Raw genomic sequence first — 288,358 nt, forward strand, 5'->3', positions numbered from 1 at the left:
GATACAGCTTTCTTGACCAGCAAGGCACGCCCCTTAGAAGAAGCTGGGCAAGGGATGGGGGCCCAGGGAGGCTGGGGCAGGAGGCCAGAGGCCCCTATTTTCAGGTCCTCCAGGCCTGCGCCGAATGTCAGCAGCTACAAAATACGTTATTTATAAAGCGCCTTTGCAGAGACAGCACCAAGGTGAGGAAGCAGCCTGGCATCCCACTGCCCGAGCCCTTGCCAAGGTCACCTCTGTCTCTCACCTGCTTCCCTTCCACCCCTCGGGCTCCTCCAGCAGCCCCTTCACTGTCAAGTCACCCTCTGCTCAGTGCCCTCCAATAACCCCTCACCTTGGCCTCCGAGGCCTGTGTGGTCCAGCCCTTGTTGATCTGCCTGGCTGCATCTCCCTCAATTCTTCTTTTTCACATGCCCCTGCTCCCCTAACCACAGGGCCTTTGCACCTGCTGTTGCCACTGCTGACGCTCCCTGCCCTGTTGACTTAGTTACCTCCTTCTCACCCATCAGGGTGCAGGCCCTAGCTTCGTTTCTCCCCTCTTCTCTCTCTCCCTCTCTCTCTCTCTCTCCCTCTCTCTCTCTCTCTCTCTCTCTCTCTCTCTCTCTCTCTCTCTCTCTCTATATATATATATATATATATATATATATATATATATATAGAGAGAGAGAGAGAGAGAGAGAGAGAGAGAGAGAGGGAGAGAGAGATTGATTCCCTGGAAACAATATGTCTCCCATGGATATAGTTATGTAAAGCACTTGGCACATAGGAGGTGTTCAGTGAACGGCTACTGTATTTTTTCTATTGGCTCAGTCACTATTCATCAGGACCCTAACACATAACAGGTACCAGGCTAAGTGTTGGGGAAGAGGGAGGTTTGGGGTTGAAAGGCCTGTCCTCTGGTTCTCACAGTCAAGTGTCATTATCATCTTCCTTTTACAATGAGGACAATGAGACTCTGAAAACTTAAGTGACAACTGCCCAGAGGCAGGACAAAACCCGACCTGAAGTCCATGCTCATGACCTCGATGCCACACTTTTGTACAGGCCTTTTCATCTTTCCAGGACACCATTCTCTTTCATCTTTGCCTCGTGGGTAAGCAGAGTTACTATGCCACGTTATGGATGGGAAAGCTGGGATTCAGGGAAGTCCTGAGGGTGACACCGGGTCTGGGCCAGGACTCGCCTACCCACATTCTCCCCAGCCGCCGTTTGCTTAGCAGAGCCCCAATTCCCAGTGGCCAGGCAGACTGGGAAAAGCATTCACACCCATCCCCTTGAGCCGCGCCTTCCAGAACTGTGTGGTCCTCCCAGCCGAGGGTTCCACCAAATGAGTTTTGCTGTTACTTCAGTTAGCGCTGCTTTTGGAATCATTGTCTCTGTTGTGTTTCTCTCGCCTCAGTGCAGCCCAATATGTTCATTTCCATGAGCCAGGAGCCCCCACGAGGTGCTAAGAAACAGAGTCTGAGCTACAAACACATCTGATGTTCTCTCGCTGCTCAGCCTGGGAGCTGAGGGCCACTGCAGAGACTCCGGGCCACATGCAGTAAAGACATGAGGCTCCTTCTTTCTCTGGGAAGTTTTTTTGGTTATGGAAACAAACCTCTTATTGACTCTGGTTCTGTTATTATGGGGACTGGCTCCATTGGAGTCAGGGTCTACCCTCTGGTCCTAACACCCACTAGTCATGTGACTTTGGCCAAATCAATCTTCTCCCTGAGCCTTGGTCTATTTACTGTACATGAGTCAGCACCTGCTGCATAACAAACAAGTCCCAGACTAAAAGGCTTGAAACAATAAACCTTTACTATTGTTCATGGGTCTGTGGATCAGCCAGTGGTTCTTCTGGGCTCAGCTGAACTCACTCATTGTTCCGTGGTCCTCTGCAGTTTAGGTGGGCAGCTCTGCTGGTCTTGGCTGGGCTCTCTCATGTGTTTGGGGGCTGGCTGGTTGTTGGCTGGTCTAGGATGGCCTTGGCTGGGACAACTGGGCTCTCCTGCTTGTGGCTTCTCATCCCCCACAGACTTATTCTCATGGCAGCTGGGCAGGGTCCCTAGAGAGCAGAATCACTGAAGACCTCCTGTTGCCTGGGGCTCTGGGCTGGCACACTGGCCGTTCTGACTCATTAAGGTGAACAAAGCCAGCCACAGCCCAGCCCAAATTCAAAGGATGGGGAAACCGACATCTTTTGGGGAGAAGACAGGGAGTCACATCACGAATCCTGTGGACACAGAGAGGGTTAGGAAGCGCAGTCGTTTCTGCCATGTCTGTCACCATCTGTAGGGAGTCACATCACTAATCCCGTGGACACAGAGAGGGTTAGGAACCGCAGTCGTTTCTGCAGTGTCTGTCACCATCTGTGTAGCGGCCACTGGTTTATCTTCTCTGGACTTTTGACTTCCAGCATCCACTTCTTCTTTCTTACGTTATCCTTTTGGGGAACTTCCCCGCCCTTGAATGTCATCAGGCAAGACTGTTAATAATGAGTGCCGCTGTCCCCAAGTCGAGAAGCAGGCCCACCAGCACGCTGGCCCATCAGACCCTCCCTCCAGGAACAGTGATGATCCAGCAGAGGGTAACCGAGCCTGGAAACGGCTGCATTCGCTCATTCCAGGAGTGATTCTGATCAGACCTTTCCTGCAGCCCCTCCGTCCTGGGCCTCGAGAGCGTCTTTGGTTCCAGCCCAGCCCCAGGCCTGGTTCTCCTGCCTCATCGATTCTGTGAGCCCCCAATATCCTTCACTGACCTCCTTGCCCTCCCCCATCTCCAAGCCCATCTCCCCCCCGGCCCTCCTAAAGCATAAATCCCAAGACGTCGCTCTCCTGTTCCCAGCCCTGCAGGGGCCCCTCAGCTCAGAGTCCAGACTGCTTCCCTGTGCCCTCCAGGCCCCCAAGTGCGGCCGGCCATCGGTGACCCCGGCTCAGAGCCGCATGGCTTCAGTGTCTGCTTCCATCTCCACGTGGCCTCTCCCCTGTGTGTCTGCATCCTCTCCGCTTCTTCAAGGAGCACCATGTCCCTAAATATTAATGTGCATCTTGCATCTAAAGGTGCCCAGTGCCAAGCAGTCTTGGGGTTCGCCTTTGCCCAATCTGCTGTCAGCGGGCATTGAGTTGCTCTCAACTTCTCACTATTCACGGCGCCTGGGATGAACAGCCTTCCGCAGACACACCTGCTGCACTCCTGTGGGATTCTTTCCAGAGGTGACCCACTGGAGCCAGGAACACGTGAACTTCACCTCTTGGCCTCAGCCTCCCATGACCCTCCAGAAAGGAGGCCACCACTCTGGCCTCTGCCGGCGGAGTATCAGGGTGCCCACCTCCTCACACAGTTGCCTACAACATGCAGATGGCTTTCAAGACCATTGGGAGTTTGCCCCATGCTGGACACCGCAGACAGTTTAACCTGAATGTGACCAGTGCCTTGATAAAGTGGCACAGAAAGTGGCTGAAGCCTTGTGTAAATGTCCCAAGGCTAACACAGGCTCTGAGGCATCGCCAGTGAAGTAAAAAACAGATGAGAAAGGTACGTGGAAGTTTCAATCTCTGGGAGACCTTTGCCTGCAGCCTGACCAAGGCACATCATAGCCCAGCAGGCAACAAGGTCTGAGCTCATTTTCAGCAGGTCAGCCCAACAGGCAGCGTTGATGCTGGGGATGGGTTGGAGGAAAGGGGGCAGCTGGAGATATTTTGAGGTCATCTTAGCCTCTCCCTAAAACATGAGTTCTAAGCCGGGACCGATTCCTCAGGGCACATCTGGCAGGTCTGGAAACATTCTGGTTGTCACAAGTGGAGGGGGGCGGGTCTACTGGCATCTCGTGGGTAGAGGCCAGGGATGTCGCTAAACACCCTACGATGATGCACAAGGACAGCCCCCGCGATGGAGAAGGATCCAGCACAAACGATCAGCGGCACCGGAGCTGAGAACCCTTCTGCAGAACTGGCGAGAGGTTCGGATTGTGGCTCAAGGTCAGCCTCTACCCGGAATCCTTCTCCTTCCCTAGTTTCCTCATCTATGGGATGTATATCAAAATGGTCCCCACACAGTGTTACGAGAATCGGGTGAGACAGAGCAGGTGACGAGACCTCCATCCCCAAGAGCGTGTCTCCGAGCAGACGCCCAAGTGGCTTTTCCAGACGAACGTGGGCTCCTGCAGCAAAGTGAAGACCAGGCAGGTGCAAAGCAGAGGCTGCCGCCCTGTGACATCTCCAGAGCGTCGTCTTCATCTCGTTTCTCCAGTGCATCCATCTGCCGGGTGTGACCAGCCCAGATGAGAGGGCACCAGCCAGCAGGGCAGCAGGCCATCTGCACGGACGCCCAGACACCTCCCTAAATCACAATTGCCCCTGTCGACAGACGGCGGCCACTGTCACCACGCTGCCCGGTGGCACTCTCTTTGACAAAGGAACTCGGGGCTCTGGAGTTTTCTGGGAAAGAATGTGTGTTCCACGTGCACCCAAGTTCAGCAGCAGTCAAGCTCCCCCAACGAGGGATGAGCGGGGAGGGAGACACGTCACATCTTGGCCATAAATCTCTCTTGAGCAGACTTTTCCTGAGAGCGGGTCAGCAGCCCCTCCGGCCTCTGTCACCTCGTGCCTGGCTGGGCTGTTGTTCCAGTGCCCCAGGGTCTCTGGGGCCCTGTCTGACCCCTAACCCTGTGGGGAGCCCAAGCGCCCCTTCTAATGTGAACCTAAATGCCCCCCCCCACTCCATGGCTCCTCAAGGAGCCTCAGTCTTTGATGCCTTACCAAAGGCTGCCTTCTCCAGGAAGCCCTCCTGATGCCTTCCCAGAATCCCAGGGCAGAACAATAACAGGGAGCTTGTGCCAGTTTTCCAAACACTTAGATGTATTACCCCATTTAACCCTCACAAAAACCACAGATGAGGGCACCAGCACAGAGAGGTTGAGCAATTTGCCCTAAGTCACAGAGCCAGTAAGTGGGGAGCCAGGATTGGCACCGTGGCCGTCGGGCGGTCTCCAGAACACTTAGTGCCCTGGGATCCCCCAGTATGTCTCTTGGACCTTTGATCGCCCTCCAGATGGCTGCCTGGATGGCTCTACCCAGAGGACCAGATTCCAGGAGGCAAGGACCAGCCTCAGAGCCCCAGGGCTGAGCCCAGAGCCTGGCGCCGGGTCAGTTCTGAATTGTTTCCACCAGGCCCTTTGGCTCATGTGTGATTCCAAGCTGTCTGAAGGACGGGCTGAAAGACTTTCTTTTCATCACCATCCATCTCCCCAGCTGCTCCCTGGCAGGCACCCCCAGCCTCACCATGCTGGGCGCAGATGTCGTCTGGCTGGAGCAGAGCAGCGCCCCTTATGGATGAACCCCTGCACCCTGAGACTTAGCGCCCCGTCTCCTTGCTGTTCTTTCAACACGTGCTTCTTTGCAAAGACGACCAGTCGGGGAGTCCTAGTCTGACAGGGTGCACGTTCCAATAACCCGGATCATGTCCTGGCCGAGGCTTAGAGCGGCCCGAGGGGGCTCCTCGTGTCACACGCGGGGGGCCGCTGGACGGTGAAGGGTTTCATGGCAGATACATGGAGGGACTGCAGACACAGGTCCCTCCTCTCGGCCCCTCTTCCTCATGATTTTCATTGATGACACATGCCCCGTGCATACCCTGCTAAGTGTTTATGAGCACCAGCTCCTGTAGCCGTCACGACCACCCCGTGAGAAAGCGTCCTCACTATCCCACTTTACAGATGGGGAAATCAAGGCGGAGGGAGGTCAAAGAGCTTGCCACAGACGGCCCGAGGTATGGGGTCAGGCTTCCGGCCCCGAGCACTCAGGCCTCCCCGGATGCTGCTGATAAAGGGCTGCACCCCAGACCCCCGCTTTTGAGCGCAGTGCATCACCGCTGCCTCTCTGCTTTCACCCTCACCTGCGCGGGTAGAATTTCTCGGAGTCCCCGGCGGCCTCTCAACTTGTGCAGATACAGGGCCACGTACGTCCTCCAGCAGGACACCGGCCCTCCTTTTCTCCCAACTTCCAGGAGAAAACCCATCTTCGGAGGAAGACCTCACTGATGAGGTGCTGCCACCCAGAGCCATATCGTGGCTCTCACTGGTCCCAGGCACTTTCGCCTTCCTGGTCCCCTTCCTCCCTAAAAAGTACTGAAAAGCATATTTTACAATTACATCGGTACGAGGATGAATGTAATCCAGGCTGAATCTGTTATTAGATATTCATTGTAACGATGTGCATTTTTCTTCCGACTTTAAAAGAAATGTCAACATTGTCAAAGCGCCCTGGAAGTCTTGTGGGCCGTAGCACTGTGTTTACTGAGTCTAATGGGGAAGGTGGCTCTGAACTGTTGGGCTTGCGGCAGAAGGGGGGCGGGTCCCGATCTCTGCGCCCCTGGTCTGGGGGCCCACAGCTGCGTTGACTCCACCTTCTCATGAGACAGCGGCTCAAGTCCACATGGCAACGGGAAGGTAGGCAAGGGGGATGCCACGGAACCGCCCCTCGTTTCTTGTCTCTGTCCTTTAGGAAACCACCTTGCCCCAAACTCTTTCATGCACGTCAACATTGCGGGTAACCCACAACCCATCAGTTCCCCAGACATCAGGCTATGGATTCCAGCCTCGGCTTGGCCAGGCCACCGTTCACCGCCCTTCCGCCCACCAACATCCCAGGATCCAGCAAACACATGCGTCTGCCTTTGTAACAGGGGGCCCCGCCGCGTGTTGGAATTGGAACCACACCAGCATCCTCCCAGCGCACGGCTGCCAGCCTGACCCTAAGCCTGCCTGGAGCCCTTACACCACCCCAGACGCTGTCAGGAGCGCCTCAGTTTAGGCAAAGCTGGTGTTCCTGACGGGTTATGTGTGAAAGGAATTTTGCAAGCATTTTGTATGTTTCCTAAGACACCGATCCAACCCTCTGACTTCAAGTTTCTCTGAACCTCGGGCCCTGGGTCAAGGAATCAGAGTTGATGGTCTGTGCGTGAGCCCTGATGAATGGTTGAGGGGCCAGCGCATCTGCAGAAGGAACCCCTCTGCACGTGGACAGTCACCTCCAAATGTCCGTTCCCGGGCCAATGACAGCCCAGCCAGAAGACTATGTTTTGGTGTTTATTTTTTCTCACTCCACCGAAAACTTCTTTGACAGCCGTCATTGGATTTCTCGCTTCTTGCTAAAAAACTTAGGGGAAGGTTTCAGAATATTATTTAAGCAACAGGTTTTTGTTGTTTTTTTCTCCAGGTATTTTGCTATTTTAAGTAACATTGTGATGAATACCTTTGTGATCAAAGTTCAAGGTATGAACATTTGCAAGTTCTTCCATCATTTTGACAGACTGTTTACAGATGGACCATTGCAGCTTGCACTTCTGCCAGGAGGCGATGAGAATGGTACCTCCTCTGTACTGTTGTCAGGTTGGGTCATTGCCGAAGTCAGTTCTACGCTCAGAAACTGCTGTCTTGTTTTGTTTTCCAATTAGGGAATAAAGGGCTGAACCGCGCCAGACACAGACATCTGTTGGAATGTGCAGAACGAAATCTCCTCCATCTCAGATTACCAGATGAAATATAGGACACGCAGTGCAATTTGAATTTCAGATAAACAACCAGTAATTTCTCAGCACAGTATGTCCCAACGATTGTATGGGATATACTTCTACTAAAAATTTATTGCTTATCTGAAATTGAAATTGAACTGCGTTTCCCACATCTTAGTTTGCTAAATCTGGCAACCCTACCCCAATCCCCCTTTGTAAGCCTGTGTGTTTTATCTGCTCTTTTCCGTCACACATCAGGGCAAAGCTTGTTACCTCTATCATTTATGAGCTCTTACGCTATGCTAAGATGGTCCTAAAGCACTTTCTCTGCATTGACTCATTTCATCTTCACAATGACCCTACAGGTCAGTACTATTGTAGTACTATTGTAGTAGTATTGTTTCGCTTACAGCAATTAAGCAATTTATTATCTTAAAAGTTTCTGTGAGTCAGGAATGCAGGAAGGGCTTGCGGGGTTGTTCCCGCTTGGGGCCTTTCCTGAGGCTGCAGTCAAGATGTCGACCCAGGATGCAGACTTCTGAGGGGTGGCAGTGGGCAGGACGATCCACCCCCAAGGTGGTTTCTCTTGCCAACCGGGAACGTTGCTGCTGACTGTTGGCAGGAGGCCTTATCATCCCCCATTTTTACAGGTGGAAAAATTGAGGCTCAGAGAGATTAAGGAACCAACCAGGGCAGCAAGTGGCAGCACTGAGGCTGGGGCCCAGGCCTCCTGACTCCAGAACTGAGCCCTGCATTTCTTCTCCGTTTCATCGTGGGTGAAGTATTCTAAGTGCATCAGAAAGGAAACTGTTGTTATGAGCTACCTTCAGTGCTACTGTGTGCGACTCTGAGCACAGCCAAAACCAAGAGAAGGTCGCCCACCAGAATTCTGATAGACCTGGAAAAGACTCATCGGTAATTACCCTATGAATTTATGACACAGTAACAGGTGTGCTGAAAGGGCATGGAGTTTGTTCCTATAGGCATGTCCCATGCCAACAGGATTATGCTCTTAATTTGCTATTTCATAGATAATTTGAAGATCCAATCCGTTCCCTGTCAGAACAATTATAAACTCGAAATTTATGGAGCCCACATTACCGAGCGTGGACCACGCAATTCTGCAGGTGCAGAAAATACGACATCAGAGGATGATTTCATTGAGGCCTGAGTGCAAAACAGTGCAAATTCTGCTGTTCCGGGCCTTTTTGCTAATTAACCCTGAGCCTCTCAGAGGCTTCCAGGCTGAATGCCCATCTCCCTAATCCTTTCACAACAGTCTCTTCCCAGCTTCCTCTGTATTCCCTGCAACTCTCAAGTGAGAGACGGCTGGGCCCCCGTGACGAGGTTGGGAGAAATGTGGTAACCAGAGCAGGTGGGTACCACTTGTGGTTGGCTCCAATTCCAGGCCCACAGCGGCTGCCCAGCTGCAGGGACCCAAATCCAAACATTTTCTGAGGATTTTCCCACCATCTGGGCTCAGACACTCCCATGCCCAGAAGCTTCCTTGTGAGCCAAAGGGGCCCAAGTGTTCCATTTCAAATGTTACCAGTGCCATTTCCAGCCTGTTCCTGTCCCTGAGAACATTTGAATCCCCTCCCACCGATGCCCCCCACCTCCTGCAGCAATGAGGCCCCATCTGTCTTCCAGCAAGGACTGTCCATCAGAAGACGGGCTTCTGCCCAGGCCCTCATCCACGCCTGGTTCAGAAAGAGCTTGGAACCTCTCCAATAACATTATGTTACCCTTTGCTGTCCTCTTGGTGTTACTATCCTAACAGAGAAAAGAAGCAACTCAAAGTTCCGAGAAAAAGCCCTCTTCCCATGCTTCAAAAGTCTCAGGATGTTCTCCCATTAGCTACGTAACAGCCCAGACATCTGACACACGACAGGGGACCGGGGGTCCATATTGTTCCTCACAAGACCCCAAGAGCCTGGGCAAACCTCCTTGCCTTCTTTTCCTCGCATATGTTCTATTGCTCTGCTCTTGAAAAGCGGGTCTCGGGCTTCCCTGGTGGCGCAGTGGTTGAGAATCTGCCTGCTAATGCAGGGGACACGGGTTCGAGCCCTGGTCTGGGAGGATCCCACATGCCGCGGAGCAACTAGGCCCGTGAGCCACAACTACTGAGCTTGCGCGTCTGGAGCCTGTGCTCCGCAACAAGAGAGGCCGCGACAGTGAGAGGCCCGCGCACCGCGATGAAGAGTGGCCCCCGCTCGCCGCAACTAGAGAAAGCCCTCGCACAGAAACGAAGACGCAACACAGCAAAAATAAATACATTACTTAATAAACTCCTACCCCCAACATCTTAAAAACAAACAAAAAAAGCGGGTCTCACATCATGAATTCATTCATTCAACAGACTTCCCTGGGCTCTAGACAGCCAGCAAGAACAGCAGGAACGGTCACGTTTATCGAAAACATTCAAGGTGTCCAGGAGCTCGTCAAGCCCCTGGCAGATATTAACAAAGTCCACACGGCAGCCCTGTGAGGAAGCTGACATTGCCACCCCAGTCTTGAAAGCAACCGGGGCTCAGAAGATTAATTCACTGCTTCGAAGGCAGACAACTAGTTAACAGCAGAGTTACAAACCCCAGAGCCCAAGGGAGGGAGGCCTCTGATGAGACATTGGGACCAACACATACACTTGGACACCACACAGCTTGACGCTGGGAAAGACCATCACAGCGAATGTGCGTTTCGCGTCTCTGTCACTGGACTTAACATCAGGAAACACAGATTGCACTGTATAGGACAGACAGAATTCGGGTACAAGGAGGTTCTATTTCTTGCTAGGGCTAAACATCTCCTTGAACTATAAAACACAAGTGAGAGATTTGCTGTCTATCTGTGATAAATACACCACTGTAACTCCAATTTTCCACCTCTCTCATATATCCACGCCCTTGGCAATATGATTTTGTGATCCCTGCTATTGAGAAACGGAGTTCATTTCTGTGCCGCTCGAATCTGGGCTGCCTTGTGCCTTGCTTTCAGTAGCAAGATGTGGAGGAACTGAGGCCCCAGGGACCCTGCATCCTTTGCTCCCTCACATTCCTGCCTCCAGCAGGGAGACCGGCCTGTGGGAAGAAAGGGACCACACGGAGTAGAGCCAGGTCAGCCCAGCCAGTCCCGAGCCAAGCCACCAGCTGACGGTACATTATAGACCAACCTGCAGACAGCAGCCAAGCCTGCTCAGTAGATACGCTCAGACGACCCACAGACCCACGGGCAAAATAACAAATGGTTATCTTTTCAAAGTCACTAAATTTTGAGATGATCTGCTACCAAGCAATGGCTAACTGAACTGTTGACAGAAGCTAGCCAAACGTCAAGCATTTTGCTTCATTTCTCAAGACTGATCATTTGAATCTAAGCAGTACTTGGACCCATGATAATCTAGAACCCTACCGGCAAAAAAAGAAAAAGAAAAAAAGAACCCTAATGGCAGCCCGGAGCCATTTTATCCCGAGGCACATCCTTGTAGGAACAAGGCTTTGGCTGAGAAAGCGCTCAAGGACCCGCATTTGAGGGCTGAAAAAATATGAAATCTATTGGCTCCGAAATACAAACAAACCTTGCAAAATAAAATTGATAAATGCTTCACTAAAGGCCTTCAAAACATTAGCATTTCGTCAACTAGTCAACTGCAACTCTGCTGTATCCACATGTAGCTGTCTAAGTCCAAGTTAACACACCCAAGCCAAAGGAATCATTTCTTCTGAGTAAAATTAAAAAATGTTGAAAATCATAAGTTCGTATAGTTGTATCTTTTCCACTCTAACTGACCCTAATTCCACGTGTCCAAAGAAAAATAATAAACCTTTCAGAGAATTTTACAGTCCCCGCAAAACTGTCTAGCATGGATGTGCGCGTACTTTCATGTAGTCAACGTATTGTGGCCCGAGACCGCTGACAATGATGGCGACCATGGCCTGCAAAAGTCTGCAAACAGCTCTGGGAAAGCATCCTCATTTTTCAGATGGAAAAAGTGAGATCTTGAGAGCCTAACTGCTAAGGAGACATTAGCACTGATCTAAAGCCAGAAACACACCATAGGCAGACGAATGTGGTGACTCTTGGTGAGACAGCGGAAGAGCCCCATGGCTGGCAGGTACCTGTTAGGTGTCCTGGAGAGGAGGCCTGCTTGGTCCTTGCTCCTGTATCAGTCACAGAATCCCAGGCTGATCACGCTCTGTCTGTTGGCTTGCTTTTCCACTGGACGGTGGGCCCTCCAGGCAGGAACTGGGCAGTACTCCCTGTGAGTGCTGCGGTCACGCAGAAAACACGATGGATGTCCTAGCATGGGAGACTAATGGGGGGGACGAGAAATAAACAAAATGACAAAATAAGTATGCGCAGGACGAATTACATGTGAATTAACAAGGAGGTCTGCAGCCTTGACCTTCACCTCCCCCTCTGGCTCCTCCACCTACCCTGTCTGAAGGGGAACCCCCTCTGTGAGATGGAACTGGGGAGAAGGGCTGAGGACGGGAGGCTCTTGCCTCGTGGGAGATGTGGAGAAAGTGTGAGCGGGTGCGCGTGTGCGGGAAGATGCTGACACGTGTTGCCGATCTGTAGGGTCTCCCTTCAACACCTCTGGGAAATTCAAGTAAAGGACTCGGGTCTTTTCCATCACTGAACTGTGCCTCTTAGCGGCTCTCTCCCAAGACAGGACCATGTGGATGAAGGCTTGGTGTGCACGGTGAAGGTCACCAGGAGGACAGGAATTCAGGAAGCTGCAAGGAGTCTTGTGTGGTGGGAGCATCAGTAGTAACTGGGCAAGATGAGGTTGTAATAGATAAACAACAAGAACCTACAGTAGAGCTCAGGGACCTCTAGTCAGTATCTTGTAATAACCTATAACGGAAAAGAATCTGAAGCCGTGTACCTGAAACTAACACAATATTGTCAATCAACTAGCATTAAATTTAAAAAATAATTTAAAAGATGAGATTGTAGATGGGGAAGGACCAAATCAAATATGGCCTCACAGTCACATGAGGGATTTACGCTCACTTTATCTTAAGAGTAACTGGTAAATAGTACGTTCTTAGGAACTGGCCTTCCCCCTGCCCCGCACCCCATGCCAATACTGACTTCCAGTTTACATAAACCAAGAGAAAAAGCAAAACCTTCAGAACTCATCTCACCCCAGATCTAAGCTAGGGCCATATTTAAAGTCCCTGCACCAGTTGGAAGTCCCTCTGTTGTCAAATAACTTTGAAGAAGATTCAATAGCAATTCTGATTCATACTGATGTTTTCTTATCTCTAACTTATACCTGTAATTAGGACTCCTAGATCCCAAGTAAATCAATTAGTCACTAGGAAAACGTTTCCCCTGGTCTTTGATCCAAGCAACTAAGTGCATGAGTACTTAAAATATAAAAGATTTGACTTTTGAAACTCCAGACACTCTGACCCTGGGTAAGACTGGAGTATGGTTGTGGGTGATGGTTTCCTGGGCATCCCCGTAATGCTACACACACACACACACACACACACACACACACTCGTTGGCCTCAGACTTATAGTTACATTGCAATTTGTGAGACAGTCTCCTCTAACACTTTTCTTAAAAAGAAGGCATATTTCCCCTTTGAATTTTCTCTTTCCCCCAATTAAAACCCTAGGCTCTTTCTTGGGTCACAGGGCATGGAGAGAAATAAAGATGGTACCGGGTCTTCTCTGGTGAGAAATGCTAGAAAGATGTGCCTGGACAGAAGTCCCTGAATACTCCTGTCAAGATGCATTTCACGTTGGCAGGCTGCAAACTGAGGAAAACCACGGTTTCTCTTGGAAGCACTTAGTTCACTTAATTCAAGGCAGACATGATACCTTAACCAACGTCCTTGGGTTACAGGCACGTGCAATAGGGCCCCATGGGTTTAGCTGCCCATCTCCCATTTCCCCCATCTTCTGAGAAGAGCATCGAAGCTTCCTTCAGTCCAAGAGCTGAGTGAGCATCGGAGCCCAGGCCAATCCTCTGGCCCAGTGACCAGTTCAGGGATGGACAGATGACCCAGGTTGGCCCAATTGCAATGGATGCAGGACTTTACAGGAGCAACGGAGTCAAAGCTCTCTCTTTTCCCTTGGACTTGGGACCACAAGAGCTGGTAATTACTGGGTTCTGTCTGGTAGGTTAGAGGAGAGTGCCCACATTAGAATTTTTATCCCATTACATGAGCTTCAGGAACCGGAGGGATTTTGCTGAGAGGAGAATGTGTAATTGCATAAAATCCAAGTGTAAAGTACACCCAGTGCTTATAAGAAGTTGGGCCAGAGACAAAGCATCACCAAGAACCAGGCTTCATGCTGTCTTGTCTCTCTGCTCGGACTGTAGGTTCCTTGTTCCTCTCTCCATCTCTGAAGACAGGCTTTCTTCAATGCTCTGTCTAAGGCAGTACACACACACACACACACACACACACACACACACACACACACAATGGAATATTACTCAGCCATAACAAAGAATGAAATAATGCCATTTGCAGCAACATGGATGAACCTAGAGATTATTATACTAAGTGAAGTAAGACAGCGAAAGACAAATGCCATATGATATCACTTATATGTGGAATCTAAAGGAAAGATACAAATGAATTTATATACAAAACAGAAATAGACACACAGACATAGAAAACAAACTTATCGTTACCAAAGGGGAAAGGTGGGGGGAGGGATAAATAGAAGTTTGGAATTAACATACACACACTATATATATAATTTTTTTTTTTTGTGGTACGCGGGCCTCTCACTGTTGTGGCCTCTCCCGTTGCGGAGCACAGGCCCCGGACGCGCAGCCTCAGCGGCCATGACTCATGGGCCCAGCCACTCCGCGGCATGTGGGATCTTCCCGGACCAGGGCACAAACCCGTGTCCCCTGCATCAGCAGGCGGACTCTCAACCACTGCACCACCAGGGAAGCCCTACACTCAATATTTTGTAATCGCCTATAAGGGAAAAGAATCTGAAAAAGAATAGATATATATGTATGTAAAACTGAATCACTTTGCTGAGCACCTTCAGCTAACACAACACAACACTGTAAATCAATATACTTCAATAAAAAATTAAATTAAGAAACTTTTTAAAAAGAAAAGGGAGCTCCTTCCTGAGCTGTGACACCTCCAATTGCAGCGCCCTCACCCCCAGTATCTATCCAGCTGTCAGACCATCCCACTTCTAAACTCCTAATGGACAGTTTGTTCAGGTGGCCAACCCTGGTCCAATCAGATATGGCCAGAGTGGCGGGGTCATGTGGTATAAACTCTGCCACAGAGATCTACCCTGTGGGTGGGCGGTTAAGTTTTTAAAGAATGGGCTTTATAGACACCCCCAGAATGTCTGGCATACACGGATATGGACCTTGTCTTTTGCATTCTCCATGAGGAAAATATGCTCGTGTTGGTGAAAAGATGCAAAAGCTATCATAATGGGATGGAGGCCTAGTGTTTCTGAAAATGGCAACCAAACGAAGGAGTCCAGTCTGAAAGAACTGCCTATGAGGGGGTTCACTCAACAGTAAGGAAGAAACAAATCTATCCTGTTTTTAATGGCTCCCACTGCCCTTCCTGATGTTATCAAAATTCCAGAAAGAATCAGTCACCCCCAGGATCACTATGGGACAGGAGAGGTTCTCAACAACCTTCAGTGGCTCCCACTTCCTTGTGTACCAGTCCTCACTCCACTCACTGTTTTCCCTAATGTTTCACGAGTATCACTCGTGAAACGTATCTCCCTTTACCTAGACAGTACTTTCCATCCCAGCCCATCAGCCCTCCCTAATTCTTAAATAAGTTGGTCCTTCTTACCTCCTTATTAGCCGTGGCACTCTGGGGACATTACTTCACCTTGTTAAGCCTCAGATAGATTACTTCTCTAGAGGTGGGGATAATAACAATACATTCCTCAACTATGACAGTATCTACCCAAAATACGGACATCTTTCCGCTTTAACACGCCGATCTCACTTCTAGAAATGATGTGCACGTATATGAAATGACCACTGTGGGGTTATTCATCATAGTATTATTTGTCATATAATAAAAATATTGAAAGTGACCCAGTTGCCTATCAATAGGTATCAGTTGAAGAAACCATGGTAAATTCATCTCCTAGACATAAGAAGCAAAAAAAGCGAGGTACAAAAGAAGTGTGGGTTCATGGTATAATAGAAAATAAATATTTGGTCTCTGTGCCCAGTTTCTGTCACCAAGCTTCTAAAACCTCTGGAATTTCCTATCTTTTCTGTACTAATGAGGTGACTCATGGCGGGGGGGCAGGGGCCTAGGTATCTTCAGGATGGGGGCTGATGCCAGAAGGACGAAGCCATGATTAAAGGGTTGGAACTTTCAGCCCCATCTCATGACCCCCAGGGAAGGGAGAGGGGCTAGAGTTTGAATTCAACCACCAGTGGCCAGAGATTTAATCAGTTATGTCTCGATGAAAACCCCTACTGGGGTTTGGGAGCTTCTGGATTGGCGAATACATTGATGTGCTGGGGAGGGGGTGGGCTTAGAGAAGGCATGGAAGCTCTGTGCCAGCCTGACACCCCCTCCCCCAACAACCTGTTCTACGCCCCTCTTCCAGCTGGCTGTTCTTGAGTTACATTCTTTGTCAAAACAAAACAAAACAAAACAAAACACCTGTAGTTGCAAACAGAGTGCTTTCCTGAGTTCTGCAAATCATTCTAGTGAGTCATCAGACCTGATGGGGGAGGCAAGGTTGTGAGAACAGGCAAATTGTAGTCAGCTGGGCAGAAGTGGGGATCACCTGGGGACCCCTCTTGTGCTGGTATCTGAAATGGGCTCGGTCTCATGGGAACGAGCCCTTGATTTGTGGGATCCGATGCTACCTCCAGGTACCTTGAAATTGAATTGACACCCAGCTGGTGTCACAGAATTGGAGTATTGGTGCGGGAAAATGACACATATTTGGTATCAGAAGAAAACCACACATTTGGACTAAGAAGTGGTGTCCGGAAAGAAAAATCACAGTGTCGTATGCTTTCACATAAGAAAGGAGAGAGCAGCAAGTCTATGTGTTTGGATTTGCCCATATTCTCACAATGGAACAGCAGAAGGGTAGACTAGAAAGTAACAAAAATGACCACCTAGAACAGGGTAGCCAGGTCAGAGATGGGGATAAGACTTCCCTATATGTAATTTTTTCATAGTTTTAATTTCTCAATCACGTAAGAGTATCACTTGTTAAATGCTTTAATTTACAAAATCTTCATAAAATTATCACGAGCCTTAATTCCTCACTGTCTTGCCATTAACTAAGTGAGCGCTATGCAGATAGGTGAGGACCAAGTACGAGCCACGTGACTGTGGGCTAATACCTCTCTGGGTCTCTGTTTTCTTGAGAATCTGAGATGAGGACAATGAAAGCACCTATATCATAGAATTAAATATACCGAAGATTTGAAAAGGTGGCACATACTTTGAATAAATGGGAGAAATTAATGTGTGTTTTGGACTCCTCATAGTATCTTGCACAGGGAGAACCCCTACAAACATCTGTGGATTGACTGACTGGAATAAAGCTTTACGGGAAAACTTGCTCCCTGGAAAACCTAAAAGAGTCTTCTAATGATAGGCCTGGATTTTCAATACTAAACTCAGACTCAACGAAAGAAAGAAAAAGAACATAAAATATGCAGGCAAGGGAACATGAAGAAAATAGGTACTTGAAATTCTAAAGAAGATGTGATACACACACACACACAATGGAATATTACTCAGCCGTGAAAAAGAATGAAATAATGCCATTTGCAGCAACATGGACAGATCTAGAGATTATCACACTAAGTGAAGTAAGCCAGACAAAGAGAAATATCATATGATATCACTTATATGTGGAACCTAAAAAGAAAATGATACGAAGGAACTAATATACAAAACAGAAACAGACTCACAGACATAGGAAAAAGATGTAAGGTTACCAAAAGGGGAAGAGGAGGGAGGGATAAATTAGGAGCTTGGGATTAACATATGCACACTACTATATATAAAATAGATAACCAACAAGGACCTACTGTATAGCACAGGGAACTATACTCAATATTTTATAATAACTTCTAAGGGAAAAAATCTGAAAAAGAATATATATATATATTATATATATATAATGTATAACTGAATCACTGTGCTATACACCTAAAACTAACACAAAGTTATAAATCAACTATGCTTCAATAAAAAATAGATTTTTTAAAAAGAAATTCTATTAATAGACACTCCAGAGAGACAGACCAGCAGAGCAGCAGTACTGGGGACAGAGCATAACGTCTTCCAGAAACTTTTAAAATAGGAGCTGGGGGTAGAGATCCTCAGACTGAAAAGTTATACCAAGTACTAATTGGTATACACTGGAGGAAAAAAAAAAAAATCCCCACTTAGACACTGGCTACTGAAACTTCAGACCATCAGCGATAAGGAGAAAATTCCTAAAGTACCAGAGAGAAAAGACAAATTACCAAGGCAGGAAGGGCAGTCGGTCTTAGACAAGATTTTCCCCAGCAGTAACCGACATCAGGAGAGAATGACATAACATCTTTAAGCAACTGCGGGAATACAGCTGTCAACCTAAATTCTATCCCCAGCCAAACTGTTATCTATAAATTCCAACATACAGACATTTCAGACGGACAAGGACACAGAAAATTCACTACTCACAGAGTTCTCTGTAGCAGGGATTGGCAAGTGGTAGCCCACTGGCCCACTGACTGTTTTGGCAAACAAAGTTTTATTGGAACACAGCCAAGCCAGTTCATATATTCATATACACATTATCTAGGGTTGCTTTCCAATTACAACAGCGGAGTAGCTGCCACAGACACTGTAGAGTCCAGACAGCCAAGGATATTTACGCTCTGGTTCTTTACAGGAACATTTTGCTGATCCCTGCTCCACAGGACTCAGTATTTACACGTGTGTCTATTCAGCCAACATACACTTGCTTAGCCTCCGCCGTGTGTGCCAGACCTAAACACGGTGAGATGAAGGATGGCAGGTCCTGGTCCAGGCAGACGGAAGCTTAGCAAGGGCAGTGCTGGATAGCCACCCCTCTTTTCTGGGAGGTGGAGCCCACAGGTGTGTCTGAAAACAGCAAAACAGAAATCTGTCTCGACAGAGACAACTCAGCCCCCTTTGAATCTCATGTTTCAGACAGGGAGCTGGTACCCTGAGATAGTTCAAGGGTCACAGAGTTGGCTTTGGTTCCTTGTGTCACGGACCTGGTCATGAATTTCTCATCCCTCTCACTTGCCATCTGTCCACATCTGCTCTCTCTGACTGTGCCCTGATGCACAGCTGATGCTGCAACACCCGGCATCCCACCCCCGCAGGTGGTGCTGTGCGGGGAGCCGATACTGGCCAGACTTGACCTTGGTGGTTATTGCCAATAGTGTAGATAAATAGGAATTGATGTAGAGCAGCTCCATGATGGAGGTCTGTTCAAACAAAGACGGGAGAGGAGAAGGGAGGAAGGAAGCAGGGGAGGCAACAAGCTCGTGTTCAACAGACGAACCCCTCCTCCCCGCCCCGGTCCCATGGGATTCTTTCCCTCTGTCACGAATTCTTGATCCCTCTGCCTCTTCCGCTTCTCGCCCACCTCTTGTCATTTACTCAGCGCCTCATTCCGGAAAGCTGGAAGGATTAATGTGACACGCGTGGCAGAAGGGTGCTCATGTTTATTCACTCCGGCCCCCCACTGTTATAATTCTTACAATTTCCCTGCACTAAATACCACTCAGATCTCAACAGTTCTGAGCTTTCCTGCCAGCTAAGAGACAAGAAATCACATATTCAGGTGACGGAAGGACCCAAGTGGATTTATAATGGTGTGAATAGCAGGTAGCTTGATTTACCAAAGCTTCGAGATACTTAAGAATTCATATAAAAGGATTTGGGGATTTTGAGAATACATGTCTTCCAGGGGTGGGGATGGGGGTAATTGACTATCCTGACAATTTCTCTAAGTCAAATTCTATTACTCTGAGGAACATTCACAGATGTGCTTCCGTGAGAAACTTCTGAGTAAAAATAGGAACTCGGGACTAGTTCAGGGCAAACTTTGAAGCCTGTATCTTTGCCTTGTGTGAGTTTAGGATTCAAAAAGTTGTCTATATACTTGTTTCTTTCCACTTGGCCTCCCAATAAGGCTGTGCGGTAGGCAGGGGCCAGTGGTCACATCCATTTATAAACGAGGAAAGTGAGGCTCCGTTTAAGGTTGGTTCCCCTCGGGGATTTGGTGGCAAAGCCAGGTCTCCAGACCGAACAGCCCCTTCCACTGGGCTTCCCCGGCCTGCAAACTGGGCAGGTGATAGACCCCGCGCCTGGAAAGGCCCCCAGCTCGGTTCTACTGTTGCCGTCTTGAAATTCTCAATAATTTTGATCCAGCGTTACCGAACCAGGTTCATTTTGCCCAACGCACAAGCGAAAATGCTAAGACTCCAAGGTTTGCAGCAAAGAAAGGGTTTACTCACGTGGCAGCCAAGCGAGGAGATGGGACACCAAGTCCCGGACGCCCCTTCTTGAAAGCAAGGGGCTTGGGGTATTTGGGGATGAAGAAGCAGGGTGGTCTGAGGCGTGGGGGCCGTGAGCAGCGTGGAGAAGGTGGTTGGAAAAAGGTGCAGTAATCGTCATTCTGCACAGATGTAACCAAGCTCCAGGCCTCTGCACGTTAAAACATGGAGGTGCTTAGCACAATCGGAGGGTGGAGACTTGAGCCCTCTGACGTCAAAGGTCACCGAGCAGACGCTCACACATGCCCAGTTGGAGGGTTGGTGGTCTTATCCAGTCTTAACTGGCTCCGCTTGAACTAGACACAGCTGACTGCAAGTTCTTGGAAAACAACTTGGACAAATATCTTATTCTTTAGGCTACGTGCTCCTTGGAAGACAAGCACGTTTTTTGTAGCAACAATTAAAACGACCTTGGTGGTGAAAGCAGGGTACAGGTGTAATGGATTCAGTTAATGATTACCCGCGCTCTCACCAGGAGTCCTGCATTTGCATTTTGCATGGGGCCCTGTAACTCCTGTAGCCCATCCTACCCACAGTTCCACGGGCTCCCCTTCTATTCCTCCACCCGGATGCCAGAAACGCCCGCCACGCTGGGGCTTGCTCTCCCAGCTCCCGGGACTCCTCGGCCCTCCTCCTTCTCCCTGGATCTGCAGCAGCTAAAAGGGCTGAGAGTCCAGGAGGAGTACCCTCCGTGCACACTGGCAGCTCCTCCTGAGCGGCTTCACATCCTACAGGATAAATCAGTACCCAACTCTATCAGTTCATCAAAGTCAAAATTCTCTAAAATGTGTTTAATTAAAACAAGAGTCTCTTGGGCTTTCTCAGATTAGACGTGATCAAACCCACCCAGAATACTGGATTTCTCTTGGCGTTTAGGCTGGGTCTCTGTCCAATTCCCTGCCTCTGATGGTCTCCAATTCTTGACTCAAAAGGGAGAGAGGGAGGGAGAGAGAGAGGGAGGGAGAGAGAGAGGGAGGGAGAGAGAGAGGGAGGGAGAGAGAGAGGGAGGGAGAGAGAGAGGGAGGGGGAGAGAGAGGGAGAGAGAGAGGGAGGGAGAGAGAGAGGGAGGGAGAGAGAGAGGGAGGGAGAGAGAGAGGGAGGGAGAGAGAGAGGGAGGGGGAGAGAGAGGGAGCCCATCGGAAAGGCTGCAAAGGTCCACTGTTGGCTGTTGGCTATGACCGTCCTCTCCCTGGAATCCTGCCCAGCACGTGTCCGTGCCTCTGGGGACAGAAGACAAAGCTATGCCTCGCTACGAAGGTGACCAGGATGGTGCCCGGGGAAGGAGCCAACGCTCTCCCCAGATTTATCTCTTTCCAACCACCCCGAATGTTCTTTCTTCCTTGGATGGTCTCCAGATCCCGCTCCTTCCTTAAAATTCAAGCAGCCCCCCTCACCCATCTTGCTCCATAATTGACTTTAGATGAATCTACTTCCCGAACGGTAACTCTTTTCTGTCCTCTCCAGAGGTCCATGGAAAACTGACATGTAACCATGCATATCACACCAGCGAGAAAAACCCACATCAGAGCAAACTTTGAGATTTTTTTTATTATGCATTTGACAGTATTTTCTGTGTTAGCACAATGAATGAATTTCTCTCTGAGATATCATCTTGCCACAGAGACAAACAGTGCACAGGTGTTTAAAAAAATGTGATTCAAGCCCTAGGGACTATGAGTGGGACTCAGAACACAAGTGAACATCTCTCTATGTACAGAGGCTTTGCGTTGAACACATCCGCCACAAGGAGTTGACACAGAGAACAGTTTCACAATAAATAATTGCTTCTCTAAACTGCACCCCATCCTGCTGGCAAATCAGTCCCTTCCATTTCCTTGTGACACTCACTTTTATACCTGTAACGCTTAGGATATACTCATCGAAAATTTAGCATTTGGTCAAGGCTAGCACCGCGGCATCCACCATCACATCAGGACCTCGACAGGCACTCAAAATGCCGGCTCTTATCTCTCTGCCGTCGGGGGAGGGGGCGGCCTCTCCCCATCCCCGTGGATGACTAAACACTGCATCAGCTTCAGAAGCTCAGCAATCTCAGCGTGGCCTCTAGAGCACAGCTGAAAGAGATTGCGAACCGTCAGGTGTTACGATTCCCAGTTGTTGCCAATTACATAGATAAATAGAGATTTACGTAACTTACAAAGCCTTTGTGTCTGCAGCTTACTTTCAAGCCATTCCCCCAAAGATCCACATTTCTTCCGGAAAACAAATATCACCTTAATAGCCTTGAGCTGGGGGTGCTTTACAGTGGCTTCCAGGCAACTGGGTCTACTGCTCATCATCTGCCTGTGAAGGGCACAGAGGTCTCTGCTGCACGCCAGGGGGTTCAAAACACAGGTGTTAATTTCCTCCTTCTCTTATCACAAACATTAAGGTTTCTTCTTTCTTTTCTTTCTTTTATTTATTTTTTTGGAGATACATTCTTTTAGTGGCACCAAGCACAGCTGAAAATGCCTGTCTAAATCCTCTAAGCCTGAAACTCATCAAACCTGTACAGCTGTGATCCGCGTCTCAAGCTGACGCCCGGCGGCCTCAGCGGCTCACACCCCATGCCTGCCCCATGTGAGGGCTCAGACGTCGGCATGCTCCTGCCAGGGCCTGCATCTGTTCCAACATGGACAAGGGTTTACATTTGCAAAGAGTTAGCTTGAAGTCCACTTATTCTCCAAGAGAAGTGGCTTTGCAACGTGCCATACCTCTCCGCAAACAATTTCCTGCATGAAACCGGAGCCCTGGGCGTCGGGCCCCAGGGCACAGCTGGGATCGTTTTACCCATTAGGGAACTGGGGTCTTTGGATGGGGCATTCTTGGGGAAGGGCTGTATTGTTAAGTGAGGACCCTTTGAGTGGGTTTTCTCCCCCAGGCAAAACTCATTTCTTGTCCTCAAAGAGGTGGAAATGTGAACCCAGCAGAAGCCATAACTGAGGCCTTCCTGCTGCAGGACCCTCCCCCAGGGGGCTCCTGAAAGGGCAGGCAGAGCCCGGGAGGCGGGGAGGTCCACTCCCCGCGCAAGCATTTGATGGTGGAGGTCTAAAGCCTACTCGCTTTGTCCGGCCTTAACTTTAACCTATCTCGGAAAAGGGAGGCAAAAGAAAAAAAAAAAAAAAAAGAGGCCTGTTACAAAAGAAGAGCTCTCTGCTGGCTGAAAGAGGAGACGTCTCCCCAGCCTATCTCTAGCCCGTTCCCTGTTTTGAACGGAACCTCCTCGCCAGGGCTTCTAGGCAATTTCAGAGCCTGCCATCCACCTGGGAAGGTGTGAATACAATCATCGCTGCTGACGCGGCCACGGCGAGTTCTCTCTCCCACGGTCTGCTCCCATCTTTGATGATCACGTGCTCGGGATGGCAGCAGCTTCCACTCTGAGAATGTCAATCTGGAGATTACTAACTTGAGTCTTGCAAGAAAGTAGGGACCGGGCTTATAAGGTAAGACTTTTTCTTCCCAAGTAAAGCGTCTTACAGGAGCTTGACATGCATCGTAAAGACCTAGAAGAAGCACCTTTCCAGGCCCCAGTGGGACATCTGTGCCACCGTTCTCATCTCCTGAACATCCAACAGAATGATAACACCAACAGCAAAAGCAACCAGTGCTTTTTCTGTGCTGGCCTCTGCTGCCTTCCTAGAACACACCCAGCACAGCACATTCCTACCACAGGGCCTTTGCACTTACCCTTCCGCTGCCTGACATCCCCTTCCGTCTCTCATCCCTCTGGCTCACCCCTCCCCACTTCCTCCAGTTCTTTATGCCAATGTCACCTGGCCAGTGAGACCACCCCTGTCCACCCACGCTGCAACCACCCCCAACACTTCCTGCCCCCAGCCTGCTTCCTGCTCTCCTTCATATGCCCCACTCTGTGTTCAATGTATTGGTTTGTTATCTTTTTCCCCCACTATTTAAGTGCCGGGAAGGCTGACCTTCTGCCTTATTCCCTGTGGTGTCCCCAGCATCTAGGACGGTGCCCTGCACATCACAGGTGCTCAACAAATCTTTGCTGAATTGAATAAATGCCACGATGGATGGTGGTTTTAATCACGTCCCTCCCTTGCTGAGAAGGGTTTGGTTTTGGGGTGAGGAAGAGGAGAAAAAGGAAGAAGAGGCAAAGTGGGGACCATCTGGGGCCTAATTCATGCTCTCCTGGGGTCTGTCTCTGCCTCTCCTCTGCATTTTCATTGTGGATGCTGACAGAACCCTGTCCAGACGACTCAAAGCAATCTGCCACCAATTTGGAAAGCCTCCTGGATACTAAGCAGGGTTTAATCCTCCCTTGATCAGACCCTGTAGGACCCCAAGCCGCCCCCCCAGGCCATTACTATGAACATCAATTACCATCCCGTTGCAGATGTGTAGGCAACTCAGTAATAACGATTTCTGATCGACTGAATGACAGATAAACCCAGTTGCGCTGCAGGAAACCCTCAGGATCACACAAAAAGACAAGTGGGTTTAAAAAAAAAAAAAATTCCTAAAATGAACCGGAGGATTCGGAGGGCCTGGTGCCCAGCTGCTATAATTCACCTCTGTCCAGAATCAGCTGCTGAAAAGAAGAAATGATTCTTTTTGTAGAGACCACCAGTTGTTACGGGAGCAGAGGGGCAACATGGGCACCGATAGATAAGCCTGCAGGGGCTCTGGGAAGCAGCGATCGGTGAGATTTGTCCAGACCTGGTGAAATCCAGGGCTGGACGTCACTGCTCAAAAGCTACAGGAGCTCAGGACTCAGCTCCTAAGACGCAGGGCAGGCTGTCCACAGCTTTAGGCTGTTCTGTCCCCGGGGTAATCTACCAAAAGCACCATTGCCCGTGGATGCCCACCACACGCGGTGTCCCGCTGTCGGCCCGCACAGACCAGATGCGCCCCACACGTCCTCTGTGCCCCCCATATGGCAGCGGCTCAGAAAGCAGCTTCACCTCCTCGGACACACGCCCCCGGCAGCACCGCCAGCCTGCTTTCCTGCTTCTTTGTCAGGTGTTTGTGCCGTCCTTGAATTCCTGTGGGGAGAGAGCTGGTTTGAATGAATCAACCCACATTTCCACACGGCTGGTTCTTCAGCACCCAGTTAGGAATGACTTCCTCTTCCCACGAACACGAGCGCGGTCCCCCAGGTCCGCATCTCAGGCACAATTTCTGAAGGCTGAGCACACGGTGGGTGGGTTCCTACCAGAGTCCAGCCTCCACCCACACTACTCAGTTATTCATCAGATGTTAAGGAGCCAGGAAGGAAAATGTGGTTGGCGCTTCTGGACAGCAGATCCCTGGCCCCTGGCTACCACAGCACCTGCTGCATAGGAAGCCCCCCTGCTTGTGCGTTTCACTTGCTCAGGAAGCACCTGGAGGTCCCATCCCACCAGCGATGGCTCTTGGAAGAGGCAGCTCTGCCTGGCGGGGTTGATGCGTCTTGGCCCAAAGTAAAGAAAAGGAGGAGCAAGGGGCATGAGTAGTAAAACCCAGCTTAAGTGGCTACACGGGTCGCACCTAGGGTCTGCTTGTTTATTCAAGTCCACACTGACTCACAAGCTTCTCTCCAGCAGTTAGAGCAGACTACAGGGTCTCAAACTCAGGGGCCTGGGGGGCCACCAAGTAAGATGATGAGTGACACAGGTGAATGACCATTGCATGTCCCACTCGAACCTGAGTGGTCCTTATTTGGTTCCAGCCTATCCGGCCAAGAGGGGATGTGGGCTGGTGAGACCAGATGGTCCCATTTGCTACTTTTGGAGAAGCTTAAAATATGCATTTGTTGAGGAGGGGGGTGATTCTGCAATTTTAAAGTGTTGGCAACTTATTCAAATTTTGGCAAATTTATGTGCGATCCAGAAGAAATACGTCTGGAGGCCAGACATGGCCGTGGTGCGTTAAAGGCCTTGTTTTGAAAGGCATTGAAGGCACGGGGTTGCTGCACCCTCTGCGCGCAGCCCGCGCCCCCCCCCCCGCACCGCCCCCACACTCACCCACCCCCGCCTGCAGGACCGCATCGGGTGGAACAGGCAGAGCCCTGCTGCACCCACGTGGCCCAGGGCAACCGATCTCTGGAAATGCAGAAAGCCAGGGAGGGGGCTCATACCCGCGGGCAGCCAGGGTCCGGGGAGGGGGTCGTACCTGTGGGCAGCCGGGGTCCAGGTGCAGAAATGCACGCAGGCGACGTCCTCGCTCTCCGCACAGGCGCAGCGCGGCGTCCCCTTCGACGGCTGTAAGCTCCGCGGAAAGGTCCCGGCCGACCTCCTGCCCCGGAAGCTGCCTCTGTAGTTGGACAGCCCATAGGGCACAGTCCGTCTGCAAAGGACAGAGAAAGGTCAGGGCCACGTCTGGACGAACCGCCCCAGCCTCTGTGCTCATGGAGCTGGTGAGGGTGTCCGAGATGGTGGGCCTGGGTATGAATGAGGCAGGTGGTGCAGTCCTGTCCCAGGAACTGGTGTCCACACCCTCCCCTGCACCTTGGGGCTTGGGAAACCTCTGGAGTGAATCCGTCATCCCCGCTACCCCGTACTCCCCAGGCAGTGGGCTGGGGCAGCCAGGATGGAAAGATGGGGAGGCCCTGGGGGAGATGGATGATGGCCTCTCTACATCCTCCCAGCAGCCAGCCCTCTTGCGGAGGGAGCAAGCAGACGCCGGGTGGTTGCGTTTTTAGTCTTTTCAAGACCCAACTGTGGCCAGCACGCCTCCCAGCCCGGGTCCTTCCAGGGCAGTTCTGGTTTTCCTTCCAGCACTCAAACCCCTGACATTGACATTCCCGCTGCCCTGAACACTGGTCCCAGCTTTCATCCTTGAGCCAGTGGCACCTGAGCCTGGCCATCCAGACCAGTAAGACACCTTCCAGACCCGCAGCCCAAGGCCGGCCCTGGCTCCCGCCCTGCTGGCCACCGAATTTCTTCTGTGCGCACATCATGTTTACAGTCTGTACTAACTGGAATAGGACAAATCCAATTACGGCCATTAGAGACACATGCTGGCCCCCGAACACGGCTTCCTCAAAGCCACAAACGTCAGGGGAACCCTCTGTGCCCTGTGAGATTCAGGCGAGGACAGAACTGACCTTGGGAAAAGTCTTCTTATGAAACTGTTTACCCATCTCATTTACGGTTGGAGCTGGGATGAGGGTGATGGTGTCATTTGAAACAATAAATGTTTACATCTGTTTCTGATGCTCGTGTCCATCCAAACCATTGCTCTCCAGGGACGGGAGGCCACTGCCAGGCAATTCAGTGGGAAAAAGTTAAAAGCATATGCTTAATTCATTAGCACTACTGAACAGGGTTTGGGGGACAGATCACTAATAACTAGAGGAAACACATGTGGCCAAAAGTTACTTTTCCAATAAGTCTTGGTTTTCCTGCTAGTTCCCAGGATCCACCACCTTGGCTTCCGTGAGCCCCATGGAGTCTCACCAATCATCCACCTCAAAGGGGGCTCTGACATTCTCTGTGCGTTTTCAAAATAGCATCAAATTGAATTTCCTTTAATTTGAAACACATGCCATGGAGCCTTTCTGGGGTGGTGAGGGCAAAGTGGGGGGGGGGGTGCCCCATCGTGACCTAATGCTTGGAACGGACCTGCTCCCTGCTGGGCAGGACACTGGAGCTAAGAACATAACCCCATAACCCCACCCTCTTTCTCTTTTCCCCTCTCCCCACTCCCTCCCACCCAAGTGAGTTGAGAAATGGCCTTGTACGGCTTCCCTGGATCCAAGCAGGCCCAGTACTGAGCAGTCTGTGCTCACAGGATGGAGAAAGCAAGCGGGGGCCAGTCCCCTTCTGAGCTGAATCTTGGCTAAAACCCCATCTTTTCTCAGGAATGGGAAATAGGGGTGGGGGTGAGGTTGCAAAACAATACAGACATTGTGGTGAGACAGGATTTGGCTAAAGGTATAGATTTCCAGTAACAGGGCCACATTAAATCTCTAGGTGTTGACATTGAACCCACACCCCCATTTCTTGGTGAAAATTACACACAAGGAATAACAACCACGGCTCCCATTTTTCCATCAACAGCAAGACCTGCAATTTTGAAATTGCTGTCAGTGGATCAGGCAACTGTGTGCGCAGAGCCACTCAACTTTGCAAACGCACGAAGTGTTTTTAGTGAGGAAACAAGGCGACATGGTATTTGGTAATAGAGAACCGCTAAGCGCTTTCCCAGCAGCCTCGTGGGAGGAGCTAGTATGCAAATGAGCCCTTGTAACTTTCCAAGAACGCTTATGGAGGCACGAACCCCCTGCTCCAAGCCCCAGGTGCTCAAGGTGTGCACTCCGCTGGCTGACCTGGAAGCCGGTGGGGGATGACAAAATCTATGAACCAGAGGACTTAACAGATGGTCCAGACCACAGATGGCCCCCCCCCATCAAGAGTTCCAGGTCCAGTGAAGGCCCACCTCCCATAGGTCAAAAATTTAAAGGTTTTTAAATCAATCTGATAAGTGCTTAAATAAGAGAGTTCAGCTTCAAAACACCTTGGAAGTTGGAGCTTGATTTTAGGATTCTGGGGCTCCTTGGAGTTCCATGTCGGAACCTGGCAGCACAAGGTACATTACCTTCCATCCTGCTCCATCCCACATGCAGCCCGAGCTCCATCTAGCCCCCCATCCCACAAGCAGCTGTCCCTTGACCACCCTGTAGGCCTTGGGAGATGTGCTGGAGCCCTGTTCTGTCCGTGGGTATCAGACCCTGGAAGTGGGCTCAGGGACATCTGAGTAGAGGGATTCCAGGATGGTGACTACCTGGAACATGGTCTAGAAGAAGGGGTATATGGCTTTCAGTCTCATAGACTCCTTGCAATGGGGTGGGAGATATGGCCAGAGGAGGGTCAGAGGCACCCTCTACGCCACAGGACCAGGGCAGGTGTCTTTCTTTTTTCTCTATATATGTATTTTTTAAATTAATTATTTATTTATTTTTGGCCACGTTGGGTCTTCATTGCTGCGTGCAGACTTTCTCTAGGTGTGGCGAGCAGGGGGGCTACTCTTCGTTGAGATGTGCGGGCTTCTCGTTGTGTTGGCTTCTCTTATTGCGGGGCACGGGCTCTAGGCGCGCGGGCTTCAGTAGTTGTGGCTCGCGAGCTCTAGAGCGCAGGCTCGGTAGTTGTGGCGCAACGGGCTTAGTTGCTCCGTGGCATGTGGGGTCTTCCCGGACCAGGGCTTGAACCCATGTCCCCTGCATTGGCAGGCAGATTCTTAACCACTGCGTGCCACCAGGGAAGCCCCTAGGTGTCTTTAGGTCTAAGAGTGGATACCAGCTCCTCAAGAGAACGAGAAAGGGCGACTTCTTTTGCACCTGCTGTGGACCCAGCACAAGGCTGAGCAAATGAAGACTATTAATTAAGCAACTGGTTGTTGATTGTGAGATAAACTAGTCCAATAAGACTGGATTCTCTCCAACCTAAAACATTCAACAACCACAAAATTCATTACAAAGAATTTCCAACACCTGCCAAGCATCCACTATATCTGGGCATACCTCATTTTATTGCGCTTCACAGATATTACGGATTTTACGAATTGAAGCTTTGTGGCAACCCTGCATTGTCAGATGATGATTGGCATTTTTTAGCAATAAAGTATTTTTTAAGGGATATACATTTTTTTAGACATAATGCTATTGCATACCTAACAGACTGCAGTATAGCGTAAATGTAACTTTAATATGCATTAGAAACCAAAAAATTCGTGTGACTTGCTTTTTTGCTTTGTTGAGGCTGTCTGGAACCAAATCCACAGTATTTTCAAGGTCTGCCTGTATCTCCCTGGTATTAGTCTAACTGTGACGAGGATGCAGAAAGGCCTTAAGGAGTTCACATGCTACTGGTGTATGAAAACAGTACAGGTAAAGGAAACCTGACAAGCCAATACGCCCAGGTATGTGCAAGGTACACAGAGCACAGAGAAAGGTTACCTGGTGATCCCATTATTATGTTGTAAAGCACTTACATGATGAGCACTCCACCCGCTCCACAGTTTCCTGCGAAATTCCCCTGGGGAATTATCCCTCCCTCCCTGTGTGAGGTCCTATGAAAGGGCTGTCAGACAGACTGAATGATACACTGCACTGCATGAAAAATGCTTAGCAAAGAGCTCCTAGTGGTGAATTAACGTGGCTGCTGTTGTTGCTTTTTTGGTCTGGGAATTCAAGTGAGTTGTACCAGGCAGAAAAACCCCATCTACCAGGACTGCGTTTGAGATGTGTGCCTAAGTAATAAAGACAGGTAAGAAGGACCCAGAGTGTCGCAGGGCACAGCAATGCCATTCTTTGCCAGGCTTCCTTTTGGCTGGTCTATCATTCTACACTGTCTACCCAATAAGCACTCGTGTTTTAGTTGGTTTGGTACCTTCATCATTTCTTGAATGTTTCTTGAACGGTGAATTGGAAGCACTAATGATGGAACCAGGAAAATGAAGTTAAATCGGCTGAGAACTTTGACCAGCACACCATCTGACCTGTGGTTTAGCCTGCGTTTTACAGTGGAGCTTAGAGAACACAATTCTTTGTAAAAGTAGTCAGCTCTCCCACCTGTTAATGTTCCAGTTATAACACAGAGCTCCAAACAAAAGAGAAGCAGATGAGAAGGTGAGTCCAAGTGCTCTTAGACAAAACACCCCAAAACATTCACATAGGCAACGTCTAGCATTGTGTGTATTTGTATAATAAATTGTCCTCAGCGTATGTGGTCAGAACATGCATTAGTTGATCAGTGATGGTGGTACCAGAGTCATATTTACCATTTAACATTTTCTCCCACGTGTCATACATAAATGTTAAATACTAAACTTCCAAATCTCCTGTATTCATGGTTCATCTGCATCGTCACACTGGAAGAACTTTCTTTCTTTCTACAAGAAGTTTTTAAATAAGGAAAGTTGAATGTTTCTTTTAAGAATCTGTTTTTAAGTTCAGTGTTGCCTTTTCCTACATGAACCAACCATCTCCATCCCTCTGATCGGAAAATTGGCTTCAGTCCCTGAAGTGAAAGGAGGGAAACAGATATTCACAAGGGTCAGCTAGAAGCAGCAAAAGGAGCTTCACTGGCCAAATTCTAAATTCTCAGGAAAGTTTATCGAATTGTCCTTGAAAACCCAGTTTTCATATCCTCCCCCCAACGCTGAATAGCACTCAACAAATACCTGTGGAGTGGTTTTCAATGTACGGGCCCTGGACTAGACTCCGGGTGAACATCCGTGAACGAGACAGACCAGCGGCCCTGTACACACACAGTTTTAATCTAGTACAGGGGTTAGCAAACTGGCATTTTTGTGGGCTTCATCCAATCAAAAGAGGGTGGTTTTTCTTTAATCTGAAAATTTCATATAAACATCACAACTTCCAGCTTCTCTTGTATAACTGGAAGTTATACTCGCTCCAACCCCACACTCTAACATGGCAGCAGGTGTCTGGAGCTGAGTGATACTGCCAGAGGCTGGCTCAAGCTCTCTGGCCCCAGTCCCTGTATCTGTCCTTCTTTGCTTGCTTCTCTCACCTGTCTAGCCCTCAGGGGCATGTCAGTTTACAAGCCCTGCTCTAGCGGCTTGTCCCATAAAGCAAAGCCAGACAGGTCACGTGCCACGGTGACAAAATTAGCACCTGCTACTCTTTTTACAAATAAAGGTGCTGTCATTCTCAATTCAAAAAGCCCAGGTTCTAGGGAGTGTCTCCCCAACAAACAGAACATTTTCACTTCACGGTCAGAACATGAAGTTGATGCTCTGGTTCACATTTTTCCTGCTGAAAGGGAAAGCAAGGACAGGATCGCCTTTGGGACGCACTGTACAGAAGGCGTGACTCCGATGACCAGTCCTGCAGCCGAGAGGAAGGGGAACAACTGTTTCCCAGGGGGAGGCAGACAGGCAGGGGCAGCAGCCCCAGCTACCAGGCACCAGCAGTCATTAGATACTGCCCCCCCCCCCACTCCCCAGAGAATCAACTTCGAGACTCCAACATGCTTTCTAACTAGGGCTTGATTTCAGATTTTATTAAATTCCTTCCTTAGAAGACACCACTCACTTGTTCTCTCAAGCTTCAAAGTATCTTCTTGGGCAAGGAAGAAAGTGTGGATCGACTTCACTGACTGTCTTTGTAACCCTAGCCAGAAAAAACTGCTAGCTAAGAACTCTGTTTAAGAGTAAGACAGGATGAAGTAACTACAGGAAGCGGCTGAATATTCAAAGTCTATAAAAGCGTCCATTCACTTCAACAAGCATCTAGTGGACCACCCCCCCGCCCACTGCCACTTTGCACAAAGACATAGAGGCAAGAGGGAAACACCAGCTCAGAGACAGGAGCACCCCTCTCGAAGGACTTAAAAGCCCACAATTCTCTAGAGCCTGGGATCAACGCTGGCTGTTTTTGTCTCCTGGAATCCAACCTCTTATCTTTCCCCTGGGGAATTGTCCCTCCCTCCCTGTGTGAGGTCCTGCAGAGACTGTCGACTGACAGTCTCACCTTCCCCTGCCTCAGGACTCAACAGGTGACCCAAGCTGGCCCATCACACCCTCTCCCTCCCAAGACACCTGAGCAAAGCAATTCAAGGTCAGAAAATACTCTGAAGCTGCTACTTGCCGGGTGGCTCCGTCCTGCCTTGTCTGTTCGACTGTGCCCCCACTGGGACCCCCAGTCCCGTCTTGGCACCTCTCCTTTCTAAGCCTGGTACTGCTTCTCCCTCCCTCCCAGTTTGCGGGCCACGCTGTGTCCTCCCAGGAAACTCCTATGCTGTGTTAGCAACACTAGGTTTCTGTTGCTTGCGACCAGCGACCTCTAGCTGACCCCGGAACTCACTTTCTCCGGATGGATGCAACCATGATCTCTTGGGTTTCATAGAAAGACCCGGAGTCTCTGCAGCTGACAAGGACAAGTAGAGATTTTCTTCATGGAAACAAGCACAAAAGAATATGTTCCGCATCAGGACAAAACCCAGCCAACGGAGCTGGCTGGAATCCTTTCTTCCCAGGTATGCCCACTGTGAAATGTTCGGTTTGGATCACACTTTGGGCGGGTGGAAGCAAGCGGATGACCCCATGATGCTCAGGGCCCAGCCCCCAGACACTTGGCTGACCACCTCACAAGGCTCACCCTCCAGTGACTTGATTCCTTGTCCACTCACCAAACGCCTGTGAAAGTCTGCTTGGGACAGGCCTTGTGCCAGACAACCACTGGGTGCCCTTCCGACCTCCGGGAAGGAAAACAGCCAGAACACATCTCCTCGTTGGCCTCGTTATGTGAGCAGAAACACACACACACGCTTTCTGGTTCTAAAGGATACGCCCCAAGCTTCATGCTCACGAACAACATAAAGTGAAGTGACCATTTGTAGCTTCACTTCTGCAGAAAAGCCCCGCATCTCTAACGGGGAGGATCCCAAGGCAGATTGCTCCTCCACCACCCGGCACCGGGGAAGGTCCTCCTGCAGCCTCAGAAATAGCCCATGGCCCCAGAGCATTAGAAACATCAAAAGAGCGAGCAACGTGCTTCGGGCTGGAGATTAATTTTTTTAAAGACATTCCCCCCACCCCACCCCCCCGAAAAACCAACCCACGACTTTCGAATTTATCCAGGACTTGGTTGTTGGGGAATTTTACCAGAATTACATACATTTTCAAAGAGAACATTGACTCTCCATCAATCGGACCCAAGGCGTGGGGGCGTTCCTCACCTGTGCTGCAGGTGTGGCTTCCTTCTTGTCCCCTGGGGTTGGTAACAGCTGGTCTCTGCCTGTTCACCTCGGCACCCAGGGCAGCCCAGGCAGTACCTGGCTCAGAGCGGGTGCCCAATAATACCTCAGCATCTCAGTAACAAAGGTCTGCTACGTGAAGAAAGGAGGGAGGGAAGGAGGTCTCAATTGGCCGTTTCTTCTAGGCCATGCCCAGTCTGCAACTGTACAGAATTCCTGGCTGAGTCACTGGACTTCACTATCGTTGTCCTCAATCGGCCCCTCTTTGCGGTTCTTCTAGAGAGAATATGGTCTCTAGACCACAAGAAATGGAAGAACCATGTCTTGATGGTAACTTCCACAGACACAAGAGGAAGAAACCAGGCTGCCCGGATGCATGAGGCCTCAGAGACAAAACCAGAGGCTGCCCTCGGCAGACAGACCCAGGTTTCTGGCCCAAATTGAAGACTAGCTCCCTGAGAGGCCCTAGGTGACTGGCTTCTCTCTGGGGTTGAGAAACGAAATGACTGGCTCTCCGGAAGGTCCGTCCAGCTCCAAATTCATCGAGAGATTCCCGAATGCCCTCACTGTTACTTGAGCACCTCCGAACAGCACAAACTCTAGAGCAGGGCCCAGCCCTTCTCTCCAGCAATTAAACCACAATGAAATGTGGGGTCTCTACCCCACCCAAGCGGAGAGATTCCCAGGATCTCACCAACTGTATTTAGAAAGCTTTGGCCCAGAGAGTAGGACTCTCCCATGTCCTACCGCCACATAACTGAGCTTAAAAATCACCCCAAAGCCACAGGCTGTCTCATCCCATCAGCTCCCTGGACACGGCATCCTCCTCCCCTAATGCAGACACAGGGGCTCTGAATGAAGGATATTTGACCAGTGGTCAAAGCAAGGGAGAACGGCAGAAAAATCCTTCTGTGTTCGGTGTGTGGGGTGGGATTTCCAAGAATGACAGCTTAAAAAAAAAAAAAAAGTTAGGGCAACAAACGCCTGCAATATTTGGAGAATGAAGCCATCTATGGAATCCAACAGATTAGCTGGTTTCCCCTCCATCTGGTACAACCCAAATGCGTCCATACGAGTTAGGCTAGAGTTTCTCTCCCCAACCCCCAGTGACCCTAACGAATTCCAGGTCGAATGTAGGCATGAGCAATCCACGTCTGTCTGGCATGGCCTCATTATAACTTTATGCAAAGCTGCAGACAGATGTGGCTCAAAATAGTTCCCAGCAGTGGAAACAGAAGGGGTGAAATAAGGAGCAGGTATTTTTTTAAGAATGGGGGGTATCTGTACAGGGATTAAAACAAAATACAGACACCATCACACATCCCTTTAAATAACCCACAGAAAGCAAGAGAAGACACCGTGGCTAATTTTCAGGAGACTTCATCTTACGGATGGAAAAATCCTACTGAAGGAAGACATGCTCGCCATGGCAACAAAAATAAAGATACTCATTTTCTTCCTAATCTAATTGTTTGCATCCTTGTGGCAGCTCTGATCACTTATTGCTGACCTCAAACTAAGAAGACTTGAGTCCCTCTAGAGAGACAGGCTTTATCCCCAAACAAGAACCAAGCACAGGGTCAGATCCTGTCTTTATTAAAAATGTCGATATTTGGTCGATTATGACGAGTGATTTTCGCACTAATGTTGACTTTTTAAAAATATCGCATTGTTTTATTTTACTTTTTGACATCTCCAAGTTTGCACCTGAAAGAGTGGGTCATGAGCCTCCCCTATTCTCCACCCTGCAAGAAACCCACGGAAATCGGATTTAGAAAAACCCAGAAAAGCTACAGACACCTCTGCTCTCTTGCCAACTTGCTTCTGACTTTTGGCAAAGCTGCTGGCCGCTCCCCAAGTTGTGGGCTGTTCGTGCCATCACCGAGCAACAAAGGATCACAACACGTCGGCCACATCAGCCTCCGAGGCTTTCTCATGGATGCGTGAATCTGTTTCTGGTTTTTAAATTACTGGGCCGGGCACAGGGTTCGCTGGCTGCCCTGTTCTAGCGTTACTGTTTATTAAGGCCTCCTGCTAAGTCAGCCCTGAGACGCTATAAAAGAAGAGAAGACCTGTGTCTCCACGGCTCTGAACATTGCCAAGTTCTCCCAAAGCTCTTGGCTCTCCTGAGATTCTGAGCTGGGACACGTGAGAAAGGCCAGGGGATGCCCTAGCCTGCTGTCCATTCCTAGGAGACTTAGCCGGGGAGCAGGGCTTTAGAAACCCCCTGAACTGTGTCTGGACCGGCAGCTCATCTACACTGTGGCCATTGCCCGGATTTATTTTCCTTCCAAATACAATTGGTTCCTATCCCAAATAGGGGGAAAGTGTGTGTGTTTGTGTGTGTGTGTGCGTGCGTGCGCACGCACGCGTGTCCCATTTTAAGGAGGTCTCTGTTTCCACCGAAACATGACTTAGAATGAGATGGGGTCATTTCCTTCTTAAACAGTTGATCTATTTGTTATGTGCTCCAAAGCTGAGCGTCAGTGGCACGGGGTTACCTGGAGCTAGGAAAGGGGCCCCAGGCAGCCCCACTGGATGTGCTGAGATGCTGCCAATCCGGAGCGGGAGGAAGAGCTGGCGCTACAAAGCCCTGTGAGTTCCGACCCAGTCGTGGGACCCCCTTAATGAAAGCAATGTTTGCTCCCCAGCTTCCTTTGTTTTAAATTCTTGCAGGAATATACCGCACCAGAGATGTCAGAGCCTTTCATCTGCCTTCACATTTAAGGCCAAGTTCCTAGCTGCAATGCCCCTTTCATCTAGCAGAAATCTAAATTCTCCCTCCAGGGTCATGCAGGGTCACGACCTCTTCCTACCGAGTTTTCTGGAGGCAAATCAAACTGCCTTCCAGCCTCAAGCTTCTTTCTCATCCAGTCAGGATCAGCTGCATTTCAACGAACCCATTTCTGTCCCTGGATATCTCACCTCCTCACAGCCACTCTGGGGTAGAAAAGGGGACTTTCAGTCCAAGTGAACCCAACCGGAAGGTCACCTTGTGTGAGCCGACCTTGCCAACAAACTCTGAAATTTAGCCCCGAGGCTGTCAAATTTGAAAGACGCATCTTGCCGTGAAATGTTCTGAGCTACGGCTACCCAAACTCAAAATTGGGATGGAAACGTCTACTAGACTTCCAAGGGGGAGATGGTTACACGGGAGGGAAACAACTCAGAGCGTCAAACCACGATCAGTCAGAACCCTGAGTTCAAGATCACTTTTAGTCCGGCTGATACGGTCTTTTCTTATGTGTCCTTATTTATTTACCACTTTTGTAAACAGATTCCGTAGTTATTTCCTGGGATCCCTTCCTAGTGGCGCACACTCAGGTCCCCGGCGGTGCTGGGTGCCTGGGAAACGACTGCAAAGCGTTGTGTCTAGGCTGCTGGACTCACCCTTACTAAGATTTCATCGTTTAACGAAAAAGTTCTAAACAGATCATTCGAATTATCCTGAAATGCCACACCCCCTCCCTCTCCCCTGCTTCAACTGTACCCACCTCCCCATTTAGCAGAGGGAGCCCAGGGCAGTACCTTCCGAGAACACCATGCCCTGTTGCCCCAAATTCTAGTTATTTACCAAGGTAGGTAGGACTCACGCAAGAAAGGAGGGGCAGAAAGGGCAGAAAGAAATCTCATCAAGCCTGTAACAACCTTTGGCCACCAGAGCGCTTATCAAGCCACTTATCAGCAGTCCTCCAAACACACCTTTTCCCAGGGTCTGTAAACCTTATGCAAATCAGATGCTAATAGACCGCGCACCGAGGGCCATAGAGGAGGGAAAAACTGAGGTACCCGGGGGCAGGCTCCTCAGCGTTACAGCAGGAAGCAGCGCGAGACCAGTCAGAGGGTCCAAGGAAGCTGACCTCAGCAGGACTCGAGCTACCTAGTCACCGGCTTCTCCAGTCACAGACTGGGATACGGCAGGTGGGGCGGCAGGACGGGTCAAGCAGCCCCAGGGGCTGTACAGTTATCTGCGTGGTCACGTCTTTGAGGGACTGAGTGTCTGCTAGAGTCCAGACACTGTGTTGAGAATGCCCCTCACGCTTTCTCATGTCATCCTCACACATCTTTACTCAGAAGTCACAGTCAACATCAGTGTGGACCACTGTCACCATCATCACCATCGTCTACATGGTCATGACGTAGCTCAGAAAGACTATCCTTCTGCCTCAAAAGCGGCATCTCCAGCAACGATGCTCCCAGTCCTGACTCACGGGTCACATGACTGTCATTGGGGTCTCTGAAATCACATGGTGGGCGGGCAGCCTGCCCCGCATCAGTGGGAGGCTGCAAACCAGATCCATCCATTCCTCTGGGATGTTCTCAACCTTAAAATGTCCCTTCTGGGGCTTCCCTGGTGGCACAGTGGTTAAGAGTCCGCCTGCCGATGCAGGGGACGCGGGTTCGCGCCCCGGTCCGGGAGGATCCCACGTGCCGCGGAGCGGCTGGGCCCGTGAGCCATGGCCGCTGAGCCTGTGCGTCCGGAGCCTGTGCTCCGCAACGGGAGAGGCCACAGCCATGAGAGGCCCGCATACAGGAAAAAAAAAAAAAAAAAAAGTCCCTTCTTAGAAACGTGCTGGCATATTTCTCTTGAACAACACAGGAGGCAAAGATGAGTCTGTGGAATTGTTGCCTTTTTGTGGTAGAATACATTGAAATACAGTTTAAATGTTTTGCTATTATTATTTTCACTCTGGGGAGACAAATGTCATTCCTGAGTCAGCGTGGCCAGGTTCATCATCTTGTTAGGTCACCATCCTAGAGCCACACTGATGTCTGCAACTTACCCAGGGGCACAGGGAGAGGGTGGTACCACCCCCAGGCCATGCAGCGAGTCACATCCAGGACACAGGGCAGAGCTCCTGGGTCTGGAGTCTTCCCACGAGATTACAGAGCCCAGATTTTCCACCACAGCCATGATTCCAAACATCCCGCACTGCTCTTTCCAGAAATACATTCCTACTTGTCAGCCCATGTGGCTCGGATTTTTGTTTGGAAACATGGTCACTGTCACAGCACCACAATGCCTCCCTCATTATGTCCTTGGAGGGATTTAACAGATGGAAATTTCCCTCAATTCTCAGGAAGAAAGTGGGGAGGAACAGAGCAGGGTTCCTTGCTGGGGGCCCTGCAGCTAACTCCACTGGCCACCTGAGAGTGAGTGGCTTCACTCCACAGCCAGGTGCACAGTGGCAGGTGCAGAGGGACTGCCCTGCTATGTGGTACCATTAGCACCGAGAGCTCTGTGATGGTTCATTTTTTATGTGCCAACTTGGCTGGACCATGGTACCCAGATATGTGACCAAATGCCAGTCTAGATGCTGCTAGAAAGGTATATTTTAGAGGCAATTCACATTTAAATCAGTAGACGGCGAGTAAAGCAGATCACCCTTCATAACGGGGGTGGGCCTCATCCAATCAGGTGAAGGAGAGGGCAGAGAGGAGTGAGGTGCCCTGAGCAGGGAGGGAATTCTGCCTCCAGGATGCCTCAGACTGAAGAGTGCAACATCAGCTCCTGTGTGTGTGTGTGTGTGTGTGTGTGGTGTGTTTATATACACATAGATACCTACACACACACGTCCTATTAGTTCCATCTCTCTGGAGACCCTGACAGACACAATCCCCCACCATGTCACAGGACACTCCTGTTTTTGAAGTATTCTCATGGAAAACAACCCCGAGGGCACAGGGATGTAAGCACATGGGCTACTTGTCCCTACTTCTCTCCTTATTATCTTATTCTGGGCAAATTTTCCATGGCCTTAAGACGGGATGTGTTTTTCTCTGGTGCGGAGTTTTCTTTTTGTTTTTGTTGGCAACAGCGGGGTTGCTGGGGGGAGGGGGGGGCGGGGCTTCCTAACGTGGCCAAGGAGAGCCACGAGCATCCCTTGTCCCGTGGGTGAGCTGCTATCTCCGCCGCCTCCCCAGGGGCGAGAAGGGCAGTGCCCAGGATGCACTTGGTTCATTTCTCTTTGGGGTCCCAGATCTTCTGGAAGAAACAATGGAAGTTATGGGCAACAGCTCTGGGAAAATCCACATTCCCGCACACGTCTATAGGGATGTGAGACCTCTGGCAGCACCCACACACCCTGGGACAGCAATGCCTCATGTGTGGGAGAAAGACCCGCAGACAGAACCTCAGTGACAACAAAGACAAGGGCCTCACAGGAAGTCACCAGCGTTACTGAGACCTACTACGTGCTGGGTGCTATTCGAGCGCAGGTCTGGAAGAACCAAGTGTGCAGAAGGATGTGGGGAAGCCAGAGAACCTGGACCTCACACCCAGAAAACACCTCTGGGAGCAGCTGGTCTCTCGAGCCTTCACTTTCCACGTGAGATACAGTAACTACAGCATCCCTCCTGAAGCTTTTGGGTCCTTAAACGCAGCCAAAACAACCATTCTCCAAGAATGCCGGCAACCTTGCAAGCATCCTTCCGAGATACAGCCGGATTTTTGCCTCTGCCTCCATGTGACCGGAGGGCAGAAGAAGGAAAGACACCAGAAGCTGAAAACCACCCAAAGTTCAAGACTCTCTGTTTAGGCCTGAGGCTCCAGACCCCTGCGGGTTCCCAGCATAGCCAGCGGTGGGGACGGGATGCAACTCACACCCTGGAGAAGTTTTGAGACAGCAAGAGGGTCTGCTAAAGAAGAGGGGGTGACAGCTAAGGGGTGGGGCTGGAAAAGCCCTCGGTGTGCGCTACCCTCGTCCGTTTAGCTCAATCCAGTCATTCTTCAGATGCTTCCATTTCTCCAAAGGTCCACGTTCCCTAAAACCCATTTCCTCACTTCGCGATCTTATCCAACATGTTTTAAAGTTTGCCAGTGGACCTGTCCATATACCAACAGAGAATTTTTGGACGGAAGGGAAGAAAAAGGGAAGGAGGGAGGGAGGAGGAAAAGAAAGGAAGACAGAGAAAGACCATCCAGGAACATCTTCCGTATAAAAGTTATGTCGCTTGTCTGACTTCAAAACGCTCAAGCCTGGCTATTGTCATTTTTTTTTGTTTCCCCGGGTAGCTCACGAAACTCCCAAACACCATATTTAATCCTTTCCCCCTAGTGTTTAAAATGAATCAGGGTCAGGGAAGAGGGGAAGAGGTAAATCAAGCTGTGAGGGGAACGTTAGCAAGTTGGCTAGAAAAAGCCACAGACCCATGGCTTCATCTCGGGCCCTACACCACAGCTCAGAACTGGGAGACAGGATTCGCACCAGGTCGCAGGGCTTTGCGACAATCGCTTCCCGCAGCCAGTGCTCAGGGTTTGGCAACAGGCAGAGAACTAAGGTGGTCTCCAAATGTCCCCTCCTCTCCTCTGCAAAGGCCCCCCTGCCCCAAATTTGCTTAGCCTTCTTCTTTCTCCTTCTTGACCCACAGTCTGGGATTCCTACCAAGGCTGCCCTCAGTCCTGGGTTCCGTGAAGCTAATTTGGTCAGAGGACAATGCCAGGAAGATAAGCATCAGAAATGACAAGTGTCAGGGTGATGGGGACGGTAGGAGAAGGTGACCCTGATCACTGTCTGAGAACAGAAGGCAATCAGTGACAGCCCGTCCAAGGGTCCCTCCCCAGCACACATCACTTTTATGACCTGGCCCCATCCTTCCTACTGTGGGCTGACGGTATGTGCAGGAGCTGATCAGACACAGCCCGGCAGGCAAATTCTGCAATCAGGGTCAGCTTCATTTTGGGGGACCTGGGATAAAATGCAAACGTGGAGCCCTTGCTTCAAAGAGTATTAAGCATTTCCACCGCTGTGCTGCACACCTGAAACTAACACGATATTGTAGGTCAACTATACTTCGATTTTTTTTTTTAAAGTATTAAGCATTTCAAGATGGCAACAATACGCTTTAAACCATGAGGGTCTTTCTGACCTGGAGCCCTGTGCACGTGTCCAGGCTCCCCGCTGGAGCCAGCCCTGCTTGCCATGCTGGACAACAGGGTGACTTTCCAGACCTCTCCCAGATGCACTGAGAGGGTTCACGACCTGGTTTGAAACGCATTCGGCCCCCCAGGTTCACCCTCTTTTGCACTTCATCCTCGAGGTGTCAGTGAAACAAGGTGGGTATGTGAGGCCCATCGAGATATCACCCAGGGTGCTCAGAGGTTAGATGGCTCGGGATGAAGGAACCCCTGAAAGACCCGAATCAAGGGGCTCCAAACACAGTGGCAAAGTTGCCTTTGCGGGCCAAGGGCTCCAGGAAGGCTAAGAACCCCTAGTCAGGTGCAAGCAGGACGCCCAAGAGACCCCAAGAATACCTAGAGACATCTAAAGCCATCTGGTCCAAGTCCCAGACTGTAGAGACCAGGAAGGCAAAGTCCAAAGGCTGGTGACCAGAGCACGGTCAAGCCCTCTTCGCAGTTTGCAGGATGATGTTTCTGCAGAAGGGGTTCCTGAACTGAGTCGCTGCCCACGGCCTCGGGAGAGAGTGAGCTTTACAGCAAGGAGACCCCACAACTAAGTCAGATGTCACTGTCTCGGTCCTGCAGTAAGAGAGTTCTTAGGGACCGGAAGGGCCAAGGGGGAGCTGTCCGGGGCAGGGGGTGACAGTGGGCAGGAGAAGCCAGCCTGGGGAGGACCCGTGGGCCTGAAGCCCATGGAATTTCACCCCGACGGGGCAGGTTCCACGAGGCCCTGCTAAGCCCACCCCTGTGCTCCCTAGAGAGCGGGCTGATTTCAAGGAATTTGAAACTCCTTGGAGGCTGGCAGGGTCAGCAAGGGGGGCCAGGCCCACTTAGCCCCTGGGGCAGGAGATAACTTTCGGGGCTTCTTCCCTCCCAGAGGGACTTCTCAGGTGTCTAATCCCTCTGGCCGGCTCATTTCACTCAGAGGGAGGGCTCGCCCTTCCACCGGATCAGAAACTCTGGGGTTGGGTTTCTCCTGGGCCAGACCCTCAGAGGGGATGGGGGTCACACCCTTGACCTGCAGACCTGACCTGTTGCTGGCAGGAGAGCCTAGCAAGGGCTGAAGGCTGTGCCAGGCGGGCTCTGGGCTGACCAGGCTGGGATGGGACCAGGTCATCCCGGAGTGTGAAGAGAGGGGCCTGGCCCAGGAGCCCCCGCCCCCAGGGCTGACTCACTCAGGAGTGTTGATCCAGATGATGTCCAGGTGGCAATAGTAGACACACTCTTTGTCCTTGTAGGTGAAACATGTACAGCGCCGGGCTCGGTGGTGCACGGGGCCCCCCTTGGCCGCCTGCTCCCCAAACCGACCAGGTCCCTCCTCCTGCCCGGGACTTCTGGGGCTCGGACCGCGCACTGCTGTTGTGGCCACAGTGTCCTCTGCGTCCCCCTCCGATGTGGCGGCAGAGGGGGCCCGGGGCTCGCCGCTCCTGCCAGCGTCCCCAGGCTGGGGGCGAGGCACCAATCCTGCAGAAGGCAGATTGAGGGGCTCCTGAGTTGCCGAGGGTGCAGGCCCCGGACACCCACCATCCCCCAAAACCCAGGGGAGGGGGAGCCAAACCTTCTGCCAAGTTTGCAAGCTAATGGTACTTTCTGTTAAGTCTCCAAGCTACGCCCGAGGTTCGGAAAAGTGTGCAAAGCTAGGCGCGCCGCTTCCGAAAAGTTTGCAAGTTGCGTGCACGCTTGGTGAAAAGCTTGGGAGCTCTTCTCGCCGCGCAGCGCGCGAGCTATCTGTGCCCGCTGAAAACGTGCAAGCATTGTGCAGGCTTTCGGAAAACTGTGCAGTCATTTTGCACAGTTTCGGAATCGTTTGCAAACTTTTGGAAAAGTTCCCGACTTCACGAAATATCGACAAAGTCCGCCCCGGGCCCCGGGTCTCCAGTCTGCGTGTGGGCTGCAACCTCCCGAGCCCCCGGGGGTTCGTGCCCTCAGCTTCTGCCCCCCAGCCCGCCCCCCGAGCGCCTGCAGGGGTGGCGAGCGGGGGCCAGAGGCCTCTGCCAGCAGTGCCCCCTTCCCCGCGCCCCCCGCCCCGCCCGTCCCGGGGTCCTTTTGTGTGCGCTCGCGCCAGGAGCCGCGCGCCGCCCCGCCCGCTTACCTGCGGCAGAGGTCACTGCGAGCCCGAAAAGGAACCACAGCCGCAGCTCCATGAACCCCGATCGGCCGCGGGAGCACCGGGCCGGAGGACGAACGCCTGTGGCCGTGAAAGGGGGCTCGTGCCGGGCACGGCGGGCCTCGCCCTCCGGCTAGGCGGTCTTCGAGGCCGACCACTGGCTGGCTGCGTCCCGGGCTGCGGCCAGGAGTTGGCTGCGACGGTCTCGAACTTCAGAGCGCGCTACCCATCCCGGCGCAGGGCTGGCCGGCTGTGGGCTCCGGCTCTTCTGCTTCCCGCACCACCCCCCTCGCCTCCCCGCCCCCCGGAGGGGCTGGAGCTGCCGCGCAGGGCCTTTGAACCCGGGGCGCACGGGGGTCGCCTCGCAGGCGCGGGGGAGCCGGCCAGGCACAGGGCCGGGTGCGATGGGTGGGGGCCGGGACAGCTGCCGGAAGGCCACGCGCGCACACACTCGCATACACACGCACACGCGCGCACTCACGCTCACGCGCCCACCCCGCCGCGTCGCTGCCCGGACCCTGCAGCTCCCACCGCAGCTCAGTGGGAGAGAGAAAAGGCTGCGCCTGAATCCTATCTTTTATCTCTGGGGCTCTGGAAAGCAGCATTTCTCACCGTTCACCTAATGACACCTTACCCTTGCACAGACCTGCCTGCCAAGGCCCTGGGCGTACTTTACACTCGTGACTCACGGGCACAGGCAGCGTCTGCCCGCCTCTCCCGGGAGCTCAGAGCTCAGAGGGTTTGGGCAGCAATCAGGGACAAAGTCAACCAAGAAGTGGAGCTATTGGTCCTGGGGTGTCCGTGACTTCCGCACAGTCCCCTGCACTGGGGAGGTGGCTTCGGTGAGAAGCAGGTTCCTCTCTCAGTCGTGGTCTTCCCACCCCACGTGTCGGAGGCGCTCCTAGCTCACTTGAGACTGGTCTCCTGCCCTGAGCACCACAGGAGAGAGGGTCGGTTAATTTCCTTGTTAAACACCCCCTTTGCTGAGAACTGTGCCTGGGCACAGGAAGTACTCAAGAAAGATTTGTCGATGAATGAAAGAATGAATGAATAAATGCTTCCCATGGACTCCGCCCTGGACTGCTGACCTCTGAGCACACCAAGAAGCCCTTAGAGCCCCTCCCTGGCCAGAGTTCCCCGACCAGAGGGAAGGATGCAAAGAGAGGCAGTGCTCCAGGTGGCATCGGGCACTTCCCTCTTGGCCACTGCCTACCCCATCAGCTTGGACTGGATTGGAGTTGGCGTTCCCTGAAAACCCCAGGCAGGGCAGGGAGTCACAGGCCACACAGAGGAAGATAAACAGGTCTGAGGCCCTGGAGTCACTCCTCATGTCGCAGGGTACTTGTGGTGACTTGAACATGTCCACCAGTCCTTTGACACTCCTCCCACAAAAGACACAGTCGAGTACCACCCCACTCCCCTTCAGCCTGAATGACCCACTTGGAAAAAATCGAAGGCAGCAGAAGTGACATGAGTGCCTTTGGAGGCAAAGTCATAAAAGGTGGCACAGCACCCACATGGCTCTCTCCCTTGGGATCCTGGTCCTCTGGACACAGCTACCATGCCGGGAGGAAGGCCAAGCAAGCCCACAGAGAGAAACTGAGGCCTCGCAGACAACAGCCCATGCCAACCACTGTGTGAATGAATGAGCCTTGAGGTGACTGGAGCCCCCAGCCTTGAAGACTTCCAACCGAGGACTAGCCATCCCCGCTCTGTGCCCTGTCTGAATTCTGACCCAAGAACCCATGGGCACAAGAAATGGTTGTTCTGCACCCCACTCTGCGTTGGGCAATTTGTTACAGAGCTGTACTAACTAGAAAGGTACCCGAGTCCCCAGAACTGAGCTGAGGCTTAAACTTCTCCATCACTGCCAGCCCCCTTCCATCCTACCCAGTCCCTGAGTCTAAGTCAAGGTGTGGAGAGGGAAAGATCACATCTTTTAAGATCATTTGTCACCAAACAGGACAAATACCCTACAGGGGCCTCTTCCTCATTTTCTGTGTTGCATGTTTTGAAAATTAGAAAAGTCCAAGACTAGAATCACCTTCTGCTCCTGCCGGGCTAGAACCTGGATCGCTTTGTTATCATCCCTCTCCTCGGACTTAAAATACTCATCGCCTACAAAATGAAAAAATCCTGGATTGGGGGATGGCTGGAGAAATAGAAAATACAGTATACTCATCGGCTAAAAAGAGAAAAGGGGCAGAGGGCAGTTTCCTGGTATATTCAGACACAGGAGATGTCAGAGCTCTTGGACCACTTGGTGAGTCTGCTGCCTTCCACAGCTTGGACTAAAACCTGCCCCACCCGGATGAGCCTGCAAGGCACGCGTAGCTACGGAATACCAGCATGGCACCGGCCCGTCCTCAGAGTCTTCTAATCTAGTTGAGAGAAGGAGAGTACGGTCAGCTGGAGAGTCAGAAGAGTGAGAATTTCAGCTGGTCCTTCCAGCAACCTGAGGACCGTGATGGAGGTGTCCCTGCCATGACACTCAACGGCAGCCACGCACAGGTGAGACAGTCTCCCCTTTTCTACTCCTTCAGTCCTTCTGACTGCGCCCAGGAGGCTCCTCAGTTGGGTGTGTCTTTAACGTTCTAACAATCGAACATTTTTGTGCTTAGAGCCGTGAGCAGGCCACGGAATCTAGCTAGGATTTTTTCTCGTTTTTTTGTTGTTGTTGCGCTAACATACGTATCATGTAAAATCTACCATCTTAACCGTTTTTCAGTGTACAGTTCAGTGGCATTAAATCCACTCATAATGTTGGGCAACCATCACTAACACCCATTTCCATAACTCTTTTCATCTTGTTAAAGTGAAGTGCTGTACCCGGTAGACATTAACTCGTCATCCTTCCCTCCCCGGCCCCTGGCCACCACCATTCTACTTCAATCTGTCTCTGATTTTGACTACCCTAAGCACCTCATGTAAGTGGAATCACACGGTGTTTGTCCTTTTGTGACTGGTTTATTTCACGTAATATAATGTCTTCAACATTCATCCATGTGTCAGGATTTCCTTCCCTTTTAAGGCTGAATAATATTCCACCCTATAGATAGACTACATTTTGCTTATCCCTGCATCTGTTAATAGACACTTGGGTTGCTTCCATGTTTTAGCCAACGTGAATAAAGCTTCTTTGAACATGAGTGTACAAATACCTCTTTGAGACTCTGCTTTCAGTTCTTTTGGGTGTATACCCAGAGGTAGAACTGCTGGGTCATTAGGTAATTCCACTTTTAATTTTTTGAGTAACTACCATACCATTTCCCACAGTAGCTATACCATCTTAGATTCCCACTAACAATGCACAGGAGTTCCAATTTTTTCATACTCTCCCCAACATTTGCTATCTTCTGGGTGTTTTTTTTTTTTTATATATAGTAGCCATCCTAATGGGTATCTCATTGTAGTTTTGATTTGCATTTCTCTAATGCTTATTGATGTTCAGCATCTTTTTGTGTGCTTATTGGCTATTTGTATATGTCTTCTTTGGAGAAATGTTTATTCAAGTCCTATGCCCATCTTTTTTTTTTTTTTTTTTTTTGCCACAGCACGTGGCATGCAGGACCTTAGTTCCCCTACCAGGGGTCGAACCTGCGCCCCCTGCAGTGGAAGCGCAGATTCTTAACCACTGGACTTCCAGGGAAGTCCCCTATGCCCTTTTTTTTTTTGTGGTACGCGGGCCTCTCATTGTTGTGGCCTCTCCTGTTGCGGAGCACAGGCTCCGGACACGCAGGCTCAGCGGCCATGGCTCACGGGCCCAGCCGCTCTGCGGCATGTGGGATCTTCCCGGACCGGGGCACGAACCCGTGTCCCCTGCATCGGCGGGTGGACTCTCAACCACTGCGCCACCAGGGAAGCCCTGCCTATGCCCATTTTTTAATTGGATTGTTTGGGGGGTTTTGTTGTTGCTGGTCCACTTAGGACTTTGTAACATCGTTTTCATTGCATTTAAATTTATATTTATCTTTCACTTATGGCATGTGTGGTAGTAATATAAATCCCTTTCTAAATTAATTTAAGTTTTAAAGATGGAGATGAGCTGGAGAAGCTGGGTTGTGTCCTGATTTGAGCCACTGGATCCAACTGGGCCTGAAATCCACACTCTCCCTGTACTCTTCATTTGTAAAAGCTCATAGTTTCTAGTTTTTTAAAGTTGATTCGGGATTCTGTCCCTTTCACCTGAAAAACAATCCTGGCTGCAGCACTACCAGTCTTCCTGGGCTCCAGGCTATGCAGTATGCAAAGGAAACAAACATACAATTCACAAGCCGGTGGTGAGGGTTTTAATCATTGTTCTGACCTAGGAGAGCACAATTTGTACTATCATTATCCTCATTTTACAGATGAAAAAATGAAGGCTCAGAAAGGTTAAGTGAACGTTCTACAATCACACAGCTGTTAGGTGACGAGTCGGTATTCAAATTCAGTTCTATCCAATATCAGGGACACAGTTCCTAACCGTTAGGCAGCGCGGCTTCTAGATCTCATACCCTGTGTTTATAATCACACCCATGTTCCTCCGAGTGTCATCGATGAGTCATGGCTTCTCCATTTGTCTTGTTTCTTTATTCCCATAATCTCTGATGAAAGGTCATGGGAGGGAATGGAGACGGCACGCCTCCCCCGCAGAGGACACTAAGGAAGGGTCCTTCTCCCCCTCTCGAGTCTCCATCCCTCCTTAGTCACCCTTCGCTGTCTCTGCCATCAAATGCCCCCCTAAGAGAAGTGATATATCAGGACACTTCTGCGACTCCGCCAACTGCATGGCTAGGGTCCTTCTGTTTAGTTTTCATTAACATTTTCCAAGCTGGTAGATGTGTGGATGTATCTTTGAGACGGTACCTCTCGCTTAAATTTTGACTAGACATGCAGCTGTTAAGAATATTGTGATTTATCTAGCTAAGCATCCCCTCAGGATGCCTCTTCATGTGCTTTATGACTCTTTTGAAGATTGTTTTCCCTTAAAATGAGGGGATTTAAGTGAGAGTAACATAATACGTTATGTAGTTTTCCACTATCCTGGAGTTTCTTCCTCTCGCCTGGCCTCATCAGTGGAAACCCTGGACTTGCCCAGAAATCAGATAATTAAGTGCTTTTCCACGCTGCCCAAGTCTTAGCTGTGCACCTCCCCATCTTCCTGTGGTCACTGGGATCCACTGGAGGAGGTACCAGGCTCCAAATTCCTTGCTTTAAAAGCGACATAAATTGTTTTTCAAGTTCTCAGTGAAATAAAATTACCACAGTGCGTTCCAAACTTCAGCCCTGTCAATTCCGTGTGCTCAAGGGCTAAAAGAAATTAGTCGATTCCCAAAAGAAATCTGACAGAGAGTCTCAAAAAATTTGTTTAAAAGAGATTTTTCCTGTGTTTTCTGTTACGGATGCTTGCTGTTGCTGCCCCTTGGCCATCCCGTTCCTCCAGCTCTGGTTCGGACTACATCTTCCCCTGGAAAACAGCTTCTCCACACACTATATGGTGTGGGTGGGGCTGCAAGGCCAGGCTTGTGTCTCTGGATTATCCAATCAGAGCATCACAGCATATTTGAGATAGGCAGGCCTCCAGTAAGATACTAAACTTGCTTTGTTTTAAGCCACTATGTTTGTGGTCATTTGTTACAGCAGCAAGAGGAAATGAACACAATCTTGAATACAGTGAATTGAATACAGTGATTGGTTCGGATATAAGCCCGTGAGCTAAGCCCAGCCCTATCAGAGCCAATGGGATTCAGTTCTGGGACTTTGAGTGGGACACTCTTCTCTTTTGCCATGGAGGTGCTGAGAGGACCAGATGGAAGCTTAGAGGTGCTGGCAGCCATCTTGTCACCATGAGGGAAAAAAAGTCTGTCCAAGAATGGAGCCAATATGGAAAGAGCAGAAGTACAAAGTGGAAGTAGGGAGATGAGACTAAGTCTTGAGCCCCGGATCCAACATGGTACACTAGACTTTTCACCTACATCAGCCACTACATTCCCATCTTTGTTTAAGCCAGTTCAAATTAGGTTTCTGCCACTGGCCGTCAAATTCATACTGATATATTTTGTCTCAACTCATTGCGAAATGGGAGTCAGTTGTCAAGACAACTGATGCAGGGGTGAGGCATCATTGGGTAGCAACTGGCAGTAGATGTGGCTACTGGTGGTTGCCTCAAGACAGAGTAGCAAGACGTCATGCTGGTTGACTTGGTTGGCAATGAGAAGGGCTACCAAAATAAATATTTTAAACTATTTAGAATATCTGAGGTTCCATACTTCCAGCAGGCGAAAGACATGAGTGCCTGTTCTAAAACCATTTCTTGTGGTAGCAGGAACTACACAGGAGGGGCTGGGAGAGCTAGCTGAACCGTGAAGCAGCATGTTATACAACCATCAGATGCAGTGCCGGCCCAGAGCCTCGTGGTTGCCTGTCACAAGCATCAAACCATAGAGAGACCGTTGCCTGATGGAAGGGCGCAGAGACTCCACCTTTTCCAGCCTCAGCCCTTGGCAGAAGCAGATTTAGTTTGGGAATCTCTGGTCTACATTTCAGTGTCTGTTTTCCTTCAGCAATGCCTCCAACTCATGCCTTTCCCACCCCCTCCTAAGAGCCTCCACCCAGACCACGGTCTCACATACCCACTCTCAACGTACCTCCGTTGCTTTACCTAAAGGTGGGAATTTCAGGCATCCCAGCAGATTAATGGGCAAGATACTTTTGAACAAGTTAAGTCAACATGCCACAAACACACCTGCCCCTTTTACCTGCCTTGAAGTAGCCTTGACATTTATCAGAGGAATTTCTCACAAACTGTACCCTTCTAAAGCTCACAGAGGGGTAAGTTCCCATGTCCACCAAAGGCAACCAATCACTGCATTTGGGAAGCTTGATTCCAGCAGCTGTCAGACGCCTTGATCTGTGTGCGGAATAAAAATATTCGCAAAACTTTCCTCCATTCCCTTCACCTCACGGCACGAATCCTGCCCAAAGCCGCTTTAAAGCCCAAACGCTGCCCCTTCTAGAAAGTTCTACCTGATTTGCGTGGTTAAAGGGAATACCTTCTGAATCTCTTAGAGCTGCTGAAACATTTAGACTTGCAGTCAAGGCAAATGGTAACACTTGCGGGTCCTGGAACTGAACGGCACCTAACTGAAATCCTGACACCCCCTAACCTTGCCTAGCTGTGTGGCTTTGGCCAGGTCACTCCACCTCTCTGAGTCTCAGCTTCCTCATCTTTGAAATGGGGATAAAAGTAGTAGTCATCTAGTAGGGTTGCTCTATGGATTCAATGAGAGACTATAGGTAAAGCATTGAATATAGGGTCTGGCACAAAATAAATAAGCATTTCACGCATGTTATCCAGCTGTGGTAGTAGTTGGAATAATTACCGTTGTGTGCAGACTTTACCGATCGATTGGAAGTCCTCTGAGGGTGGCGTTTTCATTACCTAGTGACACAATAGTATGTGTAGTAACTGTAACAATGGGTCCACGAAGCACTCATTGGCTAAGCAGCTCTGCAATCGTACTGATCTCACTCATCTATCCAGTGGTCATCTGACTGCTGGGGGGCCAGGTTTACCTTCACTGAGACAACAAAAATGACTCAGCTCTGCTGGCGTGATTCTCACCCTCCAGCAGCCCAGCCCAGCCATGTCCTTCCTATGGCGGTAGGAGGGGCTCCAGAGAGAGAAAACCCGATGCGCTGACCCTTCTCAAGCCTCTGTTGTTGCCACATCTGTGAGCATCTCATTGGCCAAAGCCACTCCCTTGGCAAGCCCAAGACTGGGGAGGACACTACAAGGTTACAGGGTCAAGGGCATGGTAAGGGAGGCATGAAGAATTGGACCCCTTAGCAACCAACCACAGGCAGGAACTTAAATCCTCCAACACGCCTAAAATGGTAGGTAACATTGACCCTGAGAAATCTGCAAAAGTCGGCTGAGTCGGACACGACCTTGGGCTCCAAACCTAAGTTGCCAATGTTGCCAGACATCAGAATTGGCGATTAAAAATAGAGGAATTTACAGCCTACAGGTGATTCACTGTTACTGAATTTTGGGGTTTTTTTTTCCTCCTCCAAACAGCTAGCTTTACTTTCTTAGATGGAAATCTTTAAACTTTTGTTCCCAGGGTCAGAGAAAAAAAAAGATCTATTCCATTTGCCTAAGTTCCCTTGTGTGTCAAGCACTTCTCTCCTCATCGAAGTCTCCTGTACACCTGGGGAACCGTCCAAACTTCCAAGAGAAGTAAGGAAACGAAGGGTGAGAGGGACACGAAAACAAATGGGAGGAAGAGGAAGTTTTCGGGGGGGGGGCGGGCGGGACAGAATCCTAAGGGACTGCCTGATTCTGGAACTTTCCAAAGTTAGAATAAAGAAGGGACTCCACAGAACTCAAGTTATGGCACGGATGCACCTTCTTCTGAAAGAAATTTCACAATCGCGTTTTGAACGAGCTCCACATTTTCTCCTATAAAAACGCTTTCCTTCTAAAAGACAAGAGAAGCCGCCGCAGCTGGACACCAGTTAAACAAAAGAGTAATGAACTGAGTCTGGAAGTCATAACTCAAGTTCAGAAATCCAGAGAGGCCAGGATTTAACCTGATACCTTCTCAGAGATGAAGAGCTCTGAGACGCAGCAAACTCTCCGGCCGGGACGTGGTGATGAATTGGGGGAGAAAATGGAAACAGTTTGCTTTTTTTAACCTTAGGATTAAACTCTTAGTTCCCAGAGATGTCCACGGGTGTCACAGTGAAAGTGAATTTAAAAGGGTCCTAAGTGTGTTCCTTTATTCATTCAACAACCGTTTGTGAAGCAACTGTCGGGAACCAGACACTATTCTAGATACTGACGTTAGGACTTGAATGAGACGGATGCTTCCGTGGTGCCTGCAGGCTATCAGAGAAGGACGATAACCAATGAACATACAAATGATTAATTCACATGGATTTGGGTTGAGATAAGTTCTATGAAGAAAAATGCTTGAGGTGAAGGAGTAGAAGTGACAGAGAGGGTAGGGAGGGGGCCCCCGTTTCTTTTACTATTTTTATTTTTTAAATGTTATTGAAGTATAGTTGATTTACAATGCTGCGTTAATTTCTGCCTTACAGCAAAGTGACGCGGTGATACATATGTATGTGTGTATATATATACATATATTCTTTTTCATATTCTTTTCCATTATGGTTTATCAGAGGGGCCCCGTTTCGAACGGAGTGGAGAGGGAGGTTGCTCTGAGGACGTGCCATTTGAGCAGAGACCCAGAGCTGAAGGAGAAAGCCCCGCCATGCGAAGACACGGGAGAACGTTCCAGACAGAACAGCACGGCGGGAATGAACTTGGCATGTTGCAGGAAGGGCAGCAGGTCCAGACTGTTAGTTACTCTCCACAGTATCATCTGATCTGCCTTCCGAGAGCCCAGATCCAGGGCGGCTCACTCCCCTCCCCGTTTAAGCCGAGCGCGGTCTCCCATTCTTTTTTTTTTTTTTTTTGCGGTACGCGGGCCTCTCACTGTTGTGGCCTCTCCCGTTGCGGAGCACAGGCTCCGGACGCGCAGGCTCAGTGGCCATGGCTCACGGGCCCAGCCGCTCCGCGGCATGTGGGATCTTCCCGGACCGGGGCACGAACCCGTGTCCCCTGCATCGGCAGGCGGACTCTCAACCACTGCGCCACCAGGGAAGCCCGGGTCTCCCGTTCTTGATGCTCCTGGGGAGACTCCCGATTTGTCCCTTATAGTGTTCTTCAGAGTTGTGACCAAATGCCCATTTCTGTGATGAGCTGGTGAGTGTCTGGTGCCCCTGTGGCCTTGCTGGAAGGCATGGACCACGTTTCCCTGTTCATCGCGGGGGCTTCAGTACGTACTCCAGGGCCCGACGCTTAGCAGCATCTCCCCAGATGCACTCGGCACCTTCTGTGCATTCTCTCCTTTAATCCTCGTGACAGCGCTGCCACGTGGGTACCAGCATTTCATCTGTGAATGGTTATATCCTCATTTCACAGGGGAGAAAACTGAGACAGCGTGGGGAAGTGACTTGCCAAAGGTCTCACGGTTGCAGGAGAGAGGGGCGTCGGGATTTAATCCAGGCCTGTTTGCCTTTAAAACCCAACCAAGGCACCCCACCCTCTGGAGAGGCGACGTGTTCAGGGGTGGGCACGTGACCCAAGCAGAGCCAGTGATGAATCAGGCAATACTGCTGGGGCTTCTGGGGAAGAGAAGCCACCTCCATGGAAGATAGGATGGGGCCACTGAGAGAAGCAGGTCCACGGTGACATCATCTGAGGCACTGGGTCAGCCTCACCTGAGTCAGACCTGCACATGGACAGCCAAGACTTCCCGTTCTAGGGTGGTGGGTCTGTGTCTTTGCCTGGAACGTCAATATTTTCTAATTGATGTGGCATTCTGGCAACAGTCATCACCATCCCTACTGGGGTTAGTGTTTTATGGAAGAAACTACGATATAAATATGTACATATTTGACCAGAGCTGGTTACACATTGAGTTTTCTAGAAAGGTTTCATCCCCTCCCATGTTCTCAAATTTCCTACGGTAAACCAGCTGTCCCCATTCCCTGCTGTGGCTACCGTAGCTCCGGAAGGAACGAGATGCCTGGAAAGTCTGGTGGTAAGAAAATTCTGAGCCCTGTCTGCCTTTTCCTCGATACCATGAATAAATGATTAGTTCGTGTCAAATGCTGAATTCAGGTAACAGTCATGTGATCACTGTTAAGCCCAGGAGAGATGAATCCATCAATCACCGGCAACTCAGGAGCGTCGTGCTTGGGGCCCAGGGGCAGGCAGAAGTGTGACACAGTCTTTGCACTTTAAAAGCCTGTGATCTGCCAGGGAGATGAAGGAAAAGACAGGGGATTGTTCGAGCGCAATGCAATCAGGGCTAAGTCGTGTCCCGCGGTCTGTGTGGGTGATGGGCGTTCAGAAGATGCAAGGCTGGTTCTCAGATGTGATCCCTGCAGCAGGGCTGTCACACACACTCCACCACCACGATTCTTGCCCTAGCTGGGGACTCCCCTACCATTAGTCACTCCATCTCTTCCTTTTTCCCTGTAACTTTTTTTCCTCAAACTTTTTGCTTTAGAGAGATGGCATCAGCTACACAGACACCAGTCTCATGGGCCATAAAGAGAAAGGAACGATAAAATGAAACCTAATGAAAGCACAAAACAGCATCATGCAACATCTAACCAGACCTGATCGTGTGCCAAAGGCTCTCAGCTCCTGGCTGGCCCTCTTTCTGCAGAAAAGGGAAGTGAGCAAGTGTTAGGGAGGTGCCCAGGCTACGCTATTGGCAAAGAGATACTGACTGTCTTGGAGGCAATCAGGATTGAAATAGAACTCGGGATTGGCCTTATCAGGAGGTGATGAGTGTCAATGTCATGTTCCCTGCACCGTCTAAGACTCTCTCACTCGCCCCACTTGGGCACACCCGCAGGGTAGCTGTGGGCGAGGGCGTCAGCATCCCAGCACTAGTTCAGATGCCACTCAAAGTGTTGGCTCTGAGCACCAGACCCGTATCGTCCTTGGAGAAACGGAGGCAAGAATGATCCCTGACCGGCTCGCAGCAAGATCGGGAGGATTTTAAGTGAGATGACCCTATGTGCAATGACAACTCATCATAACTCGACAACTCTAAGCTGCTTTATTTTTGCTGCAGTTATGACGGTGACGGTGTTAACAACCAAGACCCACAGCCTGCCTGCTGGGGGGAGTGGCTCCAGGTTTATTTATCTGGCACTCACTATGAATGCTCCCTTGTCTCAGACACGGTCCCGTCCCTCCCGGAGTTTAGACTTCAGTGGGGCAGGAAGTATCATTCCAACAAAAGCAAGGTGACAACTTTGACGACAGCTGCAAGGGATGAGCCCAAGTTGCTAGAACAGGGCAAGCCAGACTGGTCTGAGGAATCAGAGAAGACCTCCTGGGAAAGCGCCCAGTGTTGGTGAGGGGAGAACAGGTGAGAGGGAACATCCCTGCCATGCAAATGAGCAGGTCTGGGCAGCCAATGGGAGAGCAGCTCCAAGCACCTGGCGGAGATAGATGGGCCCTGGGAATTTCCACCCCGTATCCTTCTGGGCAAAGGCCAGGCCGGCCTCACAGGGAGCCGATTGATCCTGGGTGAGGGTGTGGCCAGGGAGGCCCGCGCCGTGTTCATTCCAAAGGGCTGCCTGGGTGTTGCCGGGGTGAAGTGCTGCCACCACCCTCCGTTCCCATCACCCAGGAAGCCTCGCTTTCCCCGTGAAAGCGCCTTGCTGACCACATAGCAGTGGAACCCGAGCCAGGCACGCCCAGACATTGGTGCGAAAGCAACCCTGGAATCACTCCTTTTGCAAAGTGTAGGAATTATTTATAAAGTTGAAAACTTCGATGTATCGTGTCTGTTTCCAGGAGACCTAGGGGCACCACAGGACACAGTCTGGAGACGACTCCAGAAGCTCCGTCTCAAACCCCAAATTCTTCTTTGCTCCCAAAACGCATCTCTGGAGCAGCTTCCCACTGCAGTGATACTGAGTAGGATGCAAGCACAGGAGGGGATCCAGTTTACCCTCTGCACGGCCAGATGTGAAACCCAGGAGGTGGGTTTCTGCCGAGTTGAGTACAAATCATAACTTATTAGTAAGATTAAAAGCTACCATTTACTGATTCTCCGCTATGTACCAGTCACCAGGCTAAGCTCTTCCCTAACCTCATCTCATTTAATCTTCATGTCAGCCATGGGGTAGATAACCATATGATCCCTTTTTTGCTATCTGGGAAACTGAGGCACAGAAAGATCGAGTAACTGGCCTTAGGTCAGAAAGCTGAAAAAAAGAAACCAAAAAACGGAGGCACCGGAGCCAGAATTCAGGTCTGTCTGACACCAAACCCAGGCTTTTCATCAGATTCTCACACTCCCTCCTCTGCAGTAGCGGTCTTGCCCTGGCATGTTCCCGCTAATGGAAGGCGAGCTCCTTGGTGTGAGGACCGTGCCACTGTCACCCATGGCCTCAGCATCACAGAGTACCTGGCAGGTGATAGTGCCCAACGGAAGCTCATCAGGTGAGTTTGCAGAACTGAGCTGACATTGAAAACATGTGAACAAGGAGTGGTTGGTGTCAAGACGTGCTCTGGTATCTGGGGTTTATGTTAAAGATAAGCCAACCCAGCCCCTCCTCTGGAGGAGAAGGCGGGAATCCCCTGGGCTTGGGGACCTGTGTGCCTGTCTCCAGCCAGAACTGACTTGCCAAGGGCACCGTCTTGGGAGCAGAGGCTGGGAACATGCAAGGTGGCATCAATAGGACCTCATGGCAATGCCACCAGACCTTATGAGGGTTGCTCCAGGCACCAGCTGCCCCTCAACTTCCCAGGTCCAGTTGCTCACAAGCAAAGCAGTTGTGAAAGACCAGCAAGGGTGGAATCAAGCCTCTTAAAAGGACACTTGTCATTGGACTCAGGGCCCGCCCTAATCCAGAATGATCTCATCTCTTAATTATATCTGCAAAAACCCTTCTTCCAAATTAGGTCACACTCACAGTTTCCCTGGGGACATGTCTTTTGGGGAGCATTACCAGTCAACCCACTACTGGCCTCTGGCTCCATCTGACGTGCAAAACATATTCACCCCAACCCCAACTCCCCACAAATCTCAACCCATTACAGCATCAACTCTAGTCCCAAATCTCATCTAAATATCAACAACTCAAAAGTCCAGCATCTCATCATCTAAATCAGCATGGATGAGACATTGGTTATGATCTATCCCAGGGTAAAATTATTTTCCACCTGCTTACCTGTGCCCTAGGAAACAAGTTATCTGCTTCCAGAATACAATGGTGGGACAGGTATAGGAACAGACACTGCCATTCCGAAAAGGAGAAACTGTGGGAAATAAAGGGGTCACTGGTCCCAAGCAAGTTAGAAATCCAGCAGGGCAACTTCCATTAGGTTTCCAGGCCTGAGAATAATTCTCTGTGGCTCGTGGCCCTCTAGCAGCAGGTAAGGAATAGATTTTTGATTTCAAGGACTGAAGCGCGGAGCCCAGTTAAGAGGCTTGGACAGACCAAACAGGAGATGATGATGGCTGAATCTGAGATCAGGGTGGTGGCAGTAAAGAATCATGGTCAAATCAGGTTCAGAAAATACTCTGGGGGCAGAGCCAACTGGATTTCGTGATATTGAATTTGGGAAGCAAGAGAACAGTGAGGGAAAGGACTCAAAATGCCCTCGAGGATTTTGGCCTGAAACTTAGGAAGAGGGAGTGGATGCAGACGTGTTTTGGAATGCGTGGAATTCTGAGTGAAGAGAATTTTTCATGCCATTTCAGAAACTGAAACTAAGGGGTGGGCAGCCCCTCTACCCCAAGATTAGAGGGTCACACCCCAAAGTCCTTTCCCTTAGCACTCAACGAGTTTCTTTCTTTTATTCCATCCCTCATCTCTACCTCAAACTCAAAGCACATTTCCTATAGAAAAGCTTTCGTGGGTGAAAAAGAGAAAAGAGTTATCTTGGAGGCCAACTCTGTAAGCCAGAGTCCTGGGAGGGCCTCCCTCCAGCCCTGGGACCTCCTACCCACCCCTCTATCACTTAAGAACAGCCAGGAGATGCTAGGGTCTACAATATTTTAATTCTTGCTTTCATTTTCCCCCCAAGTGTTCCTTATTAGAATTGATCTTGGGGGCTTCCTATAGCTGAAACTTAATAAAGAAACTAAAAATAATGCTTGCCACTTGCTGGGCACCTCCTAGGTGCTGCATATTGACACACAATATGGATAATACACAGCAGCAAGGAAGGTCATTTTATCCCTGTTTTACAGATGGGGAAACTGAGAAGCAGAAAGGCTCAGAGACTCAACTACAGTCTGAAGATTTGGATTTGGGAGTTGTCAGCAGATGGATTGCATGTAACGCTTTCAGGATCGGCTCATCTCGGAAATAAATGTGGACCAAGAAAACATCTGGAGATTGAGACATGGGGAGATCCAAAGTTTAGAGCTGGAAGATCCAGAAAAGAGGACAGAGAAGAGAATCTAGCTGTGATTCAACCCAACTGGGCCACTTCTCCCCACTGATAAGGGCGGGACGGTACAGATCCAGACATCCGTGGTCACTCCCATATTCCCAACACCATTTACCCACCAGCTCATCTGTTCACTCAACAAAACTTCTTGAGACGTGAGCAATGGGCAGGGTATTGCCGAGGTGCTCACTGGCTGGAGGAGAAGGCTTGTGGTACCAAATCATTCGAATTCTGCATGAGTTACCTATGAAATGCCTGCAGGTGGGGGTCAAGTTTCAAGTCGGGATCAATGTACACCCACCCACCAGGTCACTTAGGTCAATATGCGCACCTGACTACATTGATCCGGACAATCTCCCAAATAAAAAAGAAAGCCACCAGGCAACTCAAAGAAACAAAATACTGAGAAAACCTGTTTAACTGTTGTTGAGCATTTTATAATCTAGTGGAACTACTATAGAGGAAACCAGGATCACACAGATGCTGTTAGAACACGGCAAATTCAAATAATGCATAAATACAGTAAAAGTTATGAATGCAAGTGCAGAAGAAAACCCTTGCATATATATGCAAATGATTTTCAACCAGGGTGGCAAGGTCCTTCAATGAGGAAGAGACGGTCTTTTCAACATACGGTACCAGGAAAATTGGAAATCCACATATAAAAAAATCAAGTTGGACCCTTACCTAACACCATATACAAAACTTAACTCAAAACTGTTCAAGGACCTAAGCCTAAGAGCTAAAACTATAAAACGCTTAGGAGAAAGCTAGGGGAAAAATTTCATTACTTGGGATTTCGCAATGATTTCTTGGATATGACGCCAAAGGCACAGGGAACAAAAAGAAGAAACATACTGTTCTCCACAGTGGCTGCACCAATTTTCATTCCCACCAGCAGTGCACCAGGGCTCCCTTTTCTCCACACCCTCACCAACGCTTGTTGTTTCCTGCTGTTTTTGATAATTGTCATTCTGATAGGTGTGAGATGCTTTCTCACTGTGGTTTTGACTTGCATTTCAAAGCCAAAAATTAGAACTACCATATGATCCAACAATTCTACTTCTGGGTATTTATTCAAAGAAAACAAAAACACTAATTTAAAAAGGTACATGCACCCCTGTGTTCATTGCAGCATTATTTACAATAGCCAAGACATGGAAGCAACCTAAGTGTCCATCCACAGATGAATGGATAAAAAGATGTGGTATATATATACACAATGTAATATTATTCAGACATAAAAAATGAAACCTTACCATTGGTGACAACATGGATGGGTCTGGATGGTATTATGCTAAATGGAATAAGTCAGAGAAAAAACAAATACAGTATGATTTCACTTACATGTGAAATCAAAAAAACAAAACAAAGGAACAAACAAAACAAAACAGAAGAAGACTCATAATACAGAGAAAGAACTGGTGGTTGCCAGAGGGGAGGAGGAGGCGGAGGGGGGACTGACAAAAAAGGTGAAGGGGATTAAGAGGTACAAACTCCCAGCGAAAAAATAAATGAGCCATGGGGATGTAATGGACACATAGGGAATATAGTCAATAATATTGTAACAACTTGGTATGGTGATAGATGGTCTCACTGCAGTGACCATTTCATAATGTATAAAAATATCGAATCACTATGTGTGTACCTGAAACTAATATAATATCGTATGTCAACTACAACTCAATAAAAAAACCAAACAAGTTGGATTTCATCAAAATTAAAAACATTCGTGCATCAAAGGACACTATCAACAGAGTAAAAAGGCAACACGCAGGACGAGAGAAAATATTTGCAAAGCACGTATCTGATTAGGAACTAATACTTAAAATATGTAGAGAATACTAAAACTCAACCACAAAGAAACAGATTCAAAAGTGGCAAAGGACTTGAATAGACATTTCTCCAAAGGAAAAAAAAAGTACAAATGATTAATAAGCACATGAAAAGAGGCTTAGCATCACTAACCATTAGAGAAATGCAAATCAGAACCACAATGAGATATCAATTCACACCCAATAAGATGGCTACTGCTGAAAACAGAAACTAAGTATTGAGAACAGGGACACAAACAGATATTTGTACACCCATGTTTACAGCAGTGCTATTCACAGTAGCCAAAAAGTGGAAGCAACCCAAATGCCCACTGATGGTGGAATGGGTACATAAAATGTGGTACATACTGCATACAGAGGCACATTATTCAGCCTGAAAAAGGAGGGAAACTCTGACACATGCTGCAACAGGGATGAACCTTGAAAACATTTTGCTAAGTGAAATAAGCCAGTAACAAAAGGGAAATAGCGCCAGATTCTATGTATAGGAAGAGCTGAGAGGAGTCTAATTCCTAGAGACAGAAGGTAGAGCGGTGGCTGCCTGCGGCTGCGGTGCTCAAACGGGTGGGGAGGAAAGGGGAGTTAGTATTTAATGGGCACAGAGTTTCAGTTTCGCAAGATGAAAAACGTTCCAGTGGGGTACGACCCAGCAATCCCACTCCAGGGCATGTATCCCGAGAAAACTCTAATTTGAAAAGTTACCTGCAACCCTATGTCTGTAGCAGCGCTATTTACAGTAGCCAAGACGCGGAAGTAACCTAAACGTTCATTGACAGAGGAATGGTTAAAGGAGGTGTGGTATAGGCACACAATGCAATATTAGCCATAAAAAAGAATGAAATAATGCCTTTTGCGCAACATGGATTATCACAGAGATGATCATACTAAGTGAAGTAAGTCAGACAAAGATTACATGCTATCACTTATATGTGAAATCTAAAAAATGATACAAATGAACTTATTTACAAAACAGAAACAGACTCACAGACATAGAAAACAAACACGTTTACCGAAGGGGAAAGTCGGGGAGGGATACATTAGGAGCTTGGGATTAACTGATACACACTAGTATATATAAAATAAATAAATAACAAGGGCCTACTGTACAGCACAGGGACCTATCTTCACTATCTTGTAATATAACCTGTAATGGAAAAGAATCTGAAAAAGAATCTGGAAAGAATCTAAAACGGAATCACTTTGCTATACACTAGAAATTAACACAACATTGTAAACCAATTATACTTCGATTAAAAAAAAATGGTCCAGTGGTGGCACTGATGGCTGAACGACAATGGGAATTTTGCTTAATGCCACAGAACTGTAGACTAAAATATAATTAAAATGGTAAATCTTATGTTATCTATACTTTACACCATTAAAAAATAAATTAAAAAGCGGGAGGGGGAATCCTCTCCCCCGGCCCCAAAAGTTACTGATGACAACAGTGGCCAAGTAAGTTTTTTTTTCAGAGCCCTGTAGTCCAAGGGCAGAGGGTGACTCTTTGAAAGAGTAATTAGGGCAAATCATTTCTCTCTCCTCCCAGCTCCTCTGCAAAGCATAACTAGTCTGCAGTGAGCTGCTCTGCATTCTCCACACCGTCTCTTGAAAGGGGAGGTGAAGCCCCCCGGAGAGGGGACCCTGAAATACGATCCTTGTCTTAATGGCCGTTGTAATGCTGCCCTGCGACGCCCAGCACCAGGCGAGGCACTTGGAATGGGGTGGGTCCACACTGCTGGACGGACGTCTGGGCTTCTCTGTAGTTTTCCAAAGGCAGTTTTAGGAAGCGGGGAGGCGGGGGTTTGAAACATAATGCAAGTTTCAAGTGAAAGAGATGTTCCGAATCTCTCATTTTAAACAAGTGCCAGGAGAAAGGTCAGGGAAGAAAGGTTACATGGAAATGAAGGAGGGGGGCGCAAATGCCAGGGGGGCTTTGATTTTTTATTTAAATCCAGTACTAATTGCTAGCTTCTGCTTTCCATGAATGATAAGCAGAGACTGTCCAGATGCGGCTGCGGCCCGGGGCGATCAAACCACACCATGTTGCTATAGAATACGTTTCTCTGGGTGGAGCGTTCCAACAGGTGCTGATTTCCTGGGAGGAACGACCTCTTCACCCCCAGGCAAGGAAATACTCCTCTTGCATACCCTGCCCTTCGAAGCCGGAAAAGCATCTCGGCTAATGTGTGACTGATTCCCTTAGTAGGTGTCACCTCCTTCGCTTTGGGGTCACTTGAATTATAATTTTTGAACTTGCCTGGCCTTTGAACAGACACAAGCTCTCTTTAAGCAGTTTTTCTCTCTGGAGGGGAATTTTAATTTTAAATGCCAATAGCTATACAAATGAAAGCTTCCGTGCCAACTCGGGCTTTGTTCTGAAGAGAAACGTTATTTTATGACATCTTGGAAAATATTTCAAATGAATGGATTCCTTTGATGTTCAGACATATTAAAGACTAAATCACTCCACGAAGTTGCCAGGGACAGGAAACAAGATTACTTCCTATGTGCATGGCTTTTTTGTTTGCCTTAAATACTTATTCTGTATCAGTCCCTTAGATTTCCTTGAAAAGTCAGTTTTTAAATGTACGTTGGCATGGGTTCATCCAGGCAGGACCTCTGGGTCATCCCTCGATTTGATCAAATCCGTGTACAAATCTGACATATGGGTCCATGGGTCTTGCTGGGGTTTTTTGTTTGTTTGTTTTTGTTTTCCTGCATTGGCTACTTAAAGTACTTTAAATTCACCCTTTTCACGTGTCATTGAGGAATATACGATTGTTTCCTTGGATTGCCTGACGTATCCTCTTGAGCGCAGTCCTGCCTCCTTCTGCAAAGTGTGTGTGTTTGGGATGGGAAAGAGGTGCGGAAAGTCTCTGGAAAGTTGTGTCAGGGGATTCAAAAAAAAAAAAAATTCCAGACAAAGCAGGGGTAATGAAATTAAAGGCTGACGTGCAAAAGAGTGCAGTCAGCTCTGAGACTTTCAGATTTCGTTTCTGCCATGGGTGCATTTCCCCAGAGTCAGAAATACCGGTACATTTTCTGGGAAACAGAGAAGCATTGCGGGGAAAGATTGGGCGAGGGGTAGTGATGCGTTTGACTTCTGAGGAGGTTCTGTAGCTGTGGTGCCTTTGTTCTATCTCACAGTAGATTATGAATAAGATTTCATGGTTAGAAGTAGCCTTAGACAGCTGGGGAAGCAAGGCAGGGGCCTCAGGAGAAAATCCTGACATCAACCAAAACGGAGGCCAGATGTTGTCTAAACAAGCTTTGAGAAATAACAATTTGGCAAAAAGCAGAGCCCAATTCTGTGGTGTAATGAATGTTCAAAGCTGTCCAGATTCAACGGAAGAGATGGCTGTGTGCAAAGGGACATCTTCCTGACGTCAAAAGCCAATGAAAAAACTGAGGGCCTGCAGGGCCGGCCTATGAGGTCCCGTCCCCGCAGGCTAAAACGCATGGAAGCTTCACCTGGCAAGGCCGGTTCTGGGACTTTTCACGCCTGCAAACGGAAGCAAAGGGAAGCCTGCATTCTAGCGACGGAACCCAATTAATTACACGATCCGTTCTACACCTTCAGCTGCAGAACTTTGGCAGAAAGCACATTTGTCGTCTCAGGAGGACTTCGCTGTTCTAAATAAATAAGTGCAATTAGGATGATAAGCAAACTTGTGCTTATTTGAAACCCCTTCATCATTAAGAGAGAGAAAGATGGAGACAGGGTGGAAATGTGAGCCGTGCTCGGTAAGACATTAAATGACTCCAACACAGACCAGAAGCTTCTGGAATATAAATGTCTGGGATCAGCATTGGCATCTGAAGACGGCAAACCTCTTCTAAACCAGAAGGAGCACGAGAAATGAGATCTTGACCTTCCTTTCATTTCAATCCACCTTGTCTCATTTTAGTCTAGTTTAGTTCCTGGTGTTCTCATCCAGTCCGTGCGGTACTTTTTATAGAAGATGTCCAATTGCAGGTTTGTTTAAATCAGTGGGTCTCAACTGGGGGTGATACGCCTGCTCCCCAGGGGACACTGGTCAGTGTCTGAAGACAGTTTGATTGTCACTGCTTGGGGGAGCGATGTTGGCTACCGGCATCTAGTGGATGGAGGCCAGGGATGCTGCTACACCTACAGGGCACAGGACAGCCCCTACAAGGAAGCATCTGGCCCCAAGTGTCTATGTGCCAAGGCTGGGAACCCTGGTGCACAGGAGTGTGCATGTTAAAGCCTTCAGTCATTCAGACAGGAATGCTTACTAGGCATCCCTTTGCAGACCGGGCTCTGTGTTTAGAAACGGGGGAGGACTCTTTAGATGACAAAACACAAAACACAACTCAAATCAGCTCCGGCAGAACAGGGAACCCAGTGACTCTAGCAACTAAAATCTACGGCTGGAACATTTGGGTTGAGAATCCCTGGTACCCTCACACCAACTCTGCTCACACGGACTAACATCTGCAAACAAAAATTGGGGTATGAAAAAAAAAATCCAGGTATGCATTCATTTTATGTGCTTTGTCCAACTGAGACCATCTGCTGGAACGGGCAGAACTTCTGTTTCTTGTCAATGGAGGATGGGAGAAAGAAAAAGAAAAAAGGCTGGAGCCCTTTGATTTTCCATTGTCTTCTAACTCTAGGACTGGACGCTATTCCCCTGGGGTTCGAAACTTTCCCTGGAAAATCATGGTGAAAATAAGTGCAGTTCATACACGGCATAAATTTAAAACTCCTAGGGCTCAAGCACGTACATTGTGCAACGTAACTCCACTTGGAAATGTTCCCTGCAGGCTTGCCCATCAGTGCTCTGCTGTAAGGGAATCTGTTGAACTTTGGAGCATTTGTAAGTCCTAGGTCCATTTATAAGTCCATGGTGCTAAGCTAGCATCCTCCCCCTGCCCTCAAAAATAAAAAATAATTAGTTTCCCCTAGTATCCATTTTTCACCCATGATCCTATACGTGCTGTGAGCGCTTCCCTGATGAGGAAAATGTGATTAAAATGTTCCGATAATTGCGAAGAGGAGAAGAACATCCCACACGTACCCATCACTGCTGCTTCTCCAGTCAAAAAAATGAAAGCTCACTTGAGTTCAAGGGGACATTCATTGTGATTAAAGAATGCCCCAAAAGCAGGGCTGGGAACTTCTCACAGGCTCCTGTTAAAACCATAGTTTGCTGAAGTGAAACAAGTTCCCAAACTGTTATCCTCCAAGATTTTCAACTAGAACAAGACAATGGCTTTGCGTGTTAGGGAGTTATACTAACCATGTTGTGCCTTGGTTGAAAACCTGTTATTTAAAAATTGCCTATCTTATAAGAGACGGAGATTTGCCCTCATCCTGGCCACTCAGAGGCAGCAGAACCTCCACAGCAGCCTTTTTTTATATTTGGTGGTGTCACCAGGCTGGTGAGAAAAAGGGATGGAAAGACAGAGGAGACCATCTCACCCAGCCTTTTATTTATTATTTTAATTAACTAATTTTTTTTTTTTAACCACGTCAAACGGCTTGTGGGATCTTAGTTCTCCAACCAGGGGTTACATCTGGGCCCACGGCAGTGAAAGCCCATGTCTTAACCACTGGACCACCAGGGAATTCCCAGGCTTTTATTTAGAAACCTTACATTTGTGTTGCACTTTTTCTTTTCAGGTACTTTTTACATGTTTGGTACCTTTTGAGTCTCATCATATTCTAAAACTGAGCTTTTTGTGAGGACTGGTATTTTTTTTGTCTCTGTATCTACATGTACCCAAAGGCTAATCGACTTAAACTGGAGAAAAACTCCACTCGGCAATGACTGCCCCCATTTTTGCACACGAGGAAATCAACAATGGACATTTTGGAGGGGTGCTTCCAAGGTAGTGTGGGAAGTCAATGCGAGAGACGCTGCAGGTGTTCCACTCGGCCACTGGGTTCCACCGAGAGCTATTTCAAAAGAATCCCCCCCTTTCTAGTGGCTCGCTGTCTCCACTGCAGCATATGCATTGAACAGATGTACTATGGTTTATTGAACTTTTTACTTGTGGGTGGACATTTATGCTGCATTCTCCTAAAAAATGTCTTGGGGCACCTGTCAACGTGTTTTTGTAGGATAAAGGTATAGAAGTAGACATGTTACTTGAAAGTGAAAATGGGCAACGACCACACCATGGATGGACCTCAAGGGCTCCGCCATCTCTCACCTTGACCCTGGCTCTCTGCGGCCACCACTCGATGGTGCCTTGAGGCTTGTTCTGTGAAAACTGAGGAGAGAGCTCATGTTGAGCGAGAACCTTCTGTGTGTGTGTGTCGGGCTCTGAGCATTTAGAACTCTATGTGCTTTTAACCCTGTGAAGCTGGAACAATTACTACCCCCACTTTACAGATGAGAAAACGGAAGCTCATGGAAAGTCAGTAATTTGCCCCAAATCGTAGAACTGATGCATGAACAGAATAGGAATTTAGCTCCAATCTTGCCTGACTCCGGAGGCTGTGCTCGGCACCTCCCCTCCCCCTCCCGGTGGCTGATGGTGGGTGGACAGATGGATGGATGGGTGGGTGATGGATGGATTACTTCCACAGTAATTGATTAGAAATCAGAGCAATTGGTATGGGGTTAGATACGAAGTTCTCTTCATCTGGTTTGAATTATTATGAAATCAAGATTATGTTGCTATTTTTTCAGGCTACATCCTGGAGGACAGTGATATTTATTTTCTTTTTCTATCAGCTTTAGCTGCTAAATCCTCCTCAGTATAACCTTCTGGATCTTCCCAAAATTGCACAGGAAGAGGAGGCTTTGCTGTGTTCTAAGCCTTCGGCTTCATAGGGTAGGTCAGATGGCCTCACGGGCAGACGGGCACTTCCAAGGTCTTTGTCTTTGGGGCTATTCTGTCCACAGACTTCTGGCTTCTCAGGGAAAACACGTTTCTAGATGTGGAGAAAAGGGAAGCTTTGTGCACTGTGGTGGGAATGTAAATTGGTGCAGCCACTATGGAGAACAATATGGAGGTTTCTCAAAAAACTAAAAATAGAGCTACCGTGTGACCCAGCGACCCCACTCCTGGGTAGATATCCGAGAAAAACAAAAACACTAATTCAGAAAGATCCATGCGCCCCAATGTTCATAGCAGCATTATTTATGATTGCCAGGATATAGACGCAACCTGAGTGTCCATCAACATATGAATGGATAAAGGAGATGTGGTGTATACACACACACACACACACACACACAAAATGGAATACTACTCAGGGGATTCCCCACAAAGAGACTGGGTGTTCCCGTGCTGGGCACCCACTGTCCCCTCACTGCTTCGACAGAGCTGGGGAGGGGAGAGAGGAGAGGAACACGTTTCTGAGGCCAGTCTTGCCAGCCAGACGAAAGGCATTTGTGAAACATTAAGCTCCGAGCCAGCAGCAGCCGGAAGTGAAACTGCAGAGGTGAAGGAAAGGACCACAGTGGGCACAGCGTGTGTGATGCTATCAGGGATTTCTCAACCCTGATTGTTGGTAGGGTGACCAACACCCCCGTTTGCCCAAGACTCAGGGGAATCCTGGGATGTTGGGCTTTCAGCCCTAAAACTGGGAAAGTCCCAGGCAAACTGGGACAAGCTGGTCACGGTGGCAAACATCTCTATCCCGTTAGGGATAAAAGAACGGACAGAGCTCATGAAGGCTCAGACTGGACCACTCCCCGAAGCTGGGCCCGTGGCCCTTGATTCTCAAAGGCACATTCTGAAAAAGTTTGATGGAGTTTGGGAATGCAATAAGAAATGCTAAATATTAATGACCTTTCCCCCCAGGCGCTTCTGATTAAATCTGGAGTGTTTATCCCTGATGTGGGCCTTGATGGTGATGAAATCAAATCCCCTTGCTGTCCTGCAGTTCTACCCAGGGCAAAACTCTATTCCACGCAGCTACCAAAGCTAAACCCACAGAGTATATGGCAGGGCCTTGGAAATTGAAAAGCATTATGCAAATGTAAGTAAGATATTATTATCATCCTGGTTTGTGAAGGTCCCTTGTGGTACTGGTGACTTTTTATATGACAAAGATCTATGCTTTTTCTGTGCTGAATTAATAATTCACTTATGCTAATAAAACAAAGAAATCCAGTTGCCAGTGTCTCAAATACAATCTCATTTCCTCCCATGAATTCTAATGTGGCTGGTTTTTTCCTCTTCTTCTTTTCCTTTCAACTGGCAAATGGGAACAGGTGAGTTGCAAAGTCTTGGCATATTTTGAGCCAAAAACGGTCCACGGATTTGTTTTAAGTGTGAGACATATTCCTCTGCTTTTGCTTGGCCTCAGAGGGTACCACCCCCACCCCCACCCCACCCCCGCCCCAAGCTGCAAGTCGTTTGAATCAACTACCCACGTTTTTGGTCAAAGCATGAGAGACCTGTGCTGATGGGACATTTTCACCCCTCTCCCTTAAACGTGTGTGTCTCGTTTGTTCTCCACAAATTTACGTGGTGGGTTGGCCCCATCACAGCATGCTGATGGCCGGGGGATTTCTAAAGCTTTTCGGGTGCTCAGACAGACAGACTCTTCTCTGTGAGTGACCTCTAGTCCCTGGAGATGTTCTAGAATGCGAATTCAGTGATTAAGGAATGTTCAGATTCTTCAGGACTGTTTTCCAAAGCCTTGAATCTTGATTCCAATGGGCTGTCCGTCTCTCCCTCCATCCACTTCTCTGAGCACCAAGATGAACTGGCCCTTGGAGGATGGGATGGGATCGTTTCCATAACAGAAGGATGTCACAGTACTTCCTGGCTGTCCCACCTGCTCTCATTTACCAAGAGCTTCCTGTGTCTGACTCTATTCTGGGTTCTCTGAATGAGAAGGGGTTAGGAGGGGGAGGAACACAGACCCTAGGGGCAGACAGCTGGGTTTAAATGCCAGCTCTGCTGCTATTAACTGTGTGGCCTCAGGCAAGTTTCTTAACCTTTTGGTGCCTCAATTTCCTCATCTGTAAAATGGGAATGAAAATAGTGCTTACCTGGAGGGTTATAGTGAAGATCAAAGGACTTGCCACAGTGGTGCTGTGGTGAGACCTGGGGTCCCTTTCAAGGGGTTTGACACCATTTTCAGAGAAATACTCAGATGTTGTTGGCCTTTTATATTCAGATTCTCTTAGGAGCACATGGTGGAATTTTCCAGAGACCACATGGAGTGTGATACTGCAACAGACATTGAAAGAGATGTGCAAAAATGGCAAACAATGCCCCTCTTTTCACTAAATGCTTGGTTTGGAAAATATTGCTGTTTTCTATATAAAGATATGTCATGGGTTTATTATTACTACTTTAAAATGAATTAATACATAATTTTAAATAGTTTTCATGTTGATTTATAGAATGATAAATATTGATCACCATTTTGTAATAGAGATTTTGTTATCATTTTGTAATCTTTTCAGGTTCCCAGTCATTTTTAGGGTGTCGTCAAGTTCTGAGACCAGAGCTGCTGGCTAAGAGATGAAAGGTCCTCATTTAATGCAAGAAACCCAAGAGCTGGTTCTCACTGTCCCTATTTTATGGAAGGAAAAACTGAGGCACAGAGGAGACTCAAACCAGACAGACTCAGAGCAGAGGCAGACTCAAGCCCAGGTTTGTCTGGGTCCAAAGCGTTGAACACATTCTCCTGTAAGCCTTTGTTTTATCTGGTGACCCGTGGACGCTGACTCTGAAGATTTTAGGCACTCTGGCTTGTGGACGGCTTGTTGAATGAATGGATCACTGAATGAGCATTCCAGCTCACACTACATAATTGAACACATCTTATTCTGAGCCTTCCTGTGAGCAGAAACAGGTCTGTCTTGGTCTCGGAATCTCGGCTATCCAGCACCAGCTGGACCCACAGGGGCTGCTCAAATGCAAATCGGCCACCCCTGGTGATTTTGGGGGGGTCTCTTCTCCATGAAAGCAAAAGACTTTCTTGTTCAAGGAAACCATCCTCCTTTCTTATGATCAACCCTATCACAAACACCTTGTCTTTTGTTTGAATACCGGAGGAAAACTCTGGAAGCTTAACCGAAGAGGATCTTTCAAACTTGGATGGTGAAGAATGCATATTAATTCGGAAAAGCCTTCCCCAGCTGGCCTTCCCCTTATCTCGACATTTAGTGAACCCCTGAAAGATCATTTAAATACAGACACAACCTGCCTTTTGTCTCTCTGACTTTCAGGGTAGAAAGGCTGAATGCACCCAGAGGTAGTTCGTATTCAAGGCAGATCTGAAGTCTATTCAGGCCAGGGCTGTGGCAAAGGGCTTTGTAGGAAGGAAGAGAGCATGTGCTTCAACAGAGAGCTGACCAGGTGGGACCCTTATGGACTGGGGGCTTTTCACCCTCCCCGTGCCCACCCCCAGTGCTCTGTAATTCCACCATTTTATGGGGTGGTGTAGCTCTGCTCAAGTGCGTCCAGAGATGGGTTGCGACTCCCCAGCCACACGAATTCTTCCCTCTGGTACACCAGGTGTCATTTGAAATTCATACATAGGTAACTGGAAGCTACATTTCCTCCCGGTGTGCAGGAGACCACCAAGCAGTGACCACAGGGCTGATTAATAATATAGCTGCTCCTAGGTTTAGGGTAGAAATCAATTAGATTTCCACCTTTAAGTTCCCTGCTGCTCCAAAGCGTATTATTTCATTCAATCTGTCAGTAATTTCCAACAATCTGCTTATAAAATCAAAGTACAATCCTTAGGATTTTTTTCCCTCCATCCCTCCTGCTATAAGCTCTTTCTCCCTCAGATGAAATTGTGATGAAATCTGCATGATGAGGTTCTGATCTCTCGGCGTATGGCGGCGCCCTTGCGCGGTCCCACACCTGCGGGTCTTTCCGGGCAGAGAAGCATTACTTCTCCAGCTCTGTTAATGTTTTGTGGCAAATGCGTCCCCCAGAAGGGGACTGCAGCTTTGCTTCCTTTGCCACTTGTGAAAATTGAGTTCTCGCAGCACGGGGAGTCGATGATCATTTCTAATTCCCCCTTGGTGGGAAGCATTTAGCTTTGGGTCAGTTGCACGGGCCAAGGCAGGTACCAGGACAGCGGGGGCAACAAGCCCATCTTTGTCACCCAGGCGCTTCCTGTAGCTGTGAAGCCACTGGTGGTTTAAAATGTTAAATGTTCTTCCTTCTCAACCGTTTCCTTAATTAAAGACCAATATGCACCTTCTGTTCCCAGGCTCCCAGCCCTGAAGGGTTATCTTCTGACACTTTGAAGACAGCACATTTTGAAGTGCTTTTTCCTGATGCCTTCCTGGTCGGATGTGGACCATTTTTATAAGCATCAAATAAAAGACGACTCATCTACAATGACCCAGGAATTGTTTTTTTAATTGGCTGATCTCTACGGGGTGAGAGCTCAGCTACTGACTGAAAAGGTTAAGTGTTTCAAACTTTAAATCTATGTGAAATAAGAACGGAGGTAGCCGAACAAAATAAAGCAGCCCCGGCGGGTGCGGTGTTCTGAGTGGATCCTGGGTAAGACCGCACATCAGTAGAGTCTGCTCCTCCTTCAGCCAAAAATAGGCTTGTTTTTCAAATGCTTCCCCACCATTCTCTCTCAGTGAAGAGGGAATGAGAGGGAGAGAGAAGAAGGAAGACTCCAAATGCGAGTCTAAGACTCTGGAATTTCATCAGATCCCAATTCATCTCACTTCTGTTCCTCCGTAGTCAGAAGAGAAATGTCTTACTTCATGAGTCTCATAAGACGCAACCCCGGACAGCAGACATTTGGACTCTTCTGGTTGTTACAGTGACTTATTTTCTGTCATCTTTTCATCCAGGTGACTGTAAAAACTGCAAGGCAGGGGCTTCCCTGGTGGCGCAGTGGTTGAGAGTCCGCCTGCCGAGGCAGGGGACACGGGTTTGAGCCCTGGTCTGGGAGGATGCCACATGCCGCGGAGCAACTAGGCCCGTGAGCCACAACTACTGAGCCTGCGCGTCTGGAGCCTGTGCTCCGCAAAAAGAGAGGCCGCAACAGTGAGAGGCCCGCGCACCGCGATGAAGAGTGGCCCCCGCTTGCCACAACTAGAGAAAGCCCTCGCACAGAAATGAAGACCCAACACAGCAAAAATTAATTAATTAATTAACTCCTACCCCCAACTTCTTCTTAAAAAAAAAAAAGAAGAAAAACTGCAAGGCAATTCAAGCCATCTACTTCTTCATTAGAGGGTTTATGGACAGCAGTTCTCAAATCCTGTGGTCAACTGACCCTTTTAAGTATTTCATTTTATAGCTTAGATTATTCCGTTGAGATGAGCTGCTGTGAAAATTACCATGGTCAGGGTGAACCAGATGCTGAGACAAAACTCTAAACGGCTCCATATGTAATTTTGTGCAGCTCCGTGCAGCTCCCTCTTGAGCCCGTTGGAAGATGCTATTTTCATCTTAGGTACCTCCCGTTCGCAGGAACAGTATGAACTTTGCCGACAGCAGTGTGCATTTACACTTTAAGCCAATTTCCAGCTTTCTAGTCCCAGGAGGATCTCCTTCCTAGATCCCTAAGCATGGTGGGGATTTTTTGGTCATAGCCTTTAGGATAAAAGCATACTCCTTAACTCTGCCCATAAATCCCCCAGGTCTGGCCCTTGCCCCCTGCAGTCTCACTGTCTGCTCCCATCCCACATGTCAGGGCCACATCACCATCCTTTCGGTTCCTGCCACTCAAAGCTCCCTCCACCTGAAACGTCAATTTTCCTCTCATCCTAAGTCAGCATTCAGGCTCAAGGTACCCCGATTCTGTCGGTTCCCCCAATTCTTTTCTCTTTTCTCATCTGGTATGGTCCTTTTTTATCATTTGACAAATTTTAAGTAAATAACATGCACTATTTTGTTTAATGACAGCTTCTCTACCAGGCTATACCTGGTAGATGGCAGGTGTTGAATAAATATTTGTTGGCTGCATGGCAGTAAGGAAAGAAGGAAGGGAGGGAGGGAGGATGGATGTGCCCGCAGTGGAGCCTCACCGTAGTGGAGCCTCACCGTAGTGGATACTGTGAACTGCCGCCAGAACCTCTTTAGCGAAGGATTGTTGCCCCAGGCGCCCGAAGTGCTGTCAGCAGGCACTGCTGGTCCCTCTGACGACTGCCTCAGCTGCAGAGATCTGCCTCCCCAAGGCCATACCCCTTCTCCAGAGCATCCCAAGGGTTGGCCAAGGCTGTCATGGTCTGTATTAGAGTTCAGCTTCTCCCTCTGCCCAACCTGCTTCTCTAGTCTCCTTTGCACAGCTGTGGACCTCAAGGGCATCCCCTGATAGACCCCGGCACTGAACACTGTTTCAGAGTCTGCTTCCAGGAAAAGCCAACCTGAGACTCGCAAACCTCTCATTGCAAATGGATGTCCCCTAAGCCTAGTTGGACCAAGCCCTAAAACTCAGGTTCCCATGGGGGGTGAGGGGACAAAGCGAGATTCCCAGCTGCATCTCTGAAGTTGAACCCTAATGGTTTTGGCAAAAACCTTAGAAGAATGGCCTTTCTCGAACTGTTGGAATCCAGCAACGAGGCATCTAGAAGTTCTTGACTGAAAGTAATTTTAAAAGTAGAAAAAGTCACAGAAAGTGTAGCCTGGTGCCTGGCAACATACTAATACCCAATAAATGTTTGTTGAAACAATGAAAGCTTCTTTTCTTTTCTCTCTTGTTCTCTGTTTCTCCCCTAAGAATTTAAAACCAGAAAAAGATAATAAGACTAACACATTCACTCCCATGTAGTTATTTTCTCCAAATCACTTGTTTTTAGCACAAAAGGGATAACTACTTATGATGTATTTTTCCATTACTTTCTTTGTGCAGGAGGTTTTAAAATTAATTTATTCTCTCTCTGCATCACGTTGTCTTATAATTGAAGATGAGAAGTGTTTGTCTTTCAAAGGCTTTTTGGTGATGTCTTTTTTGCTGTTAACACTTCTTTGTCTACGCTTGTGAGCCCTGCCAAATTTATTGTACTCAAGTACATAAATTAGGGGACCACATAGGCACCACTCACATCTATTTGAGTCCAGATGTCTTAGGAGAGAAGTTTTCTTTTTGCAAAACCAACAGAATAACACCTAGATTAACTAGAACATTTGGGGAATGGGTTCGTGTGGATAATTTAATTTTCTGGATGATTTCTAGTTAACCAGAACTCCATTGGTATTTCCCAACCCTGATGCAGAAAACCTTTATGAAATGTATTGTTCTACTTGACCCTCTTAGCAAGGACAGCGGACATAATGGAAGATTTCAGAGGCAGGACCTGGTCATGTCATGGCAAGCATGTTGGACTTGGGGGCTTTGGTATTAGTCACAGCCTTGCCTCTGACTCGAGCCAGGACCAAATCCTCTGGTTCTCAGTTTCCTCTACAAAGAAGAAGGTTCAAAGCAAACTTTCAGATTTCGTGCACCCCAACCAAATCTGAAAACTCCCTGGTTCCCCGCAGCAGTATTCATGTTCTTTCATTCCATTTGGCTGTAGAGGTCAATGGAGTAGTATGGGACTTTGGGTTGCATTTACCCTCACAGTAAAAGCTGGTCTTTTGATCTGTCTTTACTGAATGTCTAGTTGATATTCACACATCTGTTCACATTGACTTAACTTCCCATGTCCTGGTTCTTTCTCCTCAAGGTGGAGTGAAGAGTGGAAAAAAAAAAAAAAAATGAAGTTAATTGCACCATAACCCATAGATGGTCTACTGTGTGTAGACTCAAGACACAAGTCCTCACGCAACTTGGAAAGTTCCAGATGTGAGGCTACGGAAAGCATACCAGACTGGGATACGGAGCCCGGACTCTGCTTCTGGTCCTGCCAAGGCAAGTCTTTCTCCCCGTTCTAATCTCGTCATCAGTTTGAGGACAGGGCTGTTCTAGGGTCTCTAATAGAATGTGACCTTACCTCCTTAGACCAGAGTTCCTAACCGTCAGCACTACTGGCAGTGAGACTGGATACTTCTTGATGGGGGCCATCCTGTGCCTCGTAGGATGCTGAGCAAATCCCTGGCCTCCAGCTCAGATGCCAGTGGCACCCCTCACCCAAGCTGTGAAATCAAAACTTCCTTCGGTCAACACTTCTCCAAAGAAGACATACAGATGGCCAAAAGGCACGTGAAAATATGCTCCACATTGCTAATTATTAGAGAAGTGCAAATCAAAACTACAATGAAGTACCACCTCACACTGGTCAGAATGGCCATCATTCAAAAGTCTACAAATAATGCTGGAGAGGGTGTAGAGACAAGGGAACCCTCCTACACTGCTGGTGGGAATGTATAATAAATTGGTGCAGCCACTGTGGAGAACAGTTTGGAGGTTCCTTAAAAAACTAAAAATAGAGCTACCATATGACCCAGCCATCCCACTCCTAGGCGTACAACTGGACAAATCTACAATTTGAAAAGATACATGCATCCCAATGTTCATAGCAGCACTATTCACAATAGCCAAGACACGGAAAATACCTAAATGTCCATTGACAGATGAATGGATAAAGAAGATGTGGTATATATATACACAATGGAATATTACTCAGCCATAAAAAAGGATGAAACAATGCCATTTGCAGCATTCCTAGAGGAATCCGTTCACGCCTGCATTTACCCAGAAAACAATTCCCCTACTTCTGGGTAGAAATCGCCCGGATGCTCAGTTGTAAAGGGTGTTGAGTTTGCCCCCCGGCAGAAGCTGAGGGAGGCTGAAAGCAGACGTCTGTCGCAGCTGGAGACAAATGTCCTAGATGTCACCAAGCAATTCCTTCTGCGTTTGCAGCCCAGAGATCAACAGGCTGTCCCCAAGCAGGAGACTGGGGAATTAGGGTTAGTACAGCCAAGTTAGTACAGCCCATACAGGCTGTCCCCAAGCAGGAGACTGGAGAATTAGGGTTAGTACAGACAAGTTAGTACAGTTAGTACAGCCAAATGCATTTGCTTCAAGTTCAAGAGTATGGAAGCGGGCGTTTCATCAGAACCGATGGGAGTTACTGGTGGTTCAGCATGAATCCCTAAACACGCTTTCCTGTATATCATTCTGTACTCATTAACCAACCAACCAACCAACCAATAAAATACCAAAAAAGAAAATATATATATTATATGACATTATATGATTGTTCCTTTGAGACTAAAAGAAGTGAGAATCCTTTGACTTGGAATGCTAATTAATCAGCTGTAAAGTTTGACTGAAGACACTTATCTGATAAACCTACAACGCAACTTGCCGTCACCAGTTCTGCTGGACTGGAGAGAGAGCTGAGCTTAACAAAACCCGAAATAACTTGGGCTTCCCTGGTGGCGCACTGGTTGAGAGTCCGCCTGCCGAGGCAGGGGACGTGGGTTCGTGCCCCGGTCCGGGAAGATCCCACATGCCGCGGAGTGGCTGGGCCCGTGAGCCATGGCCGCTGGGCCTGTGCGTCCGGAGCCTGTGCTCCGCAACGGGAGAGGCCACAACAGTGAGAGGTCCACGTACCGCAAAAAAAAAACAACAAAAAACAAAAACAAAAAAACGGAGTAACTCAAGAACTAACAACACATGTACCTTTTAGATTAGCTCCATGCTTCCCCTGAGTGTGGGGTGTGTGCCAGGTAGTACAAAGATGATATTTAACTGGTACATGGATAACCAGTCTTAATACTTTTATTTTAATGCTTATCAGAAGATACACACAACTACCAAATTAAGGTTATTTCACAGATATTATTACTTAGGAAAAGAATAGCTTCTTTAAGACAAAGATGATTTAAATGAAAGTATTAATAATGTACCCACATGTGGACACATATGGCAAAAAGCAGTAAGATGGTTCTCAAATGATGGAAATTTGGAAATAATGGATTAATTTATCACTATTAGAGTTTGATAGGTTAGCAAAAAAGCTATGAAGATCCATCAGTTGGTGTATCTGTTCCTCCCATGTTTCCATTCCCACTTTTTCTCCCAATGCATCGTGTCTTCATTGACTTCACGTGGCTTCAGGAGGTACAGACATAGAAGAATATTGTGTTGGTATGTAAAATAAGTCTACTTGTTCTTGCCAAGAGTACATGATTTATCTTCATAAGGAGGCATTGCTTTGAATTGCAGATTTTTCTTCTGTTAATGAATAATATTAATTATCTAAGCAACATCAATTCTAAGGGGAAAGCTTTGGGATTATTGCACTGTGGATAGTGCCCTCGTGTGGCTTCAAACTTTAGCTACGTTTAGGAATTTAAAAACACATTTCTAAGTTATGAACCATAAAATATGGCAGACAATGACAGAAGAGACACATGGGAAAAGAAAACAGCACGAGAAAATGTGATAATTTGCCATAACCTAATCCTTTCGTTGAGCGGAATGGGATACCAATATGGCGGCCAGGACGCTTGGTCAACTATTTAGGAATAATCAGACATCCAATTTACATAGGATATTTTTTGTGGTAGTTTTGGTTAAAATGTGAACAAATCACACAAGGCATTTTCATTTTCAGTTTTATTTTTATCAAAACAAAATAATTTAGCCATATAAAGAAGGAAATACATTTAAACAAACCACCAAGAAGCCAATAGCTTCTTGGTTGTGAACAATCAATAGAGTAGTAAGTTCTGAAGAGTTGACTGCATATATAAGGTATTGAGCCATCCTCTAGGGCCTCAACTGACTGAGGCTATTTTCCCTGGCTTCTCTTCTTCCAGTGGTGAAGTAATATGCTCAATGTTCTATACTTCAGATTGAATTATATGTATTCCCACATAAGTACAAAGCATGGGTGAAAAGGATTGTACAAGGTACAAATCTGGCACTGGATTTTTTGGGTCCTGACACCTATGTTTAATGAGTATCTGAAAGAGAAGGGCAAAAACTTGTGCTTATATATTGAGAAATGTAGTGTTTCAAAAGCCAAAGAGTTTCCCTCAAGAATTATGGGAATCACAACTGAAGTGAGAAGAAATACACAAGCCCTGTTTGCTGTGGTTGTAGAAATATGGTCACCACAGGGCCAGGCAGACCGTTTTCTCCTCACCATCTTGAATTATGTCTGGGGATCTGAGCAGCGGTACATCCCGATGATGAGTTTCCATGACTATAAAACTCTGCCGCACCAGGCAAATTTTGTGCAAAACACAAATTTCTACGCTGGGGAAGAAATGAATAACGTGGTCATTCTAAATAATGAATGCAAATGCAAGGAAGTACGTTTCGGCGTGAGGCTGCAAGTCGTTCACCTGTCATGCCAAGAACTGTGGCCACGATGCGTTTTTACAAGGCCACTCTTCCCATCTGAGCTTTAGAGGAGGGATTTTAGGAAAGGGAAGTTTAACTTGCCCTCAGGTACCCATCATGCTATTGACAGGGTTTTGATTCGAATCTAGAAGCACCAATCCCCTGTCTTGTTTCATCTCTTGACAAATGAACCATAGGTTCTTCTGGATTGTGAAGTAAAGGATATTAGCTTCGTCCAGAATCTCAAATGCAACAGGAGACATGAGTTGTCTCCATCATGCTTTACAACAAGGAGGATTCAGGTTGTCCATCAAAAAGCACATGACGTTAAGAGCCACTTAACAGTATAGGTTGCCAAGGGGGAACATGAAAGCTCTTTTCTCTATGCATCTTCAACAGGTGAGATCTGGCCAGGTGTAGGTACAGCTGGAGAAAGAAACTTGGCAGTGTCTCGAGCATCATGGTTAGTGGCATTTGTATACCTTGCTCTGAGAGAAAAGGAAAGAATTCAAAGTGCCCTTTATCTTAGTCGGTACCAGCATCCCAGGAGTTATTCTCTGTGGGAGAAGCTGAGACACCATGGGTTAAGGCCTTACCTGAAGGTACAATGAAATTAGCAGTACTGGGGAGAAAGGGGGAATCCCTGATCTTTAAACTCTAGTTTGCCCTGTTCTAAAATAAATTTGTCTTCCCTGAACCATTACACAGCACACACTTGCAGAGTCACTGCAGCAATGATCAATCCATATTACTGAAGTTTTATTTTCAATAACCCAAACCGGGTTCTAGATCACTGATACTATCTTTTAAATGTATCCCTATAGTTGCATTCCACTTTAAGAAAAACCCTAGGAAAGTTAACATTTATAAAATCAGAGATTGTTTGTTGATTTATAAAAGAGTTTTTCATTAAAAAAAATATTCACCTTGGGATGATTTTCAGTAGCCAAGTCCCCTCGGGTCATTCAAAATACATTAAAAAAAATTTTTTTAAACCCACTGAAATATAGCTTTTCACAAATTCATGTTGATATAAAGTAAGGTACACTTGTAAAACATTGCCGCCAACTAGCTAAATGACCAGCTGAGACAGGAAATTTTGGTAACCTGCTCACTCTTGTATGAGAGACACGGGGAGTTGGAGATGGAATCAATGTTCCGCCATGTTTGACGGAGGTTGGGATGTGGCAGCCAGCATCCGTGGCTCGTAGAAGGATCAAGCTTCCGCCTAACCTGACTATCCTGAGGTCGGCGCTACTGGGAGCAGTGACTCACTGACCTCAGTCCAGTGGTCCAGCCAACAGCTCCGCAGCCGTCCAGGAGAGAAGCATCTGGATGACCAGTACCTCCCAACACAAAGTAAACCAATCCAGCCCACAGACATGTTGTCCTCCACTCACACAGCAGTGTTCTGTTTTTGCTTCTGATGTCTGCATTGTGAGCCACCGTTTAGAAATGGGTTGACTGCACCCCCAAATCTAGAGCTCTGGAGGAAAAAACACATTAGAAGGAGCGTCCCAGCTCACATTCTTCAAAAAAATAATTGGCTTTAGTTCCCCACAGCCCCCTCCCAAACTCCTTGAGCGCAGGACCCTTTCCCACGGGGACCACCTCCGAGCCACTCGCACAAGGGTCGGGGCCTGAGGTCACATGCGGCACATCTTGTCTTACTCTCTTCTTCCCAGTCGGAGAAACAGGCGCTGAGAGGGCGTGAGTCTTCACCAAGATGCCCCAGCCAGCTCAGGACAAGGTCCCTTTCTCTCCCTCCAGGATTCAGACCATTTTCCTAGACCTCTCTCTCGTTATAGTGGCACAGACAGTCCAATGGGTAGATAATGACATCACTTTTGTTTGGTTTAGAAAGTCCACGCAGTGAATGCTTAGCATACTTTTACCTCCCTTCTCATGTTTTCCTTGGCTGGGCTCGAAATCACTTGGCTACGTATGAGTGCATCTGAAATGACCACAGACATATGCTAAGTCACCCGGGGCAGCTAGTCCCACCCTGACGTTTCTGGAGTTACCCTAAAATTGGAAAATTCACTTGAAGATACGTGAAGTAGGACTATCCTCCGTCACAGACAAGGACGTATTAAAGCATCTTCGTGCACGTGAGATATTCTGCATTGCTGCCCCGCCTTTGAATTACAAGATGTCACATGAACATCCTTACATCAAAGTGAAGCCAAAAGAGCTCGGCTATAAATTTCAAATTGTACAAAACCATACCAAAAGCAAGTATAAAATTTTATTGGAATGCAGCAGTGTAAATGTCTTGAAGTTTTTCCTCTCCCGTTTAAGGAGGAGGAGAAGAGTGCAGTTAATCGGAGGCTTTGCTCACTGCGTCGTCTGATGCAGATCACCTATCTTCTTCTGCACAGGGGCGCACGGGCTTGGAACACTGGCGAATTTTCTCTGTGCTGTTCTGACTTGCACAATACAGAGGCTGATTTAATTTGACAGCAAAGTAACACCAAGCCCCCAAAATAAAATTACTGAGATGTAAAACAGCGTCAAAACTCCAATTAGTTTTGTATCCTTGAAGCTTCTGGAGGAAATCTAAAAGGCTCCCATCACGATGAGCAGGCATCAATTTAAGCTGCAGAGATTACTAAAATGTAACCCTCTAATTGAAATTGCTCGGAGCACAATATGACAGAAAGAATCAGAGGAAAATAAGTGAATTTTTCCCCCTCAAAAATGACTCATTACAGAGACTGTTCTATTAACTTTTAACACAACGTTCCTTTTGCAAGAACTGGAAAAACCAAGGGTGTCAGAGGTCTCCACAGAAAAGGCACTGGGCACAAGAGCTGTACATGCTTGTGTCACTGAATCATACATAAGCACTGACCATTTGTGCAACACTGAAAGATACTTAGTATTTCACCAGATCATGGGCATTCTGAAGTATATTTACAACTTCCATTAAGGAGGCAAATTATTGGGACCAAACTTCAGTTTCTGAATGAATCTGGATTTTGTCTGCAGAATAAACAGAAGTATCTCGATGCCCAGTTCACACCCCATCTCTTTTGCAAGCTACCCCAGTTTTCCCAAGTATGCTCACTCCCTTTGAAGCCAACCCCCAGCTCACTAACAGAGGAAACCTGTCACCTTGACTCTGGGGGGGTTCACATTTGTTCGGAAACAAGTCGATCGTGGCTCTCTGGGTCAATGCCATTTTCCCAGATGAGGCAGTGAAGGACCAATGCAGTGGATACAGCTGGGAGTCAAGCCACAGTCACTGTGTAGGTCAAGACTTCTTAGACCTTGCTTCACTGCCAGCTTTGCCCAGCCTGGTGCCTTGTGAGCAGGGCCTCTTGGGAAGGGTGAAGCTGCGTTTGGGTTTCAGAGTTGGTTGGGGAGATCTTAGAAAGACCCCCAAATGGCTTTCCTCTCTGTAGGGGCTTCATGAATAGAGTTCACTTCTCCTGCCCGCTTGACGGCATTTACTGTGAAGCATCATCTGTCTTTGACCGTGGACGCATCTTTCTCTGGAAGTTTCAGATCTCTATCACCAACCGATCTTCATCATCGCTGCTGGTGTCGCTGAACTCCACGCGAGTTTGCTTTCTCATTCCTTCCAAACTCCTCTTCCTGAGGGTTTTCGAAGGGGCTGCAGGGATCTCCGTGGGCTGCCCTGGGCTAGACGGAACCACACCATCCTTTAGAGCGATGAATCCAGATCCTTGACATTTCCCACTGTCATTTCCTACAGGAGGGCAGGGGACCCGCACTTCCCCACACCCGTATTTCCCCCCCGAAGGGAAAAATGTCTTGTGTTTCCCTTCCTCTTGGTGTGAACTAGCTGAACCTGGTCCTGAAGCTGGTATTTCAAGATGAGTTTTTCCAGTGGACCCCAGTGGAACTGAACCTGAAAGTCTCTGCCCAGATGAAGGTTTCCCTGGCAAGAGTGATGGGGACACACCCTCTGCTATCGCTTTTCTGTCGGGGGAGCTTTGTGTCAGAGTCACCCTTGCACCCTGGCTGTGGTCTTGTGGTTCCACACTGTGAATTCCCAGGGTTGTGTGATCTGCTCTTTTCCCCAGAGAAGGACAAAAGGCAGCCACAGAGGTAGCAAGGTCATGGCAGAGAGAGGTTCCTTTGGACTCAAAGGAAGAAGGTTCTTGAGCATCTGAGGAAATGCGTGGTGTGGGGTCTGTTGAGACTTGCTCCTGGGGGGGCGGCAGGTGAGTCTCAGGCAATCCCATGTGCAGACCTTTGCCACGGGCTGGAAGTCTGTCATTAGCCACTGCCACCAAGGAGTCGGATGGCAGAGATGATCCTGACCTCACAGCTGTATTCTGAGGACGACGACCCCCATGCTCACCGGCAGATGGAGAAATCTCCTGCAGCAGTGTGCAAAGGAAAATAAATGGAGGGACAAAAGGTTAATTGGTACAAAAAAACTTGTGGTCAGAAACGTGGTCCTCAATGGGAACAAGGTCTGGAGGTCTTAATGATTCTTTACAGAGCCTGAACTTCGATACAGCGTTCTCATCAGTTTTCATTAATAACTAATTGATGCATTAACTCCAGTAAAGTTCCGTGTTGACACACAATAAGCTACTGACACAGCTCTGTATTTGTATCTGGCCTTGTGAAAACCCAGCCACTCAATTATCCAACCGGTTCCGAGCATCCGATTTTAAATCATCGCTGCTCCTGCAGCGGGTGTGCTACTTTATAGTACCATGCATTTGAGTATTTCCAGATTAGTGGTTTTTCAAGGCGCGGTCTGGACTATAGCATTTTCATGTTTCTCAGCCCAAAGCCCCCCAGTCTGCCTGGCATTGATGCCGCATTGCAGTGACCTCCGCAGGGTGACAGGCATCTCTATTCAGGTACGAAATAATAAGGGACTTGGGATTTTTTAATCAACTGTGAGATCATCCCAAGTTCACAGCCCAAGTCGCCGTCTGATTGAGCGCAATGTCTGGAGGCGTCTGTTTGCCTCACGGGGTTTCTGTGCCAGGAAACCTCTAGGTGGCCCAAGCGAGTTTTGCCACACTGGACACTAACAAGAAAAGAGAGGCATAAATCTAGAAAAGAGATAGGCAGAGACCACTCAGAACCACAGTTCCCACCTTCGAGGTTGATCTGTCTGTTTCCCTGACAGCTCTTGAACTTGGGTGAGGACAGGAGCTTCCCGAGCTGTGTCTGTTGCCCTCCTTCCTCTCCTCCTTCTCTCCGTCCCCAACACAAAGAGAGGATTCTGAGGCAGCACAAGGTGGCTCCCCTGACAGATTTAGACCTAAAAAGGGGGGAGGCACATGGATATACACCTGAAGTTATAAAGTCAGCCAACAGTCATTTCCTAGGAGTTGATCTGTGTCTTCACGACCAGCTCTGAACTCATAGCCTCCTCTCACGCGGTGTATCTGGGAAATGGATTTGCCGTGAAACGGTTCACGTGGTCAAGCAAAACGTCTCCACTTCTGATAAGGAAAGAAATGGCAAAACCAATTCCCAAGGCAGAAAACCCCCTTGATTACAGATATTTGAGAAGATATTTCATGTGAATCTTTTTTTCATCAAAGTCATCTTCCTGGCCACATGGGTTAATTTTGGATCGGTCTGAATTCTCTGGCCATTCAACTGAGGGTCGAGAGTAGAAATTTCCCTATCATGTAGGATGCCTTAGTCTCCATGAGGGCGCTGACAGCAGGAGGGAGGTTGGTTTTTGTGTTGCTGTGGTTCTGTGGTGGTGTTTGTGATGTGTGGGGGGAGAGGGGTGACAAAGATATGGCCTTGACAACATCCCCAAAACAGCATCTCCCTTTCAGGGGAAGAGCTGCCCTTCCCTCGTCCTTCATCGGTACTCTCTCCTCCATTTTGTCATATTGGCCTGGGATACAAGTCCGAAGGACCACAGAGTTTCAGCAAGTAGATCCCATCATGAGAGGAGATCAGAAAAACATTCTAGAAGAGCTGTGTCACCAGAGAAAAGCATTCAACCCACTTTTACATCTGCTTTTAGCTTGATTAACGTTACACATGCCCAGAGTTTTTAAAAGTCAAGTGTTTCTGTGTATTAAGAGAAACAGCCACACCTGCCCACCCACTCATCTTTTCCCACTTTGGATTCCTTTTGTATTTATCTCCTTCTCTCCTAAGAACAAGCGCGTAGCACCCCTCCTCGATTCCCCGTTTCCGGTTTGGAGGATAGCCTATGACGTCATGAGGGGAGAGGAGGGTTTAGGACGAGCTCCCCCATCCACAATCCTTATCACCTGCACACCTGGGCACACCCCCTCCCCTCTCTTCTCTCTACAGTCATACGACTATGATGTCATAATTTTGTTTAGGATATCCAGTGTTTACATCGCTATGCTGAGGAACACGCCCTTCACCACCAAGCCAGGTAGCGTGCTGTGATTACATTGCCTTTCTTGCCAGCACTGTTCTCCCTGGAGTTAATCATTATTTTGTCTTTTTCTTTTGCTTACTTTTTTGTATGGACTTATTCCTAAAATCATCCTCCCACCTCCTTCCCTGTGGTCTTTTATTTCATTTATTAGGTTCCATTTCATTTCCTTGGAAATCTGTCTCTCAAAACTTTCTGACCTGCTCCCAGTGGACCACTGCTCCCTTGGCCTGATGGGGGCTGAGCCCGTGCGCCACCCTCATCCTGGCAATTTTCTTCACCTCCTTGGTTCCTGGACACCCACGCTTCTTTTTCCTGGGTTTACTCTGTCTGCATTCTTTCTTAACGCAAAACTTCCAGCAGCTTCATGAGAAAGGGTGAAATAAAATTGTTTAGACTTTAATTGGCTACTTGTCTGGGTATAGCTGTCTGAATTAAAATTCATCTTCCTTCAGTAGAGCTCAGCTCCACTGAGCTCTAGTTGTTGAGAAGTCTGGAGCCAACATGATTCATGGTTCCCGATCCTTTGGAGGAAACCTTCTGGTTTCTCTCTCTCTGGAAACTCCTAAACTCTTTTTATGCCAGTGTTACCGTGGTCCTGGGTCTATTTCCATTCATTGTCAGGACATTCAGTGGGCCCTTTCAACGTGAACCACGTCTTTCCATTTTAGAAAAATATGTTATTTCTTTGATATATTTTTTTCCTTATTTTTTGTCTTTTCTTTTTCTAGAACTGCTCTTCGTAGGTTATTGGACATCTTGATCTAATCCTCTATTTTTCTTATCTTTTCTCTCCTATTTTCTAATTCTTTGTCTTTTTCACTTGGGAGAATTCTTTCAACTTTCTATTTCAACTCAGTGGTGTCCGTGTCTGCTATCATGTTTTTAATTTCATTATTATTATTAATTATTATTATTCCCTCTTTATAGCATCCTGTTACTATTTCATGGCTCCAACATCTTCCCTTCTGTCTCAGGCAAGATTAACAATGATCTGTTGTCACTGTTATTGCTGAAGTTCGCCTCTTCCTATATTGTCTCTCTTTCTTCCAAGTTCCTTTGTTTCTGTATGTTTTTATCTCTCTCTTTCCCACTAAAGGCTTCCCTGAGATACCCAGCAATCTTAACTACCTGCTCATGTTTAGGAAATAGGCACTGAAAAACTGGTTAGAAACACTTTACAAACATAAAATGTCAATCGTGGACCTCCCTGCAGGGTTATCTGGTTGCCCTGTTGATGTGGGGAGACCTGAAGTAATCCCCGTTAGGTCTTCCACACAGGCCGGTCGGCTTCTGCCCAAGGAGTTCTCTGATCTCCTGCCTGGAAAGTGTAAGGCAGGTCCCAGCATCCTGCAGTCGGAATTGGGATTGAGAGCGGGGCCTCGATGTGCAGTGCCAGCCTTTGCTTAAACCCCCTGTTTTCAGTACAGCCCCCTTGCTCCCCAGCATTTTGTAGAGTCTCCAGAGAGTAAGCCCAGAGTCTTATCTGGGGGCGGGGGCGAGAGCGAGAGCGAGGGACGTGACCAGGCTCTGAGAAGCAGGGGCGGGGTGCAGATCTGGGGGGGGTGGTTTGAATGCTGCTGATTCTTTCAACCAACGCTCCTGTTTTCAGCCCCACCTGGTACCATGGATTTCTGAATGTCTAGGGCTTGACCACTGTTAAACAAGGATTAAGTTCACTTGGGTCTGCTAATCAGTGACCACTTAGCCTCTGCATTCCAGCCCCTACAACCATGGCGCCATTTCTTCTCCGGTCATCTTGTCCCCTTGGGCCTGGGCATTCCAAACACATTCCTTCACTAATGTCTGGGAGGGAAGTGTAGGAAGTGTATGTGCTCTGTCCTCCACCTTGATCCCAAAAGAACAGACCTACTTCTTATACCCCCAGGGGTAGGTCACTAAGATGATCGAGCACACTAATCTTGAGCAGATCAACTTTAAAAATCCATCAACGTTGCGACAATTTGGGAAAGGAAGCAATGATTTTTCCTTTAATACAAACAATCTTCACTTGTGCACCACGTTACTGAGATCACCTAAAGATGCAGCACCGGGGTCTTTGGTATTTCATTCATCCGCTCAACAGACATGTCCTGGGCTCCTTCAAGGAACCAGGTACCATGTTCAACCCTGAGGAATTGGAGGACAAGACGAAGGTGCCCTGGCCCTCAGGAGCCTCTGTTCCGACGGGGAAGAGAAACAGAGACAAGTAAGATAATTGAGGTTGTGACGGGGGTCACGAAGGAAATAAACAGGGGGGGACCCCAGAGAGGAACGATACACAGGAGGCTATGACAAAGATGCAATAAACAGGAGAGGGTAGAGTAATAACAAAAGTGATGATAAACAGGGAATATTATAGAGAGTAACAGTCCCTGAAGGGCAGATTACAGAGAGTAACTGGCTTGCCTAGTTGAGGAAGGCATCTCTGAGAAGGTGACACCTGAAATGAGACCTTCAGGATAAGAATAGCCCTCAAAGGCCATTCCAGACAAAGGAGGAACAGAGGCAGGGGCCCTGCGGTGGATGGAGCTGGGAGGATTCAGGAATCAGTGGACGGCGGTGGTGGAAAGACGGTGGTGAGCACGGGGCAGAATGAAGCTGAGGGAGCCACCAAGGGCCCAGATCTTGTTGGGTGCAGGCAGCCCTGGGAGGGGGTTTAGATTTTATTCTTCATTCATTGTGAAGAAACCAGTGTTTCCAGCAAGAGGTCTATACCTTCTAACGAGGCACTTGGCTACTATATGGAGACTGAAGAAGGAGAGAGGGGAATAGGATGGGAAAACCAGTTACAAGGTTCCCAAAGTAGTCTAGGGGGCCAGGTGAGATGACTTGGCTAGGGCAGTGGAAATAGAAATGGAGAAAATGGATGGATCTGCATTCTCACCTATGAAAAATCACCCAAAGGCCACAATGATGAAAAACGTTTCTAGAGCTCCAGAGTTTACCAAGCCCAAGCGCCTCGCTCTAAGTGGATTAAGCTGTGCTCCCACAGTGACAAAACCACCAGGCAATTCATTCAATTCAAAGAAGACGTAAAACCAATTAGTACAGAGAAAATAATCAGATTGGCCAAGCATCTCCTCAGCAGGTCATTTGGGTTTTTAAGCTTAACGAAAAGGTCACGCACGCCTTTGACCAATAACTTCTGACTCATCCGAGGAAGCAAGGGAAGAAAATACATTGATTTAATTTGCCTGTGACCTAACAGTCTACAGAGAAAAGTGCGTTATCTTTAATCATTGTGAAAAATGCCCAAATAATGTCACAGAAGTGTGTTAAGCGAATTGTGACTCTTGAAGAAGGAAAGCATCCTTGCTATTAGATGAATGGCCCTTTTCAAAAGGTCGGTAGGGCTCCACTCAAGGGTTAAAGCACAGAACGGCATCCTCTTTACGTTTCGGCATCACTCTGGGAATCACTCTGTACATCTTCAGAAATTATGGATTCCACCGTCCTATCGCAATCTTTGCGAATTCGACCGCTCTTACGCAATTACCAGAATCTTACTATAGGACCCATCTCTCATCACAGCTCTGTGTGCTGTTCTGCCCCCCCACCCCGATTCAAGGCTGCGTTTTTAATAATTTCCCTCAGAAATCATTGCCAAACCACGTGGAGAGAGGAAGAGACTGCTTCGTATTGTAGCAAATTTAAATTTAGCCATCTTGGAAAGGCGGCAGGAAACTGTAAAATAATTAGAAGGAAAACGGAGTGAAGAAACAACACGATGAAACTTACAGCTTAACTGGTGACATCTTTAATGTCAAGCCTCCTGCAGGCTGTCTCATTGCGAGGCCTTGTTAAAATGCTAACAGACATATTACTCAAATATCATTATCTGAAAATGTAAGTAATCTGATGCCTTTTCATCAGTTGCCCCAATATACCCCAAACCTCCATGAATTTGGAGTCCAAAGACGCTGAATTATAAGGAAGGGGTAAAAATGAGTCTATCACGTTGGCCTCATTAAGTAAGCTATAAGCATCAACACGATCCCAGGGGTAATCTCCCAGACTACTAATTTATCTGAGATGAAATTGTTTACAAGCAACCCTGTCATCGAAGGATGCAAAATGTGCTAGCAATTAAAATGTGCAATTACTTAAGGAAAGCGGGGCAGAACTCTAAGAGGAATCCCTATGTGGGCAGCTATTTGCTCATATTCCAAATACTAGTTGAGCCCCTTTGAGTCCATATTTTTTGAGCCCATTTATGAACCCATATGATGGAGCCTAAATATTTATTGAGCGCTGACCACAGTCAACGCTCTGTGCCAGGAACTGTGCTGAACACAGGCAATGTATTCAGTGACGGAGGCAGATACCCTCATGGAAATGACAGTCTAATGGGGGGAGAAATTCAGTCAGCAAATAATTACACCAAAAAAAAAAAAAAATCACTTACAAATAACAAATAACAAATAACAAATGCTGGAGAGGGTGTGGAGAAAAGGGAACCCTCCTACACTGCCAGTGGAATGTAAATTGGTGCAGCCACTATGGAGAACAATATGGAGGTTCCTCAGAAAACTAAAAATAGAGCTACCACGTGACCCAGCAATCCCACTCCTGGACATATATCCAGACAAAACTCTAATTCAGAAAGATACGTGCACCCCTATGTTCATAGCAGCACTATTCACAATAGCCAAGGCATGGAAACAACCTAAATGTCCATCAACAGACGAATGGATAAAGAAGATGTGGTACACATGCACAACGGAATACTACTCAGCCATAAAAAAGAATGAAATAATGCCTTTTGCAGCAATATGGATGGACCTAGAGACTATCATACTAAGTGAAGTAAGTCAGACAAAGACAAACATCATATATCACTTATATGTGGAATCTAAAATATGACAAATGAACTTGTCTACAAAACAGAAACAGACTCACAGACATAGAGGACAGACTTGTGGTTGCCAAAGGGAAGGGAGGGTTGGAGGAGGGATGGACTGGGAGTTTGGGGTTAGCAGATGCAAACTATTATATATAGGATGGATAAACCACAAGGTCCTACTGTATCACATGGGGAACTATATTCAATATCCTGTAATAAACCATAATGGAAAAGAATATGAAAAAAATAAAAGTCCAATCGGAAAAAAAAATCACCAAGCATATGTAGCGAATGCTAGGAAGGAAAAAGCAGAGGGTGCAATGAGATGGTACAACGGGGCCCTGACCCCACCTGTATCCACGGAAATGAGTAAAACCACGCATACTGTGAAACCGTTCCCACATGCCACCTGTTTGGGGCTGGTTTTCTCTCTACCGAGTCTGAATCATTCATTTGAGTAATTATTCAACCAATATTTTTTAAGGCTCTATGGCACACCAGATATCAGACTAAAATTTTCTGCAAGTAAATTCATTTGTTTCTGCAATCGTATTACAATTTTTGTTTATAAGGCCTCTGAAGAAGAAAAAAATACGGCTGAAAATGATGGAGGGAAGAAGCTTTATTCTTCTCAGGCAGGGGCTGGGGACATTCATTCCAATCAGAAAACAATCAGAAGTGGGTGGACTGTAGGACGTGGGAGCGGCCACCCACTTGAGTCCCACAGGCAGACAGCGACTTGAGAGACAGCCAGGAAAATATATTGATCGAGTACAGCATCGGGTATTTCTGTGCTACCCTAATGCAGTCTTCGGAAGGTTCGCCTCTAAGTAATCACAAATGAATCTTTTATTTCAGAAACCACTTTCCTTTGTGGTTCTCATCTCTTTTCTATTCCCTTGATGAAAGGCAATGAAGACAAGAACTGTCCCCGCACAGAAATTCTTCACCTAATAGACTATGTTTAGTGCAAAGCGGTGTTTTAAATATTGCTTTAAGGGGCTTCCCTGGTGGCGCAGCGGTTGAGAGTCCGCCTGCCGTTGCGGGGCGCACGGGTTCGTGCCCCGGTCCGGGAAGATCCCACATGCCGCGGAGCGGCTGGGCCCGTGAGCCATGGCCGCTGAGCCTGCGCGTCTGGAGCCTGTGCTCCGCAACGGGAGGGGCCACAACAGCGAGAGGCCCGCGTACCGCAAAAAAAAAAAAAATCTTGCTTTAAGTTAAAAGTTGTATCCTGTCCAGACAACAAGAGAGTGACTTTAAAATACAGAGTGAAACTAGGATGATGAAATCACATCAGGAAAAGAGATGATCGAAGAAATGCCATTTGAAAACGTTAAATGCCAAGACAGAACACAGCAGCCCATCTAGTCTATGTATCGTTATTTTAAAAGTTTCCTATGGCTAAATGAAAATTGTCTATGAGGGTCCCTTCCTGGGGACCTAATTGATACACTCACAAAAGCTTCTCATCTTACCTCGAGATTTACACGTTGGAAGGAAGGAGAAATTACCCTGTTTCAGCAATTCCGGAGCTCTGTGACTTAACTAATAGCTTTAGGGAAAGAATTAATACTTCTCTATTAATTCTAATGAGAAAAGATGTAGGAAAGTCATTTGCTCCTGTCAGAGAAGGAGAGAGAAGGCAAAGGGGGAGAAAAGCCCTGGAGAGACCCCCTCCCCAGCCTTGCTGATTCTTCCTGATGCTTGGGAACATTCTGAGGAGAACTCTTGTGAGAACAGAAGGGGAGAAGGGTGCTTGCCCGAGGCCCTAAATCACAAAAAGAAAACCCAAGGGAACAAAGGCAATGTCTCCCTTTCTTCCAGGGACTTATTCAAGCCTCTTCATCGAGTGTTTAGAAATTGTACCTTTTACGTGTGTGTAATTAGGTAAAGCTTTTACTTGAGAAACCACCTGGAATCACGGCCGTGTCTACACTTCTGTTCCGGAGATGAAAGGAAAGTGTTTTGATCACTTTCTCCGCTCAGATATTTTCTCGCAATGCGGCGAATGGGGCTGGTTTGAAATATTTCCGTGACTTTAAAGCTTGGTTGTGTACAGAATTCAACAACATTCCTTCAGAACCCGAGACAGAGGCCTACAGGATAGAGAGAAATAATGAAAGTGGCTCAGGAACACGCTGGGAAAAGTTGATCTCAACATCCACCGAAGAAAATGGGATTTGTGGGTCTGTTTGAGCCAGTGGTTTTCAGCCGGAGGTGATGTCCGGGGACTTTCCTGGACATGCGGTACACAGGATGGACCCATGGCCCACCCTGGATGGACCCAGCTGCGAAGGTCAACAGGGCCACGGCTGGGAAACCCTGGTTGAAACCAGGAATCACAAACTCAAAAGCTACAGGGCCAGGCCAATAACAGAAACAAGGGCTTCTGCCTGGGGTGAGGGCTGTGGATGGAGAGGGAGGACAGGCCCAGCCTCCAAGGGCAAGGCTGCCCCTCAGCTCCCACCCACCAAGACCACCGAGGACCAAGCATCCGGTTTGCCAGAACTATCCATTTTCCAAGAGAAACCGGAAATCTGAGTTCCATGATTCCCTTTAAACACTGATAACGAGTTAATTTTCAAACAACAGCGCCGTGCTAACCAACGTATGCGTGGCCTGAGTGCTGCCAAGAGAGGCCAGTGTGAGACCCTTTGTCCATGAAGAGGTTCAAGGGCGCCCACGATGAAGGGAAGGCTTTAGTCTCCGCGCAGGCTCTGCTCCTTTGCAGAAGCAGAGTTTCTTTTCAAAAATACTGTTAAAAAGGTATTTATGGGAGAGTAACCCTGTTTTGGAAAATTAATTTAGCAGTATCTTATAAAATGAAATTTATAATTATAAAACACGCATTGATCCAGCAGCTGCTCTTTGCAAAATGGAGCAAGAATATTTACTGCAGCAACAGCTGTGGTAGGAAAACCAACAGAACCAACAGGAACATCCATCAGTACAGGAAGAGTTGAATACATAAAGATGGTAGAGCTATACTGTGGGATTTTGTGCCATTATTAAAATGATCTATCGATCTGTAATATATGCCTAGAGTTATATACAAGATATATTAAGAAGAAAAGAGCTGTCGATGACTATGTGTGGTATGATCTGTCTGTGTAAACCACAAAATAAAGTGTCCATCATGGATGTGATGGCCACATCAGCCCAACTCTGGCAACCTCGGGGGGCCACGAGGCTGGGGATTGTCGAGCTTTCCTTGCATATGTCAATGATGCTTTTCTGTTGCAACAAGTATGGGATTGCTTTATTCGTTTGAAAGAAAAATCAGAGGCAAATAATGACACTGGCTCTAAAATTCAGACTGAACGTCATGAAGAAAAGCCCCAGAGTGTACAAGGGAAGTCATTTCAATCAGAACACACATCTGACAGAGGGAGATGGACCCTCACACCCTCATACCAAGAGTTCAGTTTCTCAGGATGAGAAAAGGTTGAGAAGACTCAAAAGGAAAAGAAAAATATATTTTCCCATCTCTAACCAAATCTGAAGTATTTCTGTTCTAGCCTCATTTTTTTGTGTGAAATTCTGCCTCTTCCGAGTAATCATTTTCCAATCTCTTTTTTTCCAGAAACCACTTTTCTCTACGATTTAAATTTCTCTTCTCTTTCTCTGATGAAAGGCAATCAGTTTGAGAACACTTCGCTTACCATTTTCTCTAAAAAAATATATTTAGTGGGAAAGTATGCTTAAAATCTTTCAATAAGTTGAAACTTGAATCATCCTCAGACAATAAGAGAATGCCTTCAAATAAAGAGAGGACAAATTGTGGGGAAGAGAGAAAACGAAATGACGAACAAAGAAAAGAAAGGAAGCAAAAAGAAAAACCCAGCTAATATTATTTGAATTATTTAGTGCCAAAATTGAATCAAGAGAACCTACTTTAAGGGATCATTACTTTCAAACTTTCTTGACTCTAAATGAAAATTGTAGCAGAAAAAAAGTTCAGGCTTTGGAATATAATTGATGTGTTTAGGCAAGCGCCTCATCATTTCTTAAGATTTACACCCTGAGAAGGAGGTGTTACCCCTGTTTCAGCAATTCTGTAAGCAATATTACTTAACTAATGGCTTTAGGAAAAGAATATCTCCCCATTAAATCTGACAGGAAAAATAATGGTACGGAGCCATTAGCTCTAGTCAGAGGCGGAGAGGGAACTGGTGGGTGACGGAACCCTGGAGTTCAGGCTGCCATTTTGTTTCTCTCAGGAAAACGTCTGGAGGCGATGTGTGACAAAGACAGCAGGGCACAAGTGACATGAAGTAAACCTCCCCAGGCCCACCTCTGCCAGTTCACTCAACTAACAAAAGTTGAAAGGGTGAAAAAAAAACAACAACAATTCACAGCTACTTAATTTCAGAGAATTGCATCACCATCCTCCCATAATATTGAACTATTCTACGTTTTCAACAGGATTAGGTAAACCTTTTATCTCAAGAAGTACCTGTCAGAGAAGTTCTCTTTACCTTTCTATTTTTTCAATGAAAGACAGCTGCTTTGATAATGTCTGCCTCAGAGGAATTTTTCCTAAACTATGTTAACAAAAAAAAAATCCAGTTAAAATATTTCAGTCCCTTAAAAGCTTAGGTACGGACAGAAAATTCAAAAGAAGAGATTCCGGTGAGAAAGAAAGTAAATGAGGCCAGGAGAAAGCACAGAAGAGGCTCCTTCACCCTGGAATTAAATATGGGGTTACTGTTAATGATTTAAGAAGCTCAATTCTGCCTCGCTGAGGTGGTACACACGTAGGTGAAGAGAAGAAAATTAGGACATAATTATATAAGGATTTGTATTGTGGTAAATGCCACAAAGGAGATGGGTTATGAGTCATACCACAAGGACACCTAATCTGGCTTGAGAGGAAATGACCAGCCTGAGGAATCATGAAAATGTCACCTCAAAAAACCATCCAAGGATTGGACTGATCTGCAGATTGCCTTGGGTAGTACAGTCATTTTAACAATATTGCTTCTTCCGATCCAAGAACACGGTGTATCTTTCCATCTGTTTGTGTTGTCTTCAATTTCTTTCTTCAGTGTCTTATAGTGTTCGGAGTACAGGTCTTTTTGCTTCCTTAGGTAGGTTTATTCCTAGGTATTGTATTCTTTCTGATGAGATGGTAAATGGGATTGTTACCTTTCTGATCTTCTGTATGGGATTGCTTTATTCGTTTGAAAGAAAAATCAGAGGCAAATAATGACACTGGCTCTAAAATTCAGACTGAACGTCATGAAGAAAAGCCCCAGAGTGTACAAGGGAAGTCATTTCAATCTAGAACGCTAGATTGAATCTAGAACGCTGCTGTATTAGCGTCTAGAAATACAGCAGGTTTCTGTGAATTTCTTTTGTATCCTGCAACTTTACCGAGTCCGCTGATGAGCTCTAGTAGTTTTCTGGTAGCATCTTCAGGATTCTCTATGTATAGTATCATGTCATCTGCAAACAGTGATAGTTTTACTTCTTTTCCAATTTGGATTCCTTTTATTTTTTTCACCTCTGATTGCTGGGGCTAGGACTTCCAAAACTATGTTGAATAAAAGTGGCGAGAATGGACATCCTCATCTTGTTCCTGATCTTAGAGGAAATGCTTTCAGCTTTTCGCCATTGAGTATGATGTTAGCTGTGGGTTTGTCATGGGTGACCTTTACTTTGTTGAGGTGGGTTCCCTCTATGCCCACTTTCTGGAGAAGAATAGTATGAAAACTCAACTGGGTTCTTCAGAGAGAACATAGTTGAAGGACCCACCAGAGGGACAGAAAAACACATTCATCGAAATCTCACTACATGCCAGAGTATTTCTTTCTCCTAATGCAGTTTTCTAAGCAATCATATGTTTTATTTCAGAAACTACTCTCAGTGGTGCTTATTCTCTTCTTTGATGAAAGGCAATCAGTTTAAGATTTCCCTCTCAGAGAATTTTTTTTTTTTCCCCTGAAAGATGTTGAGTGGAAAGCCATGTTTAAAATCAATCCTGAAGTTAAAAGTTTGTTCCCAGACCATAAGCATGTACCTAAAATTTAGAGAGCCACTCTGGGGATGAGGTGAAAGGGAAAACATACAATTACTGAAAATACCATTGGGGATCTATAAGGCCCAGATCGAAATCAAGAGTATCTACCCTTTGAATTATGGTTTTCAATGCTTCTCATTACGAAATGAGTCTGTAAAGATGGTCCATTTCTCGACATATGATTGAGATATTTGAGAGCTCATTTGTCCTCAAGATTTGCATCCTTAAAAAGAAACAACTGATCCATTTCAATGGTAATAGCTGGGAAGAAAGAGCTTCCCTCTTCTCCTTCACTAATCCTGATAAGGGGGGAAAATGGACCAATTTCCAACTAGAAACAAAGACGAGAAAGAAAATATTGGCGTTGGCCTCCTCCATTTTGGTTACCCACTCACCTTAGGAAAGCAAACATTCTAAGTTCAGTCTCTGTGAAAAGATAAATGTTCGGGGAGGATCTAGCTCTTCCCTCAACCCTAAGCTGCAGTAAAACTTAATTAGACAAGAAAACCAGGAAACAGGATGAGAGAACACTTTTCTGGTTTTGTAACGTGTTTAGGTACGCCTCTCACATGGTATTTGGGCATTTCTTTTCTTTCTTCAGCACCTGCCACTCTAGTTCTACCTTTTCTGAGGAAAGGCAAGTGTTTGGAAAGCTGAAAACTTTCTCCCGCTGAGATATTTCTCCTAAACAACATTAGCGAAGGAGTCAGGGTAAAATATTTCAATAATGTGAAATCCTGTGCGCGCACAGAATTCGACAGCATTTCTTAAATACTGTTGAGGAGCAAAGGGGACTGAGAGAAAGGGAAGAGAATAAAGGCAGCTCAAAAGACTCTTTGAAAACTTTTCAGACCAAAATTTACTCAAGAATGTATCCTTTCAGCCTGATTTTCTAAGTGGGGTTTTTCTTAATAATGAAAGAAACTCTACTGGGTGGACTCTGCCCATAACTGAAGGACTTTCAACTCGCCTTCAGCTCTTCTCAAGATTTCCAGCTCAAAAGAAAGAGTACTCCTGCGACTGCAATTCCGTAGCAATGCGACTCAATGAGTGTGTTTTGAGCAAAAGCCTCTATGTGGTTTCTACGGATGCTGGCAGAAAATAAAGGGGGACAGTCATGAGTTCTTTCAGCCGAAGCAGGAAATAAAATACCAAGGGTTGACTCTGCCCTGAGATGAAGAGGCTTGACTCGGAAGTGCACGCAACAAAGGGGAAAAGAGTAATAGCAGGAAGAGATAGACCCAAGTCTTTCAGAATCCTATGAAGTCACTCTTTTGTCCTCCCACCAGCTTTAGAAATTCTACCTTTTATGATGGGAAACTTGAATTCAGGACTTTTTTTTTTTTTTTAACTTCAGAAACTCTCCTAGACTCAGGGTCACACCCTTTATCTCCCCCTACATTTAATCAGTCTGCTTAAAACACACTGGAAATATAAAAGCTCAGTTACACAACCAAAGGCTTTCCTGGAAATACAGGCAGGACTCCCAACGCAACACTAAGGAAAAAGAGAGGCTAAAGAAGAAGGAATACCGCCCCAGAAATAAATGCTAACCCTACCAAACTCATTAAGAAATTTGATTTCTAGATTTTTTTTTTTTTTAAGAACAGCGATCGACATATTAGGACCGTTGAGAAAGTCAACGCTTTGAGGCATTTAAGAAATCTTTACGTCTTTCCTTGAAGATTTCTACTCCATCACCCGTAAAGGGAGTCTGTTTTGCAAGTCAAAACCACTTTAGGAAGGAAGACCCAGATCCTACAGAAAGTGGGAGATGCCCCTTAACCCTTGTCTGGGAAAGAGTCTAAATAATGTCACACATCCAGAAAATTCCACCTGGGGAAGGAGTAGGGAATGGAGTGGAAGATGAGACTTGAGGTAGATATACAATTCTGCATAAATGATATACAGAGGCGAAGGAGGTTGTGGGAACAACAGAATTTAAAATATGCAAATTTTGGGACTTCCCTGGTGGTCCAGTGGTTAAGAATCTGCCTTCCAATGCAAGGGACGCTGGTTCAATCCCTGGTCTGGGAACTAAGATCCCACATGCCGCGCGGGGCCTACTGAGCCCGCATGCCACAACTGGAGAGACCTGCCTGCCACAATTAAGACCCGAAGCAGCCAAAAATAAATAAATACTTTAAAAAAGAAAAAAATTTAAAAAAATAAAATATGCAAATCTTGCTCCAGGGAGAGAAGACAGTCTTACAAACTCCTGCCTTCAAGCAGTTTCTGGAATCCTCTCTGGGGGTGGTCCCGAGCAGGGTCGGGCTGGGGTCACCACTGCACCTGACCACACAGCTGGCCCCTGGTTATTTTCTTGAATCAAAGACAGTTGGTTTGATAAGACGACCCCCCCCCCCACTCCAAAATTTTCTCCTCATATAAGTCCCAGGGTCTGTTTAAAATGCCTGGAGAAAGAAAGGATGACTCAATTACGTATGTAAAACTAAGGTCCAATAAAAGGACGTTAAAGAAGGGGAAAAAAACCCAAAAACCCGGAAACGTCAGCAGTTGTCATGGAAAATTTATTCAGGAAATCTTCTTGACTTCTGTCTTAAAATATGTTATTACTAAATTCAAATCAGAAAAAGAATACACGGCTTAAATTATCATGGAGTAAACTAACATAATGGTTTTGAAATAAAGTAGTTTACACTGTTCCTGTGAAAGCTGAGAGAAAAATAATGAGACAATAGTATGAACATCTATCAAAGAATGAGGGCTAGAAGCACCGAAGAGGGGGTTCTGGTAAGCTTTCTCAGTCAGACCTCTCATGAAAATGTAAAAAGAAGAAAAGTCACTGTGGGGAGAGCATCAGAAAGATGGGAAATGGGCTTGAACCCCAGAGGATGCTGGCACCCAGAGAGACAGGATGACAGCAGCCTGCCAGGGAGGGAAGTCATAAAGATGCTCACAGCAGCTTTCTGCCCCTTCAAGGGGTTTTCAACTTCGCTATGCAAAAGCAACCTTCAGCACTTCCATCTTGAGAAATAATGAGTCTATCTTATCTCAAATATTTCTCTCGGACAGAGGAAAACAAGCCTGCCCATTTCCCTTGTAGAATACCCTCCAATCCTGTATGTTCACCGTGAGCGTCTGCCAAGCATACTTCATTATTATAAAAGTTCTCTCAGGGAAAGAAATCCCTACCGAGCCTCTAATAAATACGAGGGGGGAGGGCAAGAGGAGATGAAATAGCAAGAGGAAGATGATAAAATTTAAAATAGGTTTCAGTGTAGAAATGCACCCTGCCTAGAAGGTCACCCCTGATTACAGCTTCTGAGTGTGTGTTCTGAGCCAGAATGGGGCAGCTTTGATGCTGTCTCCCGCACATATTTCAAAGAGAAGAGAAAATTAACCCCTTTCTTTCCAGGGTTTGGCTTGGCAAAGAAAGAAAGTGAAGGTGACCTTTCATCACTGGTGGAGTGACAGGACTTGGAGGATGCGCGCCTCCCTCACCGACCTGGCTTGGGGTCTGGGTGTCTGGCTGAGCGGCCTCAGGTCACAGAAGGAAATGCCTTATCCAAGGGAAGCAACCCAGAAAGCAAAGACGGGCAGAAGGAGACACAAAGGGAAGTGGGGAGAGAGAGAGAGAGATCAAAAGAGACTGATTACAGGCGAAACTGGGGGGTCCGGGTGCCCAGGTGACCGGACCAGCCTCCCACCCCTCTTAAGAGGCAACCGATTAAGAGCTGGAACAACTGACAGCCCAGGAGTCAACCCAGCTGCAGGAAGAGCCCCACGCCACGCAGACGGGGAAGAGATGACAGAGCACCCCCAGGCTGACCGGAAAATGCAGACGTGAAATCAGACATGAAAGGACATTCAGGTCCATTTTCAAGCACATGGGGTCCCCCCAGGATGGGCTGGGCTGGAAAGGGGGGTCTGAGGGCCTTAGGGAAAGGCGGCCGGATGAAACGTGGGTGCCCAGTTAAATCTGAATGTCAGGTCAACAATGAATGGTTTTTAGCATAATGTGTCTTATTGCTATGTTTGGGGGCATACTGTGCTAACACGTATATGTTATATACACATATATGTACGTGTGTATATACATGTACGTATTTACTGTTCGCGTGAGATTCGGCTTTAACTGGGTGCCTGCATTTGCACCTGCTGACTCTGGCCCCCGGCGTGAGGTGTGGGGAAGGGGAGCTGGCTGGGCTCAGAAGCATCTGCCCGGGCAGCCACCGCCTCCCCGCAGGCTCCAGGCATTGCACGCCGCCGTCAACCCAGGGACAGATTGACTCAGGACGAGCCATTATTATCAATAAAGCCGCCTCTGTGAGGAGGTGCCTCGCAAACGTTTTGAGTGGGGACTTGGTCCCAACAGCCCTTGGTGACGAAATGACTTAGGAGGGTTCCAAAAACCCTGCGGAGACGAGCCCACCAGCAAAAGACAAAAGACAAGCCCACCAGCAAAAGACAAAGAGAGGAGCAGCATTCTGTGGCCCTTCTACTATGGTTAAGAAATGTTTAACACCACCACAAAGCAACAACCTTCAGAAATTACCAGTCTCTACAATCTCAGAGTTGTTTCTCCCATCCCCATGGATCCAAGGACCCCAGGCTATCTATGATCGTCCCCTAACCCAGCCCCACCAGGAGAGGCCACCAAGGAGAGCTCACTGTTACAAAGGGTTTTTCTGGGTGAGAAAGCCGAGCGAGTCTCTAATAAACACAAGAGGGGAAGGACGGGGCGGCAGAAATGGCACAGTGGAGATGATCACGTTCAACAGAGGCGCCACGTGGAAACGCTTTCTGGAGGTCGGAGCCCAACGGCCGCATTCCAGTAACTGCAGGTCTGGACACATTTTCCAGATGAGAGTTTCGTTAGGCTCCTAACTTCTACTGCTACAGTTGTTTCTGTTTTGTTTTGGTTTGGTTTGGGATTGCACCGCACGGCTTGTGGGATCTTATTTCCCCGACCAGGGATCAAACCCGGGCCCCCTGCAGTGGAAACACGGAGTCCTAACTACTGGACCGCCAGGGAAGTCCCCTCCCACTAGAATGTTTAAGCGGGGCCAGGGGAGAGAAAAAGAATAAAACCCCTTTGCTTCCCCATTTAAGCTAGGAGGCGAAAAGAGTGCAGACTTTGGCTTTTATAGTGAAACTTGTCAATGGTGTGTACTTCACAGAAGGGCAAGGGTTGACTTTGCCATTCACCTGAGGGCAAATGGCTCGTAAGAAAATGGTACCCATCCGAAGGAGAGGCCTCAGCCCACAAGACAGGGTTCCCTGAAGGGACAAACCAAGCCACCCAGGAAGACACTGTGTGTTCATCTCCGCCTCTTCACCTGGCAGAGGGGAGAGAAGAAAACAAATGGACGAATGGCAGGTCTGGTCCAAGTGGCCAGTCGGCCAGCACGGCACACACACACACTTCCTTTTGTGTCCGATGGAAGCAGAAAAGGTCCAGGCACGTCATGACAGTACCTTGAGTTTGGAGGGCTCTCAGACAGGCCCAGATGGAGGAATGAATTTAAAACGACTTCAGACAGACCCAGGAGGCCACAACACATAGACAGAAGGGAAAGGACTGATGGACGGTCAAGCTGTGAAAAATCGGAATCCCACATACTTCCTGTCAGTTCAAGACATTTTTAACCTCACTATGCAAAATCAGCCTTCGAAAAGTCTATTTTTAAAAAAATTCCTAGTCTGTTTAGCTCAGAAACATTTCTCCCCCGTAGATGAGGACTCAAGGCGATCCACATTTTCCCCACTGAAATCGCCCTCCCCTGCTGCCTTGCCCTCGCTGGCAGAGAATCGGATGCGTGCTCCATTATCACGAAGGTCCTCCGAGGGGAAGGAGGCTACGCCCACCTGCTCATAAATTCAAGGAGAGGAGATGGGAATCGATGAAAGAGTACAGGGTAAATAATAAAATTCGAAATAGGTTTCAGTGTGGAAATGTACCCGGTGGTTCTTTCTTTTTTTTTAATAGGTAATATCTCTCCTCTGATGACAGGTTCTGGGTCTATTTTCTCAGCGAGAATTCTCATGCACTGCCTATCAAATATTTTCAAGGAAAATAAAAGGAATTTACTTTTCCAATAATGTTTCGGTTCGGGTAGAGACGACGGTGAACTTGATCACCAGTAGCGGCTCTGGGTTCTTTGTTCTAGAAATAATAATTACCTCCTGCATCACAGGAGATGAGACTGGGCGAGTGAGGAGACACTTCAGGGCAGAGTTTGCAACCGAAGGAAGCCAGTGGTAGAACAGGGACGCAGAGGCAGTCCTGGACACTGCCGGTGGAGAGAAGCAGAGTTCCTGTGGGTAAAATGTCTAATGGTGGGAGGAGGTGTGGGATCACTTGACAATGGAGAACCTGAGAGACCTCAGCCAGGTGATCAAGGTCGACAGCGGCAATGATAAGCCATGTTGATGGTTTAGCCTTGATAGGATGTTATGAGAAGGGCACTGCGCCTCTGGGGTCTTGCTCCTCAGACCCATCCCCCTAGTCTAACCTCGAGAAAACCATTAGACAAACCCCAGTGGAGGGACATTCTCCACAACAACTGAGTGGGACTCCTCCCAACCGTTAAGGGCATCAAAAACAAGAAAAGTTGGAGACGCTGTCAGAGACAAGAGGCACCTAAAAACCTCCTGGAAGTCCACACTTTCTCCCTTACTCTTTAGATCTCGGGCACACGATGCAGCTCTTCTTCTGGGATGTATCATGAGCGCATTTTTCTTTCACTGATGGGTATATATATATTTTTCCCAGTTCTCCCATTTCAAACCACGTTCTCTGATGCTACCCAGGGTATTGGGCTGTCAGGACCAACTACCGAATTTGCAGGGCCGAGTGAACGTGAAAATGTGGGGTCTTTATTCAAAATGATTAAGAATTTCGACTCATACAATAACCAAGATATGGAAGCATCAATAGGTGAATGGATAAAGTGGCCATCAATAGACAAAAGGCTAAAGATGTGGTATATACATGCAATGGAATATTACTCAGCCATAAAAAAGAATCAAGTCTTGCCATCTGCAACGACATGGATGGACCTAGAGGGTGTCGTGCTTAGTGAAATAAGCCAGGCAGAGAAAGACAAGTACTGTGTGGTTTACTTATGTGTGGGGTCTAAGAACCAAAACAAACGTAACCACACAGAGTCATAGGTACAGAGAACAGATAGGGGTGAGAGAGGAAGAAACAGGTGAGGGAGATTGAGAGGTTCAAATTTCCAGCTACAAAATAAATGAGTCACTGTATGAAATGTACAGTGTAGAGAATACAGTCAAAAAGTATGTGATACCTTTGTATGGTGACAGATGGTAACTAAACTTATCATGGAGAACATTTTGAAATGTATAGAAATATCGGATCGCTGTGTTGTATAACAGGAACTAACATAGTGTTGTAGGTCAATTATACTTCAAAAATAAACTCATAGAAAAAGAGGTCAGATTTGCAGTTACCAGAGGTGGGGGCAGGGGCGGGGGAATTGGACGAAGGTGGTCAAAAGGTACAGACTTCTAGTTATAAGGTAAAGGAGTGCCAGGGATGTAACATACAACAGGATAAATATTATGAGCACTGCTCTACGTGATATATGGAAGCTGTTAAGAGAGTGAATCCTAAGACCTCCCATCACAAGGAGGAAAAATTTTTTTAATTTCTTAAATTTTGTATGAGAGGGTGGATGTTCGCTAAACTTATCATGATAATCATTTCATGATGTATGTAGGTCAAATCATGATGCTGTATATCTTAAACTGATACAGTGCTGTATGTCAGTTGTATCTCAATACAACTGGAAGGAAAGAAAGAATTTCAAGTCATCCCAGCAGACCAAGCTTGGGGCCTTCTGAGTTTGGCCCTGTGTCCTGCACGGGTCACAGGCACACCAGGATTTCTGTTAGAAGGTGTTTATTTCTTCTGATGAAACCAATCTTAACATCAACCATGACAAGAACCAAGAGAACAATTCTTCAAGGACAGAACGAGCTGAAGAATGGAGCTCTTATGTGGAGCGAGGTGAGGCTGTGTCTGAAGGTGAGGGGCACACCTCTGTGCTCTGTTACTCCCCAAAGGACCCCGAGACCCCCAGACCGCTGGCTGACCTTTCTTCTCGGGGAGGAACCCAAAGCCTATGGTGGCAAAGCTGCTTGCGGCCAGAGGGAGGGAAAGCGGTGAGAATGAGAAGCCCATCTGGGTTGTTTTCTCTTTTATTCTTTTTCAGAGGATGGGGAGAGGTCGCAGATTGTCGGACACAGACACAGACACACGCATTAACACACACACACACACGGATTAACTCATCAACGCTGGGCACATGGTGAAGGCAGTTGTCGGCTTTGATCCTCAGGAAAATTAGAGAAAGGCCTTGAGAGAATCCTTCAAGGTCTCTCCCCAGTTCCTGCCGTGTGTTTGGGATAAAGCAGAGGTGCGCTTTAGGTCTGATAAATAAAACTTTCATCTGACCACAGCCCCCGTGTTTAGAGGAACTCTGCATGGGGAGGAGGCATGGGCACTCTTCTTCCTCTGAAGTTATCGTTTCGAAGCCCTCGGCTTTGGTAGAGTTTAAGCTCTTGGCTATTTCCTGATGAGACTGGGGTCTCCTGTTCGTCTGTTTTGGAGCTCTGTGTTTCGGCCGCCCTACGGTCTAGGGTGGAAACAGACGCAGCTGAGTTTCCCTTGATTCTGGTCAGGCCACCTGTGCCCCTGCTATGCAAGTTTTCCCCCCACCGCGCCCAGAGGGGCTCAAAGGCAGATGTTGGGGGGAGACCATTGGCCAAAACGGCGGCCTTGTGAGGCACAAAGCCAGTCATTTCGGGGCGGGGGTGGGGGGATGGTTACTGAGCCCGCCAGGAGTTGTAAAGAAATGCTCACCTCCATGCACAGATCACTCCCCTCTGTGCCTCCTCATCTGTGTAATGGGAGGAAACTAGCACTTCCTGCCAGGGCGCTTGAAGGAGTTATCTGGGTTCATACCACAAGCACCACTCTCAGGACCTGGGATAAATGCTCCTGGGATAACGGCGGGGCTCTTATTCCTGCTACCATGGCCTGTATCATCACCGCTCGGTGCTTAGTCATTAATTTGTGGTTTGTGGCCCGTCTCCTTCCACCTGGAACGTCAGCCCCATGAGTGAGGGTTCACGGCCTGTCTTTATGGTCTCCGTTCTTCCAGCACCTAAAGGTCTATGAGTGAACAGCACATATTAGGTGCTCGATAAACACCTGTGAAATGAGCTTAGGGAGTGAAACGAAATCGGTCTGACTCCAAAATTTGGGCCAGATGCTGCTTTTCCCCTTGATTTCTCAAATGGCAAATATGACCCCTGAACAGAGATTTTTTTCCCCTTTGATGTGATGGTAGGTGCACAAGCTCCAGGGGAAGTTCGTCAAGGGTTAATAAGTGTCCAGCATCTCAGCAACTCGGGTAGGGGCCCCAGGGCAGAGGTGGACCCCAGGGAGCATTCCCAGTTGGTCAGGCTTTACAGAAAAGCTCCTTTTCTGATGAATTCATGGCAGTTCTTCCTTCCCACCCCCACGAGTGAAATCAATAATGATTTGACTCTGCTCCACTATTCCCACTGATTATAATCATATTTTAAAACCCTGATCATTTTTTTAAACTCCACTTAATGTCAGTTTGCATTCATCAAGGATTTTTTTTTTTCTTTAAAGCGGTAGTTCTCTTCAAAGGCTCAGTTTGAGTTTTGAACGTAACAGGCTCTATGTCTGAAGGGAATCTGAAGAAGATTAAAGGTGACCACAGATTTCAGCCCTGTTTTCCCCATGAAGGGAAGCAGAGCCTCAAAATTTACACGCCAGCTCACGTTTCCAGGCCCCAAACAGCTTCCATCCTCTTCGTTCCACTGAAATTAATTTTCTTTTAGGGGATATACAAGTATAACCACGAGTTCTCCCCAGCTGATCAGTCGGGGGTACTGGGAAGAAACAGTAGCATATGTACGAATAATGGGACACCCTCAAGCAGCTATGACAGTCTCACACCTTGTTCTGTGTAGATACTAGCAAGGTGTTTTTACTACTGTTATGATCATAGCTCACCATATAATTTGAGATTCCTTCAGTGGGCGATGGAGGAAAAGCAGCAAGGACTGCACGGAAGTGACAAGATGAAACCAGCCACCATCAGGTGCAGGACCTGGAATGGTGGGAACAAAGGAGGCTACCTGGTTCCTTGTTTGACAATTGGGGGTGGGGGGGGAGCATGCCAAAGGGGTTAAAAGCAGAAGCACGTGAAAGAACTAAAGGAAGAAATGCACATCCCCGAGCTTGCCGATGTGAACAAGGGTGTTTAGTAACAAGATTCTTGAAGTGGTATCACTTGCTTTCTGCAGATAAACAAACAGAAACATGTTTTTCTCTAACTAGAATTTCAAAGTTCTATCTTTTCTTTAACTTGTGATGGGGAGTAGGGAAAGGAATAAGATGTTACTACTGCCCAGAGAGACTCATGACCAAGGCACAGAGGGGAAATTTTAGCATGTACATAGTATCTGGAAAATGGCATTACTGGCATGAATATTAACTGAATTTAAAGTTTGGACTTTCACCCCGTCTATATCTCTAGCCCTAGTGGCAGAGCACGGGAGTTGCCTCCCTATTCTCTAATCCTTTTTCTTAGTAATGAGAACCCACTTTCTGGATGGGGTGTGTTGCCACTCTGCTAAAAACTACATTTCCCAGTTTTTCTTGCAGCCAAGTATGACCAGGTAACTAGGTTTTGGCCAACGAGATGTGAGAGCATGTGATATACACAGTTTCCAAGGCATGCCCTTAAAGGGAGGGCTGGTCCCCTCTCATTCCTCTTTTCTCCTATTAGATGGAGTGCAGATGTGATGGCAAGAGCTGAAGCAGCCATCCTAGACCACAAAGCAGGAAAGCTATGGTGAAGAGAACAGAGCAACAAGACAGGAGGAAACTGGGTTCCTACCACACCATCGAACCACCATCCTAGATCGTTCTACTTACACCCAATTGTTACTTGTGAGAGAAATAAAATTTTACAATTATCTTTTAAAATTCACTGTTATTTTCATTCTTCACTAGAGAAGCCAAAGCTTTATCATACTAAATACCACAGTGATGAGAAATGTTTTACAGTAAGAGTATAATAAACTTTAGACTATTACCTAAACTTTGCTTATCCCCATACAACCTTGATGAATTTGGCTTGTCTGCTGAAGCCTTCACCATTTTGTCATATCTACAAATTATCTGGAGCAGGGATCAGCAAACTAGAGCCTGAAGACCAAACCTGGCCCTCCACCTATTTTTATAAATAAAGTTTTATTGGAACACAGCCATGCCCATTCAGTTACATATTGTCAGTGGTCGTTTTCTCCCTACAACGTCAGAGTTGAGTCTTCGCAATAGAGACTGTATGGTTGGCAAAGTAAAAAATTTACTATCTGGCCTTTTACAGAGAGAGACTATTAATTACATAAAATTGTTTAACTCCCTTTTTTCACTTAAATAAGATTACTTTTTAAAATTAATTAATTAATTAATTATTAGCTGCATTGGGCCTTCCTTGCTGCATGCGGGCTTTCTCTAGTTTGCGGTGAGCGGGGGCTACTCTTCATTGCAGTGTGCAGACTTCTCATTGCAGTGGCTTCTCTTGTTGTGGAGCACGGGCTCTAGGTGCGCGGGCTTCAGTAGTTGTGGTGCATGGGCTAGGTAGTTGTGGCTCACGGGCTCTAGAGCACAGGTTCAGTAGTTGTGGCACACAGGCTTAGTTGCTCAACAAGATTATTTTTTAAGTAAACTTTCTAAGACTGCTTCAGATGGAAATGCTAGTATCACTTGCTGAGGCTGACACTGGGAGTCACCTACCCCCTATGACTCTCCCCTTCTTTCTCATCAATAGAACCCCAAAGATGTTTAGTGCTCCTCTAGAACACCTTTCCCAGACTCCCTACAGCCAGGCGTGGGCTTGTGACCCAGTGCTAGACAATGAGATGTAAGTAGGGATTGTTGGAAACCCTCCAGACAGCTTTATTATTGTTTTTTTTTTGCATATTCTTCACCCTTAAGTTGTTCCTTCTATATTTACCTGCCTTTAGAGGAATTAAATTATATCATACTATCATGTAGTAGATACAGATGGTATTTAGCAATCTTTTTTTTCAGTTATATGTATGTATATTCTTTTTCAGTTTCTTTTCTGTTATAGGTTATTACAAGATATTGAGTGTACTTCCCTGTGCTATACAGTAGGTCCTTGTTGTTTATCTGTTCTATATATAGTAGTGTGTATCTGTTAATCCTAACCTCCTGATTAATCTCTCCCCCCCACCCACCCCCCACAATCCCCTTTGGTAACCGTTAGTTTATTTTCTATGTCTGTGAATCTGTTTCTGTTTTTTAAATAAGTTCATTTGTATCGTTTTTTAGAGTCCACATATAAGTGATATCATATGATATTTGTCTTTCTCAGTCTGACTTACTTCACTTAATATGATAATCTTTAGGTCCATCCATGTCGCTGCAAATGGCACTATTTTTGTTCTGTTTTATGGCTGAGTAATATTCCATTGTATACATGTACCACATCTTCTCTATCCATTCATCTGCTGATGGACACTTAGGTTGCTTCTATGTCTCGGCTATTGTAAATAGTGCTGCTATGAACACTGAGGTGCAGGTATCTTTTCAAACTAGAGTTTTCTTGGGATATATGCCCAGGAGTGGGATTTCAGGATGACATGGCAACTCCAGACAGCTTTTTAAAGGCACACCCCTTCGGATCTTAGGCCTTTTCCCTGCCTGAAATGCAATCATGACGCCTGGAGGGGCTGCGATGATGATCCTGTGCACAGGATAAAGGCACAGGGTGGGGAGGGCAGGGCAGAAAAGTGGAGGGACCCTTCACTGCTGGGCTCCCTGCCCAGCTGCACTAGCCCAGAGCACGTATCCCTAGCCTACCCATTATGTGAAAAGATGAACCACCTTTTTTTAAGGGCTGGTAAATGTGTTCTAAATTGCAGCCACATGCACTAAATAGAAAGCAGAGTTGACTGATTACAAGAACAAAAAAACAAACAAAAACAGCTTCCATTCTTCACCACTCCCTGTATCCACACCCTTTGCAATGTGATTTTTAAAGTCCCCCATCAGGAGGTGGAGTCAATTCCCCACCCCACCCCCGCCTTGAATCTGGGCTGGTCTATGACTCTCCTTGGCCAGTAGAATGCATCAGGATAATGTCATGCCAATTCCATACCTAGGTCTCTGAGAATCTGCCCTCTCTCTGAAACCCTGGGAGGCTGGAAGACATATGCTTCATGCAACCCCACTCTCCCTGCTGACAGTCAACCAACGTCCAGGATGTGAGTGGAAGACCATCCTAGACCAGCCAGTCTCAGCCGTTTCCCCACTGACTCCACAGATGCGTGACCAAACCCAGCAAGACCGCCAAACCTGAATGCCCTGCTAACCCAAAGACTCACGGGCAAGAATAAAGATTCATGAACCACTGAGTTTGGGGGTGTTTTGTTACATGGCAGTAGCTAACTTATATCACAGGTCAACCTATGTTTGACATAAGTTAGCTACTGCTATACAGTAAATATATGTATCATTACCTTTGATACAAGATATATGTATATATTTATCATGACTAGTATGTATATTTTGGGATGATTAAAATTCTTTCAGAATAGTTGTTTATAAACCATAGACATAAATGTACTTCATTTGGGGCTTCCACTGATAATTAGTGAGATTTGGAATGAGAAGCATAGCATTTCATAACCTGGGTCTGGAGGCAGATTGCCTAGATTTTCAGTGCTTACTTCTCGTGTAACCTCATTTCCTGGCTTTAAAATGAGTATAGGGGAATTCCCTGACGGTCCAGTGGTTAAGACTCCATGCTTCCACTGCAGGGCGGGGGGCATGGGTTTGATCCCTGGCCAGGGAACTAAGATCCTGCATGCCGCACAGCACGGCCAAAAAAAAAGACACGAAAGAGTATAATTTTAGCACTTGTATTTCCATCAAGAAGTTCACAGGGGATGATAAAAGAGCTCAGAAGAGTGACTCGCCCATGGTGTCCACCCCGTCGATATTTGATAAGATTATTCCTCTTGTGAATCTTATTAGATAATATAAGACATTGCAAACAAATTATAATATGGCTGAGCAATGAACAGAACTGAAGTTTGAGAATAAAGATGTTTATAATAAAGGAATTTGAAATGAATGACGTTTTAAAATAATTCATGGGCTTCAAAAACAAACTTACCAAAGGGGAAACGTTGGGTGTGCGGGGGCTAAGTCAGGAGTTTGGGATTAACGTACACACAGTACTGTACGTAAACTAGGTAACCAACAAGGACCTACTGTAGAGCATGGGGAACTCTACTCAGTACTCTGTAATAACTTATATGGAAGAGAATCCAAAAAAGAATGGATATATGTATGCGTATAACTGAATCACTTAGCTGTACACCTGAAACTAACACGACATTGTAAATCAACTATACTCTAATATAAAATACAATTTAAATTAAAAACATAAATGCATAATTCTAAAGCAGAAAACAAAACAATAAAATAATGCATATGGGGAAACATAGCTACTCCCAAATATCCCCATATGATTGGATCATCATTTAGATATTAGGTCTTTTTCTACCTCTGTTTGTACTAAGACAGCAAAGAAAGCATCCCTTCTCCATGTCCTCCCAAATTTCACTTTGCTTTCAAGATGTCACATCTGAGTCAAGCAAGACCAGCTGGTCCCATTTCAGTTCCTTTGATGATCACTCAGAGGATATGATATGCCCAAGTGTAAGAGAGGTTTCCCCCCCCTCAATTTATCCCTCAGAAAAGAAGGAGTTGCTTTATTAATCAAATCCCTACAAAGTCTTCCATTTTCCAGGGAGCTCTCTCCGTGACTTCATTGTAAATGACAAAATACTATTTAGGAAGACACATTAGCCTGAAACAATGCCAGTCAGTGCTGGTTTGGGTCCTACATAGATACCATCTGAAAAAACTGGTTTCAAAAAGTGATGGGAGGGGGGACCCTGAATATACATTTAGTCATTTTTCCTGGGTGCTTGGGACACAATTATAAGCTTTGGGTGTTATCGTAAACAAGTCCCTTGTAGGCTGCTATAAAAAGCGAAACAGGATGTGTTTATTTGGTGAAAATTGGGAACAGGTACCTACCTGAGAAATGAAAGCGGCCGACCTAATATTATGTAAAATGGGTGCTCATGGCCATGGATAAATTTCTAGGATGGCATTGCACTCTGATTCTAAAAGTTCTAAATCTCAAAGAGCTGGGATGAAAGTGAAGATGCTGCGCTCGGAAATCTCTATTAGGTGCCTCAAACCAGGGGCTCTAGCGATGACAAAAGCCACCTCAAAGATGCATGCTACAAGTGCAGCTAGAATGGCTTCTTGAAATGTGAGTAGAAAACACAATGTCGCTCCACCGGTATTTTATGTAATGTGTGATTTAAAGGGCTACGTGCAACCAGCTGAATACGTTACATACGGTAAGCAGAAGTTTGCCTGCTTCATCTCTGTCTTGATGTTGTATTTCAGGTTGGTCCAGAAACTCCTTCAGATCTTTGTGTTGAGAAAATAGGGGACAGCCTTATACCGGGGAGTAAGTGGTGAATAGCTGTGATTCTCGATTCATAAATAACTGGTATCTCGGGCTCTCATGCAACTGACTTTTTGACAGGGCCCACCTGAGAGAAACTTGAGATGAGTGAGAGAAGCCAGACGAAGTTAGATAACAAGGATTTCTGGAGATGCCCACAGGGAGGTCTGGAGTGTGAATTGTATCACAAAACTCATCCCACCCGGAGGCCAAAGGGCTGAGTGGTCCTATCCCTCAATCAATCAGTCAGGGGCTGTGGACCAACCCCAGGGTCTGTGTCTACGTTGGGGGCAAAGTAATTCCCATCAGCCAAGGGCCAATCCTTTGGAGAAGGGTACAGATAAGAGAGGACAGCAGCCAGGACATGGAGGTGGGTGGGCGCCTGGCTTGAAAAGGGATCTGGGCAGGGCACCAGTGGTACTGACTACAACTGTCACGTTGTAGCCCACGGCACGCCGAGCGCAACTGCCCCACTCTTTGTTCTCCTCTACCTAGGATGCAAGAGTGGGTTGTTCTCTGATTTCAGCAGCCTTTCCCCCACCTTCCGGGAACATCTCGTCTCAATATGAGTTGGCTGGTTTATAATCAATCACCGCCCCCTCCCATCTCCAGGAGTGGGCATATTCCACTCATCTGGACAAACAGAAGGTTCAGGGCTAGGCATGCGACCCAAACCTCACTAAGTCAGAGTCAATGCTGGACTTCAATTAGAACACTCCCTACCGCAATTGCTAAGTGGGTAGGATGTACGCTGGGGCCTCTGGGGACCACCACGTGCCTGGGAATGAAAGCAACCCAGAAGAAGGCTAACTCAGGAAGAGGGATAAACCTCTAACCCTAAGTCTGGTGATACTGTTTGAGTCCCTGGGCTTTTTGTTTCATGAGGAATCGTGTGCTTAAATCTTTCTGAGTTGGATTTCGGTCCCATGCTGCCAAGAATTAGAACCCATGGCAAACTGTTCTCCTGACTCTTACAGACATTGCTTACTTTCCTTCTGTCCCAGAGAAGGAGGTGGGTGTGTGCCAGGGACACCCAGGATCCCCAGCCCCTTCCTAACCACGTTGAACGTGGGATTAAGGATTTATCTAACGTCACCTAGTGACAGACTTAAAATTTGCGCCCTGATTGTCTGCTCCCAACCCCTGGAAAACCATCCAGTGTGGGCACACACCATGAGCCCAGTGAAAGGAGCCAGTCTCTTCTATTAAGAGTCCCTTCCAAAGGACAGTGATTAATCTAGTTTCCCATTCTTCTAAGCAAAATAATAGAGAAATCATCTTCTCCCTTATCTAACTACACAGATGACGGCATCGTGACTCCTCAAATTTATTGAGTGGCAAAACTGGAAGCAAAGAAATACGTCCTCTGTCCTCAGAAGCACTGAAAGCTTCAAGCTGTCAGAACCAACGCAGGTCTTACTAAACGAGCTGCAGATAATCCAAGGAGAGATGGGGGAAGGTAAACAAAAGCAAACACAACCAAAAAGCACCTCTTCCTCTTCAAGGAAACTTCCAGACTAAACCAGGCTAAGTGGATTTTCTTAGCTTTGATGCAGCATGACTTAAAAGTCACTAAAAATGTCCCCCATTTCTTAATTTAAAAAACAATATGTATGCATTGAATCTATAATGAAATGTTACTTAAATTAATCCAAATTCATTGGAATTGAACACAATAGAACATAGAATTTAAAAGATAAAGCAGATAGAGATTAACAAGTGAAAAATGAAGAGCCTTTCCCCCTCCACTTAGCAACATGCAATATTTTGCTCTGCAGAACGAAAAGGGAAAGAAGAAAAAAAAAACGAAACCAAAAAAAACCCGTACAGACCCAGGAAGCAGTTTTAAAAGGAAAATAATTGCTTTCATACTAAAACATACAAAACCAATTTCTTTTGAAACACTAATGCGTGGTTTTAAAAATCAATAACATATTCTGTTTACTCCATCTGAACCAAGATAGATGGGAATTCGTGCCTCTGGCTCTCGGTTCTCTCTAATGCTTTTTGGAATCACTGTGCCATGTAATTTCTGTTGTTGTTTTCTCTGTGACACTTGGAGAAGCTTTAAACTCTCAACATTTTTGGAGACAATGGGAGCTCAGTGAAATGGGCTTGATGTGTCCTTCAAGGAACAATGTCACAGCACAACAGATGTTCAGTAAGTGGCCTGTGAGTGCATGGAGGGCCGAGTGAAGGAAGCACCTCGCCCAGGGCTGGGCCATGTGCAAAGAGCAGCCGGAGAGATCAAAGCAGTAAGAGTAGATGGGCAGTGAGGCACGTGCTCAGGCATCAGGGCAGAAGGACGTGCCAATCAGGAGGGGACACAGGAAACCCAGGAGGGGACTAAGCAGAGGCGAGCCCCCCCCCATGCTCTCCTCTCCTGGTGCAGGAACTTATGAGAAGCCAGCCTGGCAGAGACCAAACCGAAGACAGAAGCCAAGATGTGCCTTGAAACACCAAGGTTGAAAGGCACCTGGGCTGGTGAAAAGCACACAGTTGCCAGGAGGGGCAAGCGGGGTCTCCAGGGACAAGGAGGGGAAGTCCCCCCTCCCCACTCCTCCGTGGCTGCCCACATGCCAACACATTTCCATCATGGCTTCCTGGGGGGCATGGACTCAAAGTGGGTCCCTTCCCACGTTCTTGGGGGGAGGGGTGGGGGGAGAGGAAAAGGGGTCATTTCCCCAAAATCCATTCACCCCGAAAGAACTGTGACGCCACTGGCTTCAGCATTTGGCTCAAGTGTCCCGGATGTGCGGGTAGTAGGTGACAGGGAGGGGTGGCAGCGAGCCCCCTCCTCTATCCTCCCTCCCCTCCCATGCCTCCCGGCAGCCTGCCAAGTAAAAGTCTCAAAGTACCTGACTCTACTGGGGCTCAGACCACTGTGTATGTATGTGTTTGTTTTTTAATGTGAATTCATTCCCATCAAGTACAAATTGGGAGATTGAACTTAATGGAAAAGTCTGGGTCTCTGGCTCCTCTCTAGAGATAGATTAATAAACAGGGGCTGGCATGCTCACCGTAAAGTATGATGCTAAGCCCTATTTTAAATGATAGACATAAGTGATATGTCAACAGCCCAACAAAAGGGACACTGTTATTTATCGTCTCCACGGCACAGATGGGGAAACTGAGGTGTCGGGCAGCTGAGGCGCCTCGGGAGGACGCAGGACCGCAGCTGCTCTCCGAGCCCGCCCTCTTGATGCTGCCCCACTGGTGCCCCCGCTAAGTAGGCTACCGCACGCGCTCTCCTCTCCCGCATCCCTAGTTCAGAATATTTGCTTTTTAATACTTTTAACGTGTGCATCTTAAAAACACGGCCAGTTCTGAAGGAGAACCGGTGTTTCCAAGTTGGGGAGGATAGAAATCTCTCACATACTTGGTACGGAAAGATCGAAAAGTCCTGTTCGGTGTGCAAAGAGCCGGGCGCCTGCGTTTGCAGCAGAATCCTGGATCCTGCATCACGTACCTTGGAACAGGGAGCCCTGAAAAGGTCCGGCAGCCCGCCCTCCCGCCCCGTTGAGTCCTTTATTTTACCCCCATCTTATCACCCTTCTCTTTTCTTCCTCTCTCCCTCCCTCCTTCCTCGGCTAGGGCTTCTGCCCCTTCTCTTAGTACCGGTTTTTTTCTTGCACATCTGGGTGGCATTTACATGAGAGCAATGAAACGACCGAAAACAAGCCAGGGTCGCCTGTGTGCTGAGACCGTGGCAAGAGTCACTTCTTCAGCGGGGGTCCAACCTCTTTCAAACAGCACTTGGGCTCTTGGATCAAAACTGTCCTTTCCCATCCTAGGGCTGTAGTCACCTGAATTCCAAACAACAGAAAATAAATTCGTGCCAAGGGGTCGCCTGGTATTCAGAGCAGGTCTCCCCGACAGCACAGCTTCCCCCGCGCTTGAATCGAGGTCCGGTCCAGGCCGGACGCACAATTGGGCGAGATCAGGGCCCGCCCCCCCCACCACCAGAAAGGGACCGCAGAGCTGGGGTTTCAGCCGGGCTCGCGGGCGAGAGGGAGCCGCGCTGCCTGCTCCTCGCAGGCTGGCGCTAGGGGGCGCCCTTGAAGCTTGGAAGACGATTTCCCATCAAATAAAAAGTCGTGCTGCCTTTTTTTTTTTTTTTTTTACTGGGTAATAAATTCCCAGGGCTTCTTTTTTAACCCCCACCAGAGGTTAGAATAGTTTCATTAAAAAAGTTTTGGTAAATTCATGGGCAACTTTTGAGGTTATGTGAGGTTGTCAAAAAAAAAAAAAAGAGAGAGAAAGAGAAAAACAGCCTTTCTCTCTGCTCATGCAAGACTCAGCATCACGGGGTGTGAGGGCGCACAGGAGGGGGGTCTTCGGGCTTCTGTGTTTTTCCAGAAGGGTCCACTCAGAGATTGGGGTTCTCGAGGGTCCTTGATGCCAATCAGTGGGGGGCAGGGCCCCCCGGGAGCTGAGCCCGAGCTCATCCTGCACCGGCTCCGATGCCGCAGAGCTGCCCGCGGCCCCGCTGCCCATCAAAGGCTGCCTTTGCCGCCTTCTCGATTTTTCCATCGCTCCGCTCCCACCCGCAGTCCCGGGCGAGTGCTGGTCACGGCTTTTGCACTCATTTCTTCCTGGCAGGTAGTCAGGAACAAACAAAAAGTTCCAGCCCCTGAGTAGGGGTTAAAAAGAATTAGAACTTTATCGGATTGATAAGAAAAGAGACAAGAGGGGGCAGAAGAGAAACAGCGCGGTTAAGGGAGGGGGCGTTGCACATTAACTATGATTCAGAGACTCAAATGCACTGAGTTCATTTTTCAATCTGCCTTTAGCGAAGGGGAAAAAATCAGGAAATTATAGAAAATTGAGAAACAAACATCTCCGGGAGTGCTTTGCACCCGGGGGTGCTTAATGAACACTTAATAATTTCAAACGCGAGTACTTAGAAAAATGGCTTTGGTCCATTCCCGGAATGCCAGGTGCCTCGTGGCAAAAAGGGAGAGCTGAAAATGACTGAAAATGATCACTAATGTCTGTGTGGAGGGGGGCACGAAAATTACTTTTTCGTGTCTCTGGAAGTCAGAGAAGTAAACAAGCCAAAATTTAAAGAGTTTTAGCAAAGGAAAAACCTTGGAATGGAACTTTCATTCTTTTCCTTCATGTCTGAACTTGGGCAAGACTTCTAATTAGGATGGAGAATGGCCACGACATCCCCCTCCTGACCCCATGGGGCCACATTGAAAAGTGGATGAAGAAAAACATTTGGAGGAAACTCCAAATGCTCAAGCAGGAAGCAATCCTTGTTGGACCAGATTCCCCACTGCTCCCTGCCAGCATCCAACGGTGGGGTGAAGGCCGCCGTGAATGCATTTATTTAGAGGAAGACAGCGTCCCTAAGAAGAGCTCATCGTTGCTAGGGAGGTGTGAGATGGGATGGGGCAGGAGCAGAGGATTATTCAAATCCCTTTGCCTCCTCTACCTCTAGGGCCAGTCTCACCCCGGCAGGGAGAGCACCATCTGTATCCAAGTGCATAAATTCATGTGCCCCCAAGCATCGGCTCAATACCGCGTAGCTCCCTAGCTGAAATGCACTGTTCCTTGATTCATCGCTTTGACTTGCAGATATCTCTCCCAGACCTGGGTGGAAATATAGCCCATGGTCCCCCACTGTCAGCCAGGATAACCAGCACACCTACAAAGTCCTTTATAGGTGACACAGCATCTTTCCAACTCACCATCTCATGTAGCTTGAGTGTCTCAACAGTCCTCTGGAGAGATGAGTGGGATATTTCTAGACTGCCCCTCATAGGCTTTTCAAGGGCTAGGTTAGTGAGTCAGCATAGGTGAATGTCTCTGACACCTGCGGACTCAGAAATGGCCCCATTTTACAGATGAGGATCTGAGGGAAAGAGAAGGGATGACCTTGGCCAAGGAAGTGGTAAGAGGAGAAGTCAGGACTCAAATGAATTCTTCTGACTCCAAAAACAAAGTTTCTTCCCCTGCACTACTCTTGACCTAAGGGAGGCTGTGAGAGAGGGAGAGGGAAGAAGTATTTGGCTTTTCAAGGCCTATTGTAGGAGGAAGCTGGGTGAGATGAAGTATCTGGCCTGAGAAGGTCCCTGTCAAAATACAAACAATAAAAACAGAACTGTGTTCTCAAATTCTAGCTAGAGGGTGAAACCCAACCTTTGTCTGTTCAAAGGGAGATTAGTAAAGACTTTTAGTTAGGCAGGTGTTAAAGACATATTAGCATCAAAACAAGACTTCCTTTGTGATGTAAGCAAGAGGCTTAACAGGGAATTGAGAACGACCTTCTCATTATGACTCCATGTAGTTGGTCTATATAACAGTATTTCCCCTCTAGGCTCCCTATTGGTGACACCATTCTGCCTCCCCTTGCCACTAATCTCTTAGTTAGAATTAACCCTAAAGGCCACCTGTCTCCAAAACCAAAGCAGCCTTGCCCCTCCTAAAGACCAGCTCGCAAGTGGAGGTGAAAGGTCCAACAAGGTGAGCCCGGAACCCTTCATGATTTTGTCCCCCATCTGTAGGTCTGTTGAAATCATCACTTCCCTCTGATTCCATCTGTCTACCAGCCTTCGACATAGAAAATTCTAGAGCAAGACTCCTTTTGTGGGTTCTGCTGAGAAGGGGCTCTCCCAACTCGAAGGTGAGGACAGTTTCCAGAGAGTCCTTCCAAAGCAGAGCCATCTCCACTTCAGGTTTGGGATTGAAGGCATGTGACTCTATGGCCCTGGCCTCCCACCTCCCCAGTGGAACCGGCCATGAGCGCACTGGCCACTTTGGCCCTCCCACCTTCGGTTGGCGCAGAAATCAGAATTCAGATCACGTCGCCCCGTTTCTTTAGGAATCTGTTAGCGATTGCCGAGGGAAACACTTAGCGTTTTAGGTAAATAAGTAAATAGTAGTTAAGTGCTGTGCACCTCCATTTCCGGCAGTTTAGTGTGGATGGCAAAAACCCTTTATTATCCAAGGAGGAGAAGAGGAATGATGAAAAGTGACAGGCTGTGGGTCTCCGTAGGGGGCCGCGCTCCTCCTGCAGCGGGTGCCCCGATGCGGGGGCCTTGGGATGGGCGTCGGAAGCACGGCCCCCTCCTGTTTTGTTCCTGTTTATGCTAGCCCACTCTCCCTTCCACGCTCCAGCCGGTCTTGTCAGGATCGCTCATTTGGAAGCTTAATCATATCAGCCAGCTTACCGCATTGCATGTGTAATGACTTGTTTACCAGTCTGTGCCGGCTCCCTCTGCCAGACTGGGCTCTCCCTAAGGACAGCGCCGTGTTGTGTTCTTGTCTGCCTCTCGTTCTGCTCCCACACACTGCCTGGCACAGAGCGGGCCCCGCTAATTGCACAGGAACTCTCATCTATTTCACAAAGGTGTCTCGGTCCACCAACTGGTCCCCAAGCTCCTTGAGGAGAGGACTCATGGCATCTTGTGCTTCTCCCCCTCTCAGGGGGCATGACTGCTCATACACAGATGCTGAATTCCATTAAACCATGAGTAAGAGGCGGTTTGGACATCTGGGCCCCGACTCTTTTGGGAAACTGTCTCTCCTCTACTCTTAAAGGCTGTAGCGGAGGTGGGCCCCAACCCGTCCCTCCATACAAGGACAGGGGCCGCTCAAATCCCCAGTGACTGGTTCAGGAGAGACGCCTACCCCCAACCAGGCCACCTGGCTTCAGTCTGGGGACTTGGGTTACGGAAAGGAGTCAAGCATGTTTGGCAGGGCAGGTACTAGAGGAGCCGGTGATGCTGACCCAGAAGAGCAGCCAAGAGATGGAGAGAAACTGAGTCCGAGTGACATCGCTGGTACCTCTGGATCCAGCCATGCCTGAAGCCCCCTTCTCTGTTCCATGAGATGATGAATGTTTCTGTCTAGGTCAATTTACATTGAGTCTCTTTTCCCGACACCCCAAAGAGTCCTTTCTGATACAGGCAGGCAGAGTTGAAATTTCCACCTCTGGTAGAGCAACTTTTCAGAGCAAGATAAGCAAGGTGTCTGTCTGGGGATAATCACAGCTTGCGAAGAGAACATTGCTATCATATGGGCAGCTGCGGCTCCACGAGGCTTCTCATTTTATTCCGGGAGCCTGGACTATGGCCCCAAATCCCACACTAAACCAGAAGGGGCTGAGAAATTCATCACTCTGGCTTCTGTTTATAATGAGGAATGAAGACAACGCTCGGCCTTTGACTAAAGTCTCGCATATTATTGTTTGCTCTGTCGAGCTGCCGGGCGGCCTGAGCTTTCTGGGAGGTAGCTGAATAACACTCAGTGCTGGGCAGCCTGCAAATCAATTAATCTCTGCTGCAAATTGCTCACCGGGTCTAATGAATTGGCTCGGCACAGAGGAAGTCCTGTGTGGCCTTGTGTCCTCTGCAGTGACGGACCTCTCTCGGAGCAGACTAAGACTTCGTGCCTCGGCCGAGGAACAAATCTATTAATATTTGGAGAGAACATCAGATTGTACCCAGTGGACTTAAAGTTTGGTCAAGAGAAACTCACTTCTCTGTGATTTAAAAGCAAAACAGTCTCCTCAGCCCTCCATGTTTTTTTCCACTGGATAATTAATGCCAGGCTTCCTCATGGTCTGTCTGGGGAATGGACCCCCCAGTGGGATGCAAGGCACGGGTGGAAAGGCCCTCCTGGCCATGGGCATTCGAGATAGCATCTTTTACCCATCTTGCAGATTTTTTTTAAGTTTGGTAAGATCCATGAAAGAAGTACATGCTATTTATGGGAATGTGAAACAGAAAGCAACTTGGAAATATCTAATAAAAATGTGCGATGTAACAAAACTACAATGTGGTATCACCTCACACCGGTCAGAATGGCCATCATCAGAAAGTCTACAAATAATAAGTGCTGGAGAGGGCGTGGAGAAAAGGGAGCCCTCCTGCACTGCTGGTGGGAACGTAAATTGGTGTAGTCACTATGGAAAACACTACGTAGGTTCCTCATAAAACTAAAAATAGAGAGCTACCATATGATCCTGCAATCCCACTCCTGGGCACATATCTGGAGAAAACTCTAATTTGAAGAGATACATGCACCCCAACGTTCACTGCAGCATTATTTACGATAGCCAAGACATGGAAGCAACCTAAATGTCCACTGACAGATGAATGGATAAAGAAGATGGGGTGTACATATACAATGGGATATCACTCAGCCCTAAAAAAGAATGAAATAATGCCATTGGCAGCAACATGGATGGACCTAGAGATTACCATATTAAGTGAAGTAAGATAAAGACAAATATCATATGACATCATTTATATGTGGAATCTAAAAAAAAATGATACAGATGAACTTATTTACAAAACAGAAACAGACTCACAGACATAGAAACAAACTTATGGTTACCAGAGGGATAAATCAGGAGTTTGGGATTAACATATACCCACTACCATATATAAACTAGATCCATCAACAAGGACCTACTGTATAGCACAGGGAACTCTACTCGATACTCTGTAATAACCTATATGGGAAAAGAATCTGAAAAAGAATAGATGTATGTACACGTATAACTGAATCACTTTGCTGTACACCAGAAACTAACACAACACTGTAAATCAACTATACTCCAATATAACATAACATTTTTTTAAATGTGCAACATAAGAAAGACCCAGTGATTCTTCCTCTTGGGTCTTCCCTAGAGAAGCCCCTGCTTGGGTCAGGGAGTCATGGACAGTGGGTCCAAAGAGCACGATGCCATAGTGAAGCACTGGCAATGATAAACTGTCCATTATTGGGAGAATGACTACCTAAAATTACAGTAGCCCCACGCCGAGAGACTCTGTCCCTACCTACACTGTTGAGATAGGTCTGTATGTACTAGCGGTGTGGGAAGACCACAAAATGCTGTTGAGTTAACCAAAAGCAAGTTGCACGATGAGATGGGCAGTGTGGTACCACTCACGTTAAACACAGACATACACACACACGCGCACACGTGCACAGAAATAACGATCTGGCGGATGCCCTCCTAATTCCAAACTGTAGTTTTATCTGAGAGGGCCGTTGGGAATGGGGGTGGTGGTCAAAGTGAACATGAGCCTTATTACCATATTTTAAGGTGTTAAAAGAAGCATGGTTCGTGATTAGACGCATAACTAAAAACTAATAGTTAACGTTTCTCTTCCTCTAGGTGGAGCATCCCTTTTTTCCAAGTTCTTTTTCAATGCAAACCTGCCCAACCTGTTTCAGGAACTTTCTCATCAGTCTCCTAGGTATCCACTCTACCTACCCCGAGCCTCTCTCCCCCCTGCACCTACGTTGGTCTTCCCTCTGCCCTCCTCTCCTGCACCCACATCCACCAATGGCTCCCCACTCTCCTCAGGAGAAGGATGAGCCCACACCAAGGTCTCAGATGTGCCTGGTCCCTCCCGCCTCCTCTCTCTGCATCCTGGGCATTTCCCACCATCCCTCCTTCAGCCACGGAAGCCTCTGGGTCAGCATCTCAGACTCTTTTTTTTTTTTTTTGCGGTATGCGGGCCTCTCACTGTTGTGGCCTCTCCCGTTGCGGAGCACAGGCTCCGGACGCGCAGGCTCAGTGGCCATGGCTCACGGGCCCAGCCGCTCTGCGGCATGTGGGATCTTCCCGGACCGGGGCACAAACCCCTGTCCCCTGCATCGGCAGGTGGACTCTCAACTACTGCGCCACCAGGGAAGCCCCATCTCAGAGTCTTACAAATGCAGAGTTTGAACCTGCCTAGGAGACCTCTGACACCCCCAAGCTCCCACCCCCATGAGGCAGAAGAGGTTCAGTCTGCAAGCAGGGTCTTTGCAGAATGTTGGTCCATGGCCTCTACAGCCAACTCTGTTGAATGTAGAGTTTAAGTTGATACAGGTAAAGGCCTTACAAGAGTTGAGGAAATCCCAGATAAGACCGTAGAAGCCGGGGGGATCTTACTGACAGAGAAAAGCGGATATGACAGCACAAGAAAGTCCCAGGGAGGGGCTCAGACCCCCAGTGGGCGGTGAGTCACAAGCTTAGTGTTAAATAAAATGGAATCACCCAGTGAGAAAGCTATTCTCCCTACACCCTCTGATTAGGGAAAGAAGAACGTCTCAGCTGCATGCTAATATATCTCTAACACCTCCCTAACGCTTCCAAATCTCTTTTTAAGCAAAGGGAGTGTACCTAGCGCTCTTGGTCTTCTGCCCACAACAGTCTAGCTAGAATTTATTTACCAAGAAAATATTGCTCATAGCATTTTCTTTCTGTAACGTTCTCTTAATGGCATGTGATATTGGCTTTCCATTTTTGGTGTCAATAAACAGTTTTTTTTTTTTTAATAAATGTATTTATGGTTTTTGTCAGTGAGCTTAAATGGATCACATAAGCAACTAATTGCACAGGTGACATGCAGATGTGACATTTCTGACTGTAGGAAACACCATGGACCCCCAGATTCATCATCTGGGTGGCCCTGGGCAAGTCACTGGATGCCTCTCTGAGTCTCAGTTTCTCCCTCTGCAAAATGAGAATGAGTCACTCATCACAAGTCTGTTGGGGGGATTAGATGTGGGTGCAGCTCCTAAAATGAAAGCGCCCTCTGAGTTTAGTTATTGGGAGATTTTTTCTAAAATCTCACTTTTAAATGTAGCCCCGAATCACACAGTGTTTACTGCCAGAAGCCACGCCAGCTGCAGGAAATTGCAAACCCAGAAACTCGGTGGAGTTCGTATCGTTCAATAAAGCATCTCCCTCAATCAATATGACTTCAGATGTGTCATCCGGGCACAGGGCCACGCTGGGCTCCTCTTCAGTGTTCCAATTTTAGTCCGTGTACCGGCAGAAGCAGCACGGCTTCCAATGTGCCCGGCAAAAGCCCGAATAATTAACCTCGACCACATCAGTGTTCTCCATTCAGTTCCACAAAATGCGTTTCTAAGGAAATATTTAAGAGTGCTCTTTATACCACGGAATGTTTTAATGTATCCCAGCACTGGAGGCAATAGAACAGGTCTCAGTTAATGGAGCAGGTCCTTTTAACACAAAGGATTTCAATAATAAAATAAATAACAGTTGATATGTCATCGGCTAGAGAGAAAGAAATGTGCACAGAAACACAGAAGCAGGGCAAACCTAATTATGAGATTCTTCTCTTGCAGCCCAGGGTCAATAACTGTGATATTAGGAAAAGGGTAATAGGGCTGTGCCTGCTGATGGGTTTTAAGCTCCCAGAGACTAGAATGTCCCACTCGAAATGCAAACAGCTGAATGACGCACTCATCCCCACCGTGCCCCACGTTCTGGAAAGAAAAGTATTCATTTCAGAGCGGCGACCTCATCAGGAGAGATGCATCAGGAATTGTATAACCACAACAAAAGAGGATCAGTAGTGGCTTTTGCTCAGGTGGTGTCACCCACTTTGTATGGACGTGTGGGTTTTTCAATTGCTTTTCCTAATGGAAAAATAACACTCAAACGCGAGAACACAAATGCGCACGCACGCACAGCACGCACTTGCAAAACTGCCCTTCCTGAGTCCCTAAGACCCTAACTTGGTGAGTAAACAGCGGAGAGATCGCTTTCATAACAAGCTTAGTGGTGAACTTCCCCTTAAGCTACAAAAGATGGTCTTTCTCTGACCGTTAATTACACAGGCATAATTGCCAAGTGGAGAACGGCCCCCCAATTCTTAAACTGGCACCAGGAAGACAGGTGCTCAGGTAAGATGAGAAACCGCCCCAGCAGGGTCCCATCACACATTTAACTTAAACCCTGACTTCTGAAACTCACTACCTCCTACACAGATCCAACATCTCAGTTAATCCCCCGGCAACAAGCCAGTCCAGTAAGACGTCATCACAGTTTCAGACACTTCATGCTGAAACCAAATCGCATACACCACGCGGCCAAGCGGGGACCTTTGAGAATTCCTCACCAGAAATTGCTGTTTGTTGTCAAAGCAGCCCGGATGGACGGACTGCCTTTTTTCTTTCCTTCCTTTCCCTCAATGGTCCTCAAACATGTTATGCCTGAGAATTTCTGCTCAGAGTTGTAGACACCGTTCATACTCTTATGATGGATTTGTAGAATTTTCAAAGATAATTTTGACTACTGCTGGTTTTGGAAACACATCCCCCACTCAAGATTTGGTCCCGCTGTGGTGTAAGAGAGGACTCCAGGTTAAAAGACATCAGAGTGAACACCTGCCGGCTCAAAGCCCCCATCTTTGTCTCGCCAGAGCTCTCACCTGTAAAGCGGAGGTGGCGTTAGATGATCCTTAAGGGTGAAGATGGCGATTCCACAAATTTGAATCTAGCAAGGGGGCAGGGGGAGCTGGAACTATTTTTAGATAAGGAAGTTTCTTTTATGAGGAAAAGAACGATGAAGTTTGCTTTTATGCTGCTTAGTCCACCGCCATCCAAACTCGATACGCACTGGATTCTTCCATTGCTGACACATCCCCAAAACACCATCAGGAACGAAACCTCCAGATTGCATGTCCCTTCCTTCATTCTTAAAGATTTGGGGGCTGGTTTTGAATGTCCTTTCAACTGAAGGCGAGCTTAAAGGAAGCTTAAAATAAGGAGACTCACTTCTGCTGTTCAGCTCAGCTGGTCACTCAACAAACACTACGGATCTGCTAGGCACCTTGTGCAAAGGAGAAGATGACTTATCAGCTGGGCAAACAGGGTCCTTATTAGCTGAGATCATCGCCATGGACGAAAGACCACGAAAAATGAATTCATTCACAATGGGGACCAAAATTTCACAGTAAACAGTGGAAAATTAAGGACTTGGAGAATTTCTCTTGAAAAACCATGAAACCTAATGTTGTGAAAATAAGCAGATGAACCTACAAAAATGAAAGTAAAACAAACTTCCAGTTTGTGGGTTATAATGACAAGCTATGAGCTAATTGTTAACATCAACAAAGGTTAATCGAACGTTGATGGGGGCAGAGTACATCTTTACACCAAACTATAGGGTAGAACAATGGGCTGTTCTTCACTTTCACATTTACTTTCAGAGCAAGATTATCGAGAGACACTTTTTCCCATCCCAAAAATATTCTAGACTTTCCTCAATTTTTCTAAGGGCTTCTCTTAAGCCTTTGATGTTCCCGTCACTCTCTGGAATGAGCCTCACCAGTTTTCTCTTATTCGTTACCTGATTCTGCCAATGGGAATGAATCAACCCAATGGTCACTCCCATCAATCTCATTAAATTCGATGTCCTGAGCATGATTTGCGGTTTCACTTGGCAATCGGTTTACATGACATTGTGAAAGTCAATCTGAAGGGCAGGGATGGAAAGTAATGGTAAGGAGAGATGGAGAGAGACAAAGAGAAGTGTTTGAAAGGGGTCTAAATGTATCAGCAGTCAGTTTAGTAGGGACTGTTCTCATTCTGTGACAGTCACTGCCTCCCCAGCCGACCTCCGACTGGGAGGTGAATCCCGTGAAGAACGTCTGGATTACGAGGACTGTCCTCAAGGGGAGGCTTGCTCTCCTGGGGACATTCAACCACTTGATATCTAAGAACCATTTTTTACCAGTCCCTTCAGTGAAGCAGCTCAAATGTCTGAGATTAAATCCACCTAACTCCACACCTCAGCCCTGATCTGGAAGGGACCCTGGGTGAGGAAGGACTTTCTTTGAAATAGGAACAACCCTGCAGTTCTCAGTCACATTCAGCCTGGGGCGTCTGGTAAGTCAACGATACTTGATGTCTCCAAAGAAACTTCCAGCTCCCTCCACACCTTTGCTGGGAACTTGGATGGGATGGACCACTGAATTTAGGTTTTAAAAAAGTTCACTCAACATCACTAATCATTAGAGAAACACAGATCAAAACTACAATGAGATATCACCTCACACCAGTCAGAATGGCCATCAGCAAAAAGTCTACAATTAATAAATGCTGGAAAGGGTGTGGAGAAAAGGGAACCCTCCTACACTGTTGGTGGGAATGTAAACTGGTGCAGCCACTACAGAGAACAGTATGGAGGTTCCTTAAAAAGCTAAAAATAGAGCTACCATTTGATCCTGCAATCTCACTCCTGGGCATACATCCGGAGAAAACCATGGTTCGAAAGGATACATACACCCCAGTGTTCATCGCTGCACTATTTACAATAGGCAAGACATGGAAGCAACCTAAATGTCCATTGACAGATGGATGGATAAAGAAGATGTGGTGTATATATACAATGGAATACTATTTTTTTACTCAGCCATAAAAAAATAATGAAATAATGTCATTTGCAGTAACATGAGACCTAGACATTACCATACTAAGTGAAGTAAGTCAAAAAGAGAAAGACAAATACCATATGATATCACTTATATGTGGAATATAAAGTATGACACAAATGAACTTATCCACGAAACAGAAACAGACTCACAGACATAGAGAACAGACTTGTGGGTGCCAAGGGGGAGAGTGGGTGGAGGAGGGATGGATTAAGAGTTTGGGATTAGCAGACACAAACTATTATATATAGGATGGATAAACAACAAGGTCCTACTGTATAGCACAGGGAACTATATTCAATATCCTGGGATAAACCATAATGGAAAAGAATATGAAAAAGAATATATATATGTATATATATAAAAAATATATAAATGTATATATACAAAGAATATATATATGTATAACTGAGTCACTTTGCTGGACAGCAGTAATTAACACAACATTGTAATTCAATTATACTTCAATAAAAAAAAGTTAAAAATAAAATAAATAAAAGGCATGTGACATTCATAACAAACAAACAGAAGAATAAAATAATGCCATTTGCAGCAACATGGATGGACCTGGAGATTATCATACTAAGTGAAGTAGGTCAGACAAAGAAAGGCAAGTATTATATGACATCGCTTATATGCAGAAGCTAAAAAAATACAATGAACTTCTTTACAAAACAGAAACAGACTCACAGACACAGAAAACAAACTTATGGTTACCAAATGGGAAAGGTGGGGGGAGGAGGGATAAATTGGGAGTTTGAGATTGACATAAACACACTACTATATTTAAAACAGGTAACCAACAGGGACCTACTGTATAGCACAGGGAACTCTGCTCAATATTCTGTAATAACCTAAATGGGAAAAGAATTTGAAAAAGAATAGATATATATATATGTAAAACTGAATCACTCTGCTGTACACCTGATACTAACACAACACTGTAAATCAGCTATAGTCCAATATAAAATAAAAATTTTTAAAAAAGAAAAAAATTAAATTCAGTGGTATTGGAAAGTCAAAAGAATAAAAATAAAAAAATGAAAACGTTCAGTTCTAAGGAGAGTCTCAAAGATCCCAATCACCATAAAATCTTATAAATTAGGTCTCCATCCTTGATGACTCCTCTGGCCTTCTGTGCGCAGATGACTTCACAACCAAGCCATCTGTTAATTCGAATGATTAGTACCAAGCTATTGGAAGAGTTGAAAGGAGAGGGAAATTAAGCAACCTTTAAAAAGATACTGTTCAAAAGCATCCTCTCTCTCATCTTCGTAAACTATTGACAGGAAGTTTCTCCAAAAATAAAGAGGAGAAAGAATCTGTTACAATATCTTATTTCGGCCCCTGGACACAAGTATTCCTGTCTACTTATTTGAAAATGTTTTGCTGATTCTAATTGGCCTTCAAGGATCAGGACCAAAGGTTTTCCCTACCTTCGAATTGGGAAATTCCCCTGCAAAGGTTATTCTCAATTTCTTTGTTGGGTTTCATCAAGTTCCCCCAAGTTACAACCCAAAACAGATCACCCTATCATTGTCCTGCTGTGGAAACCAGGTCCTCCCCCCACAAAAATATACATGTTTGCATGCATTCACAAGTATACTCACGTGCACGCGCGGGCGCGCACACACCCGCGGGCGCGCGCGCGCACACACACACACACACACACACACCCCGTGAGGTCAGCTCCCTCACTGAGCAGCCAGCTCTGATCTCTCCAACCAGGACCTGCCAGGTCAAAGGACACAAGAAATTTGTTTGTAAATGGTGGGCGACCAAGGGCCATCTTTAGGTTCCTTTGAAGTTACAGCACTCTGTCTTCAAACACCCAACACTCTGAGTGCCTGTCACTCTGCTGTGAAACGCTGGCTTTGGGAGATGGTGTAAATAAACTTCCCAAGCTCCTTTGATTTCCAGGTGGTATTTATTTTAAGGCACTCTACCACCTGCCCCCAAGCCAGTGGTGTCCATAACAGCCCGTCCACTCCGGGCTTGCTGGTTTACCCCACCTGCCATCCCTGTTCCCTCTCTGACACTTCAATAAGGAATGGGGGTGGCGGGGTGATTAATATTCCCCGGGCCAATGCTTAGACCACACCCCACAGGCTCACATCTGTCCTGAGTGGACATTGTGGCAGGAGGGAGCCCTTTGAAAATGGGCACCAGTGACCCAGACCTCTGACTCAACTGGCTGTTCCAATAACAAACATGAAAGTGCAGACATTTGTCACCACCCTGGGCTGCTGCTGCACCATTATTACCTACATGGAGGGAGGGGCACTAGGTTCCCAGGGGGATTTGCATTACATTTGGCCTCTCAATCTTAGCTCCACATTTAGATTTCGTTTCTGCTTTTTTTTCTGTTTGGGGCTGGTTTTATCCCCCATTCACTGGAGCCCACAGTTTGCTCTTAGGATTTTGGTAGGAAAGGCCGATGTTGAGATCAGAAGTGCACAGAAGTGGGATTCTCCCAACGTGGAGGGAGCAAGGCCATTCCCCGAGGCCAAGAGAAGCTTGTAAAGGAAAGACGGTGTGGAGAGGACCATGAAAGATCAGAGGCTTTCCAGCTGGTCTCTCTGCTGGCACTGGGGTCCCCAGGGGTACCATGAGCACACGGCGTACACATGTAAATTAGGAAGAGGCAACAACTTCCACTGGAGGATGTGTGGAAAGGTGTCCCCCACCCCGTTGGGAGAAGGAGGAAGGAGCTCCTTGCTTTGGGTGGACAGCCCCACAGTCAGAGCAAAAGGCTGCACCAACCAGTGGTGGCTGGATTTCAGCCCCTATGGGCACCATCCACACAGCCACACTCAGAGGCCCTGCCCACCCCCTATCCAGCCGGCCACAGGCCTTCTTCCCAAAGAGAAGCGAACAGGGCCCCTTACCCAACACACCTGTCTCACGATCGGAGCTGCCTGTAGCCACTTGGACAAGACTCCCCACAAGTGTGAACACATCCTGCTGGGTGGTGGGCTGGGTGATCCCGTTTTAATGAATACATACTGATTTAAGCTTATAATAGAACTTTCCTGCCAAAACTGTTTGCACACCCTAAGAGCACAGATGATGGGCATTATTGTAAATTGAGTGTTCATGGGTGCTGCTGCCTTTTTCACTTAGAAACACATTTTAAGGTCCCTTCTGTCGGTTCCCAGATAGCGGGAAAGTTGTTGAAGTGGTTAGTGGTTGAATCATGCCTCCCCCTCCAAGTCCTAAGCCACAGAACCTGTGACTGTGACCTTACTTGGAAAAAGGTATTTGCACATGAAATGAAGAATCTCAAAATAAGATCATCCTGGATTTAGGGCGAGCCCTAAATTCAACGGCAAGTGTCCTTATAAGAGAAACACAGAGGGAGATCTGACCCACAGGAACACAGGGGAGAAGCCCTGTGAAGATGAAGACAGAGACTGGAGGGATGCGGCCACAAGCCAAGGATGCCTGGAGTCCCCAGAAGCTGAGAGGCAGGGAAGGATCCTCCCCTAGAGGCTTCGGAGAGACAGCGAGACTCCCGGCCTCCAGAACTGGGAGAGAACACACCTTGGACCAAGTTTGTGGCAATTTCTTTGGCTGCCATAGGCAATTTTCTTCCCCAGTCCAGAAAGCCTCTGTTCTATTCTCCCTACACCTGAATTTCCAGAAGAAGCCGTCTCTCTCCCGAGAAAACCCCCCCTTTGGGCTCTTCCTCCAACCCTGACCTTGTCCTCTGCTAAACAACAGGCACACTGGTTACCACGCGCTCCACACTCACTTGGCACTCAGCACACGCCAGGTCTTAATGCACATATGCTTATTATGCTCAGGAGATAATTACAATCAACATTTATCACCTGCCTTGGGGTCTGCAAATTCCCTGCCGCACACGAGCTCGCTCTGTCCTCACACTGAGCCATTGGGTGGGCAAGACCTCCATCAACGGCCTCGCTGCACCGACATAAGATTCCCAGGAGGGAGCTCACTGACCCACCAGTGTCATTCCCCATGTGATTTGAGCAAAGGATGGACAGCAAGCCTGTCTGTCTGTCTTCACCCTGAACCACATTTATCCAGAGCAGGGACTGTCGTCTTTTCCCTTCAGTTTCCAGCACGGAGCTTAGCAATAGAAACATGGAAGCTGATGGGAGTTTCCAGGAGCAGCTCGATTCAGCTCTATTTATGGTGCTGGGAAGAGAGCTGGTGGGAAAGCACTGCCATTAGGGACAAGTGACAGAGTTCTGGTGGGTTCTGGTGGGTTCTGCTGTGGAGGTGGTATCACCCATGAACACCCCAATGGGCAGTTCCATTGGCTGTATCTATCTGACCAGGAGGAAAGCCGTGGAGTTCAAGGTGATGAGCCACAGAAAATGAAGAAAGGGCAAAGCCGGGTGCCCTGATTGCGCTTTCGTCTACACCCACTCAGCCTCCCCCTATGAGGTCTTAACCCTTGACGTTCCATAAAAAGACCGTGCTTTTGCCTTCCACAACTGGCCATCCAGTTGAGCAAATACCTACCTTGATTTAAACTCTCACTGAGAAAAAGACTAATCCTCGTCCTTGCCTGCCTACCAGAGAGGGCGTCGGGGTTGGAGGTGGGGGGTCGAGGGGCAGCATGGAAGCACCATCTGCCCGCAGGGGGCGCTGGAGCCACACACACAGGGGGAGGGGCCCCAGCCAACTGTCTCCAGGGACCAAAACCGCAGCCAGCAAGCAGAGCCCAGGGTCAGCCCTTGAGCCAAACAAACAGCAACCAGCCACAAAAGGGTGGTAATTCAGTCACCACTGGCCAGATGGGACCGGCCACCTTCTCAAATATGGTCTCCATCTTCCCCAGTCAACACATTGCCAGCAAGGCTAAGGCTGGGCTCATGACTGCCAGGCAGATGGGAGGAAGGGAGGGAAATTGTGGGCCAGAGAAGTTACGCGATTTGCTCTCGTTGCCCAGTGACTGCACCTTAAAATAGCCCTTTTCCAGGAAGCAGCCTCCATTAGTTCATCCTTTGTTTGTTTCCGAGAATGATGGAGAGGGCCCCGCTTACCACCTCCCGTGGAAGCATGTTTTCTGCAGCTCTCACATCGTAACTCCTCCCTATTCTTCTATCTCACATTCATTCAAAAACCCATCCACTGACCCATTTTAGCCTCACAATGGCCCTGTGGAAAGAACCCAGTGAACTTCATCTTTAATGATGGGGAAAAGTAGAGGCACCCAGAGTTCCAATTCAGGTTTTCCAGGTCCTGGAGGGAGTCTGTACTTGGACAGGGCTGAGCATCCGTGGCCAGTACTTGAGGACGTTTGTTGTCTTCTCAGTACTGGATTCTCCATATCCTCACCCAGGACCCTCTCCCCTAGCTTAGGGTCTCGACTGTCCCATGTCACCCCACATGCATCCATCTCCCTGCTGGACTTCAGGCTCCGGACAGCAAGGATGGCTGCTCTGCTCACTTCATAGCCCAGCAGCCTGGTGCCCGGTTTGGATGCACCTCCAAGGAGAGCCTTACCTGCCGTTTCGGAAGAAGCCTGCCCGCAGGTCCTGCGTGGGGCCGGCCCCTCGGATGGGGGTGAACGGCCGTCTTTTCTCAGCACCCAGTGTGGCTTCCTCAGTCTGCTGGCTCTCAGCTGGAAACGACTTTGCAAGAAATTCCCTTTGTACCTGGGAGACGAGAAGCACATGTGCAGTGATCAGCCTTGAGAGTGTGTCCGGGAGCTCACAGGCACAAAAATCCAAGACAGGATATGCCCAGAGGATAAAATCCAGGTCCGTGTGGGAAGCCTGGGAGAACACAGGGATGTGAGGTCCAGGCAGCTCATCAGCTGTCAGGAACCCCTTTTCCCTCCAATCCTCATTCTCCCGCCAGGACGTGGGGATGAAAACAGGACGCAACTCAGGTGGCCGTTGTAGGGATGAAATGAGATAGTGCCCAGAAAATGCTTCCCACACCACTTAGCACACAACAAGCGCTTAATAAAGGTCAGTTGCTGTAATTAAATACTGAATTATATGGTCTTGACTACTTACTAAACAGGCTGTCCAGTAGAACTTTCCACAGTGATGGGCGTCTTCTATAACCTGCATGGACCAATACGGTGGCCACTAACCACAGGCAGCTCTAGAGTGAGTGAAATGTAGTTCATGTGTCCGAGGAACTGAGCTTTATGTTCAATTTCATTTTAATGAGTTTAAAGAGCCACTGGTGGCTAGTGCCTACCGTTATTGGACAGGTCAGGCCCAAAGCATCTCCTCTGCAAAAACGGGTATCACACATGCTACCCCTAGAGAAGCTCTTCCAGATCATCTGGTCTATGTAAAATAGAAAGCTAGTGGGAAGCAGCCGCATAGCACAGGGAGACCAGCTCCGGGCTTGTGACCACCTACAGGGGTGGGATAGGGACGGTGGGAGGCAGGGAGACGCAAGAGGGAGGGGAGATGGGGACATATGTATACGTATAGCTGATTCACTTTGTTATACAGCAGAAACTAACACACCATCGTAAAGCAATTATACTCCAATAAAGATGTTAAATAAATAAAAGGTGAAATAAACATTCAAAAAAATATAATAATCTCTAAAACAGAGCCTTCACATCCCAGGGGGAGGGCACGAAAAGGGTAGAGAAAGAAAATAGTGAGCTTCTCAGCATCACTATTAGAGAAATGCTAATCAAAACTACAATGTGAGACTTCCGGGAGGATGGCGGAAGGGTAAAACGCGGAGATTACCTTCCTCCCCACAGATACACCAGAAATACATCTACACGTGGAACAACTCCTACAGAACACCTACTGAACGCTGGCAGAAGACCTCAGACCTCCCAAAAGGCAAGAAACCCCCCACGTACTTGGATAGGGAAAAAGAGAAAAGAATAAACAGAGGGGAAAGCTTCGGGGCCGCGGAGGAGAGCGCAGCCACAGGGGTGCGGAGGGAAAAGCGGGGAGATTCCCGCACAGAGAATCGGTGTCGACCAGCACTCACCAGGCCGAGAGGCTTGTCTGCTCCCCCGCCGGGGCGGCCGGGGCTGGGAGCTGAGGCTTGGGCTTCGGTGGGAGCGCAGGGAGGAGACTGGGGTTGGCGGCGTTAACACAGCCTGCAGGGGGTTAGTGCGCCGCGGCTGGCCGGGAGGGAGTCCGAAAAAAAGTCTGGAGCTGCTGAAGAGGCAAGAGACTTTTTCTTCCCTCTTTGTTTCCTGGTGCGCGAGGAGAGGGGATTAAGAGCGCCGCTTAAAGGAGCTCCAGACACGGGCGCGAGCCGCGGCTAAAAGCGCGGACCCCAGAGACGGGCGGGAGACGCTAAGGCTGCTGCTGCCGCCACCAAGAGGCCTGTGTGCGAGCACAGGTCACTCTCCACACCTCCCTTCCGGGGAGCCTGTGCAGCCCGCAACCGCCAGGGTCCCGGAATCCAGGGACAACTTCCCCGCGAGAACGCAAAGCGCGCCTCCGGCTGGCACGACGTCACGCCGGCGCGACTTCACGCCGGCGCGACGTCACGCCTGCCTCTGCTGCCGCAGGCCCGCCCCGCCTCCCTGCCCGCCCCGCCTCCGTGCCCCTCCCTCCCCTGGTCTGAGTGAGCCAGAGCCCCCGAATCAGCAGCTCCTTTAACCCCGTCCTGTCTGAGCGGAGAACAGACGCCCTCCAGCGACCTACACACAGAGGCGGGGCCAAATCCAAAGCTGAGCCCCGGGAGCTGTGCGAACAAAGAAGAGAAAGGGAAATCTCTCCCAGCAGCCTCAGGAGCAGCAATTAAATGTCCACAATCAACTTGATGTACCTGCATCGGTGGAATACCTGAATAGACAATGAATCATCCCAAATTGAGGAGATGGACTTTGAGAGCAAGATTTATGATTTTTTCCCCTTTTCCTCTTTTTGTGACTGTGTATGTGTATGCTTCTGTGTGAGATTTTGTGTGTATAGCTTTGCTTCCACCATTTGTCCTATGGTTCTATTCGTCCGTTGTTTTTTTTCTCTTAAAAATTATTTTTTATTTTAATAACTTTATTTTATCTTATTTTATTTTACTTTATCTTCTTTCTTCCTTTCTCTTTTTCCTTCCTTCCTTCCCTCCTTCCTCCCTCCCTCCCTCGCTCCCTCCTTCCTTTCTTTCTTTCTACTTCTAATAATTCTTTCCTTCTACTTTTTTTCCCTTTTCTTCTGAGCCGTGTGGATGAAAGGCTCTTGGTGCTGCAGCCAGGAGTCACTGCTGTGCCTCTGAGGTGAGAGAGCCAACTTCAGGACACTGTTCCACAAGAGACCTCCCAGCTCCACATATCAAATGACGAAAATCTCCCAGAGATCTCCATCTCAGCACCAGCACCCAGCTTCACTCAACGACCAGCAAGCTACAGTGCTGGACATCCTATGGCAAACAACTAGCAAGACAGGAACACAACCCCAACCATTAGCAGAGAAGCTGCCTAAAATCATAATAAGTCCACAGACACCCCAAAACACACCACCAGACGTGGACCTGCCCACCAGAAAGACAAGATCCAGCCTTATCCACCAGAACACAGGCACTAGTCCCCTCCACCAGGAAGCCTACACAACCCACTGAACCAACATTAGCCACTGGGGACAGACACCAAAAACAACGGGACTACGAACCTGCAGCCTGCAAAAAGGAGACCCCAAACACAGTAAGATAAGCAAAATGAGAAGACAGAAAAACACACAGCAGATGAAGGAGCAAGATAAAAACCCACCAGACCTAACAAATGAAGAGGAAATGGGCAGTCTACCTGAAAAAGAATTCAGAATAATGATAGTAAAGATGATCCAAACTCTTGGAAATAGAACAGACAAAATGCAAGAAACATTTAACAAGGACCTAGAAGAACTAAAGATGAAACAAACAATGATGAGCAACACAATAAATGAAATGAAAAATACTCTAGATGGGATCAATAGCAGAATAACTGAGGCAGAAGAACGGATAAGTGACCTGGAAGATAAAAGAGTGGAAATAACTACTGCAGAACAGAATAAAGAAAAAAGAATGAAAAGAACTGAGGACAGTCTCAGAGACCTCTGGGACAACATTAAACACACCAACATTTGAATTATAGGGGTTCCAGAAGAAGAAAAGAAAAAGAAAGGGACTGAGAACATATTTGAAGAGATTATAGTTGAAAACTTCCCTAATATGGGAAAGGAAATAGTTACTCAAGTCCAGGAAGCACAGAGAGTCCCATACAGGATAAATCCAAGGAGAAACATGCCAAGACACATATTAATCAAACTGTCAAAAATTAAATACAAAGAGAACATATTAAAAGCAGCAAGGGAAAAACCACAAATAACACACAAGGGAATCCCCATAAGGTTAACAGCTGATCTTTCAGCAGAAACTCTGCAAGCCAGAAGGGACTGGCAGGACATATTTAAAGTGATGAAGGAGAAAAACCTGCAACCAAGATTACTGTACCCAGCAAGGATCTCATTCAGATTTGATGGAGAAATTAAAGCCGTTACAGACAAGCAAAAGCTGAGAGAGTTCAGCACCACTAAACCAGCTCTACAAGAACTGCTAAAGGAACTTCTGTAGGCAAGAAACACAAGAGAAGGAAAAGACCTACAATAACGAACCCAAAACAAGAAAATGGGAATAGGAACATACATATCGATAATTACCTTAAATGTAAATAGACTAAATGCTCCCACCAAAAGACACAGATTGGCTGAATGGATACAGAAACAAGACCCATATATTTGCTGTCTACAAGAGACCCACTTCAGACCTAGAGACACATACAGACTGAAAGTAAGGAGATGGAAAAAGATATTTCATGCAAATAGAAACCAAAAGAAAGCTGGAGTAGCAATTCTCATATCAGACAAAATAGACTTTAAAATAAAGACTATTAGAAGAGACAAAGAAGGACACTACATAATGATCAAGGGATCGATCCACGAAGAAGATATAACAATTGTAAATATTTATGCACCCAACATAGGAGCACCTCAATACATAAGGCAAATACTAACAGCCATAAAAGGGGAAATCCACAGTAACACATTCATAGTAGGGGACTTTAACACCCCACTTTCACCAATGGACAGATCATCCAAAATGAAAATAAATAAGGAAACACAAGCTTTAAATGATACATTAAACAAGATGGACTTAATTGATATTTATAGGACATTCCATCCAAAAACAACAGAATACACATTTTTCTCTAGTGCTCATGGAACATTCTCCAGGATAGATCATATCCTGGGTCACAAATCAAGCCTTGGTAAATTTAAGAAAACTGAAGTTGTATCAAGTACCTTTTCCAACCACAACACTATGAGACTAGATATCAATTACAGGAAAAGATCTGTAAAAAATACAAACACATGGAGGCTAAACAATACACTACTTAATAACGAAGTGATCACTGAAGAAATCAGAGAGGAAATTAAAAAATACCTAGAAACAAATGACAATGGAGACACAATGACCCAAAATCTATGGGATGCAGCAAAAGCAGTTCTAAGAGGGAAGTTTATAGCAATACAAGCCCACCTTAAGAAGCAGGAAACATCTCGAATAAATAACCTAACCTTACACCTAAAGCAATTAGAGAAAGAAGAACAAAAAAAACCCAAAGTTAGCAGAAGGAAAGAAATCATAAAGATCAGATCAGAAATAAATGAAAAAGAAATGAAGGAAACGATAGCAAAGATCAATAAAACTGAAAGCTGGTTCTTTGAGAAGATAAACAAAATTGATAAACCATTAGCCAGACTCATCAAGAAAAAACGGGAGAAGACTCAAGTCAATAGAATTAGAAATGAAAAAGGAGAAGTAACAACTGACACTGCAGAAATACAAAAGATCATGAGAGATTACTACAGGCAACTCTATGCCAATAAAATGGACAACCTGGAAGAAATGGACAAATTCTTAGAAAGGCACAACCTGCCAAGACTGAATCAGGAAGAAATAGAAAATATGAACAGACCAATCACAAGCACTGAAATTGAAACTGTGATTAAAAATCTTCCAACAAACAAAAGCCCAGGACCAGATGGCTTCACAGGCGAATTCTATCAAACATTTAGAGAAGAGATAACACCTATCCTTCTCAAACTCTTCCAAAATATAGCAGAGGGAGGCACACTCCCAAACTCATTCTACGAGGCCACCATCACCGTGATACCAAAACCAGACAAGGATGTCACAAAGAAAGAAAACTACAGGCCAATATCACTGATGAACATAGATGCAAGAATCCTGAACAAAATACTAGCAAACAAAATCCAACAGCACATTAAAAGGATCATACACCATGATCAAGTGGGGTTTATTCCAGGAATGCAAGGATTCTTCAATATACGTGAATCAATAAACGTGATACACCATATTAACAAATTGAAGGAGAAAAACCATATGATCATCTCAATAGATGCAGAGAAAGCTTTCGACAAAATTCAACATCCATTTATGATAAAAACCCTGCAGAAAGTAGGCATAGGGGGAACTTTCCTCAACATAATAAAGGCCATATATGACAGACCCACAGCCAGCATCATCCTCAATGGTGAAAAACTGAAAGTATTTCCACTAAGATCAGGAACAAGACAAGGTTGCCCACTCTCACCACTCTTATTCAACAGAGTTTTGAAAGTTTTAGCCACAGCAATCAGAGAAGAAAAGGCAATAAAAGGAATCCAAGTCAGAAAAGAAGAAGTAAAGCTGTCACTGTTTGCAGATGACATGATACTATACAAAGAGAATCCTAAAGATGCTACCAGAAAACTACTAGAGCTAATCAATGAATTTGGTAAAGTAGCAGGATACAAAATTAATGCACAGAAATCTCTGGCATTCCTATACACTAAGGATGAAAAATCTGAAAGTGAAATCAAGAAAACACTCCCATTTACCATTGCAACAAAAAGAATAAAATATCTAGGAATAAACCTACCTAAGGAGACAAAAGACCTGTATGCAGAAAGTTATAAGACACTGATGAAAGAAATTAAAGATGATACAAATAGATGGAGAGATATACCATGTTCTTGGATTGGAAGAATCAACATTGTGGAAATGACTCTACTACCCAAAGCAATCTACAGATTCAATGCAATCCCTATCAAACTACCACTGGCATTTTTCACAGAACTAGAACAAAAAATTTCACAATTTGTATGGAAACACAAAAGACCCCAAATAGCCAAAGCAATCTTGAGAATGAAAAACAGAGCTGGAAGAATCAGGCTCCCTGACTTCAGACTATACTACAAAGCTACAGTAATCAAGACAGTATGGTACTGGCACAAAAACAGAAAGATAGATCAATGGAACAGGATAGAAAGCCCAGAGATAAACCCACGCACATATGGTCACCTTGTCTTTGATAAAGGAGGCAGGAATGTACAGTGGAGAAAGGACAGCCTCTTCAATAAGTGGTGCTGGGAAAACAGGACAGGTACATGTAAAAGTACGAGATTAGATTTCTCCCTAACACCATACACAAAAATAAGCTCCAAATGGATTAAAGACCTAAATGTAAGGCCAGAAACTATCAAACTCTTAGAGGAAAACATAGGCAGGACACTCTATGACATAAATCACAAGATCCTTTTTGACCCACCTCCTAGAGAAATGGAAATAAAAACAAAAATAAACAAATGGGACCTAATGAAACTTCAAAGCTTTTGCACAGCAAAGGAAACCATAAACAAGACCAAAAGACAACCCTCAGAATGGGAGAAAATATTGGCAAATGAAGCAACTGACAAAGGATTAATCTCCAAAATTTATAAGCAGCTCATGCAGCTTAATAACAAAAAAACAAACAACCCAATCCAAAAATGGGCAGAAGACCTAAATAGACATTTCTCCAAAGAAGATATACAGACTGCCAACAAACACATGAAAGAATGCTCAACATCACTAATCATTAGAGAAATGCAAATCAAAACTACAATGAGATATCATCTCACACCAGTCAGAATGGCCATCATCAAAAAATCTAGAAACAATAAATGCTGGAGAGGGTGTGGAGAAAAGGGAACCCTCTTGCACTGTTGGTGGGAATGTAAATTGATACAGCCACTGTGGAGAACAGTATGGAGGTTCCTTAAAAAAGTACAAATAGAACTACCATATGACCCAGCAATCCCACTACGGGGCATATACCCTGAGAAAACCATAATTCAAAAAGAGTCATGTACCAAAATGTTCATTGCAGCTCTATTTACAATAGCCCGGAGATGGAAACAACCTAAGTGCCCATGATCGGATGAATGGATAAAGAAGATGTGGCACATATATACAATGGAATATTACTCAGCCATAAAAAGAAACGAAATTGAGCTATTTGTAATGAGGTGGATAGACCTAGAGTCTGTCATACAGAGTGAAGTAAGTCAGAAAGAGAGAGACAAATACCATATGCTAACACATATATATGGAATTTAAGAAAAAAAATGTCATGAAGAACCTAGGGGTAAAACAGGAATAAAGACACAGACCTACTAGAGAATGGACTTGAGGATATGGGGAGGGGGAAGGGTAAGCTGTGACAAAGCGAGAGAGAGGCATGGACATATATACACTACCAAACGTAAGGTAGATAGCTAGTGGGAAGCAGCTGCATAGCACAGGGAGATCAGCTCGGTGCTTTGTGACCGCCTGGAGGGGTGGGATAGGGAGGGTGGGAGGGAGGGAGACGCAAGAGGGAAGAGATATGGGAACATGTGTATATGTATAACTGATTCATTTTGTTGTAAAGCAGAAACTAACACACCATTGTAAAGCAATTATACTCCAATAAAGATGTTAAAAAAAAAAGAAAATACTTTAAAAGACATATTTACAAAGTACATTGATTTTTTCAGTTGATTCCATTTTATTGATTTTATGAAAGAAGTTAATTATTCATATTTCACTTCAGATAATAAATGGTTTTGATATTGCTTTCTAAGATACAAAATCTTTAATCTTCCTAATAAAATTAAACCTTAATAAAAAAAGAAACAAAAATAAAGTATTCCCTTCTAATAAGGAAATAGTAAAGATACACGTAAAAACCAAAAGACCAGTAAATATATTCAAAGTCAAGCTTGGCTACCCATGAAAATACTAGATAAAAGCTGGTATTGTAGAGTTGATTTAAACACAAGTGAAGAATCTGTTGAAGACCAGGGTTCCACCAGAATGTTGAGATTACCAATTCAATTTTGTGATACAATTTTATGATATTGTTCCTATATATCATAAAAGGAAATCTCCTGTAACAGAATCTGACCATTTTCTGATCACCTGAAGTCTTACCACCAATGATGAAGTGCTTATTCCTAGTGGATCCATTGATGATCCCCCAGAAAGGCTTAGAGAGAGACCTTCCAGCAACCCCTGCCCATCAGAGCCACTTCCAGAAATGCAGAGGGCTTGTGATTGTAAGCAAAAGTCACAACTGAGCCAAGGCTTCTTAATCACAGGATGGCTTCCTGAGGCCTCCCGTCTTGCTGCTGGAAATGGCCAGCAAGGAACACATGTCAAAGTGAGCTCCACAACTGGGAAGTCTCGTCTAAAATGACTGAGGTTAAGTCTAAATACTAAGCACCCAGCTCAGGACCCTTAATGAATGTCTTTTGTTTGTTTGTTTTTAATGACCCCAAAAGAAAGGACAAAGGGAGGGAGGAAGACAAAGGTAGAAAGACCCGAATATGTGACATGGTGTCTATGGTCTATGGGAACTGCTTAGACAGTTATTCCTTATGGTAGGAATTATTGTAATCATAACTCTAAACTGCTATTTAAATGACAAACATCCTACATATCACTTACAACAAAACATGTAAGACCTGCATTTATGGTTTCTTAATTTGTGCAAAATCTGGTATCTATCAAAGCAACATGACAAGCCAGAGGTTCTAAATAATCCTAAAAAATAAAAATAAAAATAATTTTTAAGGAAACGATCAACATTGCCCTCTACCTCTGGGCAGGCCTATACAGCTATTCAAAACCAACTGGTGCTTATTTTACGGTTAATGTTTGGGGTTTTTTTTAACATCTTTATTGGAGTTTAATTGCTTTACAATGCTATGTTAGTTTAAATAAAAAACAAACAAACAAACAAAAAAACTACAATGAGGTAGCACCTCACACCATCAGAATGCCATCATTAAAAATTCTACAAATAACAAATGCTGGAGAGGGCGTGGAGAAATGGAAACCCTCCTACACTGTTGATGGAAATGTATATTGGTACAGCCACTGTGGAAAACAGTATGGAGGTTCCTCTAAAAACTAAGCATAGAGTTGTCATATGATCCAGCTATCCCACTCCTGGGGATATATCCAGACAAAACTATAATTCAAAAAGATACAAGCACTCCTATGTTCATAGCAGCATTATTCACAATAGCCAAGACATGGAAACAACCTAAATGTCCATTGACAGATGAATGGATAAAGAAGATGTGGTATATATATACAACGGAATACTACTCAGCCATAAAAAAATAATGAAATAATGTCATTTGCAGCAACATGAGACCTAGACATTATCATACTAAATGAAGTAAGTCAGAAAGAGAAAGACAAGTACCGTACGATACCACTTACATGTGGAATCTAAAATATGACACAAATGAACTTAACTACAACACAGAAATGGGTTCACATACATAGAGAACAGATGTGTGGTTGCCAAGTGGGGGGAGCGGAGAGAAATGGATTGGGAGTTTGGGATTAGCATATGCAAACTATTATATATAGAATGGATAAATAGCAAGGTCCTACTGTATAGCACAGGGAACTATATTCAGTATCCTGGGATAAACCATAATGGAAAAGAATGTGTATATATATATATATATATATATATATATATATATATATATAACTGAATCACTTTGCTGTACAGCAGAAATTAACACAACACTGTAAATCAACTATACTTCAATAAAATAAATTTTAAAAAAATACTGAGCTTCTATCTACAGTTATTTTTATCTAGACTTTCTTTTATCTATTGTTGCAGGCCCTTTATAATGTACAGAATACATTAGGGGAGTAGAACAGATGGATAACTGGTAAATGAACAGTTGTGCATTTCTTAGGGTGCAGGCTAAAAATTTTTTACCAATAAGAACGTGCAGCCAAAAGCAGACCAGCAAGCTGGTCTAGCGCCCCACTTGGCAGGTGAAAGAACTGAGAAGCAGAACGCCTGCAATATGCCCTAAGACTCGAAGCCCTGGAGCCAGGTGGGAGCTAAACTCTTGACTCGAGTCCCTGAACCATTTTGACCATTATCAGTGCTCAGCTCTTTGGAAAGATCTTTGCACCGCTTCTAGCTGCCTGGTTGAGCCACAGGGACTCCCTTCCCTTTGCAAGCCTCAGTTTACAAGAATTCTGTTCCCTCGATGATGCTCTTTAGAGCCACCAGGCTGGGGAGGAAGGTGAGGTAACCTGCTTGGCCATTTTTCTTTCTCATTTGTCTGAGCTGCCGCCAACATCCAGCCACCGTCCCCTAATAATCAGGGCTGCTTGCAGAATTTAATTTAAGTAAGATCTGCAGAATTCCGTATCCTCTTGGGCGTTCATTTTCATAGCAGCAACAAAGAAAAAGTGACTTTTTCTTCATCTTTTTCATGTTTGGGAGAGGCTCCACTTACAGGCACTATGGCCTCCTGGGCCCTGGGCAGGAGCTGTCACTCCCCAGGGGTGCCTTCCTGGTTCTTTGAAGCAACTCATCCCTGCTTGTCAAGACCCCAGGTTCCTGAAAGACTATCTGAGCCCAGGTGGAGAGCAACAGGGCTGCCGTTCTGCTAATTACAAATCCCTGAACCAGTCAGGGCTCCTGCTGGGCCGGGGGAGAGTGATTTCCAAGTACAGAGACAAAGGCAGGAAGGAAGGTGGGAGGTGTGGGAGCATTCTTCCCCTGTGTGCCGTGGGTCACCTTGGCCCCCAGTCAGTGGGTGACTGCCTACAAGCTGGCAGGTGTTAAGAATGGCACAGTTTGAACTGCAGGGAGGTTTGCTTTTGGAAAACGGACAAAAGCGAGGAACTGCGCTCAATGAAAACAACGAGGAGACTGCTGAGAGCGCTCCAGCCTCTGGATTCAGATCTCATTAAGACAGAATTTGGACCCTTTCGGCCTTGGGGGGAGCCCAAGTGGATCTTGGCATTGTCTTCAAAGCAATTTTTGTTTAGTCATGGGCAGGGTCTCCTTTTTTCCCTCCTGTGTTCTCCAGAACATTCTGCATGCAGCCCCTCCTAGAGCAGCATCACTCTGGGAACGGACAGCCACGGTGGGGCAGGTCATGCAAGCTCGCCATCACCTGTCCTGCAAGGCCCCTCGCGGTTCAGCAGATGCCATTAGTGCCTGTCTCCGCCTTCACCGGGCTGCTCGTCTGTGGCCGGCTGCTGGGACGCACCCTTACCACCTTCTCAAGAGGGCTGCCCTAGGCCAGTGGGAGCCAGCTTGCCTGGAAGGCCTGGGGGAGTGTGCACACCCCCCACGAAGGGCCCTTAGCCATTGACTGACTGTCACAGGGTGTGAGAGCCCAGTCCCTTTGCCTCTGAGCGGGACCATCTCTGGGATGCACTTCACACTCCAGAGCTCCCTGTGGGATCAGGCACGACTGGACACCCAAGCCCGCATCTTTGCTGAGTTCTTCCGTCGCCCTTGTCTGCTTCCGTCATCCCTTACACGTCTCCTGAGAGCCCTCCCTGCGTAAATCTCTTGTACAAGAATCCCCATCTCAGGCTCTGCTTCTAGGCAGCCCAACCTCAGATGCAAGGTTAGAGTGTCGCCCCTGCTTCTCTTCTTCTCACTCCCATCCGCCTATTTCCCCCAGAAGCACTCGGGCATGTTTGCCAAACCTCCTTAAATATGCATGTATGCTTATAAATATGTAGTGTCGCTTTTGTGCATGACATTGTACCACAGAGCCATTCTTATTCTCACTTTATTTTTACTCAAGGCTATGTTTTGAAGATCAGTCTAGATTTTTGTATTCATGTCTAATTCTCTGCTTTTAGCTGTCTTGTACAGTGCTTTACATTTTGTTTTAATAAGCTGCTATTTAAGGGCCAGATTTTAAATCCAACTCATGCTTGACACACCCTCTGCTCTCTTGGTCTCTCTCTCTGTAGATCTTCCTGTAAGAGCCGACATTATCAGCACTTACGTAAGAACAGCACAATATCTTTGTTTATAGACCTCATGGAAGACCAATCAGAAGAAAGCTTTCTTACCCCAGGTTAGCTCCAGCCGGGGCACTGATGACTGGTGGACCAAGGTCAAGAGCACAGGGGACACCAGCTTTGCCTGGAGTCCAGTGGGAAGCTCACAAAAGGAGGCAGGGTGAGGTCTGTCATGTTTCTTGATGCCGGTTGACAGCCATTGACCACCCTGCCTACTCCAATCCCGCCCTGACCCCATGCCCACTGTCCCTTTTATCAGCCAGGTCTTGGAAGGTACATCCAAGGAGGCAGACTTGCAGGTTTGCGTGGCCTGCCTGACACACGCTCATCCTGGGGAAGGAGTATGTGGTGTGTCATATTATCCTCCTCACTTTCCTCTCTTGATCCCACGGGGAGTAACAAAGCAAAGAGAAGTGGAGTGGAGGTATAGCAGACCCTCAGCAACCCACCAAACCGGACTTCAGACTGGGGTCAAAGCTCTGGTGCCGTGGAGCACATCACAGAGGGTCTCAGCCATGAGGAGTGGCAGCCACCTCGTCCCTAGGTCTGCGTCTCCATCTCACCTCAGAGTTACCTCATTGAATGAGTAAAAAGTGAGCAGACACAGGCTCAGACTATAAACATCTGCTTTATAAGGAAAAACACCATCAATTAAGAGATTTCCATCCTCTGTGCGTTCTCCTGTGCTCTCCCCTTCTGTGACGAAGCTACATTTTAGGGTTTGCAAAGCACCCTTCACCCATATAACCTCCAACCTCCTCTCCACTCATCCCGCTTCACCTGGGGCTTCATAATTCATTGTTCATTGTCAGGAGCTCCCTAGAACAAGTCTCTGAGCGTTTCATGCTTTGTACAGCACTGTACACAGTTACAAATTAATCAGTAAAATTCAATTCCATGGTCCAGTGCCTGCTCTGGGCACGGCCGAGACATTGTTAATGAATGCTCTGAATCTCTATGCCTCTAGTTAATGTCAGGGCAATTAGGTGTCCAAGTATGAATTTTCTACATTTTCCCATTTCCACTCTGAAAATGGACCCTGCCTTTTCTAATCCCTCTCCTTTAACTCACGTGCTTTCATTAATGACAACACCCATTTTCATTACAGTGTGGTGTTTGGAGCTGGCAACAAAGAGTCGAATGATACACAGGGAGGGCCCTGAGATAAACTTCAGGTACAAACGGGAAGTTAAAATACAGCAAATAAGTGAAAAAAGGGGATTGGGCCAGGGGTCTATAAGCTTTTTATATAAAGGTCCAGGTAATAAATATTTTAGACCTTACAAGCCACATACAATCTCTGCCACACATTTTTCATATACATATATATACACATATGTGTGTGTGTGTGTGTGTATATATATATATATATATATGTATGTATGTATGTATGTATGTATGTATGTATTGGGGTGGCCATAAAGTTCGTTCGGGTTTTTGGTACCATCTTACAGACAAACCTGAATGAACTTTTTGGCCAATCCAGTATACATATACACATTCTTTTTAAAATGTAAAAATCATGCCTACCTCACATACAGGTATACAGGACGTACACAGGGCATACAGAAACAAGCCAAGAGCCAACCTTGACCCAAGGTCCACTGTTTTCTATATAAACAAAAACAAAAATAAATCCTTCTTTGCATTAATATATATAGAGAAAGAACATAAGGGACTATCTTTTTGTATTTGTGACATTGGGGGCTTGAGACAAGGAAAAATTTCTTGGACAAGAACAAAAAATAATAATCGTAAAGGAAAAGGTAACTCCATCTGACTACATCAAAATATGCAATTTCTTGATGAGCAAAGAAGCATAAGCAAGGTTAGAAAATAAGAAGTCCATTTCTAACAGTACAGTGAACTGGTTACTTTGGTTGACTACCCCCATATTTACCCTTATACTGAAACCAACGAAAAATGTAGATTAAATATAAAAATGTTTACAATTTATATTTAAACGCATTGGTGTTCTGATTAAAAGGTAAGATATATTTAAAAGTTAAAAACCAAGTGGAAAAAAGTGAGAGTGATTTCATTTTGAGGGCATTTGCCAAACCAGGTGAGCTTGCCCTTTTGTTTCCACGATCCTTCTCTTCCATTTCCATTGTCTGGTGGGGTTCAGGGTGCATGATTCAAACCCAGAATCTACCCTGTGAGTCAGGGGGAAGATCCAACCTCTACTCCTGCAGAAAACTGAGACCTCAGAGGCTATACCCTCAATATATGGGTTAATTAGGGATAATACATCCTACCCCCACCACCTGCCCAGAGAATATATATATTTTTTAATTCCAATCTTATCACTGAGTGGAGGGGGCAAAAGTCTCTCCTGTTAATTTCATAACAATAAGACAGTCTTCTCATGGGTTTGCAATCTGAATTCACACTACCCTGTGACATGGAGAAACCTACCACCAAGACCCTTATTTAAAGTAGTGCTCATTGTGTGCCCCCAGGCACCTAGCGGAAGCAAAACAAATCATTACTGGAGAAACCCACCACAAAGTTGCAAACATCTCAGCTCACCATCAAATATCCAAAAACAAACAAGGAAACAAGATACCATAAGTGAGAGCTCATATATAAAACAGAGCCAGACATGCCAAGACTTCCTGTGTTGGCATTATCAGATGCAAAATATTTAGTGTGTCTTTTTAAAAGGTTGAAAATAAGAGTACAGTTTACATAAATAGAAAAAACAATCCTAAAATACATATGGAACCACAAGAGACTCCAAATAACTGAAGCAATCTTGAGCAAGAAGAACAAAGCAGGAGGCATCACAGTTCCTGGGTTTTTAAAATATACCACAAAGCTACAGTAATAGAAACAGTATGGTACTGGCACAAAAACAGATGTATTAACAAATGGAACAGAATAAAGAGACCAGAAATAAACCCCCACATTTACTGTAAACTGATTTTCAGTGGGGGTGGGAGGAAGAGGACAAGAATATACAATGGGGAAAAGATAGTCTCTTCAATAAATGGTGTTGGGAAAACTGGATATCCACATGCAAAACAGTGAAATTAGACCCTTGTCTTACACCATACACAAAAAATCAACTCCAAATGCATTAAAGACCTAAACATAAGACCTGAAACTAAAACTCTTAGAAGGAAACATAGAGAAAATCTGCTTGTACTGGCCTTGGTAATGATTTCTTGGATATGATGCCAAAAGCACAGGCCACAAAAGCAACAATAAACATGTGGGACAACATCAAACCAAAAAGCCTCTGCACAGCAAAGGAAACAATCAACAGAATGAAATGGTAACCTAGGGAATGGTAGAAAATATTTGCAAACCATATATCTGACAGGGAACCAATATCCAAAATACATAAGGAACTCACACAACTGAATAGCAAAACGAATAGGAAAAAAACCCAAGAACTCAATTATTAAATGGGCAAAGGACATGAATAGATATTTCTCAAAAGAAGACATACGAATGGCCAACAGGTATATGAAAAGGTGCTCAACATCAGGGAAATACAAATCAAACCTACAGTGAGATATCACCTCACACCTCTTAAAATGGCTCTCATCAAAGAGGCAAAAGGTAAGTGTTGGTGAGGATGTGGAGAATAGGGGACCCTTGTACATTGTTGGTAGGAATGTAAATTTATGCAGCCATTATGGAAAGCAGTATGAAAGTGCCTCAAAACCTTAAAAATAGAAGTCCTCTATGACCCAGCAATCCCACTTCTGGGTAAATACCCAAACAAATTGAAATCAGGATCTTGAAGAGATAACTGCACACCTATGTTCATTGCAGCATTATTTACAATAGCCAAGACATGGAAACAACCCAAACATCCATCGATGACTAGATAAAGAAAATGTGGTGTATACATAAAATGGGATATTACTGGTCTTAAAAAGGAGAGAAATATTGCCATTTACTACAACAGGGATGAACTGGAAAATATTATGCTAAATGAAATAAGCCAGATACAGAACAAATACTACATGATCCCACTTAAATCAGGAACCTAACGTAGTCAATGTCATCAAAACAGAGAACAGAATAGTGGTTACCAGGGATGGAGGGAGGGAGAATCAAGAAGGTGTTGATCTAAGGGTACAAAGTTTCACTTCCACAAAATGAATAAATACTAGATATCTACTGCACACCACAGTGCATATAGTTAACGATACTGTATTATATACTTAAAACGATACTGTTAATGATACTGTATTATATACTTAAATGATATCTGTATACTATCTATATACTTAAACGATATCTGTATATCTAATACTTAAACGATAACTGTATCGTTAACGATACTGTATTATATACTTAAAATTTTTTTAATTTAAAATTTACATAAAATTTAAATTTTATGTCAAATATTCTTATCAAAAAACAAAAAAGAGGAAGGGAAGAAACTTCTAGAGATGATGGATAAGTTTAGGAAAGTGTAGGACACTGAATGTGGTGATGGCTTCATGGGTGTACATGTACCTTCAAACTTGTCAAGATGTATAGATTAAATATACACAGCTTTTATGTTTGTCAATCATACTTCAATTTAAAAAAAGAAGAGTAAAGAGCAAGAGACTATAAAAATGACCAGGCAGATTTGAAAAATAATTAAATGGAACTTAAAAAAAATTAAATATAATATTGTCAGGAATTAAATTTAAAACTCGACAGACATGTAAAAGCAGGGGACGAATTAAGAGGCCATTGCATTAGTCCAGGGAATTCTTCTGACCAAGATGGTATAGCAGTGACTAGATGTGCCCTCCCAAATAAAAAAATGGACAAATGTCTAAAACAATGATTCTCAGGACATTAGACACCAAGCAATGAAGGCAGTGGTCCCTGAGAGAAGAGGAACAGATGAGGTGAGCCTCATGATTGCCTTGGCTTCCTGGTGGGGAAACTTTCCAGGTCCAGCAAAATTTGTTGAAAAGACTATACTTTTGCCATTGAACTTCCTTTGAACCTTAGTCAAAAATCAGTTGACCATGTATGTGTGGTCTATTTCTGTATTCTTTATTCTGTTTCATTGATCTATTTGTCGATTTTGATGTGAATACCACACTGCCTTGAATATTTAAGTTTTAGAGTAACCCTTCAAGTCAGGCAGTGTCATCAAAACAACATGGCATATGCATCAAAATAGACAAACAGATGAACAAATCATGCTGGAACAATTAGGTATCCACCTGCAAAACTAAGAACTTTGATTTATACATCACACCATATACAAAAATTTGATCCTAGGTCTGAATATTAAACCTACAACAATAAAGCTACAGAAGAAAACTTAAGAGAAAAATCTCTGTGGCTATGATTTAGGCCGAGATTTTTTAGTTATGACATCAAAAGCACAATCCAAAGAAAAGAATGACAATTGGAATTCATCAAAATTTAAAATGTCTGCCCTTTAAAAGACACTGTTAAGAGAATTAAAAACAACAAAAAACAAGGCACAGACTGGAAGGAAATAGTTACCACTTGCATATTGGAAAAAGGACTTACAGCCAGAATATATAAATAACTCTCAAAATTCAATAAGAAGAAAACTAACAACCCATTTTTAGTGGGAAAAGATGCAAACAGATATTCCACCAAAAAAGATACATAAATGACAAATAAGCACATGAAAAGATAGTCAATATCATCATTTATTAGGGAAATGTAAATTCAAACTAATACAATACCATCAGACATCTATTAGAATGACAAAAATGAAAAAGGATGGCCATACTAAGTGCTGGCAAGGAGGTGGAGAAGCAGAAGCTGTCACACACTGCTCGTGGAAATGTAAAATGATACAACCGCTTTGGAAAACAGCTTGGCAGCATCTTAAAAAATTAGGCCTCTACCATATAAGATCCAGACGTTCCACTCTTCGGTATTTACTCAAGAGAATTTAAAGCTTATTCCCATACAAAGACTTGTATATGAATATTTATAGTACTTTTTATTTGTAACAGCTCAAAACTGAAACAAGCCAAATGTCTACCAACAAGTGGTTGTATAAACAAATTGTGCCGTATACACCCAATGGCTTACTACTTAGGAATGAAAAGGAACAAATGACTGATACACACAACATGGACGAGCCTCAGAATAATCATATCGAGTGAAGAAAACGCCCAGCCGAAAAAAAAAGGGAAGGTATATATTGTCTGCTTCCATTTTTATAAAATTCTAGAAAAAGTGAAATACTCTATAGTGACATAAAGCACATCGGTGGTTACCTGGGCGGGGGGGAGGGTGGCAGGGTGGGGGCAGGAGGAAAGAATTACAAAGAGGTACATGGAAACTGTGGGCATTGCGGATACGTTTGCTATCTTGATAGTGTTGTTGGTTTCACCGGTGGGAACATGTCAAAACTTATTATATTGCACATTTTCAATATGCATATTAAAATTCAATATATGTCAATAGAGCTTTGAAAAAAACACACGGTGGATTAAGAAAATTAGTAACATTTTAAAGATAACATCCGAACAAAGTATCTAGGTTATAGCAGGGAGAGACAAAGTTGTTGAAAACAGAGGTTAAGAGACATGAAAGACAGATCTAAGATGCATTATTTCAATGTTCCAAAGAAGAGGGAGACTGGGATGGAGGCAACATCTAAGGAACAATGGCTGAGAATTTTCCTGGTAGACATCAATCCAGAAATTATAGAAGCCCAGTGGATTCCTAATGGAATAAATTAAAGTGACGTGTACCTGGATACATCAAAGTAAAAGTATGGAACACCAAAGAAGAAGATCTTGAAAGTAGCCAGAGATAAGAGACCTTCAAAAGACAGATGAGTAGACTCATAGCTGACTTCTCACCACAAAACAGAAGCCAAGTGACGATGCAATAACAGCTTTGATGGACTGAGAGGAAATAACTGTCAACCTGAGACTGTGTACCCAGAAAAAATATTTTTCAACAACAAGGGTGAAATAAATGCACTTTCAGGCTAATAAAAACTGAGATTTTTCTTCTCTAAAGGAAATTCCGAAGAATATACTTCAGACAGAAGAAAACAATCCCAGAAGGAAGATCTGACATGCCAAAAGGAATGAAGAGGCAAGATGTTTGCAATTATGTGGGTAAATATAAATGAATGGGCTTAAAAAGTCAGATAATAGACCTGGAAAAATATCTGCAATATATATAACAGGCAAAGAATATAGGCAAATCTAGGATATATACACAATCCTACAAATTCTGGGTGGGCAAAACATTAAAAATCTGCTCCTAACAAACATTAGTAAGAATATGGGAGCAGGGCAAACTCTCACTGTTAGCTGGAGGAAACCTACAGTGACACAAGCACTGCAGAGAGTGATTTGGTAATAACTTGCAAAGTTGAAAATGTGATTATCTTATAACCCAGTAATTCCATTTTAGGTATGTTTCTTAGAAAACTTCTCACATTGTGTCTAAGGAGGCACGTATAAGCATGTTCATTGCAAAGTTAGCACACACACAAAAAACTGGAAATGATTTAAATGTCCATAAATAGGGGAATGGAAAATACAGTGTGTTATTTCCATGGGATAGAATACTCTACAGCAATTAAGATGAATGAATTTTATCTGTATGTACCAAACATGGCGAGATCTTCAAAAACACAATAGGGAGTTTAAAAATCAAACTGAAGGATGATAAATTCAGTGTGAGATATATATCTTTTCTCTTAACAGTGATATATATATGTGTATATATATATATATATATATATTTTTTTTTTTTTTTTTTTTTTTGCGGTACGCGGGCCTCTCACTGTTGTGGCCTCTCCCGTTGCGGAGCACAGGCTCCGGACACACAGGCTCAGCGGCCATGGCTCACGGGCCCAGCCGCTCTGCGGCATGTGGGATCTTCCCAGACCGGGTCACGAACCCGCGTCCCCTGCATCGGCAGGCGGACTCTCAACCACTGCGCCACCAGGGAAGCCCTCCACTGTTGGCTTTTAAGCAGCAAGCTGCCATCAATTCCATGCCTCAAGAAAATGAATTCTACCAACAACCTATGAAGGAAATAAAACAAGACGATGGGATGGAGAAAAAAAGGGGGGAACCACTGAGGTACAGGGGTCAGGTGAGTCTCTGCCACAATACCAACGTCTTTGCTGAGATGAGGGGGAGCCAGCCCCATGAGGAGCCAGAGGTGGTGTGTGCAGGTGGAGGTAAATAGATCAGCAAGTGCAAAGGTCCTGAGGTTAGAATGACTCAAAGGACGATCATGAGCCAATAAAGGCACGAATGATGAAGGAATCACGGTCGACCAGTCAAAGTTTGGTGAATGTAAAAACTTCAAGAGCGTCATCCCCAGTGCACCCAGTTGGAGGCTCCAGGACAGAGCTGTCGAGCCTGGGTTCTGACCTCTCCTGTTTGCACGCTGGGGTCCCTCTGCCCCCTCACTTTTTCACCTGCAGCCTCTTGCTGAGAAGCTCACTGACTGGGAGGCAGAGTTTTGGCTCCCACAAAACCGGATGTTAAGATGAAGATTTGCAAACACGCATGCCTATGGGGGCCAGGCAGACTACATGACTAAACGTAAGACACTAGGGAACAACCTACAGGCGGTGAGAAAATATTTGCAAATGATGCAGCCAACAAGAGATTAATCTCCAAAACATACAAACAGCTCCTACAGCTCAACACCAAAAAAGCAAACAACCCAATCAAAAAAATGGGCAGAAGATCTAAATAGACACTTCTCCAAAGAAGACGTACAGGTGGCCAAAAGGCACATGAAACAATGCTCAACATCGCTAATTATTAGAGAAATGCAAATCAAAGCTGCAGTGAGGTATCACCTCATACCGGTCAGAATAGCCATCATCAAAAAAAAAAAAATCTACAAATAATAAATGCGGGAGAGGGTGTGGAGAAAAGGGAACCCTCCTACACTGTTGATGGGAATATACACGGGTGCAGCCACTATGGAAAACAGTATGGAGTCTTCCCCAAAAAATAAAAATAGAGCTGCCATATGACCCAGCAATCCCATTCCTGGGCATATGTCCAGACAAAACCATAATTCGAAAAGATACACGCACCCCTTTGTTCACAGCAGCACTATTCACAATAGCCAAAACACGGAAACAACCTAAACGTCCATCAACAGATGAATGGATGAAGTTTTGGTACATAAATACAACGGAATACTACTCAGCCATAAAAAAGAATGAAATAATGCCATTTGCAGCAACCTGGATGGACCTAGAGATTATCATGCTAAGTGAAGTAAGTCAGACAGAGAAAGACAAATACCATACGATAGCACTTATAGGTGGAAACTAAAACATGACACAAATGAACTTATCTCAGAAACAGACTCACACACATAGAAAACAAACGTATGGTTACCAAAGGGGAAAGGGGGGTGGTGGGAGGAGGGATAAATTAGGAGTTTGGGATTAGTAGATACATACTACCATATATAAAATAGATAAACAAGGACCTACTGTAGAGCACAGGGAACCATACTCAATATTTTGTAATAACCTATAAGGGAAAAGAGTCTGAAAAAGAATGTGTGTGTGTATAATGAATCTCTGTGTTGTACACCTGAAACTAACACAATATTGTTAATCAACTACACTTCAATTTTTTAAAAAAAACTAAAAAAAAAAAAAAATGGGAAAAAAGGACACTAGGGACAAGTGGGGACTGAGGCAGGCTGCAGAGCACAGGCACCGTCCACAGGCATAGCTGCTGCTAAGCCCCAGCCAGCCGCTGCCCTGCAAGAAGGCAGGCCCAATGTCTTCAGAGCTTCAGATATTTTAAGAGAAGCCAAAATCCAGGTTTATATGTGAAATCTCCTGATATTTATTATTTGGATACTAAGCATCAAAACTTTCAACAATGTTGCGGCCAAATAAGATTCCTACATGGGCTGTTTGGCCCCGGGGCTGCTGATGGGTTTGCAAGGCATCCTGGAGAGACATCTCCAGGCCTCTCGGAGGACCAGCCTGGGACCATCAGCCTTATTTGGGAATGTTTCCCCAACGGCCTCCACATGTAGACACCTGGCACCTAGCAGGTACACAACGAATGTCTGTTGAAACAGTCAAGTTCCAGTGTTGGGAACTGTAGATGAGGCACCCCACCTCTGTCCCCCTCCCCACATCTCCCGGGACTCTGACTGAGGCCTGGAGACTTCAGGCTTGCCAGCTGTCACTCAGATGTAGTTTAGTGCTTTGTGGGAGCAAAGCCACGTGCCAGTATCCCTGAGCTCCCGGGATGTGGTCTGGGTGATGTAAAGCATTGCTCTCCAAGCTAGCTCACTGGACCAGCATCCTCAGCGTCACTGGGAAGCATGTTAGAGATACAGAATCTCAGGCCCCGTCCCAGACCCACTGAATTTGACCCAGCATCACAGGAAACCTCCAGAAAACCCTAGGTGACTCTCACGTCCACTACGGGCTGGGAGCATTGGGGCAAGCTGCTGTTTAGCACTTGGGCTCTGGAGTAAGGTTTGCTGGTTCAGATCCGGGTCCTTGGGGAAGTTGCCTGACTTCTCTGTGTGTCTCAGTTTCCTCGAGAGAAAAATGCTGTGCCTGGCACACAGCAAGCCCTCAGCGATGCCAGCCCTGGAAACGTGGTCCTGGCAGACAAGTGAAAGCGGGTGCAGGGGCCTCAGAAGAGGGTATGTCATCTCTGGCCAGTGAGAGCCTGAGCAGCTGTAGGCAAGCATTAGGAATTCATGTGGCCTCTCGACAAATACCTATGTCTGGACCAAACACTGACAATAGGAGAAGGCCAGGCATTCTAGGAACGGGAGATTGCAGGTGCAGGAGAGCCTTGGGGATCTGGGTTCGGAGTGTCAAATAGAGAATAGGCGAGGGCTGGGACCATCTGACATCACACTGAGAGGGAGGGGGGCGACCATGGGAAAATGGGACCTAAAAGCTTTGCGGGGCGGGGGGGGGGGGGGGGCGGGGTGTTGGAGGGAGGAGGGTACGCAGTGGGCAACCTGAGGGGTTTTGAGCAAAGGAGCGAGACGATCAGAATGACGCGATGAAAGAGGGGTTTTAAAATCCATCTGCCCCCCAGCCCGCATTTGCAGTCAGGAGATTATGTACGTGCACAGATCACGGAGAAAAGTCTAGAAGGGCATACACCTAAACATGATTGTCTCCGAGTGGTGAGATCACTAGGATGTTTTATTGTCGTCTCCTCACTCATCTGTATTTTCTAATTTTTCTGCAAAGGACATGCATCACTTGCATAATTAAAAAAGCAATAAAAGCTGTAAATAATTAACATGCTCTCTCTTCAGGACTTAAACTGGATGGATGTGTTTTCAACTCAGTTATTTCGAATATTTGCTGGACGCCTGGCCTTAAAAAAGGCACCACTGAAAAACACATAGCCGGTAGGCTGATGGGGAAACACACTGAGTCCTTTAACCATGAAACTCTAGACCCCAGTTCCTATACAGGACTCTGTCTCTCTCTCCCTGGAACGCAGAGATGCCTTTTGAATCCCTTGTGAAGTTTTCCTCGGGGGTTTACTGAAATCGCAGTTTGCAGCTCCTGACACTGTGGGCACACGGGGAAATGACAGAGGTGGCCACACACCCTACCTTTTGGAGCGGCTCCTCAGCTGTTTCTGCTTGCTGCTCCCACGAGGCATCTTTGCCCTCCTACGAGGCCATCCTTTCTTCCGTTCCGGCTCAGACATCCACTCCTGGGATGGCATCCCTGGGGCTGTTGGGTCGGAGAGCTGAAAATACCAGGCACGCAGGCGTCATATTGCTCACAGCCCTCACGGTGGGAACAACACAGAAGGGTTCTCTCTCTGCAGACAGGATGCCTGTCTGGGGAAATCGGGCATCGAAATGCTGCATTGCCAAATGGTCTGAGCATTGCTGGGCGGAACCTTCTGGAATCCTGCCTGGGCTGGATCCACAGAAGAAAAAGCCCAGACCTTTGGTGATAACTGGAGGTCTAGGGAACACCGTGGCCGGCTCCTTTCCCGCCTCCAGGAATGCCCACACCCAGTACCTGATGGCCTTGTGGAGGAAGGAGGCTAAGCTGGGCCTTGCATTCACCCTCTCTCAGGCCCAGCACACTCTTTCTTAACCCCCCACTCTCGGGATAAAGGCAGTGTTACCATGAGAACAGCCTTCAAGCTCTGGGACACAGACCCTGTTGTTCCACATGATTAAGTTAAAACTGAGGCTGCAGGATCCTCTCCAGTCACCCTGGCCCAGGACATCCCAGAGCAGGACAACACCCTCAATTATACAATCCAGATGCATGGAGTCACTCTCAAGATGGGACTACAGGGACTTCCCTGGCGGTCCAGCGGTTAAGACTCTGCGCTTCCAATGCAGGGGGTGCAGGTTTGAGTCCTGGTCGGGAAATAAGATCCCATATGCCGCGAGGCACGGCCCTCCCCCCCCACAAAAAAAAGATGGGACTATAAATTTAATGACCAGTGAGAACTCTCTAGAGCACCCAGCTCCTTTCCCCTTTTGCCACTGCTTCCAGGAAACTCAGGGGTAAGTTAAATCTGACCATAGCAGCTATTTTCTCTGGAGTCCCTGGTATGATAACTATCTCCTTTTAAGAGTTTTTGTTTGGAGTCTATCTCTCAAAAAGGGTTTCTGATTTATAAGCTCTCCTGACCAGCGTTTCATTTTTACTGTTTGCCTCTGCTACCAGGAAACTCAGCATTAAGGTTTATGTCTAGCTATGAAAAATCTCACCCGGAGTCTTGGGTACAGTCATTCTGTCCTTCGAAACCTTTTCTCATGATGTTCTTTCGTTTTATTTTACATGTTGCGCCTTTTTTCTCTCCCTTGGGAGCAGGCTGAGAAGATGTTAAAATGGACAGCAGATGCTACCCAGGATGGCTTCATACTTTCTCTCCATCGCTATAAGTCCTGGCTGCCAAGCATCCTCCCTCAGCCCCCAGGGCCCTGGGACAAAGCTGGGTGTTACCTTCAGTGTCTGCGTCTGCCCTCCTCCTCCAGGGCTTATCCTGCTCCATCTTCCAGACACTGCTTTGCTCGCTGGCTGGGCGTCAGGACCCTCACCCGGGAGACTGCCAGCAGGGAAATGCAGCGCCAGGTGCACGGAAGTGTCCTTTTCCTTCTGCTCCAGCGGCAGAGGGAGGCTGCGGCTCAGGCAACACCATGTGAGCCGGGGCTCAGCCCTCAGCGAGGGGAAAGGCCCCTGGGCCCTGCAGCTCCCGGGGGTCTCCGCGGGCGCACACGAGGCCAACTCAGGCCAGCCCGGGGGTGGGAGGGCCGAGAGCGAGGGGCCGGGCTGGCGGGAGCAACCGGCACTGAGCCCCGCTAGTGGCCCTGAAGAAGGGCCCCACGGGGCACTCTCGAGAGGCCCCCCCAGCTCCCCAGTGGATTCCCAGGGATGGAGGACGCCCCCAGAGGGCCTGGCTCGCGCCCAAGTGCTGCTGCTGCAGGCTTGTTGGGTGTCATGGGTCCCACTCCTCCAAGAGTCACACGTTGGCGTGGACGGGAAGGAGACTGCCCCCCTGGGGACCCCAGCTGCTGGGGTGCCAGTGTCCAAGCCTCCTTTCTCCTCTCCCTGCACCCCCTTTCTCCTGTCACACGGCGTGGACCAGCTGGGGTCCTCCCCGAAGCTGTCTGCTCCACCAGGGGCCTGGCCTGAGGTTGGGCTGGGAAGCAGGGGGGCCTCCAGCCCTGACTCCATAAAGGATGCCCGTTCCTCAGGTCCCCCTCTCCTGCAGAGAAGGCCCCGGCCTTGGTCCGGCTTCTGGGGGATGGGCGACGGGCGACGGGTCTCTCCCTGGGGTAACCTGAGGAGGTACTGTGGGGGGAAGGCCATGTCCACTGGGGCAGCGAGGACGCCGGGGGCCCGAGGCTGCAAGGCCAGCTGGGAGGGACACCCGGGGACTGCAGCTGTAGCACGCAATCGAGGCTCTGTGTCCCGAGGCCCTGCCCACCTCAGGGTCCCAGCCCTGCCCCTCGCTGTGCAGTCGCCGCCTCCAGGCAGCCCCCCTGGCTTTTCCCCGGGGTCACTGTCCTGGTTCTGAGGGGGCGGGGAGGCAGCGTGCATGGGGCCCCCCGGGGTCTCTCCTCCTGCTCCCGGGGGCTCCTGGCAGCTTAGCGCCTCCACCTTCAGCTTCTTCCTCTCCGAGGGGAGCTTGACCTCTGTGGGCTGGGGTTCCCCGGAGCTCCCTCCCGGCCGGCTCGGGACCACGTGGGCCTGCTGACAGGTCTCCTTGGCGTCCCCTCCGCCACCCCGGGTGCCACCTTCCAGCTTGGGGTCCGGCAGACCCTGCCTGGGAGCCTCTAAGTCACCTCCTTTGGGAGGACTGGGTGCTGGGAGCGGCTGACACCCCAGCTCCAGCCTCCCGTTTGGGGGAAGCAGAGGGCTCTTGCTGCCCAAGCAGAGGGGTCCTCTGCAGCTGAGGGCAGGGCGTGAGGCAGCCCTGTTCACACGGGGCTGGTCCCTGCCTCCGGCTCTGGCCACTGTCTCCCTCTGCTTGGGGGGCTCAGTCACCAAGAGGCCCTCACAGGCCGGTGGGCTTGCGCAAGGCGCTGGCCTGGCCTCCGCGGCAGTGTCCTCGGGGCCCGGGGGCCTCCTCCCATCCTGGGAGGGGGCTGCACGTCCGCCACCCCCTGCATCCTGCTGGAGAAGACACTCCAGCTCGACCCCGCCGCCCGCTGTGACCTCCCTAGCCTTCTTGCCTCCGTGGTGGCCAGCTTTCGTTTTCTGGTAGATGCTCTTGAACGTGTCCTTCCCGTACACCTGCCACTTCTCCTGGGAGAACATCTTCAGCCTCCTCTGGCCGCGTTGCTTACCAGCCGCCTGGCCCTGGCCGGCCTGTCCCTCCCCCGCAGCCGGTCTCTTTCCATCCGGGTCCTCCGCCGGGGCCGAGGCGTCTCCCGTCGGGGGACACTGCAGGTCCTCCACCGCAGCCTGTCTGACCAGGGCCCGGGGGTGACTGCCAGGGACATCGGCCAATCGGGCGGGGGCAGGCCTGGGGCTCAGAGGCTTCTGCCTCCGGGACCAGGCGTCCCGGGGGTCCGGCAGCTCCGGCCACGTCCCCGTGCCCTCGACGAAGGGCAGCGAGTTGCTCCTGGTGACAGGCACACATTCGGTGCCGGTGGAGAGCTGCGTGGGGACCGAGTGGAAGAAGAGGGGCCGCGCCCTGTCTGGGGGCGCGCAGGTGGAGCGCGCGGCGCGGAGGGCGGCAGGCGTCCTCCTGGGCTCCGGTGGCCGCAGGTCGAAGTGGAAGGAGTCCTTGTAGGTGTAGGGCATGGGCAGGTCGATGCTGCCCTGCTTGGACAGGACCGTCTTGCGGGGCCGCACGTGGGCCAGCTGGGGGTCGTCCACCACGGCCTGGTTGTGAGAGATGAGCCTGGCGATGCGCTCCTCCAGCCGCCTCTTTTCCAGCTCCAGGCCGGCCGCCCGCTCCGCGCGCCCGGGCCCCGGGCCTCCCTCGCCCTCGGACTCGGCGCTGTGCTCCGACAGGCTGTGCAGGGGGCTGCCGGCGGCCGGTGGCTGCTCTGCGCTGTCCGAGCGGGACAGGTAGCCCGAGTCGGTGCTCTCGCACTTCCGCAGCCGACCCTCCGAGGGCTTGGCATCCCCGGGCTTCTCCACCTGCTGCTGCTGCAGCACGGAGCCCGGCCTGCTGGCCGTCGGGGACCGCTGCTCCGGCAGCTTCCTCCTCGGCTGCGAGCTGGCCAGTGGGAGCCCGGGGGCAGAGTCTCCAGGGGCCTCCCTGACATCGAACGTGGACCCTGGACAGGCAACAGCGTCCATCTTCAGGTCCAGGCTCTTGGCAACCGGGGACAGATGCGCCCTGGGCAGCAGGCAGTGCCCAGCAGACTGGGCACCCGGAGAAAGGGGTCTCTCTGATCGTGCCCCGTGGGTCCCGGAAGGCACTCCGGCCTTGTCCCCCTCCTCCGGGAGGCTGCCTCCCCCGCCGTCCGACTCCAAGGACAGCCTGGAGTTGTTGAGGTGTGTCTGGGTCCGTCTGTGCTTGTACAAGTTGCTCTGGGTCTTAAAGGCGATGCCGCAGGTGGCGCACGGGAAGGGCCTCTCCCCCGTGTGGGAGCGGATGTGCTTCTCCAAAACGCTGGGCTTCAGGCAGTCCCGGCCACAGTGCGGGCACAGGTACTTGCCGGCGTTGCGCACCTTGCAGGGGCTGCCCAGCATGGGCCCCAGGCCCGGTGACAGGATGGGCAGAGCACCCACGAAGTTCACGGTGAGCGCTGGGGCCGCTGGCTTCCCCACCTGGGTGGGACCGGGCCCTTCAGGCTGCAGCAGGGGGCTGAGAATGAAGGGCACGCTGCCCCCGTCCACGCTGCCTGACACGAGGGGGGCACGTGGCTGGAGGCCCCCTGGAGGCACTGTGTGGTACAGTGGGATGGGCAAGGCCTTCAGGAACAGGGTGGGGGCCAGGCCCTGCTCTGGGGGCAGGATGATGGGGCCCAGGGTCAGGTGAGGCGAGGCCTGCCCACCTGGGGCCCCTGGGGGGCCAGAAGCAGGAGCTGGCTGGTCCCTGGCAGGCAAGGCAGGGCAGGTGACTTCCGGCACCTCCATCCCACATCGTCTGGGTGGCCCAGGATGCCGGGCAACCTGTGAGCAACAACTGAGCTTTACTATGGGTAACTCTCTTCTCTCATCATACAGTAAACTCTTCCCTACCCCCCATCAGGCATTTCGTCACCTCCACTGAAGCCACAACAATCCCCCAAGAAAAATACCCCTATCCCCATATAAGGAAAGGGGAAACTGAGGCTCAGAGAGTGGAAGTGACTCGTCATGCAGCTAACATGTGGCAAAGCAGGTTCAGACCTGGGTCTGTCTCAATCCTATCTCATTTAATATGCCCAAAGGGAATTCTCTTTTTTTTTTTTTTTTTACATCTTTATGGGAGTATAATTGCTTTACAATGTTTGCTGTACAACAAAGTGAATCAGCTCTATGTTTACATATGTCATCATATCCCCTCCCTCTTGAGCCTCCCTCCCACCCTCCCTATCCCACCCCTCTAGGTCATCACAAAACACTGAGCTGATCTCCCTGCGCTATGCAGCAGCTTCCCACTAGCCATCCATTTTACATTTGGTGGCGTATATATGTCCGTGCCACTCTGTCACTTCTTCCCAGCTTCCCCTTCCCCCTCCAACCGTGTCCTCAAGTCCGTTCTCTACATCTGCGTCTTTATTCCTGCCCTGCCACTAAGTTCATCAGTACCGTTTTTTTTTAGATTCCATATATACGTGTTAGCATACAGTATTTGTTTTTCTTTCTGACTTACTTCACTCTGCATGACAGACTCTAGGTCCATCCACCTCACTACAAATAACTCAGTTTCGTTCCTTTTTATGGCTGAGTAATATTTCAAAGGGAATCCTTTTTTGGAGGGGGGAGTTATCTTTTTTTTTTTACATCTTTATTGGAGTATAATTGCTTTACAATGGTGTGTTAGTTTCTGCTCTATAACAAAGTGAATCAGTTACACATACACACATGTTCCCATCTCTCTTCCCGCTTGCGTCTCCCTCCCTCCCTCCCTCCCCACCCCACCCCTCCAGGCGGCCACAAAGCCCCGAGCTGATCTCCCTGTGCTGTGCGGCTGCTTCTCAAAGGGAATTCTTGATTCGTCCCCTGCACACGGGTACATGGCAGGCTTGTCACCATTGTCTCCCAACACACAGCACAGTGCCCTGTGCAGAGGAGACACTCAGAAAATGTGCTGACTTCATGAAAAAGAAAAATCGTGTAGCTCAGCAAGGTCCTCAAAGTCCACAGTGATCCTCTGAGCTGGGGCAAGTCCCTTTCCTCAGATGGGACTCAGTTTCCAGGTCTGTAAAATGGGCACCTCCCTAGGGCCCTTCCCACTCTGGAGTTCTGAGTCTCCGCTACTGGATTAGGACAATAAGGAAGAAAACTGACCTGAGGGGACACTTACTAGATTGAGCAAATGAAAACACAAGATTCCTAGATAAATTTGAATTTCAGATAAACAATGCATACTTTTTTTTTTTTTTTTTTTTTTTTAGCGATACACGGGCCTCTCACTGTTGTGGCCTCTCCCGTTGCGGAGCACAGGCTCCGGACGCGCAGGCTCAGCGGCCATGGCTCACGGGCCCAGCCGCTCCGCGGCATGTGGGATCTTCCCGGACTGGGGCACGAACCCGTGTCCCCTGCATCGGCAGGCGGACTCTCAACCACTGCGCCACCAGGGAAGCCCTGTATACTTCTTTAGTATATGTATGTCCCAATTCTTGTATGGGTCTTGCTTACACTAGAAAATTATGCATTATTTACCTGGAATCAAAATGTAACTGAGGGGACTTCCCTGGTGGCACAGTGGTTAAGAATCTGCCTGCCAATGCAGGGGACACAGGTTCAATCCCTGGTCCAGGAAGATCCCATATGCACAGAGCAACTAAGCCCGTGCGCCACAACTACTGAGCCTGTGCTCTAGAGCCCACGAGCCACAACTACTGAGCCTGTGCTCTAGAGCCCACGAGCCACAACTACTGAGCCCACATGCTACAACTACTGAGGCCCGTGCACCTAGAGCCTGTGCTCTGCAACAAGAGAAGCTGCTGCAATGAGAAACCCATGCAAAGCAATGAAGAGTAGCCCCCAGTTGCCACAACTAGAGAAAGCCCACGTGCAGCAACGAAGACCCAATGCAGCCATAAATAAATAAATAAATAAAATTTAAAAAAATGTAACTGAGCATCCTGTATTTTATCTGGCCACCCCAGCAGGAAAAAAGCACTTCTTTAGCTTCAAGATCAGGCTTGGGTCTCTGCTCAAAGGTGGGGCTTCCAGAGCCCCTCCAAACCCAACAGAGACACAGCTGGTTCCCTCTCAGCCAGGGGTAACAGCTGGGCAAATGCTAGGCAAGGGAGCAAGAGAGACCCAGCCATGCTCTTCCAACTGTGGGAGGGAAAGCCAGATGCAATGAGAAAATGTAAACAGGCCCATGGCTACAGAATTGGGGGGCCTCCAGACCCTACACCCTCAGGTGCCCATCTCCCAGGAGCTCCATTGGTTGAGTTCCACTTCAACCAATCCCCAGCTTAGCTCCTCAAGAAAAACAAATCCAAATTCCAGCCTTAGCAGCAAGACTGTTCAATCAGGGAAAGGTAGAAGTCATGGCAGCTCATACCAGCTCACACTGGCTCACAAGAGCTGATTGTTAACTTTTCAGAAATTTTGCAAGCTAGTTGTTAAATGTGGCCATAATTAAAAGTTAAATTATATAGACTTACAATTCGATAAATTATATGAAAAACAAAGTTACTACAACTGAATATTCACATGCAAAAGAATGAAGTTGAATCCCTACCTCACACCACATACAAAAATTGACTCAAAATTGATCAAAAACCTAAATGTAAGAGCTAAAACTACAAAATTCTTAGAAGAAAACATCGGGGTAAATCATGACCTCGGATTTGACATTGGATTCTTAGATATGACACCAAAAGCAAAATCAATTAAAAGAAAAAGATAAATTGGACTTCTTCAAAATAAAAACTAACTTTTGTGCATCAAAGGACACTATCAAGAAAGTGAAAAGACAACTCACAAAATGGGAGAAAATATTTGCAAATTGTATACATGATAAATCCAGAATATATAAAGAACGCTTCTAACTCAATAACAAATAGACAAGCAACTCAATTTAAAAATGAGCAAAGGACTTGAATAGACATTTCTCCAAGGCAGATATACAAAGGCCAAAAACACATGTAAAGATGTTCAGTATTATTAGTCATTAGGAAATGTAAATCAAAACCACAGTATGACTTCACATCAACTAGCATAGTAATAATAAACTGAAAATAACCAATGTTGGTAAGGATATGGAGAAGTTTGAACACTTAACCACTGCTAGTGAGAATGTAAAATGATGCAGCCACTGTGGAAAACAGTTTGGCTGTTCCTGAAAAAGTTAAACACAGAACTACCACATGACCCAGAAATTCTGCATCTATGTATACACCCAAAAGAATTGAAAATAGGTATTCAAATAAAAACGTGTACATAAATGTTGATAACTGCACAATGCAACAGAGCCAAAAGGTGGAAACAACCCAGATGTCCATCAACTGATGACTGGATAAACAAATTGCAGTCTATCTGTACAATGAGAGGTCATTTAGCCATAAAAAGGAATGACGTATTTATACAGGCTACATCATGGACGAGCCCTGGAAACGTGATGCTGAGCGAAAGAAGCCAGTTTCAGAAGGCCACACTGTATGACTCCTTTCACATGAAAACCCAGGAGAGGAAAAGTCATACACACAGAAAACACATGACAGTGGTTGCCAGGGGTGGAGAGCGAGAGGGAGGCGTGCATGCCTAACTGGGAACAGAGCTTCCTTTATGAAAGGAAGTGATGAAAATGTTCTGAAACCACACGCAGTCAGTAGGTGCACAACATTATAATGTACTGAATGCCACAGAATTGTACGCTTTAAAATAGTTAAAACGGTGACTTTCATGTTATGTGAATTTTATGTCAGTAGTAGAAAAGGAACTCACCAAGCTCATCACTTACTAATTATTTTATTACATCTTAGCACGATCAATGCTCTGGACGTTACTCACGTGGATTGCGTCGGGATGGTGGAAATACTATGTAGCAGGGTGGCACTCCACATCTCCACCTCCTGCCAATTTTAGGTCCAGTAACGTCACGTTCATAGCTTGCGATTGGCCGTGGTGGGACTATTTACACCACAGAAATTGGCAAATGCTACAGTCAGTCCTTTTTTTCTTTTTTATCCCAAGACCATCATTCCCATTCTCTATTCCTCATAAACCTGTCCACATTAGAGATCTCACAGATTTGAGACCTTATAATTTTTTAAGGAAAGATTTAAAGACAGAAATCCCTAGAGATGGGTAGGAGCTATTAGAATTCCTAAGCACTGATGTGAATGGAAGACAAGGCTTCCCTCAAGCTGAGAAAGTTCGAGATGCTTCCCAGGGGAACCATCAGACCCGCCTTCCTGTCCCTGCTCACCAGGCTTGCTGGTGGACACCCCCGAGACCCAGCTCCCAGGTCACTTGGGCACAGCTCCTGGAAGGATCAGATGAAATAACGTGTGAGAAAACACCGAGGGTGGCGCCAGGCACGGAGGAAGTGCTTGGCTCAGTTGAGTTTCCAGTGATACGCCATAATATTTTGAACTATTAACTAGCGAATCCTCCCCACCCCACCTTCCCTCCTACCCCTTGTCTTTTCCCCATCAGTCAAGGCAGCTGGCTCCCTTCAGTGCCTCCGGGAAGGGATGCCGTTCGCAGGTGCAATTCCCAAGAAAGAAGGTCATTATAAGGATTCTAGTTGGGAGGTGATCTCAGGCAATGCTAGCAGGGAAGCGGGAAAGCTGGGGTGAAGGACGCTTTAAAGAGTGTGTCATCAAGCCAGTCCCCACCGATGGCAGCTGGAGCTTACTAAACTCGGCTGGGGACCAAGAGATCACATAGAACACGTTACCCCACAGGGGACTGAGGGAGCAATGGTGTGCTGGCATGTCCAGCTGGCCAAGGGGACACACCCAGCGGGCTCTGTGGCCCCAGAAATTCTCATGCCCAGCAATGCTGCCTGGAGCTTGTTCCAAAATGGTAAAATGCAGAGGGGGATTGATGGGCGGGGCCTCCACTGAACTTGCTGTGGCAGAAACTGAGTAAAGACTTGTGAATTCCAAAGCCTAAACCCTAAGGGGAATCTGAGGAAGACCAGCCAGTTTTCCCCATCCTCGGGTTGGGAGGAGGTGGGAGGGAAGAAAGTCGGAGCGGGGCGACGAGACCCTCCAGCTTTGGCTTCAGAGGGGACTTGGGTAGAGAGAAGACCTGGGACCCCCATTCCTCGGGGCACTCGGGAGAGACTCCGCCCCCCGGACAGAATAGCAACATCCCTAAGCCCGAGTCCAGGCGGGAGGGAGGGAGGAAGCCCCCAGGGTTCTGTGCCCAGAGCCGGTGCAGCTCAGGATGAATCCCAGAGCACCCAAGAGGGGGCTGAGCGTGACTGAGAAAATGGGTCAGACCAAGGGTAATGCTGCAGGAGGGGTGACTCAGCGTGGAGCTTGGGGAACTGGGGGCTGAGCACCACCTGTACCCCGAAATAAGCCCATCCTCAGGGGAGAGAGAAAAGAAGCCTAGAACTGACTGCCTGGGGTGGGAGGAGCGGGGGCTTCAAAATAGAAATTCCAGAAAAAGAGCGTTACATTTCTGACACACCTGCCACGATGATTATTTTGCTCTCTCTGCAGCCTGTTCCGTGATCACAGCAAAATCGATGCCTTTTAGCAGCAGCTGATCGCTGACTGGGAGGCTGCAAGCCCACCAGCACCTTCCTGGGGGATACGGCACTTTTCCTGGGAAAACCTCAAAGGGCTGCCACTGATGATTCTCACTCTGAACCAGGGAGGTGGCAAGTTGTCTCATCCCCATCGAGCAGGGGGGAAAGTGAGGGCGGGCGCACCAGGGAAGCCTCTGGGAGGACCACCTGCTCGACGAGACCCACTGCCAAGCGCTGTCCCCGCGCCCGGTCGCCATCCCGAGGGTCCACCCTGCAGATAGCCCGTCGGACCCCTCACTTCCTCCCTCTGCCACGCGTGGGCTCCCGACACCCCCCCAAAACTACGTTCTTCTGAGAGAGTGTGCCACCCCATGGGGAGGGAAAGTGACTACTTCCACAGCCCCCTTTCTTCAAAGCAACCCACGAGGGGGCCTGGGCAAAAAGAGAACATGGGAATGCCACAAATAAGTTTTAAAAACTCGTGTTTTGGGCCCTGAGAGAGAAGACTATGGAGAATGGATTCAACGTATTCAGCAGATCGAACTTTCCAGAAAGAACGTGGTTGCTGAGACTGTTGTTCTAGTTGCAAGTTTCCCAAACTTCAGTCTGTCCTGCACGCCTGTCAGCCGCCGTGCCGCGTGTGGGGCCACTTGCTTCCTCCCCACCCCTGGGTACCTGGCCTAGCATTACGTTAAAAGGGAACTATGTGCATAAGGATGTGAGTGTACTTAGTGCCACTGAACTGCACTTAAAAAGGGTTGAAATGGGGCTTCCCTGGTGGCGCAGTGGTTGCGAGTCCGCCTGCCGATGCAGGGGACGCGGGTTCGTGCCCTGGTCCGGGAAGACCCCACATGCCGCGTTGTGGCTGGGCCCCTGAGCCGTGGCCACTGAGCCTGCGCGTCCGGAGCCTGTGCTCCGCAACGGGAGAGGCCACAATAGTGAGAGGCCCGCGTACCGCAAAAAAAAAAAAAAAAAAAAAGGTTGAAATGATCAATTTTATGTTATGCATATTTTACAATTTTTAAAAATTAAAAAAGGGGGGGCTATATCATTACCCAATTATCCAAAAACTTATTTTCATACAAAAGCCTGCAAACCTGTTTATATCAGCTTTATTCATAATTGTTAAAACTTAGAAGCAGCCAAGATGTCCTTCAGTAGATGGGTGAATAAATAAACCATGGTGAACTTCCCTGGTGGCGCAGTGGTAGGGAATCCATCTGCCAGTGCAGGGGACACAGGTTCTAGCCCTGGTCTGGGAAGATCCTACATGCCGCGGAGCAACTAAGCTCATGTGCCACAACTACTGAGCCTGCGAACCACAACTACTGAGCCTGCGTGCCACAACTACTGAGCCCGTGCTCCACAACTACTGAGCCCGTGTGCCACAACTACTGAGCCTGTGCACCACAACGAAGAGTAGCCCCTGCTCGCCGCAACTAGAGAAAGCCTGCGCTCAGCAACAAAGACCCAAAGCAGCCAAAAATAAATAAAGGAATAAATAAATTTATAAAAAATTTTAAAAAAACATGGTGCATCCAGACAGTGGAATACTATTCAGCATTAAAAAGAAATGAGTTTAATTAAAGTTTAATTTTAATGACTTAAAAGACTTGGGCTATCAAGTCATGAAAAAACATGGAAGACACTTAAATGCATATTATTAAGTGAAAGGAGCCAATCTGAAAAGACTGCCTACTGTATGATTCCAACTACGACCTCCTGGAAAAGCCCAAACTATGGAAGCAGTAAGCTCAGTGGTTTCCAGGGCTCATCAATTATAACAAAAGTACCACACTAAGAAAAGGGAACCCTCCTACACTGTTGGTAGGAATGTAAATTGGTGCAACCACTATGGAAAACAGTGTGGAGGTTCCTTAAAAAACTAAAAACACAGTTACCATGTGATCCAGCAATCCCATTCCTGGGCATATATCCAGGAAAGACAAAAGCTCTAATTCGAAAAAATACATGCACCCCAATGTTCATAGCAGCATTATTTACAATAGCCAAGACATGGAAGCAACCTAAATGTCCACCAACAGATGAATGGATAAGGAAGATGTGGCACATATATACAATGGAATATTACTTAGCCATAAAAAAGGAACGAAATAATGCCATTTGCAGCAACATGGAGGGACCTAAAGATTATCATATTAAGTGAAGTAAGTCAGAAAGAGAGAGACAAATACCATATGATATCACCTATATGTGGAATCTAAAAAAGAATACACATGAATCTATATACGAAACAAAAAGACTCACAGACACAGAAAACAAACTTATGGTTACCAAAGGGGAAAGGAGGTGGGGGAGGGATAAATTAGGAGTTTGGGATTAACAGATACAAAGTACTATATACAAAATAGATAATCAACAAGGACCTACTGTAGAGCACAGGGAAATGTATTCAATATCTTGTAATAACCTGTAATGGAAAATAATATATGTATATATCTATGAATCACTTTGCTGTACACCTAAAACTCACACAATATTGTAAAACAATTATACTTCAATTTAAAAAAAGGAACCACACTAAATGTAAGATATTAATAACAGAGGAGACTGTATGAGGGGTGTAGGTAAGTGGTCTATGGGAACTCTCTGTACTCTCCCCTCAGTTCTCTATAAACCTAAACCACTCTAAAAATTGTCTGTTAATCTTTAAAATTAAAAAAAATCAAAACAATTAACTTTTTTTTTTAAAAAAGACATATGTGAAAAGACGTTTACTCTCACTGGCCAAGAAGTGCAAAGCATATACCAAATGCCATGTGTTGCCTCTCAGTTAAAAAAAAACCCAACAAATAAATACTTGTATTAACTGGAGGGGAAACGGGAGGAGGGCTGTGTCATTACCAAAAAAAAGGGAGATTCCAATTTTTTCTAAGAATGATGAAAATAAATGTATAATGATTAATCTTTTAAGCTGTGTATCTGTCATACAAACTAGCACAGTTGAGCGGTGTGGTCCCATACTTTGGGGAAACATGCCTCTAATTGAAGATCTTGACCTGAGATACCTTCAGGCTAGACCCTCCAGACAGACCCCATCTTCCTCCCTCTGCCCTGTGTCCCCAGGGTGTAGCCTCCTGTCCTGTGGTGTCTACACCCACAGGTCAGAGTGAGGAGGGAAGAGAGTCAGGCCACGGCTGGTTCCAAGGCTGCTCTGTCCCTCTACTCAAGGCCACATTTTTGCCAGGCGACATGCCCCGGTCCCAGTTATGGTTCCCACCGTCCCCGGTCCCCGGGGTAACACCGCCGCCCTCCCCCCCGCCAGCCCTCACGCCCCCCCCATTAAACTCGCCCCACTTGTGCATCCCACTCGGATGTGCATCACGCCTGCCAGGCTGCAAAGTGAAATTACAACTCAAATTACGTGCATGGGTGAATTTTCCCGGAAAGCGAGAGCATCTCTGACTTCTGTCGGATTCTCAAGGATCTGGAAGGGTCCCTGAGAGGGGGACTACCTAGTTCAGGGCATCACCTCCCTGAAAGCAGCCGCAGGACCTGACAGGCCCAAACACACATTGGTCCCCACCACTACTTCACCCAAATTCATTCCGCTTGATTTGCTTGAACCAAGTGAGATAAGGGAACAGGCCAGAGTTTACAAACAAAAACACGCCGTGCAGAAGGCTTGTGCGAGTGAATGCAGAAGAGCGTCCCGGGCGATGGCCTAACTTTCATACACAAATTACAGGATTTCCCTGTAGGTGGTCGATAGGTTTCGGATGTTTGGAGGGAAGAGGCTGAAGTCAGGGCGGCTTTGGCAGATGGGAGGCAGGGGGGGCTCTGCCTCTGGTCCGCTGTCCCTGGGGCTGGGGACGCCTCGGTTGAAGACGGAAACCCCCTCAAGGTTCACCTTCCAGTTTGACCACTCACCCCCGTGTGGCTTCTGCAAGTTCTTTTAACTTCAGATTCTCATTTGTAAAGTGGGGGTGAGGGGTGGGATCAAGGAGGATTAAACGGACACCATCTACAAGCACTTGTCCCAGCATCGGAAATGGGGTCAGTCACCTGAAAAGTGTTCATACGCTTCCCTTTTTTCCTTTTCTAAGTTAATCAGTTTCACCTTGGTCAGCCCGAGGCAATTATCTGCCCAAAGAGAAACCGAGAATTTTTACAGGTTCAGAGCAGACGTGGCCGAGCCGCACATAATGCCTACCACGTGCCATGGGTCACTGTGCCGAAGGCTCAACATACACCAGTCATCTAACCCACACAGCGACCCCTTCACATAGGCGCTGTTACTGTTCCAACGAGGGGAAGCAGGCGCTGAGAGCTGGAGAGAGATGCTCAGGGTCAAGTGGTCGGGGAGGTATATCCCTTCCTAAGGAAGGAAGAGAGACACAAAGAACAAGGGAAGATTCAGCTGCCAGCATGCAAAGTAGGACTTCCGGGCAGACCGAAATCTTGAGAGCAGATATTATTGTTGAGAGTGAAACGTTTTTCAAAATTGCCTTCTCTCTTTGCTTAATGCTTCGGGCTCCAAGGCAAGACGTGTGTCGGGACTTCTCCTGCACAACAGAGTAGATGCCCCCTCGTAACAGGGCCACAGCAGAGCTACAGGAGTAGCTGCTCAGAGGCGGAAGGAGGCTGTGACTTAAGGGAAGTGTAGTGGGTTGAATCGTGTCCCCCAAAAGCATAGGTCTATGTCCTAATCCCTACTCCCTGTGAATGTGACCTTATTTGCAGTTAGGGTCTTTGCAGAGGTCATTAAATTAAGGATCTCAAGAAGAGATCATACCAGATTTAGGGTGGGTTTTAAATCCAACCACCAATGTCCTTATAAGAAGAGAGAGGACACAGACGTACAAGAGAGACGGCCATGCAAAGACCCATGTGACCACGGAGGCTGAGATTGGAGGGATGCGGCCACAAGCCAAGGAACACCTGGAGCCACAGAAGCTGGAAAATGCAGGAAGCATCCTTCCCTGGAGCCTTCAGAGGGAGCACAGCTCCGCCTACACTGTGATTTGGGACTTAGAGCCTCCAAAAATGTGAGGGAGTCCATTTCTGTTGTTTTAGCCTCCCAGTTTGTGGGACTTTGTTACAGCATCCACATGACACTAATAGAGGAAATGAAAGAAAATGCTGCTATTTTCATAGTCTTGAGAGATGATGATGAGGGGACCTGCCAGAGGAGGAAGGCAAACAGGAAGGTCAGGTTTCAACCGAGAAAGGAGAAGGTGTAAGTCAGGGCAACACCAAGACTGTCCCCCACATCCACCTTGAAGCGCTGTAAGGAGATGGCTGGAGCAAGGCCAGGTCCTGCACAGAGAGACCCCCTCGGGCTGAGCTGTCCTGAACCCCGACAGGTCCTCCAGTGGCCTGTGGGGTCTGGCTTGGAGCTCGCAGAGTGCTGGGAAGGGACACCTAGAAGGAGGAATAGCTCTGTAACGAGAGCCCCCGAGAGGACCCAGTGGACCGCCAGATGCCATCTTGAAGACATGGGGGTGGGGAGGGAGTAATCAATTTGTTGCCTGCTTCAGTAGTTCATTCCTTTGGTTGCTGAGTAGTATTCCCGAGTGAGTGTGTGTGTGTGTGTGTGTGTGTGTGTGTGTGTGTGTGTGTGTGTGCGCGCGCGCGCGCCCGCGCCGCAGTTTGTTTATTCACTTCCCTCCGTGCTGGGTGGTGTCTGATGAGGCTGCGGGGAGCGCCAGCATGTTCACCGCCCCTCAGCAGCAGTGGGGCCACTCCTGTGCACAGGGTCAGTGTAAGCCACGTGGGGAGCAACAACCAGGCCTCCTATTTCCCCCGGAGACACCAGTGATGGCTGAGTGGGCAACCTGGACTTCCATCCACCCTATTCCCCTGCTGAGCAGCGTCAAAGGAAGCCAACACAAACAGAAGGTTTAATCCATCCAGACTCTCATAACATAGTAACCAAAGTGTTCAAGTTTCAATCAAAACTCACTTGGGGGGCTTCCCTGGCGGCGCAGTGGTTGAGAGTCCGCCTGCTGATGCAGGGGACACGGGTTCGTGCCCTGGTCCGGGAAGATCCCACATGCCGCAGAGCGGCTGGGCCCGTGAGCCGTGGCCACTGAGCCTGCGCGTCCGGAGCCCGTGCTCCGCAATGGGAGAGGCCACAACAGTGAGAGGCCCGCATACCGCAAAAAAAAAAAAAAAACTCACTTGGGACTTCCCTGGCGATCCAGTGGTTAAGACTCCGAGCTTCCACTGCAGGGGGCGTGGGTTCAATCCCTGGTCGGGGAAATAAGATCTTGCAGCACGGCCAAAAAAAAAAAGAAGAAAAACAACTCACTTCTCACACCAGGAAGATGTCAAACTGAATGAAAAAAGAAAATTCATAGATACCAACACCAAGATGCAAGAGGTGTTGGGATTATCTGACCAAGATTTTAGAGCAGCCGTCATAAAATTGTCTCCATGAATACTTACAAATATGCTTGAAACAAATAAAAATAGTCTCAGCAAAGAAATCAAAAGTAAAAGAACCCAATGGAAATTTTAGAAATGAAAACACTACAACCAAAATTCTAAAAACTCAGTGGATGCACTCAACAGCAGGATGGAAGGAACAGGAAAAAGAACCCGTGAACTTGAAAACAGAACAATAGAAATTTCCCAGTGTGAACAACAGAGAGAAAATAGGCTGAAAAAAAATGAGCAGAGCCTCAGGGACCTGTGAGATTAACAAAAGGTATAACATTCACATCATCTGGGTCCTGGAAGGAGAGGAGAAAAAGGACTGCGATAAAACAGTACTCAACGAAACATGGCTGAAAAATTTGGCAAAAGACATAAACCCATGGAATCAGTACACTAGTGAACCCCAAATAGGATAAACCCAAAGAAATCCTCACCAAAACACATCACAGTCAAACTTCTGAACTCTTAAGACAAAGAAAAAATTCTTCAAAGCAGTGAAAGAGAAAAGACACCCTTCCTATAGGAAAAACAAATCCTAATGCCAGCAGGTTTCCCATCCAAAACTTGGGACCAGAAAGAAGTAGCACAACATTTTTCAAGGGCTTAAAGAAAAGACCTGTCAACTGCAAATTCTATATCCGACAAAAAGATTCTTCTTGAATGAAGGGGAAATCAAGGCATTCTCAAATTAAAAAAAAAACAACAACAAAATTTGTCACCAGCAGGAATGGCTAAAGGAAGTTCTCTACATAGAAAGGAAATAATAAAAGAAGCGGGAATCTCCCTGGCTGTCCAATGGTTAGGATTCTACACTTTCACTGCCGAGGATGCAGGTTCAATCCCTGGTCGGGGAACTAAGATCCCACAAGCCACGAGGTACAGCCAAAAATTTTTTTAAAATAAAAAATAAAATAAGAAGTCATCATAAATTAATGGTGTAATCCATTGTTGTAAAAAATAATAACAGAAGGACACTTGGAACCTCAAGAAGGAAAAAGAATGATGGAAAGAGTAAAAATATAGGTAAATACAATATTTCCTTTTGAATTTTCTAAATGATGTTTGATGGTTCAAACAAAAACACTGTCTAATGTATTTAGAGAAATATTTAAGACAGTTTTAAGTGGGAGAAGGTAAGAGAGGTAGTTTTTACATTTCACTTCAGCTGGTGGTAAAGCAGTGACGCCAATAGACTAGGATGAGTTATGAATCTATAATGTAAAACATAAAACAACCACATAATTAATACGAGGATATCCAACAGAGCCTGCCCACCACAGGCCACGGATGCGATCTCTCTGCAGCTGTAGCGCCTCGGGTTGGAGAGGATACAGCTGCAGCTTCCTTGACAGTGAAACTAGGGCCCTGCGCAGCCAAGGCACATCCCGTCTGTGGCTGGGGGCCCACATGGACTGGTCGCTCCCTCTGCAAGCCCAACCTCCCTCCACGCAGCCCATGAGCTTGGAAGGCTTCCGTCCCCACTGGCATCCGGACTCCCAATGTATGCCCACGTCCCCTGCTGTCCATTGCCTGCCTCCTACCCCCACTCCAGAGGGCTGCCCATTGTGTGCCCAGCGATTCCAGACCAGCTCCAGTCTGGCTAACCCAGCCACCCTCTCTGCTATTCGGTGACTAAACCACAGCTTCTCCAATGAAGTCTGAACCCCTTCTGAGTTTGCCTTTCTTGGGCCGTCTCTCTCAATCCTAGGGACCATACAGAATGTTCTTGTCTTATAGTTACTCTTTTATCACGGTTAATCAGTCTTACCCTAAACTTTCCCAGTGTAACCGACTATGTGATTTCTATCTCCTGATTAGATACAAATACTACAGAATTAGTAATGGGAGGGGTCCCAAGAGATAGATCGGTGAATGTGGGATCTGGGGACTGATTCAGCCATACCCTCGGACTTGAGTGTGACGCTGAGATCCTTGCCAATGAGAAATGGGATGCTGGCCACCCATGACGTGTAGTGGCATTGCAATTAATCAAGCCATCACCCGTGGTTTATTGAGATAAAGTGCCGATGGGAGTGCGTGCCTTGGGAACACAAGCTGCATGGCAGTAATAATGACAATCAGGGATGTGGTGTGAGATGAATTTTTTTTGAGGGCCCTTGAGCACTTAGAGAGAAAATGACAAACCCAGGTCCATTAACTCCCACCTCAAGTCATGATCTGAGAATCAGACAGCTTCCAGGACAGCCCTGAAAGGATTTCTTATTTCTTATAGCCACAGGGCTGACACGGCTGAAAATCAAACACAAAATTTAATGGTGTAAGTCGCTGCATTTAAATGGGTTGAATTCATGGTCTCACCAAGTTTCTCAGGTGAAAATGAGGGCATTAATCGTCTAAGAATGAGATCCTGAAACTTGGAATAAGGACACTTATCGGATCTGGAGAAACCGACAGCGTTGACCTCCAGGTCATTCTGAGCTTCTCTGACCAGCAGGGGCTCAGCAGTGGCTTTTCCTGCAGGCTTCAGGAAGACCAGTCTTCCTCAGCTCAAAAACCCCGTGATACCCTCACTTGGGGTAGATGCTTTGAAAGGGGATGCTCCCTCTTCTCAGAATCCACCACAAGCCCCCCACTTTTGCCGTTAGACCCGTAACTAGAGCCAAGTGTCAGCCTGATGCAGGGGACAGGTACAGGCTCTGACTCAAGAGGGAATAGCTTATACACCAAAAGAGCCGTAGGTCCTCAATAAGATATATCACCAGGGAATGCATGTGCGGGAATGGCTTCTAAGGGCGTTATAATAGAAAGGGCAGAAAAGAACACCAGCCATCGGGCCACAGTTACTGATAGGGGTGCTTATTAGACAGTCTCAATTCAATGTATTAGTTGAGCAACGGGATGTGGTTTTCACAGCTTACTTGGTTGATTAACTGAAACCTGGACCCCATAGTGACCTAGATTTAATGAGGTTAACATGCCAGTGGTTCTCTGGCCTGATGTGGAGGTGAGAATTCAAAGGCTCAGATAACTAGGAAGGCTGGCCTGGATGTACCACGTGTAACATTCAGACCCACCCACCAACTCCCCAACTACAATTCTCAAGAAGACCCAGAAGGCCCTCTCCTCCCTAGGGCATTGAGAAATACTTTAGTGAGGGACACCCGCATCCCTGAAAACCTCTGTGGTTGCTCTTTTTTCAGGCCAAGTATGACTAAGGGCTGCCAGCCTTGAGATGGGCTCCCTGATTTCTGTGGGAATCCTGGGAGAGCAGAGGCCAAGAGGCAACACTTAATTGTCAAAGGGAAAGTGGGCACGTCGAGCACAGGGCAATAGGAAGGTGCCAGGGGTCAGAATTCTTTGGGTCACAGAGATCTTTAGCAGTAGCTAATTGACCATGGTGTCCCTAGGGGTAAAATAAGAGGTCACCCCACTAGGACATGGCTCGCTCGACATAACAAGAAACTCTACGTGGCCACTAGCAAACCAACTTGAGTCAACCAAAAAAATCACAGCCCTTCACCCAGTTTTCAGACCTAAATCAGTTCATAGACCCAGAGGCCCCTGATTGAAGGGAAGCCCAGATCCCCTTGATAAAGGTCCCTGTACTATTGCCACAAAGACACACTGTCAATCTTCCTACAGCCCTCCCCAAAGGGACCTATGTGACTGTGATCTGGGGAAAAAAGTAAATACTCAAACCTTCCAGGGATTACTAGATACTCCAAGAGGTGAAGAACCCAGAGCAGCTGAGGTTCTGCCCTAAGGGCCAGGGAAGGAGACAGTCATAGACATGAACTAGGATCTGTGTCCACTTCCAGAGGCACAAGGCTGGGAGGGCTTCGTGTGCGATGCTACGCACGTTCCAGGAATGAGTTATTGACACGTACCAGTTATTCTCTACTTCCCTCTCCTTCTTCGTATGTTTAAACTTCTACATGAGTTATTGGGGGTTAATTTTACACCTTAGTCTTGAGAGAACAGAATAGTCAGGGAGTCGTAGACTAGATGTGAGGGACCATTAATAGAGCCCATGGTGGATCCAATGACTGAGGTTTCTCATTGTGAAGAAGAGAGGACTTCTTCATTCGTAAGGATAGATGTATCTGGCTGGTGGAAACACACAGTTGTTTTATTGTTTTCAGGAAGTCCCTATGTGTATAAAAGGCTACATGGAGAAGCTGAGCAGCCAGAGAGATAGACTGTGTCAGTTACTAGTTTATTGCCTCTCGGCTCCAAATGCACCTTCAACATACGCTGTATAATGAACAATGCAATTCAGTTGGGCTTTTCCCCTTCAGAGTGGGCACAATGCTCAGTTCTCCCCATAGAGGATGTGGGAAGGACACTGGGAGGGAGAGGCTTCCTGCAATTCCCAGCAGAAGCCAGGGAGATGGTCAGTGGGATGGGTGTGAGGATGTATACACCAGTCCTACCCCTACCAACGGCCCCAACATACTCCCTGTGCAACCTGGCGGCCTCAGCCTGGCGCTGCCCTGTCTGCCTCCCCCCCCCCCCACAGAAACCAAAGGTCTTACCTAGACTTCACGGAGCCTGTCTGTGGCCCAGAGGGTCCACATGGCTGTGAAGCTCCTTCTGCAGCCCCGTGCAGCCGGCACACAGCCCACCATTGGTCACGTGTCCACAGAGGGTCACTCCACAACCCAGACATGCGGCCCATGCATTCCAAAGGCCTTTGTCCCCACTTCTGTCCAGAGTCCCAATGCACACACATGTCTCCCGTGGTCAATGACACGCCTTCTGACCTCCAGGCACTCCAGAACATTCCCTGTTGTTTGCCCAGCAACCTCCAGTCTGACTAAACCAGCCAACTCTTCTGCTATCTGGTGGCCAAATCCCAGCTTCTCCAATCAGGTGTGACTGTCTTCCAAGTCTGCCCTTCCTCTTAATCCTAGAATACCATGGAGGGTTCTCTCATGTTCTACAGTCACTCTTTAGAGTTAATAGTTCTTATTTTAAATTTCTCTTGTTGAACCTACGACATAGCTTCCGATTCCTGACTGGACCCAGATCGCTACACCAACATAGCTCATATCTCATAAAACAAACCTCAGCAAAGGTAAAGAATTGAAATCATACAGAGAGTGTTCTCTGACCATAACACAATCAAACTGGAAATCAATAACAGAAAAATCTTCAAACACTTGGAAACTGAAGAGCAAACTACTAAATAACCCACAGGTCAAACAGGAAGTGTCAAGGAGCCCAGAAATACAGAGAATGAATGAAAATGATACTGGAACATCTGAGAATCTGTGGGACGCAGCTAAGGCTCTGCTGAGAGGGAATTTATAGCATGAAATGCTTGTTCTAGAAAAGACCGTCTCAAATCAATAATCCAAGCTCCTACCTCCATAACCTAGTAAAAGAAAAGCATAGTATACCCAAAGTAAGCAGAAGGAAGGAAATAATAAAGAAAAGGAAAGAAATCAATTAAATTGGAACAGAAAAATAATACAGTCAGTGAAAGAAAAAAGAGTGTTCTTTACTAATACCAATAAAATTGATCTTTATGCAACCTATTATATGGAAAATGGACAAACAAGGTCCTAGTGTATAGCTCAGGGAACTATATTCAGTAACCTATAATAAAACATAATGGAAAAGAATATGAAAAAGAATATATATATGTATAACTGAATCACTTCTGTACAGCAGAAATTAACAAAACATTGTAAATCAAGTACACTTCAATAAAATAAATTTTTTAAATAAATAAATAAAGAGACTTCCGGGAAGATGGCGGAAGAGTAAGACGCGGAGATCACCCTCCTCCCCACAGATACACCAGAAATACATCTACATGTGGAACAACTCCTACAGAACACCTACTGAACGCTGGCAGAAGACCTCAGACCTCCCAAAAGGCAAGAAACTCCCCACGTACCTGGGTAGGGCAAAAGAAAAAACTAAACAGAGACAAAAGGATAGGGACGGGACCTGCACCAGTGGGAGGGAGCTGTGAAGGAGGAAATGTTTCCACACACTAGGAAGCCCCTTCGCGGGCGGAGACTGCGGGTGGCGGAGTGGGGGAGCTTCGGGGCCGCAGAGGAGAGCACAGCAACAGGGATGCGCAGGGAAAAGCGGGGAGATTCCCGCACAGAGGATCGGTACCGACCAGCACTCACCAGCCCGAGAGGCTTGTCTGCTCCCTCGCCGGGGCGGGCGGGGCTGGGAGCTGAGGCTCGGGCTTCGGTCGGAGCTCCGGGAGAGGACTGGGGTTGGCGGCGTGAACACAGCCTGCAGGGGGTTAGTGCGCCACGGCTGGCCGGGAGGGAGTCCGGGGAAAAGTCTGGAGCTGCCTAAGAGACAAGAGACTTCTTCCCTCTTTGTTTCCTGGCGCGCGAGGAGAGGGGATTCAGAGCGCTGCTTAAAGGAGCTCCAGAGACGGGCACAAGCCGCGGCTAAAAGCGCGGACCCCAGAGACGGGCGGGAGACGCTAAGGCTGCTGCTGCCGCCACCAAGAAGCCTGTGTGCGAGCACAGGTCACTCTCCACACCCCCCTTCTGGGGAGCCTGTGCAGCCCGCCACTGCCAGGGTCCCGGGATCCAGGGACGACTTACCCGGGAGAACGCACGGCGCCCCCTCACGCTGGTGCAACGTCACGCCGGCCTCTGCCGCCGCAGGCCTGCCCCGCCTCCGTGCCCCTCCCTCCCCCGGCCTGGGTGAGCCAGAGCCCCCGAATCAGCGGCTCCTTTAACCCCGTCCTGTCTGAGCGGAGAACAGACGCCCTCCGGCGACCTACACGCAGAGGCGGGGCCAAATCCAAAGCTGAGCCCCGGGAGCTGTGCGAACAAAGAAGAGAAAGGGAAATCTCGCCCAGCAGCCTCAGAAGCAGCGGATTAAAGCTCCACAATCAACTTGATGTACCTGCAGCTGTGGAACACCTGAATAGACAACGGATCATCCCAAATTGAGGAGGTGGACTTTGGAGCAAGATTTATGATTTTTTCCCCTTTTCATCTTTTTGAGAGTGTGTATGTGTATGCTTCTGTGTGAGATTTTGTCTGTATAGCTTTGCTTCCACCATTTGTCCCAGGGTTCTATCCATCTTTTTTCTCTCTCTTAATAATTATATTTTTATTTTAATAACTTTATTGTATTTTATCTTACTTTATTTTATTTTACTTTATCTTTCTTCTTTTCCTTCCTTCCCTCTTTCCTCCCTCCCTCCCTCCCTCCCTCCTTCCTTTCTTTCTTTCTACTTCTAATAATTCTTTCTTTCTACTTTTTCTCCCTTTTCTTCTGAGCCGTGTGGATGAAAGGCTCTTGGTGCTGCAGCCAGGAGTCAGTGCTGTGCCTCTGAGGTGGGAGAGCCAACTTCAGGACACTGGTCAACAAGAGACCTCCCAGCTCCACATAATATCAAACGGCGAAAATCTCCCAGAGATCTCCATCTCAACACCAGCACCCAGCTTCACTCAACGACCAGCAAGCTACAGTGCTGGACATCCTATGCCAAACAACTAGTAAGACAGGAGCACAACCCCACCCATTAGCAGAGAGGCTGCCCCAAATCATAATAAGTCCACAGACACCCCAAAACACACCACCAGACGTGGACCTGCCCACCAGAAAGACAAGATCCAGCCTCATCCACCAGAACACAGGCACTAGTCCCCCCCACCAGGAAGCCTACACAACCCACTGAACAAACCTTAGCCACTGGAGGAAGACACCAAAAACAACAGGAACTATGAACGTTCAGCCTGCAAAAAGGAGACCCCAAACACAGTAAGATAAGCAAAATGAGAAGACAGAAAAACACACAGCAGTTGAAGGAGCAAGATAAAAACCCACCAGACCTAACAAATGAAGAGGAAATAGGCAGTCTACCTGAAAAAGAATTCAGAATAATGATAGTAAAGATGATCCAAAATCTTGGAAATAGAATAGACAAAATGCAAGAAACATTTAACAAGGACCTAGAAGAACTAAAGATGAAACAAACAACGATGAACAACACAATAAATGAAATGAAAAATACTCTAGATGGGATCAATAGCAGAATAACTGAGGCAGAAGAACGGATAAGTGACCTGGAAGATAAAAGAGTGGAAATAACTACTGCAGAGCAGAATAAAGAAAGAAGAATGGGAAGAACTGAGGACAGTCTCAGAGACCTCTGGGACAACATTAAAAGCACCAACATTTGAATTATAGGGGTTCCAGAAGAAGAAGAGAAAAAGAAAGGGACTGAGAACATATTTGAAGAGATTATAGTTGAAAACTTCCCTAATATGGGAAAGGAAATAGTTAATCAAGTCCAGGAAGCACAGAGAGTCCCATACAGGATAAATCCAAGGAGAAACACGCCAAGACACATATTAATCAAACTGTCAAAAATTAAATACAAAGAGAACATATTAAAAGCAGCAAGGGAAAAACAACAAATAACACCCAAGGGAATGCCCATAAGGTTAACAGCTGATCTTTCAGCAGAAACTCTGCAAGCCAGAAGGGACTGGCAGGACATATTTAAAGTGATGAAGGAGAAAAACCTGCAACCAAGATTACTGTACCCAGCAAGGATCTCATTCAGATTTGATGGAGAAATTAAAGCTGTTACAAGCAAAAGCTGAGAGAGTTCAGCACCACAAACCAGCTCTACAACAACTGCTAAAGGAACTTCTCTAGGCAAGAAACACAAGAGAAGGAAAAGACCTACAATAATGAACCCACAACAATTAAGAAAATGGGAATAGGAACATACATATCGATAATTACCTTAAATGTAAATGGACTAAATGCTCCCACCAAAAGACATAGATTGGCTGAATGGATACAAAAACAAGACCCATATATTTGCTGTCTACAAGAGACCCACTTCAGACCTAGAGACACATACAGACTGAAAGTAAGGGGATGGAAAAAGATATTTCATGCAAATGGAAACCAAAAGAAAGCTGGAGTAGCAATTCTCATATCAGACAAAATAGACTTTAAAATAAAGACTATTAGAAGAGACAAAGAAGGACACGACATAATGATCAAGGGATCGATCCACGAAGAAGATATAACAATTGTAAATATTTATGCACCCAACATAGGAGCACCTCAATACATAAGGCAAATACTAACAGCCATAAAAGGGGAAATCAACAGGAACACATTCATAGTAGAGGACTTTAACACCCCACTTTCACCAATGGACAGATCATCCAAAATGAAAATAAATAAGGAAACACAAGCTTTAAATGATACTTTAAACAAGATGGACTTAATTGATATTTATAGAACATTCCATCCAAAAACAACAGAATACACATTTTTCTGTAGTGCTCATGGAACATTCTCCAGGATCATATCTTGGGTCACAAATCAAGCCTTGGTAAATTTAAGAAAATTGAAATTGTATCAAGTATCTTTTCCGACCACAATGCTATGAGTCTAGATATCAATTACAGGAAAAGATCTGTAAAAAATACAAACACATGGAGGCTAAACAATACACTACTTAATAATGAAGTGATCACTGAAGAAATCAAAGAGGAAATTAAAAAATACCTAGAAACAAATGACAATGGAGACACGACAACCCAAAAATCTATGGGATGCAGCAAAAGCAGTTCTAAGAGGGAAGTTTATAGCAATACAATCCTACCTTAAGAAACAGGTAAGAACAGGAAACATCTCGAATAAACAACCTAACCTTGCACCTAAAGCAATTAGAGAAAGAAGAACAAAAAACCCCCAAAGTTAGCAGAAGGAAAGAAATCATAAAGATCAGATCAGAAATAAATGAAAAAGAAATGAAGGAAATGATAGCAAAGATCAATAAAACTAAAAGCTGGTTCTTTGAGAAGATAAACAAAATTGATAAACCATTAGCCAGACTAATCAAGAAAAAACGGGAGAAGACTCAAGTCAATAGAATTAGAAATGAAAAAGGAGAAGTAACAACTGACATTGCAGAAATACAAAAGATCATGAGAGATTACTACAAGCAACTCTATGCCAATAAAATGGACAACCTAGAAGAAATGGACAAATTCTTAGAAAGGCACAACCTGCCAAGACTGAATCAGGAAGAAATAGAAAATATGAACAGACCAATCACAAGCACTGAAATTGAAACTGTGATTAAAAATCTTCCAACTAACAAAAGCCCAGGGCCAGATGGCTTCACAGGCGAATTCTATGAAACATTTAGAGAAGAGCTAACACCCATCCTTCTCAAACTCTTCCAAAATATAGCAGAGGGAGGAACACTCCCAAACTCATTCTACGAGGCCACCATCACTGTGATACCAAAACCAGACAAGGATGTCACAAAGAAAGAAAACTACAGGCCAATATCACTGATGAACATAAATGCAAAAATCTTCAACAAAATACTAGCAAACAGAATCCAACAGCACATTAAACGGGTCATACACCATGATCAAGTGGAGTTTATTCCAGGAATGCAAGGATTCTTCAATATACGCAAATCAATCAACGTGATACACCATATTAACAAACTGAAGGAGAAAATCCATATGATCATCTCAATAGATGCAGAGAAAGCTTTTGACAAAATTCAACATCCATTTATGATAAAAACCCTGCAGAAAGTAGGCATAGAGGGAACTTTCCTCAACATAATAAAGGCCATATATGACAAACCCACAGCCAACATCGTCCTCAATGGTGAAAAACTGAAAGCATTTCCACTAAGATCAGGAACAAGACAAGGTTGCCCACTCTCACCACTCTTATTCAACATAGTTTTGGAAGTTTTAGCCACAGCAATCAGAGAAGAAAAGGCAATAAAAGGAATCCACGTCAGAAAAGAAGAAGTAAAGCTGTCACTGTTTGCAGATGACATGATACTATACATAGAGAATCCTAAAGATGCTACCAGAAAACTACTAGAGCTAATCAATGCATTTGGTAAAGTAGCAGGATACAATATTAATGCACAGAAATCTCTGGCATTCCTATACACTAAGGATGAAAAATCTGAAAGTGAAATCAAGAAAACACTCCCATTTAGCATTGCAACAAAAAGAATGAAATATCTAGGAAAAAACCTACCTAAGGAGACAAAAGACCTGTATGCAGAAAGTTATAAGACACTGATGAAAGAAATTAAAGATGCTACAAATAGATGAAGAGATATACCATGTTCTTGGATTGGAAGAATCAACATTGTGAAAATGACTCTACTACCCAAAGCAATCTACAGATTCAATGCAATCCCTATCAAACTACCACTGGCATTTTTCACAGAACTAGAACAAAAAATTTCACAATTTGTATGGAAACACAAAAGACCCCAAATAGCCAAAACAATCTTGAGAACGAAAAACGGAGCTGGAGGAAGCAGGCTCCCTGGCTTCAGACTATACAACAAAGCTACAGTAATCCAGACAGTATGGTACTGGCACAAAAACAGAAAGATAGATCAATGGAACAGGATAGAAAGCCCAGAGATAAACCTACGCACATATGGTCACCTTGTCTTTGATAAAGGAGGCAGGAATGTAGAGTGGAGAAAGGACAGCCTCTTCAATAAGTGGTGCTGGGAAAACTGGACAGGTACATGTAAAAGTATGAGATTAGATCACTCCCTAACACCATACACAAAAATAAGCTCAAAATGGATTAAAGACCTAAATGTAAGGCCAGAAACTATCAAACTCTTAGAGGAAAACATAGGCAGGACACTCTATGACATAAATCACAGCAAGATCCTTTTTGACCCACCTCCTAGAGAAATGGAAATAAAAACAAAAATAAACAAATGAGACCTAATGAAACTTCAAAGCTTTTGCACAGCAAAGGAAACCATAAACAAGACCAAAAGACAACCCTCAGAATGGGAGAAAATATTTGCAAATGAAGCAACTGACAAAGGATTAATCTCCAAAATTTATAAGCAGCTCATGCAGCTCAATAACAAAAAAACAAACAACCCAATCCAAAAATGGGCAGGAGACCTAAATAGACATTTCTCCAAAGAAGATATACAGACTGCCAACAGACACATGAAAGAATGCTCAACATCACTAATCATTAGAGAAATGCAAATCAAAACTACAATGAGATATCATCTCACACCAGTCAGAATGGCCATCATCAAAAAATCTAGAAACAGTAAATGCTGGAGAGGGTGTGGAGAAAAGCGAACCCTCTTGCACTGTTGGTGGGAATGTAAATTGATACAGCCACTATGGAGAACAGTATGGAGTTTCCTTAAAAAACTACAAATAGAACTACCATATGACCCAGCAATCCCACTACTGGGCATATACCCTGAGAAAACCATAATTCAAAAAGAGTCATGTACCAAAATGTTCATTGCAGCTCTATTTACAATAGCCCGGAGATGGAAACAACCTAAGTGTCCATCATCGGATGAATGGATAAAGAAGATGTGGCACATATATACAATGGAATATTACTCAGCCATAAAAAGAAACGAAATTGAGCTATTTGTAATGAGGTGGATAGACCTAGAGTCTGTCATACAGAGTGAAGTAAGTCAGAAAGAGAGAGACAAATACCGTATGCTAACACATATATATGGAATTTAAGGAAAAAAAAATCATGAAGAACCTAGGGGTAAAACAGGAATAAAGACACAGACCTACTAGAGAATGGACTTGAGGATATGGGGAGGGGGAAGGGTAAGCTGTGACAAAGTGAGAGAGAGGCATGGACATATATACACTACCAAATGTAAGGTAGATAGCTAGTGGGAAGCAGCCACATAGCACAGGGAGATCAGCTCGGTGCTTTGTGACCGCCTGGAGGGGTGGGATAGGGAGGGTGGGAGGGAGGGAGACGCGAGAGGGAAGAGATATGGGAACATATGTATATATATAACTGATTCATTTTGTTGTAAAGTACAAGCTAGCACACCATTGCAAAGCAATTACACTCCAATAAAGATGTTAAAAAAATAAATAAATAAATAAAACTGATCTTTAGAATCTCTACCAAGATTTAGAAAGGAAAAAGGAGAGAAGACACAAATTACCAACACCAGTAATGAAACAGAATATCATGACCGACCCTGTAAGTATCAAAAGGACAGCACAGGGATACCATGAATAACTCTATCCATATACATTCAATAACTTAAATAAAATGGACCAACTTCTCAAAAAGCACAAATTAGCAAAATTCACCAGATACGAAACAGATCATTTGAATAGCAATGTAACTATCAAGTAGACAAAATTTGTAATTTTAAAACTCCCCCAAAAGCAGTCTTCAGGTCCTAATGGACCCGAAGAATTCTGCCTAGAGTTTAAAGGAAAATTAACAACAGTTCTACAAAACTTCTTCCAGGAAACAGAAGAGGAGAGAGCATTTCCCCATTAATTTCATGAAACTAGGTATTACCGTAACACCAAAACCAGACAAAGACAGTCCAAAAAAACAAACAAACAAACAAACTACAGAGCACAATCTCTTCATGAATATAGATGCAAAATCCTTCACAAAATGTCAGCAAATAGATTCTACAATATAGAAAGAATTACACATCATGACCCAGGGCCCCAGGGCCGCAACAGTGTAATCCACCATGTTTACAGGCCAAAGAAAAAAAATCACATGATTTATCAATTGCAGGAGAAAAAGTTCTTGATACAAGTCAACACCCATTCATGATAAAATCTCTCAGAAAATAGGAATAGGGACTTGCCTGGTGGTCCAGTGGTAAAGAATCTGCCTTACAATGCAGGGGACACGGGTTCAATCCCTGGTCAGGGAAGTAAGATCCCACATGCCGCGGGGAAACTAAACCCAGGTCACAACTACTGAGCTCATGCGCCTCAACTAGAGAGCCCGCGTGCCGCAAACCACAGAGCCCACGTGCTCTATAGCCCGTGTGCCACAACTAGAGAGAGAAAACCCACATGCCACAACTAGAGAGAAGCCCATGCCCCACAACGAAAGATCCCACATGCCGCAACTGAGACCCAACACAGCCAAAATAAATAAATAAAATTAATAAATTAATTTTTTTAAAAAAAGGAAAAGAAAATAGAAATAGAAGGAAAGCTTCTCGACTTGATGAAGTGCATCTAAAAACGTTACCCTTTATGGCAGAAAACTGAATACTTCCTCCCAAAGATCAGGAATGAGACAGAGATGCAACCCAGCCCTTTCACATAACATAGATATGCAAATTCCAGCCAGTGCGACAAAGCAAGAAAGGCAATAAAGGACATACAGACAAGAGAGGAGGAAATAAAACCTGTCCCTAATTGCAGATGACATGATTGTCTCCGTAGAAAATCCCAAGGAAAAGAAAATTTTTTCTAGAACTAATAGGCAAGTTCAGCAAAGTCTTGAGATACAAAAATCAATCCTACTTATATATACTAGCAATGAACAGTTGGAAACCCAAATTTTAAATGCAATACCATTTGTAATCACTCAAGAAATTGAAATACTTAAATGTAAAACTAACAAAACATACCCAGGACCTATTTACAAAACACTGATGAAAAACTCAAAGAAAATCTAAATAAATAAGAGATAGATTATGTTCATGGATTGGAAGACTGAACATAGTAAAGATGTCAGTTCTCCCCAAATTGATCTACAGGTTTAATTCAATTCCTATCAAAATCCCAGTAAGGTTTTTTTTGGTGGGCATAGACAAGATTATTCGAAAATTTATAGAGAAAGGAAAAGGAACTAGAATAAATCAGTTTTGAAAAAGCATAATAAAATGGGAGGCATCAGTCTAAATTTTCAATAAATTTGAAAACTTATTACAGAGCTACAGTAATGAAGACAGTGTCATATCAGCAGAGGAACAGACACATAGATCAATTGAACAGAACTGTTTTAAAAAACAGAAAAAGACTCACACAAATAGGCTCAACAGATTTTTAACAAAGGTTCAAAAGCAATCTGGTGGAGGGAGGGTAACCTTTTCAACAAATGGTGCTGGAGTAATTGACATACATAGAAAGAATAACCTCAACTAAACCTCACACCTTACTTATACAAACATTAACTCTAAATGGGAAACAAGCTTAAATGGAAACTGTAAAACTGTAAAGCTCTAGAAAAAAAAAAAAAATAGGAGAAAATCTTCAGAATCCAGGGCATAGGAAAGAGTTCTCAGACTTGATGCCAAAAGCATGTCCCACAGGAAGAAAAATTTATAAACTGGACCCCATCAAAATTAAAAATATTTGCTCTACAAGAGCCCCTGCTTTGAAGAGGATGAAAACACCCGCTACAGACCAGGAGAAAATATTCATAAACCATATATCTGACCAGGGACTCGGATCTAGAGTATGAAAACTTAACATTAAAAAAATTCAAACTATACTCCAATATAAAATAAAAATTAAATTAAAAAAATTCAACAACAATCCAGTCAGAAAATGAGCAAAAACATGAAGAGACACATCGCCAAAGATATACAGATGGAAACAAGCACATGAAAAGGCGTTCAGCACCATTAACCATCAGAGAAATGCAAATGAAAGCCACAGCGAGCTGTCACTGCACACCCATCAGAATGGCGGAAATGAAAACCAGTGATGACACCAAGAGCAGGCGAGGATGTGAAAATATGAGATGATTAGCTGGTGTGGATATGAAGTGGAAAGGCCATTCTGGAAAAAAGTTAGGCAGTTTCTTTAAAAAAAAAAAAAATTAAGCATGCCACTACAATTCAACCCAGGAATTACACTCCTGGCCTTTTATTCCAGAGAAATGAAAACTTTAAGTTCACACAGGAGCCTGTACACAAATGTTCATGGTAGCTTTATGTGTAATAGCTGAAAATTGGAATCAGCCCTGATGTCCTTCAACAGATAAATAGTTAAACCAGCTGTGGAACATCTATATTATAGAATATACTCAGCAATCCAAAGGAGTGGACAATTTTGATGAATCTCCGGAGAATTATGCTTCATGAAAAAATCCAGACCCAAAGGCCACACACTGTAATTTCGTTTATATAACATTCTTCTTTTTTTCTATATTTTATTTTACTTTTTCCATTTTTTTATTGACATGTAGTTGTTGTATAATCTTATATATAAATTACAGGTGTACAATACAGTGATTCACAATTTTTGAAGGTTATACTTCATTTAGTTATTATAAAATATTGGTTATATTCCCGTGTTGTACAATATATCCTTGTAGCTTATTTTATACCCAATCGTTTGTACCTCTTAATCCCCTCCCCCTCTATTGCCCCTCCCCCTTCCCTCTCCCCACTGGTAACCACTAGTTTGTTCCCTGTATCTGTGAGTTTGCTTCTTTTTTGTTTTATTCACTAGTTTGTTGTATTTTTTAGATTCCACATATACATGATATCATACACTCTGTCTTTCTCTGTCTGACATTTCACTCAGCATAATGCCCTCCAAGCCCATCCATGTTGCTGCTAATGGCAAAATTTCATTATTTTGATGGCTGAGTAATATTCCATTGTATATATATGCACCACATCTTCTTTATCCGTTCATCCAATGTCCATTGATGGACATTTAGGTTGCTTCCATGTCTTGGCAATTGTAAATAACGCTGCTATGAACACTGGGGTGTGTGGATCTTTTAGAATTAGTGGTTTTGTTTCTTTCAAATATATACCCAGGGGTAGAATGGCTGGGTCATAGGGTAGTTCTATGTTTTCATTTATATAACATTCTTGAAATGACAAATTATGGAACTGGAGAACAGATGAAAGGTTACCAGGGGTTGAGAGGAAGAGAGCAGGAGGGAAGTGGGTGTGGCCATGAGAGATCCCTGTGGTGATGGAAATAGTTTGTATCTCGACTGTATCGATATGCAGGTTGTGATTTGCAAGATGTTACCATGGGCGGGGGGGACTGGGGAAAAGGTACATGGGCTCTCTCTGGATTATTTCTTACAACTGCATGTGAATCTACAATTATCTCGAAACAAAAAAGCCTAATAAATAGTAAATAAATAAATAAAAAGAGAGGGCACTGAAACAGGAAACAACCTTCACAGCGTGTGAGTCCATGTTATTTACTGCAGCATCTAGAGTTGACCTAAAACCACGTCCCTAGGCCTGGGCTGCCCTTGGAGAAACACTGACTCAGCACACATCATTTTCCTTGGCTTTGTTTCCTTTGGGTCCACTCACTTGCCCTCAGGTACCCTTATATCAGAGGCCATTTGACGTCACCGCCATATACGGAGAAGCTCCGCCATTGTATGAATGCAAATAATCGTCATGAAAATACAACGATAGCAATGAAGACCCTCAAAGACCTCTCACTTGGTTGCAAGTCAAAGCAGGGAGAAGGTTGCCTACGGGTGCCCCCAGCAGACTCTGCAGAGATTCCTGAACGCAACCATTCACATCATCGACCATTCAACCATCCCTGCCGAGCCACACCCAGAAGGATTGAATACCCAGACCTCGGGGACGAGACCTGTCTTTGAACCTGTGCTCTGCTCCTTTCAAACTCTATGACTCTGTAAATTATTTTTTAACGTAATGTAAAACATCATTTTTTTTTTTGGCCACGCTGCGTGGCTTGCAGGATCTTGGTTCCCCAACCAGGGATTGAACCCCGGCCCACAGCAGTGAAAGCCCCGTGTCCTAACCACTGGTGCACCAGGGAATTCCCAAACTCTATGACTTGGAATAAGTCACCATGACTTTCAAGCCATGTTTTCCTTCTTTAAAGGGTGGGGCTCATGTCCACTTGTTCAAAGGACTAGACAACCAGTGAATGTATGGGTGGTAGGCATTCCACGTTGGGATTTTCCCCCTTAATCACACACAGACCTCCCCACCTCCTTCCACTGTCTTGGTTCTCTGCATACATGCTTGTGGTTTCTACCACGAGAAAGGCCTCTGGCTGATACCCATTTGCCCCTCCTGGTGGCCTCATTTCCTCTCGGCAACTAGGCAGTGATTATTTAGGTTTTGGGAGGTTCCCCTCCCCCGACTTCCTGGTCAAAGTAAAACTGAGGAAGCAACCCTTCATCTCCTGGCTTCTCAAAATCTTCCCACAGCCCCCAAGCCTTCTGCAGAAGCTAAACACTTGCTCTGATGGATATCAGTCTTGTGATCCTAAAAGCTTGCCCTTAGCTGGGGCAATAGAATTAGGGTAGTTAACAAGCACATTATTTTAAACCGACCCTGACGTTTATTCTGCTTTTCCCAGTCAGCTGATGTTATCGGTTTTCTAAGTTGCATCCTGTCCCCCCTTGCATTCTGGCAGATAACATCTCTGCTTTCATTCTCACAGAAAGATTTGCTACGGGAACAGAGGAGCCAGCCACCTCTCAGAATATGGGCTCCAGGGCTTATCTGACAGACCGTCCAGCTCTTAGCTATTCTGGATGAAGGGAAGCCAAATATATGTATAAATACGTGGTCCAGGGTCCAGGGTCCCTTGTAAATCTCGTTGAAAAATGCTACCCTTGGGTGGTTGATCAGTAGAAATGCTAAAAATAGTGTCGCTATCAAATACCTTGATATTTAGATTATACTGTATGTTTTATTTTTCTAACCCTTGGGCTAATAGAACTGATGTTTCTAACCAATTCACACCTTCAGTTTAATTAGGTCCAGCATTGAAGAAAAAAAAAAAGAACTGCTTATAAAGCAACGAATTTCCTTGTAGGTTGTTCTGTGTTCAGTAGAACACGGATTGTGGACTCAGTTTCTGACAGCCGTTATGATTTGCAGTAAATATTCTGACAAAAATAACAGTTGTGACAGGCACACAAGACAATTACTGAACTGGGTCAGGCCCAGTTTTACGTAGCATTTTCTTTTTAACTGCGCGCTTGAAGGTAAATATATCATTAAGAGCACAATGTAAAAAAGAGTTGTTTTTTTTTAACTAGGATCTTCTACAGACTTATCTTGTGGAGTATGTTACATACCTTGATGAAGAGAGATGTACTTGCAGCCAGTGATGCTCCGATTCAAACACGAATGACCTGGCCTGAAACTGGGGAGACATCCATAGCCCCAGAAAAGACAAGTGGGCAGGCGCCCCAGAGCAGAGAGGCACTGGCCCAGCCCTCCTCCCACTCTCTTTGCTGAGACGGCCGTCTCAGGCATCCTCTCCGGTTCCTACTCTGCAGGCAGCATCTCAGAGGACAGAGGCATCCTCCCTGCATCTTAGAAAATAAAATAAAAGAGGATGGCCTCCCATGGCTTGGCCTTTGAGTCAACGCCGGGTTTAACTGAGAAAAGCACCATTTTGAACCACCTGGAGGAGATGCAAGCAGAGACGAAACTTGGGCTGGCTCAGAAACAGGAAGTCAATTCTTTTCTATACATCACTTAATGTCACAGTAGCAACGCTTAGAAAACAGGAAGAGAGAGCCACAGAGACGGGGAAGAAAATAGAGCTCAGCTGAGGCCTTTAGTAATTGTGACTATTGATCTAGCAACCCGGCCACCGAGCCTGCTGCTGGGAAATGAAGGTGTGGCACCCAGTGCATCAGAGATATGGTTATTCTGTGGAGGCTGGTAAGAATTACAGCCAGTTTGGTCATTTTCCTGGAGATGTGGTTGGAATAAGCATCAGCAGAGCCTCTCCACGTATTAACGCTGGAGGTTCCCGAGGGCCCAGATTGAGCATTTCCACTGCAGGTGATGATGGTGAGAAGCCTCACAAGGATCTCTGTGATGCCGTCTTTATTTAAAATGTCACTATTTTGTTCAATATGGAATAGTTTGCATTAATTTTTATTTTCAAGATATTGCACGAAAATATTGTCTTGATGACTCAGTTTGCATCCATGGTAAGTCCTCTGTCTCCCCACCCTAGTTCCTGCCCTGCTCTCTCTGACTTTGGAAGGAGCAAACACAGGAGTGATGGAACGTGAAAAAGTACAGTAAGTACAATCCATAAACATGTAAAAATACAATATATCAGAATTCAATACATAAATAAAAATTATTCTCAATGGTGGAGGTTGAGAGGCAAACTGAATCTCTAAGCCACATAGAAAACAAACTTATGGTTACCAAAGGGGAAAGGGTAAGGAGGGATAAATTAGGAGTTTGGGATTAACAGATATACACCACTGTATATAAAACAAATGACAAGGACCTACTGCATAGCACAGAGAACTATATTCAATATCTAGTAATAACCTATAACGGAAAAGAATTTGAAAAACAATACATATATACAAACATAAATATAAAAAACTGAATCACTTAGCTGTATACCTGAAACGAATGCAACATTGTAAATCAACTATACTTCAATTTTAAAATATTACGGCTACTTATTGTGGAGATCATTATACATGTGGCAATGTATACAAATATTGAATCTTTATAAAAATAATATGTTATATGTGAATTACATCTCAATAAAAAAGATAATCTGAGCTCTTAAAAATAAATAAAATAAAATATTGCAGCTATTGGTATTGTCAAAAAAAAAAAAAAAAAAAAGGAATCTCTAAGCCAGAATATGAGAGAATGAAAAGAAATACGTTTGGGGGTGACGCAGGGCAGACCAGATGCAAAACTGGCCGTGTAGACTGGTGGTGCGTTAACTTGTTTAGGCCAGTTTCCTGTTGCTTTAAAATATGCCATTTATTTTCACTGGGGAGAGGAGTGCTTCCTTACCCCACTTTGCCATCAATAACATCCAGCTGGTCATGTATCTAAGCCTCCTGTTGAGCTAGATTGGGTTTGGGGAGGAATCGGAATCTTATCTGGCTGAGCGAGCTGGTCTTTGGAAGAACAAAATCATGCGGATTCACATGGCTTCCACCCCCCACACACCCCGCATCAATGCTCAGGCACCACCCTGGCTCTCTGAGCCACCAGGCGTGCAAGAGGTCACACACAGGTCGCGTGCAGGTAAGAATGGGAAAGAGACAGACACAGAGCCAGAGGCAACGCCTCAACAGGGTCGCATGACCACACCTCCCATGTCCCTTCCCCTCCCCAGGGACCCTCCGTCCGACACCCCCAGAACCCAGCACCGACACCAGCATCCGTTCCAATTTATTTACCTACACCTCCCCCATTGCTAACTATCATAGAACCACGCCCGGCCGTAACATATAAACAAAGCATCATGGGAGTCCGGGGGAAGAGGGTCTGGGGAGACTTCCTGGAGGTAATAGGTGGGCTGGCGGTTGCAGGATGCATAAGAATTTGCTGGGCAGAAGCACCAACAAGAGGCAGGCTGGGGAGGCTTGGAATTGCACCGAGGTCAAACGCGTGTGAGTGCTCGGCAGTCCCTGAAAGGGAGACAGAGGGCCGCAGGGCAGCCGAGGGCCAGGGGATGGAGAGGAGGAGACCGGAAATAGGAAATGGTACCAACTAAAGGCCAAACTCTCGTGCTGGAGAGCTGCGCCTTCCGCTGGAGTAGGGTAAAACTCCCAGAAGCAGAGAGCTATGGAAAGGAATGCAAAAAGGGCTGAGCTGGGCCGGTCACCTCTCTCCGGGACCTGGGACAGACGTTTCCCCAGGCTTAACCAAGGAAGCCCTCAGGAATGAATCTGTCTCTATATCTGAAAAGGACTTTGATTTGCCTTTTTTGCTCTCAAGTTACAGTGTGAAAGCACTTCGTTAAGATAAATTAATGAGAAAGTTTTCCTGTACAAAAGCTACTTTAAAAAGAAAAGGGGCTTCCCTGGTGGCACAGTGGTTAAGAATCCGCCTGCCAATGCAGGGCACACGAGTTCGAGCCCTGGTCCGGGAAGATTCCACGTGCCGCGGAGCAACTAAGCCCATGTGCCACAACTACTGAGCCTGTGCTCTAGAGCCTGTGAGCCACAACTTCTGAGCCCAGGTGCCACAACTACTGAAGATCTTGCACCTAGAGCCTGTGCTCCGCAGCAAGAGAAGCCACCGCAGTGAGAAGCCTGTGCACCACAACAAAGAGTAGCCCCCGCTCGCCGCAACTACAGAAAGCCCGTGTGCAGCAATGAAGACCCAACGCAGCCATAAATAAATAAATCCTTTGGAATTAATTGAAAATAAATATATCAATGGATGATTATATAACAAAATGTGACATATCTATGCCATGGATATCATCAGGCAATAAAAAGAGAATGAAGTTCTGACACCTGCTAAGATGTGGATGGACCCCAGAACTGCTGTGCTGAGTGACAGAAGCCAGACAGACACCAAAGACCACATATTGTCTGATTCCATGTATGTGAAATGTTCAGAACAGGCAAATCTGTAGAGACAGACGGTAGATTTGTAGTTCCCTAGGGCTGGGGGTAGGGAGGGGAGTGACTGCTAATGGGTGCAGAGGTTATTTGGAGGGTGGTGGAATGTTCTGGAATTCGATCGTAGTGATGAGTGCACAACTCTGTGAATACACTAAAACTCACTAACTCATAGACTTTAGCAGGAAAACTTTATGGTATGTGAATTATATCTCAAGATAATAAATAACCACCCCCCTTCCGATTTTTCTAAGCACTGTCATATAAATCAAGTCTCCAGAGCGGGCAGCAGGTAACCAGGCCACTAAGCATGTGACAAGAGTCAACAAAGACAGAAAAAAGTCATTTCCAAATGATTGTGAACTTGCCTTCCTGGGCCATTTTCCCCCCAAGGAAACAAACAAAAAAGGTATTTCACTCTCTTGTTAAGGGCAAGACTCATTTGGCAAAATTGGCAGTCTGTGATGACTGTTCTTTAAAGCAAGGCCCGTAGGTGCAGCTAAAAGAAAAGGCAGCAAAACCAGGACAGGGAGGACAGACCCTCCCTGAGGGTCTGAGGGAGACCAGGTGGGAAGAATAATGCACACAAGGGGCGATGCTGCATGGCCCTTGCATTCCTCGACACACATTCCTGTCCAGAAGCTGGGACCAGGGGGAGCAGAATGACCCCCTGCCTTTGGGGTTCAGCCCCCAGAACCTTCCCCAGTCCCCAGATATGCAGTCACGTGGCAGAAAGCCGCGGAGGTGGGGCGGCTGCCCCTGGCCCCCTTCTTGTAACTCTGAGAGCAGCCACCTGCCTCACCCAGGACTCGGCAGAAGGATGAGTCTGTGCAGGAAATCGGGGGCCCGGCGACCCGGCTCAGCCTTGCCAGCAAGCAGGGCACTAAGAAGTGCTTCTCGGGGCCTCGGGTGAGTCAGATCAGAAGTTCCTACAAGGCGAGTCTCTCCGGGCTGGTCCCCAGGTGCAGGCTCTCTCCCCACATCCTGCTGCCTGCCCTTCTCTCCCTGACCTCCGAGGGCCTCTGCAAAGCCTTGAACGGGGCCTAGAACAGCATCAGGATCCCCAAAGCTGTGTTAAATGAATGGAAATGAACAGATGTGTTCGTTTGTTTGTTGTTTGTTTGTTTCAACTCTTATACATCCAGTGGGACAATTTGTGAAGAAAGGAGAGCACGAAAGACCGATCAGAACAATCACCCTTGTCCTCTGGACTCTCCCGAGACGGACCCTCACAGCACATTTCTTGTCCTTCTCGGGTTACCTGTCCCATGGGTCTTAAGTGATTGATTGGGCGTTCCTCTGTGTCCTCTGCCACCCTGCACAATGTCAGCCCAAGGTCAATATCTGCTGAGTGACAAGCCCGATCAAATTTCTCTGGCCTTGAGCCAAACCCAGATCTTACACTGAGGGACTTAGACGACCTACCAGGCAGGTGGGACCTGCCCGGCTTGGAAAACCGCAGAGGCTCCAAGCTCATGAAATGCAAAGTGTGTCACGGTGGGCTTCGCGGGGGGAGGCAGGGGGACTTGGCCTGCTCTTGGGAACACACACTCGGATTTTCATTTAAGCCCCTTCCCTCTTTGGGTTCAGTTCTCCTTAATGCCCTCATTGTCAAGAGAGGTTTGTAATCACAATCCAGGTGTGATGAGAAACGAGGTTGACCTGTAGAGTCCCTGTAGAAAGGAGCGCTCCATGGACGTGTGACAATATCCCTACAGCTGTTGTTCTCATTTCTGTGCAGATAGAAAAGTGCCCCCCACCCCCAAGTGTAATCACACGAGTGGCCCATGCAATTACCTGCCTGCACATCCTCAGGGCCACTTAACCATGTTTTTACTTACAACATGACGTATCCAGCGGGATTTTGATCATCCATGATAATGAAGGGTCAAGGTTCAGCTGAATAATTGAAATGGAAACTTTATTCCCACGGAGAGTCTCCCCCACCTCCACCTCCTGCTTTCCTCCAGTTGAGAAGGGAGACACCGTCGGATTGTGGAAGGGGTGCCGGGATGGGAGTCTCCCGCTGGGCCAGTCCTCCTGCCGGAACTCTGCCACCGGTTTTCTGGGGGACCTTGCACGATGGCCCCCCTTTCAGCAGAGCGGTGAAGAGAGGGAGCTGGACCACCCCGTGCCTGAAGCCGCATCCCCAGGCTGCACGCCATCTTCATTTATATGTATATTTCTTCAGATCGACCTGCTTTTCCTCATCTAATTGGTTGCAAGCTGTAATCATAGTTGATGTGGTCATGGTATACTTTTGTAATATCCATTAAAATAACTACCTGGGTAGTCACTTTTTTAAAAGATATATCAGAAGATACCCCTTGGGCTTCCCTGGTGGCGCAGTGGTTGAGAGTCCGCCTGCTGATGCAGGGGACACGGGTTCGTGCCCCGGTCCGGGAAGATCCCACATGCCGCAGAGCGGCTGGGCCCGTGAGCCATGGCCGCTGAGCCTGCGCGTCCGGAGCCTGTGCTCCGCAACAGGAGAGGCCACAGCAGTGAGAGCCCCGCGTACCGCAAAAAATAATAATAATAATAAATAAATAAATAAGATATCCCTTGACCCTCACTTGGCCCCTAGAACAGAAGCCCAGCATTCGGGGAAAGACTGAAAATCCAAATAACGTCTGGAATTCAGTTACAGTCACTCATCAACGTCAACCTTCTCCATCATGACACACGCCCCGTGTGTACGTAAGATGCTCACAACGGCGGCAAAGGGACATGAGAACTCCCTGTGCTAATTTTGCAACTTTCCTGTAAACCGAAAATGATACCAAGATAAAAAGTTTATTTAAAAAAATTTTCAATGGTCCCACCTAAAGTTACATAAGTTAAAATTTTTTTTTAAAAAAACAGTACCCCCCAGGGTCTGCATACCAATCTTGGGAAATGTCGGGTGAGACTGCGTGCCAGCCCTTCAGACTCTTCTGACAAAAGGGATGGGCTGGGTTTGGGTTGGTGTCTCGGGTCCAAACCCGCTCTGGAGAGGGCTGAGTGAGGAAGCACAAAGTTGCCCCTTGCCATGACCTGTGGCTCAGTGGGCAGTGAGCGGAAGTTTGCCAAGATGATGTCCTTCTGACTCTCAAGACAGTTTCCCCAAAACTGTCCTCATCCCCTCTCCCTGGGCAGCAAAGGCTATTGGGATAAATGCCACCCCCCAGCCTTTCCGGAACAGCTCCCATCTGGCTGATGGAGATGATTCCATCAAGCTGGCTCCGGGCTGGCACCGGGCTGTGACTGTGCTGCATCCGGGGAAAGGTTCAAAGCCTCCCAGGGCCCATCACACGCGATGTTCCTATGTTCTCCCGCCGTAATTGCCTGCACAGTTCATTTCCCCAGACCATCGCCCTGACTGTGCTCTCGCAGGGCCACGGAGAATGAAAGTGACTGAGTGACAGATGAAGAGCCAGGGGAAGGTGGGCCCTTTTGTTTCCCTACAAGTTGTACCCCTTTTAGGAAGACGTGATGTACCTCTTGAGCGCTTGCCTTATCAGATTTTAATCGAGTGTAAAAATGAAATCATTTCAGCACCTGAAGTGATTTGTGTTGGCATCACCCAGTGTTTCTGTAGATTAATTTTTTAGGCTACAAAGAAAAAGCCTTAACGTTTCAGCTATAGCAAGAAAAATTGGTTCCTCCTTCTACCCACTCTCAAAAGTTTCTTATGTAAGGAGTTTGTTTTCTTGGTTTTTTTTAAGGGGAAGGGTTCACTGGTCCAGATGAGGAACGAAATGGCGGGGCTGAGACCCCACTCCACCCCACCCCTTGGGAGACTGGTCAATCAGGGTCTTTTGGATGTATTTACAAAAGCAATATGTTTAAACATTTCAATAAACAGATTAAAACACGGATTTGTATATTAGCCTCTGCCAGCTGCTTCTCCAAACCAAGAATCCTTTTCTCCTCATGAAACCAAATGATGACTGCTCCTCGACTCCAAGTTCTGGCCTGGGAGACCCCAGAGATTTGGTTCTCTTTTCCTCTGGGTGGCCCCTGATCTCAGGTTCTGGTTTTCTTTCTCACTGTCCCATCCTCTGGGTGCATCCTTAGTGTAAGTTCCCCCAAATCCTTTTTGGAAGGAAGCAGAGCTCAAACGATAAGCCACCCAGTTTCCCTCCAAAGCCAGAGTTCAGAATCCCACCAGCGCCCGGAGCGAAGAGCTAGCCTGACCTCAATACGTCTCTCCCTGCAGCACAGGGACCACCATCCCCAGCTCCCTGCAGGACTTATTTTTAGTGCTAGGGACTTCAGGGCCATTGGTGGAGCGTCAGGGAAGCACACACTTCATCCATACATTCTCTAGGGTCACCATCGCTTCATACCCTCCCAGAGAGGTTTTCCAGCACATCCCTTGAAGACAGATGCTAAAGATGAAGTTTCCTAATGTAGGAAAATCTGCCCCTTTAATTAAGGCTCCCAGCCCATCTCTTCCCATTCCCAAAGGGATGAGATGGGATTTAGAGCTAGAGGTCCATCATGGATCATCTAGCCCAGGAATGTCAAGTTCAGATGCACCTGTCCTCTCCCCTTCTGACACCCATGGCTACTTTGTCACAGCACTCTTCACCCCAGAGCTGGGCAGCAGATGCCTCTTTACCTGGACCTCCAAGAAATCATTCCCAGTGAGATTCAGCCCCTGACCTAAAGCCATTCAGCCCCTGACCTTAAAACACCCTCGTTTTAAACATCATAGAGGTGGGACCAGAACCCACCTCTCACCAGAGCCCATGCCATTACCCACAACACCGATCTCTGGTTGCCACTGTGTTTGTCACGGTGTTAAATGCACATACATGCAAATGTGGGCATCTGTGCAGGTGCGTGCAGACAAAAACCTTGATGCCTGCGTGCATCCAGCCCGGTCTGTTTTCCTATCCATGAGAAGCTGTGATTTGTCCAGTCGGTCCCTTCACTTCTCACCGCCTGAGAACGTTTTGTCTCCTCTAGACTGTTCTTTATCTTTTCTGTGATACATGATCAAGATGATTGAGGAGAAAATAAGGACCAAAGCCAAACAGGCAGATACCAATCAAAAAAGCAATGAAGGAGAAAACAGACCCCCTCCTAGGTGTCAGGGAAATTGCATTCAACAGTTACCCACACGTTCACCAAATATTTCTTGAATACCAATCAGGTTCCAACTTCTGTTCTAGGTCAAAGGATCGGGGGAGAATAAGATAAGGTCCTTGCCCTCATGGGGCTGACATTTTGGAGCAAAAGATAATCACGAGTAAGAATGCGCATAAATGAGTGAGGTCGTTTCAGACAGAGATAAGTGTGATGAAGAAAGAAAGACGGAGTGGTATTACCCATGATGAGGAGACTTGAAATACAAGGAAGATTCAGCCGTGGGGAAATCTGAGAACAAGCCGTTCCAGACAGAGGGAGAGTGACGTGAAAAGGCCCAGGGGTGAGCACTCACTTGGCAAGTTAAAAGCAGCAGAATGGGCTTCCCTGGTGGCGCAGTGGTTGAGAGTCCGCCTGCCGATGCAGGGGACGCAGGTTCGTGCCCCGGTCCGGGAAGATCCCACATGCCGCAGAGCGGCTGGGCCCGTGAGCCATGGCCGCTGAGCCTGCGCGTCCGGAGCCTGCGCTCCGCGGCGGGAGGGGCCACAACAGTGAGAGGCCGGCGTACCGCAAAAAAAAAAAAAAAAGGCAGCAGAAGGCTAATGGGTGTGCAGAACAACAGCAAGGAGAACAATAGCAAACCGCTAGGAGATGAGGCCAGAGTTCATGCAGAGAACAAGTGATGCAGAGCTTTTGAGGCCACAGGAGAAATTTTATTCTAAGCAGCCTAAGACATGGCGCAGAGATCGGGAAAGCAATTGAGAGAAATGGGGTCAGGACAGAGGAAGGAACTTTTCACAGAGTTTGGAGAAGAGGGACATCGGACGGGGGAATGTGGATGGAAAAAGAAAGAAGAAACGTTACACGTTTTGCTGTGGATCATGAATCCCCTCCCCAGTGCTGAAGAAATCCAAGCAAAGAACCTTGCTGTTCGCTTATCAGATAAATCACTCGCTGTTTACTGCACTGAATCTGGTGCTCATAAAGTCGCCCTGAGACTGGGCCACAGGGGTCCCTCTTCCAAAAGAGTTATGTACTTGTTCTGCGGGATTGGCCCATGTGTGTGACTGGGTGCATGTTTCCTATCCCCGAAGTGGGAAAAAATGATCCAACCTCTCTAAGTATTGCATCCTCTATGAGGCGTGACCCGACTTGACCAGGCATCTGGGGGGACTTCTCCACTCTCAGGGTCCCACGGCAGTTCGCACATTCGTCCTCGTTATCAGCTTCTGTCCCTCGATGCACTCCTTGAAGATGTAGACAAATTTGAACTTTCTTAGCCCAGCTCCAGGTAGGTACTTGGCAAGCAACCGTGAGACAAATCTTCTCAGCTGTGCTGGGAACGCAAGGTTGAAAGGGTTCCCTCCAGCACGAAGCAGCTCGGCAATAATTCCCTCTCCGAGGCTGGGCCGGCCAAAGCGACTTCCTACCACGCCTTGTCTCTCCAGAGTTTAGTATGGCAGGGATGCCCGACCTCTGACCTGCCCTTCCTCTGGTGCGCCGGGTGCGGCTGGTCAAACATGTTTGTCCAGCCTCCCAGTCAGGTCTCGGCAGCCGGGAGCCCCAGGCTTCCCCGGGCAGCGTCCCGCACTATGAAGCACTTCGCCTAGTGGCCTCGGAGCGAGATCTCTCGGTGAAGCCACCCGTTCCTCCTGCCAAACCTCCTGCTTCGTGGGAAGCCCAGCCATGAAGATGCACCCGGCCCGGGGCGGGGGGGGCCAACCGAAATCAGGCCCTGACCTTCTCAGAAGTCAGGCAGTGAGGCTCAGGCATGCTTAACGTCGTGTTGACTCCTTCCTGTTCTCGTGGGGTCCGGTTGTGCACTGTGTGGCCCTGAGGGGAAGCACTCGGACAGTGTGGACTTGGAGCCAGTGCACGTGTTCTCTGGAGGAGGGGCGTGGGGCAGGGAGCCAATCAGGGACAAACTCAGGAGCAGGAGCCGCTCAGCTTGCTGGGCTGGGGATGGTGGGGACAGCCAAGCGGGATCTGGATTGAACTGTCCGCCCACCAACGGCTCAAATCCAGTGACCTCCCTTCACCTCCAGGCCCCTCGCAAACCCCACGCTCCTCTCCGTGACCGGAGGGCTGGTTTTCAAACACAGAATATTCCATCCACGCACACCCGCTCTAGTGTCAACGCCATGAAGTGATCTCCGCCGCCTGCGTGGTCTAGAGGGCGCTGGCCTCTGTCCCACTCTGTGGCCCCTTCCCAAACCCCATTTCTTCTTGTTTTGCAGCCCAGCCCACCCTGGCCTCTCAGCTCCTACACTCCTGCCCTGTAGGGGCCCCACAGGAGCTACGCCCAGGCCTGAGGTGTTCCTTCCTTTCCTCTGTACCTCATGGCCTTGCAGCAAACTCAGCTCTCAAGTCCTCCAGGAAGCCTGAGAGGATGCCCGAGCCACCATGCTTAGCCGTTAACCCGAGCTGCTCTCTTCAGCAGACAAGAGAGAGGGGCTGGGGCAGCCCCTCCCCGTCATGGTTCCCTGGGCTAAGCTCCTCTCTTGGGGAGCATCTCCCAACACATGGGGTTCGGTTGGCACCAACATTTGAGGCCAACCCTGTTCACCCTAAAAGCACAAATCCCAAAGCATCTCAGTTAAAACTGTTGCAAATCTCCATAAAGACCTTTCGAAAAGAATGCACCCTCTCCAAAAAGTCCGTGCCCAGGAGCCAGGTTTCAACCCTCTCCTTTAATTCTCCCCTGGCAGGGATCCCCTCAGCCAGATCTCAGAGTGAGGGCTTTAAGGGCACCTGGGGTTGTACCCGGGCTCCATTCTCACTAGTTGTGGGCAAGTTACTTTACCTCAAAGCCTCTGTGTGTTCCTCTGACCGGCAGGGACAATAATAACACCAGGCACTTGGGAGAATTAAGTCCAAGGTGCTCCCCACAGAGGGGTGGACCTCCAACCCCAGTCTGTGTTCACGGTAGCGTTACTGCTGTGATTACTCTCTCATCAGCAGTGTCCAGTGCTGGGCATCTTGGTGGGAGGATCCCAGAAAGAGAGGCTGCCTCTTCCTTTCCAGAGGGAGCCTGGAGGGGCCCCGGGAAACGGTATCCCGGGAGACAGGAGCCCTGTGTCTCGCTGGGCGTGCACAGATCAAGGTGGCAAGTCACACACACCTGTGTGCCCCGTGAACGTAGACCTCACGGGGTCCCAGCAGCGCTCAGCCCGGTACACCTGCCCCAACCAGAAACCCAGGACGGCGGGGGGCTGTGCTCCTGGCCTCCCACCCAGGTACACACTGCCAGGCGGGCCCAGTGTATTTGCATATAGTCTGCATGTGTTGACACTGCCGTTCGCATCTTTGCACAGAGCGCTTCCAAGCTAACCTGCTGTCACGGCTCCTCTGAAGCCTGGTTTTCCTCGGCATTCATGCCACGTACCCACCCACTGCCAGAAAGGACTAGGCAGTGAGACAGGCCGCGAGCTGAGTCTGAGCACCTGGCAAGTCACACCAGCATCCCTGGGTCTCGACTTCTCCCCTGGACAACGAATTTCATCACACCTCCCCCTGGGCAGAACCAAGGAGACTTTCCTGCACATGAGATGTTGGTACGTGCCTGGACCCAAGGGCACAGGCTGTTTTATCCTCATCAGAGCCCGGGAAGAAAGTCTGATGGAGAACTCACCCCAACTCTTCCCAGATCAAGTTTCTGAGTGTCACGAGGGGGTCCCCTGTGTTACAGATACTATATTTATAGAAAATATATAAAAATGCAGGATGCCTTGAAAAAGAATATATATATATATATCTGCATAACTGTGCTGTACACCTGAAACCAACATGATATTGTAAATCAACTATACGTCCATTGAAAATTTTTCAGTTTTTTGACTATACTTCAAAAAAAAGGCAGGATGCCTAGTTAACTTTGAGTCTCGAAGAAACAATGAATAATACGCTAGTAAAAGTATGTCCTGTGCAATCCTTATACTACGAGTATCCACTGTCCCTGAAATCCAAATTCAGCTGGGTGTCCTGTATCTTATCTGACAGCCCCACCTGGGACCCCAGGCCCACTGGCTTCTATTATCACTAATATCCCGTTTTCTCCCAGCTTTTAGCTAAGCCCAGGCTTTATTTCCTAAATGTCCAGCTTCCCCATGTAGGATAAGAAGGAGGGCCGAGGTTCCACGGGAGGTAAACTGAGAATTGCCAAGGGGAGCGACAAGGGGAGAGAGAACACGTGTTTCCTAATTTAGTTAAACATCGAAAACCTGTTCCTCGTTGGTTTCCGCGAGGACCTCCGTGGTTATCACTGTGGATGTGAGGCCACAGTTTCCTGTGGCGAGGGGCACGTGTGTTTGCATCAACAGACCCCGTTTCTAGGAATCTCCCCAGGATGTGAGGCCCTCGGCGGTCACAGAGGAAGAGGGTCGGCAGGGAGGCCCTGTGGGCAGGGCTGCTTGGGAGGGAGGGGCCCTGGAAGGCCCTCAGCCCATGTGGGATAAGCGCCTCCGCCCCGGACTTTTGTCCAGCTTCCCCATCGCACTGTAGACAACTGGGCCCGTCCCAGAACCAGAGGTGATCACTTGCCTAATTGCTGACCTCCACTGTGGGGTCCAGGGGGAAGGAACGGAGCTCAGGGGCCTCTACTTTTCACTCAGAGTCACCGGCAAATGGGCACGAAACCAGCAGGGAGGCCGCCAGCTCAGGACCCTGCAGTCCATCCCTCCAATGGGCTGAGCTCAGGCTCTTCCACTGGGGTCCCTGTACTTCCGGAACGGGTCGGGGACCACCCCTGTAGACACTACAAGTAAACACGTGCCTCACCCAGGAGGGAGTGAGCATAGAATTCTCCTTCAAGAGTTCTTTTAGAGGAAAGGGTTATTTTATAGTAAGATCAATGGATCTGCTATGGAGGGCAATGCCAAATGTTTGTGTTTTGAAAATAAATGCAAAAAATAACATATGTAGGACTCTGGGTCCTCCATCAGGAGGTGATAGGGACAACGGCAGCCTCCCTGGGCGTTGCAACGATTAGATAAAGAGATGCAGGCAGGGGCTTCCCTGGTGGCGCAGTGGTTGAGAGTCCGCCTGCCGATGCAGGGGACACGGGTTCGTGCCCCAGTCCAGGAGGATCCTACATGCCGCGGAGCGACTAGGCCCGTGAGCCATGGCCGCTGAGCCTGCGCGTCCGGAGCCTGTGCTCCGCAACGGGAGAGGCCACAGCAGGGAGAGGCCCGTGTACCGCAAAGAATTAATTAATTAATTAATTATTTTTTTAAAAAAAGAGAGCTGCAGGCAAAGCCCTCGCTCCTGAGCACAGCACTGGGCAGAAATAGTCAGACTTTCTCTGATCATAATTATGAGACTGAGATCTCTTCAACTGGTCTCATATATCAGACCTCCCTGTGCATAAAGAAGTTACAAAGCAGCAAAAGGACTCCAGGCTCTCAGCACCGGGGGAAGCTTTCACTTGATTTTCTAATGACATCATCTGGTCAGGTCTCAAACAGACGGCAAGAGCCTGAAGGTCACCTGCCTTGTCTAACGCGCCCAGATGGGCACCCATCTTGTACATTTGTGGCCACAGACATGGCTGACCCGGAAGATCCCAGAGATTCCCATTACCAATGGAATTCCCATTACCCAGCCACTGGCTGCCCACCCAACGGCCACTGCCCGCTGAATACAGGTGTTCCCAGCCCAGAAAAATCCCACCGTGGATGCTAAGGAGGTCCCGGTAGAGGATGTGATGGGTCCGTGTTCAGGGAGCTTGGTGTGCTCACCCAGACACATGCAGCTCAGATGGGTGGGTTCAGGATCCCTGAGTCGTCTGCCTGGATAGAAAGATAGAACCCAGTCTCTGGACAAAACACCCAAGGTCAGTGTCCTGCTTACTCACACCCTCTCGGTGGTCCTGACCTTCCTTCTTAAGAACTTCCCAAATTCGGTGATGGTAATCCTTGCCGACCTGAAAATGGACTTTCCCAATGGCCACTGGAGATCATCTACACACTTTGTATTTCTCCACTCAACGGAGACGCCAGCCACATGCCCTGGGGACTCTCTCTGCCCCCTCAGTGGGTTGTCCGTGTCCCTGTCTTGGATGGACCAACCGTGAACAACCCATGAACTACATGAGGACCATACATAGGTCTCAACACACGGCTCTGAGCACGTCGTTGTCAACAACTGAGTCTGACTGTAGGACCATGAGGGAATATTGTAACTAATTTAAGAGAGCAGAAGGGATGTCTCCTCTAAGTAGGGGCCGGGATGTATTCTCACTTTCTTATTGACCTAATAATTGTTGCAAACGTACAAAGACGGTTGTCTCAACAGTCTGACTACCACGCGGCCCTCTGCTTCTCCTTCTCGCCTCTTGTTCAAGCCGCTGTTATCCTGTTATCACCTCAGAGAGTGAGACACCCTGCTCGTGACAACTCGTGCATTTAAACCGCTCTTGGATTTACAGCCTGGGCTCTGAAACATGCATAGGCGTTTTCAGGGTAATTAGCCTCACACACAATTTCAGCCAACCTGTGATCAACCCCAGCTCCATAATGAGCTCCTACTAAAATATTACACTTCGTCTTAACTACTTCGGGAGATACTCCCCGTTTATTAAAGATACTTCGTCAACATCAGCCCAGTTTGGAGATTCGAGAGCCCCGTCCTTCTTTGTGGTGGTAGATTTGCCCCCAAAGCCATTTTTTTATTCCAAGCCATGATCCCACATCTTTTTTCCCCCCAATTTCAGCTTCATACAGCCTTTCCTTTTTGAAAAACAAAGCCTAACAATTGCAATTCTGCCTTGGCCAGTGGCCAGACACCCAAGGGCTGGAGCCAGGAGATTAACGGATACACCCGGAGAGGGCAAGGTCAGAGACCGGAACATTCTGGACTCATGTTTGTGCTGGAGACCAGACCCCAAGGCCCGAGAGCACCCATATATGAGGGTCGACACCTCCCGGTTTGAATGACATACTGAGGACCTTCGGAACCTGTGGATGAAACACGCCTATGACATTAATTAATGCCAGGCAAAATGTAACAGCAGATCTTGGAGACTAAAAATAGACCTATGCCAACTGATTCATCCCCTGACTGCACAGAATTCGGAGCTCTTTTATCTGCTTCTCTTCTCCAATAAGGTACATTATGGCCTTTTTCCTTTCCCTCCATCTTTGTCGTTCTTTTTTCATTTCTCTCCTTCTGGTCGAGAGAGGCTTAAACCTTCCGGAGGAGGTGTCCCCGCTCGGCTCCCCTCCGACCCACAAACACGCATAATAAACAAGGAAATCGTTTCTTTTCCTGGCCCACATGGTGGTGAGCGATGTAATTTATCCTGAATATTTTCCATGTGGATGTTTCTGCCTGTTGCCTCACACACAGAACTCTATAGCTTCGTTTCCGATTACAGTCCGTTCTATTTTAAACTTTGTTGATTTCTGCTGGGAAGGAAGCCTATTTCATACAGATTAGCTGGACAGCTGGGTCTGATTGCCTCTGATTACCGGGCTTGGGGCCACTGGGGAAACAGGTTTCCCAAAGCCCCTTGGTTGGAGAACCATTCCATAGGGTCCCAGAGGACCCACTTTGGGGTCAGTGCTCAGTCGAGGGAAGAAGGTCAGTAGCCTCAGTTGGAAATCAACAGGTCAGGCCAAAGGCAGGGTCAGACCTTAGTCCACATCTCAGGCTCAGGAGGCTGTGCTGAGAGGTGAAGGGGGGTCCTGAGAAGCCCCCTCGTTCCAAAGGTCTCACGGGGACCTGAGTGGGGGACTTGTGTCAGAGCAAACTGCGTGTGTTTGGAAGGAAGCGTCCATCATGCTTGCCTGAGAGAATCACTCAGGAGGCAGCAGGCAAGGCTCAATGATTAAGATCCCTTCATCTGGCCTTGCCTCCCAGACCTCCAGGTGCATAAAGAAATCACAAAGACCTCTCTCACCTTGAAGTGGTCAGTCCACAGGCAGGTGGAGGCTGCCGCGCTCTCCTGAAAACCGGTGGCTCCGATGAGGCAGGAGTATTCTCCCTGTGCGTCCCATCTCTGCTTCTCTTTATGCCTTCTCTAGAGGAAACGGAATGCTGGAAGTTTTTGTTAATTGTGTGTGTGGAGGGTGCTGCGTGTCGGGGTGCAGGGGCGATGGGGGTGGCAGGGGGCCCCAGGGGGGGTAGGGCTGCAGTCTGCCCTGGTGGGGGCTCGGGTTTAATGGCCGATGCTGGGGATGCAGCTTGCCAGCCGATGCTCAGCGCCACTGCAGCTCTGTGTGTGGGCGACGGCAGCTACACGGCTGGGTTTCAAACCATCACACTGAACATTTGCAAACAGATAAAAAAACAAAACCATCCGGTACGAATGGAAACTTCTGCTTTCCTTTCTCTTTCTGCGCTCTCTCCCTTGCACCTCCCTTCTCGGGTTTTGGAGGAGGTGGGCGAAGGTGGGCGTCTCTCTCTGCAGGCCCTCCCGGTCCCATCTCTTCCCGGCGCACCGTCCACCCCTAGGGCCGCCAGCATGGACAGGTACATCAGGTCGTCGAGACCAACCCCCAGGGTGCTGGGCATGCCCAGACATTTAAGAAGGATTTTCTCTTCTCCAGGGTCTTGCCCAGATTCAGCCACTGAGACCCATCACACCCAAGGAGGATTTGGGTGTCCTTATCTGGCCACCTTTAGCCCTCCTAGTTTCAAAGCTACCTTAGAACTGGCCAGCAAAGGGGAATGAGGTGCACTTTCATATCTGGTGAGACTTTTCCCAATGAATACTCTGTGAATGGTGGCATGAGATACTCCATAAAAAAGAAAAAAATTGTCCTGTGGCCAAATTACTTCGAGAACTGTTGCATCCTGTTGCTCTGAGATAGTCACAGAGCATGTTCGAAGGTAAAGGCTCTGAGAAGTCCTGCAATAAAGGATCCTATTTGCCTTTGTTTAATCCAACATTTCCAAAACGTGTAAACCTTAGACGAGTCCCCTCTCCCCAAACACCACCACCACCAATGACAACACACACACACACACACACACATGGGCACGCGCACACACACACACACACACATTCATATCCGCCTCCCTCTGCCCCCCACCCCCAGTGGTGGCCTGACCCAAATCAACTCTTTCAGCCAGAGAGCAAGAGAGGGCAAACGAGGAGAGATCCTGGGAACCAGCCAGGTCAGAGGTCACCATCTCAGGTTACTCTCAGCTTGTTATTAACATGGGTGCCCTGGATGGTCACCAATGAACAAGAGACTGTCATTCTGGCTGGACGAGGAACCTGAGGGAAGCAATTTTTCAGGGCTGTGCGGGGCTGTCGGGGCATCTTCTCTCCCATCCCAGTGGGTCCCCTCCTCACTTCTGCAGCCCAGGGATGAGGGGCAGCCTGCACTGGATCCCCACAGGGGCAGAGTCTGGAGGAGTTTTCTGGTGCCCTGCTCACAGACCTCTGCTGGGCGCTATAAAGATCAGATGACATGTCTGATCCCGGAGGGCATGAGACTTAGGAGGCGGAAGAGTAGAAGCGTGGGGCACATAAACTCTAGGAGAGAAATTTGTGAATAGAGACATTGTCAAAAAGGGCTACGACAGGAGGACAGGCAGGGGAATTGAACAGGGGGTAGGGGAGGAAAATATGGTGCACTCTGCTGGATTGGGGGTACCGTGGCTCATCAGTGCCAACAGACTCCAGCTCTACGGCTCACTGTCGATGGGGACCTTGGGCAAGCCTTGACCTCCTCATCTGAAAACTGTTCTTTTGACCAAGGGTGATCTTGCCCCCCAGGGACATTTGGGAATATCTGGGGACATTTTTGTAGACAGTACGACTGGCATCCAGTGGGTAGAGTCCAGCGGTGCTGTTAAACAGCCTGCAATGATGGATAGGGTGAGCCCACGACAGAGAACGATCTAGTCCAAATGTCAGCAGCCCAGCAGGTGTGGAGGACCCAGTCTGGGTGAGTCCTCCAGCCCCCTGAATGGGGCTCAAATGAGACAATACACGTGAGGATTCTGAATAAACCAGGAGGTAGTTATGTTATATTTGGTAAGAAAGAGACGTCCTTATCATTTACATGGCATTTCTTCTCTGATTGGGTGGTAAGATGGAAACAGATGGAAAGTGGTGTAAGAGCTCTCTGTTTCAGACCAAGAGGAGAGAAAGCCCGTCTGCCTTATAAACACTCCAAATTACATGATTTGAAAAATAAATAAATAAGAAAGGGGAAGAAAAGAAATGCCTCCTCTCGCTTAAGTATATCAGAGAACTTGAACTCTGTGTGAACAAAGTGAAATGGGCATAGAAAAGCTTTAAAAAGCTTGCAAGCACTTCGACGGATAATCTTTGGTAATTAGAGCATTTTACAGAATCCATTAAAGAGGCTTAAACAAAGCTGAAATTATTTGTTGCCCTTTCTCTGAAGGAGGGTGATGGTCGTGCTGGCAACACTAATGCATCTGGCCTGGCTGGGGTTTTTTTTTTTTTTTTAAAGAAATCTTGGGCCAGGCTTGCAATTCGATCCCCAGCACACAGCAAATTATTGGAGACCAACAAAAAGGGAAAGTGAAATTCAAGTTCAGATGCATGTTCCAGCAGACTGACCAGCCTTGAGGAAGGAAAACTGACCATGTCTCATTCTGCACCCCAATTCCGGTAGGACTCCCAGGACAGGACTCAGAGTCTGGGCCCTGGAAACAGATTCTCCTGGATGATGGAGAAGTACAGGTGTGTGGGGGCCTGGGAGAGGCAGGTAGGGCCAGGCCTGCTGTGGATGGAATGAGGGTCAGGTCAGGCCAGGCCCAAGAGAGAAGGAAGGGAGGATGGGGGGCAGGCGGGGCAGGGGGGCAGAGTCTGGGTCAACACCAGCGCCCTCGCAAAGAGGCTTTTGGAGAAAAAACAACCAGCCAAGTTTCTGACATGGACACCACACAGGACCCACACTCGCCAATTACATCATCTTCGTCCAGGGGCCAAGACAGAGTAAGGCCAGCCTGAGAGTCCAGATGCCCCTGTGCCTTCCCCATCCACAGACCCGTTCACTAACCAGGACAGGCAACAGCCATGTACCTGAGAACTTCCCTGTGCCAACACTTTGTTTGGCCCTAGGAGCAAAACGGTGAAGGAAAATGAAGAAGCATGGTCTCTGCTTTCATGGGGTGCATAGTCAGTTGAGGTAAAAAGACCCAAAAAAGTCAAAGAATCATGAAAAAATCCAATTCATTCAATCATTCATTTGATGAGAATTTGAACCTCTACTTATTCTCGGCACTATTGGAAGAGAGGGAAAAAATGTGAGCATATAACTATCAAAAACCACAATGAAGGATAAACAACAAGGTCCTACTGTACAGCACAGAGAACTATATTCAATATCCTATGATAAACCATAATGGAAAAGAATATATATTTAAAAAGAATATATATATATATATATACATACACACACACACGTATAACTGAATCACTTTGTTGTACAGCAGTAATTAACATTGTAAATCAACTATACTTAAATTAAAAAAAAAACCCACAGTGAAAAGAGAACAATGTTATGAAACTCTGGCTGGAGAGTACGGCTCCGTGAAAGCCCTAAAGCCCAGGCCAGCTCTCTTTGTTAAAAGGGGCTGGAGGGACCAGCGTTAGGGACCTACTTATCCAGGCTGAGATGGTTGGAAAGGGAGCAGATTTCCCTTCCTCTATGCATCATTATTCAACACCAGATTCTGTGCCACCTGACCCCACAATTGCTGTGAACCCCAAACTTTGGAAGCACTGCCTCAAATGTGAAGAGGACCCCAACCGTCCCAGCACGGTCTTGAGGTCTCTCGGAGGGAAGAGGCTGTTCAGGACCTAGGACAGCGCTCGTGTGCCTGGTGGTCTAGCTCCCCTACCTTCCTGGCGAGGCCAGGCCAGAGGAGGTTCAGGGCTCCCCGCTCAGGTGTGTCCCGCCTCAGGGAATCAGCTACTCTTCAGGTGAGTGGCTGCTGCTTTCTGAGTGCTTCGCTCCCTTGTGTGTCTGCTCCACCCCATTCCCAGTGCCAACCGTTGACTCTTCGTCTGACACTCAGATGTGCCAAGCGAGGATCGAATTGGTTCACTTGGTCCACATAGGGCCTTGCAGTTGCACAGAGCTTGCCCTCTGGGTCAATTTGTAAGCTTTGAGCCATCCCATGGACAACTCCTGTGAAGTCAGGCCACCACTGAGCCAGCCCCAGATGAGGAGGCAAGGTCATGTGTATTTCCCCAAGGAGCGCTGCCAGCATTCCCGGGACAGCCCCTTTCCCAAAACACAGGTGCCAGGAGATAAGGGTCCAGGCCGCTCTGACGGTTCATGAGATCGTTTCACACGGTCTACAGATGATTTTTTGTAATTGTAGTAGTTATATTTTTATTTAAATGCAACTTAGTACAGCTCTAGCCAACAGATCCAACTCATGTGTATCCCTTTTAAATACATTTTAATAGCCAATTTAAATAAAATAATAATTTTATTCTAAGACTTATATGGAAATCCAAACAAACTAGAAGAGCCAAAACGATTTGAAAAAGAATAAATTTGGAGGAATCACATTGTCTGATTTTAAGACTTACTCGATAGCTACGGTTATCAAGAGAGTGTGGTACTGATGGAGATAAACACATAGATCAATAAAACTGAATAAAGGACCAGAAACAGAGCCACACATATATGTTTGACTGATGTTGACAAAGACGCAAAAGCAATTTAATGGAGGAAGGATAGTCTTTCCAACAAATGATGTTGGAGCATTTGGATGTCTCAGGCAAAAAAAAGAAAAAGAAAAAAAAGCAAAATCTATGCTAAACCTCATACTTTATACAAAAGGTAACTGAAAATGGATTGAATAGTTAAATGTAAGATGTAAAACTGTAAAACTTTTAGAAGAAAACATGACAGAAAAGCTTTGGGACCTAAAGTTAAGGCAAAGAGTTCTTAGACATGACACCAAAATTACAATCCACAAGAGAAAAAGGCCAGTGAAATTAGACTTTATTAAAATTAAATCTTTTCCTCTGCAAAAGATGCTGTTAAGGGCTTCCCTGGTGGTGCAGTGGTTGAGAGTCCGCCTGCCGATGCAGGGGACACGGGTTCATGCCCCGGTCCGGGAGGATCCCACATGCCACGGAGCGGCTGGGCCCGTGAGCCATGGCCGCTGAGCCTGCGCGTCTGGAGCCTGTGCTCCGCAACGGGAGAGGCCACAGCAGTGAGAGGCCCGCGTACCGCAAAAAAAAAAAAAAAAAAAAAAAAGATGCTGTTAAGAGGATGAAAAACAAGCTTTACTGAACAGCTCGTACTGGAACAACTGGACATGCACATGCCGAAAAAATGAATCTAGACACAAACCTTAGACTCTTCACAAAAATTAACTCAAAATGGATCACAGACCTAAGTGCAAAATACGAAGTTATAAAACTCTTAGACGATAACATAGGACAAAACCTAGGTGACATTCTGGAAAAAGGAAAACTATAGAGACAGTAAAAAAAAAAAAGATTAGTGGTTGCAAAGAGTTAGAGGGGAAGAGGGAGGGATGAATAGGCAGAACACAGAGGGTTTTTAGGGCGTGTATGCTATTATAATAATGGATACACGTCTTTATACATTTTTCCAAATACATAGAAGGTACAGTACCAAGAATGAACACTGATGAAAATTGGAGTCTTTGAGTTATAATGATGCATCAGCGTAGGTTCATCAGCTGTAACAAATGTAGCATCTGATGGGGGATGTTGATGGCCGGGGAGCCTGTGCACCTATGGGGACAGGGGGCATATGGGAGCTCTCCCGGACCTTCTGCACACTTTTGACAGGAACCTAATACTGCCCCCCCCCACCAAATGAAGTCTTTATTTTTTAAAAACGGAAGGAAAATATTTGCAAACCACGTATCTGACAAAAGACTAGCATTCGGAATATATAAAGAATTCTCAGAACTCAACAGTGAAAAATAATAATAATCCAATTAGAAAATGAGCAGCAGACATGAAGAGACACTCCAGCAAGTGGATAACCAGACGACCAGGAAGCACATGAGAAGATGCTCAACGGATCAGCCACTGGGGGATGAGAACTAAAACCATGATGAGATATCACCGCACACCTGTCAGAATGGCTAAGATAAAAAATACCAACAATATCAATCCTGGCCCAGATGTGGATAAACTAGATCACCCACCGGTGGCTGGTATGAGTGAAAAACGGGACAGTCACTCTGAAAAGTGGCTTCGCAGTTTCTTATGAAATTAAACATGCACTTATTAGGCAGTTTAGCAACTGCACTTCGGGGCATTTCTCCCAGAGAAGTGAAATTTTATCTTCACATACAAACCTGTACATGTATGTTTATAGGTGCTTTATTTGTAATAGCCAATAACAGGAAACAGCCCAAATGTCCTTCAACAGGTAAGTGCTTATATAAACTGCTGTGTATCTGCACCATGGGATACAATTAAGCAATAAAAAAAAAGACTTAATACACTCAACAACTTGGATGAATGTCAAGGGCATTTTGCTGAGAATGGAAAAAATAAACAATTGTACATCCCGTATGATTCAATTTTAAATGACAAAATTATAGAGATGGGAGAACAGATTAGTGGTTGCCAGGGCTTAAGGATGGAGAGTGCAGTGAGACCACAAAGGGGCCACCCAGGGGGCTCTTTCATGGTGACTGACAGTTCTGTATCTTAATAGTGTCCACACGTGATAAAATTGCATAGACCTGTACACACACACACACACACACACACAAATGAGTGCATGCAAAAACTGGCGAAATCTGAGTAAGTTCTGCAGCATACTTAATTGTATTGTACACATGTCAGTTTCCCACTTCTGATATTTACCATAGTTATTAAGATGTTACCAATGAAACAGGGTGAAGGACCTCTCTCTACCATTTATGAGTCTATAATTATTGAAAAAAGTTTTCCAAAGAGAAAATTTTGAATTAAATAACAGTACAGGTGATTCATGAATTCAGTAGAAAAATGGTGATGGTGGCACAAGACATGCCCAAGGTCTAGGGATGGATGTTCCTCTGGTCCCGAGGGTCCTAGTCCTACCCAGGGGCAGAACCCGTAGGCATCCAAGCCTTAGACACCCAGTGGACAACAGAAGCAAAACTCTAGCCCTTCTCCAGTTCAGAGGTGGTCAAATTTTAAATCACAGTGCCTCGAAGTCCAAATGAGCCAACTTTCTAAATGGCCAGAGACCTTGCTTAAACTCAGTTGAAACTGAATTGAATGATACAGAAGATGTCTTTGGGATAAGAGCAGCCTCACAGAAATACTACATTTCATCAACTTTAGGACACACAGTTGCAAGAGGCACCACTATTTTTTGTTCTGCTATGAAAGAAAAATACACTGCCAATTAAACCATGACACACTGCTTTCTTATCACTTAGACTTTTTAATTTTACTTATTGAAAGAATTCTTTGATACTTAATTAGACAGATTTTAATCACATATTACTATTGTGCATACATAAAAATGACAATACAAGTGAAATAAATTGGTTGTTATTCCTCAAACTTCTTTATACCGAGTCCAAATCTTCTGAATCACTTTTCAGCTCAGACTCATCAATGACTGGGTTTTTTTCCACACTCATACTCTGTGCGTTCATCTATAGCACTGATGATGTGGCATTTCTTTAAAGACTCCATAAAAGGATGAAAAGTCGTGAGTGCCGGACTCTGAAGCGGACTTTAGAATTCTATACGGTTTTTCTGCTTTGGTTCCCATTTCAGCAATGTTGCTAAACATGTATGATTTGCTCAAGTCCTCCATTCCTCCATCCCTATAACCATGACATGCATAGAGGTTAAAGGAAGCTTCCTATACAATACAAGATCTCCTTCCAGCATGCTGTCCTTGGTCAGTTGCATGTTAGTTACATGTGTTCACTGCAGAAGGGAACTTCAGATTTGGGGGCTGGTCTTTTTTTTTTTTTTTGCGGTACGCGGGCCTCTCACTGTTGTGGCCTCTCCCGTTGCGGAGCACAGGCTCCAGACGCGCAGGCTCAGCGGCCATGGCTCACGGGCCCAGCCGCTCCGCGGCATGTGGGATCTTCCCGGACCGGGGCACGAACCCGTGTCCCCTGCATCGGCAGGCGGACTCTCAACCACTGCGCCACCAGGGAAGCCCTGGATGCTGGTCATTTTGATGTTCACACACACACGGGCAATTGAACTATATCACGGCCTTCATAACACACCATGGACTGTAAGCTACATCGTGATTTCAGCAGTACAAACGTGAAAAAATGTCCATCTTCCAAATAATGGAATGCAATAAGTGGACAAATAAAATAATGTCAGGTGGCCATACATGTTATGAAGAAAATCAAGCAGAGACATATGACCAGGATTGTCTGGGAGGAGATGGACAAAGCAAGCCATTCTGAGAACAGGATATTTGAGAAGAGTCTGAAAAATAAGAAGCCATCGGCCAAGGAAAGTCAGGGGAAAGCTCCCCCACTGTATCTGCAGGAGAAGTTCGATTATGCTCAGAAAAAGAGCGGCATGGACATATCTACACTACCACATGTAAAGTAGATAGCTGGTGGGAAGCAGCCGCATAGCACAGGGAGATAAGCTCAGGGCTTTGTGACCACCTAGAGGGGTGGGATAGGGAGGGTGGGAGGGAGACGCAAGAGGGAAGAGATATGGGGATATATGTATACGTATAGCTGATTCACTTTGTTATACAGCAGAAACTAACACAACAATGGAAAGCAATTATACTCCAATAAAGATGTTAAAAAATAATAATACAACCTCCAAGTCTCAGTGATGTAAAAAAATAATAATAAAGATTTGTTTCTAATTTATACTTGGTGTCCATAAGCAGGTAGGCTGCAATATATCTTTCTCACTTCAAGACCTAAGGTTGATGGAGAAAGTGCTGTCTGGAAAATCTCCAGTTGCCATGGCAAAGGGAAAGGAAAGGGGTAAATTCTGTGCAGGTTCTGCAAGCTTCTGCCCAGAAACGACACATGTTTCTCTGCCCACGTTGTGAAAGCAAGTTACTAGGGCTGCCTAACTTCCAGGGGGTGGGGAGAGGAGCACAATCTACCATGTGCTTCTAAGAAGAACCAGAAAGACGTGATGAACGGCAGTAATGGTGACCACACAGGCAGGGCAGAAGAGCAAGCACAAATGCAGTAGGGTGCAGAGAAGCATGGTGACTGGGAGACAGGGAGAAAGCCAATGAGACTGGACAAGTATGGAAGGGGGCAACAGGGGCCAGAAGACAGCACCCTAAAAAGCGGAGAGAGGGCTTCCCTGGTGGCGCAGTGGTTAAGAGTCCACCTGCCGATGCAGGGGACGTGGGTTCGTGCCCCGGTCCGGGAAGATCCCACATGCCGCGGAGCGGTTGGGCCCGTGAGCCATGGCCGCTGAGCCTGCGCGTCCGGAGCCTGTGCTCCGCAACGGGAGGGGCCACAGCAGTGAGAGGCCCGCGTACCGCAAAAAAAAAAAAAAAAAAAAAAAAGCGGAGAGACCTGTTCCAGAGCCCAGCCATGCCCTAGAAACCACCATTTCGTCCTAACTATGACCTCAAATGCCTGTAGACAGAATTAAGCAACTAATTGTATAACGAGGTGGTTGAATTACACCTAATTTCCACAAATGCCTTTGTTGCAATGCCAGAATGTGGTTTTCAATCATTTAATTAGTCTTCCAAAATGCTCCAAAATCGGTGTTAATCACAGTTGTAAAATAATACACGTAATGTGTCCTTAAATACTTTACCGCGAACAGACTTCCGGGAGGATGGCGGAAGAGTAAGACGCGGAGATCGCCTTCCTCCCCACAGATACACCAGAGGTGCATCTACGCGTGGAGCAACTCCTGCGGAGCACCTGCTGAGCGCTGGCAGAGGACCTCGGACCTCCCAGGGGGCAGGGAACCCCCCGCGTGCCTGGTTAGGGCAAAAGAAAAAGCTGAACAGAGACAGGAGGATAGGGACGGGTCCTGCACCAGCGGGAGAGAGCTGTGAAGGAGGAAAAGTGTGCACACACTAGGAAGCCCCTTCGCGGGTGGAGACTGCGGGAGGCGGAGTGGGGGAGCTTGGGAGCCGCGGAGAAGAGCGCAGCGGCGGGGGTGCGGAGGGCAAAGCGGACAGATTCCGGCGCGGAGGATCGGGCCGACCGGAACTCGCCAGCCGAGAGGCTTTTCTGCTCGCCCGCCCGGGCGGGCGGGACTGGGAGCTGAGGCTCCGGCTTTTGTCGGAGCGCCGGGAGAGGACTGGGGTTGGCGGCGTGAACACAGCCTGCAGGGCGTTAGTGCGCCGCGGCTGGCCGGGAGAGAGTCCGGGGGGGGGGGGGGGGGGGTCTGGACCTGCCGAAGAGGCAGGAGACTTTTGCGTCCCTCTTTGTTTCCTGGTGCACGAGGAGAGGGGATTAAGAACGCTGCTTGGGAGAGCTCCAGGGACGGGCGCGAGCCGCGGCTGGGGGTGCGGAGCCCAGAGACGGACATGGGACGCTAGGGCCGCTGCTGCCGCCGCCGGGAGGCCTGTGTGCGGGCGCAGGTCACTGGCCACACGCCCTTCCGGGGAGCCTGTGCAGCCCGCCACTGCCAGGGTCCCGGGATCCAGGGACGGCTCGCCCGGGAGATCGCACGGCGCGCCTCAGGCTGCAACGTCACGCCGGCCTCTGCCGCTGCAGGCCCGCCCCACACTCCGTGACCCTCCCTACCCCCCGGCCTGAGTGAGCCAGAGCCTCCGAATCAGCGGCTCCTTTAACCCCGTCCTGTCTGAGCAAAGAACAGACGCCCTCCGGCGACCTACACGCACAGGCGGGGCCAAATCCAAAGCTGAGCCCCTGGGAGCTGTGAGAACAAAGAAGAGAAAGGGAAATCTCTCCCAGCAGCCTCAGAAGCAGCGGATTAAAGCTCCACAATCAACTTGATATACCCTGCATCTGTGGAATACCTGAATAGTCAACGAATCATCCCAAATTAAGGAGCCCTGTGGATGAAAGGCTCTTGGTGCTGCAGCCAGGAGTCAGTGCTGTGCCTCTGAGGTGGGAGAGCCAACTTCAGGACACTGGTCCACAAGAGGCCTCCCAGCTGCACATAATATCAAACAGCAAAAATCTCCGAGAGATCTCCATCTCAACGCCAGCACCCAGCTTCACTCAACGACCAGCAAGCTACAGTGCTGGACATCCTATGCCAAACAACTAGCAAGACAGGAACACAACCCCACCCATTAGCAGAGAGGCTGCCCAAAATCATAATAAGTCTACAGACACCCCAAAACACACCACCAGACGTGGACCTGCCCACCAGAAAGACAAGATCCAGCCTCATCCACCAGAACACAGGCACTAGTACCCTCCACCAGGAAGCCGACACAACCCACTGAACCAACCTTAGCCACTGGGGACAGACACAAAAAACAACAGGAACTACGAACCTTCAGCCTGCAAAAAAGGAGACCACAAACACAGTAAGATAAGCAAAATGAAAAGACAGAAAAACACACAGCAGATGAAGGAGCAAGATAAAAACCCACCAGACCTAACAAATGAAGAGGAAATAGGCAGTCTACCGGAAAAAGAATTCAGAATAATGATAGTAAGGTTGATCCGAAATCTTGGAGATAGAATGGACAATAGAATGGACAAAATGCAAGAATCAGTTAACAAGGACCTAGAAGAACTAAAGATGAAACAAGCAACGATGAACAACACAATAAATGAAATTAAAAGTACTCTAGATGGGATCAATAGCAGAATAACTGAGGCAGAAGAACGGATAAGTGACCTGGAAGATAAAATAGTGGAAATAACTACTGCAGAGCAGAATAAAGAAAAAAGAATGAAAAGAACTGAGGACAGTCTCAGAGACCTCTGGGACAACATTAAACGCACCAACATTCGAATTATAGGGGTTCCAGAAGAAGAAGAGAAAAAGAAAGGGACTGAGAAAATATTTGAAGAGATTATAGTTGAAAACTTCCCTAATATGGGAAAGGAAATAGTTAATCAAGTCCAGGAAGCACAGAGAGTCCCATACAGGATAAATCCAAGGAGAAATACGCCAAGACACATATTAATCAAACTGTCAAAAATTAAATACAAAGAGAACATATTAAAAGCAGCAAGGGAAAAACAACAAATAACACACAAGGGAATCCCCATAAGGTTAACAGCTGATCTTTCAGCAGAAACTCTGCAAGCCAGAAGGGAGTGGCAGGACATATTGAAAGTGTTGAAGGAGAAAAACCTGCAACCAAGATTACTCTACCCAGCAAGGATCTCATTCAGATTTGATGGAGCAATTAAAACCTTTACAGACAAGCAAAAGCTGAGAGAGTTCAGCACCACCAAACCAGCTCTACAACAACTGCTAAAGGAACTTCTCTAGGCAAGAAACACAAAAGAAGGAAAAGACCTACAATAACAAACCCCAAACAATTAAGAAAATGGGAATGGGAACACACATATCGATAATTACCTTAAATGTAAATGGACTAAATGCTCCCACCAAAAGACACAGATTGGCTGAATGGATACAAAAACAAGACCCATATATTTGCTGTCTACAAGAGACCCACTTCAGACCTAGAGACACATACAGACTGAAAGTTAAGGGGATGGAAAAAGGTATTTCATGCAAATGGAAACCAAAAGAAAGCTGGAGTAGCAATTCTCATATAAGTTATATATATATATATATATATATATATATGTAGTTTGCTTGAGTGCAGTGTTTTTTGTTTTCTGTACTGAATTCATTAGCATGGGTCGGTATAAAATTTAGCATAGGTCAATATGTAATTTGTAAACTAATAAGGTCTTAAAAGTGAGGAATTAAGTCTTTTAAATTTAATTATTTATTGTAAAGAGCAGAATAGCATACATAAACAGGTGCCTAAGGAAAACTTGTATTCTAATATGGAACTCTCATGAACACCTTTTTTTTTTTTTTCTTCTAACGGTATGATAGTAGGCCATTTGATTATTTTTATGGCTTTAACTTTACAACAATGAAATATTCATAAATTTTAAAAAGTATTTTTCTTTATTTGATGCGGGTGGGATACTGGAGAAATGAAAGGTCAAACATCTATTGAGGAATCCATACTTGTCTATATATTGTGTACTTTTATTTCAAGAACTGATTTAAAATTCCTAAAAGGATGCTATAATAAGTTATTATGCCATTTTACAGACTGAATTAAGTGAATTTCAGGGAGGTATGAAACTTGCCTAAGGCTATCCAGCTACCAAGCGGTAGAAGTGAGAATTAAATCCAGGTATACCTATAAAAAAAAAAAAAAAAAAAAAAAAAAGAAGGCGAGGGCAGCACCAGGGTATGGGGTTGTTAGTTTTATAGGGGTGAGTAATTTCATACGCTGATGAGTGGGAGGAGTATTCCAGCTATTTTGGGGAAGGGGTGGGGATTTCTAGGAATTGAGCCACCGCCCACTTTTTGACCTTTATGGTCATCCTTGGAACTGTCGTGGCACCTGTGGGTGTGTCGCTTAGCTTGCTGATGTGTTACAATGAGTGTATACTGAGGCTCAAGGTCTAGTGGAAGTAGACTCGTCCGCCATCTTGGACCTATTTTGTTCTAATCAGTTTATGTTGTGTCCTCGGGCTATGTAATTCTTTTAAAGGTTGTGCCCTGCCCCCTTTCCTCCTGTTTCATATTGAATATATAATATTTACCAGAGTATGTTGTAATAATTAATACATGATATATTGTATAATTAATTTATATATCATATATAATGATATCTATAGGTATTTGTTCTAATAAGTCATTAAAAATAAATGAATATTCTTTTTCTTTCATAAAAAAAAAAAATACTTTACCGCGTCTCAGCATTAATCCTACAATTAAGTCCATTGAGTAACTGATAACACACTTGACACCTGGTGCTTGGGAATTTGAACATAATGCATTTCTGAAAGCAGGTGACCAATGGGTGAAGCCCAGTGTGTGTTAGTGACATCCTTTGGGGAGGCCTGGGAGGGAGGGGCCTGGCTCTTGGAGGTAGAGGGGTGCAGAGATGAGGCAGGCACTAAAACCAAAGGCTTGGGGCTCCATGCAGGATCAGAGGATAACTCAGCTGTGGCCAAGGGAACCTGTGGGCACGGCCCGGTCCTCCACCCAGCACTGGGCTTCTGTAACTGCTCCTTTGGCACTGCTCCCCCACCTGGAGATTCTGACAGGACGGGGCCATGTTAGTGATGCTGCCAAAAACCAAAGATTGAAAACTGCAGTTGGGCTCTTTCCTTCACAACCTCCTCTCAACACAGGGATCCCTGCCCTGCATCCGCTTAACTGCTAGGGAGCTACCAGAAACTTCCAGTGGATGGAGAGCACATTAGTACCCCAGCTTTGATATCCCCATAAAGTTGGAGCCACCAAGAGAACCTGAAAAGGCCAAGTTTGGGGTTGACCATCTCTTGGGACCCAGAGACGTCAAGTAACATCTCTGCCCTCTCACTTCTTCATCCCAACTTCAGCAGTGGACAGAAACGAAGAGGGATTTATCGCACCTAATAGAAAACTGTCGTGGAGATGCGAGATGTTTGTATCTTGACAACTGTGCTTCATTGATTCACTCCCCAAAAAGTGTTTATTGAGAGCATCTCAAAGGCATCTTAAAATATATGACATGTCAACAATCTGGATATGGCGGTCTTGGGATAAAAGTTTTCGCTTTTGTAATAGAGACCCAAAATAACAGTGGCCTAAGCAACATGAATGTTTATTTTTCTGCTATATAACAGTCCTGACACAGGCAGTGCAGAGATTGATGGCAGATCCAGAGGCAAAGAGCCAGGCTGCTTCTACCTGGTTGGTCTGCTTCCCTCGCATTCACCCTGTCCACGCGACCCAAGATGGTGCACCACCTCCTTTCTGGGTGGACAAAGGGATGGGAGGCAGACACACTCCTTCCCTGTAAGGGCTTGACTCGAATAGCATATAACTCATGCCCTTCACAGCTCTTTGACCAGAATTTAGCCATAGGGCCATATATAGCTGCAAGAGAACATGAAATGTTCTATCTTTATTCTGGATGACCAGGTATTCTGGTAAAAACTGGGGAATCAGTTACCATGAGAAACAAAGGAAACGTGATCTAGGACAACCTACAGGTTGTACCATGTTGCCCTCTGGGAGTGTGGAGTCTGCTGGGGAAAAAAAGCGTGTGGCCAAATTCCAACATTTCATCCTAGAATGAGCCAAACGCCTACTAGGATGGAAGCCCAGAAAAGGGGGGAGTTTGGGGACCTACACCCAGAGGGAGCCACAGTATCTACCGCAAAGGATAGTTATAGGCTCAGCGTGAACTCAAGAGGGCAGGGACAAGCTGTGTGGCAGAAGGCAGCATGGGTTCTGGGTTCACAGACCAGAGCTTGAATCCTGCCCCACCACTTACTTTCTGGATGGTTGTGGAAGGCAGAATTCAAAAGAGATATCCTCCACAAGATTCCCGACCCCTGGTTATGCAATCAAACGCCAACATGGCAACATTTCATTCCTTTTTATGGCTGAGTAATACTCCTTTGTATATATGTACCACATCTTTTTTACCCATTCATCTGTTGATGGACACTTAGATTGCTTCCATATCTTGGCTATTGTAAATAGTGCTGCTATGAACACTGGGGTGCATGTATCTTTTCAAAGGGGCAGGAACTATTTTAGTGCCATTTGCAAAAGAGGAAACTGAGGCACAAAGACATTAAATGATTTTCCCAAGGTTTTACAGCTCATAAGAGGCAAAGCTGAGATGCCACCCCAGGCCGTGTGGCTTCAAGCTCTGAGAGGAGGGAATGCAGATGCTCCCATCCCACCCCCATCGTACAGATGAGCGAAGAGAGGCCGGGAGCCCTGGAGTCCCACGGTGAGTCCGCAGTGAGCCAAGTGGGTCTTGGGTTGAGACAATGATGACCACATGACCACGGCCCACGGTGGAACTGATGGGTTTTGTTCATCCTTCCCAGATTGCAGGGAAGCCCAGGGTCACGCTGCTCCGCTTCCAAGAGCAAGCTGCTGGAGCAGAAAAGCTACGATTTCCATCTGTTTAAAGCCCAAAAGAGAGAAGAGCAGACCAAAATCCCAGTAGAGTTCCTCCATGTTTCCAGCAATCACTGGGCTCCTTCGAGATGCCAGGCACTGTCCTTGGTGCTGGGTGAGGAAGACGGGCACGGGTCCCTGCAAGGAGGTCAGGACAAGCATCAAGGAAATCAGACTGCTGTAAGTGATCAGACTAAACCAGGAAATCAAAGGAGTAAATCAGACCATGTGGAGAGAGGGAGGCCTTCAGCCCTGGGTCCTGCCGCTTCAGGGCCTGCGTAAGGGACTGCAGGGGGGCCGGGGGCCGGGTCTGTTGCCTGCTGCTGCCACTACCCTCTGTCCACTGTTCAGTAAGATTCTGGGCATCACTTTGCATGTTACAGGGATCTGGGGTGGCCCCTATGTCACTGGGAAGCTGGCAAGGAGGTCATGCCCAAGTTGTCCACTGGGCAACAAGAAACAGGGTCTGGGCTTTGCCTTGTCCCCATATCAAGATGCTGGTCTTCTCTGCTGACCGTCAGTGACCCAAACTTCAAGGCAATGGCATGCTAATCTCTGGATGCTGAGAACCAGCAGAACGGATGCTGAGCAGGGCCTAAAGGAGAAAGAGAAAGAGAAGGAGGAGAAGGCGCGAAGTCCCCATCCAAGGCTAACCTGTGCCGCCAATTTGCCTCCCTCTCTGAGCCCCATTTTCCAAGCTTTAGAACGAAAGACCAAAGAGGAGAGATGACCTCGCGGGTCCCCTCCCTGCCCTGGACTCTGACCCACACTTACTCCTCGCTCGCTCAGCCAGCCATGATCTCCCGCCTGCCGTGCACCCAGCCCTGCATTCATGACTACGTTGATGGTTTGGGTTCCCTCTTCGTACTTGGCAACATCAAACCAAGCTGCACATGGGGCCACCCGGGCCGCCCATGGGCCAGCCTGTCTGGTTCCGCATGGAGGTGCCTGATGCGGACCTGCGCTGGCCTGCATGGCTTTAAATCACCTCGAACATTGACTTTGGAGGAGAGCTTGACGGGCGAGGTGTGTTTTCCTACTGGAAAAACAAGAAGAGCAACAGCCCAAGGCGACCCCACAGAAGTCACACGGGACCAGAGGCCGAATAGGCCCTAACAGATCAGCTGAGAAGCTTCCAGCCGTGGTTGGCAGTATAAGGGGCCACTGTCAGGTCCTGAGACCCTCAGCAGAGCAGAACCTCAGCCCACGGGGTCTCGCCTGGCTCGGCAGGGCCCGCGCGGCTGTCACCCTTAACTGGCTCACCTCCCTCCAGTCAAAGCCTGCTTGAGATAGAGTTGAGGTTTGCAGAGGATTTAGGTCAATTCACCAGTTTAGCAGCAATCCAGTGGTTTATAAAAAAAGAACAAAGAGCCCAGAATGGGCAAAGGTGTTTCTAGAAGGCACACAAATGCCTAAGAAGCACATGAAAAGATGCTTCACCTCTGGGATCATCAAGAAAAAAGCATGTGAACGTGAGATTGCAACAAGGGAAAATATTGCCAACACTTGGGGTGCGGAGCGTGGGGGGAGAGAGGCCTTCTCCTGCCCTGTTGACAGGCGTGGAAAATGGTCTACTTTTTGGAGTCCAACTTGGCACTGTTGGCACGGCGATTAATCATCTCGGAATTTTTTCCCAGCAACGTAATCAGACAAATTCACAATGTGTTTGTACCAGGTGGTTTGTTGAAGCCAGAAAAGGCCCCCTCCCCCCAAAAGTTAACACCCCAATGTCATTTGAGGCAACGTGGATGGACCTAGAGGTCATCATGCTAAGTAAAGGAAGTCAGACAGAGAAAGACAAATACCGTATGATATCACTAATATGTGAAATCTAATTTTTTTAATGGTATAAATGAACTTATTTACAAAACAGAAACAGACTCACAGATTTCGAAAACAAACTTATGGTTACCAAAGGGGAAACGTGGGGTGGGAGGTGGGATAAATTAGGAGCTTGGGATTGACATACATACACTACTATATATAAAATAGATAACCAACAAGGACCTACTGTATAGTACAGGGCACTCTACTCAATATTCCGTAATCACCTATATGGGAAAAGACTCTAAAAACGAATGAATATATGTATATATAAAACTGAATCACTTTTCCGTACACCTGAAACTAACACAACATTGTAAATGAACTATACTCCAATAGGAGTTTTTTTTAAAAGTTAAAGCCCCAACAAAAGAGGCTCAGCGAGCTCCGTCACGGGACACTCACACGATGAAATGCAATGCAGTCGTGTACAATCCTGGCATCACTCTACATTTTCTGGCTGAGAAAGAAGTCTCTATTATAGTACCGAGTGGAAAAATAGCAAGTCACAGAGCAGGGCACGATGATGATCTCATTTATGTGAAATTGCTCCTGCGATGGGGTATGCGTGAGCCACGTGCCATCAGACGCTGCAGAGGACGTGGCCGCAGTGTTACCCGCTCCGTGGGAAGAACTGGAGAGACTTCAATGTTCATCTTTATGCTTCCCAGTGTGGTTTGCATTCTTTACAAGGAGCGTGTATAGTTTTTATAATCAGAAAAAGTCAATTAAAACGGGTTCTATTTGAAGAAGAGAGCAAATTCAATAAGGCCCAAAGAATCAGGACCTGGCCTTGCCTGAGTGGAAGGTAAATTGACCCTGCACCCTGCAGAGCCAGGACCCTGCAAGGCCACCCGTGCCCATGCCTGCACCTGCTGCCTCAAACCTGCTGCTGCCCCCGAGCCCCTGAGCCTGTCCCCACCCCCACACACAGACACACACACTGCCAGGTTGCCATGTGTGCCAGGAAGCAGGCCCCCTGCTCTCCCCCAGGGGCCCATGAGGACCCCGACACCTGCACGGGTCTGGGAAGTGGAGGACGAGGGGGTGAGGGTCACCCCTGGGGGCATGAGTTGGGATGAGGACAGAGCGGGCAGCAAGAAGTTCAACGAGACCAAGGCTTCTGGAGCCAAACTGACCGGCTGAGCAACAGTGAGCAAGGAACTCCGTCGCCTCTTCAGTCCAGAAGAGCGAGATCCTGGGAGCGGATGCACAAGAGGGCCGAGCGCTGTCCGGAGCAGCGCCTGGACCTCAGAGCCGGAGCAGACAGTAAGTGTGAACCACCATCGTTATTAGTCGTGTGTTCCTGCCCCCCAAGGAAGTCGAGACTCTGGCTGGAGGCGACCTTAAGTACCTGGGGACTGGGCATCAGCCACCAGGGAGCTGCACTGGGCTATGGGGAGGCCGCAGATGCTGGCAGGTCAGCTGGGAGTGCAGCATTGCCGCATCCCTGCTTGCCCTCCCGCGAGCTTTCCAAACGGCGGCTGAGAACCTACTATGTGCCACACACGTTCACACTCAGCTCACCTGGGCCTCCCAGCAACCTGGGATGGGACCAGTACCCTCCTTTCAGATGAGGGAACTGCACCTGAGTGACAGCCGAAGTCACAGGGCAGGAAAGTGCAGAGGCAGGGGCTCCACCCAAATGCTGGGTCCCAAGTCCCAAAAGCAGACGCCTTGGAAAGCACCCCTGAACTTCCAGACCTTTCGTCTAAGGACCACTGATAGTACCTCTGAACCCCCAGATCACAGGTGTTTCCCCACCCATAGTGAACTGGGGGCATTTTACCATTTCTGGGGCTCGTATTTGGGTTAATGATGTTCCGCGGCGGCTTCCGAGGTTATACGTCAAGCTCTGGGAGAGAGAACACCTTGCGTTTCAAAAGTGCTCTTATACATTCAGAGGGGCTGAGCCCGTCAACAACCACAGGGCACAGTCGTAGAGCCCATCTTATTCATTAGAGGGGGAGAAGCCAAAGGCCCCAGACGTCTTTCCAGCAGCTCGCCCCGCACCGTGATGTGTGGGGTGGAAGGAGGCATGTCAGGTGACTACCTGCTCAGAGCCCTGGGGCCAGGACCCCTGGAACCTGAGGGGGCCTGTCACACTTCAAAGCCCCACACATCTCCCAACGGCTACACTGGTTCACATCCTGCTGGAAAATTACCGGGAGGGGAGGAGAGTGACATGGACCCCAGGAACGTGCTTCCAGGCCCAGCCCTGATTCACAGTCCTCACAAACCCACCGCAGAGAAACCCCTCCCCAGCATTTGAATAACAGCAAATGCTCGTCAGTTCTCACCAGATGCCAAGCCCGTCCCAGCTCACACTCCCTCTCCCAAGTCTATACCACCCCCCCTTGACAAATGAGGAAACTGAGGCTACGGGTTAGGTTTCCTTTTTCTCTCTAACCCACGCCCAACCCAAGTGCCATTGGCTCTACCTTCAATATACATCCAGAGTCTCAAAATCTGCAAAGGCCTAGTCTAGTTAATAGTATAAATAGTATAAATGTCCTTGGACAGATGAATGGTTAAACTGTGGTACATACATATTCTTAGGGAATGAATGTTTGTGGCGTATGATGTAACCCTACCTGCCAGTGTGATGGTATCAGAAGGTGGGGTCTTTGGGAGATAATTCAGGTTAGACAAGGTCATGAAGGAGGAGCACCCATGAATGGGATTCGTGCCCTTTTAAGAAAAGACACCAGAGAGCTTGCTTCCCTCTCTGCTCTCCACTGCCTGCAAGTCAGGAAGCGGGGCCTTACCAGACACCAGAGCTACTGGCACCTTGATCTTGGACTTCCCAGCATTTAGAGTTGTGAGAAATGAACGTTTGTTTAAGCCATCCAGTTTACAGTCATTTGTTGCAGTGGTCCAAGCTGACTAAGGCAGATGCCATGGAAGGCACCAATAAAAAAGGAACGAGTGATTGATACACCCAAGGATTTGGATGAATCTCAAGGGCATTCCACTGAGTGACAAAGCCAGTCGAGCATAACGCATGCTTAGGTTTATATAACGTTCTCAAAATGAGAAAGCGACAGAGATGGAGAAGAGATCAGTGGTTGCCAGGTCTTAGGGGTGGGGAGTGGGGTGAGACCATGAAGGGGCAGCCCAGAGAGCTGGACAGGTCTGTATCTTGATAGTGTTGGGGGTCACAAGAATCCACATGTAATAAAATTGTATAGAACTACACGCACACACACAGAATCATAAACCCTCCACACCAGGTGAGGCAGAGCCCCCCTAGGCCAGCGGGAGCCACGTCTGGCCAGTTCACACTGCGTGCCCAGCAGCTAGCTTGGTGCACAGCTGGGTACCATGAATAACGTCTGCCAGCCTCGTCTCACCACACGGTGAGCTCACCAGGAAGGGTTTCTGGTCTTTTCCACCCTGTGTCCTCCCCAAAGCCCTCTTCCTTTGTGTTGGCCAGAAGATCAGTCCAAATTCAGAAAAGTTCAACTGAGAGCCTGACTTACTCGTTTGACGAATACACACTGAGCATTCAGGGGTGCAGCAGTGGCCAAAACAGCCTAGGCTTCCATTCCAGAGGGGTGACAGGTGCTAAACACACGAGATGTCACGGGTCATGATACGAAACTGCCCAGAGGAAAAATTACATAGGAGACATTTGAGTACAGGCTGAACAAGAGAAGGAGTGAGCCAGGCACGTGTTTGAGCAAAGCAAGTTCTAGAAAAGGAGGAAAGGGAGCATCAACTGTCTCAACTGGGGATACCCAGGCAGAGCAAGAAGCCTCTGCTCTCAGGGACAGGAAAACAGAGGGCCTCGAGGCCATTAGAAGAAGCTGGGATTTTACTGTGAGGAAGAGGAAAGCCATAGGAAGACTTGGCCAGAGAAGGGCATGATCTGACTTGAGTTTTAACGGGATCGTTGTGGGCTGCTCAGTAAGACCTCGAGGGCAGTGAGATATGGAGGGTCCTCGCCCGGGGAGATGGGATGGCGAATTGGACCTCGAGGTAGCAATGGAGGTGGTGAAATTCCAACTATACTTCAAGCTGTAGAGTCAACGGGATGGGCTGATGGATTAGATGTGGGAGGCGAGATAAAGAAAGGGGTCATGGATCACTCCAAGAGTTTTGCCCTGAGCAACAGGAAGAAAGGAGTTGAAATTTACTCTGAGAGTAACTGAAATTGAGTCCATCTGGAGAACAGCATCCTCAGGTGAGGAATCAACAAGTTGGGGGGGGGGGGAAATGGGCAGTGAAAGGGGCCACTTGGGTTAGTGGCCATGGGCAGGGAGCCAAGCATAACAGTAAACGCGAACCCACTGCCGTATGGTGGTCACGTGAAGCCTCGATCTCAATACCCCATCTAGGAAGCGTCAGGGGACCAGTCCCAAGGCACACCAACATTTAGAGACACAGAAGGCAAGAATCCAGTAAAGAAGACCAATGTGATATAAACTAGATAACTAATAAGGACCTACTGTATAGCACAGGGAACTCTACTCAGTACTCTGTAATGGCCTATATGGGAAAAGAATCTAAAAACAGTGGATATACGTATACGTATAACTGATTTACTGTGCTGTACAGCACAAAGTAACACAACATTGTAAACCAACTATACCCCAATTAAAAAAAAAAAAAGACCAATACGGAGCCACCAGTGAGGTTGGTGGAAAATCAGGAAAGAGATAGAGGACAAAGAAAATGCTTCCAGAAAAAGAGGGTGACAAACTACGTCAAATGCTGTGAAGTTCGGACGGTGGAATTTGCAACCCCAGGGCTCCAGGGAGCATGAAAAGAGCCTCATCTATGGGGTGTGAATTTCAGTGGATTTGAAGGAAAATGGAGGACAGGTAGAAACTGGGGCAACAGTCGACTCTTTGAAGAAATTTCAGGTAAAGGGGAGCAGAGAAAAAGGGTGATGGTGGTAGAGAATATGGATGGAGATTAGCCCTTTTTTTAAGATGACAGAAATAACATCAAGTGATAAATATCTTGGGAGGAGGGGGGATTGATGTCTCGGGAGAGAGAGGAGCAAGGCGGATGCACACACATGGAGAAGTTGGCCTTTGACAGGAACACAGACTGTTGAAGAAATTGCGTTTCCTAAGGAAATCCGTTACTTTCCAGCGTGGGTAATGATTAAAAGTAATTTCTCACCAGATGTGTTCTGCCATCCAGGGACGCGTCCCTAAGGGACACTCAATAAATATTTATTGATAGATTGACTTTCAAGTATGGTTCCTACTGAACTTGAACACACCGAGGTTCATTTATAATTGGAAGCATCTCATTGCCTCCCCTTAGCCAGCCAAAGTCCGAACAACAATTTGCTCTCAGTCTTGCGCTCACTCCAGCCAGCCTGGCCTCAGTTGAAAGGATCACTTCCAAATTGGTGAGGCCTGAATTAATGAGATGTTGCTGCCCTCACGGCTTTAGATTAAAATCAGTCCTGTACCCGAATGCAAGTCGATGGAAAAGAGTCGAGGAAAGCAGAAACTCACAAACAACTGTCATATTTTCCTGTGAAACGCCGACCGAGGTCCCCCATCTCCCAGAGCTTTTCCACAGCTCCTTGGTATACCTGAGATGGGCGTGTCAGAACCTGTAGACCCAACACCTATTACTCTGTCTTGGGGGGAAACTGAGCCCATCACTGTCAAAACCAACGTCCTCCTCAGTAGGGCTTGTGGGAAAAATACAGCCATTAAAGCAGGGCTCCTCGAGCTTGGGTGTGCGTGAATCACCCGTGAATTCTAGGGCCAAGTCTAGGGCCGCAGGCATGGGGCAGAGTTGAGATGCCACCAGTGCCACTGGTCTGGACCACTCTTGGAGGAACAGGGCATTGAGGATGCACTGATCTGCAAGTAACAGCAGCACTTCAAAAGAGCTGAAATGAGAAGGACTTTCTTTTATCTCACTTTACAAGAGTTCCCATAGCAGGGCAGGGCCAGGGATGACAAATTCAGGGGTCCTATCGAGGACCTGAGTCCTTCCTTTCTCTCTCTCTGGTCTTGCATCCCTGGAGTACGAGCTTTGTCTTTGGGCTGTCACTGTCACAAGATGGCCAGTGCCACCCCAGGCGACGCAGCCAGCCCCGACAGCGTCCCGCCAAAGACACGAGCCTTGAGCCTCTTTTCCAGAGGCCCCAGACAGATGTTTTTAGTGCCCCATTGGCCAGTCCTGAGACCCTTGGTCCCTCCAAAGCTAGCGCTGGTCAGAGCAATGGGCTTGTCGAAGCCGAGTGGCTCTAATCAGAATTTAACCCCTGAGTGGGGATGAGGTTGACACCCCTGAATACATCCCCGACTTGGAGGAGGGTAGGCGCCCACACCAAATAGAGGTTCCACCAGCAAGGATGAGGCGTGCTGGCCGGCGGTGCCTGCTACGTAACAGCTGCTACATCCCAGGCTGGACCTCACAGAGGGGCCACCCCTTCCATGGGGGAAGCTGAGGATAGGAGGGAGATGGCCTCACCAGAGCCCTGTCTTGTGACCCTAAGTTCAGCGCCGCCTTGTGTTACGTCCTCCTTCCCGGATGGGGAGCCCGGCGAAGAAAGGAGACACTCCCGGACACGCTGTGCCCAAGGAGGTCTCTGACAGCATGGCTGTGCTCGCTTAGATATATCTGTGCTCCCCAGCCGAGGGTTTAGAGTCAATTAGAGCCCGATCAACCACTAATCATGGTAGTGGAGGCTGGACGATCACAGAACTTGGATTGCTAATCCTGAGACAGATGGCGAGTCGGGAACACAAAAACAAACCCTGCATGGCACTGGGGGATGTTGCCAAGGGACAAAAAAGGCGACGATCTTATCCAAGACCAGGATCTGTACCCAGCTGTGCTTCCAGCCCGCCCATCCTAACACGAGGCCAGACGAGGCCAGCAACACAGCCACTGTTTTTCTTTGCCATCGGGGCCTAAGCTGTGACCCTGGGGGCTAACATTATAGGACACACACAGACAGCCTTGTGTCTGCCTCCCCCTCGGAACTTCATGAAACGAAAGCAGCCATAGGAGGAAAGTTTATTTTTCCTGAGCTGTTGGCTGATCACCTGACGTTGCCACCAACACGGATTATTTGGCATCCCACGCCCTCCCGCCTCCTCACTCCCCACACCTGAACCAACACCACGGACCTTCGGGGGGAATGGACAGCGGCGCTGGCAGTAGGGAGGTCTGCATCGCCTGCTCTTGTGTGCCCTGGCCAAGCTAGTTAGAAGTCAAAACTTCACTATCCTTTCAACTGGCCTCCACTTCAAAGATGCTTTGCAGTTTTTTAAGCTGGTTTCTGTTCTGTGAACAAGAAGCTTGGTCAGAAACCAGAGGTGCTCTGTAAAGCAGAGGCCCAGATCAGAGACACTCATGGGAAAATGAGACCCCTCTGCTGCTTGCTGATACTGGCAACTGAGGGAAGACACCACTGCCCGCCTAGGAACGAATGGGTAGCCCCCTCCGCTGTGTGGACCCTGTCATTGAAGTCCGCCGCCTTTTATCCTGCTTCCTCCTCGCTGGAGTTGGTCAAACACAGGGGCTACTGATTTGCTCTACAAAACCATCCTTCCCCAGATAATGCCGGCTCAGCTCGCCTCTGGGCTATGCCGATCGCCTTGGACCACTGTGGACCCCTCCTCTCAATCATCACACCAGGCCGTGCACAGAGACCCTTGCCCCCGCACAAAAGTTCTTAGCTTGTGTTGTTTAGGTGGGACAGGATGTTCAGGTCTGAAATTCACCCCTGAATATGCAAGTGGTATTTGCCCAACAATCTTTTGCTATGCATAAGATTCCCACGCACGGCTGGCGACTTTCTCTCATAAACAGATGCCCCAAACTTCCTTCCTCTCGCTCTGTGTTAAACCCCACATCTGGGCCATCTGTGTGGCTGCACCGTGCTGCAGGGGCAGCCGCCTCAGGGTAGGGGTGTCGGGGAGGAGATGCCGTCTAGGGAGCAGACAGAAACTTCTTGGGGACTTTGGGCAATTTCCTCCTTGACCAAGTGAAAAAAGGAAGCTATGTGACCCTTCCTGCCTGGCTGGCTAGGCTGCCACGAGAGGAAATGAAAGACGCGGCTGCTTCGGAAATTATAAGCTTGGACCTCCGACTGTATGATACAGAAAATGACAGTGAGCATCTTAAAAGGCACCACCAAGCCTCCCTGAGAAGATTCTGGATCTCACTGGGCCTCCCCAATATGACTTCGATGACTCTGAAAAGGAGAGACAGAGTGACTTGACAGTAAAAATAATAGTAAGCACTTGCTGGGCTAAGTGCTTTTCATGCAGTAGCTCCCGGAGTTCTCACCACTTTTGAAGTTGATATTATTACGGTTCCCATCTCACAGAATGACTCTAAGAGGTCAGCAGGCTGATATAACATCACACGGCGAGTAAATAGCACCAGGACATGTACCCGGGGCTGGCTGACTCCAAGGCCGGAGCACTCAGCCACTCCACTAGAGCAAAATCCTAATGTCATGTCACGGGGACCTCGAGCAGCCCATCTTTCTCTCCTGCAGAGAGGGAAACCGAGGCCCAGAGCCTCGGTTTCCCTCTCTGCAGGAGAGAAGGAGGAAGGGACCAGACGCTCCAAACCCCATCCCAGCCTGGTCAAGCTCCCATTCTTGGAATGAAACTTGGTTGAGAGCAAATTGCAAACTCTTCAAGGCAGCACTTGGCGTCTGTTCTTCACGCTGCTCCCTGGCTCTGCGACTTCCCCCTACTGTGGGCATGGGCCGTGGAAAGAGACGTTTCATATTGCTCCCTTTTTAGCCCCCAATTCAGGTAATGCTTGCTTCTAATGGCCTGAGACCCCCATGGAGGCAAATTGTTGTGGGGGGAGCATTTTCAGTTGAATTTCTCCCCCTCCTCCTGATTCTTCCTATTTTTGATAGTCTCGTGCCTTCCCAGACTCAGATATTCAAACCTGTTGTCAAGGCAACCCTAGGTTTCCCTCTTTACACTCTCCTGTCTCAATGGGGGTATCCATAGCAACAGGAATACCTTGGGTTTTCAAAGTCAGTGACCTCCCAAAGCTTCGTGGGGCTTGTGGAGATAAATTACGTTTAGACAACTTTTTAAGCACAGCAACCAATGTAGTACGTCACAAGCCTAACTGATAACATCTGTAACAGTCAGCTTTTGCTGCGTAACAAATAACCCCAAAACTTGGTGGCTTAAAACGCCGCACATTTATGATTGCTCTGAAAGTCATCTGGGTGGTTCTTCTGGTCTCAGCCAGGCCCACTTATGCATCTGTCATGAGTTGCAGATGGGGACACAACCCCGCTCATGTTGACTGAACTCTCTCACATATTTGGGGGTCATCTGGCCATAGAATGAAACAGGATGGCCTCATCTAGGACAATCAGGCTGTCTTCTTCAGGGTCTCCCATCCTTCAGAAGCCCAGGGTTTTTCACATGGGGGAAGCAGGCTTCTGGGTCGAGACAGTGAGAGAGAGAGAGAGGAAATGAATGACCAGGGGAGGGGTGGAGAAATGTGGCCATCTTTGCAAACAATCTACCACATCTCTCCACATTTCTCGTAGGAAGATTCTGCCATCACTTACATGCAACCCAAGTTTCAATAGCCAAGAAGCAGTCTTAGCACAGAAGGAATAGAACCCTTGGAATTCTCAAATGTCCCTGACTCCCTCTAGAATGAGCTCTGGATTCCCTCACTCTCATGACCATTCCAATCCTAGCTGTAGCACTGCCTCCCTCTGTGCAAGTGGATCAGCCCACTTGATCCACATGGGCTGAGAATACAGTAGGTCCCCAGCAGAAAAGAGATGCCGTCACCAGAAAAAGGGATGTGAATGCTGTGCAGCCGAAGTCAACAGGTGACTACGGCAGATCTCACCCAACCATCGCCAGCCAAGAAGCAGGAATCCACACCGGGTCAACAGTCAGCTCTTCAGCAGGAGAAATGGAGTCAGCTTCATGGAGAGCTGAAGTCAGCTCTTCAGCAGGAGAAATGGAGTGAATTCTTATCAGGTGAAATCTCCTCCACCTGTGATTGTGGGGCGGGTTTCAGAACTCTTATCAAAACTATTCTTAAACACTAACTCTAGAGGGCTTCCCTGGTGGCACAGTGGTTGAGAGTCCGCCTGCCGATGCACGGGAAGATCCCACATGCCGCGGAGCGGCTGGGCCCGTGAGCCGTGGCCGCCGAGCCTGCGCGTCCGGAGCCTGTGCTCCGCAACAGGAGAGGCCACAACAGTGAGAGGCCCACGTACTGCAAAAAATAAACAAACTAACTCTAGAAATCTCAGCTGGCCTAATCCTAGACAAGGAAAGCAGGAGCAGCTGTGTCTCTCCTGAGGCTGATGAAGGATGCTGTGCTGCAGAATGGTCCACAATGGAGGGTCACGGCACGCTCGGGGTTGACCAGCTGCCCAAAAAAGGTGGCGAAGATCACCCTCTAACGAGTGCTCACTGTATGCCCGGAGCCACCTCCACTTCACAAACGTTAGCTTCTTGCTCCTCAAGATCCTTTGGGTGCTAAGTGACAGAAGCCCAACCCAGACTGGCTTATTTCTAAAAGGAATTAATCCAGTCGGGGAGTGAGGTCAGGCTCAAGCAGGTGGATTCACGTATGGCCATGTTAGGGTTACAGGTGACGTCTGCAGCCACATATCTCTCTGTCCCTCTGACCAGAAACAAGGTCCTTCTAAGTTCTGGTTGATTCGTCTTTGTCCCACCCCAGAAACGCCAACGTCCACAATGATGCCTGGGGCCCAGTGGACGCTTAGGAAAGGAGCTAATGAACAAAATATTGTAAAAAGAAATTGTGCATGCATCAGAACTCCTTGGGCAACGTGGTATTTTTCCACTGGGAATGTGAAAACACTCCTATCTGCCCGGGGTTCTGGCAGGGGAGAGCCGTCAAGGGCTGAGCCAGAGCCCAAAAGCTCCCTTCCCCGCATCCCCATCAGTGGCAAGGAGAGGGTTAACCTGCTTTCTGGATCTGCCGCCTCTCCTGTCTATGCCCTGTCACCCATCTCCCACTCCCTGTTTGTTCTTTGTGCATCAATGAAATAAGTTATCCTCCACCATTTGGCCTTCAAAAAGCAGGTTGAATAGTGTCGCATTTCGGGATGAGCCGTGCGTGCCCTCCGCGGTGAGGTCCCCTCTCCAGCTCTTCTCCTGATCTTACAACCCGGGATTCATCCACTTTAAAATTCCCGCTTTCCTCCCACTCTTGGAAATGTCAGGACCACCATGACACCACGTAATGAATTCCCTTATCCCCAGGTTGAAAACCTACTTTTTTCAAAGGTGGTTGTTTTAAACGGAAGCCAGAAAGAATATCACAGGGTGAAGTCATGACAGTCTGCGAAAGGAAAGAGTTGAAGACAAGAGATGATGGATGGGACTTTCTGGACACTTCCTCTTTATTTTTCTTTTTTTTTTTTTTTTGCGGTACGCGGGCCTCTCACTGTTGTGGCCTCTCCCATTGCGGAGCACAGGCTCCGGACGCGCAGGCTCAGCGGCCATGGCTCACGGGCCCAGCCGCTCTGCGGCATGTGGGATCCTCCCGGACCAGGGCACGAACCCGTGTCCCCTGCATCGGCAGGCGGACTCTCAACCACTGCGCCACCGGGGAAGCCCTATTTTTCTTTTTTAAGGGCACTTGCAAAATTCATCCCTGGGACAGTGACGATTAATTTACATTACCTCACTTAAGGTGGAAAACAGTGGCTGGAAATTATCACCCAAAAGAACCCCTGCACGGCTTCGCCTCTTACCAGAGACGTAATAAGAGAGATCCGAGTCTAATCTTTATTAATAAAGAAGCTTTTTATGAAATGTACTTCAGCTCAGATGCAAGTTCAACGGCTACAAAGTCAACAAAAAAGCAATATGTCAAAATTGATTTATCTCCTGCCTTTTTAATGCTCTCAGATCATTTTCTCATTTACAAATGTGCTGCTTTTCAATGACAATGCTTCATTTCTGTCGAAATTTAATATGAGGAAATTGGACTGATGAAGAAAAAGTATGAGGCTCGGTCGCCTCGTGGGTCAGGGAATATGGTATTGGAGATTTCGGTAAATAATTGCTTTTAGCCCGGTTTAAATCTTTTCATCTCCATGGGCTTTGCGTGTTTTTGTTTTTCTGTTTGTTTTGTGACACAGGTATACTCACATTTTATAATACGTATGTGAAATCTCCACATTTGTGCATTAAACTGTAGCACAGTTGAGATGTGTATCTCTATGTTCCTGCTTTGGCCCTGGCCACATCCCCAGCACAGAGCAGGTTGGCAATAGCTGCTGAATAATGAAATCGCCTTAAAAAGACTCCTTTAGTGTCGTAACAAGTAGTCCTTGAATTGGTAAATCTGTATAATCCACAATTCTCCATGTTGAGTTTCCCGCAAGTACCAGAGTGGGCAGCCAGCTTCTCAGATTATGGAAAGGAATTCCCGGGATTGGCTTGAGCTAAAAAAACAAACACTTGACATATAAAAAAGTTCTGCCCTTGGTCACCTTCTCTGTATTTCTCCACATATTACTCTCGATAGATCAACACATTACATTAAAATAATTGTTGAAAGGCATCCCTTTTGGAGACAAGGCTGGGGTTAGGGCAGGATGGAGACCCTCTCCACCTGTCCTTCTCATCAACCTTGTCATAAATATGTTGGTGTGGGTTTCTTACTCCTTTTACTCAATGTTCTTTACATGGAACAGGGGTTCAAACTCCCGCACATGTCAATATGATGGCTTTCAGAAAGGCTTTCCTCCAATTTTCCTTTCAGGTACCTTTGCTGTCTTGCCCCACGCAGAGAACTGGCACTTAGCATCAAGAAGATGCAACGTAGGCTTCCCTGGTGGCGCAGTGGTTGAGAATCTGCCTGCCGATGCAGGGGACACGGGTTCGAGCCCTGGTCTGGGAAGATCCCACATGCCGCGGAGCAACTAGGCCCGTGAGCCACAACTACTGAGCCTGCGCGTCTGGAGCCTGTGCCCCGCAACAAGAGAGGCCGCGACAGTGAGAGGCCCGCCCACCGCGATGAAGAGTGGCCCCCGCTTGCCGCAACTAGAGAAAGCCCTCGCACAGAAACGAAGACCCAACACAGCCAAAAATAAATAAATAAATTTATTTAAAAAAAAAAAAAGAAGATGCAACATCATTGTTCTTCCAGTTAGAACAGAAAGCCTCTCGCTGGTCCCCTGAAGTTGGCTTGAGGACTCTCTTCATGCAGATTTCATCTGGGCATCAACTCAGAGTTTCACACCACATCGAGGTCCAATATCCTCTGAGGATATTAAGGAAGAAAAAGAATCTCTTGGTGACACATGGTAATTAAAGCCCCATGTGGCCCAGAGCTATGACTATTTCTGGGCACTTATCTGCAGGCTCAGGGGTGATCTTTGCTGGGTGGCAGAACCAGAGGTAATCCGTCTCGACATTTTGTACCTGTTCTTACAAATGCTGAGGGGTGGGATTTGGGGAGGGAGGAAAGGGTATTTGAGTATCTGTCCCAATAACAACAAGATCTCAGCTCCCTGCAAGAAGCCACAACACTCCGAGTCAAATTGGAAACAGAAGAGAGTACGTGAGCAGAGGTCACCCACTTTAATGACCCATGGAGTGAAGAAACGAGGGCCTCCTTGGGGGCATGAGGACACTAGCCCTTTGTACAGACTCTCAGGAACATCTCAGCCATCGGAAGGCAGATTAGGACAGCCCGTCCCACGGGAGAGTCAGCCTCAGAAAGCCACCCCCTCCCCAGTCAAGGCTTTCAAGTACCAGCTGCTTCGGGAAGGTACTCAAGCCCACTTAAGCGTTTTCCCACAAGGAAATAAACTTAAAAGATTGAAGGTGCATTATCCCTACTCCTAACAACAAAGACTTGGGCTTTTATCTGTTGTCAAGGCAACGCTAGCATTTTTTTCCCCCTGGCTTCTTAATGCCTAGATTTATGTTTCCATAGTTACAAGAAATCGCTAGGTCTTCAAGGTAACACACACTGGTCCACCCAAACTTTCAGGGGTGGGATTGTGGCCCTTGGACAAAACCTGCCCACAGGTATTGAAGACATCTGTCCACCTACCTACTCACCCGATCCCCACCCAGGGCTGGGATTCAGCATTCCTTCCTGTCCTTGGGGCCTCCTTTGCACCTAGGAACAGCTATCTTAGTAACCTCTTGGGCCAATCCAGGAACCTGAGAAGGTAGAAAGTGAGAGTGAACCCAGGAAACAGAGCTCCTTCAAAGCACCAGACTGAATTTGTTAGACCCACTGCGGCCAGAGCACCACCAAGAAGAACTCTGCAAAGTCAAAGTTACCCCTTGGGGCTCAGCACAAGAATGCCTTGAGGACAGGGCATTTGGAGGAACGGAGATACGCAAGCTACCAGAGCACCCTGCCGGGACCTCAACCCCAAGCCCCAGGCTTCGTGGTATCAATTTCTAGACCCAGAGACTAGTCTTTTCTCAGGATCAACTCACATAGTGCAGACCTTCCAGACATTTTCATGATGGGCTTGCAGTGTGTTTGTTTAAGCCAATTGGTTAAGAAATCACTACTTTTCATCTCTCCGTGGGCTTCTTGGCCTTTCCTAGGGTTTCGTTATCTCAGGAATGGTCTGGCAAATAGCTGGAAACTGTTGCTCAGGGTATTAGAAGCGAAATTGTGTGTACATGCGCACACGAGTCAGTGTGTGTGTACACACGCGCGGTAGAGAGTGGGAGAAGCCTAATCTGATGAATCAGAAATATCGTCAGAGTAACAGGGATGTGGCCAAGTTGAGAAACCTAGATAGGCGCCCCGAGTTGGGACAATATAGCCCAATTTTGAAGCTCTTCTTTGTCATCCACAACATCAACATCCTTAACAATAGCTGTTGCCTCCCATTGAGTTTTGAAGAGGGCACTGGGCAAGTGATGGCAGGGCCGTGTCCCCTCTGTTCCATGCTTCTCTCCCACCTTCTGGAGGTTGCCAGCGACCCCTGGTGTTCCTTGGCTTGTGGCTGCATCACTCCAATCTCTGCTCCTTTGTCACGTGGCCTCTTCCCTCTGTGTCTCTCTCTTCTTCTTACAAGGACACCAGTCACATTGAATTTCGGGCTACCCTACTCCGGTATGACCCCATCTTAACTCATCACATCTGCTAACGACCCTGTTTCCAAATAAGGTCACAGTCCAAGGTTCAGGGTAGAACGTGCCATTGGGACGGACACCATCCCCCTAAGCACGGGGATCAGGGCCATTGGTTAGGGACTTAGCTATCTCTCCACAGAGTTCAGCTGAGCCACCCCCTCCTCTAGGAAACCTTCTCTGACCTCCCCAAAACCAAGGTCGCTGCCCCTCTTTGAGCCCTGAAAGCACGTGGCTCTCCCCAGCACTGCGGCTCTACTGTAATTGCCCATATGCTGTCCGAATCCCTCACACGTCAGAGGCCAGGGAGCCCTATTTGGTCCTCTCCCTGACCCCTCATTCTGGGAGTAGACCTCAGTGAATGTTGCTCGTCTCTGACTCTAAGTGACAGAAAAGCGGGGCTTATACACTGGCTAAAACATGCGGGAATTAATTTTCTTCCCAACGGGAAGTCCAGAGGTAGGTGGACTTGGGACTCAGGACGCAGGGCTTTGGCTTTGCTTGTGGCCTCCGCAGTCGTTAGGTTTAGCCTCAGGTGAGGAGAAAGACGGCAGCCTCCGTTCCAGGGGAGCCTTTTCCGAGGGATATTTCCCAGACTCCCCTGCTGTCAGGATGTGTCCCACATCTGTGGTCAGCCATTCGGTGGCAAGGCTGGCTTGGACTAATCATTCAGCGGTGGCTGGATTTTGGGGATTCAGCCAACAGGACCACTTCTCTATGTGAATGAATCCACTGTAGTTGCTTTGCTGTCTCTACGTTGGGCCTAGGACAGCGCTCTGCTTGCAGTAGCCTTTTGATTTCATGGACTTTGAAAACTCCAAAGGCCCAGCTTAAACCCCCAGAGGCATTTTGCAGGATTACAAGAACCAGTGGAAACACATTTCCTCTGGCTTGGGCCAGCCTGTCCTGATGACTGCTCCTTCGTGCCAGCACTCATGGAGGTCAGCTGAGGGGATGGCTTGATGTCCTCTCTTGGCAGGAACCAACTTCTTTCTTGGAAAGTTACATGTTCCTGAGCCAGAGCTCCCAGGCTGCTCTTAGGTCACGGTTGTGGGTCCATGGAGGGTCTGAATGAGTGTGGCTTGGCCTGGAAGCTGGTCTGGGGCCAGATGCCTGCCCTCGTTAACTCAGGATTTTGGCTCTCACTGGTCAGCAAAAGAAGGGGGTTGGAGGACTGGAGGTGACCAGGCACTTTTGAAAGCCAAGAAATTGCAGAGCAAGGTCAATCTTTATTTAGACGTGTTTCTGCAGAATAAAGAAGGTGTTGATGCCGTGTCTACTTCCAAAGCAAGATCAGGAGGAATAAATCCTCTTCAGGGAACGCTGATCTCCTATTGCTGCCTTACCTGAACTCTTTCGGTCAGCTGAGGGTAGTGAGGTGTTGACCCTAATTGCATCACAGGTATGCCTGCCCTTCCCCTGCTTAAAAGAGCTTCCTTCTTCATCTGGGGCCTCCTAATTTTGTGATAAAATATTTTAAAAATAGGAAAAAAAAAAAAGATGATGATAATATGTAAATTGGCCAAGCACTCACTATGTGATAAAGGCTATATGTAGGATGTTTCATTTAATCTAGACAGAAAATACAATATACCTATGAGGGGTATAGTACTATCATTCTCCATTTTACATTTGCTGGGCTTGAGGCTCAGAAAGGTAACGTGACCTGCTCAAAGCTCCACTGCTTGGTCATGATAGGGTCCAGATCTGAGGTCAGGTCTTCCTGATTCCAAGCCTGCGCTCTAGACCACCACCCTACTTTGCCTCTCAAAACCCAGCAGCCACCCTTTGATCACCTCTCATATTTGTCCAAATAGTTACATTTTAGTGGTAAAAATAGGAGTAGTTCTTCCCACTGGCATCCTTTACTTTCACCATAAGTTGTGATAAAAGTGTTCTTTTTTCTCATGAGACACAACGCGATTTTTTTAAACATTTTTATTGGAGTATAATTGCTTTACAATGGTGTGTTAGTTTCTGCTTTATAACAAAGTGAATCAACTATACATATACTTATATCCCCATATCTCCTCCCTCTTCCATCTCCCACCCTCCCTATCCCACCCCTCTAGGTGGTCACAAAGCACAGAATTGATCTCCCTGTGTTATGCAGCTGCTTCCCACTAGCTATCTATTTTACATTTGGTAGTGTATATATGTCCATGCCACTCTCTCACTTCGTCCCAGCTTACCCTTCCCCCTCCTGTGTCCTCAGGTCCATTCTCTATGTCTGTATCTTTATTCCTGTCTTGCTCCTAGGTTCTTCAGAACCTTTTTTTTTTTTTTTTTTTAGATTCCGTATATATGTGTTAGCATACGGTATTTGTTTCTCTCTTTCTGACTTACTTCACTCTGTATGACAGTCTCTAGGTCTCTCCACCTCACTACAAATAACTCAGTCTCATTTCTTTTTATGGCTGAGTAATATTCCATTGTGTATATGTGCCACATCTACTTTATCCGTTCATCTGTCGATGGACACTTAGGTTGCTTCCATGTCCTGGCTATTGTAAATAGAGCTGCAGTGAACATTGTGGTACATGATTTTTTTGAATTATGGTTTTCTCAGGGTATATGCCCAGTAGTGAGATTGCTGGGTCGTACGGTAGTTCTATTTTTAGTTTTTTAAGGAACATCCATACTGTTCTCCATAGTGGCTGTATCAATTTACATTCCCACCAACAGTGCAAGAGTGTTCCCTTTTCTCCACACCCTCTCCAGCATTTATTGTTTCTAGATTTTTTGATGATGGCCATTCTGACTGGTGTGAGATGATACCTCATTGTAGTTTTGATTTGCATTTCTCTAATGATTAATGATGTTGAGCGTTCTTTCATGTGTTTGTTGGCAGTCTGTATATCTTCTTTGGAGAAATGTCGATTTAGGTCTTCTGCCCATTTTTGGATTGGGTTGTTTGTTTTTTTGATACTGAGCTGCACGAACTGCTTGTAAATTTTGGAGATTAGTCCTTTGTCAGTTGCTTCATTTGCAAATATTTTCTCCCATTCTGAGGGTTGTCTTTTGGTCTTGTTTATGGTTTCCTTTGCTGTGCAAAAGCTTTGAAGTTTCATTAGGTCCCATTTGTTTATTTTTGTTTTTATTTCCATTTCTCTAGGAGGTGGGTCAAAAAGGATCTTGCTGTGATTTATGTCACAGAGTGTTCTGCCTATGTTTTCCTCGAAGAGTTTTATAGTGTCTGGCCTTACATTTAGGTGTTTAATCCATTTTGAGTTTATTTTTGTGTATGGTGTTAGGGAGTGTTCTAATTTCATTCTTTTACATGTAGCTGTCCAGTTTTCGCAACACCACTTATTGAAGAGGCTGTCTTTTCTCTATTGTATATTCTTGCCTCCTTTATCAAAAATAAGGTGACCATATGTGCGTGGGTTTATCTCTGGGCTTTCTATCCTGTTCCATTGATCTATATTTCTGTTTTTGTGCCAGTACCATACTGTCTTGATTACTGTAGCTTTGTAGTAAAGTCTGAAGTCTGAGAGCCTGATTCATCCTGCTCTAGTTTTCTTTCTCAAGGTTGCTTTGGCTATTTGGGGTCTTTTGTGTTTCCTACAACTTGTGAAATTTTTTGTTCTAGTTCTGTGAAAAATGCCAGTGGTAGTTTGGTAGGGATTGCATTGAATCTGTAGATTGCTTTGGGTAGTAGAGTCATTTTCACAATGTTGATTCTTCCAATCCAAGAACATGGTATACCTTTCCATCAGTTTGTATCATCTTTAATTTCTTTCATCAGTGTTTTATAGTTTTATGCATACAGGTCTTTTGTCTCCTTAGGTAGGTTTATTCCTAGGTATTTTATTCTTTTTGTTGCAATGGTAAATGGGAGTGTTTCCTTAATTTCTCTTTCAATTTTTCATCATTAGTGTATAGGAATGCAAGAGATTTCTGTGCATTAATTTTGTATCCTGCTACTTTACCAAATGCATTGATTAGCTCTAGTAGTTTTCTAGTAGCATCTTCAGGATTCTCTATGCATAGTATCATGTCATCTGCAAACAGTGACAGCTTTACTTCTTCTTTTCTGATTTGGATTCCTTTTATTTATTTTTCTTCTCTGATTGCTGTGGCTAAAACTTCCAAAGCTTTGTTGAATAATAGTGGTGAGAGTGGGCAACCTTGTCTTGTTCCTGATCTTAGTGGAAATGATTTCAGTTTTTCACCATTGAGAACAATGTTGGCTGTAGGTTTGTCATATATGGCCTTTATTATGTTGAGGTAAGTTCCCTCTGTGCCTACTTTCTGGAGGGTTTTTATCATAAATGGGTGTTGAATTTTGTCAAAAGCTTTTTCTGCATCTAAAAATTGACAGCGAGCTGAAATAAATGAATTTGAGTGAATATCAAATTGGTACCTAACCAGACACACAAAAAGAAATATTTCAAATGATTTTAAAACACAGTATCTGGACTCTTGCCTCTAATGGAATATATCCTAAGGATAAAAGGAACTGTAAATAAATCTTAACTTGTATTCAAAAGTCTTGTTTTCAGTAAAAATATTGGTATTGCTATTTTGAAACTATTATATGGATAATGCAGGTTAAAGCAAAGGGCAATTATGTTACTATCATGGGGAACTAAATGTTTCAGCTTAAAAGTAAAGAGATATACATATAAAACCCAAAGAATAGAACTCTATAGTCTTAAAATATGAATCAGAAATATCAGTATGAACTCATGAGTTATTTTCTCCTTTAAAAACAGCTTACAAAGTTCTTAATTATGTCCCACTGAAAATAATGATTGAACCAATAGCATTGAGCACTCCAAGTATCCAGATTGTGGTCTCTAAATATTATTTTCCACTAAAAAGAACCAGAGACCTTAGAGAAGTGGCCAATTCCAGGTCTGAGGCAGGAAATGTACAAGCTGAACAGGGGAGACTCTGTTCTACAGGAAAGCAAGAAAGCTATCAATGACCAATAGGATCATGTCAAAAGGATACAGGGTAACACTGGGGCTTCCACTGGCCAAAGACAGATCAACTTGGGCAACAAAAAGAGTAATGGCTGCAACTGATGGAAAAAAATCAATAAGGTCAAACTGATATAAAAAAAATAGAAACTCATTAGTTACTCTTAAAGACAGATAAGGCACCAACTTAGTCTGAAAAATGATGAAGAGAAAGAAATAAGCATTCATACTGTCTTTCTTGAACCCGCTGTACTTCATGGTAACCAAAGGTTGACAAGGGAAAGTTCTTTATAGAAGAAATTTAGTTAATAAATGAAGAAGGAATAATAGGATTAGAATCTTACTATTTTGCTATCTCCAATGAATTTTGGCTCTGAGACAAGCTTCAAAGTTCTTAATACCCTAGGTGAAAGGTTAGTGGGAAGCTCTGTATGGGATGAACCAGGCTGGCAGCACTTTAGACAAATGATCAATCTTAGCATCGCTGAGGGACTTCCCTGGTGGTGCAGTGGTTAAGAATCTGCCTGCCAATGCAGGGGACACAGGTCTGATCCCTGGTCAAGGAAGATCCCACATGTCACAGAGCAACTAAGTCTGTGCGCCACAACTACTGAGCCTGCGCTCTAGAGCCCATGAGCCACAACTACTGAGCCCACGTGCCACAACTACTGAAGCCTGTGTGCCCTAAAGCCCACATGCCACAACTGTTGAGCCCATGCACCACAGCTACTGAAGCCCACACACCTAGACCCATGCTCTGCAACAAGAGAAGCCACTGTAATGAGAAGGCCACGCAATGCAATGAAGAGTAGCCCCTGCTCGCCGCAACTAGAGAAAGCCCACGCACAGCAGCAAAGACCCAACACAGACAAAAAAAAAGAAAGAAAAAACAAAAACAGCATCACTGAAAGGATAAGGGAGCAAGTACAATAACACCACAAATAAGCAACCACCAATCCAGAATATGGGACTTTCTATAGGACAAATAGCCCAGTTTCTGCAACATAAGTCGCAAAGGGGACAGAAAAGGCAGGGGTGGGGTGAGGAAAGATCTCTAGATTAAAAGAAATGTAAGAGACATATCAATCAAATGCACTATGTGGACTGTGTCTGTAACCTCATTCAAGTAAATGAACTGTACAAAGAAACTTTGGGATAATTAGGAAAACATGACTGTCTGGATATTAGATGATATTCTTGTCAAATTTTTTTAGAGGTGATGGTAGAATTGTGGTTATGTAAAAAGTGTCTTCAATTAATAGAGATGTAATCTAACAGTATTTATAGATAAAATAATACACTCTCCGAGATTTGCTTCAAACAGTCCAGGGAGAAGAATAGATAAAACAGATTTGCAACATATTGAAAATCACAGGATCCAGGTGGTGGATACATGGGGATTTATTATATTATCCTCTCAACTTTGGTGTATGGTTGATCATTTCCATAATAAAAAGTTTTAAAAATAAGAGAAAATGGTTTCTTTATAATTAAAAAAAATGTGGCTCATTTTTATATTTCCTTGATCTGGTTATGGTACACAAAAAGTTTGCTTTGCTCTAAGGCCTGGTCTAGATCTCACCTCCTCTGTGAAGCCTTCCCTGACTGCCCTCCCTTGAAATAATCTCTCCCCAGTGAATTTCCAGGGACATTCTTGTCCATATATCACTCTAGGATGTATCCAGTATCAGTTGGTACCATTAGCTAGGTTTTCACGCCCTGAAGTCAGGATTTTCAGATCCAAAGGTCTTGAGTTTGACACCTGGCTCTGCTACGTATTACTTAGATGACATTAGGGAAATTACTTAGCCTCAGTTATTCCTCTGACATAGTGGGATAGTGGATGTTGCCAAGGGCTTGGCCCAATGTCTGGCATATGTTTAGAGCCCAAAGAATGATAGGTGTCACCTCTTCCTCCAAAGTGTCAAGGATGGTGTTATGGGTTGAATTACGTCCCATAAATTCATAGGTTGAAGTCCTAACCCTCAACCCCTTAGAATGTGACCTTACTTGGCAATAGGGTCATTGCAGTTGTAACTAGTTAAGATGAGGTTATACTGGAGTAGAGTGGGCACCTAATCCACATGACTGACATCTTTATAAAAGGGAGAAATTGGACCCAGGCAGGTATGTGAAATGAAGATGGCAATCTGTAAGCCAAGGAGAGAGGCCTGGAACAATCTTTCCCTCGCAGCCCTCAGAAGGCACCAAGCCAGGCTTGCCAGCAATTGGCTGACCACAGATGTGGGACACATCCTGACAGCAGGGGAGTCTGGGAAATATCCCTCAGAAAAGGCTCCCCTGGGACGGAGGCTGCCGTTTCTCCTCACCTGGGGCTAAAGCTAACGACTGCGGAGGCCACAAGCAAAGCCAAAGCCCTGCGTCCTGAGTCCCAAGTCCACCTACCTCTGGACTTCCCGTTGGGAAGAAAATTAATTCCCTCATGTTTTAGCCATGTATAAGCCCCACTTTTCTGTCACTTAGAGTCAGAGACGAGCAACATTCACTGAGGTCTACTCCCAGAATGAGGGGTCAGGGAGAGGACCAAATAGGGCTCCCTGGCCTCTGACGTGTGAGGGATTCGGACAGCATATGGGCAATTACAGTAGAGCCGCAGTGCTGGGGAGAGCCACGTGCTTTCAGGGCTCAAAGAGGGGCAGCGACCTTGGTTTTGGGGAGGTCAGAGAAGGTTTCCTAGAGGAGGGGGTGGCTCAGCTGAACTCTGTGGAGAGATAGCTAAGTCCCTAACAAATGGCCCTGATCCCCGTGCTTAGGGGGATGGTGTCCGTCCCAATGGCACGTTCTACCCTGAACCTTGGACTGTGACCTTATTTGGAAACAGGGTCGTTAGCAGATGTGATGAGTTAAGATGGGGTCATACCGGAGTAGGGTAGCCCGAAATTCAATGTGACTGGTGTCCTTGTAAGAAGAAGAGAGAGACACAGAGGGAAGAGGCCACGTGACAAAGGAGCAGAGATTGGAGTGATGCAGCCACAAGCCAAGGAACACCAGGGGTCGCTGGCAACCTCCAGAAGGTGGGAGAGAAGCATGGAACAGAGGGGACACGGCCCTGCCAACACCTCGATTCTGGACTTCTGGCCTCCAGAACCGCGAGAAAATAAATACGTGTTAAACCACCCAGTTTGTAGTACTTTGTTATGGCCTCTCTCCCTGATCTAATTAGGAAACCAGTACAGTCCCCTTCATCTTACAGAACAGTATTTAGGGCAGAGCGGGGAAGAAAGATGATGTGCCCATCTAAAAAACCTACATTTCCCAGATTTCTCTGCGGGAGAGGTTGTCACAGGACACGGCTCTGGCCAAGAGATGGGAGCAGCAGTCACTGGCTGGATTTCCAAGAAGCCTCCTCGGAAGAAGCTGTCCCTTATGCTTTGCCCTACACTCTTTCCCCTCCTCCCTGGTGAGTGGAGCTGCAGCAGGCACCTTGCATCTCAGTGAGAGGGAGAGGTCAACAGTGCAGCCGTGACCTTGGACCTGGTATCCCTGAGCGACCACGTGTCCTGGAATGTCCACCTCGGGCTTCCTATTGCAGGAGAGAAAAGGCAGCCCCTATCAGCTTAAGCTGCACCTGTTTGGATTTTCTGCTACCTGCAGGCATTCAATCCCTGACTGACACACATGGGATGGAGAAGTAAGAGTCAGGTCAATCGTGGGCGAGTGAGGAGAACGTCCAGCGGGAGGGACCTTGGCTAAGTGCCAGATTCAGAGAAGAGCCCGGTATGTGGGGGGACACGGTGTCCAGCCCGACTGTGACACAGGATGGAACGGAGGCATGAGGGCCAGAGAGGCCGGCGAGGACCGGACAGTGAGGAAGGCAGTGCCCCCTCCATCGACCCGGAGGACCCAGTGCAGCCCGGCCCACCCCCAGCTCCAGTCCCTGCATTTCTTCGCTGGAGGCCTTCCTTGAGGCAGAGCACCAACGCTTCTTGAGAGCCCCCCCTCAGACAGTAACGGGAGGGGCCCACAGACACCCCAATCCCCCGGCCCTGGAGCAGGACAGCTCCGAGGGCCGTGTCCCCCTGACTCCTTGGACTCCCCCAACGGAATGAGCTCCACTGGCCCATGCTGGTGACCAACTGAAGGCACACCCTCGTGTGTGTTCTGGGGACAAAATTACCACAAACTGGGATGCAGGGGGCACTGAAAACACCAGGAATTTATTCTCTCAGAGTTCTGGAGGCAGAAGTCCAAATCAAGGTGTGAGCAGGGCCGCACCCCCCTGAAGGATCTAGAGAACACTCCATCCTGCCGCTTCCAGCTTCTGGTGGCCACAGATGGTCCTTGGCTTGTGGCCGCATCCATCCCATCTCTGCCTCCGTCATCCCATGGCCTCTTGCCTGCGTCTCTGAGTGTCAAAGCTCCCTCTTCTGTCTCTTATGAAGACATCAGTCATTGGACTGAGGGCCCAGCCTAAATCCAGGATGATGTCACCTCAAGATGCTGAGCTTAATTATAGCTGCAGTTAAATGACTAAACCTGGAAATAAGGTCACATTCACAGGAACTGGGGTTAGGGTGTGACAGAGCATATGGGAGGGCACAATTCACATCACTTATACACTCCCTCCCCAGCAGTAATTTCTTCATCTCCCAGAAAATTCCTTATACCTGAATCCTTATCTCAGGGACGCCAAGCCTAGACAAGAGGCTAGTGAGTCATGGGGACAGTGAGAAAGTCTGATGTCTATCCAGAGAGAAAGGATGTACCCACATGGATGAAAAGACCTATTAAGAACCACAAATTAAAAATGATGAGGGGTGGGGAAGGGATGGATTGGGAGTTTAGGATTAGTAGGTGCAAACTGGTCTGTATAGGATGGATAAACAAGGTCCTACTGTAGAGCACAGGGAACTATATTCAATATCCTGTGATAAACCATAATGGAAAAGAATATGAAAAAAGCACATATATATGTATGTATGTATAACTGAATCACTTTGCTGTACAGCAGAAATTAACACAACACTGTAAATCAACTATGCTTCAGTAAAGAAATTTTTTAAAAAAATGATGAAAACCTAGTACTTTCCGCGTTCGAAATTCTCAAGGCTTCCTGCTACTATTTTTCAAGCCCCCTTTTGATTGCACTGGATACCGGGGTATGTGTGTGTGTGTGTGCACGTGCTTGTGCGTGAATGTACATGCATGTGTGTGTGTATGGTGTATATGTGTGTTTCCATAGCCACTGACTGTTTATGGAACATTCTCACACACACAACCTCATTAATCCTTATAGCAACCCTGAGAAATGTGACAACTATTTATAGTATATTTATATACTTCCCCAAAAGGCTTGAGTTGACTTACGATTACGGGCACAGATACCATCAACCCATAAAACTTTGAAGAGAAGCCTAGAAGAAGGTGGGGGGCGGATGAGGGCAGCAGGTCAGGTACAACCTCACTGGGGAAAACTAGACCAGTTAAACATGAAAACTTTCTCTAAGCTTCCTGGAAACCAAGGCAAAAAGAGAAACAATTCTAATTGTCACAGAGCTCTTATTGTCTAAAAAAGAAAAAATATATACAAGTTTGCCAAGAAAAGCAAACTTTTTTCCAAGTCCTAACTTTAAAAAGACTTTTATCCCAAGGGTTCTGAAGAAAGGGCAGAGGACAACTTCGAGGATGGTGCTTTTGAGAACAGTTTCTCAGAAAACGGCCATTTTTCCTATCGACCATGGTTAAAAGCTCAGAGCGTGAAGTTAAATCATGTTCTGTTTAAAGGCAGTTCTACAGGGAGCTTCTGGGCCTGCCCCTTCCCAGCGAGCTGGCCCAGTCAAGGGCTGAGGCTCCCAGAATGGAAAGAACCAGCAGCCAGTCTGTCCTCGGGGGCTGATTCCTTCCAGATAGCAGCCAACTTAGCAGAAGGCAGATTCCACAGTCATGGGGACAGCGGGCTCCACATCTTCTGTGCAGTTTATTCAGACTAAAGCCTCATGCGCTGGGCCAGGGGTTTTCAGATTTGACAGATTTACGAGCTGGTTCCTTATTTAGGGGAAATGATATAGAGTTTCCAGCTTTTATTTGCCAAATACAGACACCCCCAAAATGCCCTATCCGCTCTCTTGTCACTGTTATTTCCTCAAGGGGGGCAGTTTCATACCAAAAAATCAAGTGTCTCTTTAAACTGAATAAATCTACCTTGGTGGAAAAAGCCACTACCTTGGGCCTATTTTTTCCCCTTGTTTCACTACGGAAGTGAGAACCTGATCTTGAACCAACTTTTAGGACGCCCCGCCCCCCACGCTGAAGGTGGCGAGACTGACATTTGGTTGGGGTCACGTGAAAGTCTGACCTGTCCCTCTGTCCGTGGGGAGGGATGACCCCGGTGACCCCTCCCGGTAGCCCCTTGAGAGCTGTGACTTATTTCTAGCCCACGGACTGTGGCTGAGGAGGCAAGAGGTCAGTCCCCTGATGGCCCAGACTCCATCCTGGCCAACTGGAGAGAAAGACTCCTCTCACCCGCTTGAGAGGACGAGTAGCCATGTGGCGGAGGGCCACCTGGGGGGTGTGAAAGCTTTCTAGGGCTGCCATGACCTAATACCTCAAACTGGGTGGTTTAAACAGCAGAAGTCTGTTTATGTCTGTCTCTATGTCCCAATTTCCCCTTTTTACAAGGACAGAGTTGACGATATTGGATTAGGGCCCGCCCTAGGACCTGATCCGAACTTGATCACCTGCAGTGACCCCATTTCCAAAGAAGGTCACATTCACAGGTACTAGGGGATTGGGATTTCAACATCTCTGAGGACCATAATTCAGCCCATGACAGCAGGGAGCTGCAGGCCTCCTCTAGAACCTGAGAGCAGCCTCCAGCCAACAGCCAGCAAGAAGCTGGGGCCCCCGGTTCCCGCACGCCAGGAAACGGATTCTGCATTTGCCAACCACCACGTGAGCATGCAAGGTGACCGCCGCCCCCAGATGACAATGTAGCCCAGCTGACTCTTTGATCACAGCTATGTGAGACCCTGGGCTGAGCCAGCTGATCCGTGCCCAGACGCCTGACCCACAGACACTGGGAGATGATCAATGTGTGTATTGTGTCATGCCACCAGGTGTGTGGTGATTTGCTACAGAACACAGAAAACTAACACAGGAGGGACGTCCAGCCTCTTTGGGAGAAGGGTCGCCATGTTGGATGCCCAGAGGCAGCCTGTCCTCAGGGTGGGGAGAACCAGAACCCAGATCCCATACTTACCCGCTGTGGTTTTGACCTTCATGACGAGCATGGAAAATTTCAGAGCAGAGGTCTGACCAGTATCTGAGGGGCTAAATTGAATTACTGTGCACAGGGATGTGGGCGAATTAGGATCTAGTGTGTGGACTCCAGGAAAGCATTCTCTTCTGTAGAATAAGGGATGGCGGGAAGCACCTTGTCTCCTAAAAAGTTATCACTGCAGCATCTTCTTGACCTACAGGTAAAAAGAGGCTGACTCTAATTAGGGAAACCGAGGAGTGAGCTGGTAGACCTGGACAGTGGCCATTTCAGGTCACAGCAAATTCGCCCCAGACATGAGATCCAATTTCCTCGTCTCTAAAGTTTCCCAGCTGCCGCTCAGAACCCTGATCCCCTCCCTTTAAGCCTCAAAACCCCAGGGAAATAAGAATAACCAAAAACAAAACAAACAAGCAAAAACCTAAGGCAACAGTAAAGCAAATGAAACCGTAGCAGAAGGTTTCTGATAAGACCCAGAGAGAGGCCGAGGCCAGGGTGAATCTGAAAACCCTTGACTAATCCTAAAACACCACCCATTCTCGTGAAGTCCAAGTACCTGTGTCCACCCACCAGTGTAGAACTCTCAGCTCTCCAAAAACTAAATCTCTGCCTGCAGCCCAGTAGCCCAGAACTTGGGCCAAACCGCACTCACCTTGACCCCGTTGTGATGGCAAAGTTAAGTCAGGAGGCCTGCCGGGAAAAAGGGCTATGGGGATAGCCAGAGCCAGGATGCTCTAGGGAAGAGCCATGGAAAATGCCGTCGCTTTCCACAGGAGAAAGCGCCCAGGGAAGGGTGCCAAGGAGCTGGGGAGAGACAATGAACCGTCCCTCCTCTAAACACTTTCCCAGGCGCAGGCAGCCCAGCCTCCTGCTTTACCCAGTCAGCTCCACCATCTTTTAATTTTATTATAATAGGTTCCTGAAGAAAACACATGCCAATATAATACTGTCAGTTAAGACTGAGTTAGACATTATCTGGCAGAACATTATAATAAAAGCAGGGATTATTTATACGCTGAAGAAGACTTCAAAAAGGTTCCATTCCCAGCTGTGGGCACTCTCCGGAGGATGTGACTGACAGCTGCTTTTCGCTTTTCAACAAGATGGAATGGAAGTTGCAGAACCGAGGAGGCTGATGCCAGAAGTACCAGAAAAGCACAGGTCTGGAGCAGGAAGGATCTAGAAGCTGTAGCTCACCCTTGGCTACGTTGGCATCTGCTGCACGGGGGCTGTCCTGTGCGTTGTAGGATGTTTAGCGACATCCTTGGCCTCCACCCGGTAGATGCCAGGGGCACCCTCCCCAGAGCTGTTATGGCCAAAAATGTCCCCAGACATTGCCGGATGTCCCCTCCTGGCTGAGAAGAAGCAGCTCTGTGATTTACTGGCGCTCTGACCTCAAGCTAATCCCTTCACCTTTCTGAGTTTTACTTTCCTCATCGCTGCCCTGCTGGCTCTGAACTTTTGAGAAGGTCAAAGAGGATGATGATTCGAAATCACTTTTAAAGCTCTGAAGTTCCATAGCCGTGGAAGTTACGGGAGTTCTATCACCTGCTACTCGAAAAGTTTCTAACATCTAGAGGTTTTTCATTTTCATGCTGGAAGCAAACATGAAGTCCTGGAGGAGGGATCAGAGTTATTACCTACAACAATAATCGCCCTGATTCCCTTGCCAGTGCCCTACAGGGACCCAGGGAGAACCAGATTTCACTCTGTATGTACAGGGGTCTGTACTGCAGGAGAGGAGCCCCCAAATCATTAATCTGGGAGTTTATATACAGAAGCTACACACTGACCCCCTCCTCTCTGAGAGAGAAACTTTGCTTCCTAATGTCTTACGATCCTTTGGAATACAAACGAACCCTTTAGGAAGAGGAAGGCGGAAGACCCTACCCCAAAATGCAAGTATTAGGCTCCAGGGGAGATGAGGGTGTTTTCCAGTTATTGAGCTACAACTGATATATAGCATTGTGTACATGGGAGGGGGTGGGGGAGGGATGGATTGGGAGTTTGGGGTCAGCAGATGCAAACGATTATACATAAAATGGATTAAACACCAAGGTCCTACTGTATAGCACAGGGAACTATATTCAATATCCTGTGATAAACCATAATGGAAAAGAATATGAAAAAGAATGTATGTATGTGTATAACTGAATCACTTTGCTGTACAGCAGAAATTAACACGACATTGTAAATCGACTAGACTTCAATAAAATTTTTTAAAAAACACTGTGTAAGTTTAAGGTGTATAACGTGAGGATTTGATATTATAAAATAATCGCCACGGTAAATGAGTTAACAGACCCATCACCGTACATAGTCACCTTTTTTTACGTGCGTGGTGAGAACATTTAAGATCTGTTCTCTCGCAACTTTCAGGCATACGATACAGTGTTGTCAACTGTAGCCGCCCCACTCTACATTAGATGCCCAGAACTTATTCATCTTATAACTAGATGTTTGGAACCCTTAACTAGCATTTCTCCATTTCCCCCACCCTGCGCCCCTGGCAACCACCAATCTACTCTTTGTTTCTATGAGTCTGACTTTTCTACATTCCACAGATAAGTGAAATCATACAGTATTTGTCTCTCTGTGTCTGATTTATTTCACTTAGCGTCATGCCCTAAAGTTACATTCACCTTGTAACAAATGATAGGATTTCCTTCTTTTTATGGCTGAGTAATATTCGTGTGTGTGTGTATGTATATATTCGTGTGTGTGTGTATGTATGTATGTATGTGTGTGTGTGTATATATATATATACACATATATATACATATATACACATACATATACATATATCACGTTTTCTTTGTCCATTCACTCAACAGCACACACGTAGGTTGTTTCCATACCTTGGCTATTGTGAATAACGCTGCAATGAATGCTGGGATTTACAAATGCATTTATCCCATCCCAGGGATAAATCCCATTTGATCATGGCGGATGATCCTTTTAATGTTGTGTTGAATGCAGTTTGCCAGCATTTTGTGGAGAACTTTTGCCTCTATATTCACCAGGGACATTGGCCTGTTGTTTCCTTTTCTTGTTGTGTCCTGATCTGGCTTTGTTATCAGAGCAATGCTAGCCTCATAAAAAAAAATTTAAGAGTCTTCCCTCCACTCTCATTTTTGGAAGAGTTTGAGAAGGATTGGCATGAATTCTTCTCTAAATGTTTGGTAGAATTCACCAGCAAAACCATCTGGCCCTGGGCTTTTCTTTGCTGGGAGACTTTTGATTACTCATTTAAGGTCCTAAGTTGTTATTAGCCCGTTCAGATTTTCTATTTCTTCATGATTCAGTCTTGGCATGTTTTATGTTTCTAGGAATTTATCCATTTCTTCCAGGCTACCCCTTTTTTTCTCGGCATCTAATTGATCATAGCAGTCTCTTTTGATTCTCATTTCTGATAAGGGACTCTTTTGTCCCTTGGGGGACTCTTTCACTCAGTACGCTCTCTGCCTCCTGACTTTATTAAAGTGGGCTCCTAAAGAGTTCTGCAAATAGTATGTACCACTACCTAAAACGGTCTCCTAGATGTCTGTATTTATTTGTTTATTGACTCTCTTTCCCAATAGAATATAAATGCTATGACAGCAGACACCAGGTCTATTTGCACCACTGAATCTCCAGTACCTGGAAGTGTGCCTGGCACAGAACATATACTCATTACATGTTGATTCCTCTTAAACTTGTAGTTCCCAAACATTAGCATGACAGTTGGAATGCCATTTCCTCTGCCTAGAAAGCGCTTCCTGACTCTCTTGGAAAACTCCTACTCATCCCTTAAGATACTTTGCAGACGTCATCACCTCTATGAAACCTCAGAGTTCAATGTATCCCCTTCTATCTCCCATAGCACCTTGAATATACTAGTAATAATAAAAATACCAGCCAAGATTTTCTGAGCTGAAAAAGAATAGATGTATGTATATGCATAACTAAATCACTTTGCTGTACACCTGAAACCAACACAACATCGTAAATCAACTATACTCCAATATAAAATAAACGTTTTTTTAAAGAAGATTTTCTGAACAGAGACAATGCATTGAGCATTGGGCTAAGTACTTTATAACTCAGTTAATCCTCCAATGAAAGTGGAACTGTGAACATCCTCCATTTTACAGATGAAGAAATTGAGGCTCAGAGAGGTTAAATCACATGCGCAGGACCACAGAGAAATTAAATGATACAACCAAGATTTGAACCTACAGATCTGGCTCTGGTACCCACTGTTACTCACAGAGGTAACTGGTCTCCCATACCACCAACCACCATGGCCAGCACAGTAATGCAGGGTAATCGCTGGTTTACCTTCCTGAGCTCCCTACATAACGGGAAGCTCTTTGCAGGCAGGGGTCTCGTGTTACTCCTCTCTGTAACTTTATTGCTAGGATAGGGCCTGGTACAAATGAGACACTCAATTAATGCTCATGGAGTAATTGGTTTTTATACTGCTGACTTTTCCCTGGGATTTCTTGTTTCATTTCAAAAACCAGTATCAGCTTACACCTGAACCAAAGCCAAAAACATCCAACAAGCAAACGCTTATAACCATAGGAGCACAAAATTCTCACAATTATTTGCCATTTCCGATCTCATCCAAGGATGTCCAACACTGGGAATGTAAATTAACTCTAGACTGAAGTTAGAGGAGAATTCACTGGACTGAGAATGACAAATAAGTGAAAGCAACAACAAGAATATAATCTGTCCCCAATCACAGCATCCAAAATCAGAGAGGAAAGGATTAAGTTTTACAGTTGACTTACCTGCCCAGAAATTGAGCCCCTAACTGAATGGAAAGAAGAAACCAGGCTATTTACTCCTAAATATGTTTTAAAGACTAGAATTTCATCCTATAAGGTATGGCAAGAAAAGATAACAAGTTGATTTTCCACTCTGGTAACTGAATTTGGAAGGAAAGAACCATTTATTTTTATCGGTTTCTCATTTGCCCATGATGGTGCTTTTGAAGGTGATGGTAGGAGCTTACAGATACCCAGTCATGAGGCAGCATACATCCCTAGTTGCCATCCAACACCATGTGAAAATTACAATAATTCCGTTCCGTAGAATTGATATCACCTTGCCTCTGGAGAGCTCTAGGCAGTACTCAAATTACATTTAAACACCAAATTAAAATTTTAACCATAAAAAATAACGGGATAAACAAGAGAGAATCATATTATAATATTATATTAGTAAAAATATGGCTGGGAGAAGGAAGCGGATTTTCCATATTGCCATTATGCTAAATGCAGTGTTATTTCCATTAGAGCCACAGGAAGCATATGGCCCATTTAGCATCAATCTTCATCAGAGTCCTGATCTCTCATGAACATTTATTAAGGACCCATGGATACCAGCTACTCTCCAAGTCAAGTCACTAGAGAGCAAATTCCTGTACAAGTTTTCCTAATGATGACTAATGTGGACCTACAATTTCCTATTTTCCAAAAGATATTTTCAATGAGAATAGAAAAAGGCATCTGGCCAAGCTGAGAACAGGCCAGCCATGGACTTCATACTTTGCTTTTCCTCCAGGTGTTCTGGTTCATGGGACCAAAGCCTCGTCAGGCAATTTTGCTGGAGAGGGGTCTCCTCTTGCCTCTCAAGACCCTCCTCTTCTCTCCTTCCTCCAGCCCCTTCTTCTTCTCCAAATGCAGAGGCCACAGAACTATTTCAAGCTACGGAGCCTTTTTAAGCAGTATTGGAAAAGATTGAAGGACACATTTAAAGGAGAATTTGGTCTCAGGATTGATTTATGTAAAATAATAAATGGTGCACTTGGCTGTTTACAGAGTTAGAGACAAAATTAGATTCCAGACATTCCTTCCTCATGCACCTGGGGTAACTCTGATGGATTACTGCCTTCATGTGACTTTAGGATAACAGCAGCTTGTGGAAATTTACAAGGGGCTCCTTGAGAACACATTTCCCAGCCACATCCAGTAATTCAGAAGGATATTCCCAGTCCCCAAAACGACTCAGATTTAATTCGGGACCAACACTTGAAAAGAGTAAGCTGATAAAAAGTATTACATAGTTAACAATGTTGAAGTTACTTCACTCTCCACAGCTAAGCAGAAACAATTTCTCCCCAGCCTCTCACCTCTTAGCCTGGCCACCCTCAAAAAAATAAGCAAAGAGGGAGCAAGTAACAACCCTGAGGATGGAGGAGATGAACATTTCATCAGCGGCCCAAGAAAGGAGGAGTCTGGATTTTAGCAGGCTAATGCCCTTGACCTCGGCAGTTGTACTTTTTTATAAAGTTGGAAATCAGGCCAACCTGAGTGTTGATAGCTACATAGGCTTTAAAGACCCCTTGACCTGAACGTCAGCTGCCCTCTGGCAATAGTCAGCTGTGTTGAATCCACTCATTTATGTAACAAATACTTATGTGCAACTGCTATCTCCTTGGCACTTTGCTGCTTCTGGAGATGCAAACAGAGATCAAGAGCAGGCCATGCTCAAACTCAGCCTATAAAGCAGGGTGCAAAGTGCTCTTATGGGGGAAAAGTAGACGGGATGAGTTACGGATAGTTAAACTGAGACCTGAACAGAGAGCGAGGCTGCAAGGCAAAATTCTTGCAGTGGAGGGGTGGGGTGGGGTACAGAGATAGTATTGATGGAGGGGGGATTTGGGGCAGAAAAGCAAGAAGACTTAGACGGCTGAATTGTAAAGTGGGAGAGGGAGAAGCATGAGCGAGGAGACTGAAGAGTCAAGGAGACGCCAACTGATTAAAGGCCTGCCAGCCAGCCACATGTGGGAGCTAGAACTTTATGGAAACGATGTCATGTGACACTATCAGGTGCTGTAGAAAGAACACCCGCTAGAGTACAAGGTTGGATGAAGGCGCGCAGGGCAAACTGAAACGGGAAGACCCCTGAAGACCCTTCCAGGCCCTGCCAGTCATTCAGGTGTCCCCCACTGGGATGGGGGGCCGCCACGGGATAGGTTCCAGATAGATCTACAAGGCAGAGCACACAGAACTTGCAGACTGATTGGACGAGCAGACTGAAGAAGGCGGATTCGCCAAGATGATGCCCAGGCTTTGGCAGGAGGAGCAGTGGAAGGATTTACTAGGGAGGCAGGTTCCAGGGATGGCTTCTGAGATCAGTTTTGGAGAGATGGCTTTGGAGGCGTTCACGGGGCAGAGCCAGGTGGACGCTTCAGAAGGAGTCTACAGCAAGTGATGGGAGTTCCCGACCCTCCCTTCACCTCTAGACCCGGAAGAGGAGGAGAAACTATTAGACCAGCAGGTAATTTGTGAAGCAACCCTTTCTCTGAAAACTACAAGGTTCCCGGAAAAATCAGGGTCTCCAGAAAAATCCACCAGAGGCAGCAGCAGCTATGCATTCGCGGCGACAGTTACGGGGCCTCACTCGAAGGAGGCGGGACTTCCGCCGAGGCCGGAAGGAGCCTCCAACAGGCGAAGAAGATGGCAACATGGCCGCCTGGTCACTCCCTTCAGTCTCTGATGGCAGCAGTGCTTGGACCACGTCTCCTCACCCAGAATTTGAAGCAATTCCACTGAAAGCAGAAAGCTTCTGTGCAGCCTCCTTCCTCTGCGGCCCTCACTCTCTGGCTAGGGCAGGCGATGCGTGTTTGTACTGGCAGTTGTGCAGGTCCTGGGGTCTCTTGCCCCAAAGCTGCTTCCAACTTTTCTGCTCACCACCATCCACCAGCTGATAATCCCAAAGGGCATCATGTTTCTTCCCGTGGAAGCTCTGGCTTCATGCTTTCCTTCCAGTCCCTAGACAGACACTGAGCAATCGAAATGCCACACAAGCCACATATGTAATTTTAGATTTTCTAGTAAATACATTTTTAAGTGAAAATTTAAATGTGAAACTAATTTTAATAACGTACTTATGCCACTATATCCAAACTATTTTTTAATTATCAAGATAGTTTATAGCCTGTGTGTGTATGTGTGAAATCTTCAATCTGACGTGTATTTTACACTTAAACTACATCTCAGTTTGCACTGGTTACATGTCAAGGGCTCAGTGGCCACATGGGGCTCTGGGATGGTGTTGGAAAGCACAGCTCTAGACCGTCAGGCCCAGACCTTCCAGTGCAGAGAGCTAATAATAGCCATGAGAGCTAAGGTGTATTGGGCACTGGCTGAATACCAGGGACCTTGATAAGCACTTTATGTGGGGTATAATGTGGATAAGTGCACAGATTCCTAGACTTCAGTCCTGGCACCAGCACTTACTAAATTCTGCCAGTTACTTTTTGTCTCTGTCCCTTAATTTCTTGCTGTAAAATGGGAATGATAATATTATGGTCTGAATGTGTCCCCCCAAAATTCATATGTTGAAACCTAACCCCTAAGGTGATGGTATTAGGAGGTGGGGCCTTTGGGAGTGATTAGCTCATTAAGGTAGAGTCTCAGAAATAGGTTTAGTGCCCTTATAAAAGAGGTTCCAGAGAGCCCCCTTGTCCCCTTCCACCGTCTGAGGACACAGTGAGAAGCTGGCAGTCTGCAACTGAGGGGAGGGCCTTCAGCAGACCCCAACCATGCTGGTACCTTGATCTGGAACTTCCCAGCTTCTAGAACTGTGAGAAGTAACTTTCTGTTGTTTGTGACCCACCCAGTTTGTGGTACGTTGTTATAGCAGCCCAAATGGACTAAGACAGATGATAATATCCAGCAAGGACTGTTGAGAGAATTAAATTAGCAAGTATTACACAAGTGCCTAGAACAGACCCTGCCATAATATGCTCTGTATAATTGTTGCTATTCCTCCTATCCTAGACCACACAGCTTCCAAAGAGGTCAGTGTGACAAAGTTTGAAACCTGTCTGTTGGATTTCCAATTAGAAGTTCTTGGTGACCCTACCAAGGGCAATTGATTTGAATGGTGATAAAACCCAAAACCAGCCTGCTCTGTGTGGTGAGTAGGCAGTGATGTGAAGATCTCCATTTTCATTTAGTATCCACAGTTCCTTTAAAACCCGGATCAGAACCACCCTATGGGCACTTGCCTTATCTATGCTACCATAAATTGAACATCTGCAAGTCTCCTTAACACCCTTCACAATACCATTCAATAGTATTGAATGCCGCCAGAGAAGCCAGGGGCACAATTGAGAGCACCCAGACAGTGTAGAGAAAGGAACAGCAAACAAAGGGGCCTCAGGGCTTGTCCACATTTAGATAACAAAAGCAAGTTAGAATTAGGCAGGGAGGGCCGATAAAGGAGAAGGAGGAATGAGAAGCGGACGGATAAAGAGGTATTGCTCCAACTGCTAAGTCCTGGATATCTGTGGCCTGTGCCTTTTGTTCACAGTGCATCAAAGAAAAGGTTTAATGGTCTTAGAAATGACTGCCTTATATTAACTTTTTATTTGGAAATAATTTTAAAGCTACATAAAATTTACAAGAATAGTACAAAGAATTCCCGATATCCTTTACGCAGATTCACCGATTGATTCACCGATTGATAGCACTTTGCAGCATTTACTTTATCGCGCTCTCTCTCTCTGTCTGAACCCTTTGAGATTAAATTGCATACATCATGTCCTTTCATCCCTAAATACCTCAATGTGCATTTGAGGCCTTCTCTAATGTAATGACAATACAGTTATCACATTCAAGAAATTTTACATTGATATAATACTCTTACCTAATCTGCAGTTAGAACGGGTGGCGGAGGCATGAAAGAAAAGGCGGAATCACAGGGCAGAGGAATAATGACTGCTGCTCCGTGTTCCAGCTCCACCGACTGTCTCAACAATGTCGTTCAGAGCAACTTTTTTCTGGCCCAGTATCCAATCCATTATCATGCCTTGCATCTAGAAATAACTAACTTTTAACTTTTTCTTTATTTACCTGAACATTTGGGACTTCAGCACTAAATATCCATTGGCCTAGTTCAAAGACGCTTGGAATGTAATTTAAATGAAGGTATCTTAAGAAGTGGCAGGGATGTTAAGGAAGGGTGGCAAAGGTAGAAAGAGCCCTGAAAAGGTACAGCTGAGCATCTCATGTTTGGACACCATCCTAACTACAGAAGACGGCACGGCTGAGTCCTTGGGAACATGTGCTGAGTGACTCCTCTGTTAAGTTACAGAGACACTAGGGATACAAATACAAATAAAACTGACCCCTGCCCAGGAAGAGATGACAGATCTTTTCAATAGGAACACAGATCACTTCAATACGAAGTGGTAAATGATGTACATGCCGAGACCCACATGCTCACCTGCAGAATCATAGTGTGTGCTGCTGGTCATTTTATTCTCGCTACTCAGAGACTTAGAAGCCCTGGGCTTGAGTCTCAAGAGATCAGTTCTATTAAGAATTTTACCACCACAGAACACTAGCTTCTCACTGTAGGATTTGGAGGGGGTTCTCCCTATCATGTGCCCAACTGTGTCCTGATAACCTTACAAGCATCCCAAGTTCCTCCTTTCTTCTTTAGGCCTGAAACTTCTCTGCAACTTCACTCTTTGTATGAATTCTATTTCGATCAGGCTGTTTGAGTTTCAAAAATCTAGACTTACTCAACCCAGCTCAAATAAAGGGCACAGATAATGACTGAGGCCCCTCAGCAGTGTAGAGATGGCACAAGACATCTCTAGGACAGTTTCAGCAAGGAATTAGAAAACTCCAGGGAAGAATATGGAACTTCAGGGTTGAGGGTAGGTGTCCAAAAGCATTGACAAGTGTCAAAACAAGTTCACGCTAGTGTGAAAATTTCAGTTATTTTTAAAATAAGTTTTCTATATCTCTTGAGAAACCAGAAAATCATTAGTCCTCTTTTGCTCTTAGAAAAGAACATTACTAAAGAAATATTTCAGCCTTTATTTTAAATCTTTTTAGATTGCATGTGGAGTAATTTGGACGGCATGTATTTCGCGGTGGAATTTACCTCTGCGTTCCTACCAGAGTGAGTCTTCTTGGTGAATCACCAGGAGGAGAGAAGCTGAGTTCCGATGCTTCCTGCTGGCATTCCAAGTCTACACAACCGAAACAAGTGTTACCCTTGCAGCAGGGTGGCAGGGAAGAGAAAATTAAAAATATAAAATGTCAATATTCCACAAATTAAATGGTGTCGGTACAAATAATACAGTCATGCGTCATTTATCTAACATTGTTTTGTTTGATGTTCCATGGTAATTTTTCAGGAAGCTAAAGTTTGTGGTATAATGATGAAAGTTAGCAAGTAATTAGCGCCAGGCGGGAATTAACTCTGAAAGGGCACAGGAGAAACTTGCTGTGGGGATTAAAATGCTCCATCTTGATAGTGGTGCTGGCTGTAAACATTTGTCAAAAGTCCTGGCACTGAACACTGCTGAAGGGTAAATTTTATTGTATGTAAATTCTACCTCGATAAATCTGACTCTTAAAAAGGGGGGAAGTAATTAGGATGCTCTCAAGAAAGTGAAAAGGCAACCTACAGAATGTAGGGAAATATTTGCAAATCATATATCTGATAAAAGTCTAGTATCCAGAATAAATAAAAAACAACTGGGCTTCCCTGGTGGCGCAGTGGTTGAGAGTCTGCCTGCCGATGCTGGGGGCGCGGGTTCGTGCCCCGGTCCGGGAAGAACCCACATGCCGCGGAGCGGCTGGGCCCGTGAGCCATGGCCGCTGAGCCTGCGCGTCCGGAGCCTATGCCCCGCAACGGGAGAGGCCACAACAGTGAGAGGCCCGCGTACTGCAAAAAAAAAAAAAAAAAAAAAAAAAAAAAAAAAGAGGATGCTCCAACAGCTTACTGTGTCTGTGAAACTCACAAGGCAAGGCATTCTCTCCAAGCTAGGAAGGCTCTGCATTCCTCTGCACTGACCAGGCATCCAAGTTGTGACTTAAACTGCAATTGTTGTGGTCCTAGGCAGCACCCCTGAAATGCCCTTGGAGCTGACCCCTGGGAATGTGTTGCAAGTAACACGATAGGAGGAACTAAAGAACTTTAAAAATAAAAACTCTATCTACTGTCAGGCAGTCAAAAAGCTCTGTGAGCACTCCAAAGCCAGATTGTCCAAGGTGGGTGGAGAGAAATGTATCTACTGCTGGGAAGGAAGCCAATCCCCAACGCTGGACATGTACCTCAAGAGAAGTGAGGTGAGAGGCAAAAAACAATGGTCCCCAATCTTCAATCTGTGAAGCAGTAAGAACAGTGCAAGATTGTCCCAGAACTGAGCCACCTAGGGCCTAAGAAATTGGGGAAACACCAGGGGCCACCGAGGCTGGTTTAACTGACAGGCATCCAACAGGAAAGCAAGAAAACCAGGGAAGAGCAGGCTCCAGGGGCAGGGCCAGGTGGAGATCTCAAGTGACGGCCATTGCTATAATTGCCCATGGCCTTGGCTTGGGAAAATTAGAATCCCTCAAGACGGGTTTCCCCCAAGAATTGTCAACCAGTAGATTGCTGTCAACTTGGAAGGAGTGCCTGTGTTATACCCCTGGGCTCCGCTTGACCCTCTCTGTTCAACTAAGATGAAGACTCAGAAGAAGTGCGTATCCAAGCTGGAAGTAGCCCAGGAATGGAAAGAAACGCTTATCCTTTGATGAACAAAACAAGTCAAGAGTCGGAAGGATTTTCACAGGTGAAAACTGGACCAAAATTAAGAAGAAATTTAACAGGAGTGTGTGTAAAAACCTAGATTTCTTTTTTTTTTTAATACAGTTAAAGGATAGCGGCATGTTGGTGAATGGCGTGAAGTGCCCATTACATGCTGGACATTTGACAGGCATTATCTCACCTCCTCCTCATAGCAGTCGTACAAAGTAGCAAATAGGAGAACTGAAGCCCCAAGGAGAGCAAGTAATTTACTCAAAGTCACATACTATATGTGTGTGAGGCAAAGCCCATCTAGGTTCCCCGACCCCCAAAATACATTGTCCTGTTTTCCACAAACAGTTCCTCGTAGAATAAGCCTGAACCTAAGCACAATTTGTGGGAAGAAGACCTGGGGCTCCACTTGACCATATGTTTTTAAAGACTGTGTAGGTTGAAGCCTACATCAATTAAAATACAGGGTCCCAAATCTCAGGGACATAACCATCCCGTGGTCCTTCAAGGATCCACTGGAGTATTTGAGGACCAGACTTGAGAAGGAACTGAGTGCCTCAGAGTTGATTAATCAGTCTCACAGTCTCTCTAAAGATTCCGAGTTGGGTCCTGAAACCAGGAATCTTAACCAACTAGGACAGCCCCTGGGGAAATCTTAGAAATGAGGCGCCCCCTGGTGGTCCTCTTGACCAGGGACCATAGCCCATTCCAGAGTATTCTATTCACCTGCTGCAATGCACCAAGCAATCCATTTGATCTCTAATTTTTAAATTATGTTTTGATCGTTGAGATTATTTTCACCTTAACGCTTTGATCAATATCTTATATTTTAGAGAATATTTATTATATACTTATTTACAGTTGCATCCCAAGTTCAAAAATTGGTAGTACGCTCCTATAGAAGCTACTAAACAACAACAACAACGCAAGAGAATCCAAGCCCATATCTCACTCACATAGGACTTGTCGAGCTTTAAATTAAAACTGTCATTATGCCTTTGATGGGGAACGTTTATTTCACAAAGGAGAGGGTGGATACATTGCAAGGGAGTTTAATCATTTCCTACAAGTAACATTATCTTATTAGCCTTAGGGTAGTCTTCAGCTCGGAATTAGTATCTCATTATTTATATTATCCATCGTACGTCTTATTTATTCTCTGCTTCATTTATTTTTATGAAAGTAACTTGCAGAGTTTTTAGTTCTGATGAACGAGTTTTCTTATTTGCTTTTGAGCACTGATCAGCCACAAGTCCTAAAATAAACACATAATTTGAGTGTAGAAAAGCAAAGAGAAGCAAAATTAATTAATTTGCCAGTCCACTATCATTGGTGAATATTAAAGTACATATAAGTCATCACAGTTCTGAATGATTCTATGAGATGTGTTGGCAAACTTTCCCGTAAAGAGCCAGTGAGGGGCTTCCCTGGTGGCGCAGTGGTTGAGAATCCGCCTGCCAATGCAGGGGACACGGGTTCGAGCCCTGGTCCAGGAAGATCCCACATGCCGCAGAGCAACTAAGCCCATGTGCCACAACTACTGAGCCTGTGCTCTAGAGCCCGTGAGCCACAACTACTGAGCCCATGTGCCGCAACTACTGAAGCCCACGCACCTAGAGCCCGTGCTCCGCAATGAGAAGCCATCGCAATGAGAACTGTGCTCCGTGCTCCGCAATGAGAAGCCATCGCAATGAGAACTGTGCACTGCAACAAAGAGTAGCCCCTGCTCGCTGCAACTAGAGAAAGCCCGCGTGCAGCAGCGAAGACCCAACACAGACAAAAATAAATGAATAAATAAAATAAAAATTTAAAAAAAAAAGAAAAAGAAAAGCGCCAGTGAGGAAACATTTTAGATTCTGCAAGCCAGAAGGTCTCTGCCACAACTACTAGACTCAGCTGTTGAAGCACAAAAGCTTCCAGAGACAATATATAACAAACAGATGTGGCCATGTTCCAATAAAACTTTATTTACAAACCCAAGCGGCAGGCCAGTTTTGGCTTGCAGGCCATAATTTGCTAACCCCTACTATAGTGAACAGTTTTTCTCCATTGGTGCCTTCTATTTTGGAAAACAATTCTGGAATATACATACTAAGAATGTTGAGTAATAATATGGAGTTCACAATTCTATTCCTACTATACTAGTATTTACTTAGTGTTTTCTCGATTATATATTAAAGGATATTTATAAAGAAGTGTATTAAATATTAAATTTTTGATTGCATCTAAACAAGTTACAACAGTTTTATACCTTGTCGTATGGTACATAAGTCACCTTTATAATTTAGTTACAAAAATTTACCAACCCATTTTTTTGTTTTCATTATGTGGCCAGCCTCCTAACAGACATTAAAATGATGAAAACATAATTCCCTTCTACTCATAGGAATTTTTGCTCTCCCAGGCATATAGTCTGGTTGTTATCTCAAAGTTTTAGGCAAGTACCTATTTTTTATATTTTCATTCTAATGTCTGTCTTGTTCTATATAAAATCTCCTAAAGAATTTGTATGAATTTTATTAGAAGGGTTATAAGCTTTCTGGCTGATATATGTTTACATTATTTGCATTTAATTTAATTAGAGTTTTGAAGGGAATGCTGTAAAATCAGATTTAGTGTTTTTATACCATTTGAAATTTGTTTCCTATTCAATTCTCAGCACCAGTAATCAAGGATCTTATTTTTGAAAGCAGTTTATGTAGCTGTATTTTTTTTTTTTTTTTGGCGGTACGCGGGCCTCTCACTGTTGCGGCCTCTCCCGTTGCGGAGCACAGGCTCCGGATGCGCAGGCTCAGCGGCCATGGCTCACGGGCCCAGCCGCTCCACGGCATGTGGGATCTTCCCAGACCGGGGCACGAACCCGTGTGCCCTGCATCGGCAGGCGGACTCCCAACCACTGCGCCACCAGGGAAGCCCTCCACTTTCTTTTGAAATGCTTTAGAAATACAGAGTGAGATGAAATTATATATGCCTGAGAAGGAACATTAAAAATTGTTTTAATGGAGCATTGAAATAAGGGTAGCTGTTTCTTTCTTTTTTTTTTTTTTTAATTGTTCGGAACCTGTTGGGTGCACAGCTGCAAATCCACACGTTCCACTGGGCCGGACAGCTTCTTCGGGCCACGGTCTCTGCCAACACCAGTCTGGAAACCCTGCCAGGGACCCAGCCCCCACTTCTCTCCGGGTGGGTATTAGTTTGGGCTGAGATGTAGCACCACCTAGCCAGGTGAAGCAATTAACGGTATATTTTTTTAAACATTAAATTTCAAATGATTTTAATTGGAAAATCTAATCCTGAGTTCAACATCATCCAGTCTTCCCTCATCTACACCCCACCTTTACAATTTTTGCCATGTCCCTGTGTTACCTGTACCGTTATTTACTTTACATTTTTCCTGTAGTGGACTTATTTATTTTACCCAAATAGACTTATTTTAAAATCGAGCTTTATGAAACTACTGGATGGAAAAACCAGCATCAGCATCACCAGCTTGGAACAGAAAGTTGCCATATGACATGACTAAGTAACTATTAGGTGTACGTGCCCATCGCCTCCGTTCTGAACATTTTCTGCTCTCATCTCTTGTCTTGCTCCAGGTCACGTTGCCTGAAATTTTACTAAGATGAAAGGATCTTGCAGTAACGGTAAGAAACCATGATTTGAGTACCTCATTCTCGGGTTAGAATGGTCTGATTGCAGGGCCAGCACCCTCACCAAAGCTCTGGGCTGCCTTTGGCGTAGGTCCTCAAAGTCCCTATCTCCCACCTAATATTCTCCAAAGCCTTCTTCATTTACCCCTGTGGGGGGAACAAGTCCTCCCCTCCCCTTTGCTGAGCTTCACCCCGTTGACCCAGCTCTCCTCTGGCCCTCACCCTTTCTCCATGTCCCTTGCTCTGTCCAGCCTCTCTCTCTACTGATCTTGTCCTGGACTAAAATAATTCTTCCCTGAATTCTCCTGCTGGCTTTGGACATCCTTCCCAGTTCATGCATGCCCTCCACCCCAAGGCTCTTGCAAAGAGGGGTCAGGCGTGGAGGCTGAGGAGCTCTGCCCTGTCTTCCCCATGTAAACCGAAGGTGCTCCCAGGAAGGCCCCAATTCCTAAAACCACATGTTTCTGAGCCTTCCTTCTCATCTCACCCCAAACCGCTCTTTAGCACTTGGACCCCTGAGGGCCAGGTCTTCCTGAAGCATATTCTGCACGTGTTGAACATCTAGGAAGCCCCTCTGTGCCCTTAATCCTGTCCCTCTTCCCCCTGAAGTAGAAAGTCCCCAGGAACCTACCTCTGATTCTCATCACTTTCCTCTCCCTCCTTGCCCTTGGCAGGCAGATGCCATCTCTAATTTTCACTGCATATGACCTCAAGCAAGTTATTTAAACCTTTTGGACCTCAATTTTCTTATCTATAAAGTGGGGATAATGGTCCCTATATCAAGGAGTGTTTCAAGGAGTGAATCACTCGGTGCATTTAAAGTGCTCTGAGTGATGCCCAGAATTTGGTAGGTGTTCCATAGATGGTAGCTCGTACCCACCTGCCACACGTAGTACGCAAGTCCGCATGGCCCACACTTGACCCTGGGAGAGGCCCTCACATGCATGTCCAGATTCACTCAGCCTCTTCCTCCCAGCACTGATATTCCACATGTATCTACCAAGTGCTTGCCGTGTGCTTCTGCTGTTCCAGACACTTAGGACCGAGGGTAGGGCCAGTGGCATTCAGCCCAGCAGCAGGACGCCTTGCCTGGAGTACGGTAGGTACTCCTCAAGTCCTAGATGAGCGAGTGGATACCAGCTTCTGCTAAAAAGAAAGAAAACCCGACATAATGGGGGGTGGGAGGGGAACTTTGTGATAACAATTAGTAACATCTAGACACATAATTGTAGACACAGACAAGCTTAAAGAGTTGCAGTAACTCTGTACAAAGAGAAAAACTGAAAATTTCAAAACGCATTGAAAGAGCTCATTCTTTCATAGAACAACTCCGTCTTTCCTTTAGTAGTGCAGTTGCTAATCACGTGACATCCCTGTTTTTGCATTTTTATCAAGTTTTCTTAAAGCATGAAAATACAGATATTTTCACTTGGGTAGATTTCTTTTAACAGCAATCTGAAATAGTAGTAGAAAAATGGTAAATAAAATATCATATTTTATTTCATTCTGGTTAAATTGATTTGATATACTTTATACTTTATGAGGAAAGAGCTCTTATTAATAAGTAAACTATATTTTTATTAAATTATGTTTTATTAAATGCAGTTTGTGGGGCTTCCCTGGTGGCGCAGTGGTTGAGAGTCCGCCTGCCGATGCAGGCGACGCGGGTTCGTGCCCCGGTCCGGGAAGATCCCACATGCCGCGGAGCGGCTGGGCCCGTGAGCCACAGCCGCTGAGCCTGAGCGTCCGGAGCCTGTGCTCCGCAACGGGAGAGGCCGCAACAGTGAGAGGCCCGCGTACCGCAAAAACAAAACAAAACAAAACAAAAAATTAGTTGCAGTTTGTGAATCTACTTTCTTGACACGATACTTCTTGGAAGTAGATTTCTTTTGAGTGCACTCAAAAGCCATGTAACCTAATTGTGTTACTACAATTGCCTCAATATTACCTCACCTAAGAGGTATAAGTCTTCGCACAGAAGTGTAGTTTAGCGCTTTGGAGAGCCTGTTTGTTCAGCATGATATATCCGGCTTTTCCCTGTGTTATTATGTCTCACAGGACATAGTTTCCCCGGTAATACAAATGAGCTCATGTAAAAGTTGCCCAGATTATTGCTGGGTTCTTTGGAGGCGCTCTGGGTCATGAGACCTAATCCTGAGTTTTCATTCCTGTTTTTGTTATATTACCTGTACTGTTTTTCTTAATACAAAGTATTACATGCTAATTATGACATAGTTGGAAATAGAGATAGAAAAGAATTCAGTCAATGTAGAACCTCATCACATAATCCTCTAAATTCCCCCTACCCAGGAATCACCACTGTTGATTTTTTTTGTGCAATTATATATATATATATATATAAATTTTTTTAAGCAAGTACAACAATAAATGCCTATATCCACTATTTTCTTGCCTTTTTTGATACTCCTTTCCCACTAAATATATACTAAACATTTTCCTTATCATGAGATATTCTTCTCCATCATCATGTTTTTATATTGAGGAAAAATTCACATAACATAAACTTAACCATCAACCATTTACCATTTTAAAGCAAGCAGTTCAGTGACATTTCGTACCGTACCTTCCCAGTGTTGTGCAACCATCACCTCTATCTAGTTTCAAAACATGCTCACCACCCCAAAAGGAAACCCTGGACTCTTGAAGCATTCACGCCCCAATCCCCTTCTCCTCCCACCCCTGCCAGCATTAGTCTTTCAGTCCCTGTGGAGTTACCTATTATGGACATTTCATATAAACAGAATCATACACTATGTGGCCTTTTATATCTGACCTCTTTCATTTAGCATAATGTTTTCAAAGTTCATCCACGTTTTAGCGTGTATCAGTGCTTCGTTCCTTTTTATGGCTGAAGAATATTCCATCGTATGGCTATACTGCATCTTCTCTATCCATTCCTCTGTTGATGGACATTTGGATTGTTTCCAGTTTTTGGCTGTTGTGAATAGGGCTGCTATGAACGTTCACGTTCCAGTGTTTGAGTCCCTGTTTGCAGTGCATTTGGCTACATACCTAGGAGTGGAATTACTGGGTTGTGCAGTAACTTTGTTACTTGTTTAACTTTTCAAAGAACCGCCAAACTGTTTTCCGCAGTGGCAGACCCATTTTACATTCCCACCAGCAGTATCTGAGGATTCCACTTTCTCCAACCCTCACCAAAACGTGTTATTTTCCAACGTTTTTATTATAGCCAACCTAGCGGGTATGACATGGCATCTCATTGTGGGTTTGGTTTGCATGCCCCTTCCAGCTTTTTTTTTTAACATCTTTATTGGAGTGTAATTGCTTTACAATGTTGTGTTGGTTTCTGCTGTATAACAAAGTGAGTCAGCCATATGTATACATATATCCCCGTATCCCCTCCCTCTTGCCTCTCCCTCCCACCTTCCCTATCCCACCCCTCTAGGGGGTCACAAAGTACCGAGCTGATATCCCTGTGTTATGCAGCTGCTTCCCACTAGTTGTCTATTTTACATTTGGTAGTGTATATATGTCCACGCTATTCTCTCACTTCGTCCCAGCTTCCCCTTCCCCCTCCCCTCCAGCTTTATTTTTAACGTCTGCTCAGCATGCTACTGTGTAGGATTTATTTTCCTAGTATTCTGATGGTGGACATTTAATTAATAATAATTTTCTGTTTTTATGAACAAAGCTGTAGTGGACATCCTCCTAGCACAATCTTTACACAAATTCATTATTATGTCTTTTTAATATAAATTTCTAAAAGTGGATTTGTTGGAGCAAAAATAAAGCTAAGGGGGCTTCCCTGGTGGCGCAGTGGTTGAGAATCTGCCTGCTAATGCAGGGGACACGGGTTCGAGCCCTGGTCTGGGAAGATCCCACATGCCGCAGAGCAGCTAGGCCCGTGAGCCACAACTACTGAGCCTGCGCGTCTGGAGCCTGTGCTCTGCGACAAGAGAGGCCGAGATAGTGAGAGGACGCGCACCGCGATGAAGAGTGGCCCCCGCTCGCCACAACTAGAGAAAGCCCTCGCACAGAAACGAAGACCCAACACAGCAAAAATAAATAAATCAATTAATAAACTCCTACCCCCAACATCTAAAAAAAAATTAAATAAATAAATAAAGCTAAGGCTTTGGACATGTATTGACAAATTGCCTTCAGAAAATATTGATCCAACTTACACTTCCTGTCGTATCTGACCTCTTTTTCATAAGTCACTCATTTCTGCCAAAATACCAATATATAACAGGCTTTTTAAAAAAATTTCTACCTGCCCTAAAACCTGCCGGTACTAAGCCTATATTGTAACTTATTTGCGCATATGGATTTTTCCCAATGGTTTTGCTAGAAAGAACAACCAACACTGTGCTTTAAAAGTATCTGAGGGATATGACACTTCTTTAAATGTATGTGGAAAACTATCAAGACAGCTCAGTTTACGAACAGATATAACTATTGAGTTGTTCAGTTTCAATAATTTGGCTTGAGCAATAGCTCATTGCTTGATTAAATCCTAAAACTAGGTATTTCATTTGTACAATCAGATGCCACTTGTTTTTTTTTTTTTTTTCGCGGTACGCGGGCCTCTCACTGTTGGGGCCTCTCCCGCTGCGGAGCACAGGCTCCGGACGCGCAGGCTCAGCGGCCATGGCTCACGAGACCAGCCGCTGCGCGGCATGTGGGATCTTTCCGGACCGGGGCACGAACCCGCGTCCCCTGCATCGGCAGGCGGACTCTCAACCACTGTGCCACCAGGGAAGCCCCAGATGCCACTTCTGGAAAATTTATCATTTCTATTCTTTAGAGGCAATGTCTGCTCTTCCCTCTGCTGTGATCACCATAATGTTGAACTTCTTTAACTTCTTGTTAAGGCAACGATGATTTATGTATTATCCCCTTTAGGGCAGTAAAGCACCTCTTTGGTGATGATCTAATTTCCCTTCATGGAAAGTAAAGTAAAATAGTGCATGGAGTTGATAATTTGTGTCACTGTTTACCAAAGAAGTGTCTTTTCATGCACCTTGAAAATTCTACATATAATTAGGAATCGAAGAAAAAATACTCCATGAACAAGATGAATAGCAATTTTAATTTTTTAAGAATTTATTTTTGTTATTTCTAGGATATTATGAATAAATTACATAGCAGGAATTTGGATGTACCCACTTCCAGAAAAACTTAATAACCATGAGTTGGTGGTAATTTTTACAGCATGCTATTTTATCATAATAGGTTTCTATCTTTTCGAAGTGTGACAATAGAGTTGATACGGCATAAGTAATGGCAGGTCCTATTTTTAAAGGAACATGTTTTCGTAGCTTGAGGAGTGTGCAGAGGTACAGAGTCAGCTGGACTATCTGGGAACATTAAAATAACTAATTCATGAAGACTGAGAGAACCTGCAAGATATTAAAGAGGGGAATTTTTAGCCTAGATGCATGGCACAGACAATCATTATGGTTATAATGACCAAATCTTTTCTGCCCTAGGAAGAAGAGTTTTGATTTACTGTGAGAAAACAAAATGATTTATAATTCACACTCCCAACATGTTAGCAGACTTTGGGAGCATACACTTCCTGGTGTCACAACTGGTCTTCTTCTCAGAGTAGAGATATCCCCAAAAGAGCGAAAATATGAGAATGTTTATTGCACAGTTCATTGGTTTCAACCACTGGGACCTAATTAATAACCCTCTAGTTAATACCTAATTTTCTGATTTCTATTCTAAAACAGTTCCCTCTTTATTAGTATTGAAATAATCAACACTTTTCATTCTCTGCATTTTGGTTTTATTAAATGTTTAAAGTTTCTAGTCTTTTGTGTTGTTAATATGGAGTTTGTCACTTAGATTGTATAATTACTTAAGCTGTTTCTTTTTTTATAAATGTATTTATTTTATTTATTTTAATCTTTGGCTATGTTGCGTCTTCGTTGCTGCGCACGGACTTTCTCTAGTTGCGGCGAGCGGGGGCTCCTCTTCATTGCGGTGCGCAGGCTTCTCACTGCGGTGGCTTCTCTTGTTGCGGAGCACGGGCTCCAGGCACGCGGCCTTCGGCAGTTGTGGCTCGCGGGCTCTAGAGTGCAGGCTCAGTAGTTGTGGCTCGTGGGCTTAGCTGCTCCGCGGCACGTGGGATCTTCCCAGACCAGGGCTCGAACCCGTGTCCCCTGCATTGGCAGGCGGATCCTCAACCACTGCACCACCAGGGAAGCCCCAGTTAAGCTGTTTCTACTCACACAAACCATGTAGATTTTTTTAGATCAATTTATTCAGAAAAGGCTCATGTGTTTTTGCAAAGAATTTGTTCAACCTGCTTTAAAAAATCATGGCTGACAAAAGCAAACTTTTCCCCTAACCTGGTGGACATTGCCTCCCCTCCCCTTCCTCCTCTTTCTTCCTCTCCCATCCTCTCTCCCTCCCCACACTCTCTCCACTCTGATAATACCCTTCATATCTTGGTGAAATTCTCCATTGTGGAGTCCCTGCCTCTCAGAAGGGAGTCAAGGCAGGGATGCAGACGTACCCTCTCTCTATTTCCCAGCTGCCAGGATATGGGAACTTGCCTAGGCTCAGCCAATTGCGCACTCCTGTTCATGGCTTTGAAATGTTAGGGAGTGACCCTAAGAAACAGGTGCACCTACAGGGTATCTAGCATGGTGGCAGCAGAGTTAGGAGCCAAGGGGTGGTGACGGCCAGTGCCCAGACAGGCAGATGTCAGGGGGGAGGCCCAGCTAGACCCTCCTCATGCTGTGATCTTGGTGTCCTTGGCTACCTGATCCTGCACACCTTGCTCACATCCCAAGACAATGTCACCAGCCTTCTCTTTGGTTCTCTGAACTGTTGATATCCTTCCTATAAACTCTTGTCCTCTCAAGTTAATCAGAATCCATTTCTGTCGTTGGTAATCAGAACCCTTGATGGATACAGTGTATAACTGAGATTCAACTTGAGATACAAATCATGGGCTTGTCGCTGATTGAATCTATTAATAGAGAATACATTTGAAATTCAAATTCAATAAATATTTGTTGAGGAATGATCCTATTTAAGACATTATTCTGAGGAATGAAGAAAGGCTAAAGATGTTTTCGATTTTTTCTTCTTTGGACCCAAAATCTAGTGAAGACATATATCCATCTGATCACACTACGGGGCAAATTACACAGAGTCCTGTAGTTGAGGAAGAAACCAAGAACCACGGGCCCGTAAGAAAGGGAAAAATCGTTCTCACTTGACTGATCCAGAAAGACTCTGAAGGACATGAGGCCTGAGCTGGGCTGCATCCCTCTAAGTTTCCCAGAAAATATCACCACATTTTCTTGTTGATGACAGTGATATGCTGAGAGCTATGGAGAGTGGTAAAAAAATTATATATATATATTTTAAGAGCAGGCAGGTCATTTGTTGCTGTTTTTTTTTTTAGTTGAAGTATACTTAACTTACAATGTTGTGTTCGTTTCAGGTATACAGCAAAATGATCCAGTTATATTTATATATATTTATATATATATATAAATTCTTTTTTAGATATTTTTCCATTATAGGTTATTACAAGAGATTGAGTATAGCTCCCTGAGCTGTGCAGTAGGTCCTGTTGTTTACTTATTTTATATATAATAGTGTGTATCTGTAAATCCCAAACTCCTAATTTATCCCTCCCCCCTCTTTCCCCTTTGGTAACCATAAGTTTGTTTTCTATGCCTGTAAGCCTATTTCTGTTCTGTAAATAAGTTCATTTGTATCATTTTTTTAGATTCCACTTATAAGTGATATTATATGATACTTGTTTTTCTCTGCCTGACTTACTTCACTTAGTATGATAATCTCTAGATCCATCCAAGTTGCTGCAAATGGCATTATTTCATTCTTTTTTATGGCTGAGTAATATTCCATTGTATATATAGACCACATCTTCTTTATCCATTCATCTGTCAATGGACACTTAGGTTGCTTCCATGTCCTGGCTATTGTAAATAGAGTTGCAATGAACATTGTGGTACATGACACTTTGAATTATGGTTTTCTCAGGTTATATGCCAGTAGTGGGATTGCTGGGTCGTATGGTAGCTCTATTTGTAGTTTTTTAGGGAACCTCCTTACTGTTCTCCATAGTGGCTGTATCAATTTACATTCCCACCAACAGTGCAGGAGGGTTCCCTTTTCTCCACACCCTCTCCAGCATTTATTGTTTGTAGACTTTTTTTAAAATTTTATTTATTTATTTATTTGGCTGCGTGCGGGCTTTCTCTAGTTGCGGCGAGCGGGGGCTACTCTTCGTTGCGGTACGCAGGTTTCTCATTGCGGTGGCTTCTCTCGTTGCAGAGCACCGGCTCTAGGTACACGGGCTCAGTAGTTGTAGCTCACAGGCTTAGTTGCTTCCCAGACCAGGGCTCGAACCCGTGTCCCCTGCGTTGGCAGGTGGCTTCTTAACCACTGCGCCACCAGGGAAGTCCTGTTTGTAGACTTTTTGATGATGACCATTCTGACTGGTGTGAGGTGATACCTCATTGTAGTTTTGACTTGCATTTCTCTAGAAATTAGTGACATAAAAGGTATTTTCTTGAAATGGCAGAATAGCTCATCAGGGAACTCTTGAGCTGAAACCCCAGTCTCACTTGGGAGTCACTAGAAACAGGATGCTATCTGCCACACAGTGGACGCCATGGTCCTGCATCACTGCTTCTTCTGGGAAGCGCCCCCTCCCTGTTCCTCCTTCTCTGAGCCGAGGGCAGAAGTGCCCAATGCGACCAGCTGTCCAAGGTCATCCTGTGCAGAGGGAAACTTTCTTTCTCCTGAAAGATCAAGTGAAGTGACTAAAATGTCAGTGGTTCTCGCAAAAAAAATTTAGTTTAAATGCAGATCTTTCTCATGATGGGCTGAGGTTGATTGGATCATTCTTGTGTGATTAACTCCTTTTTCCTGGTAGCATTGACAATGTTTCCAAAGTTCTCAGAATTCCGCCTCCCCAAAACAAATCTAAGTACTCTTTGTCATGCTTTACTGGCTCCCAAAAAAATTAAAGACATAAAAGTAAGCATCAGAAAAATAGAGCATGAGAAGTGTGAGTTTCATTATGACTACACGGTACTCTTGGACCATATACATCTCATTTCAACTGACCATTTTATATCTGAGAAAGGTGAAAATGAAGCCATTTCTCAACCCTAGTTTCCTATAGCAAAGGAGAGAAATATTTTGGAATAATTTGCAAATTGTTACCGTATGTTACACGGACCGCCAGGAGGTATTTGATATTCTGTATTTTAAAATTTGATATGCTGCATTTAAAATTCATTTACTCGGGAAACCTTAGACTTCTTTTGTAAGGATAAAAAAGTAAAATTTAAATGTTTGCTCTAAAGAAGCGCCCTTTCAACCAAGAACCTGGATCTGCAAATCCAGACACCGAGGAGATGTAGAAGCTAAAGGGTAGAATAACAGGAAGCTGGCACCTTGAAATCGCAAAGACCTGGGTCCCAACTCAGGTGTCTCCTCTTATTAGCCGTGTGAACTGCTCACTCTACAGATGGCAGTGTCGAGGCTCAGAAGGTTAAGTGTCCTCCTACCTGGCAAATGGTTAAGCCCAGCAGAAACCAATGCAGTCTGAGCCCAGAGCCGTGGGCTTCTCCCTTCTCCACAACAGTGCTGGAGCTCACATCCATCTTGGGCTTGCTATCGGGCTTAAAGGGTAAAGAGACAAATCGAGACTTCATATTGCCCCTGTGACCACTCACATTGCGTAACTGGAAACAATTAGCCACATAATAGGGGGAGGGTATTTTTCCTCTTTCCCGTTCAGCGTTGTCCTCCAGTTCTCCCTAGCTCTGTAATGCACAGTCAGAAACCTGCATCATCTCTGATGTTCTCCTCACCCCCAAGGCAGCTATGTACCGGTGTCCAGGCTGTGCCCTACACCACATCTAAAAGGGTGCTATTGACCATAGACTAACTTACATGAGAACACGCAGGTGGCACGGAGATTCTGGGCCTCCCGGACAAGTGCCAGGGAGTGGGCCCCCTGGGTAAACCCACACTTGCACACACTAAGGGGCACATGTATGCACGTGTTCTCTGAAACACGTGCCTTCAGGGCTGCTCTCAAGTACTGCATCAAGTCCCCACTCCCTCACCTGACTAGAACCTGACTTGGCTCCCTCCTAAGAGTAGATGGGAAGCGGGGGAACCAGGGTGAGAAGAAACGTGAATCCTGTCCCTCCTTCCTCGTACCTCCTACATCGTCACACAGCCCAGTCGTTCAGACCTCAGGTGTCCAGCCCCCATCCCCTCTCCTGAAAATGCTTCCTCCTGCTGACCAGGGGCTGCATGCTTTTCATCCTTCAGATCTCAGGTTAAGCGTCACCTACTCACGTAGCCAAAGCGACCTGCCTCAGTAGCCATCGCCTCTCCCTCTGCTCCCACACGGCACCCGCAGTTTTTCGACCATACTCGTATCTCTCATGCTCTCCCATGCTTTGTAGTTAATAAAGTGTTTGCTTGTTAGGAATAATCTTTCTCTCCCACTAGAGGGTAAACCCGTGCCATCTCATTTTTCTTCTCTAGCGGGCACATAACAGATGCTAGATAAATACTGGTTGAATGAATAGCTGACTATATTAGAACACTAGAAAAGTCTAAAATAATGAGCTCTTAGGGGATTCTTACTATTTCCTCAGAACTTTTTAATTCCTCCATGGAAATTTCCCTTGGGAGAAAAAATTAACAGGTGCCCCTTTCACATGGAAAAAGTGTTTATAATGATAGTGAAGCTGAATGATATGAATATAGGACTTCAATAAAAGCTAAACTGCTAACGTTCCTCACTCACATAAATCCATTAGTCTCTCTCCTCTTTTATAAACGAAGACAGTGAAAAGAGAACTCAGTCTGTTTCTGAAGTTTTCCCCTTTGAAGTTTTGCTGCTAAAGTAAAATTCCATCTTCCATATTGGAACAGGAAACCGAAATGGAGGACATCTGACTTTTCACAAAGGTGTTATAATTAGTCAGTAGAAGTAAGTAGAACATGGTTGTGCGCTGGTAAGTGTGAATCAGTCTTAATTACTTAGGGCTCTATTTTCTCTGTTCTAATACCCTGACATTGAAAAGACACCAAAGTGAAAAACCCATTGTATGAGCTCCTCAGGATCTGTCGGGGCACAAGGAGATGAAACAAATAAAGCCACCCCAAATTTTTCCTTCCCAGACATTGACATTTCTCACACCATGTTTTTAAGAAATACAGTATTCTTAAAGTATCCAAAATGTCTTGAATGTTCTTGGAGAATAAATGAGGCCATTTTCAAAATTATAGGCGAATAAAGAGTCTTACTTTCTCATTAGCGCTTGACAATAGAGCTTTCATTTAAAAAGACTTTTCAATGTATCCCACTGCGTTCTGTTAAAGTTATGAAAGTGGTTCCTATGGAACTTCCGGTCAGGGTTAGGTAATTACGTGCATTATCTTGGGGTTGTATTGTTTGTTTAAATGATTGATAGCCTGATAATTTGTGATTCGTTATGGTCAAGCTAACTCTCTGCAATGCATACGTTACATCATTTTTTTTGTTATTATGGAAACTCTATTTGAAACTCCAGTGTCAGTGTTATTATGAGTCAGCCAGGTTGGATACTTTATTTCAACAAGGGCTGTGAGTCACCTGAAATTATGTATCATTCATAAGCAGAAAACTTTTTAAATTCTGTTGTATCCCACCTACCTGTGACATTTTGATTCTCTATAGAGTGGGAAAAAAACAGTATACATTGTAATTTGCTATTTTTCAGGTAATTGACTTAATAAGATAAAATGAAATCCTGTGCCACCCAGTTTGCATAAGAGATGAAGAATTAAGCAGTAACTTTCTTGAGTAGCATCAAAGTTCAACGTGGTAATTCTGAAAGTTGTTTTTCCCCCTTGGCGTGTAAGAGCTAGGAGGGTAGTTGGCAAGGTTTTCTATCTCAGAAGAGCTACCGAGTTGATCGGAATAAAGTACATTTAGTAAATTTATACTGAATTTTAAGCATAAAAGCACATATTTGGAGGACCCACATTAGGTAAGATGCATACTGTGTAGGGTGGTACTGTGTGTCAAGCAGTGAAATGGGAATTTTATGTGACCTTGTATTTTAATGCATTTCAATCTTCCTTACGCGATACATTGACGTACTGCTTCACTGCAACCTGCTTGATTTTGATTCTTATTCCTTACGAATTCATAGGGTCAAATAACAAGGCTTTCTAGGCAGAGTGCATGAGGAAAAGATGTCCACTTTTTCAGTAGAGTGTTTCTGAATTGATCTGAGTTGCCCTTCACTTGTTACCGAGCAGTAGAGAAGTGCATCTATCATTTGCATTTACATTACCAAGTGACTTGTTTGTATTTGGTGTCTGTATGTTTCATCATTGTCATTACCTATTCATGGGAGCCTTCCCATGCTCTTACTGTCCAAAACTCAAGGCATTAACTACTGGATCCTCCTCTTTACCCGTTGCAAACCCATCATGATTGCTTCCTGACCTAAGAATTGTATTTCCTAAGTTCATCTTTCTCTGCCCTTACCTCTCCCACCCACCTCCCCAAAAAAGAGATTTATGAACTCCTAATAGCAATTCCATGTACTCCAAAGATTGCTGTGAAATTCCATTTGTGCCCTGTTTCTCTTAAAGGCAGCAGCAAAACACAATGGGGACGATCAGGCCCTCTGTGACCAAACAACAAGACAGTCCTCAAAGCCTGAAAACATCTTGTTTGGAAGAAGCTACTAAGTGGAATCAGAGGAAAAGATATTATTCTTCGTTTGGTCAGGAGACACTTACAAAGCATTGCTGTAGACCGGGAGCTGTGCTGGCCTAACCATTCGTGGACCAGTGAGGAGACCTCGTGCTGTCAGGGAAGAACAGTGGGGTTTGGAGCCTGTAGACCTCCCAGCGATTAGCTGTGTGACCTTGGCCAAATCTTTGTTAAAGTCTCTGAACTTCCACAGTGGCTGCAGCAGTGATGCTACTTGCATGTTAGAGTTTGGAACTGACTGGATAAATGTGGGTGAAAGTGAGGGAGAGGGAGGGGTCATGGGAACCGAGGTCTTCAGCCTGGGTAACCAAGGGCAAGATAGTTTGAAGGAGGAACAACAAGATTTATCACCTGGGTAAAAACCTAGGGCAAAGTAAAAAAGGTGGCTTCGAAGTTGCACATCTTATTAGTTGATGCTTTGCATCCCTCCCTCTCCCCAACCCACCCACCGCCATTAGCATGTCCCCATCCTCCGGCTGCTCCGGTCCCTGCCACAGCCTGGTACCTGCCCTCTGGTTTATTCGGAAACCACCGTGCCCCCAGGCAGTTCTTCTTGGTCAGTGGCACCGGGCTGCCAGTCCCTGGAAGTGGTTTCTCTTTCTTACGTGGTGGAGAGGGGGATGGTCTAGGAGCCCTGCCAACATCTTCATCTTGGACTTCTAGACTCCACGACTGTGAGACAATAAATTTCTGCAGTTTAAGCCACTCAGCATGTAGTACATTTTCATGGCAGCCCTAGCAAATGGAAACGCTCACTCTCGATTTAAAACATAAATGTCATCCACTAAAAGGTGCTCATGCCCTTTTCCGATCACTGGAAAAGTTCTTAAGAGTGTCTGATTTCCACAATGCCACAGATATGTCTTGCCTTCCCTCCCACTGGGAGTGACCTGGGAGTCTTGGTCCTGAGGCTCCTTGGTAATGTCTGGCTCCCCTCTGTGCACCTGCAAACTCCCCACGTGTGACACGCACCTATTTTTCCCAATAGCAGATGAATCAAGAACTGACAGTTAAACTCCCACCTGAACCAACTTCTCATAGCTATTCAAAAATTAAAATTTTTACAAAGAGGCTTTCTTTTAAAAGATAAAACAAGGATGACTGCATGCGATGTTCTTTCTACCAATATTTTTGAGAATATTCACCAGTGGAACTGCCCAGTAGAATCCCAGGACACAGGGAAACTTTCAGCTTTTCATTTTAATATCCCAAACAACAAAACGAGGGGAAAAAATGTTTTGGGCTCTTTTAAAAACATTTTAAGGAACGAAACCTGCTTTCAAAATGGGTTTCAGTTTTAATATTTGTTGAGAACAAAATTACCATTGAGAATAAACAATAAATTCTCCCCACCTATGTTCTACAGTTAGTTACAGTTTTTTAAAATGTTTAAATCATTCGTGGAAGGCATTCCAATACAAATATAAGCTGTTAATGAACATCAAGATGTGAATGAAAGATAAGCTAAGGGGTGATTTATTCACTTTAACAACAGGGCTGGACTTCCCTGCTGGCACAGTGGTTAAAAATCCGCCTGCCACTGCAGGGGACACAAGTTCGAGCCCTGGTCCGGGAAGATCCCACATGCCGTGGAGCAACTAAACCCCTGCGCCACAACTACTGAGCCTGCGCTCTAGAGCCCACGAGCCACAACTACTGCAGCCTGTGCGCCTGGAGCCCGTGCTCCACAATAAGAGAAGTCACCGCAATGAGAAGCCCGTGCACTGCAAGAAGAGTAGTCCCCACTCGCCGCAACTAGAGAAAGCCCGTGCGCAGCAACGAAGACCCAACACAGCCATAAATAACTAAATAAATAAATAACCGGGCTTTGGGATTCTTTTGTAAATGATTTCATTTATAAATTTTTTTTTACATTAGTTTAGAGCACATCTATCGAAAACAAACAAATCTCCAGTTCTTAATCAAACAAAAGATTTACTGAGAAGGTTCTAGATGCCCAGTTCTAAATTTGGTGCAATGGGGAAAAAAAATACGGAGACATAAAATTTGACCTCTGTGAATTTATGGAATTCATATTTAGCCTGCTTGCAAAGATTACAGACTCAGGATTAGGACTTCAACATCTTTGGGGGTTGGTGGGCATAATTTAATCTGTAACAGTGGGCAATCTTTTTCTGTAAAGGGCCAAATAGTAAATATTTGAGGCTTTGCCAGCCTTAGGGTCTCTGCAGCAATGACTCCAGTCTGTGGCTACACCATGAAATGTCCAGTAGATGATATGCAAATGAATGAGTGGCTCCATTCCAGTGAAACTTTATTATGGACAATAAAATTTGAATCTCATATCATTGTCATGTGTCACAACATATTATTCTTTTAATTTTTTTCCCAACCATTTAAAAATATAACAACCATCCTCAGCTCACGGACTGCACAGAAACAGGGGGCTAGCTGGATTTGCCCACTTGTGCTTGAGAGCATCCGTATACATTCTTCCCACGGGATTTCCGTACACAGAGGTACATCGACTGCAAAATGTGCCCGTCAGGAGGCAAGTATCTAATGCCTGTCTATTGTGTGAAAGTAGGACAATTTGCAGAGTCAGTGTCCTAGGCCTGCAGCAGCCCTGACAATCTTTTAAGGGGGGAGAATCAGTCAGTAGAAGCCTCTGAATGCTCAGAAAATTGAAACGCTGGAGACAGCGTTGAAAACCGAGGAAATAAACACCCTGCTCGAATTAAAAGAATAGGCCATCATGTTTCCCGTCAGGTAGCTGAAGATGTTTGGGGGGAAATGTATATCTTCCATTTAAATGCCGCTCCACAGCAGTGTCTGGAAGGAACAGGAAATTGAAAAAAGTGCTGTTGAAACAAGTGATGAAATGGCCATCCGAAATCTTTTCTGTGAAAAAATTTTTTGCAAGTTTGATATCCTATGTTTGAGTCTCTAATGAAAACGATAAATGAAGAATTTTGTTGCTTCTTGGGTTAGAGGGTTGAAAGATGAAGACACCCCCCTGTCTGGATTTGAGGACCTTTTGCTTCCTCTGGGTTCCGCTCTGAACTGAGAAAGAGAGTGACGATCGATTCAGATCGTTGCTGAATGACACCCCCAGCCCAGTTTCAATCACAGCAATTACTAAACTGTTTGCTGACATTTGTAGCAGCCTGGACATGTAGCAGAGGTTTTAACATGTCTATGTTAATTGAGCCCCACCCCTGCCCCCATAACACACTGAATATTTAACTTTTACCGGTACTTGGCAACATGGTGAGACCAAGAAACCAACTGCCAAATTTTGAAACAATAACATTTCAGTTAAAATATTTTGATCAGAATAATTTTATATCAGTTTTGAGGTTTCCAAGCAACTGCTTCCTGTTTTATTTACAGCTGATGTCACTAATAATTTAGGAAAGCCATCAGTATCCTAAAACTGCAGTTCTCAGTAACTGAAAAGAGATTAAATTGAGCATTTTAGCGTTTTTAAAATAAAAGACAGAGATTAGACCCCTTTGGAACAGTTTGACACCCAAGTAAAAGTACCTCCTAGGATATTTATTTTCTTTTTCTTCTTTATTGTGGGATAACCTACAGATAGTACATTGCCCAGATCTTAAGGGCACCGCTACAAAAAACCCTTTAGCTCTCATCATTCCTATGGTTGGGAGCACGATATAGATGATTATTATGACCACAGTTAGTCAACATTGTGTTGGAGATCGTAGCTGGGACTATAAGCTTTTGGATATAATCTAATTCATTTTTAAATACTTCATCTTTTCATCCATCCACATTTGTCTCTATTTTTTTTAATAAATTTATTTATTCATTTATTTAATTTTTGGCTGCACTGGGTCTTTGCTGCTGCACGTGGGTTTTCTCTCGTTACCGAGAGCGGGGGCTACTGTTTGTTGCAGAGCACGGGCTCTAGGCGCGTGGGCTTCAGTAGTCGTGGCCTGAGGGCCCTAGAGCACAGGCTCAGTAGTTGTGGCGCACGGGCTTAGTTGCTCCGCAGCATGTGGGATCTTCCCGGACCAGGGCTCGAACCCGTGTCCCCTGCATTGGCAGGTGGATTCTTAACCATTGTGCCACCAGGGAAGCTCTGTCTCTATTTTGTTTTTAGCATATTAATCATAGTTATTTTGAAGTACATTTTTACTCACTCCGGTATATGGATAACCTCTGGGTCTGCTTCTACTGATTCTTTGAGCTTCTGGTTGAACAATCATATCTCTTGTCTATTCTCAAATCAGGTAATTTCTTACTATATGCCAGACATGTGGATAATACATTGCAGTTTCTGGATTATCTTCTTCTAAAACACATCTTTTAAAATATTTCTGATTCATATTTTATAATCATGAAAGTAAAAGCATTACTCTGTCATAGGGAGAGTTATTTATAAATAGTTTGTTATTTATAAATATTTATAAATTTTATAATTTATAATTTTATAAATTATAAATATTATTTATAAATATTTTGTTATTTATAAATATTTATAAATTTTATAATTTATAATTTTATAAATTATAAATATTATTTATAAATATTTTGTTATTTATAAATATTTTGTTATTTATTCTGAGCCAATATCCTTGTTATTTATCCTTTAGCAATATGAGAGGCTGACAATTTTCCTCCAATCTATAGAATTAATTGTTCAGAATAGCTTGGAAAGGAATGCAAGAGTGTTATTAAGCATATTTCATTTCTAAACCATTCTAAATCATTGCAGACTCCAAACTGTTTCAATATAATATCTGCCTACTTATCATAAATGTGTTCTATGCCTCTGAATCCTTTCAGGAAAAAAAAGGCAATGACTGTGTCTTCTATAGTGTGACACAGAATGTGGCTTCCCTCTGAGAAGTCATGAGACCTCTTCTGAAGAAACAATGATATTTTTCATCCCATTGGACCATTATACATTATCTTGGTGGTAACTGGAGAATTAGAGTCATAATGTCCAGTTCTATAGTCAGAATCTTTACCTTTCTTGATATCCGCATAATTTTCTTTGAAAAATATAATGCACTGAAAGTTTTTTGTTTCATACTCTTTTCATTTTGTAATTCCCCGCTCAGGTTTCCATGATGTATTTGTGCCTCTCTCTATAGATGTACCTAGATTTCCCTGCAACCATTTGTATTGGCCTCTACTGATACAAATTGGCAGAACTGTAATCAACAGCACAAATTGATACTGGTAGCTCTCCCTTATTTGTAACTCATTGATAGTACTAAGTGCAAGGGGGGGGGAATAAAACGTAAAATAAAACATTTATTTCCTGTATTTTTGCTGCTCGTATAATATTTAAATCTACATTGATGTGTTATCATGTGGATAAAATGTATGAGTACATGAACAGAGCCAGGAAAACTCAAGAGTGATTCATTAAAACCACCATCCCCTCATCTCACGATTTACGGCCCCACCTTGATAGTATAGAAAGACTAACAACAGAAACTAAAATTAACTTGTTTGTTTTGTCCCTAAGTTGCTTCATGTTATTCAAGGAAAAAAAGAAAGAAAGAAAGAAAAGGCCCCCTAACCTCCTGTACTATTTATCACTTAAAATATTAGAGCTAATTTTATAAAAAAACTAATTTTTTTTTTTTTTTGCGGTACGCGGGCCTCTCACT

The 288,358-nt window shown here is 46.5% G+C and overlaps 1 protein-coding gene across 5 annotated transcripts; it reads right to left on the bottom strand.

The window, feature by feature from the left end:
• Positions 1–21,535: 21,535 nt before the first annotated feature.
• Positions 21,536–192,689, bottom strand: ZNF831 (zinc finger protein 831). Of its 5 annotated transcripts, none has more exons than XM_033410258.2 (6): positions 192,360–192,689; positions 157,805–161,434; positions 156,442–156,581; positions 132,220–132,371; positions 26,140–26,313; positions 21,536–25,031 (listed from the first exon to the last, which is right to left on the bottom strand). In XM_033410258.2, exons 2-6 carry the CDS (start codon positions 161,396–161,398, stop codon positions 24,934–24,936), a joined length of 4,158 nt encoding a protein of 1,385 aa, XP_033266149.2. In that variant the 5' UTR covers positions 161,399–161,434; positions 192,360–192,689; the 3' UTR covers positions 21,536–24,933. The 5 variants fall into 5 exon arrangements, 3 of the variants coding, with proteins under 3 accessions (XP_033266149.2, XP_033266148.1, XP_033266150.1); XM_033410257.2 differs by lacking the exons at positions 21,536–25,031; positions 26,140–26,313 and adding exons at positions 77,937–83,035; positions 83,774–83,940; XR_004478389.1 differs by lacking the exons at positions 21,536–25,031; positions 26,140–26,313 and adding exons at positions 83,835–83,940; positions 91,812–91,995.
• Positions 192,690–288,358: the final 95,669 nt, after the last annotated feature.

This window comes from Orcinus orca, chromosome 16 (genome assembly GCF_937001465.1).
Source record: "Orcinus orca chromosome 16, mOrcOrc1.1, whole genome shotgun sequence".
Classification (NCBI taxonomy): domain Eukaryota; kingdom Metazoa; phylum Chordata; class Mammalia; order Artiodactyla; family Delphinidae; genus Orcinus; species Orcinus orca.

Bases quoted from the DNA above. Each gene is read 5' to 3' on its own strand.
- ZNF831 (XM_033410257.2), bottom strand. From the start codon at position 161,398: ATGGAGGTGCCGGAAGTCACCTGCCCTGCCTTGCCTGCCAGGGACCAG. The intron at 156,582-157,804 runs GTAACACCCAGC...TGGTATTTTCAG, and splicing joins GGCAGACGCAGACACTGAAG to CTCTCCGACCCAACAGCCCC. The intron at 83,036-83,773 runs GTGGGAACTGTG...ACACTGCTGCAG, and splicing joins CAGACAGATCAACCTCGAAG to GAGATTTCTCCATCTGCCGG.